General features: G+C 41.5%; 1 protein-coding gene across 3 annotated transcripts; it reads right to left on the bottom strand.

The window, feature by feature from the left end:
• Positions 1-58,395: 58,395 nt before the first annotated feature.
• Positions 58,396-271,724, bottom strand: LPP (LIM domain containing preferred translocation partner in lipoma). Of its 3 annotated transcripts, none has more exons than XM_075268542.1 (12): positions 271,497-271,724; positions 247,332-247,406; positions 216,754-216,816; positions 201,713-201,923; positions 181,877-181,995; positions 179,202-179,324; positions 131,797-132,450; positions 110,254-110,362; positions 103,182-103,351; positions 66,988-67,166; positions 62,319-62,439; positions 58,396-62,233 (listed from the first exon to the last, which is right to left on the bottom strand). In XM_075268542.1, the coding sequence occupies exons 4-12, from the start codon at positions 201,912-201,914 to the stop codon at positions 62,105-62,107; spliced, it is 1,806 nt and encodes a 601-aa protein (XP_075124643.1). In that variant the 5' UTR covers positions 201,915-201,923; positions 216,754-216,816; positions 247,332-247,406; positions 271,497-271,724; the 3' UTR covers positions 58,396-62,104. The 3 variants fall into 3 exon arrangements, with proteins under 3 accessions (XP_075124643.1, XP_075124644.1, XP_075124642.1); XM_075268543.1 differs by lacking the exon at positions 271,497-271,724 and adding an exon at positions 247,500-247,728; XM_075268541.1 differs by lacking the exon at positions 271,497-271,724 and having other exon boundaries at positions 247,332-247,479.
• Between the last annotated feature and the right edge of the window lie 16,634 nt (positions 271,725-288,358).

Here is a 288,358-nt window from a genome sequence, read left to right as displayed (position 1 = left end):
ACAGCGGAGATGCCGAAGCTTGCTCTTACATACCTGACATCCAGACCCTCCGAGTCAGAGGCAGAGTACTGGAAAGCGAACACCCCGCAAAGGCTAATGACCTATTCACCACGGTACAGCCTGTAAGACCGTCTTTGCGGGGTGTTCGCTTTCCAGTACTCTGCCAGGAGCGTGACGAGCATGACCTGCCCCGGTGTCTGCATGCTGCGTCAGAGAGTCCGGATGCCGGGTATGTAATAGCGAGCTTCGGCATCTCCGCTGTAAGAGTTAACAGCGGAGATGCCCTGGCCTCAGGAGATGTCCTCTCTCTTCCCCCCCCTTCCCACAAAAAACGGTCAAGCCCCCGGCCGGTCCCCATCGGCCACATACCTTTAAAGTTGCAGGCCGGCTCCTGCGTGACGAGCTTGCAGGAGCCGACCTGTTCAGATGACAGCCGGGAGCCTAATGAAGGCTCCCATGCCTGTCATCGCTATATTACTATTGCGGCTGGTCTCTATGGGGGGGGGGGGGGGAGTTTAAAAAAAATAAAATAAATAAAGGTACTTTTCAGTTATCGGGCCACTAAGGGACATAATACTGAGTGCAGGGGCCACTAAGGGACATAATACTGAGTGCAGGGGCCACTAAGGGACATAATACTGTGTGCAGGGGCCACTAAGGGACATAATACTGTGTGCAGGGGCCACTAATGGACATAATACTGTGTGCAGGGGCCACTAACGGACATAATACTGTGTGCAGGGGCCACTAAGGGACAGCGCGCAGGAATGCGGAGGAGGGAGTTGGTCGAGGTCTTCGGTGTCGGTTGGGGGGGCCCCATGTCTAAAGTTCGCCACGGGGCCCCGCCATTCCTAGTTACGCCACTGAGTGGAAGGTAGATGTATAAGAGCTTCCTATTTATTTCCCTTTCCTATTGTAGCCATTCTTGGCTTTGGCTTAAAAACGCAGCAAAATCTGTAATAAAAAAAAAAGCTGTGTTTCCACAGTGTGGGGCCTCAGCCTTAAGGATGCTGTGCACTTACACCCCAGGCTAAAATTATCAGCGAGCCCTGGTGAGGATATCCCTGTAATACTCAGAGCAGCATATGAGTCTCAGGGGCCCTTTGTACTGCCGTACAGCCAGTGAATATACAGGTGTGCATAAGGCCTAGCGAACTGACTGCACAATATTTATTAATATTGTGAATTTTTGTACTTTTGCCTCCCCTCTCATCATACAAATGCTTCCAATTTGGCCTAAAGCATACTGGCCTATTTAGAGCTCTTTTGCAGTACTCCTACACATAACCATATGGTTATACACATTAATGGACCCTTACTGTACTTCTGTATGCCTCACTGACGATCCACCTCACATCTCCAGAATGGCAGATACTTTTGAGGTCAAATATTCCTTACCTCTGGAAGAGGAAACTACATTTGTCAGCTCGTGCTTTTTTTGTGCTGATTTTCACCCACTTAAGAGAATCTGTAAAGCTACATTTGTAATTGTAATTCCATCCTGAATAGCATAGAATACCGCATGAATCTTACAGCAGAGAATTATATCACATATAAGTATTCTCCTCCCCGGGTACTTTCATATCTGATACTGAGAGTCTCAGTTGACGTGAACTTTCTGCACAGCTCATCTAATGTCACAGTTGTCATTCCTTATTTAACTTACAACTCATTTTGAGTGTTGATTTGTTTAAACATATCGTATACCTATTTATTACTGGGTACATTGTGTGTTTGTACGGTACTTGCTTTCCATGACCTATTCGGCTGGATTTTATCTAACTATAGCTTTTTACAGTACTTGTTATGTTTTGCTCACCATTTCCAGCTCCACCTAAATTGTTTGCTTTCTGCTCTTCTTCTTGGTATTAGTATTATTGCAGTATATCAGTAATGGCAATGACCTTGCCTCATGTCTTCTGTATTAACAGGAGGTACACTTTAAGATCCTGAACACAGCTTTCTGTCCCCTTTCCTATCCCACTAGGAAGAGACTTGTAAGCACTTCTCAAAAATAAGGTTTTTAGGGGTGACATTAAAATGTATTTACTTAGTGAATACCAAAAAAAGTACAGGCTGTACCCGACTGAAAGTTCTCTGTTGCGTTCTATGAGGACTTCAAGCTTGCACCATGCAAAATGCAAGATTTTGGCTCAATATTCAGCAGAATTTTCCACTAAGTTAGCAGAGCAGGAGACCAAATATATACCAACATTGTTAGAATGAACACAAGTGGAAATTCCACTGTTAAACAGAATCTCCTTAGCTTCTTACTAGACCACAAGTCCAAATGCATATGTGACTATACGGGGGGTATATGAGTCACTCTGCTGACTAGGAAATGGATATCAATGTAATCTTTTGAGAGAAAGTTCACTATTTGGTTTCACAAACCCTTATACTAAGGTTTTTCTGTTGATAATATTAAAGTTATGAGATGTGCGTTGGTTTATCATTTGTACTATGTCTTAAAGGGGTTTTCTGGGTGAAAAACCTTATTTTTTAAAAGGTCTGTTAGTGTTATTAAAGGGTTAACATGTACACCCATATATGTTTAGCAGTGAATTGAATTTCTGGGTGTCTCTGGGAGCTCCTGGTATCTCCTGCATTTGTTTACATAATGTAGCTTCCTGCTGTGTAGCTTCCTGTGTACCTTCCACAGTACCTCCCTCTCACTGACCCCCCCCCCCCCTCTTCTCTCACTCCGTTACAGCCCCCTCCCTGTCTCCCTAGCTAAGCTATCCTACCCACTACTAGCCCTTCCCAAGTAACTCAGCCAACCCCCACACCGCATCATACTTACCTATCTTCCTCTCTGGGAGACAGCTCCTCCTTTTCACTGTGTGCAGGCTGAAGACTTTTCTCTTCCACTCTCCTGGTACGTGTACCAACTGGAAGTACCTGTGACACGCGCAGTAGAGATGGAGTGCCATGTCTACTGCGTGTATGTCGCAGGCACCTCTAGACTGCACAAGTTCTTACACAGAGGAAGCGGGTAGGAGCCATTCTCGGGCAGGAAGACACATGAGTATTGATGGGGTTGGGGAAAAAGTACTGGTGACGTTCCGTTTCGGAAGCAGGGAAATGGAGCGTCACTGGATTATCAGAAAGTGTCCCTGGGGTGGGGGATGTAGGTAATTATAGATTTTTTTTTTATATAGAAAAGTAAATTAGAAGTTATGCAGGGGGAGGGGGATTAGTTTAGGGGTTGATTCTTATTTTATCCCGGACAACCGCTTTAATGTCAAAGGGATATTAAAAGTCATAGTAACTGGTATAAAAGTAAATGTGGCTTTGAAGCTGCAGAGTTTGGATGTGCTTTCCATTTTCCTGTGGCTTCTTCTGGGTTCTCTGGTTTGACTCCATGCTCAGAAAACATATCTAAGTTAATTGGATTACTGCGAAGCTGGCCATAGTCTATATGCATGTGCCTTACATACAGTGGCGTAACTAGGAATGGCGGGGCCCCGTGGCGAACTTTTGACATGGGGCCCCCCCTCCCCAAACCGATGCCGAAGACCTCGACTGACCCCCTCCTCCGCACTCTATTAACCCCTATAGTGTCCCCTGCACACACAGTATTATTAACCCCTATAGTGTCCCCTGCACACACAGTATTATTAACCCCTATAGTGTCCCCTGCACACACAGTATTATTAACCCCTATAGTGTCCCCTGCACACACAGTATTATTAACCCCTATAGTGTCCAATGCACACAGTATTATTAACCCCTATAGTGTCCAATGCACACACAGTATTAACCCCTATAGTGTCCCCTGCACACAGTATTATCCCCAATAGTGTCCCCATATGACCCACTGTGGACACCTATAAACATTTATTATACTCTGGGGTCTGAAAAGACCCCAGAGTATAATAATCGGAGACCCGGGGGATTAAAACCATTAAAATAACAGAGATAGTTGCTTACCCGTTCCTGTCGGCCGCCGCTCTTGTCCAGCTTTAATGACGTCAGATGTCACATGATCCGGGAAGCTGGCCTGGGTCATGTGACGTCAGACACGAATGACGGAGGCCTGGCAGGATCGTGGAGAGGTAAGTAACACTGTTTTTTATGTTACCTTACCTCTCCGGTCCGCCGATCATTATACTCTGGGGTCTGCAAAGACCCCCGAGTATAATGATAGCCTCTGTGGGCCCCGCGGTGTCACTTGCCGATCCCGGCCCAGCCAGGATCGGCAAATGAATAGGGCCCGTAACGGACTTAAAAAAAAAACAAAAAAAAAAACGCAGCGGTAGCGGCTGTCACCGGGCCCCCTAATGGCCCGGGCCCTGTGGCAGCTGCTACTGCTGCTACCACGGTAGTTACGCCCCTGCTTACATAGAGGGATTAGAATATTGGCAGTCTCAGGAAGAAATTGAAGACTAACCCTATCCTTTCCAGGTGATTTATATTAGGATCTAAAGTACCCAGCCTTATTCTTCAAAAAAACATAAAGGAGACAGTAAGGAGTGCATAATAAATTATTATTATTATTATTAATAATAATAATAATACTAACAAATATTAATTCAACTACTGTATTTTATCATTGTGTTGTTTCCATTGCTGATCTACAAGAAGTTACCCGCTGTGACATGTCACTTCTTGACATAGATATACATGTCCAGGATACGCATCTCGCGAAGGAGTATAACAAATTCATGTTGTTTTTTTTTTTTTTTTAATTTAGGATATGCTGAGCCAAGAGGAAAGATAAGGAAGGAAACATCTGTTATAATCACCATCCCATATATGTTCATTGGAGATCACTTGTAAATCGTAAGGTTGAGCTTCTATTAATCGGACTTGATTTTGATCATCACATTCTAAAAGGTGCTAGGGTGGCTTAAGATATTAGGAATTTGGAGGCCAAGTCAATACCTCTGCCATGAAGACGTGTACTTTACCCAGAGTATCACACTGCCTCTGTTGGCTTACTGTGTTCCTATAGTGTACAAACACATCATACCAGCTGGTAAGCACAGTGGTGGATGGGTGATGATTTGGGCTTGTTTTGCGGCCACTGGACCTTGACATCTTGCTGTCATTGAGACAACCATGAACTCCCCTGTATACCAAAGTATTGTAGAGTCAAATGTGAGGCCACACATTCAACAGCTAAATCTTAGCTGGAACTAGATAATGCAACAGGATAGTGATCTCAAGCACACTAACAAATCTACAACAGAATGGCTGGAAAAGACAATAATCATGGTGCCATATTAGCCAGTCAGAGATCAGACCTCAACACAATTGAAATGCTATGGAAAGACCTTAAGAGAGCTTTGCATGAATTTTTGTCCACAAACCTTAATGAGCTGAAACAATATTGTAAGGAAGAATTGACCAAGATTCCTCCAGAACAATGTGAGAAATTGCTTACGTTTTACAGAAACGATTAGTCCAAGTTACTGCTTTTCCATTTTGGCTTAATTTTTTGTTGAATAAGAAATAAAATTGTGCAAGCTTTTGTGAGTTGTTATAAAGACCTTTTAGGGCCCAGATGTTTTATGTCCTGTCCTATATTCATTGCTTTTATCATGACTGTATACAGTGTGATAAGCTGTAGAAACCTTTTAAAGAGGACCAATCACCACTCCACCAGTTCCAAACCTACGCACTTCTATAGGTAAAGTGCCACTGGCTGTGGCACAGTTTGAATATTTTATGTAGCGATGGGTGGCGAGACAGCCAGTAATAGAAATATTGAGATTTTATAATATATTTCAATGCTATAGCATTACAGTGTATTGCGTTAGTGACCAAACCTCTCCTTAGATCAGGAGTTAGCAACCCCGACCTCTTGGCACACAAGCTATATTTGCCTGGCAAAGTAGATTGTGCTTGGAGGAAGGACGTAAACTCCAGCTAGGTTTAATTCAACTGACAATGGCCAGACAGGGATCAAGCAAGTGGACGATGAGATATCTGACGAGAATGTCCTCATACTAGCACTTCATCAGGTCTGGGAAGGAGCAAACCAAATAATAAATCATCGGCCCCTGCCACTGACACAGCGATGGTTATCTCAATGGAGTTAACCCTTGCTGGAGTTTACTTGCTTCCTCCTGGCCCACTCTACATACAGCTACAGCAGGTAAGTGATTTTTATTTTTTATTGGTATGGTATTCTTTCCAGTCTTGGGAAAGAAGGTGACCTTAACCCCTGGCTACACTAGCTTTGTGTAAAACCTAGAATCCTCTTCTTTCCTTACATAGGACTGCACCTCTTCACTTTTCCACAGCACTGCTGCATCCCTGCGCTCCATACACGTGTTTTGAATAAAGAGGGTACAGTAGTCCAATGTAGGAGATGGAGGGGTGTGGAGCATCATAGGAATGCATAACATTTTACTGCACAAAAAAGCGCAGTTTGGTGCACTATTTTTTTTTTTTTTTTATTCCTAAACCAATTCCTATACCAAAGGGCTGTAATACTGATATACTGATACTCTGTATTACAGTTCCATTATGTAACTTCCATTTAGGGAACCTTACAATTATCGCACGGCACACCAAACACCTCATCTTTGATATTATTTTTTAATTTGGCGCACTGTACAAAAAAGGTTGCCCCTGCCTACCCCTGCCCTGGATCAAATATATAAACATACATTGTAAAACATGTTACGTGTCCCTGTATCCAAGATTGCTTGATCTACAAACAAATATTTCTCCCATATGGTGAACACCATAGCGGGGAGAAAAAAAACAAATGCGCCGAACTGCTGTTTTTTCACTGTTTTGCCTTCCGTAAAATTTTTTAATAAAAACCTGAGACATTCCCCAAAATAGTATACAATTGTATTAAGGTGTTAAAACATAACAAAATCTATTTCAATTTGGTACCTTCATAATCATACCGACTGTCTCTATGCAAATCTCCCATGTCAAGTCCTGCCCCTGGTGCACTTCTCAGCATAACTATAATGAGATTACCATATCTGCATTGCTTCAGCGGTTTGTGGCCATAAAGGTATATTTCTCCTCCTATTAAAGCTCCCTACAAAGTACTATTACTTTTTTGGGAGGAATTTTTGAACCAAATTTCTTTGCTTTTTCATACTATAGACATAAAAAATGGTAATGGAATGAAAGAAAATGCACTTACATAATATCTAAGGGGAAAATCAAACCCAGGCCATATATGTCCTCTCCACCTATTCATAAAGCATGGGAGCAAAAATCAGATTCAGCAATAGCAGGCGGAGAGTACTTCTCTTTAGGAGTAATGAACTACATACAATATGGCTTACAAGCCTCTCGTACCATCATTAGTCATGGGGCAACAAGATTCGTTACTAAACACTTTAATCTCATGAAGGAAAGTGGTTCCTGAAGATAACAAGGCTTCTTTCTTGAGTCTGGCTTCTTTACATTCTCCCCTGATTAAAGCTGATTCAGAAATGATCCAGTTATCCAAGCAACAGGACGATGTAAGCAGAAACACAAGATGGGATCAATTCACTACAAAGATCAATCCCTGACCTTTCTCGAGGCTAACGAATGATCGTCTTGGTGTTAACCCTTTAATTAACCAGAGCTATCAGATGTGCCAGCACCTGTCAGGCTCTCAAGCATATATTAAACTACAACCGTACTGAAAATGAAGACACAACTTTCATACAACTACTCTGATATTATAAGGAGTTTAGATGGCAAATCTAAGCTCCTTATGTTGCATGTTACAAAGTTAATAGGTGTCCTTCAAGCGCTGCCTAAGTACATTTTTTATATTAAATACATTAATTGGTGGGTGTAAGGGAACCTTGGGCGGTGCTGCGTGCAAATGTACCCACCCGCTCAGTCAGCTCATGAGTATCTATGGGGCTGGGCTGCTGGGTGACTACACCAACAGAATGCAAATTAACAGCTTTACTAGTCCCTATATGGACCCCAAGAACGGAAACCTGAACCCAGGTGTGAACCTAATCTCAGTTGCAGCAATGTTGCATGTATTAGGGAGCGTTCACACTACCGTCGGTGTCCGACATGTAGTGTCCGCTCAAAATCTGTCACGGACACTAGGAGCGGACACTAGATGTGTCCGTGACACCTGTCATTCACTTGAATGGGCATCGGGTGCGTTCTTTTGCACTCCGTGCCCGTCCTTCCCTGTCCGCAAGAGAAGATGTCCGACTTCTCAAGCGGACAGAGGAACCCTGCATGCATGCCCATTCAAGTGAATGACAGGTGTCACGGACACATCTAGTGTCCGCTCCTAGTGTCCGTGACAGATTTTGAGCGGAAACTAGGAGCGGACACTACATGTCGGACACCGACGGTAGTGTGAACGCCCCCTAAGAGGACATAACTCAGAGTAAAGGGGCTTAAGCCTAGTAGCAGGGATGTACATGGGTTGCTCTTCCTTATGTGCTGCACTGGTAGCTATTAGAGATGAGCGAGTACTGTTCGGATCAGCCGATCCGAACAGCACGCTCCATAGAAATGAATGGATGCACCTGGTACTTCCGCTTTGACGTCGGCCGGCCGCTAAACCCCCCGTGTGCCGGCTACGTCCATTCATTTCTATGCGAGCGTGCTGTTCGGATCAGCTGATCCGAACAGTACTCGCTCATCTCTAGTAGCTATGGCCTAATACTGAAGTAGGGACTAACTTAAAAGAGGTTTCTGTTATTCGTCAAGGCGGCCAATGAAGAACCTGGTGCTCATTTGAATTTTTTTTGTACTTAGAGTCAATAATTATCTTTTTTTTTTTTTGTAATCATGTCACTATGTTGGGAATACATTTTATTGTGGGAATATTCAGATTTTGTTTATGTAATATTTTGTTACTATTATATGAGCACTGTACAGTTCTTGCCAAAAGATTTGAGACTGTCACAAATTTTAGTTACCAGCAAATGTGCCTGAGTCGGCCACATGACTGCCTCACAGATACGGGTAGATATACATTTTTGATAAATTATGATATTTAGAAAGTAGGTGGGGGAGGGTGTTTTGATTAGTGTAGGGATTCGTTTTTATCCCGGACAACCCCTTTAAGAGGGTTTTCAAGCCCACAAGGCGGTTTTCATACTGGTGATCTATCCATAAAATAGATCATCAGTATCTGATTGGTGGGGGTCCAACACCTATACCCTACACAGATCAGCTAATGGAGCCACCCCTGGGCGCTGGAAGCTATAGCAATGTGTGTAGCTGGAACCTGCTCTGCTCTTTGTCAAGTAATAGGAGCAGAGCCTCAGTAACCTGGTACCACTGCTATACAGTGGACAGTACCAGAAGAAGGTTCCGTCTACTATATAGAGGTGGCACCAGGATACTGTAGATTTGCACTTATTACTTGAATAGATAGACAAGTAGAACTTGCGTAGTACATGTCTATCAGTTCAGTGTAGGGACAAATCTTTATGACATTTGAAATACTGTGGACTGGTAGAAGCAAACTGATGTGACATTTGCATTTTTGGTACCTTTGTTATGTTTTACAGAATTAGAACTGCAAATATCATGTCGATATTGTGCTCATTTCTTATGTGACATTGATGTATATGCAAGAGGACAGTAGGAAATGATTAAAAGTTCAATATGCTGCCTCAATTCAGATGAAGAACACTCAGCCTGTCATTTGGAAAGAAACTTCAGCGGAGCCGTCACAAAGAAATACACCGGATTTTTTTTTAGTTTAGAGCTCCCATATCAGCAACCATGAAGTTTGTGGAATAATAGTTGTTGCACAGTTTAATGGTATCTCTAAGTGACAGCCTTCCATATCTAATTAATGTTTTTCTTTACTATTTATATGCTGCATTACATATTGCATTTATTATATACTAGCCTCTACCTGTGACTTCACCTGCTTGTTATTGGCTTTAATGATCCTCCTATTTCAACAAATTGCTGCCGTTGATGATCTGCCTGCTCTGGCCTTTTCGGCAGCTCTCAAGCTGTCCTGCTGCTGAGCTTGTTCCTCGCACAGTGCCTGTGATTGTTCCGGCATCGCAGCAGCTCGCTGGGACGCCATATAATGAGTGTGTTGTTGGCATTGATGATCTACCTGCTCTGGCATTTCAGCTGCTCTAAGAGCCACATGATGCCTAGCTTACTCAATCCTCCTCAGCTCTGTTAACTTCTGGCTACCTATATAGCTCATTTTTTTAAGAATTTTGCAACAAATTAGATTTTGTTTTTCATGGCATGTTTACAATTTGCAAACTTCCAGTTTGAATTAAAGGGGTTTTCCCATGTCAGTGTCTCAGCACTGGAGCAGAACAAATAATATGCAGATGCTTGTACACAAAGGATTCAGTGTTATCTGTGTGTTTACATAGCCAGATAAAAGACCAGGATTTGTCAGCAAACTCCAATTAGCTGAGAGAGTCTTGCTGGCAAGAGCAGTTTAATATAGTATATGAACATAAATTCAGAACAGTCGTGAAGCCATGTCATTTACTGGGATAAAAAGTAGCCTATGTGTTAATAGAGGTTACAAACTATCTATAAACTGAATTTCATCCCAATCTGTTCAGCCGTTTTTGTGTGATTGTGTAACAAACATCCAAACATATGAACTTTCACATTAGTAGGACAATGTGATTATATACAGTTACTGAAGTATCTAATAGAACAAAATGCAGAACATGTTAGTACATGGTATGTGCGGTATGGTGGCCTACGGGGGCCTGATACAGATGACTTCTATGTGTTTGGAAAACTTTTACTTCCTTCAAAATGAAAATGCTGTGACTCCAAGCATTATGCTGGTTTATATAGTCCCTTGGGAATAGATAAATTATTTCAATAAACATATCCGGAATGGTCCTGAATGATGCCATAGTGTTATATCTTTATGTTTTGTTTACTATAAATACGGATATATTTCCTAAATGTTCTTCCTTCAGATGTATTTCAAAAAAATATGCCTGTAAATACCCTGAGGGCAAAGGTACTGAATTGAGAAATTGAGCGTTTGTTTTTTAGGCTAAAGCCTCATGTAGCGAGCCGCAGTAAAAAGCACTGCGGGAATATGTGCAGCTTTTCCACTGCGCATATTTTTCTGCAATGTGTGGATGGGACTTGTTATGGTCACTTTGCATTGACTTAAAACTGTGCGGAAATGATTTTTCTAATTGTGACCACAATTGACCTTTTGCAGAAATGTGAGAACAACAGTCTCTGTTACAATCATTTCCTTCCCGATCCTGATCATGTGCTGTTCATTGTGCATATGCCCTCCAAGAATGTGGTGGAATTACTGCTAAAAGCAGCATTGGTCGAATCCAAACTTTATTGACTGCCAGAGCAGCCATGAGGAGGTGGAGCTGGTCCTGATCACCTTAGAAGCCAGTACCTGCTCACACATTTATACAGTCACAGCAGTGATTAGAGGCAGCAGCTAACAGTAAGTAAGTGGCCATTTTCTTGTGGCCTGTGGGCATGCTCAGTCAGCTCTGCCCGAGGCCTACAAGTTTTACCGCCTGCATCGGAAGAAGACGCATGACGAGGACGTTCCTGAAGAAATGGAGGCATCGCTGGAGAGTTCTCTTGCAGCATTGGGGACCGCCCCCGGTGCTGCGACAGAACTCATTTGCATACCAACAAAAAACAAGATTTCTACGGAACGGCGGCGCGGACAAGACATCTAAAGGTAGGAGAAGAATAGCCTTTCTTAAGGCTATCCCTACATGTCAACCAGAAAAAAAGTGTTTTAATGGTAGAATCCCTTTAAAGATTACCATTTCTCTCCACATCTTTTACATAATATAATCCTAAACATTCTCACCAGACGGTAAGTAAAAATCTAGAAGAAGACAGAATGAGATGTTCTATGCAGAGGCATGACTTGCCTGGGCCCATCTACCATGTGCCATTTATATTAACAAGTTTGCAGCACCGCTGGCATGAGAATGTGGCAGCCAACCCATCAAGTACTTAGTTAATTTGACGGTCACACCAGAGAGGATTGGATTGCATGTAATGAAACACATCATGTCACTATAATTAGTAAACAAGGTCCCTGAAACCAAATCCAACAGAAATGGCTAATATTTCTCACATTGTTTCCTGCTGCTGTGAGTTTCCATAATCCTGAATCCTCGCAGCGTCTGACTAGCGGGATTGTGTATATTGGATTTGGCTCCGTATTGCTGTTCTTCAGTAATATAAATAGTTTCCTAGATCTTGACTACGTAGAAAACAAGTGGGAAGGTAAGAAGTTGTGAATGACGTGCGCTCCAAGATGAATCGTCAGCCTACCTGTGTGCCTGTCACCTGCTCGCTCAGATCCCACTTCTTGGCAACTGTGTTTTTAGCAGTTTGACTATCTGACTTGGATGATTAACAGTTTCACAGCCATAAAGGATAAAGGTTTTGTATATTTTGTATGCATGGATACATTTCAAGACTCTAAGTATAATTATATATACAGTCCTATGAAAAAGTTTGGGCACCCCTATTAATCTTAATCATTTTTAGTTCTAAATATTTTGGTGTTTGCAACAGCCATTTCAGTTTGATATATCTAATAACTGATGGACACAGTAATATTTCAGGATTGAAATGAGGTTTATTGTACTAACAGAAAATGCGCAATATGCATTAAACCAAAATTTGACCGGTGCAAAAATATGGGCACCTCAACAGAAAAGTGACATTAATATTTAGTACATCCTCCTTTTGCAAAGATAACAGCCTCTAGTCGCTTCCTGTAGCTTTTAATCAGTTCCTGGATCCTGGATGAAGGTATTTTGGACCATTTCTTTCTACAAAACAATTCAAGTTCAGTTAAGTTTGATGGTCGCCGAACATGGACAGCCCGCTCTCAAATGATCTGAAAACAAAGATTGTTCAACATAGTTGTTCAGGGGAAGGATACAAAACGTTGTCTCAGAGATTTAACCTGTCAGTTTCCACTGTGAGGAACATAGTAAGGAAATGGAAGACCACAGGGACAGTTCTTGTTAAGCCCAGAAGTGGCAGGCCAAGAAAAATATCAGAAAGGCAGAGAAGAAGAATGGTGAGAACAGTCAAGGACAATCCACAGACCACCTCCAAAGAGCTGCAGCATCATCTTGCTGCAGATGGTGTCACTGTGCATCGGTCAACTATACAGCGCACTTTGCACAAATAGAAGCTGTATGGGAGAGTGATGAGAAAGAAGCCGTTTCTGCACGTACGCCACAAATAGAGTTGCCTGAGGTATGAAAAAGCACATTTGGACAAGGCAGCTTCATTTTGGAAACAAAAATTGAGTTGTTTGGTTATAAAAAAAGGCGTTATGCATGGCGTCCAAAAAGAAACAGAATTCCAAGAAAAACACATGCTACCCACTGTAAAATTTGGTGGAGGTTCCATCATGCTTTGGGGCTGTGTGGCCAATGCCGGCATCGGGAATCTTGTTAAAGTTGAGAGTCGCATGGATTCCACTCAGTATCAGCAGATTCTTGAGAATAATGTTCAAGAATCAGTGACGAAGTTGAAGTTACGCCGGGGATGGATATTTCAGCAAGACAATGATCCAAAACACCGCTCCAAATCCTCAGGCATTCATGCAGAGGAACAATTACAATGTTCTGGAATGGCCATCCCAGTCCCCAGACCTGAATATCATTGAACATCTGTGGGATGATTTGAAGCGGGCTGTCCATGCTCAGCGACCATCTAACTTAACTGAACTTGAATTGTTTGTCCAAAATACCTTTATCCAGGATCCAGGAACTGATTAAAAGCTACAGGAAGCGACTAGAGGCTGTTATCTTTGCAAAAGGAGGATCTACTAAATATTAATGTCACTTTTCTGTTGAGGTGCCCATACTTTTGCACCGGTCAAATTTTGGTTTAATGCATATTGCACATTTTCTGTTAGTACAATAAACCTCATTTCAATCCTGAAATATTACTGTGTCCATCAGTTATTAGATATATCAAACTGAAATGGCTGTTGCAAATACCAAAATATTTAGAACTAAAAATGATTAAGATTAATAGGGGTGCCCAAACTTTTTCATAGGACTGTATAAACAGAATATTTGGAAGTGGTGGACACTAGGCAGAAGATGACCATTGCTCATCATAAAGCGCCCTATTATATGTCTGCTATTGTCTACCCGCATTTGTCAGCTACTGTATTATATTCATTAGCTCAGTCCCTTGCAGTCTATAGACAGTAAAAAGCTACTAGGTGATTTTAAAGGGGTTCCCCCCCCAAAGAAAAATTAAGACTTATCATAAGGAAGCTATCATTAGGTCTGATAATCCCAGTGACATACATCATCTGATAGGTGTTGTCGCCTTAAGAATTTTGCTCAGGACTCCAAAGATATGTTCCCTTCTAGCAGTGACATAACTAAAGTCTTGTGGGGCCTGGTGCAAACTTTGTCCAGGCCCACCTACCCACAACTTCTGTTATCAAGAACACTGTGAGTGAGCAGCTCCGGACATGTAAACAATACTGGGAGCTGCATCCTGTGGGAAAGGGTTGATCTGCAGGGTGCAACAGTCCAAGAGATCTATGAGATCAGTGGGGTTCCAACACCTGGGGCGCCTGCTGATCAACTCTTTGAAGATACTGAGGAGCTTTTGCAAGTGCTGTGACTACTTTGTAATTTACATTGCATGGGATCTGTTTTATAATCATTATGCAATGTTATTAAAGCCTGTAATAATAGTACACAGCTGCTATAAAACAGATGGCTTGTTAGGTGAATAGTGAAGGGGCCTTACACAGTATAATATGCTCCACGTTAGCCCCCAAACAGTATAATATGTTCCACAGTGGTCCCCACACTGTATAATATGCTTCACAGTGGTCCACACAATGTGGCCCCCACGTATCATACTAAGCTCCACAGTGGCCCCCACACCGTATAATATGCTCCACAGTGGGCCCATACAGTATAATATGCTACTCACAGTGGCCCCAGTATAAAATGATCCTAAGAAACCCACCTCGGTGAACCCCACAAAATTCGACAAATATTCATGACATTCAGACCTACACTTTGATGCTAGTATTATACTCTGGGGTCTCCTTAGACCTCAGAATATAATAAGTAGAGGCCCAGGGGAAGTGATTAAAAATAACAAACATTTATACTCATCTTACCTTTCGTTTGACTCTGTTCAGAATCTACTTCAGTCCTCTCCTGTCTGAGACAGCAGTGACGTCTGGGGCACATGACCTCAAAGGCCAGAAGAGTCTCAAAGAGGATGCCGGGAATCGTCAGAAGCCCAGGAGAGGTGAATATAACTATCGCTATTATATTTGAGGAATTTATTAAATATAAATGAAATACAAATTCTAAAACTGTATTCAAAGATTTTACAGACCAAGATGTCCTCAGGCAACTTTACAATGTTCTATATTGAAAAAGAAATATCAGTGATACAGTTTTTGTAAATTATTGAAGACAGGACATTGCCATGACCACACTAAGACCTCATTCACAAGTCTGCCCCCAGGATATTCATGGACCTCACCCCCTCTGCTCATTTGTGGGTTGTGTGCTGTCAATGGTTGATCAACTGTTTGTTTTTTTTTCTTTTATCCTCTATATCTTGTATTTATCTGGGTCCATGGAAAACATATTACACACGGATGTCATCCTTTTTTTTCCTGGCCCTATAGACTTTCAGTTATGTGATACATCATTAACCTTTGGTGCATAAAAAACCCTGGCATCTGAATAAGCACATTGAGATTAATGGATATGTATGACATCAGTGATAAATGCAGATGACACATGTACATGACATGCAAATCTGTGACTAAGTCCTGAGGCTGGGGTCCCACATGCTGAATTTCTGTCATGGAAAATTAGCACTGCAGGTTTCTGATGCAACATGTGGGTGAAATTCGGTAAAGTGTCATCCACTCTTCTGGTACTGTATATTGCAGTTGGATATCTGCCAACTAGTCTGTGGTAGCAAATCAACTGTGACTTCATCCTGTGTGGACCTGGCCTAAATGTACTGATTCCTACTGGCCAGTCTATCTGAGGGAGATTTCATTATCAGTTCTTAGACCTTAGTGTCTGAGGAGCCTCTAAAGGCCACATTGTCTTCTATGACTTCAGCTATAATGCCCATGTGTTGTTGCAGCATTCCAGTGAGACCTTTTATAGAATACGTTATATGGGCCCACACACTATATACACGCATGCACAACTGTATTCCCTTCCTTATTGGTCGACATGTTTATATAACCACATAATATGGTATCAATGATGATTCATATGTGTATATGGCCAGAAGTTTCAAGTGTGTGTTTATTACACTGCGACCTCCACTCTCTTATGATGTTCTTGTTTTAAGTGTTTTTAAATATACGTCTTGTTTTCTCTCAAAAAATGATGTCAAATAAAATTATTTATTGATGACATTATATGTATCTTGGAAACATATTTTCTTGATATTTTTTGACATTGATACTGGATAGGTTTCTTGTGTTTTCTTGGGGGGCATCAAATGTAGTTCATTCTAGTATTGAGATATTTGGTATATTTTATCATAAACACAATTGTTTGCTGCTCCCCTAAATGGTGTATAACTGATGCCTCTGGTACCAGTATCACATTAAAACGCTGGAGATTCAAGGGTGAAACCAATCGCCAAACTACAATGAGTGAGAAAATCAAAATCTGAAGCCCTACTTTGCGGGTAAGCTGGGGTTTTTTGTTGCAGATTTTGCTGCGTTTTTTGAGCCAAAGACAAGAATGGCTTCAACAGAAATGGAAAATATATATGTCTCCCTTCTGCTAAACTCACTGCAGGCTTTGCCCCCCCCCCCCAAAAAAAAAAAAAAAAAAAATGCAGCAACATCTGCAACAAAAAAAAAGCATAATTTCCATAACATGGAGCCTAAGGCTAAGGCCCCACCTTTTTTGTTGCTTTTTTGCTGTTGTTTTTATGCCAAAGGGAAAAGTGGCTACAAAAGGAATAGAGAAATCTATAGGAAGCTTTTATACTCTAAAACTGTGGCAAAATCTGCAACCAAAAAATGCTTCTTTTCCACAGTGTAGGGCCTCAGCCTTAAATCCACTGTAGACGACCAGGTGCAAATTCAGTGTGCTATCTGGGATAAACACGGATAGCACACTGACCCATTTATTTCTATGGGCCCATGCACACAACCATGATTGCCAGTGATGATGTGAGGACCAATAGTCCGTGCCGCAAAATATAGAGCAGGTCCTATTGTGTTCAGTGTTTGTGCAACGGACTCATAGAAGCCTATAGGAAACTAAAAACCACAGATGGCACACTGATGTACTCAGTGTGTCATTAGTGTGCCGTCCGTATTTTCAGACAAGCTAGGGACATCATTAGATGTCTTTTTTTTTTTTTGTGGATCTGCAAACTAAGATCACACACTGATGACACACTGTCTGTTTTTGGGGACATACAGCACTGATTGCTGAAGACACACTTAAGACACAAGGTCTACAAAAAAGGAACACTTATTACTAGTTTATGACGCAAAATACACACGGTCATCCTCAAGTAGGCTTACGCAGATTTTTGCTATTTCAGCCATCAATTGGCTATGGATGTTAATATTACTGCTGATGGGGGGATTGTTCATATCAACAAACTGTTCATCTTTCAGACAGTTGTCCAAAATCTGATTTGTATGGCCAGCCTTACAATGAAACATCTTACAGGTAAAGACGATCATGAAAATTTCTTTAACGCCATAGACAAAGAGTCACGGATGATGGCATTGCGGCTTCATCCATCATCAGACATTACTGCAGACTGGCATCTAGTTTTCATCAAAGCCATCCATTCGTGTTCTTACTTCTACTCCTTGGTGAGTATTTGGTTAGAACTTGCCACTACCTCAATTTGATTTTTAAACACAAAACAACAAAAAGATAGAATTGGCCGACATAGCTATACAATGGGGGCTGATAATGTATTAAAAAAGTTATGGTATTTTCATGGATAAATTCAGACCTATAACCTGTAATGGGGGCACATTCTAATAGAGCCAAAGTTATCCACAATGAAGAATAGAGGAGAGCGTCATGCTAGTGCCATGTCCAAGGCTTTACTCATGAGCTGTTGGGGCTCCTGCCTTTATCATACCTCACGAATAAAGCCTCGGACACAGAACTAGCATGGCGCTCTCTTCTATTCTTCGTTGACTCCAACTCCCCCCCCCCCACACACACACACTTTACTAGCTTTGGCAATGCCAAATATCTATTCGGACGTGCCAATAAAGCTTGTTTGATTTGATTTGATAATGGATAAGACCCTCACTACTATTAACAATGTAGGTATGTATGAACCAGAAGATTCATTGATCATTCAGTAAATGTTACCATGTACTGTATGGCCAATATTACTTCTTTCCAATGCTATAAATCCTGATGAACTATAAAGTGGTTATCGCATGGATAATGAAGATGATCAAGGTTTCTTATTTTTCCAATGTCCTATCCATTCTAATAACTGTACAGTAACAATATTAATAAGAAGTTACTGTGGATGATCCAGTAAGGGCTAGTTCACACGTGGGCAAAGGGGAGGTTTTTGACAGCGGAATTCGCTTCAAAAACCTCTCCTTTAACATGGTGGTCTATGTAGACCACTAGCTTTTTTTTTCCTCCTAGCGTTTTCCGCCTGAAGAAGCGACATGACCTTTCTTCAGGCGGAAAACGCCTGAAGAATTGCATAGAAGTGAATGGGAGGCGAAAACCGCGCGGTAAAAAACCGCGCGGTTTTTTGCAAAAAACCGCGCGGTTTTCGCCTGCAGTTTCTATAGCACATATAGGAAAAAAAAACCCTAGCGAAAACCGCTAGCGAAAACCGCGTCAAAAACCTCGTCAAAAACCGCGTGGAATGCAAAAAAACAGCGTAAAAAAAACTCCTCGAGGTTTTTTACCTCGCACAAATAAGCTAGGCGGTTTTCACGTGTGAACTGACCCTAATAGCAATTCGCTTCATATTTAGTCCTAGAACTGTCACTGGAAATTAGAGATTGTTGCCTACTAACATGATTCAACTGTCCTGAATAGCTTCTGTCATTAAAGCATATGAAATGAGTTAGTGTGTTGTATATATCTGCATCACATTAAACCTGGGATTGTTCTATGGCAGTCCTGCATTATATTACGGTGGAGGTAAATTTGACAGCAACTATGTAGCTTCTAGAACAGGAGTAGGCAACCTTTTTTGTTTGGCATGCCAATTTTAATTTAAAAAATCAAAGATGAGGTCCTCGGAGTGCCGCCAATAATTGTAAGTCTGATGACCCCTAAACTAAAGTCATATAGCACAAACCTTAACACTGAAGTACTGCCACCAGATGCTTTAGGACACATGTTTACTGCTATTTTCTGGGACGCATTTGTACTTTTCCATTAGAAGCAATGAAAGTCCATGTGCAGCCCCCAATTAATAGTAAATGTATGTGTCCAGGCGCACCGTATGACAGCAGCCTTATGGTGGTAACACACTATGTATCTGGATGCTGCTATATTCTTAGGCCACTGGAACTTTTACTTTGATATAAAGCTCCGTTAACGTGGTGCATTTTTGCATACCCCCCCCAAAATTCCTGTGTTTCCTGTGCAAAAACACACCATTATACAGAATAATGTCCCATACCGGCCTCTGCACATGGTATTATATCCCATAATGGATCCTGCATATGGTGTTATGTCTCATAGCGGCCTTTGTACATGGTGTTATGTCCCATAGTGTATCCTGCATATGGTATTATGTCCCATAGTGTATCCGTTGTTATTGCCAAGGTGGGAGACTGGTAGCCAGTCTCCTGTATAGTCAGGGAAAACTTTCCTTACGTTTAAGTTAGTTTCTCAGCCGAGAAGGTGTTTGTTTTGTTTATCCTGTGGCTTTGCAAAAGCAGTGTATGCGTTACATGTGAATAAAGCCTGAACTTGTGTGCCATCCAGTGTCTGTGTCCCTGTTTCCTGCACTGCTACAAGCATCTACCTGAGCGATTCCCCACACCTGTTTATGGTATTATTTCCCATAGTGGCCCCTGTACACTGTGTTATGTCCCACACTGGATCATTCGTATGGTAATATGTCACATTGCGGCCCCTGCACAAGGTATTATATCCTATGGTGGCTCCTGTACACAGTATTATATCCTATAGTGGCCCCTCCAAACAGTGTAACATTCCAACTTTTACAATATTACAATTTTCACCACTCACTAGCCATTATTATACTATGGGGTCTCTTCAGACTCCCGAGTATAATACATGGAGGGCCAAGAGAAGTGACAAAAAACACCTCTCCTTCCCTGCGCTCTGCGGTGACTCTGTGTTCTCTTCAGCCCTTCTCCTTGACATAGGCAAATGATGATTGGGTCATAGGGGTCACGTGACCCCTGCGGACCTATCAGCGGTCTCTTATTTCAGTCAGAAGCGCTTGCAGAGCACAGCGTCACCACGGAGCGCAGGGAAGGTGAGTAACAGTATTTTTTTATTTTTATCATCTTCCCTGGCGTTCTGCTTATTATGAACTGGAGTCTGAAGAGAAATGAGGACATTGCTCATTGACTTTAAACCAATATAGCCTAATAAGGTTCATTACTGCTATATTTCTTCACTCATTAATGATAACTTATTGTTGTTAATTAGAGATGAGCGAACACTAAAATGTTCGAGGTTCGAAATTCGATTCGAACAGCCGCTCAATGTTCGTGTGTTCGAACGGGTTTCGAACCCCATTATAGTCTATGGGGAACAGATACTCGTTAAGAGGGAAACCGAAATCCGTGTCTGGAGGGTCACCAAGTCCACTATGACACCCCAGGAAATGATGCCAACACCTCTGGAATGACACTGGGACAGCAGGGGAAGCATGTCTGGGGGCATCTAACACACCAAAGACCCTCTATTACCCCAACATCACAGCCTAACAACTACACACTTTACACACTCAATACCACCTCTCTGACAGTAGGAAAACACCTTGAAACATGTGTATTTGGCACTTGCAGTGAGGAGAGCTTGTCACCAGCAGTGAATTTGGCCCTTGTAGTAAGTTGAGGTTGGCACCAACATTTGTTTTGAAAATCAGGGTGGATTGAGCCTCTAACCAGCAGAGTTGGGGCAAATTCATGGAGGAGGGAGCCTCTAAACACCCCAGTTTGGACCAATTCATGGTGGAGGGAGCCTCTAAAACCCCAGTTTGGACCAATTCATGATGGAGGGAGCCTCTAAACAGCCCAGTGTGGACCAATTCATGGTGGAGGGAGCCTCTAAACAGCTCAGTTTGGACCAATTCATGGTGGAGGGAGCCTCTAAAAACCCCAGTTTGGACCAATTCATGGTGGAGGGAGCCTCTAAACAGCCCAGTTTGGACCAATTCATGGTGGAGGGAGCCTCTAACCAGCAGAGTTGTGGGAAAACAGGGTGGAGGGAGCCTCTAACCAGCAGAGTTGGTGGAAATCAGGGTGGAGGGAGCCTCTAACCAGCAGAGTTGTGGGAAAGCAGGGTGGAGGGAGCCTCTAGACAGCAGAGTTGTGGGAAAGCAGGGTGGAGGGAGCCTCTAACCAGCAGAGTTGTGGGAAAGCAGGGTGGAGGGAGCCTCTAACCAGCAGAGTTGGTGGAAATCAGGGTGGAGGGAGCCTCTAACCAGCAGAGTTGGGGGAAATCAGGGTGGAGGGAGCCTAGTATTAGCAGAATTGTGCAACGCTTATGGTGGATAAGTATGAGGATGCGGAGGAATTGGAGAGGTTGAGTACAGACATGGAGTTTCATGTTGGGGTGCTTTACACAGGTGGGCACAAAAATGAAGGCTCTATCCAGTGGTGGTTCATTTTTATCAAAGTGAGCCGGTCGGCACTCTCAGCTGACAGACGGGTGCGCTTGTCAGTGATGATGCCACCGGCTGCACTGAACACCCTCTCAGATAGGACGCTGGCGGCAGGACAGGACAGCACCTCCAAGGCATATAGGGCAAGTTCAAGCCACAGGTCCAACTTCGACACCCAATACGTGTAGGGCGCAGAGGGGTCAGAGAGGACAGGGCTGTGGTCGGAAAGGTATTCCCGCAACATGCGCCTATACTTCTCACGCCTGGTGACACTAGGACCCTCCGTGGCGGCACTTTGGCGAGGGGGTGCCATCAAGGTGTCCCAGACCTTAGACAGTGTGCCCCTCGTTTGTGTGGACCGGTGAGAACTTGGTTGCCTACTGGAGGAACTGCCCTCCCTGCCGCCAACGTCACATGCTGGAAACATCTCCATCATATTCTGCACCAATTGCCTGTGGCAAGCATTGATGCGATTGGCCCTCCCCTCTACCGGAATAAAAGAGGAGATGTTGTTTTTATACCGGGGGTCAAGGATAGCAAAGATCCAGTACTGGTTGTCCTCCATGATTTTGACAATACGCTTGTCGGTTGTAAAGCACCCCAACATGAACTCAGCCATGTCTGCCACAGTGTTAGTTGGCATGACTCCTCTGGCCCCACCGGAAAGTTCAATCTCCATTTCCTCCTCATCCTCCATGTCTACCCATCCACGCTGCAACAATGGGATGATTCGAAGTTGCCCGGAAGCCTCCTGTATCACCATCACATCATCGGACAACTCTTCTTCCTCCTCCTCCTCCTCCATTAAACGCGATGAAGCGAACAGATGTGTGGACCTACTCTCCAGCTGTGACGGATTGGATGCTATCCCTAACTCCTCTGTGTGATCTGAGTTATCCCTGATGTCAATCAGGGATTCTCTCAGAACACACAAGAGCGGGATTGTAAGGTTCACCATCGCATCCTCAGAGCTCACCCTCCTTGTGGACTCCTCAAAGACCCGTAGGATGTCACAAAGGTCTCTCATCCATGGCCACTCATGGATGTGAAACTGAGGCAGCTGACTTTGTGGCACCCTAGGGTTTTGTAGCTGGTATTCCATCAAAGGTCTCTGCTGCTCAACCACTCTATTCAACATCTGAAACGTTGAGTTCCAGCGTGTGGGGACGTCGCACAAAAGCCGGTGTTGTGGCACATGCAGACGTTGCTGGAGAGATTTTAAGCTAGCAGCGGCTACTGTCGACTTGCGAAAGTGGGCGCACATGCGCCGCACTTTCACCAGTAGCTCTGGAACATTGGGGTAGCTCTTTAGGAAACGTTGCACCACTAGGTTGAAGACGTGGGCCAGGCATGGAACATGTTGGAGTCCGGCAAGCTCCAGAGCTGCTACCAGGTTCCGGCCGTTATCACAAACGACCATGCCTGGGCCCAGGTGCAGCGGCTCAAACCATATTGCCGTCTCATCGAGGAGGGCATCCCTCACCTCGAGTGTGCTGTCTGTCCCCCAAGCTGATCAGCTTCAGCACAGCCTGCTGACGTCTACCAACGCCAGTGCTGCAACGTTTCCAACTCGTAGCTGGGGTCAATCTAACAGCGGAGGAGGAGGCGGTGGCGGAGGAGGAGGCGGTGGAGGAGGAGGAGGAGGGGGGTGTTCTTCTCGTGTCCCTGCCAGGAATGTTAGGCGGGGAGACGAGGTACACCGGGCCAGTTTGGGAAGCAGTCCCAGCCTCAACTACATTCACCCAGTGTGCCGTCAGTGAAATGTAGCGTCCCTGTCCGCATGCACTTGTCCACGCGTTGGTGGTCAAGTGGACCTTTGTGCAAAGCGCGGAACTAAGGGCCCGCCTGATGTTGAGTGACACGTGCTGGTGCAAGGCGGGGACGGCACACCGGGAGAAGTAGTGACGGCTAGGGATGGCATAGCGAGGTGCCGCAGTTGCCATCAGGTCCAGGAAGGCGGGAGTTTCAACAAGCCGGAACGCCAACATCTCCTGGGCCAGCAGTTTAGCGATGTTGGCGTTCAAGGCTTGCGCGTGTGGGTGGTTAGCAGTGTATTTCTGCCGCCGCTCCAATGTCTGAGAGATGGTGGGTTGTTGTAAAGAAGCGCCTGATGGTGCCTTTGATGGTGCAGGAGAAGGAGATAAGACAGGAACAGGGGAGGATGAGGGAGAAGTCAACAAAGTGGCGGAGGCAGATGAAGTGGTGTCCTGGCTCGTCCTCTGGAGTGCATCGCCAGCACAGTCAGCAGTGGCAGTGGCAGAGGCAGAGGCAGTGGCAGTGGCGTGAACGGCAGGCGGCCTTTGTCCTGCCGTTGCTGCCTGCCACTGATTCCAGTGCTTGGATTCCAAATGACGGCGCATTGAAGTGGTGGACAGGTTGCTCTTCTCAGAGCCCCTAATCAATTTCGAGAGGCAAATTGTGCAGACAACACTATATCTGTCCTCGGCGCATTCCTTGAAAAAACTCCACACCTTCGAGAAACGTGCCCTCGAGGTGGGAGTTTTTCGGGGCTGGGTACGAACTGGAACATCTTGGGAGATTCCGGGTGTGGCCTGGCTTCGCCTAAGCTGCTGACCTCTGCCTCTGCCTCCAGCTACCCTTTTTGGTGCTGCACCTGCCTCAACATCCACACTACTTTCCCCGCTTGACATCCCCCCTGTCCAGGTCGGGTCAGTGTCCTCATCATCCACCACTTTCTCTTCCAACTCCTGTCTCATCTCCTCCTCCCGCACAATGCGCCGGTCAACTGGATGCCCTGACGGCAACTGCGTCACATCATCGTCGATGAGGGTGGGTTGCTGGTCATCCACCACCAAATCGAACGGAGATGGAGGAGACTCTAGTGTTTGAGCATCTGGACACAGATGCTCCTCTGTTAGGTTCGTGGAATCGTGACGTGGAGAGGCAGGTTGAGGGACAATGAAAGGAGCGGAGAACAGCTCTGGGGAGCAGGGACAGTTGGGGTTATTGTTCTGTGAAGCTTGGGAATTTTGGGAGGAAGGAGGACAAGACTGTTGGGTAATAGGAGGAGAGGAGGCAGAGTCTGACTGGCTGCTGGACAATGTGCTGTAAGCGTTCTCTGACAGCCATTGCAAGACCTGTTCCTGGTTCTCGGGCCTACTAAGGTTTGTACCCTGCAGTTTAGTTAATGTGGCAAGCAACCCTGGCACTGTGGAGTGGCGCAATGCTTGCTGCCCCACAGGAGTAGGCACGGGACGCCCTGTGGCTTCACTGCTACCTTGCTCCCCAGAACCATTCCCCCGACCTCGCCCACGGCCTCGTCCACGTCCCTTTCCGGGAGCCTTGCGCATTTTGAATTCCCAGTTAGAAACTGGCACTATATACCAGTAGCAAAAATTGTGGGTGCACGTAACCCCAATATATTCTTTGAATTCCCAGTCAGACAATGGCACTATATACCAGTAGCAAGAAATGAGGGTATTTGTAACCCCAATATATTCTTTGAATTCCCAGTCAGACAATGGCACTATATACCAGTAGCAAAAATTGTGGGTGCACGTAACCCCAATATATTCTTTGAATTCCCAGTCAGACAATGGCACTATATACCAGTAGCAAGAAATGAGGGTATTTGTAACCCCAATATATTCTTTGAATTCCCAGTCAGACAATGGCACTATATACCAGTAGCAAGAAATGAGGGTATTTATAACCCCAATATATTCTTTGAATTCCCAGTCAGACAATGGCACTATATGGCAGTAGCAAGAAATGAGGGTATTTATAACCCCAATATATTCTTTGAATTCCCAGTCAGACAATGGCACTATATACCAGTAGCAAGAAATGAGGGTATTTATAACCCCAATATATTCTTTGAATTCCCAGTCAGACAATGGCACTATATACCAGTAGCAAGAAATGAGGGTATTTATAACCCCAATATATTCTTTGAATTCCCAGTCAGACAATGGCACTATATGGCAGTAGCAAGAAATGAGGGTATTTATAACCCCAATATATTCTTTGAATTCCCAGTCAGACAATGGCACTATATACCAGTAGCAAGAAATTTGGGTATTTATAACCCCAATATATTCTTTGAATTCCCAGTCAGACAATGGCACTATATGGCAGTAGCAAAAATAGTGGGTGTATATAGCCCCAATTCTATTGCTAGGGGACTTGCAGGGTATTTCTGGGGTGAAGGTGGGGGGGGGGCACACCGTTGGAACGGGGATTTGGGGTGTATATTTGGGGTATACGGGAATACACTGTCAGTGTATTCCATTCAGGATCCTGGGAAAGCTGGGTTGCGGCGATTGAGCCTGTCAGTGCCACGTTACACTGACAAGCTTCTCCCTGGAATTTAGCTCTTATAAGAGCTGTTGGTTGTCTTCTCCTTCCTATCCTAGCCTGTCCCTGCCTACCCAGAATCTAAGCCCTAGCTAACTGGACGGAAACCTCCGTCCCCGGTGAATTGCAAGCTCAGAATGACGCGAAGCTTGGCGTCGCTGTTCTTTTAAATTAGAGGTCACATGTTTTCGGCAGCCAATGGGTTTTGCCTACTTTTTTCAATGTCACCGGTGTCGTAGTTCCTGTCCCACCTACCCTGCGCTGTTATTGGAGCAAAAAAGGCACCAGGGAAGGTGGGAGGGGAATCGAGTAATGGCGCACTTTACCACGCGGTGTTCGATTCGATTCGAACATGCCGAACAGCCTAATATCCGATCGAACATGAGTTTGATAGAACACTGTTCGCTCATCTCTAGTTGTTAATCAATACAGTCATACAGAATATGGAATACATTATGGAGTTAAGAACCTGTTATAGTCTTCCACAGTCAAATTCGACACATATCAGAAAACTAAAGAAGTCTACTGCAAAGAAAAAGAATTCAGAAAGAGAAAAATCTAAATGATACAAAGGGAAATAGGGAATAAACAAATAGGTTTAATGTCATATAGTAAAATACATTTATATATCATCAGACTAAAGAGGTTCATATTTCCAGATAGAGCACAGCTCTTGCTCATAGGCTACGTGTACTATTGCAGTACAGCTCCATTCACACTGCCACCCGGAGACAGAATATAATATACAGCTTTTTTATAGAATAAGCCCAGCCAATGACAATGATGTTGTCTTACAGATGTATTTCCAATCCAGACATTACCTCTGATCTATCCAGAGTGCTTAGCAGCTATAGCCTTCTCCTTCTCTTCCTTTTTCTATGTGGAGAAAATGGAATTTATCATCTTCCTCCCACCTCACGCAGTGCCCATACCTTGTCTTGGGGTAACTTTTGATTTTTCCCTGTACTTCAAGCACACTGACATCCAGGTGCTCAAAACTTACTGCCGTCTCCCACTCAAAATCTTAAATCCACTCTCTCTTTACCTCTGAGTCCACAAAAATGTCCATGCTGTTATTATCCTTGGCTTAGATTATTGCAACCTTTCTATCTCTGTGGCCACCCTCAATTCTGTTGCTTGTTTAATTCATCTCTCGTCTCAATTTCATCAGCCATTCCCTATTGTCAATCCCTCCACTGGCTGCCCATTGCCCAGCAAAAAGAATTTACAATGCTATTGCTGGCATAACAGTTCATTCTTATTGTCGCCTCCATATATCTGTAATCATATATATGTAACCTCCAATGCTCTCAAGACCTCCATATTTTTTTCTGATTTTTTAGATCTTCACACAACTGCCTCCAAGACTTCTTTGTGCATCCCCTATACTGTGGAATTTGCTACCATGACAAATAAGCCCCACAATCAAAATCTTCAAGAGGACCAGTGGCGTAACTAGGAATGGCAGGGCCCCATGGTGAAGCTTAGACATAGCCCCTCCAAGAGGGGTATGTGGGTGTGCAGGCTGTATGTGAACAAGAGGGTGACGTGTGGTGCAGGGTGTGTATGAGCAAGAGGGGAAATGGGGGTGCAAGCAAGAGGGAGGAATGGGGGTGCAGAATGTATGTGAGCAAAGGTTGGGGAATGGGGGTGTAGGCTGTGTGTGAGCAAGATGGTGATGTGGAGCAGGGAACCCCCCATTCCACCACAGTCTTGCTTACCCACAGGCTGCACCACCCATTCCTACTTTTTTCTCACACACAGCCTGCGACTCCACATCACATTATTTGCTCACACACAGCCTGCACACCCATGTACCCTTGTTGCTCACACACAGCCTGCACCAATCATTCCCTCCTCTTGCTCACATGTGGGGGAAATGGTGGGTGCTGACTGTAAGCAAGAGGAGGGAATGGGGGGTGCAGACTGTGAGCAAGAAAGGTACATGGGTGTGCAGGCTGTGTGTGAGAAAGGGGGAAATGGGTGTGCAGACTCTCACACAAACCCATGTACCCCTCTTGCTCACAGTCTGCACCCCCAATTCTTCCTCTTGCTCACAGGCAGCCTGCAACCCATTCCCCCCATTGTACACTGACCTGTACAATCCGGATAGCATGGCCCACACAAGATTCTGACTCTATCATAGTAGGTTAAAGGACCTTTGCTGACATCATGACACAGGTGCTGTAACCTACTAGTATAGATGCCGGCACAAGGTATCAGGGTTTTTGCCGGCTGTCATCGTACAAGTGCCGGGAAGCAGGGGCCTGGAGAGCAGGTAGCCCCTGCTTGGGTACAGTAGTGAAGCCCGCAATTGCTGGCTTCACTACTGTTAAAAGATGGACTGTGGAGGAGGAAGCTCCTCTCCACTCTGCTTCCATCTTCCAGCAGCACCCGCACTGCAGTAAATAGGGCCCTTTACTTGCTGGAGTAACTCCAGCAGGTAACGACTTATTAAAAAAATCTGCAGTTGTAGCGACTGCCACCGGGCCCCCTAGTGTCCCGAGACCCTGTGGTAGCCAGTACCGCTGCTACCCCGGTAGTTACGCCCCTTAAGAGGACCTTGAAGATTCAACTCTTCAGGAAAGTCTACAACCTTCAATAATCCTGCTGCCACCTTCCCTCATACATTATAGGCCCTTGCCTCTATCCCACTGTACCAGTGCAGAGTCTCCAACAGAGACTCCAGTGCAGATGTGAATCTAGCCTTAGTCTTCTGTGCAGTACTTGTTTTAGTGTAAACTCCTTTTCAAATATAAATCACCATGGAATTAATGGTACTCTAAAAATAAATATGATTAATATAATATTAATAATAATGTTTCATACATTATACTGTTATGCACTTTAATCCATTGGTTAAGATAAATCTAGTGTCCAATACAGTTTTGCCATGTGCAAAGTTGCAAAGACTTAGTTTTGTCACATCTTGTTGCTTGCTGTGTAGATGAATCCCTCATTTCTGGCAATAGGTACCTGTAATTCATACTATAAATCATCTACCAATAAAGACACAGTCTAGACTCCCAATTTGTCAAGCTCCCTATGTGGAGATGATGCACCATACTGAGATAACCTCTTACATGATTTCATATTATCAGCAAACACTGCAATACCACTTCTAACTCCTATTACCGAACCACTAATACACAAATGTTCCAGGGACTGTTTCTTAGTTGCTAGGAAACATGGAGACCAAAGTGATAAGTAACGTAAATGGCATCTGATCTAATAAGGTTTACAGCAAAGCAACAATAGCATGACTTTTTCCTGTAGTATAATAGCATTACAGATTTTTCAGGTACAAATAGGGAATAATAGCCATACACATTTATCTGGAGAGTTTCTAACCTGGACAATGATTGTCAGTGCAAAACGTGGCCACCTCTGCCCCATCTCTATGCTGACGTCTACTGTAGCTCCAGCTTCAAGTGAAATAGGTTTGGGCTCCTAATGGTTTATAAGGTCGCCTGTTATATCACTTCCTTTAAGGCGGCTGGTCATGCTTCTTTGCAGCCTTCTATAGTGTAGCTATGGCTAGAAGTGAGATAGGTTAAGGGTTCCAAGTGAGAGAACTTACGTCTGACGGGTCTCAAGGAAGCTCACCACTAGAAACAGTTATCCATATTATTCAGGCTATAAATAAGGAAACTTATATGACACCATTAGTCTCTATATTGGTCTCATTTTTGAGAATACCAGAATAAGTTTTTTTGTAAATCTCTGCTGGCTAAATGCTATAGTCCATATGCTATTCCAACATTACTTTCTGCCAACTGGTCAGTGTTAGCTGAGATGTTCATGTGTCAATCATCATGTTCACAACTGGTTCTCGTTTCTTCTTACACGCCAAACATCCTTGTATGTCAACTAGCATCCATGAAAATTGACTCTATCTAGTGTGAATTCTTAACATAAGGATTCTAAGTTATAAACTCTGTTTAGATGGACAGATAGTTGGATGGATGAATGGAGACAGATAGATAGATAGATAGAGATAAGTAGCACTCCAAAACATTCCTTTAAAAACATATGCAATGTTTTGGTCCACTACTAATGGGACCTTTCTCATGACCATTTGTCAAGACCATTACACTGCCATATCTTTGAGAACTGCACCATTCCCCATTGACTGTTTTTTTCTTGATTCAAAAGTTTTATTAGTTTTCCAATATGTAAGAAGGGAGATAAGAGGGGTCAGGAGGGGAGGGGAGGTGAAAGAAATGGAGGGGAGGGGTTGGTAGGGCAGGAGGGGAAAGGGTGAGGGAAGGGGGTATAGGGGGTAGAAGGGGTACAAACAGCATGATACAAACATAGGTAGCACCAACGCAGATGGTACAATTAGAAACATGGCGTTCAACCATAAGGTGCTTATGTAATACAAAACTTGTCTATAATGAACAGGTACATTTACACATGTAACATTTAAACATGCAACATTTAAAACCGTGTCAACTAATACAGAATTATAGCAGTGTTTCATACAGAACAAGAGGATCAAGGGGCAGGTGGTAGACAAATAGCCAAGAAATAAGGTAGGTTAAGTTAGGGGAGAAGAGTCGAAAAGGAAGACGAAGATGAAACATTCATACCCGTCTTCAGTCAAACCCAGAAGGAGTGTGTCATTTCAGTAGGGATGTGTCCGTTTCCAAAAGACGTGCCACGGGCTCCAAACTTTCTCATATCGGTCGTGTGTCCTCACCACCCAGCTAAGCAATTCTTCAAGTCTCGCAATGTCATGGACCGTGTTCTCCCAAAGGCATAAGGGAGGTGCAGCAGGCTGCAACCAATATCTCGGAACCAGCAACTTCGCAGCAGCCAGCAAGTATGTGGTGAGTCTGTCCCTTGTCGGTTTGTACGTCTGATTCGATCGTGCAAGAAACAGAACCTCAGGGGTCAGATCAATAGCAGTGCCAGTAATTTCTTCTATCCTCTCAGCGATCGTGTCCCAGAAGGTTTTAATGACAGGACAGCTCCACCAAATGTGCAGGTAAGTTCCATCTTGGGTTTTGCATCTCCAACACTGCGATTCATCTCTTAAACCGTGTCGGGCCAACCACTCGGGAGTTCTGTACCACCTGGATAAGACTTTGTAACTGTTCTCTCTCAAACGGATGCACGTAGAAAAGCCATGCGAATGTTTCAATGTGTGATCTACATCCTCTTGTGTGAGCTGAATGCCTAAGTCCTTCTCCCAGGAGGTGATATAGGCTGGTCTGTAGCTAGTCGGGGGGGGGGGGGGGGGAAACAAATCGGTGCAACATAGAGGAGATTTTCCGCAGCATCCTCGTCTGTGACAACAACATCTTCTCAAAGGGTGTTAGTTGAATCCTCAGACCAGGAGTGTCATTGAGTTTGTTCAAAAAATGTCTAACATGGTCTACATGCAAGAAGGACAATTTCGGGAAATGAGGCAGTTGTGAGGGATCAGAAGTCACTTTATTCTGGTCAATGTCCCAGATGTCCTGTAGACGTAAGGATCGGAGCGAGGACCACACAGAGTCATATCTGCATTGGCATTCCCCCAGAAAGTCTGGAACTAGGGCGACCGGGAGTAATGGAGATGGACTCGGTGCTAAATCTGATCCGTGAGCTCGCCATGTCTCAAGAGCGCCTCGAAAAAGAGGGTTCATGGCGTCTGGATGTAGCTTTGTCTTGCGTGCCAACCATAAACTTCGAAGCAAAGCAGGAGACAGTCGAACAGTGCTGACTTTGATCGGAAACAGTAAATGAGACCACCAGCTAAGTTGTATGGCCTGGTAGTAAAGATGCGTGTCTGGGAGTCCGTTTCCACCTTGTGATCTGTGTTTAACCAGGAGCGACCACGGGAGTCTGGGCACCTTGTGTCTTCAAATAAACTTTGTGAACATGGAGCGCAGCGAAGTGAAGAAAACCTTTGGGATATAGATGGGCAGCATGGTCAGTTTATAGAGGATTTTAGGAATCAGATACGTTTGGATGAGACTCTTTCTGCCGAACCAAGACAAGGGGAGATGTTGGTAAGAGTCTAGATCCTTCTGCAAAGATCCGAGAAGAGTCTGAAAAATCCTTGCGTATAAATCTTCAATTTTCTGTGTGAGCTGTATGCCTAGGTATTTGATGGACGAGGTGGCCCACTGAAACGGGGAGTTCGCTTGTATAGTAGCCACTCTCTGTCTGTTCAGGGAGATGTTTAGGATCTCAGATTTCTCCAGATTCGCTTTATACCCAGATACCAGACCATATTCCGACAGAACATCAGAGATCCTGGGCAGCGCCACTTCAGGGTTGGTAATCACGAACAGAACATCGTCTGCAAAGGCTGTTGCAGAAGTATGGCTCTGTCCGGTCTGCATTCCCTGTATCTCTGGTTCTTGTCTAACTCTCTGCAGTAGCGTCTCGAGTACGAGGACAAAGAGCGTGGGCGATAGCGGGCACCCCTGTCTGGTCCCGTTCCGAATTTGGAACGCCGTCGATAATGTCCCATTAACCTTGATCCTGGCATAAGAGGTGGTATATAGTGAGAATATGGCTTCCACAAAGGGGGAGGGAAGTTAAACCTCAAAAGAGTCGTCTTCATGAAATCCCAAGAGACCCTGTCGAAAGCTTTTTCGGCGTCTACTCCCAGTAAGATGAGTGGAAGGTTATCTTTTCGTGCTTTGTAAATCAATGGAAGTAGACGAGCCGTGTTATCCCTGCCTTCTCGGCCCACTACAAAGCCTGACTGTTCAGGGTCCACAATTTCGGGGATTAGCAGCTTCATTCTAGAGGCGAGAAGTTTGGCCCAGATCTTCAGATCTAGATTCAATAGAGAGATGGGTCTATAATTGCTGCAGGAAGCAGGATCCCGTCCCTCCTTGGGTATGAGCGCTATGTGAGCCTCTAGGGTCTGGGTCGGAAGGTGCCCTCCTTGAAGTAGAGCATTGCACATTTTCACAAGATGGGGTGTCAACGTCGATTGAAATTTCTTGTAATAGAGAAGGGGCAGTCCATCCGGTCCCGGGCTCTTCCTGGCCGGAAAGATGTTGCGTATGTCCGTCAGCTCCTCATGAGACACTGGATCCAGCAGGAATTTAGTCTTGTCGGGGGTTAACGTAGGTAGAGCAAGGTCTTTCAAAAAGTTCTCAATCAGGTCCTGTCTGTCCGCTCCATCAGCAATCTCGTCCTGGGCACCCAGGTTGTACAGGTTGGAGTAGTAGGACACAAATTCCTGAGCTATGTCAGACGTGACACTGGTTAAAGCACCAGTCCCGGTTCTGATGCTGGATATAAATGCCTTCTGTTTGGCTTTGCGTATCAGCGAAGACATGAGTCGTCCACCCTTATTACCGTGGGCATAAAGTAGTTGGTGAAAGTTCAAGTGATGTTTAGCTGCTCTTTTATTGAGCCGGTCTAGGAGTTTCTCTCTCAGTGTTGTGAGGTCTCTCATCGTCGCCTCCGCTTTAGTCCTCTTATGTAGTCTCTCAAGCCTGGAAATGTCACAAAGAATAGAGTCCAATTCTGCTTGATCCACCTTCTTCACTTTCGTTGCCAGCGATATCAGTACTCCTCTGATGTAGGCCTTATGTGCCTCCCATATCACCGACGAGGCGACATCTGGGGTGGTATTACATTCAAAGTAGTCTTTCAAGTGTTTGTCTATGAAATCTTGGTTATCCTGAGAGTCCAGTAGAGTTTCATTTAACCGCCACGACCACTGACCTTTCGGGACCTTTTGTAGTTGAAGGTTGAGCAAGACCGGGGAGTGGTCAGAGACTGTAATGGAGCCAATGTTCACTCGCGAGGCGAGAGGCAGGAGTTCTCGAGAAATAAATAGGTAATCAAGACGATGGTATGTTCCGGCCGTAGAAGAGAAAAAGGTGAAATCTTTGCCCTTAGGGTTCAAGAGTCTCCAGGAGTCGACAAGATTCAGGTCTTGAAGCGCTCTGTTAATCACTCCAACCGACTTCTGTGAAAGTAGTGCTTTAGATGCAGAGGAATCTATTAGGTGATTAAGAGCCACATTGAGGTCTCCTCCCAGAATCAGGTGACCCTTAGTGAAAAGACTGAGTGAGTTCAGGGTGTTGACTATCCAGGTCGTCTGGTTTTTATTGGGTGCATAAAGAGACGCCAGAGTGTATGGTATGGATGCAATATGACCTTTAACGAATATAGCTCGGCCGTCCGGGTCCGAGTACTCGGCTTCACATACAAACGGCACATTGGCACCAATCAAAATCGACACACCTTTCGAGGCGGAGTTGGGGTGGGCACTGTGGTAGCAGGTTGGAAAGAACGTCCCTGGAAGTTTCGGAATCTTTGAGCCCTTAAAGTGTGTCTCCTGTATGAACGCAATATCCGCTTTCCACTTGTGGAGAAGATGTACTACATGATGCCTTTTATTTGGGGAATTGAGTCCATTTGATTAAGTGTCACAAGATGCAGAGTAGCCTCAGGTTTGGGAGGCGTACAGGCCATAATTTCGCGTTGATGTTCTATGGAGTCGTGGCACACCAAGAAGAACCTGAAAAAAAAGGGAAGTGGCAAAGGGTGGAGTGGGCAAGGAGGGGTGAGTGAAGAAGATGAGACTCAGAGACAAAGGAACAATAAGACAACAACCGGTCCTACGTCGAGGTAGAAGAATATGGAAGAGTAAAGATATATGCAAGCATATACACTCACCGGCCACTTTATTAGGTACACCATGCTAGTATCGGGTTGGACCCCCTTTTGCCTTCAGAACTGCCTCAATTCTTCGTGGTATAGATTCAACAAGGTGCTGGAAGCATTCCTCAGAGATTTTGGTCCATATTGACATGATGACATCACACAGTTGCCGCAGATTTGTCGGCTGCACATCCATGATGCGAATCTCCTGTTCCACCACATCCCAAAGATGCTCTATTGGATTGAGATCTGGTGACTGTGGAGGCCATTGGAGTACAGTGAACTCATTGTCATGTTCAAGAAACCAGTCTGAGATGATTCCAGCTTTATGACATGGCGCATTATCCTGCTGAAAGTAGCCATCAGATGTTGGGTACATTGTGGTCATAAAGGGATGGACATGGTCAGCAACAATACTCAGGTAGGCTTTGGCGTTGCAACGATGCTCAATTGGTACCAAGGGGCCCAAAGTGCCAAGAAAATATTCCCCACACCATGACACCACCACCACCAGCCTGAACCGTTGATACAAGGCAGGATGGATCCATGCTTTCATGTTGTTGACGCCAAATTCTGACCCTACCATCCGAATGTCGCAGCAGAAATCGAGACTCATCAGACCAGGCAACGTTTTTCCAATCTTCAATTGTCCAATTTCGATGAGCTTGTGCAAATTGTAGCCTCAGTTTCCTGTTCTTAGCTGAAAGGAGTGGCACCCGGTGTGGTCTTCTGCTGCTGTAGCCCATCTGCCTCAAAGTTCGACGTACTGTGCGTTCAGAGATGCTCTTCTGGCTACCTTGATTGTAACGGGTGGCTATTTGAGTCACTGTTGCCTTTCTATCAGCTCGAACCAGTCTGGCCATTCTCCTCTGACCTCTGGCATCAACAACGCATTTCCGTCCACAGAACTGCCGCTCACTGGATGTTTTTTCTTTTTCGGACCATTCTCTGTAAACCCTAGAGATGGTTGTGCGTGAAAATCCCAGTAGATCAGCAGTTTCTGAAATACTCAGACCAGCCCTTCTGGCACCAACAACCATGCCACGTTCAAAGGCACTCAAATCACCTTTCTTCCCCATACTGATGCTCGGTTTGAACTGCAGGAGATTGTCTTGACCATGTCTACATGCCTAAATGCACTGAGTTGCCGCAATGTGATTGGCTGATTAGAAATTAAGTGTTAACGAGCAGTTGGACAGGTGTACCTAATAAAGTGGCCGGTGAGTATATATATATATATATATTACTACTCTAGGCAGATACTTCTGACCAGTCAAATAACAGGTAATAACTATCGTTACTACAATATGAGATATAAAGACAGTCAAGCAACGACTAGACTATGAGAAAGTATCAATACAAGAAGATAAAGTAACAAGCAAAGCAGCAAAATATGTAAGGGTTCATATATAAGAACCAAAAAACAAAAACGTGAACTAAAATATGAGAAAAAGGACGCTGTCACGCCCAAACTGTTTCTATATGTTAGGCAAAAGAAACACAACTTAAGATCATAACATGGTAGGGCCACATTCGGGGGCTATTATAGAGGGACCAGGAGGGTATCCTAAATTGGTGCAAAATCGTCCTGGCAGGCGAAAAGTAACAGATAGACTTCTCATGTCATCAGGGCGAAGAAGGAGGAAGAAAGAAAAAAAAAAAAAAAAAAAAAAAAAGGATATATCCCTCCAAGTTCCTAGCATAGTCACTAAAGGTTGGTTATCTAAATAAATCGCTTTACCAGTACAGGGAAAATTTACCGGTCCCCCTGATGAGTGTCCAGTCCACGAAGCAGCTGCTTCTTAGCCCTAGGCGATCGGAACCACCCCGGAGTGTGCAACAGTCCCGTCATAGTGGAGGTGGAATCCGCAGTAGAAGTCTCCCCGTGGATTGGTAGCCAAGACGGTACAGAAACAGGGGGGATGCCCAGTGGCTCCCAGAGATGATCCAAATCTTTAGGAGTGAAGACATTGAAGCGCCTCCCATTCTTAATGATAGACAGGCCGAAAGGAAACAACCATGCGTACTGGATATTGTGAGATTTCAACATTTCCAACAACGGACGCATCGTCCGCCTCTTTTGTAGTGTGGCCGGAGCCAGATCTTGGAAAATTTGCAGCTGTGCGCCTTCATACATTCAGTCCTTCTTGTCTCTCGCCGCTCTCAGTATGGCGGAGGTGTGAGCCGAAGAAGTGAGTCCACATATCACATCTCTAGGCGGATCATTATCACCAGGTTTCGGTCTGACCGCCCTATGTACTCTTTCAATCTGTACCCTCTTAGCCTCCTCCTCACCAATTAGCAACTTGAAGACTGTACAAGAGATCTCTGGTAATTGCTCAGATGGGTACTTCTCGGGCAGCCCACGTATACGTACGTTTCGGCCTGTTCCTGTTTTCCAGATCTTCGAGCAGAAGATACGTCTTATTAAAGTGTTCCGAGTGGGAGTCGACTTTGCCAACTAGTGTGGAAGTGACTTTTTGGGCTTTCGCTTGTTTAGACTCCAATGTATCCACTCTTTTGCCCAGAGCCTTCATGTCTGGAGCTCAGATATTTCAGTTATGAGCGGCAGGAGAGCTTTGGATAGGGCCTCTTTCAGGAAGCCTTGAGTAATAACGGTAGAGTCAGAGTCCATGTTAGAGATTTCCTCATCAGAGTCAGGGGCACACGCTTCCAGGGAGCCACAATCCTCAGCCTGGTGCTTGTGGGCTGAGGTCGAGCGTTGCGAATTTTGCGAACTCTGCTTTTTCAAAAATTTCTGCATATCGGCCTGAGTGTGTTTGTGTTGCGACTTAAAATTCGGGGTTCTATCTCTCCCTGTCCTGACCATATCTGTGTGTGTTGGCTTGAAGGGCGTGGGACAGCGTCCAAGTAGGGGCTTCAAGCAATCATAATACGTAGGATTAGAGTCTCAAGAAGAAAAGTGTTAACGAGTAGAGTCCAGACACGGCTGTCGCGTCAGCGGATATATCCAAGGCAAAAACAGCATAGGGAAGGATAGGGTAGGAAGTGGGTAGGGAAGGAGACTGTTCAGTTGGAGGAGCCTCCCTGTTCTATGTGTAGAGGCTCAGCACTCCAATGTTTGCCTGGTGACCGCTGTTTAATCTGGGCGGTTACTATCTAATGCGGCAAATATGTGCAAGGCTATGGTGATGGCGATGGTTGTTGCTGGAGCATGAAAGGACTTGCACTTCTTAACAGCAGGCAGTCTAGGACAAAGTGCAGTCACTAGTGGAGATAGGGTGAGGAAGAGGCAAGGTGCTGGGAGGGAGGGGGGGGGACCCAGGCAGTAAGAGGAGCCTCCCTGGTCGTTGTGTAAAGGCTCTACACTCTACTGCCTAGGAACAGTGTGCCGCGGGTCACTTCTGTTGATGTAGGGTAGGAAGAAGAAGGGCGGAGCCAGTACTCAAAGGGGGAAAACAATGATGGAGAACAAGGTACTTAGCTGGCGTTAGCGGTGGTCGGCTCAGGACAGTTGTCGCCTCCCAGGGAGCTGCGATTGCGAGTGGGCTGCAGGCTGTCGGCTCTTTCCTTGTCTTCAAAAAGTCCCTTGATAGTCTCTGGAGCGTGCGGCGACGCACGGCTCCTGCCGGCGTCTGGTGCTTCCTGTGTCTAAGGCAGGGCGGCCCCTCTGGGAGCGTGTTACTGCGGCGGGGAGACAGGTCAGGATGGGCTGTGAGGTCCGACGTAGTGTGGAGTGGAGAAGCCGGCAGTGTCCACAGCGAGACGCAGAGTCTGAGTAATACATGTAGCCGGCTGGTGAAGGCCGCAAGATGGTGGGCGGGTTCAGTCGGCGGAGTAGGCCGCAAGTCCTAAGGTTAAACGAACACTCCTATTTCCACCTAAAAGCTCCCAAATAAGATCACTGAGACTGGGGGAAGTCCCTTGGAGCAAGGTCTAAAGAATAGTGGCTGTGATGAGGCCGATGGAGGAAGATTTCACACCAAGGATGGCGGAGCTAAGCAAGAGCACGTCTGGTCGCCTCAACAGGTAAGCCACGCCCCACCATTCCCCATTGACTGTTAATACACAGTAGCCGTCTAGTTCATAGTGAACTTTCTAGTTCACTGAGTAGTAGTTTGGTTAATGGAAGTTTTCAGGCTTTTTGTTATGATGGCCTATCCATCAGATAGGTCATCAATATCTGATCATGGGGGGCTAACACCTGGCTCTCCACCAATCATCTGTTACCATACCCGGTAATGTATAGTGTACGGAGATGGCTTTGTACATTGTATCCACTTGGATGGATGCTGAAAAGCACTAGTGTTGTACAACCACTATACAGCATATGGAGACTCTGTTTCCAGGTCTGTACAGTATATAGTACCGGGACAGATAACAATCCTGAATAGTTCAGGTGTCAGATGTGGACCTCACATCCATCAGATATTGATGGCCTAGCTAAAGGATAGGTCATCAAAGAAAAATCCCATAAACTCCTTTAATCGGTCATTCCTGACCAGTATAGCTCCAGATGAATGAGAATGAGAAATATCTCTTTGCAAGCTGCACATTATTTGGATAAGACTGTATCTCTGGTGCTATAAAACAATGATCTGGAGATACAGTTGGCCACTAAAGAGAGAAAGGAACATGCTATCCCACAGCGCAGACTACTTTTCCTGTTGCGTAGGTATGTGATGAGAGCGATGATGTATAATAGCTTCTGCTCTGTACTGTCTCTGAAAATACAATCATCCCTGTGTTATTAAACAACTGTTTCTGGAAGGAGCTACTACCGTAACTTAAAGAGATTGTGCCAGAGATTGGATCCCCTGTTTTGTGGCTAAGGAATACATAGACCGCAAGTAAAATAACAATGCTATTCTGCTCCTTACATTGTCGGACTGTGGTGCCTAAGGTCCAGCAGTGGAGTTAATCCTGGGGGCCACTATACAGATAAATGGAAATATTACCTGCCTCTCTTTTTTCAGCATCAGCCTGCTACTTGCCTTACACTATGGCCCCATTGGCACTTGATGGGGCTGGTTTATGGTGCAAAAACCACCTGACACATTCCCTTTAATAATTCTTGACAGTCACCAATATAGTTCCAGCAGAATAAAGAATTTATCTGTTGTATTGAAGGGGATGAGACGACCATGAAAATCCTACAAAATCTGTGTATTCAGGAGAGCAGCGGTGACAGCAGGAGGCGCAGGTTAGGGAGCAAAGTGATGTCAGACCCTAGCAGGAACAACACTTGGACACCATTCTTTTGTTCTTTTTCTTTGGTTCATTTCAATTACATTCTCACTTTGGCAGAATCTAGGTTACAACCTATAATAAACCCAAGACTGAAATACACTGCCTCAGACACAAGTCACAAAGACACATAACAATATACAGGATAAAAGCACTTATATTTTAAGGCTATCTATAGTCCAGATGTAACATTTATAGTTTAGCTGTGGCTTGTTCACTAAAATATAATACCATGTTACTTTACAAACTTTCCAAGATCAGGAGAACATCTTGCCTATTGCCAATATAAAACTTTAATAATATTTTTATTAACCTTAAAAGTAACCTGTCAGGTCAATTTGGGACACTAAACCACCCACAGGTCCTTATGGAATAGGGATTTGGTGTCTCAAATTGCCCCGTGGTAAAGCCATTGGTGTCTGCATTAAAAAAAACCAAAACCTAAAAATCTTAAATTTATCTAAATAAGAGTCTGATGAGTAGCATTGGTCTCATATCTGGTGCTCCCAGGACTTGTATAGTTCTTCCGTTAAGCTGGGAACATACACCCTATATTGACTGCGCATGCACCCGAAGCCCAGTGCATTGAAGTTGAATTATCTCTGGCTTTGCAAAAGAACTTCGCAGGCATGAGGAGAACAGACATGGGATGAGTATAAAGAGTTTTTTTTTTTTTTTTAATGCAAGCACAGATGGCTTTATAACAGGGCAATTTGTTACACTGAACTCCTGGTCCACATAGAAGTTTGGATGGTTTAAAGGGATCCTATCATTAAAACTCAATTTTTCTGTCTATCACGTCAGAATAACCTTAAGAAAGGCTATTCGCCTCCGCTCGGTATATAATCCGGTTTTCGTCGGTAGGCAAATGAGTTCTCTCACAGCACTGGGGGCGTCCCCAATGCTGCGAGAGAACTCTCCAGCACCGCCTCCATCTTTTTCAGGAACAGGTCTTCTTCCGGCAGTGGCTTCAAACTTCTAGGCCTCGGGCAGCCGACCGCGCATGCCTGCCGGCCACAAGAAGATGGCCACTTACAATACTGTGTAAGCGGCCATTTTCTTGTGGCCGGCAGGCACGCACAGTTGGCTTTGCCCTAGGTCTAGAAGTTTGAAGCCACACTCGGAAGACGACGCGGGAAGAGAATGTTCCTGAAGAAGATGGAGGTGGCGCTGGAGAGTTCGCTCTCAGGATTGGGGATGCCCCCCAGTGCTGTTTGAGTGCTGGGGTCTGCCCCCAGTGCTGTGAGAGAACTCATTAGCATAGCGATGAAAACCGGATTATATACCGAATGGCGGTGCGAAGAAGACATCTAAAGGTAGGAGAAGAATAACCTTTCTTAAGGCTATTCCTACGTGGTAGGCAGAAAAAATTGAGTTTTAATGATAGGATCTCTTTATTGTTCCAAATCACCATGACAGGTTCCCTTACAAAAGGCATGGCTTGATAGAAAGCATAGCTATTCAGTAGATATACAATATAATATAAACATGTAGCATAAATAACTGACACGTCTGTTATTTGGCTCAGATAACTCCACAGTATGGGAATTACATAAACTGTTTCCCTGGATTAAATATCTATAATTATTACGAAAGTAGGAAACAGTTTGTTGTCTGCTCTCTGGGGACACTTGGATAGTTCAGCTCGATGTCTGCATTCAACCCCTCAAAGGCTAAATAAATTATCAGTAATTGGAAAACACTACATTCTAACCATTAACATATTCCATACAAATCCCCTACATCAAGGTTTGCTGTAAGTAAGTGCAGCATCAATAATGTGCACAAAACTACATTGTCACTACACAAAAACCCCGCATCTGTGAGATCAGCTTAAAACAATATGTTTGGATTGGGCAGACTAGCAGTTCATATATCAGTCAATAATCATTATTAATCCACAGATCTCAATCTGGGTTTATAATATGCCTTCTATGTAAACAACATAGTCAGATGTTAGTGTCTTTATACTCTGCATAGAGATATCGTGTTTTTGCCACTATATTATTATGATTACTGTTATAGTCCAGTGTTGGATAAGCCAAGTGCTAGTATCCTAGTATTCTTTCTAAGACATGACTGAGGTCTTCTCAAGATTCTTCCTTTGCAGCAGACAGCATCTTTGAGATGAGACATCCAGTTGTAGGGTATATAGACATACAGTAGTGTCTACAGAGCTTAGACTATTATAGCCCTCGGGGCTACATCATACAAATTCAGTGTGTGATCCTGGAACAACTATGTGGATTTATGGTATGAGATCTGCCACTGGTTCACTCATCATTTGGATAGCAAAAACAGGTAGCTCTGAAATGGACCATGTACAAATATTATTTATTGTAACATAAAATCATTGCAACTCTTCATATAGAGGGTTCAAGATGAATAAAGTAAAACTAGAGCCAAAGTGCAGATCTATATTGCTTATATACAATAGAATTTGGGAGACATTTACTAAGCAAAGTGTGCTAGACTAGATGTTAGACACTTGAATAAGTCTGTCAGTTTAGTCTAATTCTGTATGAAAAAGCTGGCATATTTTAGTCAGTCTAGTCTAACTTTGTCTAACTAACTAGTCTAACAGCAGTAGTAAATCCGACCCATTGCTTTCTTTGTATGGAAATATTTCTACAACACAATGTCCAAAGACATTAAAATGGAACCCAAATCAAGAGAAATTGAGAAGCCTTAACCTCGGGATCCAAGTTATAATCCAATCCTATTGAAAGGAGAAACAAACGTACATGAAAAAAATTCTACAAAATGTTTCTACCAAGTTTCCAAAGAACTAGGTGGATCACGGCCAACCAGCTGAAAACTAATGCGGTGAAACTGTGTAAGTTAGTAAACTGCTAATCTGATGGGACTGAAAGAGGAGGGTGATGAAGTGAAAGAACAGAGCATCTCAAAGCCATTACTGATTCCTATTAAAGAGGACCTTTCACCACCTCCAGCTCTTTGCATCCTTTAATAGGCACCCCTCCTCTGATTCTGAACAGTTGAAATTTTTTCAAGCACCCACCATTCGTGAACAATTTGCAGCAGTTAGTTTCAGGTGGGCAGCCCCAGATTGGTCCAGTTTAGGACCACCCATCTGGCAGTAGTGTCTAATTAGCATATTTGAGTGGTGAAATTAAAGAACTGTCACCACCTCCACCAATTCAAGCTCTTAGCGTCTGCTAATAGGCACTGTTTCATCAAATTCAGTGCAGTTGGAATTTACTCTCTAGCCCCCACAGTTCCTGAGCAAAAAGTACAGTTAGTTTTGGTACCTGATGTGCTATTTAAAGTGCAACTCATTTTTTTTTCCTGCTATTGCGCTGGGGGTGTTTGGTGACCACTTTTTTTTTTTTTTTTTAACATGCTTTATTATCTTATCTAAATTCCTTTTTATTATAAAACAGGTTGGAGTATTCTCCTTAGTGACCCTCTAACTGAGAAGTTGCTAGGGAAGGTCCATACACAGTTATATTGTATATATGCAGAGCTGAAGCATTTACCAGATGGGCATTTCAAATAGCTATATCTCCGGTTTTATACCACCTAGAAAAATTTATCTGGTATCATAAGAAAGATGAGATTGTCAGCTTAACATTAGCTTAGTTAGATATCACTAACTAAAAAAACACATTTGAGAATGTTATGTTATATGTAGCAATAAATTTTGGCATCATAAGAAAACAGAGTCTCATCTTTATTATGAAACCAGAAACATTTCTGGTATGATAAGAGGTGTCAGAGCTGAGCAACCCCCCCCCCCCCCGACACCGCCCTCCTGACAGTACAGAGATTAAATAGCACATCAGGCACCAAAACTAACCGCACTGATTGCTCACGATTGGTGGGGGCTAGAGAAAAAATCCAACCGTGCCAGAATCAGTGGAGCAGCACCACTCAAGCTGTTAGATTTGGTAGAGGAGGTGAAAGCTAAAGTTAGCATTTGTGTCGCCTACACAATGCAGTAAGCCTGTTCTGGCTGGTGTCAATGGTTCTATGAAGGGTGGGCTTATTACTTCCCTGAAGTGGTTATAATGCCCCTATCATAGAACAGTGTATTACATGATAATGGCTACAGCCCAGGAAAGGTTGTTGCTGTTTTTCTACTTTCCCCTGTAGGTTTACATGGCAGGCAGACTTTAAAAAAAACAAACAAACAAACAAAAAACTTAAGGCATCTGCTGTCTTTGGAAGTCGCCTTGTTGATTTTCTTTGGCAAGAAATTCTCAGTAAATTTAAGTAAACCCATGAACAATGTGAAAACTTTCCTTTGGCAGCTGCTTGAATTGGGTCAGATGTAGAAATGATTCATTTGAAAGCATGGAAAACAGCGCAGAGTGGCCTTCATGGGAGCTGTCTAGCAGACTTGTTTTTTTCCATTTCTCATTTAAGCAGAATTACATTGTACAATGTGAGCTGCACATAACAACATTCATGTTGTCAGCTGTGTAGATGACACATATGTCTGCTCAGCCAGGGAACCTTCATTACAGGACTGCTCCCTGGAGTACACCAGACTGCAAGATTCAAAGGACTCACATATAATAATGGCATTTGCTATGATGTAGTATGCATTCTTAGTGTCACATCTAGGAGACAGAACAGACTCTGGTATTCCAGAGCGCCCACACTGTTGTGGCACATCATGTCACAGCTCTAGGTTAATGGGTAGTTAACATGGTATCCCAGAACGATGCAGTTCCAGGTCTCCTACCAATGGAGTAAACTGGTGATATTGTCTCAATAAGATGTGTCATGTGACATTAAAGCGCCTTTACTTTCATTACCATTTCAATGAAGATTCTGTCTGTAAAGCGAGTGTTCTCGTATTGCCTCAAGCAAAGGAATGTTGATAATGGAATGCATCCATAAGAAGAAAAATAGGGTCCTCGTGACAAATTCAATGTGATCTTATATGCAACCTGTTGAGACGCTGCAGCCTCGACTTGTGTAGTCCTGCCCTTAAGCATATTTGCTGTAACTACAACCCCCAACACAATTTCCCAGCAGATGGCAGAGCATACTAGGAATAAGAATTTAACGTCTAAAAAGGTAAAGGCCAGTGACACTAATACTATTGTATGATCCTTGGTTTTACACTGTATCTCCATGAAAGTAAATTCACATTTCCAAGACTTACATTGGCACAATCTACTGTATATAATACAGCAATGACATCTCTCCATTTTGTCGAAAGAAGGTTATGCTTAAACGTGCGCCCTCGTGTTGTATGCCATACCTGCACTACTATACACAGTAGAGAGCAGTGGCATATGGAATTACATATAATGGGGCACATGACATGACAGTACCTGTAACTCAACTGCTGTGCAATGGAACGTATTCTCTGTCAATCATATTCTAGGAGTCAAATGGCACAGTCATAATGTAAATAGATTGTAGAGCCCCCAAAATACCAGGACGGAATCGGAATGAAGTTATTCTACTACATCAGTCTATGCCACCGTGCCCCACCCATTCTGTCTGCTAATTTTCACTATTTTCAGTAGATGTACTAAACTATATTTTACACTACATTTACCATCTGTGCTACATGTATAACACGCTACAATATACAATACCTACCAATACGTTGTCATGAGCTTCCTCTGGACACAATTCAATTATCTAGTCACAATGTTAAACTACTCGTTTAAATGACCAGTCGTTATACATATCATTGGGCCATAAGAGTGGCCATAATAATAAGAATGAGCATGGACATAATGCAATACATACCATTGACCATAACATTAGGTGACTGCATCTTAATGTAGCATGGCCAACAATATCACTACTTAGCCCCAGCATAAGTTGATTTTATTACTAAATGAGCTAATGCTCCTAATTCCATTATGTCATAATTCTCATGTGGTACAATGGCTTTCAATAATCCCTTCAGAAAATGGCTGGTAATATTCGGAATGCTCTGTACTGGCATAGCTTTGAGGAAGGGACTGCTGCGTTTTGCACTAGTCGCAGGACTAGAAATGATTCCCGTGGCCGATTTGTTTAGTGGATGAAGATATAGAAGACTGTGGGTGGGCAGTATAGACAGGAGCAGGTTGGTCACTTTATTATAATGGTAGGTCTGAGCCATGGCATAGGAATGAAGACACACACACAGTTAAACACTCCCATTTCACAGCTTTGTCCCTGCCCTTATTGTAGGCCCCACAGTGCCTTAGCCCAGTGTAACATTGATATGAGTCCATTACAATGCTGCACAGCCATTCTGATACAAGAATCAACCAGTTGCCTTCACTTAGTCACAGAATAAAGAACTGGAATCTATGCTAATGTTGATGGACCAAACTGATATCATAAATGATAGATACCTTTTTTCTATGAAAGTGGTAATGTTTTCAGAAACCGTATCACATTCATAGATTATATGTCATGGTATTATGCAAGGCCACAATAAAGGCAATAGCAATAGAGACAGCCCTCTAAAAGTAGGAAACTTCTGTGAGCCAAACTAGGAAGCAAACTAAATAAGGTGACACTTGTCTCCGGAGGGCAGGGTCTTACATAGGCCGCTTCAACTGCTACTTTGACCAAGCAAGAAAGTCTCTGAAACTGCAGAGACTTCCCAGGTTGATATGGTAATGTCAGGTGCAGCAGGCGGATAGAGATTCCTAACATTATACTTGGTAGGTATGGCAACTTGGTTTTATTCAAATGAATGCACTGCCTATGTACAATAGTGCATATATCCACTGAAAAGGCATGGCTCTGCTTTTGGAAGAAAGCAGCCATGTTTTATTGACAAGGTTAGTTCTTGACAGGGTGATGCTCATTCCTATACTTATCTAGATTTTTTGCATACATTGCGATGGAGATGTATTTTAATAGACAGGGAATGTCAGCCCCTTTATTAAAGGGATATTCCAGGACTTTGATATTGGCAACCAATCTTTAAACTAGGGCATTTTTCAGATTAGTGCCCAGGACCCCCACCAATCAGCTATTTCAAGAGACTGCAGAGTTTAGATGCATGCTGTGGACTCTTCACTGAGGCACACTGTTGTACATTGAATAGGGGTTATGCTTGGTATCACAGCTTACTCCATTCACTGGAATAGGACTGAGCCACATATGGACCATATGACATCACTAGCCTATGAAGCACAAGCCGCACTCATGGAAATGGCACTATTGCTGTGAGCAGAAACCCCACTGATCAGAAATTGAGGACCTATCTTCTGGATACCACTCTTAAAAGCCTCAGAAGATATATCTTTTAGGTTCCTCTACTATGCATTATATTATTTTTCTTCAATAAAAAAAAAGTTTTTTTTTTAAATGCCTAGAAAGTGTGCGGATGAAATCGAGCATTGGCTGTGAGCACGAGAAGAAATGCAGGCCACACACATTAGAATACGTTCTTGTGGTCTCTGGGAGACATCCAGCTCTGCACTCCTGGTTAGCTGTGTGATCATTGCTTAATCACTTCCCCATGATTTGACTTTACTGGAATATTTATTTTCCCTATGGACGCTAATGTTTTCCTTTCTTTGTAAACCTAACACTTAGAGTACAGCTCTGCCACAGATCTGAGAGGGAAGGCTTAGGCTACAAATAATTGCTGCACTTCTCATGCTGGAAATATGGATTCTGCAGATCTTTCTTACGTCAGTAGTAGAAATAAAGTCATAGACTGGAAAATGTGTACTGTGAATCACAGCTCAGAGTTGCATAGAAGCATACTATAATATTTTATGCCCGTGACCGGTAATTTGATTGGGAAACCACCTTGGTCATGTAAGGTGTACGTCATTGGTCCTGATGCTCCATTTCACTGCTAAGTCTGCTAAATCTGAATTAGGTGGCTCATACATAGATCAAAAAAGACAATTCACATGAACATAATACGTTATGTACCTGATCATTATACAGATCAGATACATATTAAATCTCTTCCCATCTCTAATGACCCAAAGCAGTATTGCCATAGAAATCTATTATGGATGTGTGAATTCAGCTCAAGGCCAGTGCTGCTTTTTCTAGGTCCTTGATCAGACAGAACAATTGTGCAATGAAACTGCTTTACTGGGTCACAGTCAATTGTGCAGATCAGACCAGCAGACAGTTCCCGCTCTCTCCTAACTGGATTTGTCAAAACTACACAAAACTGATACATCATACAGTATGTCCGTACAGGCACCAAGAATGTCAAGAGAGGCAGATATTTATATAATTCACTGCAGGGTCAGTTATATGACAGTTCAGAAACGAATGGTAAGGGGCTACTAATGTAAACAATAAAAAGCTATGCCCATCTTTTGCGAGATGGTCGCCAAACTCCCGGGATGTTGAAATATGTGAGTAACGGAGACGGAGAAACTCATCACAACAATATAGATGAAGGACTGCATAGAAGGCTTGAGAAAAGCTAGTAATTAGGCACTTTATGACACTGTTGTAGTGTACAGTACTATATAGCAGTTTTATTTACAGTGGTAAAGCAATGGTATTTAGGCACTGTATGACTGCATTGCTAAGGTCCTAAGAAGTCCTGCACAGGGAGGTATTCATCCTACAACTGGTCTCATATAGGTTATGGAAAAGTGTCTCAATTGTGTTGCTGGGGGCATGTTCACTACAAGAAAACAAAAAACAGTGATTTGTTTAATCAAATCTCAAGCATTTATAGCATATCCACTGAAAAGAATGGCTCAAGAAGTTTAAGAACTATTGGGCCACATTTTGAGATTACAGCAAAACAACACTTTTTCAGAGTATAAAGCAGGGTACTGGATGGCTAGCTGAGAGGTATAGACCACCTTTGGTGTGGGTGGGGGTGCAGTCTTTTCCTTTTTCTATCAAGGAGAACTTATTTGCATATTCTTTTCTCAGAATTTATATCATAGCATACAGTATATGGTCTGTGAGGCTTGCAAAGGCAGTTTGGAGAAGACAGTAACTTTTTTTGAACTGATACAACCAAAGGATATGCCATTTATGGCCAATAAGATTGTCCTTGCATGCATCAGCTGTAATGAAGTGTTGCATACTGTGTGTATGGGAGTAGTGAAAAGAGCTGAGGGCCACTTATTTCACTTTTTCAGTAATACCCATAGGCCACCTCTACAATGAAACCGATGTAACAGACCCCAATTCTCAGGATGTTAAACCCCGACCCAGCAGATATTTATATCTTGTGGACATACCATAAATGCTTGAGATGTAAATAATTTCGGTTTCTGAGATATATCTTATAGGAATGTTGAGAATTATACCAAATACTTAAGAATTTCTTCTTAGGTACAAGCCATGCACCATGCCCGATAAATTGTAATTACAAAAAAACATATCTCCCATCACCCCCATTACTTGAAACATGAATGTGAATAAGTGTCTCAGGTATTGTTTGCAGTTCTGGGTTGTCACAAATATGCCACAAATCACCTACAGCATCTTATTCCAATTTTTTTACTTTAACTCATTGATAAATGGCTCTTGTGTGGTCATGTACTATCTGCACATTTTTTTTTTAACAAATGATGTGTTAGGATATTAAAATGCTGTAAGAACAACCTGTTCCCTCATTGCTAAGAGCTCCAAATATGCACTTCATATAATAATTTCTGATTAACTAGATTTCACTATGGGGAGTACAACAGGACTGTAGCCAATATTAAAGCACTGCTAGTTGCATAGACGCTGGTGCGGCAAACTAATTAGGAAGCAATTTCCCAAGCTTTCCGTGTAATAACATTCTTCTTTTGATAACTTGGCTTGGTAGCAATCTATATATACTCACAGACTACACTGTATACCAAGAGCTTAGAAAAAATAAAAATAGCCTAAGGGCTCATTCACATGGGGCAAGAGGGGGCAGATTTTGGCACTGAATCTTCCTCAAAATCCACCCCCTCACAACAGAGGTCTATGCAGGCCGCTAGTGTTCTTTTTTCCGTTAGCGGTTTGTTCCCACTAGCAGAAAAAAGTAGTAAGCTGCCCTTTCTTCAGGCGGATTCCGCGGCCGATTCAGCACCCTCCAGACTAGGCCCATTCATTTGGGCCTACTTCAGAGCGGGAAGCCGAGACAGTCGCATTTTGGTCCTATTCCGATGTGGCTTCATGCGTCTAAATCAGGACCAAAATATGCGGTCCCTAGCCCCGTGTGAATGGGGCCTTAAATTGTTAAAGGGTTTTTTGGCTTCACGATATTGATCACCTATCCATAAGAATGGCTATCAAAACCAGTCAACCTCTCCGCCCCCCCCCCCCCCCCTGCCTATCGCTTGTATGAAGGACTTATTCCGTCATCTTCCTTGTTAACAAAACACTTTTAGACCTGGGACACACTGAACAAAATCACCCTAAGCTACGTCCACAAATATGCCAGCAGCTAACCCGCAGTGATTTACAGCTGCAGCATAATGGATGGGATTTCTATAAGTTCTATCCACATTCTGTGTAAAAATGCAACAGCTCAAAGTGACTGCTGCTATAGGTTTTAACGGCTGTATGTCAATTACTGCACAGATATCAACCTTTCAAATGCAAAAGTTTAAGTTTATAACAAAAGTCATAAAATGTCACCACACAATGTTGTATTTTAAGTCTTGCACCTTTGTCTATAAGTCCCACTCACTTGTTAGACAAGGCTAAAAGAATTGGAAAGGAAGTATATATGACGTTTTGAAATGAGGAGGAAAGTATGTACCCCAGTGTTTAGTGTAAATAATGGCGGAGTGCTAGCACACTTTCATTAGAGGAGGCTCTGGAGGGAAGCATATAACTAGACCATAAAGCTGTCAGTAAGTTATTCAGTAACATTACACTACTCATAGTTTGACAAAAAAATGTTATGGCCACTTTCAGATGGATTTTATGTGGTTCAACTGGACAGAAATCAGACCATAGAAACCTATAGTGGTTTACGTTCAGTAAGGAGGCGTTCACACTACTGTCGGTGTCTGACAGGTAGTGTCCGCTCAAAATCTGGCACGGACATTAGGAGCGGACACTAGCTGTGTCCGTGACACCTGTCATTCACTTGAATGGGCATCGGGTGCGTTCTTTTGCACTCCGTGCCCGTCCTTCCATGTCCGCAAGTGAAGATGTCCGACTTCTCAAGCGGATAGAAAAACCCTGCATGCAGAGAAGTCGGACATCTTCACTTGCGGACAGGGAAGGACGGGCACGGAGTGCAAAAGAACGCACCCGATGCCCATTCAAGTGAATGACAGGTGTCACGGACACAGCTAGTGTCCGCTCCAGATTTTGAGCGGACACTAACCTGTCGGACACCGACGGTAGTGTGAACGCTCCCTAAGGTAACACAAAGCGTATCTCCAATTTGAAAACAACTTTTCATAAAGTATAATAGTGCATTTGGATATAACAAACTTTGTAATATATCGTATTAAAGAAATCTGTTTCCTTCTCCACTTATCAGGCTGAGTTACTTTTTTGTGGAAGTCTAAAGAGAGGGGAGGAGAAGACTAATGGACAACACATAGAAGAGCGCTCACACTCACACTGTAGCAGAGCTAAACAGCTGAAGTTATTCTAACACTTCTGTATCTTCAAGATAAGGCTCTAATATTGTACAGTATGACGTAATACATCAACTAACAGTCTCCTCCATAGACTTCTTATATTCACCTGGACTATTCATTTCTGATAAGTTGTTTTAGAAATGCAGGTATGTCTTAAAGAGTCTATTATACTGACATTGTGTAATATTTTGTGTAACCTTTAGTAAATAAGTTTCTATTTGCACAACAGTCCTTATTGTCTCTACATCAGGGCTGCACGTGCAGAAACCTCTCTTAGAATAATGCCGGTTTGTTGACATGCCATTGGTATTCGCTTATAAGCAGTTTGATGGGGCACACAAACATCAGGACAATAATACGCTAAGGTAAAAATTTCCTACTAAATCGTATTGTGAGGTTAGTGATATATTTAGACATGTCTATGCAAATCTACACAATATTAAAGAATTGTAGTAGAAACAGAATCTAGTGTCAAGATCCTTTTATGGTATTGTAAGAGATACTGAAATTAACACATCCTATATGATGACATATGCTGGTTGCTATGGAAATCAATGTAAGAGATGCAGAGACTTTATGCCATCCAGTCTCCTATTGTATGTCATTCAACCAACAAACACCAGGTTTAGTGTTTAGGAGGGGATAAGAGCTGGGGCGAAGTGTAATATATAGCATAGAGGAGGCAGGTAAGTAAACAACAATAACCCTTTTATTTGTATAGCCCCAACATATTCTGTACAAATGAAAGTTCTAGGATTTTGATCACTCAAGAAATGGGACAAACACATGGAGAACATGGCTGAGTATTACGGTCATACTGCCCATGTGCAGAGTAGAATATGGTGCTATTGTGCTACCACCTCTGCTCAAGCTGTCTTTGCCAGTGAAAGAAAAAAGTTTGATATTTCCCATAAACAGGATTTGTGCATCACCCTCTGCTGCCTCCAATATCTATAACCTTCACTTATAACCCTTTGACAGCTCTATTTAGTTAAGTACTCCAGGTATATACAGATGAGCCCTTGGAAAGGTCTAGATATACAAATTATGAGATGAACAGCCTTTTGTGATATGATATTACAAAGTGATATGCTATCAATCCTATATACGTCTATGTGGGGTCACCCAGTCATTGTGTCGTGAACAAGGGTCTTGCTAACTTTGCACAATATTGTATTGAATTGGTTTCTTAAGAAATCAGAGCTGATGAGGATGGACACATCTGTATAGTGATCACTCCATGCATGTAGACACATTGTATTCATGGGATTAAGGGGTTCACACCAATATTTTTGTTTTCAAAACCAATGTAACCCTGAAAGATCCAATTAAAGTCATGGAATCTCCTGGGATTCCCCAAAATCTCAGAACAGATCCTGTATAACCATCATGGTACCACTGTAAACTAAATCCAAGGCTTTAGTATGAATAGAACTTTTTTGGGTTACTTTCTAAACTGTTTAACCGGTTAAGGACTGCCGTACGTAAAATTACGGCCTGCGGTCCAGGTACCTAAAGACCGGACTATTGTAAAAATACGTCCTGTCTTTAGGTACCTATTTCGCGGGGGGATGGGTGCGGGGAGGACGGGGGTTAGGTGTTACTAACACCTAACCCCTTCCTCAATAACGTCCAGTCGGAACTGAGTCCGACTGGACGTTTTAACCCTTTCGATCGCGCCGTGAAACATCACGGCGCGATCGAAAGGCATCCGCCGACAATTGAATCAGATCGGCACCCCCCGCGGCGAGATCGGAGGGTGCCGATAGCAGTAAAAGGTAGTCTGGGGTCTGGCCAGTGACCCCAGACTGCCCGAAGCCCCCACATACCTGGTGATCCTGCCAGGACCTTCTGATGTCAGGCTGTGCGTCTACACAGCCTGACATCCTGCTACGGAATGCCATGTGGGACACCTGCAGGCTGTGTCTCACATGGCATTCTAGATCAGCAAAGTATTGCTGATTGAAGTGTCCTAAATGGACACATGAAAAAGTAAAAAAAAAATGTAAAAAAAATAAAATGAAGTGTATGAAAAAAATTAATAAAGTTATAAAGCCCAAAAATCCCTTTTTCTCAATAGAAAATGAATTATATAAAAAAAGAACTAAAAAGTAATAAAAACAATGCATATTTGGTATTGTCGCGTCCGTAACAATCTGTACAATAAAACTGAAATAATATTTAATGTACACGGCGAACGCCTGAAAAAAAAAACGGAAAAAACTCGCCGGAAGTAATGATTTTTCGCCATCTCACCATACAAAATATGCTATAAAAAGTGATCAAAAAGTCATATGCATCCGACAACAGTACCAATAAAAAGCGCAGGTTGTCCCGCAAAAAATAAGCCCTCAACCAACTCTGTCAACCGAAAAATAAAAATGTTACGCCTCTTAGAAGATGCGATGCAAAAAACATTGATTTATGTCCCCAAATGTGTTTTTCCTCTGCAGAACTAGTAACACATAAAAAAATACTATAAATGAGGTATCGCCGTAACCGTACCGACCCGCAGAATAAAGGGAACATGTTACTTATACTGTACGCTGCATGGCGCAAAATTAAAAAAGTAAAACTCAATGCCAGGATTGATTTTTTTTTTTTTAAATCCAGCAAAAAAGGGTTAATAAAATGTATTCAATAAGATGTAGACACCCAAAAATGGTGTCATTACGAAATGCATCTCATCCCGCAAAGAATAAGCCCTTATATGGCCGCGTCACCAGAAACATAAAGAAAATATAGCATCTCACAATGTGAAGACAAAAACCCTCAAAAATCGCCAAATTATTAGAACACAACTGGGTGCGTCATGTAGGGAATATATAAGCTGTGTGAGCGGATATCAGGGGACACCCCAGATTTACAGCTTATGAGGGAACAGACACCAGAAGTGACCCCTAAAGTGACCCCCAGAGTGACTCCCCCAATCATAGGAGCTACGGGGACATAGTAGGGAATTTGGTGTTTGCAATGTCCTCCGCACAGCTTATACATTCCCTCTTCGCCATCCGCTGTGCAGTCACGTCCGGGATACTAATACTCACTACACCCCCTGATAAATTCTTTGAGGGGTGCAGTTTTCAAAATGGGGTCACTCCTGGTACCCCATGGAATCCACTTTTCTGGTACCTTACAGGCTCTACAAACATGACATGGCGTCCAGATACCAAACATCTGAATCTGTGCTCCAAAAGCCGCATAGCGCTCCTTCCCTTCTGCACCCTGCTGTACGTCCAAACTGCAGTTTATGACACATGTATGACACATGTATGACACTGGTGTACCCCCGGATAACGGACATAATGTCATATGTGGGTATAAACTGATACTAGGGCACAGCCGGACACAGAAGGGAAGAAGGGTCATTTGGTTTTTGGAGCACAGACGGTTTGGTTTTTGGATGCCATGACACTTTTGTAGAGCTGAAACGCCAGTAATTTGGAATCCCCTGATAAATTACCTTATTTTGGAAACTACACCCCTGAAGGATTTATCCAGGGGTACAGACAGCATTTTTAACCCCCAAGTGTTGCTATAACTTTATATATATAACTATAACTGTAGTGGATTGTGAGAGGTGAAAATGACCATTTTTCCAGGAATACGTCCTTTCAGTGCCTAATATATTGTGCCCGACTTGTATCAGAGATGAACGCTCTAAAAGCTGTTGTGCCTGGGATACCCGTTTAACAGTTTTTGGAGTGTCTCTGCTGACATAAGTCGGGCACAACATGTTGCACACTGAAATGGCAAATCTGTAAAATTTTCATTTTTAACTTCTCTATCAGTTGCGATTTCATTTCTGGAAACTAAATAAATGCAACACTCAAGGGTTAAAAATTCTCGCTACACCACTTGATAAATCCCATCAGTGGGGTAGTGTCCAAAATAGGGTGACATGTCTGCGGATTCCACTTTATTGGCAATTCAGGGGCTTTGCAAAAGTGGCAAAAAAACCCAAACTGTGCTCCAAAAACCAAAATAGCGCTCCTTCCCTTCTGTCCCCGGTTGTGCCCAAACAGCCGATTCTACCCACATATGGCATTAAGTACGTTATCCGGGGTACACCAGTGTCATACATGTGGGCATACACTGCTATTTGGGTACCCAGCAGGGTGCAGATGTGAAGGAGCAATATGTGCTTTTGGAGTGCAGATTTAGATTCTTCGTTTTTGGACACCACGTCACATTTGCAGAGACCCTAAAATTGCCCCTACAAAATGGGGTCACTTCTTGGTGAATTCCAGTTTACTGGAACCTCCAGGGCTCTGCAAAAACATCATGGCGCCCAGAGGGTCCCTCTAAATCTGTATCCCAAAAGCTAAAACGCACAGTGGTCCTTCCCTTCTGAGCCCTGCTGTGTGCCCAAGCAGCAGTTTACACCCACATATATAATTTTTTGACCCCCGGGATGGCCCACTTAATAGTTTTAGGAGTGCAGGTCTCTGACAACACAAAGTGGGTGCAACGTATTGGGCACCGAAATGGCATATTTTTAAAAATTTCAATTTTCATTTTGTACATTAATTTTTGGGAAGCATTTTAGGCTCAAAATGATAATACCCCTTGATACATTCCTTGACAGGTGTAGTTTCTAAAATGGGGTCACTTTTGAGGGGTTTCCATTGTATTGATACTTTAGGGGCTCTGCAAATGCGACATGGCACCTGAAAACTATTCCAGCAACATCTGCCCTCCAAAATCCAAATAGCGCTCTTTCCATTCTGAGCCCCAGCATGTACCCATACAGCAGATTTTGGCCACATATGGGGTATTGCCGTGTTCAGAAGAAATTGTGTAACAAACTGTGGGGGGCTTTTAATTCTTAAACTATTTGCAAAATTAAAACTATGGCGCTAAATGGACAATTTATTGGGAAAAAAAGTAATTTTTCATTTTCACGTCCCAATGTTAATAAAATCTGTGAAACACCTGTGAGGCCAAAATACTCACTCTACCCCTAGACAAATTCTATGAGGGGTGTAGTTTCCAAAATGGGGTCACTTATAGGGGGTTTCCACTGTATTGGTACTTTAGGGGCTCTGCAAATGCGACATGGGACCTGAAAAATATTCCAGCAAAATCTGCCCTCCAAAAGCCAAATAGCCCTCTTTCCATTCTGAGCCCCGCCATGTTCCCATACAGCAGATTATGACCACATATGGGGCATTTCTGTGTTCAGCAGAATTTGTGTAACGAACTTTATGGAGCTTTTTCTCCTTTATCCTCTTGTGAAAATTAAAAATTTGGGGCTAAATTGACAGTTTGTTGAAAAAAAAGTAATTTTTCATTTTCATGGCCCAATGTTAATAAAATCTGTGAAACAGCTGTAGGGTCAAAATGCTCACTCTACCCTTTAATATGTTCTGTGGGGGGTATAGTTTCCCAAATGGGGTCACTTTTAGGGGGTTTCCACTGTATTGGTACTCTAGGGGCTCTGCTAATGCGACATGGCACCTAAAATTATTCCAGCAAAATCTGCCATCCAAAAGCCAAATAGCGCTCCTTCCATTCTGAGCCCCGCCATGTTCCCATACAGCAGATTATAGCCACATATGGGGTATTGCCGTGTTCAGGAGAAATTGTTTAACAAACTGTGGGGGGCTTTTACTCCTTTAACCCTTTGTGAAAATGAAAACTTTGGAGATAAAGTGACATTTTAGTAATTTTTCATTTACACATCCCAATGTTAGTAAAATCTGTGAAACAACTGTAGGGTCTAAATGCTGACTATACCCCTTGATGAATTCTGTGAGGGGTGTGGATTCTAAAATGGGGTCACTTTTGGGGGGTTTCCATTGTTTTGGTACTCTAGGGTCTCTGCAAATAAGGCATGGCGCTGAAAATTATTCCAGCAAAATCTGCTGTTCAAACACCCAGTGTCACTCCTTCCCTTCCATGCACTGCCGTGTGCCCAAAAATCAGTTTACACCCACATGTGGGGTATTTCTGTGCACGGGAGAAATTGCACAATAAACTGTCAGATGCATTTTCTCCTTCAACCCTTTGTGAATGTGTTAATTTTGGGTCTAAATGAATGTATTAGTGAAAAAAAATGAAATGTCTAAATTTCACTGCCATATTATTTTTATTCTTATGAAATGCTTAAAGGGTTAACAAACATCCCAAATGCTGTTTTGAATAATTTGAGGGGTGCAGTTTTGAAAATGGGGTAATTTATGGGGGTTTCTATTATACAGGCCTTTATAATTACTTTCAGAACTGAAGTGGTCCCTAAAAAATTGGTTTGGAGAATTTTCTTGTAAATCTGGAAAATTGCTGTTACACTTGTAAGCCTTGTGACGTCCAAAATAAATTAAAATACAATCAAAAGATGATGCCAATATAAAGCAGAGATATGGGAGATAATATTTATTCATGTATTTGGATGGTATGACTATCCGCCTGAAAAGCAGAGAATTTCACATTTTGAAAATTGCAATTTTTTTCAAATTTCCATCAAATTTCCTAGTTTTTTTATAAATAAATGCAAAAATATTGATTAGTGTTTACCACTAACATGAAGTATAATGTGTTACGAGAAAACCATCTCAAATTCATTTGTGTAAGTTAAAGCGTCTCAAAGTTATTGCCATTTAAAGTGACACATGTCAGTTTTGAAAAAAGAGGCCTGGTCTTTAACATACTTTTGGGCCTGGTCCTTAACCGGTTAATAGTCCCACAGTGGGGAAATTTAAGGATTATCTTGTTATCCAGCTTTATCTTTTAGCATTAGTAAGGGTTTAAAAGGTTATTAGCTACAAATGTGTTCTCAATATTTCAGCAAGTCTGCACATGGACCATCATTTATCATTGAAGTGACATCTTATATTTATAAGTACCGAAAATGGAGGTTTTCAGCAAAATCATGTTTGATCATAGAAATCATTGTAAAGCCTTTGACTTTACAACTCCCAAATGTAAAACTCAGTCAAACACAAAAGCATTCATGGACGCAAACCTATTTTAATGCAAATAGAAATTTTAATGTGAAGCGTGGATATTATCAGGAAAAACATTCTATGTAAAAAAATCTTATAAAATCAGAACAGGGTACAATAAGATTATAATCACAATTTTCAACGATTGCTTTACCATAGTTCAGATTTGCTATTCTGTCATCTTTAATATTGGTTGCTAGATAGTGTTCAATAACAAAAAACGGTCACATACCTGATTCTTCCTTTATTAATGCCAGACCTTGCCCCCCATCTTTCACAAAATGCACAATAGAAAAATATTTATGGCAAAAAGGCTAACACAAGAGCATAATGTTCCTTTATCTTTGGTGTTGGGCATTTTCTTTGGAATCCTCACGCTACAACAAGGTCTGTGATGTGCAAATATTCCTGACTTATCAGCTTTATGGTAAAGCAAAAAGGGGCAACCAACGACTGACCAGTTTTTGCAGGCCTGACTTGGTATGTCCTACCAACTAGAAAACCCAAGGTTGCTGAAACCTGTTAGAGAACGTGAATTCACATTATTGTGAAATTACAGACCTGGCAATGGAACGCAATGTAAACAATGTACAGTCACAACAGGTTCATTGGAAAAGACAATGAGGGTGTTGATAGTGATCCTCAGTACCAAAGCAAAGGAAGTGAAGTTATGATGTGGAATATTACAACATGGAAAAAAAAATGTGGTACACGTACTAATACATAGCTGGAATGCCTGGTGTCACTTTCCTGGACTGCTATAAGCGTACTGGAGGTGTTGACTGCTGGTTGTGTACTGGAAACATGGCGATAACTTATCATGGGTAGGTTCCAGATACCAGGTGTACATTATTTCTATGTCGGCCTTGCCTTGATTGATTGTGTAGAGAACTGTAAAGTCTTGGCAGATGTGACTGCATATTCAGAGGGCATACACGGATCACTCCTGGTCTAATGAACATGAGTAGAGCTGATGTAATACTGCCCTGGCGCCCTATTGCAAAGTGTAATCTCAGCAATATAAGACACAATTCATTACTGTTGACAATAAATACACAACCTGATGTATTGCTTTCATACATCACTATGGGGGCAGTTTAAAACAAATTCTGCTTTTGTAAAAATAGCAGCAGACGCTTCTTTCTACAGCTTTAGTCACACATCAGTGTTTTTGGTCAATGTCTGCAAGGCAAAACTAGCAATAGTGATTACACGGTAGTAAAGTATACAGAAAAGATTTGCAGCTGTTCTGTGTTTTCTACCCAATCCTGCTTCGGCACACAATCACCGATAAACAATACTGACCAAAACACTGAATGTATGAATAAGGCCTTACACATTGACTGTACAGCTAGTAGTAAACAACGCCTCAGGTAACACAGAATTCTCACACACGTTAGAAAGTATAGCACTGCTGTAGTCCCAGGGAAAAAGTAAATGACAGAAAAACTGGTTTTACAGCATTACACAAGAATCTGCATTTGCACACAGTACATATAAAATGGTGTCAAATATTTGTCTAGTCAACAATGGAAAGATACACTCACATACTTAGCAGGGATTAGAGAGCCAAGACCTGAAGCAATCACATGGTTCAATGTCAAGAAATGACAATACATATAGTTCTAAGGTACTAGATATTGGCACATGGCTCAAACATTGGTGTAAACGTTTCTTGTCAGGAGAAAGTCAGATAGAAGTTATAGTACCTGTTCAGCAGCGATACAGTGACTACAATGTATTGGTTGATCTGGGCATTCTACGAGATCTATATCAAAGGGGTATTCCAAATAGGCAGAGACCTGTCAGTATCATTAGTATGGATGGGGAGATGGCAGAGGGGAGCTTTCAAATGACACTTCTCCCCATATCTGGCTATAACTATTCCCTCTGTAGTCTGTTGGTCTTGCATATTGCCCATGGTTAGCGTAGCATAAATCCACTGACAGGTTTACCTTTAATACATATTAAGACATCCATTAAACACTATGACAGTATGGGCAAACCTTAGAGACTTTCCTTTTGCAGTAGTTACATTCAGGAACCGTTTTTCCCTTAGTATATATAAATGACACTCAATCCAGGTTACCACATAATAGTTGATGTCTTACTAAAAGGTTAAGTACTTCTTCAATAGAAACAGGTTATTTTTCTTTACCTTTTGATGAACCGTATAATGTATAACATAAGGTCCAGGCTGTATCATAAAATGTGCTAAAATTTCAGTGTGGACCTTTACAAACACATAATAGGACACAGATGAACTAGATGGAGAAGTAAAAAGGGAATATCACAGATTAACACTTGGCTAGTTACTTACAAGAAAAGCCCACAATACTTACAGTACAACGTGTAGTATGGCAACTCTTGGTACATTGGATTGGTTTACATATTGTACGGCTTTTAAGCCTTGATCTGTATATTAGGTCTCTCTTGGATGGAGGGGGGACAAATTATACGAATTACACAAACACATTGACAAGTGTGCAAAATGTAGCTATCCCCCCCCCCACACACACAAAAGAAAGAAAAAAAAAATCTATTAAGGGACATTCCTGCTGCACGTATAGGCCATACTTTAGGAAATCTAGATTGCAGTTTTCCTCTACAAAAGGCACATTGAGTATACTGGCAAACCATTCTTTTTCTTCTATATAAAACCTAAGATACTGTATACAAAAAATATATATATTATAATTTTATTTGGAAACATAATGTAAGAGTTTCTTTTAGATTCAGAGCTCATACTTGTCTGAGCTTACAGTATAAGGAATACAATATAAGGCAAAGTGACTTTAGGCACTTGTTCACCTTTTAAGGAGGCTTTCAAAATAACTGACAATGTACAACCCATTGGAAATGCCAAAGTGGTTCTGTATTATAGGCAATAAAGGGGAGCATTGAGAAAGGTCTACTACAATCATGTCATAATGTTCACCAGTAGACACTAATGGGTTCAGTAATGCACAGCATGCCAATACTTCTAAACTTTCCACAACACACCTGCCTGGGACAAAGCCTGAGTAATGTGACCTGGAAATAACTGTAAGGCACCCTGTTCGAGTTGCATATCCCTGGATCCCAGTCACACCACTAATAGTTTTGCAGCATATAATAAATTGAGTGGCACTCTATATTACCTGGGTAAGGCTTTTATGCTTGCAGATCCAAAACCACGTACCACTGATAAAACACATTTAATATATCCATTAACAGAAAACGTCATCACCAGCAGAAGCCAAAGTGTGTGCTATATAGAGAAGCCAAGCCATAGAAAAAAAGATGAACCAAGTGATAGGGATCTGCATACATTGTACAGACATGTCCTCCCTCTCTACAGCAACCTGATATTAGCATAGTTCAGAAAAAAACCACAAGGCTTCCAATACTAACAACTATTAAAGATGATGAAGTCCCTCTGCATCCAAACACCTCTTGGTTTACTCATATATAGGGCTAAGATACTAGTGCATCAGTAGCAATAATGAGGAATTAACATACATAAAATACAAGACTCAGCTTTATGGCTGACAATGCAAAGTGTAATGTAATGAATGAAAAGTGAGGGGAGTAGCTAGAAATGTGAGACCTCCTTTCCAATAGGTCTGTGAAAGGAGAGGTTGTACATCATGCCTAAATGAACCTGACCATGGAGGCAGCTGCTGATGTATTTGAGAGAGCAATGAAAAGCATTAAGGACGTTCCTAACATTCAAGTAGAAGTGCGATTCATTCACAGGTCGGTGCTGGACTTCGCAGTAAGAGCCTGGATTCGTGCAGAGTTGCATGACTTGCAAAGGATGTGTCCGTCTAATGGGTAGCAGCCTTGATTTTCCCCTTCTGAGAGAAGGCTTCCACAATCCTGTGCACAAGACAACCCATATTAACATCTCAAATCACATGAAAAAAAAAGAAAAGAATCAGCATGTTCTTCTAGAAGAGCGTACCTCACAGCGGTAACACTGAACATGGAAGTCGCGATCCAGTGCTACAATACGAACAGTTTCCTCCTGGCCAGGAGCAGGCATTATTGGTTCCTTACACACAGAACATCTAGGGGCAAACTTCCTAAAAATAGAGGAGGAACAAACTCATTAAAAATTTGAACAAATATTCTGATGCTGCTTTGAACACATCAGTTTACACCCATTAGGTGATTTTTACTGGCCTATCTGATAGTAGCACACCTCCGAGGTTACAAAAATTAGCATACTATAGAATAAAGCCAAGTAAAAAGTACAGAAAACCCCAACAGGACTCCTAAGAGAGAGAATGAGAGTCCTGCTTACTCCAAACACACATCGCAATTGATGGCTTTCTATGTATCTGGGTGTGTATTTTAAAGGGTGTCGATTTCTGAGTATGGATGGGGTAAGCAGGACTCTTACAGTCTCTCTTAGGAGTCCTGCCTGGTCTTATTCAGATCTACTTCTCCAAAGCATACTACCCTACATATCAGAGAGCTCAGTTTCTCTCCCCTTCTCATATCCCTGCTCTTATAGGACAGCATAGATCACCTAACATATTAGTTGTGATTCAAGACTTTCTGCAAAAGTGTTTCATCCTATAAGTTAGGGCAGTATGCTTATAATATACATGACCTTATAAACTACTCCGCACCATCCTAGCCTAGTCCATACTAAAGACTTTAGTTGTGGTTTATGCAGAGAGTAGCTGTGTGATCACATTGGAGTGCATTATATTATGACTGAACAGAAGAATTATTCACTTTACTGAATGATCCCATTTGAAAAGTCTGGCGACTAGTGCAGCCCCTAAAAAGACCTGATTTCAGTGCCCCAAAGGCCGTTCCACTTCATACAGTGAACGCAACTTATTGAACCATAACAAAATATATGTACATTCAATTGGCTACAGCATAGAAAATAACATACACAAGACGCATCCCTTGAGATTTTAAGGCTTTAGGACATTTAAATAAAAGAGAGATCAAAGAAAGAAATTCAGTCTTAGGAAATTCTTATCGTGCTACCCAGGATTTAAACACACCACCCAGGGATTAAATGGATTAGGGGAGAAAAAGTTTTACATTTCCCTGGCCACAAATAAAGATGTATTTCATACTTATCCAAGAAACCCAAAACAAGTCTACACAAATATAATAGAAAAAGCTGAGTACTAAGGGAGCAACAGAGGCAGCTGGTTCCGAAAGGTATCATGAAAAGGTGTATATGGTATATAATATCCTGACTGTAAGAGTCTAATAAGAGGACCTGAGTACTTAAGAACCCAGTATCTAAAATACAAGATATATATTAACAACTTAAAAGGAGTCTTATCATTAGAAAATCACCTCCTGAACTAATGGAATAGCCTTTAAAAAGGCTATTCTACCCCTAGTTTCAATTTTTTCTTCTTCTCCCTGCCATTTCTGTAAAAATCTGTTTATTGCGATATGCAAGTTCCGCTTACAGAGCACAGTGGGCATTACACCTGTGTTGCGAGAACCCCCGTGTCATCACCTCTCGTCACCCTTTAGATAACTGTGTTCTTGCCCCTCTTCATGTTCTCCTGATCTTCTGGGATCTGATGCTTTGCTATAAGCCGACAGCGCATGCTCCACCGCCATTTTGTGGTGGTCTGTTAAATGCTCTTGTAACAGATCACCGCAAAATGGTGGCAGAGCATGTGTAGTTGGTCTATAACGCAGCATCAGATGCCAGAAGATCAGGAGAACATGATCCTAAAAATAGAAATGTTTTACCTCCACTATGAATGCAGTTGAAATGGATTATCCTATGGATGGAGGATAAATCTGTTTTGTTGCATAACCCCTTACCCAAACTTTCAAATACCTTTCGATTTTCTAGCAGCATTTTGGTCTATAATAAATTAATAATAAGATTTTGACTTGAATTTCAATGAAATGCTGTGATAAAATCTATTATCTGTCCCTTATTTAATCTTTCTTCTGTCACTGCTTCCCACTGGAGTAGAGTGTTATGGACTATTGTCTAATAGAGTGAAGCAGAAGCTAGTCGGGAGGGGAAGGGGGGTGGGAATGAGGGTATAACACCAGACACCTATCTCAGCCACTATACAACATGGAATCATGTTTCTCATCTCAAATGAAAGTTGAGATTCTGACACTGCCGTTCTATCTTCATTATTTTTGAAGATATCACAAGTTTCAACTTTTATCTCTGGAAATTATAAAGGTAATATTTTTGTCATAAGAAAGAGGAGACCTTAATCTCTCACATGACACCAGAAACATGGTTCTATGCTTTAATGCAATTTACTATAAACCTGTATGTCCTGGGCATGAAAAGTGTCTAGGAAAAAAAGAAAAGTCTGGTGAGGGGAAATCATGCTTCTATCTGACCCCAATCTTCATTATTCAAAATAAGAAGACAAAGAAGTAGTATCAGAAAATTCAGTGCATCTTTGTGAATGTTGGCACTAGAGGTGTTACTCTCTTCTATAAATACAGGCTACCTGCCCTTATTCTCAGTGTAAATGGCAAAGTAACTATATATGAGGTTCAGCAAGGCAAACCATAAAATAAGTCCTAATTGGTCTAAAAGTTTATTCTATAGTTACAATGCAGAACCCCTTGCCTCTTGGGGGCACTCATACAGTCCATAATGCCATGCTTTTAACAGGTACATTTCAGTGTATGACCAGAGACCTAGGCAGAGATTGCAATGACGTCAGTACTGGCAATTCCACCCTTTGAAAACATTCTCATGAGACTAAAGGCTGTATTGCACCTATACTCGCATGTAGCCAGTGCCTAATAGCAAATGAGAACTCCTTCCTCCTAGACAAGTCTAGCCCCCCCCAAACCATAGATTTGTGAGGTCCAAATAAAATGAACATGAGGGGTAGTCCACAGCTATATAGTTATGAAATAAGTGATCTGCTATCTAGGATACTAACACTGAGTGATAAATTGGATGCGGAAAGAATTTTCACTTGGACTTTAACTTAGTTTTGGATTCATACAACTATTATATGTATATGTTGTATGGACTCTATTACAGCCACAAATGCGATCCTGATTGTTGGTTCAATGGCCAGTATGGATCTATTATAGCCTTTGGAATCCAAACTCGCAGATCACTGTGAAAAAAAAGCAATCCCACCACATCAAAACTGATTCGAGTTTTATTTCCAAATCTGTACCCTGGAAGTATACAAGTGTCTAGTTCTAGAGTATACTGTATTTAGGTCAAGAGACTTTTAGAAATTTACCATGAAAAGATGGTACAACAAAGATAAAGTAAGGCACATCAGTATTAAAAAAAAACGCAAAACATCTGAAATGTCAGAATGCTAGAGCGTTACAGAGAGTGAACTAGGATGCAGCTCCGACGACTTTGAACATCCTCTCATGAATTTCTGGCTGTGACCTTTTTCCCCATTTTAATGCCATATCTAATTTCTTGGTTAATACAGTATTGTATGTGTCAACATGGAGTAATATTATGAAATTTGTCAAGCTTCTTTTCTGACAAGCTGCAGCAGTTACGGTTCCAATGTGACGTGCAAGGAACATGTACTACTTTGGCACAAAAGCAACCTCACAGGCGTTGTACAGAGAAGCCATACTGTGCAGGTCTGCTCATTAGGATTCATCCTTGTCATTGCACCACAAGTATGAGGGAGATGTCTGGTTTGTGTAAAAGAGCTTTGTTCCTCTCTGTGATGTCAGGTGGGAAGATAGTTTTGAGCAGCAGTCTGAAGCCATTTCTGTCAGAGCCCTCTAATTACATCTTCCCTTGAATCTCAAGACAAAGCTACGAGATATAAACTTACAGATGTCAGAGCTGATTTCCTGCAGCAACTGAGGGGTGTAATGTGCACTAACAGCCCCAGGAATCCTAGGCCACACCACTAATTACCCTGCTCCACCATACATTCCATACATACCCACCTACTACAATATCAACTCTTAATACATCCAATACAACTGCATGTACAACAAAGATTACATCAAGACTTCAATGCTATTTATTTTCAATTTGGCAATCGTTGCGGAGACGGAAATGGCTGCTCAAGCGCTGACCAGTTCTTCTCTATGCGGTTTTTGTAGCGTCCTGGTGTTTGGGACTTAGGAGCTGCTGTTCCCATTTATGCAGCAAAGTCCCAAACACTAGGGAAGGCCTTGGTGAAACAGCTGGGCAGTGCCAACTTATACAGTCTCTGTAACTGTGATAGATGTGAATAAGAGCATGTGTCAAGTTAAGCTTTGCTACATGTGTACATGGAACCTTTAATGTTCTATTCACATAGTGTGATAAAGTCTCTGGATAACCTCTTGTGTTTCTGCTGCCGTGGACTGAAGAGTCAATGGCGAGTGAGAATCACCAATTTTGATTGGATTTTCTCTTAACCTTTTGTTATACTGTTATGCTTCTGTAGATGTTGGTACCGAGAGGTATATTTATTTAGCCAGGTTTTTCATAGCAAGATTGTTCTACACCAATTTACAGTGATAATTCTGATATTCTAGAATTACATGACACCATGTTTTCTTATAAAAAAAAAAAAAAAAAAAAAAAAAAAAAAAAAAAAGAAGTAGGATCTTATCCATGCATCTCTAATTAGAATATCAGGTCATTTTATATTCTGAAGGAATAAAATTCATACTTATGGAAATCCTCGATGCAGTGAATGTGGCCGGAAGCGTCTACGGTAAAAGGAATGCCATCCAAACTGCGGAAGCACACCACACATATGAAGCAGTGAGGGTGATAGGGTTTCCCGGTAGCTCTTAGGATCCTGTCCATGATGGGCTTGGCACAGACACTGCACTGCTCCAGAGTGCGCTGCAATAGACAAACACCATAAACATTAGTAACACTGGCATCAATATCAGGTAGCGGTACAGAAACGTCACCAGGTATCTAAAAGACACAGAGCAGACACTGACAACCTGCTGGCATGAGCGGTTTATATAATAACTGCAGTACAAGCATTAATAGCATTCATTAAAGGGAATGTATCACCACTTCTGATCACACCTCCCCCGCAAACATTGACAATGCTAGTTAAATAACATGAAAAGAAGTTAGAAAATATATATATATTGATAGTCAGAGCAAGCATAACAAATAAAATTTAATAAATTTTATTTTACTCATGTACACCTTGCTAACAATATGCCAAGTGTCTGTTGAGGGTTGTTCAAGGTGGAAAGCGTCTTAAGGTTTTGCCAGTAAACCCAGCCAAACAACTACATTCTGGTCTGGATCCACAGTTATGGTGTTCCCCTGTGTTGTGCTATCAGAATTATAAAACTGCAGGACAATTGTTGGGATTTTGACAGCATGTAGACCTCCGCAAAGGAATCAGAACTGTCAATCAAAACTAGAGCGGGTGGACTGGGAAGGTTCACTGGAAAAACCGCAGGGTTCATCCAACCAATCAACACCCAATGGACATTTATCATCCAACTCACATATGGTGCATCAGTAAATGAACTTAATTGCTCCATTTATTTTTTTCAACACACAAATATATACAGTATATGTATAATTTAGTTTTGTAACCAAACACCTGTACTTTTCACTGGAGCTGTTCACCAATATTTGTTCACTGATAGGTTGAAAGACCTCACAGGGGAAAAAAAAAAAATTACACTTACTGGCTTGCTGCAACTGTCCTGGACCATGCCAGCCTCTTATTTTAACATATAGTTAGCAGGGAGTTCTCTTTTACTCCACAGATGCCAATTATCTCTTTTTAACTTCACAAGCTGACATTTCATTTGCAAGTATAAAGCGGCGGGCATACATGGCAGATACCCACACCGAGCTTAGACTGTATTGACCAAGAGCATGAAAAACATTAGTTGCCGCATTTCGCACTTCTTCCATGAAACCAATCCGTCATCTATAATTTACCACAGTCGATCATTTCAAATGAAAACTTTCGTTGTTTTGGGATTCAAGGGATGTAATTAGACGGAACTTGGACAGAAACCAACCTAAACATTACAAAAAGTCCCACTAGCTACTAAAATAGCCACCGTATTGAAATAGAATTTTTCCTTTAATAAATACCTTCCACAGTGATGACTTTTCGGAATCCTTATTTCCTAACCAGACTTCTTATTTTTGAGTTGAAAACTAGGACACTGTGGGGCCACACACACATTACGTTTGTATATACAATATATGTATATACTTGCAAACACAGTAGAGATTCACATTTTGGTGACCACCATGAAGCACACGTTTTTCTCTACGTTTTTTTCTTCCTCTATTAAATATATAGAGAAAATGTTCAAGATTCTGCAGCTAAAATTAACATCCTACGCAGGTTTTTTTTTTCCTGAGATGTGTGAATGAGATTAACCAAAATCTCATTCACTTTGCTGGTATTGCAAAACTGTGTTTCTGCAACAGCCAAAATAATGCTTTTCCACATCAGTGTGTACGTTCATTAAAGGGGTTGTCCAATTTCAGCAAATATTAATGTTAATAAAAAGTTCTATAACTTTGAATCAAATCCTCATTGTTTTCTAGATCTGTCATTCATTGTTTGGATGAAAATCGGTCTATGGTCATGTGATGGGTAGCCGTGACACATTGTATCAACTAGGAGCCCTATCAGGATCTACTCTGCTTTATATTCCAAAATTCTGCTCTAAACTATAAAAACTAAAAATGCTGATGATATATACCATTAGCTTGGCTCATGAATGTGCTTGAACATGCTTTGAGCATGAATACAGTCCATGGAGGTTGAATGCATTACTTATTGTTCTCTTTGAAACAGTTGTAACATTTCATGCCAGGTCTTTCTGTAGCTCTCCACAGGTGGTCCTTGGCTCTTGGACATCTCTTCTGATAATTATTTTCACTCTTCTGTCTGATATCTTATGCAGAGCGCCTGGTTATTGCTGGTTTATGGTTAAATTATGTTCTTTCCACTTCCAGATTATGGCCCCAAGTGTGCTCACTGAAATCTTCAGTAGATTAGAAATTCTTCTGTAACCAATGCCATCTATAGGTCTTGAGACAGTTCACTGGTTTTACCTATCACATAACATTTTACTTTTGTATCTCCTTCGCAATGCGATACTTTTCTATAGGCCATGAGTTGAACCAGACAATATATTTTCCACTAGTGGCAGGGTTGCTTTCTATTTACTGATAGATTCCCGCTGGTGTTAGGACTCTCCATGGCTTTTTGTACCTCTTTTTCTTCATGTGTTTAATACTTTTTTTCCCTGTGTCATTTCTCATTATTACTACAGTGTATAGAATTCGGCAAATCAACAATGGTTCTGCAGCAGGCTCGTCCTTGCTAGTCAGGAGAGCTGGCAGCTTGCTGTTACGAGCAAGCTTACTTTTTCTCCTAGGAATGCATTGACCAGCGTTTATTGGCCAGTGTACAGCAACTGGCGAATCAACGCTGGTTCTGCCGGAGGCTCGTCTGTGAGGATACGGAGTCTAAGATCGGACCACAGCAGTCTCCATTGTGGTCCGATCTTAGACTCCGCCTCCTCACAGACGAGCCTCCGGCAGAACCAGCGTTGATTCGCCAATTGCTGTACACTGGCCAATAAACGCTGGTCAATGCATTCCTAGGAGAAAAAGTAAGCTTGCTCGTAACAGCAAGCTGCCAGCTCTCCTGACGCTAGGTTCACACCTGCGTTCTTCTTTCCGTTCTGTGCTTTCCGTCTTCTGCATGCCAGAAGACGGAAAGCACAGACCGGGTCCAGCCGTGAGCAGCGGTGAGCGTTTTATGCTCTCCGCTGCGAAACCGGATTTTTTTATCCAGACACAGAGTACTGCATGTCCGACTCTGTGTCCGGATTATAAAACCCGGTTTCGCGGTGGAGAGCATAAAACGCTCACTGCCGCTCACGGCCGGACATCTCTCTCACCCATTCAAATGAATGGGTGAGAGAGACTCCTGCAGGTTTCCGTCTCCTGCCTCTGTTTTAGGCAGGAAACAGAAACCTGCATAACTGAGTTCACAACGCTGATGTGAACGAGCCCTGACTAGCAAGGACGAGCCTGCTGCAGAACCAGGGTTGATTGGCCGTAGGCTTGTCTTTGCTAGTTGGGAGAGCTGGCAGCTTGCGGTTACGAGGAGCTTACTTTTTATCAGCGCAACTGCAAGCACTATGCAGTTAAAGCGCACGGACCCCGTAGACTATAATGGGGTCTGTGCGCTTTAACTGCACAACGCTCCTCCTAAACACTCTCCTCCTGCTACTTGTGGACTTGGTGACTCTCCTTTAGTCGAATAGTGGTTTGCCCTGAAATGAGCATTTTTCCCCATAGACTATAATGGGATTTGATATTCGATTGAGTAGTCAAATATTGAGACTCTACTCGAAACGAATATCGAATCTCGAATATTTCACTGTTCGCTCATCTCTAATTATTACACAACTTATTTTATGGACATCTATGGTTTGATTCCTTTGCCTGTGTGGAGTGGATGGGTTGTTACAAAAATCTAGTGAGAATTTCATATCAATAGCACCTTAAGAAATTGGTGAATTGTTCAATACTTATTTCACCCACTGTATGCTAGTACTAAGTTAATAACATGAACACATTAACATTTCACAGCTATTATAAAGTTGAGCAAAAGTCTGTAGTATAGTATAGATATTGACTATCCTTGAACTTCTGGTCTGTTGTGAAACCTTTACAAAATGATAGAATTACAGATTTACATTAGCATAACTGAACTTATTTTTTGCATTGAAATAATTGAGCTCCACTACATATTAGAAATATTACTTTGCATTTACATACAGGTACCGCATAATACAAAAACAAATTGTGCTCTCCTGGTAATAGTGTCATGAAATTGTAGTGATAGACCATCCCTCTATCATGGGAAGATGCCAAGCGGAATGTAAGCTGCCTCCCAGCTGTGAGGATCACATATGTAGTCAGACATCAGCCTGACAGATCACCCCAGTGGCACTCCTTTTGTGCAATGAGGACACCTCTATGTTGTGCTGAAGTACACAACACCCTTCAGTACCATTTCAGCACAGAATGTACATAAAACAAACTGCGCAATACAGAAAAACAGTGGCCTGACGACAACCTCCACATACTTCCTACTGCCAATGACCTCTTTCCCTGCGTCATGACAGATGCTGCAAGTTCACAAGTATTAGATGTACTAGCAACCATACACAGTGAAATAAGCATTGAGATGTAACCAAAATATGTCACATGGTATTTTGCATGGGTTATATTACAAGTATGCGTAATCTATACTGAACTAGAACTCTATAAACCACAACTTCATAGATTTGGGTTTCTACACTACATGATATAGGATGATTTACAAAATAGGTTATGGCCTTACAAGACCCCTTTTTTTCGCTCAAAGATGGATCCTATAGAACTGATCTAAATTTCCACATCCAGACCCAAGCATCATCATAATCTTGGGAATGTAAGTAAAATCTTACCCAAAACTGGCTACACTATCACATAGTACACATTTTATAATGAACAGCTATGAGAAAAAGTGAATCTATAGAAATGCCAGTGCACCAGCAATACCCCCTTTCTACCTTCCATGTAATCCAGAGCTGGTTTCTTCCCAGTTTTGCTTAAAATGCATTTGTCAAATTCCCAGACTTCGTACAGGAGTCATGTTGCATTAGTTTGTAGAACAGGATTTGGCATCTCAAATCAGGCTTTTGGGGGACATTTTGTGGGTGCAGTCACGGTGAAAGTAGATGTTACATAACAATGCAAAAACAATCCAGCAGCACCAAACATTCACCAGTGAAAGCATTATTGCCATTGATTGGACACAAGGTAATTCCCATGATTATCTTGCAAGCCAAGCTAACAATTGCTTGGGTTTGGAAAAAAAGGAAAGATCGAATTAAAAAAAAAAAAATTATATATATATATATATATATATATATATATATATATATATATATATATATATATATATATTATAAAATATAATCTATATTTTAAGAACAGTGAATTAATAAGAACTATGATGGTTATTGTGTGCTATGTGGTAAGACATGGCACCAGGGAATAACAATTAGTGTTATCATCTCAGTTGTAGTATTTGCAATGTGATAATCATTGTTTGGAGATAGACATAAAATGACAAAAAAACCCTCACTTGTTTCACTAAACGCACTTGTTTGACTGTGTGCTGTAAATGAATTACCTATATAACCACATGACCGCTGGCCTAAGCAATCTTGTTGGCCAGTGTTCTAGATATCTTGAAAACAGTCAGCAGTGAGCTGCTGCAGTCAGCTAATTCGCTGTGATGTACAGTGTAGTGAATGGGTCCCATCCAACCTTTGTTGAAACCCACAACAGGTCATTTTTTATTTTTTTTTGTAGGTTCAAACACAGTCTTAGACCCTTGGGGGGGGGGGGGGGATTGAATGGAAAAAACAGACGATTTTAATTGCTCTTTGCTATGGTCTGACCCATTTTACAGCGGGAAGAAGCTCACCGTGGAACCACTTTTTACAGAGTGTGCCCAGGATAATCCATCAATATCAGCTATTTGGGATTATTGCCAGGCTCAGTACTATATAATGCATGAAGCTGGAAGCAAAGAGTTCTATAAATTGTGTTGCAGATCAGCTACAATTGAAGTAACTAGGAGCTGAGCTATAACAGAGTGACTCGGTCAACGTACATAGCTCAGGGCCATCTGTTTCCAGCTCTGTATACTGTATAGTACAGCAGTCCTGAACAGCTGATCGTTGCAGGCGCCAAGTGTCGTGCCCCCCCCCCCCCCATCTTAAAATGATGGCATACACTGAGAAGTGGCAATAAAAAAAACACTTAAAGTCTTATCCCCATTTGAACGTAAAGTATAGTACTTAGATATCATGTCCTGGCTGATGATAGAAGGTTTTAACAGTGGATCATATAGTACATTATGTTCAATCTAAATATACACATATATGACAGCCTGCTGGGATTTCATAACATACACGATGACTTTATGGTACATGTAAAGCGGCTGGTGTCAGTTATCTCACCAATTAATAACAGCCTCTAAGAAACATCAGCATGTCTGCATTGGCATGCCATAAAATACAGAGATTAACACTCTCTTGTAAGATTACACTGTCAAGCGGAGGGAGGAATGGCACTCGGCTTAGAATAGAACCTTTGCAACAGAGAACTAGACAGGCCTCTGATCAGAAGCAGTCCGGCATGGCACACAAGTGAAATGACTAAGACATTTGGGAAACATTAACAGTCCTATCTGCCAGCTCACTTCTAAAATGGATGACACAAGTGAGCGCAAAGCAGTTTCCTCACCAGAGTGTCAGTACAAATACTGTGCTTAGGGTAACCTAGATAAAGGAACCGAATGGGAACAACCACCTAAACTAAGTGCTGCCAAATGTCCTCACCCTTCTCTGCCATTAGCTCAGTAATGTGACAGACCCATATACAATACTGTAGTTTATAGGCAGTGTATCCCTAGCAACCAGTTTCAAGCATGTCAGATCCAAAGCTAGCCTGGCACTAGAGAACACCCGCCCATTCTGAGTCATGTACATATCCACATTTAGTGACCCTCGAACACTTCATCGTACTAGAAGCCTTACATTTTACATTATATTTCACAAACATTTTTGGAAATTTCATTGTTACGAATTAAATAGGATATAGAAAAAAAAGACGTTAAGCATTAATATACCCGATTAGAGAATTATAAAGAAATCTGCCTATAGAGTGTGGCGTTGCCTTGGCAATACTCACATTAAGTATCCAAGCAATTCTCGGAAATAACCGATGCAGCGGCTGACACTTGTGTTAGCAAAATGGATTCATCTAAAAACACTCATCATACGATGTTCATTAATATGGTATACAGGCTTGAAAAAAAGCCCTAGCCACTTGATCATATTAGCTAGTCTCAAGTGAATGTCCTAGAAGAAGAGTGCCATGTAATACCACATTTCCTTTGTGGCACCACCTGCTTGATGGCCATTGGTTTCAACGGCTGAAAGCCCCAATGATCAGTGGATTACCAGAAACTGGGATTACTGGAAGTACAGCTGTATCAGGCAACTAAATACAAGAGCTGACAACTTGCCTAAATCCTGGGATTCTCATGAATAAAACTTTGGGTTTTTATGGGCGAACATTGTGGCTAGATAGGTAACTCTCCCCAGGTAATTTTGTTTTACAGTATTAGTTTCTGGTGTAAAACGCATCACAAAAGTTGCAATTTTGATATACGGCTGTATACAGCTTGCCTGGATTTCTCATCTCGGTCCTTTTAACTAGCCAGAAAGAAGAACGAACCTCTACGATCTAGAGACTATGGTTCACATTCATTGATGACATGCACTGGGCTATTGTGTGGGGCTCTTTTTGGGTAACCTCCCTATATTACATAGATAACAGCATTTATGTGACATATTTATGTGTGCTGTAGCAGATATTTGTTATATTTGTCAATCTCCGGCAGGGAGAATTTTCCACCAGTAACAGCCCCTCTAGTGAGTTGATGATCACTTTAGTGTATGTGTGCAACCTATTCTATTTAGTTCTCAACCCAGTGAGGTGAAATCTGCCATAGTAGTTTAGGATATAGGGATTTTCATACTGTTCTGTGATATTTTAACAGTAAAAAGTTGCAATTTGGCCATGGTATGGGCAGAGCTAAGCAAGACATCATATTTAACATTATTTGCACTAGGAATGTATGTCCTTAATCTTCACCAGCCCTTTACCAGTATAGATTTCAGCTTCTGGCACACGGACCACCTGAGATGTGATAAATGTATTGGGAAACATGCCCCTCTAAATAATGTTAGCACAACTGAAACCAAAGGGGAATACATTAAGACCAATGTAACAAATGCCCGACATTAATAAACTCCTCCAATGTTCTTGTAACGTTCAGACTACCAGTTTTCCAGTAAAAATATACATTTACAGCTGTTGTAACAGAAGAGACTAAAATAGAATGTGAACATGAATACTTTATTCTGCTTCTCATCCATAATCCGATTACACGACATGTGTGGAAAGTACTGAAGGTACCAGAGGAGCTTCAGCTATTTGGAGACGTGCAATCAATTTTCTGCGTCCAGGGTTAGCGCTCAGCGGTTAAAAGCTTTAAATAAAAGATAGTATAAGACATGGCAGACAGAAGCGGGATCCTGCTAATGATTCTCCGCTCTAGAATAACTACATATGCTGTGAGGAGGAAAACAGCTAGAGATCTCTCCACGTTACAAGTGAAAATACTAAAAAAACAAAAAACGTTGGTTACTGATAACGTTACTGGAAGTTATTAGTACGAAAACTATCTGTATGTAGCACTGGTGAATTTGTGGCATTTAGAAGTGAAAGGAATATATAATGGGAAAAACAGCGGTTTTAAGACGCACTGCTACAGTTATTACATAAGGTTTTATACATACATAGAATATTCCAAGACTAGTTTATTTTACAGAACAGTGACAGTCGGGCCGATTTCAGATTACCTCTCGCAGTCCCAGAAGCTCAGACAGACCGAGAGCTTCCTCCTCTCTGTATCGGTGACATGATGAAGTGATCTGGTGCAGTTCATTATCTAAGCCAGTCCCATCCTCTCCATCATGGCTGATTCAGAGACAGAGAAGGGAGCAGGTTTAGGTAATGAGTCAGATAGCCAGACAGCCTTCTTCATCACATCACCATGGGAGGAAGCTCCCTCTGCTTGTGTTGGATCAAGAGTGGAAAGTGCAGCTTCCCGAAACTCAAGAAGGGGGTCTGATATCAGGCCAGTAGAGTGCTAATGCGGTTATATTTATCAAACAGCAAAATAACATTTTTATGTTCCTGGACAACCCTTTAATGTACTTACATCCAGCATATGTATGGCAGCTTTCTGCACACAATGGGGCACATTTATCAATATTGTTGAACTTTGCAATCTTGTTCGTAGTTTTAGACATATTTCTGAATCTATCATATGGAACCTTCATAAATATTGAGTGTTTCTAGAAGCTCCAAAACGCTGACTCAAATACCATCTGACTAATGTGGATTGTACATGACTGTGTGCTAGCCCCAGGCTGTGAGTGAATGGCAAGGACTGTGCAATGACGACACCCGAATGTCATCTGTGTGCTGCCTGTGCACTGGTCGTACTTCCACAGCCCCATTCATTCAATGAATAGGAGCCACGGGAGCATGGCCGCAACATCAGACTGGAATAGGACTTGTGGCCAGGTCTGTCGGCCCACACACGGGACCATATAATTCATGGTCATGTGCACGGGTCCACAGTAATGAATGGGTCAGTGTGCTATCCGGGAAAAACCTGGACAGTACACTGACTTAGGTCATGGACACATGCAAGAGACTTTAAAGTGTTGAGCTTCATCATGAAACAAATATTTGGTGCAAAACACAGACAAAAAACAACTTTCAAGCTGTAAGGAACAAATATTTGGCACACAATCAAAAATCCTATAATTCTTGGCATGAAATCAAAAATGAATCATCTCTCGCATATTGAGGCGGCAAATATGTGGCACATGAAGGGAATTTATGGCACACAAAGTAAACTGACGTCAATTCATTTTAAACTTGGTCTATTTTGCACAAGAAAATCTGCCCCATATTCCTTATATTCTGTTTCATACACGAGTTGTAAAGTGAGACACTCTCACCCATTCTGGTGCCCAAGTGTCAATCCTGGCACATATTTCTCTTCTTTCTGGTGTACACTGTTCATAAATAGGTTTACATTTTGGCACTTACCGTAAGTAGACAGAAAAGTGTCTATTGATAAATATGCCTGTGTGTGGATTTAACAGGGCTGTGTGGTGGGTAATATTTCCAAACAGGCAATGGGTTAAAAACATAAAAAAAGCAGCAGTCACCTCCCCACCAATCCTTACATATGCTGCCTCTACTTCCAGGTCCTGTTTTAACACCCAGGAAGTGCTAAGACATGCCTGTCCGTGACCCCCTTCTACCAGTGACTGGCTGAGCAAGCATTATTACATTTTCTGCATGTAACAAAAAATGAATCAGGAAGCAGAAGCCAAAAGGAGCAGCATCGGGACAAAACTGGCACCTTTAAGTTACAGATTGGGGAGCTTTTCGTACAGAAAATTCGCCTACAATACTGTATATTGAAAAAGAGTGACTAAGCTTTTTTACACCAGACAACACACTTATGGTTATGTCAGCTATGTTACTGTTTCCCAGTACTATGATAGGTTACGTTTCCATAAATGAGTTCTACCCACAAAAATGCTGTTACACCATTTGCTGTTGACTATAGTGACTCTTTAAGTATGAGCCCACGATAACATTTGCCAGTTTGGTTTTTTTTTTTCATTACCATATGTTTACATAAAATAAGTATTTTTCTTAGCATCAACTTTAATGGCAACATTACTCTTTTGCTTTTTATTCCTGGCATGAATGTCTGTGCACTCACTTCTTCAAATAGCAGCATAAACTCCCACACAAAAATAAAATAACATCCAGAGCTGCTCTGTGCCTGTTGACAGTGGAGGAAGTTGCTTCCATCTGCCAAGTGTGAATTTTCCTTGGGTTTTGGCAGAACCCGAGTAGTAGCACTGTATCCAGTAAACAGCTGTGTGACTCTGCAGAAAGAAACTTGTGTTCTCTCCATCTCTCCAGTTTGAAAATAATGTATACTTTCTGAGAGCGACTCGCAGCAACATGTGTCCCTGATATTACATCAGGCAGCTGTGCGCCATCTGAAAAATGAAATGATTATACAAAATGAGGCTAGAGCGAGGAGTGATATGGATGGAGGTCGTCCAAATGAGCCATGCGTTACATCACAAGTTCTGAAAGGCAAACATTTCACTTGGTCCAATGCAAAAACCCACACTTAGTCATGTGATCAAAACAAACATAGTAAACATACACACCCCCCCCCCCCCCCAGAGTATGGCCATCTGACTTCCCACCGACTTGCTTTAACTCTTTGATAGTGTTCATTGGTTTGCATTGTGTGTTATTTTACATTTCATTTAGAAAGGATCATTTCCATTAAAGTTACAGCAAGGGTGCCAGCCATGCCTCATTTTTTAAGGCTCATGAGGGGTTGTTGGTTGTAAAATGGGTTGACCTGGGCTCGATTCCACTTCAATGCCTCACTTCTATCATTACGGGCAGAACCTACCCAGGAAAGTTAAATGTATTTGACACTGTGTACCCAGCTTCCATAGACAGATTAAATCAATCTTTAAATAACTTCACCTCTTTGCATCCTGTTACAAATGAATATGTGTCGATCTGTTCCATTTAATCTATTAAACATCCCACTGTCCTTAATTTACTTCTGTCTAGGAGAGATGGAGCTCTTAATGTAATCATCCTTCAAGGGAAAAGAAAGAGGAAATAACATTTTTAATCTTGAGAGGGCTGAAACACTGCCCTCAAGTTAAAGGCAGTCGCTTGCAATGCTTGGGGACTGCATAGTCACAGTCACTGTAAAAGCTCACACAACCGGAAAATACTCTGCAGTGAAAGGAACACTTCTAAATGGAGATGATGGGTTGTGTGTCAACGAAAGAGGATCTTTGGAAAAAATGGTACAAAATCCAACCCTCTAACCTCTATGACCAAAAGCATGCTTGGTGCCATAATCTGGAAGCCGCCCCAGATACCTACATATTCTTGAAGTGCAAAGTTTTACATAGTAACTTTGTGCCTAGTTTGCAGAGTTAGAAGTGTTCCTTTGTACTGTCAGTATGATTTATATTTAAGTAGTGCAGCATGAGAATTAGGCTCAGAGTACAGTGTTTTTATGGGTTTGTACATCTCCTGCTGATAACATTTAAATGTAGCAGAGAGTAGGTGTATGCAGCGTGTACTCTTACATCTCAGACACTATTAACCCATTTCATGGCAGCTCACTGTGAGGTCTCTCTACTTCCCCATAAGTCTATTACGTCTTACTAAGCTACAAGATGGAAGCATTTGTTTATTGCAATGATAATCGTCCCATCACATCAATGGGTGAAAGGCTTTCTGAAAACTACTTCTAATACAGAGCGACTATATTTAAAATGACCTACTAACATCAAGGACTAGTTGTAATGTGCTTGGGAATAGCTTGGCTATGGAGAGCATGAATGCTCATAGACGTCTAGGTTAGAAGGAAGGGGTTAAAACTCTGTCACATTCTCCGTTGGTTATTTAATTACTAAGGGTGTTACAGTACATCAGCCTAGGGCTTTTCTTGTACTTTTAAAAAATAAGACTATTTTCTGTGTACATCTAAAGAAATGCCTACAACTGCCATGCTCACCACTGCAATTTCTTTATAACAAGTGTATGTTTGACAGCGCAGGCTCTAGCACTGACAATATGGAAAGTCGGGCTCCTTTGTGCTTCTAAGTGATGGACACAGAGCAGACACTTGATGTGCTTGCATTATAATAAATTAGTACTAATACATAGATCTGCAATAAGCAAGTGCATTGTATGGAAATCAAAATGACGATGATATGTATGCCAGTGCAAATTTGCTAATTCAATATCGCATAACCTTTCCTAAAGGCAAATATTTCAAGATAGATAACCAGTGAATCTTCAGCATCAAGTCAGATTAACATAAACCAAATTACTTTGAATGAACAATCTTATTAAAAAATGATACATATCAAGACTAATTAAAAAAAAAAAAAAGGAAAAAACCCACAAAAACTCAGCACTCAACATTTTTTGAAGAAAAAAAAAAAAAACCTACAAAAAGTACACTAAAACCTAAACAGTATGCAAAGTTGCCAAGTAATTTATCAGGGCAAAGGTCTACAACATAATTGCCCAATATATACCTTGTATCAATTTTACTGCATTTATAAGAAAGATTGTCCCAACTACGTATTCAGATCCCCGTGGATCCCCTATCTGCCAGGCATTGTAATGACAGTTTGCTTCCACAGGAGGAATGCAGATTAGTGAAAAGAGCAACCTTATTAATATTGGAACTGATAGGAATTCCCCAATTCCAGTAAAACAGAGTCCCATCTCTGATAATATCATGCTAGGAACCTGCCATTTCTAAATTTTTAATTAAATGCAAAAATGTTGTATATTAGTTCTATCAAAAATGAAAAATTGTGTATTTAATTATTTAGAATGATATGGGTAGAAGCTACTATGAAATCTAGAAAGCTAAGCAGCAGATTATAGCGCAGGTCCTATACTGTTTTGTGACATCGGAACGGAACCTCCTACTGAAAACAATGGGGTACAGAAGGTACCTGGATGACACTTGGGATGTCATCTGAGTACATTCCACTATAAATCCAGAACCCCCTCGACCTGCACACTTGGTCGAGTGCTTGTATTCTAAGGCTGGTCTCTAGGGGGGAGCAGTGTCTGGCTGGGCAGGCAGTTCCAGACTGTGCACCAAGAGAAAAGGAAGTAGAGACCAGCGGAGATGGGTCAGCGATGAGACCTGAGGAGGGGGAATCAATGATTGGTTTGTATTACTTTTTCCCCATTTTAGCAGCTCACGTTGAGTGCTTTTTTTTTTTTTTTTTTTTTTTTTAAATACATCTGTTTCCCTGGAAACTCTGTCAATGTGGACATCAAATACAAAAGCATATGCATTAAACGTGTAAACCTATTTCTGGCCTGAGCAAATCAAGACTTCCTATGTTGTTTCAGTAATTCTGACACTAGAGATAAAAGTCATCCGAACGCGCCGTTTCCTGACTATGATAAATAAACTGAATAAAGAGGGAAGAACCAGAAATAGGAACATATGTTCTTTTACTTTAATTGAAGGCAAAGTTATTGTCAAAGTTGTGTTGCAGACTGTTGCATGCAATATGCTTTATCTTTCAGTGCCTGACACTCATCCAATACCGTATAAAGCCAAAGGACTAAAAAGACGTGTTAGAATGGTCTACAGGTGCTAGTTCATTCTTGATGTAGTTCACAACAATCCATAGCGGACCATGAAGGATTTTTACATTTGCTGCTTCTACAGTACATCGCCAACATATTCCACAGCACTGACAGACGCTCACCATTCACACAGTCCCTAAAACCAAAACACTCATTTCACACAAAGTCAATTAACACAGTGTATTTTCATAGTAAGGCCCAGTTCACATCTACATTCAGTTCCCTTCTCTGCATGAACAATACGGAGAGAAAAGTGGTGCAAGCACTTATAGTCTATGGGGTCTGTGGGTTTCCAAGGTAACGGCTTTTTATGCGGATTAGGTTTCTGTTCTGGGGGTCCCCAAGCAGACCCCCAAAATAAACCCGAATGCAGATGTGAATCAAGCCTAAAAGAGAAAATAGACATAAAACAAATGCAAAATAAGTCATCTTATGCCACTCACACTGGGATTTCTCAAGATGAGAAAAGGTAGGAAAGGATAAGTCTGTAACACTTCATAGGCTCCTCAATAAAATGGCGAAAAGCACAACTGTGTTTAACCTGAATATAATGGACAATTAACCCTTTCTACTGTGACAAATCTTCAATTGTATCTTTACTTTCTTTCCTCCCTATCCTACAAAAGCCATGAAACAGTTTATATTTTTCCATTCATATAGCCTATTGGCTATATTGGCCTATTGATTCCTATTGGCACCATCTCACCATTGAAGGAGAAGTGAAAAAGAATGGCTAATTTTTTTTTCCCACTGAATGGGATAAATCGTTTTACACTTTATACATTTCTGGATTCTGCAATACACTTTTTGCTTATTTATTTATTTTTTTATAGGTGATCTGCTGGAGTTGTCAGCCATATCTAACTGGTTAACAGGCACACTCTGGACTGTCACTGTTCATGCTATAATAGATAGAACAGGGTGTTTATGGAGAGGGCTCAGTTCTGGAACGCTCTCCAAGCATATGTTCTGATATTATTGTATACATGTACATCCAATGCTCAGAAGAGGTTGTACACACAGTGACACATCACCTGTAATAAAGCAATAATGTCCCCACCAATAAGAACACCACTTGAATGGAGTTGGGGTCTATTCAAACTATGGGACTTCTAAGATGGGGAGCGCTGTACTCCAGTTGCATCAGCACTCTCAAACTTTAAATAGGGCAATAGCATGCAAGCTCGCACTATTATGCACACTTCAATAGTGGTGGTCCCAGTGATGAGACACTTATTACATATCCTATAGCTGATAAGTGTCAATCATTATACAATCCTTATAAGATCAGTAAATTATTTGTATAAGCACAAGCATCTGTAAAAGTCGTTCTACATTAAAGGGAGTCTAACAAAGGGAGTCTATGATTAAAGGGAGTCTAATATTGGGATTTTTGAATTTTAACTAAGCCTATCTTCATGTAGGCTTTAGAAAGGCTATTGTAGGCACACCTTTTGTTTCAAGATTTCTTGTGTTTTCATGAAAAAACCCCCAAAAAACAGTTTATTATGTTAGTCAGTCTTCACTGCTCTGAGCACACCTGCGTCAGCAGCCTGGGCCTGCATTGCCACCTCCTTGATTGAAATTCACGGCTTCTCCTTCTCTTCTTTGCTTCCTTGTTACATGAGCAGGCATACTGTGCCTACTTGTGTAAGAAGAAATCCAAGATTGTGCACAAAGCATGCACTGTACACTCACACTGAGGCCGAACGAAGCGTGAACCTCAATCAAGAAGGGGCCGGTGATGTAGGTCCAGGCTGATGACGCGGGTGCACTCGGAGCACAGGAGAACACCTTGTTCACAAGAACTTGTGCTCCATGAAGAATAATTTGCATAAGAAAAAATCCTAATAATAGACTCTCTGGAAAAATGCAGCGGTGCTCAGGCCACATGGGGAATTTTTTTTTTTTTTTTGGGGGGGGGGCTGTGTTTTGTGAAAACAAATTAGCATAAGAAGAAAATCCCAATAACAGACTCCCTTTAATGCAAGTATAATGTCCACTGCTGTTGTATTGATTGTGGGATAAAATGTTTTATATATAGCATTTTCCAGGGCTGTGGCATTTGTAGGTCAGACCCCTCAACTTTTATATAGTCACAGCTCATCAACAACTCCTTCATAAATGACAGACAGCCAATCAGTAACGATCTTCTGATTCATGAAAAATCTTGTTACTGAATTCATATGAAGGAAATTTGCAACAAACTATGCCTGTAATTACCGGTATATAATATCAATAACTATAATTTTAACTTTATTACAACTTGTTTCTGACTCCACCCCACACATATTATGCCATTAAAATAAAGTGATTATTGCAGCATTGAAATCTGTATAACCATTTAACCCATTAAATACATATTCTGACAGCACCTGCTCTTATATGGCTGCTGTATTGGCCGATAAAAAGTGCCAAATAATTACATTATAAATCACAAAAAAAGAAAGAACTATGAAATGCAATGAGACGTATAAAATATGGAAGCCACATATTGTAGCCTAGCTGGGATAATGTAAAAACAGCAGACAAGCCCACATGAGACTGTGGTACTGTAAGGAAATATACAGTCTATAAAGCTGTCCACAGACCCCAGCGGACCAGGATGAAATTAGAGGAGAGAACAAAAGCAAAAAAGAGGGGAAAAACGGGTAAGTACATTTTCTATTCAATCCAACTGCATCTTGTTTAAAGCATTGCCAATTTGTGGAGTGCTGGGTTATTTATGAAGTGTTTGGGATGCTTCATTTAGGTAATAACAATCCGGAGAAAATTGGATGTTAGCAGCCAGAAGCAAAAGCTGATTATGACGTTTCCACATCAGAGTGCGTTTTCTCATTTGTAAAGAATAAAATAGAGGGGGAAAAATGACATCCACGGATGTTTGTGGTGCAGGATGTTCTACAAGCAATTATCAAGAGAATGACAGAAAATTGACCCATTTACTCTGAAAAGTTCTTCACCATTTCATTTCATGCCCATTTCAGAACACTGCGTTCTTGTGAGGGCGGGGGGATAGATCACCAGCTCACACCCCTCCTTTCCCTTCAAATGTGTTACAGGTTGAAAAGGAGGAAAACAGCTGCCCTCTGCCATGTACCTGATGGTTGTTCTGTCTGGTTACACAACAATAACCTCTTGGAGGGCGTAGCATGTGATTTATTTCTGATCAGACAGGATAATGCATCTGAGGAATAATCACCGTACTCATCTGTGACTGCCTCCTTTATTACTGGAGCCAGAGATGAATGCTCCGTGGAAATGCATTGAAACATAATTATGGAGAAACATTTGGATTAAATTGTCTACTGCACAAATAAAAAGAAGAAGGGCCTTGCATCACTATACCGCATTGTATTGTCAGAGGGAATCATTGTGTCACTAATGGTAGCCATGAGAGAGCTGAATGATACAAGTCAGTGTGTGAAAATGTCACACTAGAAAATGGCCATTTCTTTTCAGATATCGTCCATTATTTCAATGGAATGAGTGTTTGTGCGCTTCAAAAACGGTCTTATATGGTCTGTAAATGCTGTAAAAAGCAGAGTTCTGTGCAACAGGAAGTGCAAGACAATATGTCTACTGAACAGCCAGGTCAGATGTGGGAAGCTACTTTTAAGTAACATGGCGGCTCTTTTTAGGGAAAGTTATGGTTATGGTCACCTTGTGCAAATGCTACATCAGAAAGATTTTGGATACCAGAAGACCACACTTTGGGACTAACTATACCAATAACAAATTATGTTTGAATGGCAAAATAACAAAAGCAGCAATAAATAATAGCAAACCTACAGGCCTGTGCTAAAGTGAAGGCTAAGAACTGGTTCACATCTGCGTTTGGAATACCAAACACATTGACAAGCGGTGAGCTTATGAAAGCACACTGATCCCATAGACTATAATGGGGTCCGTGTGTTTTCCGCGCACTGTCTGCACGAGTCATATGGAGAGGAAAGTACTTCATGAACTACTTTCCTCTCCACATGACTCGTGCGCAGACCGTGTGGAAAACACACAGACCCCATTATAGTCTATGAGGTCCTTGCGCTTTCATTGCTCACTACTTGTCAATGTGTTCGGTATTCTGTTTGGGGAGTCCTCAAGCGGACTCCCCGAATGGAATACCGAATGCAGATGTGAACCAGTTCTAAGGCTGGACACATACGCTATTGGCTGAAAGACAGCAGTAGCCGTGGCCAGGTGCAGTAAAGCTCCTCTAATTCATGGAAAAAAAAGTGATTGACCTTGTACAAAAGTAAATATGCAACAAACTATGTAATAAATGACAATACCAATATATAGCATAATAAGAGGTAAAATGATCATCGTTTTTAGAAGCCAGAGGCAGAGTCAGGAACTTTTTTCCAACTCTGACTCCATCTCTGTAGTCCTGCTCCTGACAATAATGTAACATGCATGGCTAACTAAACGGTAGCCAAGCACATTGGATTTAGATATACACATTACACAGCTGTCAGCCAAATGCTAATTCGGCTGATCGCGATCCCATCCAACATGTGCTTTTGGCTTGGCAAGACCTACATTGTGTTCATAATGGATCAGGAAGAATCAGCACCTGCCAGACACCTCTGGCACTGCCTTACCTCCCGTGAGAATAACGGGATGCCTGACTTATGTTACCCCAGACATATACAGTCAGTACCCTCAAATACTTTACAAAGTTAGCTAGAATTGCTGTATTTGCTGCCTTCTGTTGATATATATGGGTAGCTTGAGATTTTCAGGTACATCAGCAATGACAAAACTTTTAGTCTCATTTAGAAACATTAAACAGAAGAAGACATCACAAATAAGCTAGCGTATTGGCATGTCCTTAACTTGGCGAATTAGCGTTTATGCCACTACATATAAGCGGAGATTGAAATGAAAATGTCAGCTATTTAGACTGTGACAACAATACGGCATCTCGGTGAAGTAATTAGCGAGGATAGCCATTATTTATTTAAATTAGTGGCAGACGTAGCAGCAGCCTCAACACGGCTTGCCAACTTGGCTGGGCAGCAACAAATGTGGGAAAAAACATTGTTCTCCTGACAGAGACAAGTACACAATTTAATGACAGAAGCAGCACAGCGTATATCTTATTACAAATCATGGCTCGGAATCATTTATCAACCTGGCCCTTCAGTATTTCTGTTGATTTTCATCTGTCTCTTCAGAGCTTACTTCTAACAGGATAACATTTCCAGCTTTGCGGAGAAAAACAGTTAAGATTTCAATAGATTCCGCAGTTTAGAATTTCAACCCTTTGGACGTTACTTGAAAGAACACCAGAGGGCAATAACTGCAAGAAAATCATCACTCCGTTTACTGTATGTACAAAGTGTTGTCACTTTTAGTGACTTGATGAAGTGAAATTCTGCGTGACTAGACTGCAGACTATAGTACTCTAGCTCTTCCGGAATTCGGAGGGCACATTCACAAAGGCATCTTAGAATGCGCTTTCTATATTACAAGACATAAACGTTTACTTTTCAAGCTATTAATAAAAACGAAGAATAAAAATCTAGAAAAGCTGGAAAAATTTGCAAGCAGAATTCATTTCGGCAATGAACATTTGGATGTTTATACTATGAGGCCTACTGTATGCCAGGGATGTTATTTGGCCGGATGCCAAATCATTCTACCTAGGTCTAGATATATAGATGCTGCTTTATGGAAATAACTTTAGTCTTTCTTCCAGGTGAAGGCAAGGACCTACTCAGAAGGCCTCATAGGCCTCACAAGGTGGTCAATAATAAAACACATGGATGAGCATGAAACAGCACTCCTTACATACTGCATAAAAGATGTGATCAGAAGTGTGCATTTGCTTCTTTGTCATCTGGCACCTTCATATAGGTCAGTTACTAGTAAGCTTTCTCATGAACACTGGTTTGCTGATCATAAGACTGAACAAAAAGGTCTTACTGGGAGTCTCCTACCACCAAAATCACATCTAAACCACATATACGCTTTTCTAGGGGCCATTAGGCATAGTGGACATACCTTTGGAGTCAAAGTGCAATATTCCTGCCAAAAATGCTCATATGCATACATATTAGAAGTTGATTTTCTTGTTCTCCTACATTCATTCTAAATGGGACTGACAGAAACAGACTGACAGTACAACATGTTGTAACCTTCATCAGCAGTGCATAAGCACAATGTCCTTCCATTCACACAGGTGGACATGGAGCCGTAGTGTTTGTGAATGGCTTGGTGAGCTTAACAGTAACTCCCAGCGGCCAGCTACTCCTTAGAATAAACCCTCAGGTCCAGTCTTGGCCTGTACAATGGTACTGTCTCAAGCAATTCCGATTCTCAAAACATTTACATGTAATTTCCTTCAAGGGATACATGCTACGGATGTCGAAAGAAGGTGGTCATAAAAATGTGATATGACCTGAGTAAATGATAAATATATAAATATAGATCTATCTATACATCTATCTATATCTATCTATCTATACATCTATCTATATCTATCTATACATCTATCTATATCTATCTATACATCTATCTATATCTATCTATACATCTATCTATATCTATCTATACATCTATCTATATCTATCTATACATCTATCTATATCTATCTACACATCTATCTATATCTATCTACACATCTATCTACATCTATCTACATCTATCTACACATCTATCTACACATCTATCTACACCTATCTACACATCTATCTACATCTATCTACATCTATCTACACCTATCTACACATCTATCTACACATCTATCTACACATCTATCTACACATCTATCTACACATCTATCTACACATCTATCTACACATCTATCTACACATCTATCTACACATCTATCTACACATCTATCTACACATCTATCTACACATCTATCTACACATCTATCTACACATCTATCTACACATCTATCTACACATCTATCTACACATCTATCTACACATCTATCTACACATCTATCTACACATCTATCTACACATCTATCTACACATCTATCTACACATCTATCTACACATCTATCTACACATCTATCTACACATCTATCTACACATCTATCTACACATCTATCTACACATCTATCTACACATCTATCTACACATCTATCTACATCTATCTACACCTATCTATACCTATACCTATCTATCTCTACCTCTCTCCCTCTCTCTACCTACCTCTCTCCCTACCTCTCCCTCTCTCTACCTACCTCTCTCCCTACCTCTCTCTCTCTCTATCTCTACCTCTCCCTCTCTCTACCTCTCCCTCTCTCTACCTCTCCCTCTCCCTACCTCTCCCTCTCTCTACCTCTCCCTCTCTCTACCTCTCCCTCTCTCTACCTCTCCCTCTCTCTACCTCTCCCTACCTCTCCCTACCTCTCCCTCTCCCTACCTCTCCCTCTCCCTCTCTCTACCTCTCCCTCTCTCTACCTCTCTCTCTCTCTACCTCTCTCTATCTCTATATATATATATATATAAATATATATCTTAATATAAGTCACAATAAGTCATATTTAGGATCTCACCATATAAGGTAACGTGTATCAAATACTTATTTAGGGCTGCTAAGTTATCTACCCTTGCAGTTTTGAACACTGGATTGAGAAACTATTACACAGATACAAGAGAGGAAACTATGTTGTTTCAGCAAAACTGCCTACCAAGTTCATATGGAACTGAATAACTTCCCTCACCATGGGCATGGAATCGAAAAAAAAACCTCAGTTTCAGCAAAAACGATACATGAATCATCTAGTAATGATGAGTAACTCAGTAAAGGCAACTACGACATTCATCACCTTATAGTGTGGACTAATCTTCATTTATCAGTTTCACAGCACTCACTATGAACACAACACTTGTGACAAATCTTGGAATGCCTACACTATCTGAGGCTCCGTTATTTTCCAGCCGCAAAGTATGAGAACAGTAGGTGCTAATATTTTGTAGAAGTAGCTTTTAACACACACAAAAAAGGAACATTCAAATGCACTAGAAAATGGATACATTGGCATTGAAGTGGAAAAAAAAAGTAGAACAACAAAGTGCCCGATGTAGAAGCTAGTTGAGTTGCAGAGCTTTTATATTAGTGTAAACTACAATAAGAATTCTAATTATTAAATGAATTAAAACCATGTGGTAGAGTAATATTGGCCAGAACTTCATAGTTCATTCATAAACCTTTATTAGAACATCAGCTCCACTGTCCTCTGAAATCTTATTTAAAGGAATCTGTCCCATTGTACATGAAATTCTACAGTATTTGTGGGTAGGACGGTATACAGCTGGAGGTGCTGAGCAGACTGATATATAGTTTTCAGGTTCCTCCTGCTGTATAATATGTGGTCTACAGATCAGACACCATGTTGAAACTAACAGGTTCTCTTTTACCACATCCACAGATTCTGGCACAGTTTTGGCCCTAGCCCTCACCATTCCAGAGCGACCAGTGCAGTTAGTGTTGGAGCTGTGCTATACTATACTCTTGACTGTGAGGTGTGTGGTTTTGGACCAGAGCAGATAAAGTAAGCGATTCTGAGCTCAGACACAGTCCACCTCTGATTGAACAGTTACAGGGTTCAGAATCATGCCCCTTTTCTGCACTAGCCAAGACCACCCACTTGACAGCAGCCAGACTAATTAGCATAACCGACACCAAACCTATCAGCATTGATTGCTCAGAAATCGTGGGAACTAGAGAAGACCGTGCCAGAATCAGTGGAGTAGTACCTATTAAAGGAAGCAAAGAACTGGTGCTGGTGCAAGTCAAACTTTAAAGCCAAGTCAGATGGCATGTAAATGGCTGTCTCACATTGGCAGTACTTGCTAACAGCTGAAGTAGTAGGGCAGTACAGAGCCGAACTTGGGACTGTAGATGCGCAGGACTTCGGGAACTCAAAGCATCACAACTCGCTATGATGCTATGAATTCATTTCCGATGATACACAGTCTGTATGGGAATTGCACCTGCCACGCAGACTGTTTCTCAGACTGAACATGACTGTATAAATAGGCCCAAAATTACATTAAATAATCTCACTATTGGAAGAAGGCTGAACAACAAGCCACAGGTCCACCATGCCATTGAGCTGTGTAATACTTTAAGTCTGACGTCCTTATGAAGAAAAGCATAAATTATCCATGTTGTTCCACTAAGGAGATTTTTATGTGGACAATAATTCTACTGTGTCATGAAGTCTCTGAATGTCATCAAGACAGTTGGTAAGTTGTGATTCCCACATTTCTCTCACGTTTCCCTCGGTGGCAGCACATACAATTCACTACTAGTCATGCCACAGCATCTTAAAGAGGTAATAACATCCCATAAAGAATATATTTAAATTTGTAGACCATTAAAAGTGAAATTTTTGCACACGTTAATAACTTGGTTATAAAAATAATCTTCTGCAAAGTTTTAAAGAACTTCTGTTGCTAAGTTGCCGGTGGATACGACTATGAACGCTCTTGTCAGAATCCCAGCCATGATTTCCTTACTGCGTCTAGGTTCTCTTTTCATGCATGAAGTGTGGCTGGGTTTCTGACCTGTGCCAGAACATAGAACGTTACTGCTGTATCCATTGGCGGTCGATCCAGACAAATGACTGTCCCCTCTAAGATGGGGTTCGGGGGATATTGTCACTCCTTAGGGAGAGACCACCATATAGGTGTGTGGAGACTTGTTAAGCCTTTAGCACTCCACTTTGCAAGGAACTATGGGAAGAATATGCAAATCCGCCTTCCATGATGTAATTAGGAAGACAGTTGCTGCCTCATTGTTGCAAACCAATAGAGGGCGCTCACTGGAATGTGCAAGCCTGTCTTAAGACAGGATTCCAGTGAAATAACCCAATAATGGCTGCTCCCTTTAGCCTCATGCCCGACCTTCCAAGAGGCCTTTGTTTAGCAATGACGCTGGGATTATTACCAGGTTATAGTCTCTCAATCGAGGACAGCTGTTTCGATCTGGTTGGATCTCATCAGCCCGATGTAGAGAGGACTATAACTTGGTCCAGGTTATAGTCCTCTCTACATCGGGCTGATGAGATCCAACCAGATCGAAACAGCTGTCCTCGATTGAGAGACTATAACCTGGTAATAATCCCAGCGTCATTGCTAAACAAAGGCCTCTTGGAAGGTCGGGCATGAGGCTAAAGGGAGCAGCCATTATTGGGTTATTTCACTGGAATCCTGTCTTAAGACAGGCTTGCACATTCCAGTGAGCGCCCTCTATTGGTTTGCAACAATGAGGCAGCAACTGTCTTCCTAATTACATCATGGAAGGCGGATTTGCATATTCTTCCCATAGTCCCTCTAAGATGGTTAGAGAAAATCTTTAAATCTGAATTTTTTTTTTCCATTATTCATATTTGCATAAAGTGTTTTATTTTGAATGGTCTACAGATTTAAATATAGTTATGTTCATGGCAATCCCATTTATGGTGCAGAGACCAAGAGTTCTTTACCCTAAAAGTAGTGCATTGTGCGCGTACAGACCCCATACATATAGCACTGAAGAAATAAAGCACAGCAGAACCATACTGAAGGTCACAGAGCTCATTACAAGGTATGCTTTATGTGTAATGGCACCTTTTAATGTCCTTCAGCCCTGAATAAAGAACATTAAGTGAATACACATGAACTGTTAACTACCAAGTTGTACAATGCAAATCTTACTTAATAAAATTGAAACCCTAGGTCTCTTTGCCAAGCCACTCTGTTTCTGTCCTTGATCTATTTCAAAATGTTAATGGCACAGGACTGACTAATGATAATTTCTTCCTATGCGGAAATGAAAGCCAATATTGCAGAATAATGGTAACACAAGATCTGCACAAACTATGTTATTGAGGGAGGGCTCACTAGAAAAGAAATCAGCACTGTACCTGGATGGAACAGAGAACAAAAAGACAGAAAAGCAAAATAAAACAGGCCTAGAAACACAAGGTGGTTGTCGCAGATGGGTGGCATGCACAGCGCCTAACCACTAGGACTGTGGCTTCTCACTGACAACAATGAAGTATCATAACATCAGTCCTTGGTGTAATAAGCCAGGGCTGCCACGATGCATACACATACCGTACAAGCATATAAGGCTGGTAGCATTGACTCTTCAGGTAAAGCACTGAAGTGGTCAAACTTATTCAGTGTTTTGTCTACTATAAGTAGGGAATAGGTGTTTAGTCCAAAACCTGTCAGAAGATTTTGTTCTTATTCCATGATGTGCATACATTGTTGTTTTTAAGTCTCTTCAATAAAGCCTTAGATTTCACACGTTAGGTCTGGATGCTGCAATTCTACTGCAACATTTGGATTGCTACTTTCTAAAGAGACAGAATCAGGTAATCTACCAAAGACACAGAGGACATGGCTGCAAACTACCTTCATGCAATTTTTCTCTCCATAATAGTGTAGATACCACAGTTAACCCAAGGCTCCACAAATAAAAAGTTACTTCTTGCACTTACTCCATAGCCATAGTGGCTATATTAGTATAACTATTAGGGAGATTGTAAGACCAACACCAGCCAATAGTACTGGTCAAGTCTCTATAGAATTCACCAATAAGTAATTCTTTAGAACAGGCTGACAACATGTACATTGATACACAAACCTGTTTTCTCACTTCAGGAAAACAACATGGTGGTACAAAATCAAGAGCTACAAAAAGGTTGTAAAGTATTATGGATCATAGTCATTGCAGTGGTGGCTTCAGACTACAATAAGATCCTGATCTTGCATCTCCCTTTATAGAGATGTGTCCCCCGTAAAGTAGCTCTAATGTGGTTAAGGGCTCAGATTTATCAAGACACCAACCCAAAACAATATCATGTCATGCTACCAGAAGCTTCGACAAGCTACAATTCACAACACAGCCACATATAGGGAATAAAGCATATCAGCTTCTGTTATCTTTCCGCTTATTTCATGACATGAACATGTCCAGCCAAGAGGAAAGGTAGCGGAAGGCACCTCTGTAGACCTGGGATGAAAGACACGCAACTGATGTCTTATTGGGCAAGATAGCAACTGAAAATAATAGAGGGCCACTTGTTTTTCACAATAAGCATGATGGAATCTCTATGGCCAAGAAAACCATATAAGCACCTGTGTTGTGTTGTACATTGTTGAAAAGTCCACAAATAATTCCTGAATAGAAGCACAATATATGTGTTGTATCAATATGTCTGCTGCTTTGCTCCTGTGGGAGATAAATCATGGACAGAGAGAATATGGAAGCATAATATGGAATGTTATTCCCTTACAGTAAATGGGAAATGCATTATTTTGTTATACAATGGGTGCATGGACACAGCAGGAAAATAAATGTCATAAAATATACCTGACAAATATGTGCGACATGTGAAAAAACAACATGTGAACAGAGTCTTACACCGATATGTCCTTGAGAATCTGATAGGCTTCAATATACTCACTCAAAGTAAGCGGACTAAGGTGGCAAGATTAAGAAATGGCATAAGCACTTTGAGAACAATATATCGTTCCATTTAGGAAAACAAAATACAAAGCTATAACCACACGACAGAAAGAGTAAGTGTTTGAGAAACCATAAAAAGTGATTTAGTGGCATTAATAAAAGACTGCAAGAACTAGCATGTTGCCATTAAAGTAATTAATAGGTCATAAAAACTGTGAAATGAAAAGTCAAGAGCGCCTCAGTTAAAGCAGCTTTCTGGGTTTGTTGTGACCTTAACGTTCCCTGAAGCAGATGCCGGGCGTATTCTACCTCATAGCCCTGACCGTGATGATGTCATTAGCACAAGTGACTGAAACACGCCGGAGCCCATCATATTCTCATCTGCAAAAACAATAACGGCTCGGCAAGGAAAAAAAACAAACTGTATTACCAGGAGCAGGGAACTCATTTAGTCCTCCGTAAATGTAATTGAAATATTTATTGGCTGTAAAGTGTGCTGGGTATTATTCAGACAAGATGGAAAAGTTTTAATGTACTCCCATTCTACAGATGAGGCTGCTGGGGGTAAGAAACGAAAAAGCAGCAGCCCTCAGAACGAGGCACTAAAAGACTGATGGGTGCCATTTGCTGGAAGAATTTTCTGGGGGTTAAGTTTTATAATAAATGCGCCAATATACTGCAATATCTGTATCATGCCATAGCTTAGGACTTGCTGACTTCTCTGTAAGGATTTCTGTTGTTCTGTCACAGGAGCAAAACACTGACATTGCATCAAAGGATTCCTTGTAATACGGTGCTTTGGTTTCCTTCACAGAATCCATCATTAAACTAGATACAATTTTGCAGCATGCTGCGCTATTTTTACAGCTCTTTTAAACGGAATCTGTGACTGAGGATTCTAATGGAAACTGTGGCACAGGTGTGTACACACCCTAAGCAATGTATCAAATTTGATGCTGCGTGTAACCTATGTGGCCACATTACACATGACTATCACGGAGGGATTCTCTTTGCATCTGTGCAACATGTGATGGAGCAGAAAATCAGAAACTCTAAAGGGGTCCTCCAGTAGAACATATGTGAACTGAAGAAAGACAATGGTATTGTACTTGGACTGCTGACCCAGTACAACTTTGGTTGGTTGCCAGAAATAGTGCTTGCCATATTCACAGTACAATTTGTCAATTTAATAGTTAATCTACCATTTGTATTACGAAGGTACATTAAAAACAAGACATTATTAATAATTATTATTATTGTAAGATGGCGGTCTTATGCCATATAGCCTTGTTTCTTACCAAAGAGGCTTTTATTTTATTTTCCATTGACCAAGTGCTGTGCATTTCTTTAAATGCAGTTATCTGAAGAAAATGATAGAGATTGTGGCCCATTATACACAGATTACAAAGTAAATCATTTTGTTACCAATTTCACAATGGTGACCACTTGAGAGACAGCTTACATTAGACGTCATTTAAAAAAAATAAAAGGAGACAGCTGGGTGTTCCCAGTTGGGGCGTGCACTTTTACACATTGTCCAATCAGTACTAACATAGTACAAAGAGGACCTTTCACCACCTGAAGCACATGCGGTGTAATACACCACTAGAAAGCAGACCGTGCACTGAATTCTGCACACTATCTGCTTTCCCGTTCTGTGCTCCTGGTGAAGAGCTATCGGTGCCAGTAGCATAGCTCTTCACTGTCAGAAGGGTGTTTGTCAGGAACGCCCTTCCTCACAGTAGCGTCTATTGCGCTGTACTGACGCTGAGTGGTGAGGAACGCCCCCTCCCCTACTCCTGATAGTGCTCGTCCATAGACAGTACCAGCACCGATAGCTCTTTACTGGGGGCACAGAACGGGAAAGCAGATAGTGTGCTGAATTCAGCACACTGCTTCTAGCGGTGTATTACACTACATGTGCCCCAGGAGGTAAAAGGTCCTCTTTTTTTTTTTTTTTTTTTTTTTTAAACAAAGTACAGTTATAAGAAAAGATGCTCCAGAATTTCTTACATATGTGCTAGGTGAGCACCACAAGTCCTCCTCATTAATGAGCTCGAGCACGTCAACATCTAGTTTTATACACGTTTCTACAAATAAATGACATAGGGCTGCCCAGTAATGGGGACAACATACAAATGGCTGTGATGTTCCTATGCAACCTATAGCTTAAGCAAAATTCGGCAGAATTCTGGCTTTTTTTTTTTTGCACCAAAAAACTGTCTAGTAGGCTTGTGCCACATTTATCAAGTGTTTTTAGACACTTTTCAGATTGGGCTGAAATGGGGTTCGGACAAACGAAAAGCAGTGGGGCTTAATTTACTCCTTGGTGCGACAAAAATACTCTAGAAATACGCCAAGAACTTTTCACACAACTAATTAATGGTGCAAACCTAGACTAGACAATCTAATACTACACCAGGCTTATCAAACCACACTTGACACAATAAATCTTCTGCAGTTTAAGATCGTCTAGTCTGAGTTTTCACGGTCTAGCTTTTAGACAGTAAATTTAGGCCAATGGATTTTACAGTGAAATTTAAGTGTTAAAATACTTTGAATGTAATTTGTGAAAAGTTAAAGAATGATATATTACTGTACGTGTATTTCTCAGCATGTACTGTGTACAATAGGACAGATTTGCTCAAATATTCATGACTTTTTTAAAGTTGCCGTTTAGACGTAAAGTACTGAGAAATCCGGCATAATGGTCTTAATGATACCATTGAGCAGTTTAAATTGAAATTACACAGTGCTCGAAATAACACAGTGACAGCACTTCTCATAAATTACTCTCTAAACATCGCACATAAAAGGGGACATTTTTATTATTTTGCCACCAAAATCTGTAAATTACAGTTTCCCTTATTATGGCCAAAACTGTGATTAAGCAGATTTTAAACTAATTGATTGACCTCGTATTAAAATGTATTTTATTGTAAAAATATGCATAGATCTGCTCTTAAAGCTATTCAATGCAAAGTGTAGTGTTAGAACAAATTTTATTTCAGTAAAGGACCACAATCATCGCGAAATACCTTTATATAACAGGGTTTGGGACAATCACAAAGGCACGGTCAAGGAGGTGACAGGATCTAAGGTTAATGGACACCTATAGAAGAAACGCAGCCATACCTATAGAAACTATAGAAGGTTGATAGACCAAGGAAAATCCAGTTAACAGGTTCCTTTTATAAATTTTGGTCTGTGTAGTCTGTAAGGGTTAGTACATTAGGGGTGACGGGCCATAGAAATAAAGCTCAGTTAAAGTGTACCTGCCGTTTAAGGTGACTTTTTAGGATAAACTGCCATGAAAAGTAAAACAATTTATGGTTATTATATTACTTGTATTCTGTAGGTTTTACAGGTTCTGTGTATAGTTTGCAGTTTTTCTTGATCTGTTGTGTGGAGACTAGCTAGCTGCCTTACGCTGCACACAGTAAGTAAAAGAGAATCTGCTCCATAACGGTCTGTATCTCACTCAGAAACAGCACCAGGACCTTACAAGACATGTATACAGAAGTGCTAACTTGTACTGATGTGAATAAAGTTCTTTGATTTTGATAGAAAGCTTTAACGTCACAGTAGACACGTTTCTGCTAATATCTCCTGTCTCTCCTCCCCTCTCTTTAAACTTCTATAGACAAATGTAATTTTCTATATCGGCTTCTCTGAAGTCAGATACAGCAGAGATTCCAGAGTGAAAATCAGATTAGAAGGTGGAGAGAAGAAACTAAACAGCTTCATAAAAAGAAAATAGAATTTTAGTCTAAAATATATTAGAAAATTGTTGAAACAACAGTGACCCCTCCTAAAATTAGACTCATTTCACTGGTACAAAAAAATCGTATGATTGATGTGTGTTCTCTCCTAGGACTATAAAGTTTGCATGTTTGAAAGATTTATAATAAAAGATGGAGCAAACATTAACTTGACACAGCAAATGTTAATTTGACATTTAACATACCATTCAATTTAACAGTATGTCCTATATTAAATGTCAAGTTACCTTTTGTCAAGTCAAAATAACATTTGCTTCATCTTAAAGAAATGACAACTACTGCCAGTTCTAATTGATGATCAGTTTTAAGAATGTTCCTTGTCTAGCTTATGAGATTTTGCTTTTGTCTGAAACCACTAGATCAAAAGTGTATGAACAGTATGAAAATATAGGTTATATAATAAAATTTTGGTAGCTTACAGCTACCACTAGGTCAACATGATGAGCTTATTGAATACAGAATTATTACTGAGCACAATGGGAGTTCCATAAAAGCATATACAGGAAACGTCCCAAAGTAGAAGGTTGAGGGCTGATCAGAAGGATATTGGCTCTCTCTTTGCCAACATTAGTTAAGATATGTAAAAATAAAATGATTTTGTCATATTGTACATGCAGCATTAGAGAGTAGGAGAGGCTGAGCAGATTCATGTATGGCTATGTATGTAGAGACTCTGTGTGAAAACCACATTCACTTAAATCCTTGCTCATTGTAATCTTAGGTGTCCAGTGGGTGGTCCTTATCAGTGACTGACAGCCTTCACAGAATGACTCTGCATACAGATATAGCTGTCAGAGTACGAACACTCACTGGACCTCTAAACCCAGAGAAAGTAAGGATTAAAATATGAAGTGACAAGTTAAACTGGAACTTTTGTATGAAAACCATACATTAATCTGTGTATAGAAACCTATATATTTTAAACCTAACGCTACGTGTAGACTAGCACCAGACTTTTGGTCGTTGAGATGCATTGAGGGACCTGAACAACAGAGCCTGACCGCTAAAACAGAAGTTATACATGGATACCAGTGGACCCCATTGACTATAATAGAGTCTGCTGGGTGTCTGCTGTTTCAAAACTGAAAGCGGTGGAGAAAAAAAGTCCTACATGCAGGAGATTTCTCTCCAATGATCCAATGGCGCAGATGTGAACCCAGACTAATATATCTTAGGCCTGCTTCACATCTCCTTTCGGTAATCCGTTCGGTGGGTCTGAATGCATTGACAAGCAGCGAGCAATGAAAGCACATAGACGCAATAGACTAATGGGGTCCGTGTGCACAAATCATGCAGAGAGGAAAGTAGTTCATAAAGTACTTTCCTCTCTGCATGTTCCACATGGTGTAGACACGGAAAACACACGGACCCCATTATAGTCTAATGCTAGTGTTGCATTTTAAAGGGGGTGTTCCTGTCTTAGCATTAATGGCATAGTCACAGCATAGGCCATAAACGTGGCTGATTTCAGAGCTCCATTCTCAGTTCTTTGTGTAACTCCAAGACACTTCCATGGAGAGCGAAGCAAGTGATCACCACATCCCATTCTTTCTATAGGGTGTGTGAGAAGGTAACTGTGCCAAGCAGGTATTTAGGGTTTGTTCTTTGGATATAAGTGTCTAAGATGGGAATATCCTTTTAAGATAATGACATTTGTTGGCTGTTTATTGTACATGGATAACACTGATGCCATGATGATCTATGCCAAATAATAAACCGCTACATATGAATGTATTTCAGTTTCTACATTTGTAATTCTGTTTATCAATTTCTTGATCAAAGTGAAAAGAAATTGTGACTAAAAACTTGAAGTTATCTGCCTGCAGTGTAGTTTTTACAGAGTGCCAACCACAGATGAATTAAAAATCAATTGTGAAGGCATTGCTCCATTTCCAATCAATGAAAACTTGTATTAGAGCTGCTGCACCTGCAATATAAGGAAAGTCCTAATTAAATATGGATGTTAACTGTTAAACAATACGAAAAAGCTCGAACATGATCGGCCATTCAATGAATATTACAAGATCTGCTGTTTGCTTAAAAGAAAAAAAAAAAAGGCTGGTCTTTCGATGCCAAACAGGGCATCATTTAACCTTGTACTCATCCTCTCATAATGCTGTCTTTGGAAACAAGACAACTGGCTGGAGTCTGCTCTTTTAATCTTTTAGAAAGAGTCTGAACTTATATCATTCATATTTTTATGTGCCAGGTACTTGAAAACCAAATGTGCAGAATGAAAAGCGAAGAAAAAAAAAAAAAAAAACTAGATAAAAAGTCAAAATGAAAGTCACGAAGTGGAAGCAGGTTTCTTTCATCTTCTATTGATAACGCTGGCATCTGCCCATTAGGATTGTTTTCAGAATGAAGTTAGTGAATTCACATATCCGTACAATGAGGAATGGTCAGGATTAGACAATGACAATTATGTATCTAGACATGTAACAAAAGACATTCTTTGGGGGATCATGAAAGGAGAATACGGTATGTGTATGCATTCAGGATGGGAAGAGAATATACCAGAGACACATTTAGACATGTAAATGAAAGGAATTTTATATATCACAAGTTCACAAAGGTCCCAGAAGACAAGCATTTATCAAAAAAGCATCTGACACTCTTAAGCCCTATTTATATGGGCTTCAAAAACAGCATCAACAAAACCTCAATGAGTGTGTACTTTAAAGGGGTTTTCCGGGTAAAAAATGTTTTTTAAAAAAAGGTCTGCTAGTACTATTAATGGGTTAATAAGTGCACCCATATAACTTTAGCAGTGTTTTGACTTATTTCTGGGTTTCTTTGGGAGTGCTCAGCATCTTCTGCATTTGTTTACTTGGCGTAGCTTCCTGCTGCCTTAGCTGATGCAAAGCATTCTGGTAGTTGTAGGCCTTCGGACTCCTCCCCTCACTGTCTAACACCCCCTCACTGTCTAACACCCCCTGTCTCCCTAGGTATTCCTCCCGCTGCTAGCCCTTCCCAACTCACTCAGCCCACTCTCCTATCCTATTATACTTTACCTGTCTTCCTTCTGCGGGGAACGGCGCCTCCTCCTTTTTTTGACTGCAAGCACGCAGCACTGTGTCATAGCCTTCAATAGAGTTGTAGTGTCTGCTTCAGGGTTAAGCCAGGACTCTGACTCTGTTGCGCATGCAGACATCAAGGAAGGAGAAGGAGCCATTCAGCGAACCCCCCCTGACTCAATATTAAATGAAAACACAGTCTTCAAGAATCCCTTTAATGGAAAAGTCCAATTTTAATAGTTATGTAAAGCACCTAACTGAAAATGCCTTCATTAAAGTGGTTATGCCATGAAAAATACTTATCCCCATCCATAGGTTAGGGGATTAATGACTAGTGAGTCTGACCGCCAAGACCCCGCTGATCCAGAGTAAGATGTTTTACTTTGTTCTGACTGTAGTGGTGGATGCACAATGCAGACCCCTGCTTCATTAATTTCAATGGAGTGCTGGAAATGGCAAAGTGCTGTACTTTGGATATTTTGGGCACTCCCATTGAAGTGAATGAAGCAGAGTCATGTATTCTGTGCTCACTGCTACGTTCAGAGTGAAGGTTAAAGAGGACCTTTCATCAGATCGGGCACATGCAGTTTTATATACTGCTGGAAAGCTGACAGTGCGCTGAATTCAGCGCCCTGTCGGCTTTCCCGATCTGTACCCGGTGTAAAGCGCTATCGGTCCTGGTACCGTAGCGCTTTAGTGTCAGAAGGGCGTTTCTGACAGGCGCTGCTGGACAGAAGGGCGTCCCTGGCTAACTATCGTACTGTACTGTGTGAGCGGGGAGGAACGCCCCCTCCCTCTGCTCACAGTACTCGTCCATAGACTAGTTTTATCAGGAGAGGGAGTTCCTCCCCAGTCTTAGAACACAGCGCGATAGGCGCTGCTGGGCAGAAGGGCGTCCCTGGCTAAGTGTCAGAAACGCCCTTCTAACTGTAAAGCGCTACTTTACCGGGACCGATAGCGCTTTACACCGGGCACAGATCGGGAAAGCCGACAGTGCGCTGAATTCAGCGCACTGTCAGCTTTCCAGCAGTATATAAAACTGCATGTGCCCAATCTGATGAAAGGTCCTCTTTAAATATTTCCAGTGATAGAGCCAACAACAATCAGTAATTTATCTCCTATTCTATGGATAGGGAATGAATAATGTTGTGGTATAACCTGTTTAAAAGTACTAGATTAAGGAGTTTGCTTGATTTCTCATATGGGGGTAATATTCTGTTTGCATGCTGTGTTCCGCACTTAAAGGAGTTGTCCAGTTTCAAACAAATATTGAGACGCAAATAGTATTGGTTATATAATAAAATACAATTATACAAATTTTCCAGTATACTTTCCGCATCAATTCCTCACAATTTTCTAGATCTCTGCTTTCTGCCATTCAATCTGTTTACTTACCTCATTCCATGGTATGGTCATGTGATTTACAGTCCATGGTCATGTGATGGATACGCTGTACACAGCTGATTACCAGGCAGCTGTCCGATTACTGGGCTGTAACCATATCGATCTGTGCACCTGTGTGTCCATCACATGACCATGGACTGTATATCACATGACCATGGACTGATGTCATCCACTGGAAGTAAACTGAATGAATGACCGCAAACAGATCTAGAAAACCGCGAGGAACGTATATTGGAAAATTGCAGCGCTTTTAAATATACAAAGAATAACATTTGTCTCTCAATATTGGTCTGAAACTGAACACCACATTTAATGTATCCACATGCCCCCAGCATACGGGATACCAAAAGAATTTCCTGGCATACAGTACATTTGGTCAGTATATGCCTGCATATAATTTGTGAATACTGGATGGTAATAACATAGCCTACTGTGGTTTCCTATACAAAAAATATTACACTGTATATATAACTTGGTTTCAATGGATGTCAATGGCAGACATTGACTTACTGTATACAACGACATACACTGGAGGCTTCAATCGGAGATATACATTGAATACTAACGGAAGTATAACTCAGTTGAAAAAAAAATGAACAGAGCCTTACACAGTTAGAGCGAAGCGATTTAGTCAAAGTATCTGACAAAGGTGCAATGTCTATAACCAAACTACTGAAAGTATCTTTTTACATAATCTGAAAAATATGAGAAAAAAAAAACATTCAAAAGTACTAAATTATTACAGACAAGTATTCTTCTCTGTTTATCGAGTGTCGCTGAAAGCGGAATTAAGCTTTAATTTTTATAACGTTTCCTAATTACTTTGATGGGTTTTATGGGGAAAGCTGACATGCATTTGATAATGGCAGTGATATGGATTGAAAAATAAGTCATTTAATCTTGCATTGTTTTCTTACAGTATAATCCTGTTGTGTAAAGTTGCCAAGAATTTACTTGTACTAATGAAATGACTAAGTAAGAACCCTAAAACAATGTGAAGTTGTCACAGCAGCAGAGGAGCGCTGAAGGTCATCCAGAGCTAGTAGAAAATGGAAGATAACAGGAGCATATGGCTCTGCAATAAATTCACCTCTGACAATCTGGGAAAGCAGCAAATTCCTGGCTGTTGCTAAGATGGTAATAGAACTTTAGCTGCAAATTCCTGTGAAGGCATGTCTAACATTCCTCAGGAAGTAGAACATATTTCATGTACATTAAATTCCACTTTGTTTGTGTGTTGGTGGAAAATAGATGCAGTGATTGACAGCCATCGGTAAAGCGGAAAATAACAGAAATACGTCACTACTTACTATGTAGCAGGGCTCGCAAAAAGCTTTTTTGTCCACAGCATAAAAAGGCTGCCCACGTAGTTTGCTACTGCAGGTCATGCAGGTGAAACAGTCAACGTGAAACACTTGGTCCATAGCCGTGCATCCAGTACCTTCTCCTACAACATTCTCCCCACAGCGAGAGCAGCGACCTAAAACAGAAGGTTACCCATGAGATCTAGCGGATACTAAGAAACAAAGCACAAAAATAAAATCTTCTGTTCAGTCTATTAAATAAAACATGCACGTGTTGAATACATATAGAACTGACAGGTTTCCAAAGGCAGTTCAATTCTCAAGGAAGCAGCAGTACAAAAAAAAAGGAGTATATTATAGGGATTTTTTTGACCACATAAAGTTAAGGAAAGGCAATTGTCTAAAATAAAGTAATCGATTGATATTCACTCCTTCTTCCGGTCTCTAATTCAGTGACAGGCCTTCTGTGATTTTCACAGCTCTCCCTTTCAGGTGCCTCAAAGAAAGGCATGAATGGCCCTTTAAGTGGCCACTACAGAGAATCATTCACCTTCGTGGCCATGTGCACCTTAGCAACCATTCATATGAGCACTGCAACCTACACAGCAAAACACTACACATTTGTGCAGGGACAGAGGTTGGTATCATAATTAAGCCCTTGAATGGGACCGAGATGTGATCAGGCCATGTGACTAAGGAGCGTGACATCACATAGCCTGCTGCTAAACCACAACATGTTGTACCCTCATGGGATCTTCAACTGATAACCTACCATAAGAATAGGTGTCAATTTTAAAGTCCCATAAAACTGAGTCGTGAGGTGCAGGCCTTGTCATGTATCAGACAAATCCTTACAAAGACAGACGTACAATGATTTTTAACGTTCTAGCAAAAAAGGCTATGAAAATCTGGCTTCATATTTGGTATTGTAGGACACATGGGTGTATTTATATGCACATCTGCACTCCAGAGACATAAATGTCTACTGTATGAAAATCCCTTGGTAAAGTGTTTCAAATATGAAGATGTAGTTACCGGTAACTGAAATTTTAGGTCCAAGCCAGCACCTCCAGATTCATGATAAGAGGTACTAAAGAAACCGCTTTCTTGTTCCTGGAGGAAAGTTAGTTTGCAGCATTGTAAGGGTCAGTTCACACGTGAAAACCGCCTAGCTTATTTGTGCGAGGTAAAAAACCTCGAGGAGTTTTTTTGACGCTGTTTTTTGCATTCCACGCGGTTTTTGACGAGGTTTTTGACGCGGTTTTCGCTAGCGGTTTTCGCTAGGTTTTTTTTTTCCTATATGTGCTATAGAAACTGCAGGCGAAAACCGCGCGGTTTTTTTGCAAAAAACAGCGCGGTTTTGTGTGCAAAAAACCGTGCGGTTTTTTACCGCGCGGTTTTCGCCTCCCATTCACTTCTATGCAATTCTTCAGGCGTTTTCCGCCTGAAGAAAGGTCATGTCGCTTCTTCAGGCGGAAAACGCTAGGAGGAAAAAAAAAGCTAGTGGTCTACATAGACCACCATGTTAAAGGAGAGGTTTTTGAAGCGAATTCCGCTGTCAAAAACCTCCCCTTTGCCCACGTGTGAACTAGCCCTAACACATACAAGACTCCCTATGCCAACTGGAGGTCTCCACAAGTAGAAATAGTAATTTCCTAGAAATTACATAGGAACATGGGTTGTATGGTATTAAACCAAGCAACACATCGGACAGCTTACAAGGCTTCTCACAGATGAACCCCATCAGCATACAACTGAAAAAGGAGCAAGAAAACACTTGTGATTTCTGCATTTGAAACACCCGAATATCTATCTAACTATCGGCCATTACTCGTTATTTAACCCACATGATAAGCTGTACCTCTACCAAACCAAATGCTAAAGGCCCTTGGCTGGGGAGATGCAAGTGCCAGGATAAAGGAGGTAGTGTCAGCATACACTGCAGCTCTGTACAGAGTTATCATCACCCGTCTTTGTCCATAGTGCTCACAATCTAATTTCCTCATCTCAAGAATAGGTACACATTAGGGTTAATTTCCTAAAAATGTTATTAACTGCTTTAAATGTTTTGGGGGTATGAGAGAAATCTGCAGAAAGTGGCCAATACTGCTCCAAATCCAAGTGACACAGCTCATGGACAATTACAAAAAGGCTGACACTTTATTCTAATGCAGGAAAAACTCATTTCATAGGAATAAAATGGATATGGCTAATATATCTCTTCTAAGACAACCTTGTCAAAAACCGGCTAATTGCCTCAGGTATTTCTTTTGGCACCCCTAACAGAATGAAGATTCTGCTGGGGAATCCTACACTGAGCCTAGCATTTCTCCTCAAGTAGCCACTGCTGCAAACTGTAGCATTACATGGTGACCCTTTATCTGCTCAGACAGTAATACAAAGACTATTCAAGCATGTTAGATGGAAGTACAGAATGTCTCTCAGCTTGACTCTCACAGCGGGGAGCAGAAGAAGAGACCCCCTCTATGATATCCATATCCCTCACAGGGGCTATCTTCATGAGTCAACTCCTTTAAGGTCATTGTTCATATTTCTACTCTGTTCACCCAGAATACTGTTATTTTACAATATTAAAGTCAGAAGTATCTCATTCATATTCTCAAACACCTTTGAGATATTGTATGAATTAAATACTATGCTGTAACAGGGATGTTCTTGCGAGTGCAAAGGGCGCTATTCGGAGACCCACCACAAAGCACATTACTATGATCACATGAAAAACTGAACCTGCTACTGTGCACACTGTAGAAATGCCATTGTGGGACTCACAGGGACTGGGCATGCTAATGTGGGCACTAGAGATGCCCCTGGGTTATTGTTATGCGCGCACTACAGATAACCGTGAGAGCAATTTATCAAGCAGCCCTTTTTTCCAAGTGGATGTATTTGTAAGGGTACATGTGTTTTTTAAAAAGTATTCCATGCTACTGTAGATCATAGTTGGGTAACAGAGGTTGGCAGAAAACACAACTGGCATTACGAAAAGTCTGACTGTATTAAGATAAATTTAATTTGAGAAATTTATTTTGCCTACGTCAATAATAATAGAACGGCATGCTTAAAATTACACTTCATATTTAAAGCTTTGCAACAAGTTCTTATTTAATCAAGTCAATATATTTCATTAGCACATAACTGCATTACACCATCAGCGTCTATCACTGGTGGCATAGAAACTTAAAGAGCTCATGAGGTTTGTAGCCTGTAGCATTCAGAACTGTTACCAGGCAGGTAGAGGACCAGATTATAAGCAACTACAATGACATGTTGCTCCCAATATGACGGGAACTGGGTAAAAACTTGGTTTGTTCTATTTACACACTGTCAAATAGCAACTAAAATCCATTTTACTTCCCACCCACTTATCTTTATTTCCAATTATTAAAATCCCTGTAATTATTGAGATTAATGAACTAAAGGGATATTCCTATCTCAAGGATCCTATCTATACTGCTATCTTAAGTAAATTCAACAGATATCCTAAATACATTGCTTTAGCAATGTGGCTTTGATCGGCTGCCATGTTAGATTATCCATTCCATAGTTTACACAGTGTTTCCATAGTGTTTACACAGTGTTTCCATGGAGCACGACCTGTACCTGACAGGACAGAGGACAGAGCTAGGAGTCACTGCTCTCTGTGCGAGTGAGTGCTCTCACTGTTATCTACAGCTCTGCTGTCAAAACAATCAGTTCAGCTAATTACAGTTTGCTGATAAAGACTTGAGCAGTGTAGTTCTCTCTCTATAGAGATACAGTATCTATTCTCAATAAAGACATGGTAAGCGTTCTATACAAACCTGTGTAATGTAATATACATTTACTGTGCATATTTGATCTTTATATATATTAGATTTTTAGCAATCATAATAAATATCTCATGGTAAACGCAAAGTCTATATCAATTGTGATACTTCATAGTGTCCTGTTCATCAAATAGTCAAAGGCATGGACATAATTTTAGTGGCAACCCATTGCAGACTGAGCTATATTTACTGGACACCTGTAAAGCTTGCTATTGGACCACTAGAGTGCTCTAGAAGGACATCACTAAAGTATCCCAGATACATTTCCATGTCGACCTAATCAAAACCACTTCCGCACTTTGCATCCATACATATTAGTTAGTTCTCAGTTGCAATGTTGCACAAATGCGCTTTTGGGTGGTTAGCTCAAAGAGTTTTCACTGTATTAAAAAATGTTTAAGTGGATACTGCTGAGAACAGTGTTTGTCAAAGTAGTACTTGCAATGTGTCCATTGGCACAAATAAATTTGATATCAACGAGATATTTGCCAGTGGACATTTGCTCCAATATAATTCTCCATAAAAGCAATAGTGCAAGAGTACATTCGCCTTACAATCGCTTATCTCCTTCCCTTAGTGCTCACTCAGGGCTTTTTGAGAACATCGCTATGTAACTACGGCCAACTTGTCTGCATTATTTTTACTGAAAGATATCAAATTGCAGCTCCAAAATGGAAAATCATGTCTGCCACATCTGTATGTGTGAAGTGCTGAAGGTCTTCTTTACATGAATCCCATTATAAATTTTACCTCAGGTAAAATTGTTAATCTAATACAAGAATGGTTCTAAGAGAACATAGAATATGGAAGAAGAGTGACTAAGAACGCAGCATTGCATAGAAAAGCCTATTTATCACAAATACCTCCAACATTTTTAGTTTTATTCTGAAATAGATGAAACCATTAAAAGGAGTTAACTCAAACCCGGTTTCTACACACACTGTAATCTAATGGTACTAAATGGATAAAAAACTATTTACAACTGATTTATTTTTTTCTTAAACTCCCACTTTCTCAGGTTTATTTGTTCCAGCAGCTCCATTATGACACCTATGCTGGATCGTCTCTACTTGCCAGAAGAGAATGCCACTGCTCGGAGAAGCAGAGAAGCAGCATCTGCATCCTCATAGGGCAGAATAACAAGGACATCATTTATATGGACATACAATATCCATGCATGTCCTCTCTGCTTGATGGTATAGGTGGACACAGAGTATATTAGGAAATCCAGGGGTGCCACCACAGCTACCAATATAAATGATCACAGCAAATCATATCTTTATGCATTAATATTGTAATTTGTGTTACAAGTTCTTTACCTCTAAATAGAACATTTGTCATGGGATAACCCTTTTACAAAAGGTAACACTGAAGGGCAATGACCTCATTTAACCCAAAGGACTTACATTTAATTATCTGTAAACATTTTCCCCTTGACTTCCCATAAAGCCCGGAAGCCTGCTAGCATCTTTAATTAAATCCCTCTATTCAAAGCCTATCTGCTCCAATACAATTTTTAATATGCTAAGATCCGGCTTTCCATATTCTGACTAATATAGTTATTAGCTGACAGCTATGTGGATGCAGCAATTACCATGCTACATGGACCCAGGGCTGGGAATATTTCATGCAAATCGCAGGCACTGCCGCTACCGATTTGCCCTTTTCCAATTACTTGATCAATGGGCCATAATAACAGTGGATAAGCTGTCGGCTCCATACTAAATGAAATGGATGAATGGGAGATAAGTATGTGAAGACAATAAATTGGCAAAGACACAGACAGCGTAAAAAAGAAAATAAAAAGGTTTGATACATAAAGCTGGAGGAGATGATTAGCATTACAAGTGATAAAACAATTTGCTTTAATGACAGAAATTACTTCAGTTCAGCATGACGCTTGAGGCAGTCCCACTGTTTCCTCTATATCTATTGCATTTATAACAACTAAACAAAATTATACTTAACCTTTGACAATGTAACCCTTACTTTAAAGATGAAAACACTGTATAGCAAGTCATCAAAGATGTTTAAGGAATCCAGGTCAGTCTGGATGTACCGTGTAACAAACCCTACAATGCCGCTATGGGACTGCTTACTCCTCTCTATAACCCATTTAGTATTGCCATATGGGAAGTGATCTGAAAGGAGAAGTCTAAAGTTTCAAGTTATAATTTGCCTATCTTCGCTAAATAAATAAAAAAAAAAAAAAAAAGATACAGCTGCTCGAAAAAAAACAGTATTCAAATTCAGATGCGTGACAAAGTAAGACAACCAGCCACCAATCAGCTGTACAGTGGTGCCTCTGGTCTGTGTACTATACAGTGCACAGAGCCTGGAGCAGTTGTCTCCTTATTCTGTATAGGGGTTGTGTGCAGATAATGCAGCTCGGCTCTCATTGACTTCAATATTTGCTGAGCTTCAGTATGGAGCCAACTGCTTCCAGCTACATGCACTGTATAGTACACAGACTGGAGCCACCTCCAAATAGCTGAGCGTTGCAGGGGCTGGGCTGGCTGTCAGTCCCCCACCAATCAGATAGTTATGGACTGTCCCAAGGATAGGCCATAAATGAAAGCAAATCACAGACAACCCCTTTATGGATGGCAAAGGATAATGACTACAGAATGGCACTGGATAAATACATACATAAAAGTAGTGTGAATTAAGTGTAAATTATTGCTAAAATCAATACATATGTTGCTTACATATCTAAATAAAAAACAGTCACTCAGAAGAGCCATTTTAACAGACCTAAGAGGAAAATGACTACTGGGAACTCTAGAATGTTTTTACAAAAACTTCCTTTGCAAATACTACTTTTGCACTTAAATGAGCTTACCTTATGTCAGCACTATATAAGTGAATAAAAAGTAGTAATAATAAGCATCTATGATGGCGATCACTCTGTAGTGGATAAAATAATCAATTGCAATTTGGATGCCTTGCATTTAGAAGATGAGATTAAACAAGGGCGTACATACTATTAAACACCATGAAGCTGTGATGAACCTAGTTTGTTCCTTCACCTTTGCTACCGCTTGGTTAGAACCTATGCAGTAGATGCTTTCTCCAAAGGAAATGCATTGTTAGCAAACATGAGGGTGAGAAATTCGCTCAAGGGTCATGAAGATATACTGTGTGCATAGACCCTTGTCTATGCACACAGCACCAGAAAGGCAGGCAACTAGGTTTACAGTATTGTAGTTTTATCTACTTGTGCTCTTAAGAACAGTATGATCATTCCTCACCAAAATACTCTTCGGAAGGAGGGTTCTCCATGTCATACAGCATCTTCTTAGTGAGTCTGTCCAGTTCATCCTCAGGCCGAAGAACAGGACCTCCAGAAGGATAGGATGCCTGCAAAAGGAAGTATTTTGAAAGCTTTACACTTTGTCCCAAACAATAAGGTACAGCGCCATTCAATGCTAAGCAAGTAACTTGAACATAAAATATTAATAAATAAGGTACCTCTATATGGAAGAGAGTAAAGGGTTTTGTGGGATTACAATATTAAAGGACTATTATTAGGACAGGTCATCAACATCAGATTGGTGGGGTTAAGACTCCTGGACATTTGAAAAGGCTGTGACAGCCAATGTGGTGTTCACGCTTACTGTTACGGTTACTGTTTTTTTTGGGGGGTTTTTTGAACGGACATTTTTGTCATGCAGGACACTGTGCCCATGCAACCCCCCCCCCCCCCAACAAAAAAAAAACAAAACAAAAAACACAGTTTAATCGCAGAGAGGCTGCATACAGACACCAGCGGCTTACTTTAAAAACCCATTCAAATGAATGGGTTTTTTTAAAACTGACCACCAGCAAGCTCTCCCCTATGCAACTTTTCCAGGAATTAGGACGGAAACCTAAAGGGTGAACAGACACACAAGTGTGAATGCCCCCAGAGGGTTAAGGTCTCTTCATTCTTTACACTGGCCCATCTACCTGAATGCTTGGCAGCAGTAGTGCCTGTGCACAGTACGGCATTTTTGTCCCATTAAAGTATTAACCGAAACCTAAACAGGCCTTGAAGACATAAGAAATGAAACTGTGTTCAGAACAGGTTCTGTTTCATTCACTTGATGGCATGGGTTTTTATTAAATTGATATTTGCAACTTTAATACATAAACTGTGAAACATATTTCAAGATGCCTGATGTTGTTTGATAAATCTGCCATAGACTGTGTAGTCTCACTGTAAACCTATTAGTTCACTCCAGATAAGAGCGTTACAAAATAAGGCCATATTTGTTGGCAGCCCTACTGTAAACTAGTGTTTTGTTCTTGTAGGCAACCATTTGCTTTATAGCTGTAATCGATTGCTGAAGAGTCAGAGGGTTTTAGCCTAGTGTTTTAGGCCGAGATATATCTCCGGTTTATTGGGACTTTCAACTTTAGCTCTACGGGGACTAGTACAGCCACACAACCATTAAAAAACTTGCTTCTATTACACATATGGGCATGATCAATCTAAAGAGTAGAAATTGCCTGGTTCTAATATGTCGCCCGGGGCACTCATTTACTTGATTAGTACAAAATTTGGCGATTTTATTGGTGGTAAGGTAGGAGCGATTGTCGGTTGTGTACGGTGTCCCGGATAATTCGCTATATATGCATTTGGGACACTTACCTTGTTTGTCACTTGCTATAAGACTATTTCCTACCACTCATGTTCACATTTTTAATTTGCATAAAATCTTAAATTGTCTTAGATAAAATAGATCCTAAAACCGTCTACCATATTTTAGATTTGGAATAAATATGTGAGACTCTAGGAAAGTAAAACCAATACTAAAAGACTTTGTATTTATCCCGTTCTGCTCCCTATGTACAGAATTAACCCCTGATATGAGGACAATGTAAATGGATCCACCTATGCTCTGTAAAGTATGCAGTCCAGGCTTTCATCCCTTTGCTTGTATTCATAGCAGACTGTAAGGAATACTCGCTTCCTTTGTAATTAGATTCACAGAAAACATAGTAAGCGAGGCAAAAAGAACACAATGTTCAGAGCTGCCAGTCATGGTTAAATAATTAGTCACCATTACGTGAAGCAGCTCATGATGCTCCATGAAAGGAATCGCTCGCTATTATACAAGCTGCACAGTTTTGTAATTTGTACAATGCCAATATCCTGCTCCTAAATGACTGCTTACAGTCTGTAATGATAATGTGCGGTACACAGTATCTAGGTTCATCGGCGAATGCTTCATCACATACAGAAGTTGGCCAGAAGACAATGGTCAGAGTTACGTCATTTACCTGAACAAAGCATAATGCATTTCTAATGTGAGCTCATGGACACCAGCATAGTTACAATATGGGGTTGGCAATGTAACACCAAGTGCTAACACATACGAAGAATACAGTAAAGGTGCTGAAGTTGGGGCCTAAGCACACAATGGCCATCTCAATGTTATCACCTAATGGGAGGATATAGCGATAATTGACAGATTTCCAGTTCTCTGTACACTCTGGAGCAGAGGTGATAAGCCTTACCATACTACATATTGCGGACGCTATACTAAAATGCTGATGGTACGGAATCCCATAATAAAAACTCTGTGCGGTAGTTTCTATATACCGTAAATATCACATGGGGGCAATTTACATTGTAATTTTATGGAATGCCACAAAACTAAAGCATCAAGTCATGGAGTTATACACAATCATAATAGAAATGTTATTGCCAAATATGACGATCGCAGGGAAAACCTATTTGCATAATGGAAAATGGAAAAAAATACAAGGTGTTAAAACACATGAGAAAAAGCACAATATAGAAAATGAAGGTTGCATTCATTCAGAAACAGAGCTTAACCTGAATTTTGGCTAGTTTTGCAGCTCAGTTCTATTTAAAGAGGAACTTTCATGTCCCCTAATATAGAGCATGATATAAACCGGCAGAAGGGCGGGCCTTAAAGCTCAGTGTCACCCCCTGATGGCACACTTCAATGGTCTTCTACTGTGAAGGTTGGTGTCCCTATTCCCCAGCAATGACGCTGAGCTGTGAGGCCAGGACCTCTGATGGTGCAGTGATATTGATAGTCAAAACTAATGGCAGTGATATCTATGGAGCCGATAATCTGCACATTGTTAGGGCATGTAATATTCCACTGCAAAGTAAACTTAGAAGGCGTGAGAGAGCCTGAGCTGTAATACCACATAACCTGTGAACAGGTGTGGTGCTGATTTTAGAAGAAAGCAGAGGTTTTTTTTTTTTTTTTAACCCTGTACAATACATTTAATGCCATATTCTTTTGAAGAAGGTTTTGAAGTGGCGAATACATTATTTTTCTGCTCAGGTTATTGCTATAGTTTGGTAGGTTCTGCTTACCTTCATCTGCTTTATTCAGAAGACAAACCTCACAAACTATGAAGGTAATGCAACAAAAAGAATTATTGCTGTTGCTTCCTTTGTGAATTACTTTGTTGCAGTCTATGAAAGTTACCAAAAAAGTAGCTTTTTTATGCTGAACTTCTAGGAGACTGGTTAATACGACCACCAACTGAAAGTAAATGAATGCCGTCTTCATCTATTGCATCTGATATAGAGCAGGCTCCTTGGAATGTCATAATTTTGCGGTCCCCTAGATTTACGATGCCTCGACAGGGACAGAAAATAAGTGACTCTGTGGGTTTTGGCAGGGTGATTATGTAAATTGTCCAGCTGCTTGGTACAGAGAGAGGTGCAGAAGCACAGATAATAGCTGCTGAAGTGAGTCATTTAATCTGTGTTTTACTACATCTACAGCCGCGCTAATTTATCGATTCATATCCATTAAGATTATAAGCTTTTTATGTTGGTAACAGGCAAGATGATGACTAGTTCTTGAAGATGAAACTCTCCTAATCTTTATATGAAAGATTTCAGAGGGAACCACTTTCAGACAATTATGCCTTTCAATCTAAGAAAAGCCCACTCACATAACAGAATGGTTCAGTGACACAAAATCCAGCTTTTGGCCCTGTGATCATAACAGAATAACTTTCCAATTAGCAATTTACTACAGGGGTCCCCGGAAAAAAGGGAATAACTAAAACTATTAGCAAGATATCCAATTGGTTTATTTCCTGTGGCATAGAAGCCTGGCACGATAGGAGGGAATCAGTAGTAATAATGCTACTTGGATCCTTTAGTAAAGGCCGGGTGGTCCATCTTATTCTTATGGTAGAGTTGGAAGGGACCTCAAGGGCCATCGGGTCCAACCCCCTGCGAGTGCAGGTTTTCCTAAATCATCCCAGCTATATGTTTATCCAGATTCCGCTTGAAGATTTCCATTGATGGAGCGCCCACCACCTCCCGTGGCAGCCTATTCCACTCTCTCACTCCCCTCACTGTCAGAAAGTTTTTCCTAATGTCTAATCTGTATCTCTTTCCCTTTAGTTTCATCCCATTGCTTCTTGTACTTCCTTGTGCTAATGAGAATAGGGTAGATCCCTCTGCACTGTGACTACCTTTCAGATATTTGTAGACTGCTATTAAATCTCCCCTCAGCCTTCTCTTCTGCAAACTAAACAATCTCAGTTCTTTTAGCCGCTCCTCATAGGACATGGTTTGCAGACCTTCCACCATTTTGGTTGCTCTTCTCTGGACTTGCTCCAATATATCGATGTCTTTCTTGAACTGAGGCACCCAGAACTGTACACAGTATTCCAGGTGTGGTCTGACCAGGGAAGAGTACAGCGGAATAATGACCTCTCTTGATCTAGATTCAATGCTTGTCTTAATACATCCCAGAATTTTATTAGCCTTTTTTGCAGCAGCACCGCACTGTTTGCTCATGTTGAATTTGTGATCTACTATTATGCCCAAGTCCTTTTCCCCTATGCTATCACTTAGTTCTATTCCTCCCATACTATATATGTTTTTTACATTTCTGTTACCCAGATGTAGAACTTGGTATTTAACAGGGACAAATGCAATTTTGTTCGCCTCAGCCCATTGTTCCAGTGTGTCTAAGTCCTTTTGAATACACTCTCTCTCCTCTCTAGTGTTGGCTATTCCTCCTATCATCTGCAAATTTTATGAGTTCCCCAATAATTCCATCGTCCAGATCATTTATAAAGATATTAAAAAGTACTGGGCCCAGAACAGAGCCCTGCGGCACCCCGCTTTTGACTTTCTTCCAGTTCGATGTGTAGCCATTTAGTATTACTCATTGTGCCCAATCATTAAGCCAGTTGTAAATCCACCTAACTGATTTTTTGTCAAAGCCATACTTAATCATTTTTTCAATAAGAAGGTTATGTGATACTTTATCAAATGCCTTACTGAAGTCAAGATATACTATGTCCACGGCATTCCCTTGGTCCAACCATTCAGTGATTTTGTTGTAGAAGGAAATCAGGTTAGTCTGACAAGATTTATTGGTCATAAAGCCGTGCTGGCTCTGGTTAATTAATGCCTTCCCATCCAGGTACCGAAGTAAATGTTCCTTGACAATTTGCTCAAAGATTTTTCCTGCTATCGAGGTCAGACTTACCGGCCTGTAATTTCCTGAATCATCCCTTTTCCCCTTTTTGTAGATGGGGACAACATTTGCCCTTTTCCAATCTAAAGGGACCACGCCTGTTTCCCATGACTTTAAAGTGACTGTCATAATGAAATGCTGACAATGCATCTAAAAACATGCAGAGGTTTTAAAGAAGTTTTCCTATGCTATACATTTTTATCTACAGGATTTGACATGAAAGTCTCATAGATACGGGTCACAATCCACAACCGCTGTGAATGGACAGGTAGCCATGCAAATTGGTGTCTCTTTATTCAGATCTATGAAAGTTCTGAAAAATGCCAAGCAAGTTTACGAGGCCGTTTTCTGAACTCACAAAGAAATGGGATGTTACCTTTCAATCCACAAGGACTCAGGCCTGAGGGTCCCTTATCTTCTATTTTCCAGATCCTAGAAGTGGGACCTCCTTTATAAGACGTTTCTGTGCAATTGTCATAAATGCCTGACATGAGAAACTTACTTACGGTAAGTCTATTGTTTGGCTCTTAGAGAGCAAGTACATTATTGGTAAGGTTTACATTTATGTGTATCATGAGCATAAAAGGAAATTATCTTTTAGGTCATATGAGACTATTACTCCTGTAACAATTCACCAAGGACATCCCCCCTTGATGACTCAGCATATTGCGAGGATGGGAGAATGTTCCTTGCTCTATCAGTATATTATTGGAGGACTTTCTAAGCAAAATGGAGCTGTTAAAGCAGGGATATCCCTTTAATATCAGTGACACATTTCATGATCGTGCTTCCAAAAAAGCATAACACTGCAGAATATTTCTGATATGGTGTAGGACAGGGGTAGGGAACCTTTGGCTCTCCAGCTGCTGTGAAACTACAACTCCCAGCATGCTCCATTCACTTCCATGGGAGTTCCCAGAACAGCAGAGCCAGTATGCATGCTGGGAGTTGTAGTTTTGCAACAGCTGGAGAGTCGTACGTTCCCTACCCCTGGTGTAGGAGATCAATTTAACCCCTTTCCAACATCTGTATTATACAGCAAAGACTCGGCACTACAGCCCACGATCAGTGCCCACAACAGACCATTTGTATGGCATTTATTTGTATGCCAGGCTGCTTTAGGCAAATGCCAGTATGTTGCAATGCATTGTAATGCATTGCATTAGTGAACAGACCCCCTGGGGTTCAAGATCCCTTTGGATTTTTGTTAAAAGGTAATAATGTAAATAAAACAATAGAAATGGGGTATCTCCGGAATCATACCCAACCATAGAACACAGATGACATGCAATTTTGGCTACATAATGAATGCTGCAAAAACGAAGCCAATAAGAAAGTTGAAATTTTTTCCAGGCTTCCCAGTACATTGTACAGAATAATAAATGCTAACAATATGAAAAACTATTTGTCCTGCAAACATTAAGCCCTGCAAACATTAAGCCCTCATATGGCTCTGTGAATAGAAAAATAAAACGGCTATTGGGTTTGAAAAGCGGGGAGTCAAAAAGGGAGATCAGTGGGAAGGGGTTAAAAAAAGAATGATGTTCAGTGGTCAAAATTCAGTCCCAAACCAAGATGTTGGCATCTCCTTAGGCTGTATAATTAAAAAAAAACAAAAAAGGAAAAAAAGAACGAATACAGCCATAAAGGCTAAAATCATTTAGTTGGAGCCTTTGTGGTCAGATGATATATCGCTCATCTTTCCAAGGATGTCATAACCTCCACATATGAAAATTAGCTGCATATGTGTAAATATATTGAGACATTTCACCTTTCCATAGTCCTGTGAACACTCTTCACCCTGGCGCTTAGCACCTTGAAATAACAGTCAAAGACTACACACTTTCTTAAGAGTTTGAGTTCTCCTTCCGAAAAGGAGCGTAGCAGATTGTCAATAAGCTGTTACTAGACGGAGGGAGTCTGGCACGACAGATGTCCTTAAGTGCCCTTTCATCCTTCCTCTTATCCGAGAATTAAACTTTACAGAAGAAGAGACAGACAGATCGAGAATTATCTAAATGACTGCTTTATATGTTTGAATCATATGAACCTCTGCAGAGCCATTATTCCCCAAACATCAAAATCGCTGCTAAGCACTGCTTTAATACACAAGCTGCTCCACATAAGCTGTCCTTGTTTGAAATAATGAGCACAATATTTTTTTTATCCATTTCTGGTATGCACTACTGTAATTATAAAATACAGCGCAAAATCTGTACAAACAAAGCACCAAATGTCATGATCACCTACACCGCTAATACATGTGGGAGATTCTATTAAAACATACAATGTAACAATGCATAGATTTAACCTGCCTGCTTACATAAGGCACAGGCCATCATGGTGCAGAAAGGACAGATACCCTTTCATTACCTACTGTCGGGGAATACCTTCAAACCAAGTTTTTTGGAAAAAAAAAAGCCTCTAATGCGGGAAAAGCTTCTGCCTTTAGATTTATTGTCATTTCTGAACAAACTGCACGGCACATTGTGGGGAAATTGGCACAATACTGTATCAGTTTTTGACTATATACCTGTATGTTCCATTGTGCTATACAGATATTGTTGGTTTTACATCAGTGACAATCCCTAATGGGGCTTACAATCTAAATTTCCTTACCTCAAGCACAAAATGGACAGATCAGTTCCTGAATATCCACAGAAAATCCCCATAAACATAGGGAGTACATGCAAACTCCTTTCAGAGGTTGTCAATACTTGGATAACTCAGGATTCCACTGCCAGACATCTCTGTAGATGGCTTAACATGCTCAAATTCTTCAATATACATCAGCTCATAAAATATATACTATATGGTTTGAAGGTATTACCAACATAACCAAGAGAGATTTCCAATCAATTTTCCTTTTCATTGCAATGAAACGGTATAAGGCTTACAGTCAATATCTCTAGGGTGACAAGACCAATATCCACCCCCATAATGTAGTTGCTGAACAATGCATATAGTATATATGGTGGCATATTTAGAATTGTAATCTCCAAACATTCAAGAATTCAAGTCACAAGAGATAGTCACTTCTGATAACAGAGAATCCCACTACTCTACCGCTCATCGTCTCCTCTAATTGTATATAATGAGTTAATGAGCATCCCTTACCTTACGAAAGTGCTTTTATATAACTGCACATCACAAATGTATACCCAGAAACACTTCATTTCATGTAATGGGCATGAATGTACAAAAATAAAAAATGAACAAAACGCCAATAATTATAGTCTGCATATCAAAGGAATGGAAGTGATACATGTAATAATGCAATGTTACACAGCAGGGACTATGGTGTTAAGGCAACAGTATTACACAACATGAACAAACACCTCATGCCTTAACACAGCATGAAAGAAATATCATAATAAAACCACTGTAATGTGTTTGTACTGAGTATTGATTCCAGCAGAGGAAAGAGCCATCTAAGCAGCAGCTGTGCCCCCTCCCACAGGAGAAATCAATAGTCATTGAATACTTGCATTGTTGTCACTTGGAAGGTTTCTGGGGTGCAGTTTCTTGCTTTCTAAGAATCAGGCCTATTTCGGCAGCATAAAGATCTACTGCAGAATACTTGTCTGTGCTCTTTGGTTAACAAAGAAATAAACAGCTGAGAAAATGTATCAGAATCTCACGTTAGCATAAAAAAGGAGGACGGCGCTAAATAAGGTGCTTGCCTGGTGCAAAGTTGGCACCTGAAATAGATTTTACATGTGAATGGAGGGAACTTCTCACAGAACAAACCAAATGTTAGTGTATCTGAGATACAGAACATGCGTAGCAGTAAAATAGAGATAAGAATGTGTGGATACGGCCCCTGAATAATACGGTTTCCATTTTTGAGATACATATTGCAGGGATATAACAGTTACCCGGCTACCAGGAGCTAGATCTACGGTGATCGGTGGCACATCATCTCTGATCATCCTGAGAAAGGCCCTGGACCACTTATGATAAAATGGTGAGGTTAGTATACTGCGTTTGCGTGGGTATCCTCCCATACTCTAAAGACATACTGATAGGGAATCTAGATTGTACGCCTTATAGGAGACAGTGTTGACAAGATCTGTAAAGTGCTGTGGAATATCATGGCGCTATACAAACAAGTAAAATACTTTACTTCTGAAATACAGGGTTGAACTTGTGTGCTATTTCACATAGATTTGTCTCCAAGTTCACTTTTGCATTTAGATCACAAGCCCTGATGCAAAAGATATTACACCAGGTTCTGCAACCTTCGGCACTGCAGTGGTTGTGAAACTACAACTCCTAGCATGCCCCTTTCACTTTTATGGGGTTCCAAGAACAGTAGAGTAAATATACATGCCGGGAGTTTCAGTTAGATAACAATTGGAGTGCGGAAAGTTGCTGACCCCTGCAAACTATAGTGTAACTATTCTTATATAAGCAGAGACTACTGATCTCTCCCACATGATGTTCATTCAGGACAGCTCCACCATATCATGTCATGTGTCTGATATTACACTGACACAGACACTGATGTAATTAGGATACTCTCCTGTTCACATAGAGATGTTCATGGGATGTGGCACTGATGTGACAGTCAAGCTGATGTGATGTGTCAGAAACACATTGCAAATAACTATAATTTATGAAGACAGCTTTGTCACCAGAGCGATACCCTCTCGGAGGTTCACGTCCTGTATCGTTGATTTCTAAATCACTGGAGTCCAGGAAGTTAATGAATTCTGGGGCACTGGCTTCTTTAGTGTCAAGCTGAAACCTCGCCATTACTTTATTTTATTGAGCGTTCATAATAGGAAAGATATTTGCTCGTTTTTCAAACAACTTAACCAGGTTGTAACCACATTGCACCTATACTGAGTGCTTATTGTGTACTGTATAGACCTTAGTCGTGTATTTATAATCCCTGCACACTTTCAATGTATGAATATGTATGAAGAGATCAGTGCATGTATTTTAATGACCACTTATTTTACAGGTTGTCTTACAGCTGCTCCATGCTCTCTGTAATAGCTGTAAATGTGAACAGCCGCTGGTCGCATCTTAAACTATGAAAAACCACATGGAGATGGTTGGGAAAGTTTTACATAATTAAGTGACTGCATCTCCCTTGTGGTTTGCTAAGAGAGACCAATCTTTTTCTATCGTCTAGACACTAAGAAAGCCATGGCCTAGATACCAGCTGTAAACACATCTTACCTGAAACACAAAATACAAGGCGAACAATAACTACTAGGCAGGGAGGAAAATAATCCTATTAACACCTCTTTTCTCACACTAGAGCACTGGAATCCAGGAAAAAAAAAGCACACATACAGTACTCACCTGTGCACCCCCACCAATCCAGAACAAATGCTTTCTTGGCTGCATCTTAGAAATGTATCTCTATCCGCATTATAGGGGAAAACCTGCAAAGCTGTGGGGGCCCACTGATCAGAATAGGGGTACTTTTCTCCCTATTCTAAACAAACATGTCAGACAAGTGCATCCCCCACTCTATTCATTTCAAAGGGACCACCAGAAAACATACAGCACAGGACCATCTCTGTTCCCATTGAAATGAATGGATTGGTGCGTGATCCTGTCCAACCACTGCTCCATTCAGAGGGAACAAACAATGTTTGAGATCGGGGAGCCCTATCAAATCTGAAACCCACCAATATGCAACTTAAAAGCATTGTCCAGTTTCAGATCAATAGTGAGAGGCAAATATTGTTTGCATAATGAAAAGCTATACAATTTTCCTCGATCTCTGTTTGCTGCCATTCAGTTTACTTCCAGTGGATAAAAATCAGGCCATGGTCAGGTAATGTACAGTCCATCATGCGAGATACAGTCCATGGTCAGGTAATGTACAGTCTATCGTCATGTGAGATACAGTCCATGGTCAGGTGATGTACACAGGTGCACAGCTCATTACAGACACAGCAATTCTGAATGGTAATGTTCGCCGACCCGGCTGCTGACTGAGCGTGGTTACGCTCAGCTCCGCCCTCTCCCCCTCCCGTCGCGGCGGCTGACGTGGCGGTGGGTGGGTCGGGGGGGTGGAGCCCCCCTCACGCGGGGTATTTAACCTTCGGCGCTGGGCGGGGACTTCCTTTCGGATCCCCGTCAGCGCCGACTGTGTTTCTCCCTCCCTCTTTGATCAGTTTAGGCTGTTTTTCTTTGTTTTTGATGATGTTAGTTAACTCGTGTTATTTATTATTTATTTGGGGATGTCTGTTTTTTGTGGTTGTCGAGTTCGGTTATTTATTTCTTTTTCTTGTATTACTCAGGTGTCACAGCTTGCAGGTTGGCAGGACCTTGTACCCTCCCCTGTGTGAAGTTCGTGAGAAGAGGAGAGGCGCGTCACCCGCGGAACATCTCACACATGCCCACCCAGGAAGTGGTGGGGCATTCCGGTAACGCGCCTTACGAATTCGTCATGGGGTAGCAGGGTTCTGCTGATTTGTTGTTTAATAAAGCTGTGGCCGACCCCCACAATTTTAACCCAGACTAGATGTGTTGTGCCTTATTCCTACTAGTTTACCCAGGGACGGGAGGGCAGTTTGTTGGATATACATGGGTATTACGCTCAGTCTGAGTTGTGCAGCTGTGTGTTCAGCAGTAACTAATGGTTTGGGGCACAGGCAGTTCTATATACTGCTGGAAAGCCGACATTGTGCTGAATTCAGCGCACTGTGTCGGCTTTCCCGATCTGTGCCCCAGGTAAAGAGCTTTCGGTCACGGTACTGTAGTACTTTACAGTCAGAAGGGCGTTCCTGACAGTCAGATACATCCTTCTCCACAGCAGCACCTATCGCGCTGTACAGTGTGCACTTGTGTGTACATCACATGACCATGAACCGTAAATCACATGACCAGAGTCAGACTTTTATCCTCTAGAAGTAACAGAATGAATGACAGCAAGCAGAGATCTAAAAAACTGAGAGGAATAAAGAAAGTATATTGGAAAATTGTACAACTTTTTACTACACAATATTTTATAATCTCAATATTGGTTGGAAAGTAGCCAACCCCTTTAAGGAGTGGGCACTGAGTATTTAGCAGACCCACAACAAAATGGCCACTCAGGCGCTTGCAGTTGGCACTGCCCAAACCCGGAGTGAGAGTCGATTGTGCATGCCCAAGGCGCGGTGTCCGAGGCCTGTGCAAGGCACAAGTTCTGGAAAAGAGGAGGAGGGGACGTAGCACAAGCATGAAAGGGGAGGTGGACAGGTATAACACAGAGGGTGCTTGAATTGCTGGGGGAACGCCCCTGATGCTCCAAGTTTTGAAGAAATGGCGGGGAGAATAAAAAGTAAAGGTAGGCGTAGAATAGCCTTTATAAAGGTTAGTCCAATGTGCCTGTAGTTGCAATTGAGTTTTTCAAAAGATAGACTCCCTTTAAACAGTATTGGATCTGCCCTACTGTATGCAGTTTTTGGGGGTTTTTTTGAGCCAAACCTGATAAACCTGGAAATATAGGAAACAAAGCAAAAATAGAATGATTTACCAGCAAAGCCTCTCTGTCGCATCTCTCGTGTTAGGCATGAAAATTGTCAATGTACTTCATTAAAAGTTTATGGAATAAAAAAAACTTAAATGCGGCATTGAAAATAATAGGTGGGGGAAGAAAAAAAAAAAAAAGAATTTACCAAAAATAAACAAGCTACAAGGCATAAAACAGTTTCAAGGGGTCCAGAAAAGAACCATTACGATTGTCCCTCTAACTAAAAATAATTTTGTACTCTATTGTTTCTGACAACCAAACTACTGCTTTATAGTCTCTTTTTTTCTGCCAATGCACTTGAAATCAGTGTTTTACATCTGCAATTTACCATTTAGCAAACAGCATCAAGACACTGCCCAATCTTTTCTCATTTCCGGACACATACACAAAAGAGACCTCTTGTCTGAAATTATACTGAATACAATAAACTAATGTTCACTCCTGCGTTGATGTCCCTTTCACCATCCTCTTCTGACAGGCTTTTTCTGGCCGCAGAACACATTGTACTTTGGAGATAATTGACTTTGGAATATGTTGTTGTTTATACAAAAACAGGTCAGACAGATTTCAGTGGCAGTCTATCTAGCAAGCTCTTTTCTTACATACGCCTATTTTACGCCATGCATTGGATTATATGTTTCACATCCCAAAGGATGGAATACATGCTTATTATTGGCATAATGTGCTGCTCAGAGGATAGATGGAAGACTGGCAATATAATGGAAACTTTTACATAAATTAATACAAACCATAAAATAGCAGTTCTGTGCGGATGAAAAGAAGCCAGCAGCAAAAGCACTGTAGAGCAATTCCATTAAAAACTGGTATATACAATCAAATTGGGCAGTATCTTTCCTAGATGTCAGAACGATAAAAAAAAAGCAATATTTATGTTAAGAGTGATGTATATATGGCATGTATACCTCCCATATGAAAAGCAGAAGTACTCTTCAGCAGAGTACCTTCAGTTAAAAAAAAAAAAAAGGAGCGATTCTATAGAGTTGTTCACACCCTGCTTTTTAATGTCCGTAACGGATTTGGTAAAAATGGACATTATCTGACAATAGATTAAACCCCAATGAAATCAATGGGATTTTTAAATGACACTACTCATGGTAGTATGAATGCCCCATTACAGATTTGTCCTTCCTTACCTTTACTCTTGGCTCAATAAATCCAGAGATTAGTGGCTTGGGATGATCAGCTTTTAAAGCAACATCCTTTTGCAATACTCTGCCACAACATCCCTCTCCTATTTAAGGCCACGCAGTGATTATACAGGGAATTTTGACCTATCAAAGGTTTTGCTAGAATGTCTAATATGGTTTTAGACTGGTATCATGGGAAATTGAAGTCTCTGACAAAATTTGAGTGAAGGTAAAGGTAAACGTCTGTATTCTGAAATCATTTTTTTTCCAAAGAATGGACCAAGAAAAAATGGTTTATATTAGCATTTCAAATAAAGTATACCAGTCAACTTCTACAAAATGTCTGTAAAATTGCTGAAAAAAAAACAAGAAAAAACTGCACTCTCCACAGTCATAGTGAGACACAAGGATGAAGAAGGCTCGAACATCCTACTGGCCATTATCCTCTACTCGTTCAACCTGATGTCTGAATCTTGCAGTCTGGCTATTCAGCAGCTCACTGGTCTGACCTTCGGCTACTGACTACATTATGCGGGAAGTAATGCATATACTTAAGGAGACTTTGCCTGTTAGAGAACACTGTCAATCACAACTCCGCACATACAGCTCATCCGATGAGCAGACCTTGTATGCTTTGGGTCATATTTACATACTTTAACAGTCTACTGTACCGTTAGGGAGTCAGATTATTCGATGGTTTTACAAAATTATACTTTTTATGTATCAATATGGAGCTGACATAAAATATTTGCACTGTATTTTGTTTCATACATAGTAATTTATCCTCTTGTTTTATCACGAGCTGACATTTAGAAGATACCTATTCTGAAGGATTGCCAGGAGAAAGAAAACAATTTTCACTGTGTATAAGAAGTAAAATGATTGGACTTGCTGATATACTTATTCTGGGGTCCACTGATCTCCCGCTGACAGACTTGATCCCAGGAGAACCAGGTCCGTTTTAGTGCTGTGTGTGAAGGGGATAGCCAAGGAAGCCATTTTCTCCATCACAACCAATGCATACGGAGGGAAGGGGATGGTTTAGACTTAACTTAGCTAGCCATCTTCACATACAGAAGAGGTTACTACACTGCTGTGAAAGGCTGTCCTGTGAAAGACCAAGCCAGTCATGGAGCTGCCAGGATCAAGACTAATAGTAATACATTTTATTGTGCAAAGGTTTACGAATTTTCCAAGTCCAATCATTGTACACTTCAGACACAATGGTAATATTTCATTTTGCAAGACCACCTGTTTAAAAGGGAGCATATCAAGTGTTTAATTCTAGTCATAATTACAGTTATATAGAAGAAAATGTATTTGTTATTTTCTCTAAACATTGCTAGCTATATGTTATTCTTAAGAACATCCCCTGTTGGTATTCATATTGGAAGTAGAAACCTGCTTCTAAAGGCAGAGCAGCAAGGTGTCTGTTATATGCCAAGTTCATACCAGTGTTCGGGTCTCTGCCTTTCAGCTCCCCTTGTGGACCTGAAAGGCAGAGACCCTGTCCGCTTAAAAAGCAGCTACCCCTGCTTACCCTGGGTTCGAAACCTGCCAAGGACAACATCTATAAGGAGTATACATGTACTTCGCATGTTTGCGTGCGTTTCCTCCGGATGCTCCCATACTCCAAAGACCTACTGAATGCAGATTATGAGCCCTATATGGGAAAGTGACTGATAATGTCTGTAATGTGTTGCAAAATTATAGTAGCGCTATACAAATAAGCTGAATAAATATCCACAGATCCCCTAGACTATAATGGGGTTCGCTGGGTTTCTGTCTGGTTTTAAACTGAAACCAATGGAGAGGCAAGTCCTACTTGCAGGACTTTTCTCTCCTATGGAGACTCCAATGCAGATGTAGACCCAGCCGTAGATCGTCAGAAAAACGTCAATAGATTAGTATAGAACATTTGTGAATGGTCCTGTCACTCACCCCCTTGTGTGTTTTTTTTTTCTCTAAATTATGTCTTTTGTACGTTTGAAAAGTCAAATGGTTACATTTACTGTATATGTCATTCATTTCCTCTTCAGGAAGATTACCTGAATCACGTATTTACAATGTTTTAGACTATAGTGAAACTTCTGACACAGCTAAATCGAATCACTTTCGCAATAATCTAAAATCTGACATCCGCTCCTATATGAGAAACACTCCATTTACAAGAATGCTATGACAATAACAGTTGAATCACAATACAGTATTTGATTCTGCATGATTCACAATAGGCAAATAACACACTCTAAAAACAAAGAGGACGGGTATCCATTTAATCCTTCTTACTCACAGTAACTTATGGTTATCTGCTTAGGAAGAGTAAAGTCCCTGTCCCGTCTATGTATGCAGGCATGGCGGGTACGCAGCGCTAACAAGGTTCAGTAGAAGCAGACTGGTGCCCAGGTGGTTTACTGATGCATTGTTTTGTATCACATTCTGTACAGTAGTTGAGGAAGATTGTCTATTGTGTCTTGTGCTCATGTCACTTTAAATTATGCTGGGTATTGTGTGATCAATGTTAGTGGGGTTTTTTTTTTAAATTTTTAACAGGTGTAATGCTTGGAGCGAAATTTGGGTTCTCAAACTGGCACACCATAGCTGAACTTGGGAGTAGGAGTGTGAGTTCTAGGGTCGAAGTGCATCCCCTGAGAAAGCCGAAGTATGTAATCTTGCAAACTCGGCCTCTGGTTGCGGTTTCATCTGTCAATTTGGCAGCCATACTCCACTGAAGTATTCCTCCCACTATATTTTTTGTAACCTCAATGTCTACCTTAGTGACAGGGAACTTCAGTGAGGAGTGAGTGTCTGTGTGCACTTCCTTTACAATCAGCAGGTGGCTGTCAATGACTCACAAGGATCAGTGTCTGGGCTACACCTTGGAAGACCACAGTTTGAGTAGGGGTGGAGTTGAGCCCCAGCATAGGTGTACTAAAGGATCCTTTCTAACTACCAATACTCTATTTAAAAATACTAGAGGCAAGCAGAGAGCAGGCTGACACTTGGGAGCTTGCTGAGACTAAAAAGTCACACATGTAGATATAATGCTGAATAGTGTATGAAATGATTCTTCCACTGTATTAGTATCTGCATGTAGATACACAAATAAGATCTGGAACAGGATCTGTCGAGACCACAACATAAATCAATTCCAGTCTCAACGAGAAACCTGATGTGTGTATTTTGTAACCTACAGTCTTTTGGAAAATGTACAAATATCTATACTATTGTGTTCTTAGACAAATCTCCTCCTGTGTGTCTCGTCTTGCATCGATTATTAAGTTGTTATGCCAAAAAATTCTAATGCACTTTTGAAGGAGCTCACTTTTGAAAATAATATTCACCCTGTAAATAAAGCCTAAAGGGGTGGCCTTTATATAAAACTTATAAGCTTTACCAGAAAAGTTTGGAAAAAAATTAAGTGTGTTGTCATTGGCTGGATTTGACCAATGCTCACTCACAAACTTTGTGTTTTGGAAAGATTACTCTTAGAGATGAGCGAGTACTGTTCGGATCAGCCGATCCGAACAGCACGCACGCATTGAAATGAATGGACGTAGCCGGCACGCGGGGGGGTTAAGCGGCCGGCGTCAAAGCGGAAGTACCAGGTGCATCCATTCATTTCAATGCGTGCTTGCTGTTTGGATCGGCTGATCCGAACAGTACTCGCTCATCTCTACTCTTCAGTTTCTGTTGTGTACACTGGAAGGCAAGAGACAGCAGCAATATTTGATACTTTGTGTTATAAAAGTTTTGTAGGTATGATACCTTTATTGGGTAATCAGAAAAGTATCAAATATTACATGATTTTTTTCTGGCCAACACGGTACGACACTATTATTCCTGTATGTATTTCAAAAGATTACCAGATTTTCAACTCAACATGACTTTGTAATAGTCAGTCATAAGTTATATATAGATAGAGATCTTGTGACTGACTACCCCGACAATTTATGGTTACCCAGTGGTTGTGTTGTGACTTACCAGTCAAGGGTTTTTGCTACCAAGTCACAATGTAGTACTAAATTGGTTTCATGATAAAATTAAGAGTCATGAACCAAATTTTAGCTAAGGTAAAGGGGTAGGCAATTTTTAATTGGAAATTTTAATAAGCTGTATAGGCTGGTAGATATTATACACTGCTAAGCCAATTATGGTTTGTAAGAGGTTCCAAGCAGATATGACAGCTTAGGCTAGGTGCACACATGCACTGGGCCTGTCTGCTAAAACAACGATTACCCGCAGATACTTGTGGACCTCAGACTAAAATGCAGGACTTTTTTCTCGCCAATTTTCAATGGGATCTGCGATGGAGTCTTCAACAGACACAGATATATAACATCATACATTACACTTTCAGGTCTGTACTCCTACTAGCCAAAAACAGCACAATAAATGGCTAACAAGAGGGCAGAAATAATTTAGGAAGGAAGTGCTGTCCCTACTTTCCTTACAGTGGTCATTGGCAGGCTGCTGCGACAGGCAGAGGGAGAGATCTCCTCATTAGGTCTAGCATCACATTTTGTGCCCTTTGGCTACTAAGAGTACAGACCATAGCTCTAATATGTTGCCCCTACATACAGCACATACTAAGACAGGTCTGCTTGAATGAATACTTGACTTCCTGATGTTTGTTTGTAACAAAAGCCTAGAGTCTCATACACTCTAACTCTGATGTTATGCTTTAGGGAGTCTGTCAGCAGGAAAATTTCTATCAAACTAGTGACAGTACCTTGTAAAGCGGCTTCAAATGCCTTTAGGGGCGTTTCTTCTCCTGCTCTAGGTAAATGCCCCTAACTGCAGACAAAGTGTGAGATGTGAGGGGAGGTTATCTAGAGCAGAGTGAACTTCCCTAAAGACCTTTTCAGCTAATTTGCATAAGAATAAAATTGCTCATTTCTATGAAAAGGGAGCTGCAATCTAAAAGAATAAATCTTTGGAAAGTGCAGAAGCAGCTGTACAAGGTGCCGTCATCAGCACGATACAAATTGTCCTGCTGACAGACTCCCTTTAAACTTTAATGACCATTATAAGATAAATAAAATATCTGAAAACGTTTTACAGGAGGTCTCCACTATAAAAATTGGCAAATCCATTATTACCTTTCTTCCTCTTGCCACATCTCTTTGGCCACTTTTCTATTTTCAAGAGATGTTTGCTCTTCAGCTATTCCTTCAGTCATTTCTTCCCACATAATATGTGAATTAGCCTTTTAGCATACTAACCTCTTAGTAAACTGACAACTGCGTGGTTCTACCTACCCAGTGTGAATAGGGTATGAACTGCATGGACACTTCCAATAAGAAATGACCATGTCAGCGCAGCTTAGGTAGTAATATACCACCACAGAATCACAATGGCGGCTAAATGAAGTTTAGAACAAAGGGGAAGAAGGGCAACATTGCATCTGGCACTTTTCTGGGTGGTGACCATCCTTTTCTGTAATATTTCTATATTTCTAAAGGTGTAAATACAATATGTAGTGCCAGCATAACATCAACACTTCAGGGTCAGCCCAGAATAGGGATATTATCTAATTTACCATCACTGAGTATTTACAATACAGACTTAGGCACAGTGTCAAGGGAATCCCCCAGCAGAGGCTGGAAACGTACTTGTGCAATCCAATAACGAGTTGTATATGAAAATCCAGTGTACTCCCTTTTCCAATTAATGTTACAAAATTAATGTCCATTAAGCATAATACAGTAAATTATTCATCATCTTAATATGCCAGCACGTCTTCAATGTTATTGTATATTGTCTATAGCACAGGCTGCGCGGTTCATATGCAAGTTCAAATCCAGGCTCCTGACTTATAAGAAATTGCTGGCAAAAAGACATCTGCTTATATGTGTTAATAAGTAAATCTGCTGCACAATCTGTTGCATTTCCCGGTAATGGTCTTTTCTGTAGATTATCCAACATTTAACCTAATCAAGATGTTCTTTCCTAGCATTACTGTACATTCACAGGCAGCTTTGCACAATTACTTGGCTTCCAATTCTTTCTAGCATTCTCTGCTGATTTCATCAAGGTCTGTCCCAAGGATCGGGAAGAGCAATAAGATCATGTGCATCAATGTGGAAGCTTAGTTCTGTTTAACAGATAACTCTCCAAGACTGCACAGTTATTTCTCTCAGCCGTGATTCTTCAACAGAGATCCCTTAAATGCTTGACTATTTTTAACCCAAGATACTATCATTTTGTGTTAGCCCTTACTGTAGCATTACACCTAAACAGTAGCACATACTCCATGTTCCTGTTGTGAAGAATACTACCGTATTAGAATAGGATAGGTGTATATATATATATATATATATATATATATATATATATATATATATATATATTTAGCTATTTATTTACGATTTATACTTTTTTTTTTTTTTTTAAATTCCATAATGTTCTCTAGGATGAAGATACGGATAACCTATTCTTGAATCACAGTAGCCTGGTAAAACGCTACACAGGGTCTGGAGCAGTCTGTTTCCGGCTCCATACAGTGTGCAGTTCCAGTGGTTGTTGATATTAGATGATTGGTAGAGTTGTGGGGTGTCAGACTCCCACAAATTTGATATTGATGACTTAAACCTAAGTATAGGTCATCAATATCTTAATTTTGGAAAACCCCTCTAGGTTGGTGCCCAACATTGCGAAAACTGAATGTTTTACATTACCTGCAAAATGCATAGGATTCTGGTTAATCCCAGCGGAATAGTTTTTGAAAAATCGCAGCATATCAATTCAACCTATGGAAATGCTGGCATTTTCCGTATAGCTACAATAGGAGCAGAAAGTCCACAGAAGAAGATTCTTCCCCATAAAAACTTTGTGACGCCAGACGCTGATCAGTGTTGGTACATAATGTGTGGCGCTACCTGGAAGCTATATATTTAAAAAAAGGAACCGGAGGAGGCACAGGCCCCATAACCGTTGCAGAAACAAACCACCACTTTTAGCTGTAAAAGTCTTACTCTACATGTAATGTTCTGCCTCTTACAGACTGAACGGAACAAGCTCAAACAACTACTAGGGAATAGTAAACTACCCAAGTAATACGATATTCAAATGGATTAAAAAACTAGATTTGTAGCTGGGACCTACAAGAGAATGACACATATAGATTTGGATTTACATTTGCATATAGTATGAAAAGAATTTAATAAAGAAAAATATGAAGTGAAAAAGGACCCCGATATCCCATTGCTTGTTTCATGATCAGTTCATTCACTTTGGGTTATTAGGATCCTCATGATATCTTTGCTCACGTTGAGGTTTTTTTACCCTATTGGTAATACAGTCTTGGAACATATTGTAGGAAAATGAATTGTTTACACGCCTATATAAATTGATTTCTTGTACTGTGTTTGCACTTGCACTTTACTATTAACCCTTAGATTCGTGAAATATGTATGTTTAACAGTTTGGACGTCTGATTTGGTCGTTGCTTGAATGTGGACTGAAATGGACAGCAACTTCTCCGTTTTGCATTCCAGACTAGACTATTTTGATTTATTGTGGTTTTATACTGTATTAGTAAAGTTATGACGTGATCATATATAATACTTATTTGGGTTACACAGCTAATTTATGTAGGTTTTGCTGTAGAGGGTTTTGTATCTTGTTGAAAGTTCAGTACGTGATAATGCCCAAATTTTAGGCTTTCATAAACAAGTTACCTACCTTGGGCTGAGGTGGTGGTGGTGGAACATAAGGAGGATCAGTTATGTAGGTCTTCTTACTATTTGGAGGTGGATAGGAACTAGGAGCTTGCTGGCCCATTGCGTGCCCAGGAGTATAAGCAGGTTCAGGTTTCCATCCTCCTTGTTGTGCATATGGAGCCTCAGAATTACTTCTTCCCCCATAGCCCTGCGATGTTTGATAGTAAGGATCTTGATACTTCACTTGATTACCCTGTGGATACCCATAGCCAGGATCTGCATAGCGTCTATGTTGGGGTGGTATATATTCTGGCTCTCGCGATGGTACTTGTTTTGGAGGAGCATAATATTGGTTTGGTGTAACACTGTAAGGCTGACTTGGTTGGGGGGCTGGTGGAACAAAATGAGGGCTAGGTTGGGAAGATTTAACTTGTACATTAAACGTAGGTTGGCTTGGAGTAGAGGCTGTGGCATAAGATGCTGGAACTGGCTGAGGCCTTTGTGATGCTGGTGACCCAGCTGGTGCAGGCAATGTTGTAGACTGTGGTTGAGGTTTGGCAGCGGACTTCTTTGTTGCTGTCAGAGGTGGTTGGTTTGGAATTATCATTCTCTTATGACCAGTTACTGGCGTTCCAGCAGAGGGGTGAGTCAGTGTTCCAGTTGTGGACCCAGAGCCCTATAATGAAAAGAAAATGGAAAAAAAATTAAATTTAATTGAACTGGAAAACCTAAATAGAAATATATGGATTATTGAAAATATTTTCTTAAAACAGTCTGAATTTAAAAAAACAAAACAAAAACCAAAACATGAAAACACTCTATACCATAAAGTATATGCAGTAAAAACTACTTCAATATGAGTCTCAGAAATAAAGGCGATAGTATGGCATTACAAATACAATACAAAATAAAAGCAGCATAAGGGATCACTGCGTTTACAGCAATCATCATGTAGGTTACCACTGAAATAGTCTGTGTATTCCTGTGATAAAGCTAGTCTCAGTATACAAGAGATGGCTCTGATTTATAGTAAATATATTTATAAGGATAAAACACTATTTAAATAACAGACAACCTGAAATGTTGACTAAGTTTTGCATGTGAGGTTTCAAGGCCGAGATTCAGTATTCGAAATAGTGCACATCATCAAATAAGATATATTCATATTATCAAATTGGTAATATAGGGAATTTGGTAGTTTGGATTCCAAATTACTCAAAGCCTTCTAGAATTTTTAATTTTTTTTTTTTAAAGGGATTCTATCATTAAAATCAAAGTTTTTCCCCCTGACACGCAGGAATATCCTTAAGGTTATTCTTCTCCTACCTTTAGATGTCTTCTCCGCGCCACCGTTTCGTCTGTATGCAAATCCGTTCTCTCGCAGCACTGGGGGCAATCCTCAGCGCTCAAACAGCACTTGGGGTGTCCCCAGGGCTGCAAGAGAAATCTCCAGCGCCACCTCCATCTTCTTCAGGAACGGCCTCTTTATGTGTTGTCTTCCAGAGCTGGGCTCAAACTTCTATGCATGCGCAGTTGGCTCTGCCATCGAGACTCTGGCAGGGCCGACTGCACATGCGCGCGGCCATTTTTTTTGTGGACACTTACCCCAGCTTACTGTGTAAGTGGCCACAAGAAAATAGTAGCTCACATCAGGCGGGCATGCGCAGTCGGCTCTGCCTGAGGCCTGACAGCAGAGCCGACTGCGCATGCGTAGAAGTTTGAACCCAGCTCCAGAAAAAGACGTGCAGAGAGGCTGTTCCTGAAGATGATGAAGGCGGCACTGGAGATTTCTCTCGCAACAGTGCTGTTTGAGTGCTGAGGACCACCCCAGTGCTGCAAGAGAACTCATTTGCATACGGACGAAAACCGGGATTTCTACCGAATGGTGGTGCAGAGAATAAACCTAAAGGTAGGAGAATAGCCTTTCTTAAGGCTATTCCTACGTGTGATTGAGAAAAAAAAATAAATGTGATTTTAATGATAGAATCCCTTTAATAAATTTGTTCATGGTATTTAATTAACATGAGTAATTATTACATGATAAGGCAAGGAGAGTGATCTCCATTCATGTGCAACATGTATCCTTGCCAAGTCAAGGGATTGTTCCTGCAAATTTGGAAAATTTGGTAACCAAGTTGTAATTTTCTTGAAAGGCAGTTAGTGACAGTCATCCACAGCGGTGGCACATGTAAAATCCTCACTATTTCCTGATGTGTGATTCTTGCCTACTCTGATTCCCTGATGTATTATACATGTGATAGTTTACTGAAACCAGGACTACAGTATGTTGATGTGTGACACAAGTGGTAAAAACTTGAAGTCAAGTTTCTATTACTACACAAGTTCTGAAAGCCTGGACTACTATGTCCTGATGTGAGGCACAGGTGTTGGTGGCCTGGACTACTATGTCCTGGTGTGTGGCACAGGTGGGATAATCTGCACTACTATGTCCTGATGTGAGGCATAAGTCATGGTAGCCTGCACTGCTGTGTTCTGATGTGAGGCACAGGTGGGAGTAGCCTGCACTACTATGCCCTGATGTGTGGCACAAGTGGTGGTACCCTGCACTACTATGCCCTGATGTGTGGCACAAGTGATGGTACCCTGCACTACTATGTCTTGATGTGAGGCACAAGTGATGGTACCCTGCACTACTATGTCCTGATGTGAGGCACAAGTTACAAAGCTGAATTCTGCTCGAGTCCACTTCCTCACAAATCATCTTCATCTAGTTTGTGTGTGTTTTGTTCCCATTTATTAAGACAAGCTGCTCAATCCAACCCCTATCAGTTAAGACTCAGATGGAAAAATGAGAAGAAAGGAAAAATATTGCGTGAACACAACAGATCAAATTACTTTAGTTTTACCAGACAACAAACTGATGTCTAACACCAAATTTAAGCAATGCCATCTCCATGACAGCACAGAAAATAACATTTTTGTGACCCAGAATTTCAGGAACATAATGTACCAAGTCACAGTTTTCCAGCAATGGAATTTATTCTTCTCATGCTAGGAAGCACAAGGAAAATGTCAGAATTTTCAGTGAAACAGCCCTGCTATTTGCATGTTGATAAACAAGGACAGTAAAAAAGGAGAAGACAGTTAAGTATGCAGTTTTCTAACTGATCACTAGAGAGCTTCTGCAAGAAACACAGTATATTCACACTACCATTGTAAATGTCCGTTGCAGTCTTCCGCTATAGGATAACAGTAACTGACATTAAACGGTCACAGAGAAGGGTCACAGACTGATTCTGTGTCCGTTCTCATTGATACTACTGTAAACAACATAATAGAAGTCATCTTTTGTCATGTTTGCTCAGTTTTGTAACAGAAGATAGTCGTGAATACAGAAATTTAGCTTCGCTACAAAGGTAAAAAAAAACAAAAAAAAAACATGACTAATAAAAGATAAACATTATATGTAGCCTAGAATGGTGCTAAAAAGTACAACTCGGCATGCAAAGAACAAGTCTTCACTTAACTATTTTGACAGAAAAATAGAAGTTATTGAAGGTTGGGAATGAAAATGTGAAATTTTTTTGCCAAGCATTAACGTACAAACTACCCTGCATCCTTAAAGGGTTAATACATAAGGGAATTTGAAGTCTGTCGCACAAAATCCGATAAGGAGGTGGTCATAAAAGGATGGTATTTTAAAGGGGTTTCTCTTTATATAGAGCACAAAGTTCTAAACTCTCACACTACAGTAAGGGTAAGTTCACATAGCGGAAATCTTTTCTCCGTGTGACTTTTCCACACAGCTAACTGCAATGGGATACCGCTCTTGATTGGGCCCGGATGAATGGGCCTAATCAGGAGTGAGTCTTGAGCCATGGAATCCATGGGAAGATGGGGCATGTTGCTGCTTTTCCCTGCTGGCTGAAAAAAATTTGCTAGTGGGGAAAAAAAGCAAAGGAACTCCCACTGAAATGAATGGAAGACATTTTTGCAGGAGGATTTTGAGGCGGATACCGCGTCAAAATCCGCCTGCAAAAAACTGTGATCACATCCTAAGATTCCTTTGATCTCGTGGTAACTAATAGATGCTATATTAGATTACAAAATTTACCAGAATATCCCCAAGGACATGGCATAGACTTCCCCCGTGGATTCAACTCTGCACAATGTGTATGGTCAAACCAGCAGCAGAAAAAGTGTGCTGTGCTTGGACTCCCCATCATGGAGGCAACATAATGTATTGTATTTCACACTATAATATAATGCTAACAACTTAATACACAAGCAAACATCAAGGAAGAAAAAAAAAAAAAAAAAAAAAAAAAAAAAATAGTACTAATGGTCACATTATAATCTTGGAGGAAAAAAACCCAGTTGAATAATACATATCTTTTGCCACAATTGTTTGAAAGTTGGAAATCTGATAGATACATAGATAGGATGGCTCGGTGATAGATACATAGATAGGATGGCTCGGTGATAGATACATAGATAGGATGGCTCGGTGATAGATACATAGATAGGATGGCTCGGTGATAGATACATAGATAGGATGGCTCGGTGATAGATACATAGATAGGATGGCTCGGTGATAGATACATAGATAGGATGGCTCGGTGATAGATACATAGATAGGATGGCTCGGTGATAGATACATAGATAGGATGGCTCGGTGATAGATACATAGATAGGATGGCTCGGTGATAGATACATAGATAGGATGGCTCGGTGATAGATACATAGATAGGATGGCTCGGTGATAGATACATAGATAGGATGGCTCGGTGATAGATACATAGATAGGATGGCTCGGTGATAGATACATAGATAGGATGGCTCGGTGATAGATACATAGATAGGATGGCTCGGTGATAGATACATAGATAGGATGGCTCGGTGATAGATACATAGATAGGATGGCTCGGTGATAGATACATAGATAGGATGGCTCGGTGATAGATACATAGATAGGATGGCTCGGTGATAGATACATAGATAGGATGGCTCGGTGATAGATACATAGATAGGATGGCTCGGTGATAGATACATAGATAGGATGGCTCGGTGATAGATACATAGATAGGATGGCTCGGTGATAGATACATAGATAGGATGGCTCGGTGATAGATACATAGATAGGATGGCTCGGTGATAGATACATAGATAGGATGGCTCGGTGATAGATACATAGATAGGATGGCTCGGTGATAGATACATAGATAGGATGGCTCGGTGATAGATACATAGATAGGATGGCTCGGTGATAGATACATAGATAGGATGGCTCGGTGATAGATACATAGATAGGATGGCTCGGTGATAGATACATAGATAGGATGGCTCGGTGATAGATACATAGATAGGATGGCTCGGTGATAGATACATAGATAGGATGGCTCGGTGATAGATACATAGATAGGATGGCTCGGAGATAGATACATAGATAGGATGGCTCGGTGATAGATACATAGATAGGATGGCTCGGTGATAGATACATAGATAGGATGGCTCGGTGATAGATACATAGATAGGATGGCTCGGTGATAGATACATAGATAGGATGGCTCGGTGATAGATACATAGATAGGATGGCTCGGTGATAGATACATAGATAGGATGGCTCGGTGATAGATACATAGATAGGATGGCTCGGTGATAGATACATAGATAGGATGGCTCGGTGATAGATACATAGATAGGATGGCTCGGTGATAGATACATAGATAGGATGGCTCGGTGATAGATACATAGATAGGATGGCTCGGTGATAGATACATAGATAGGATGGCTCGGTGATAGATACATAGATAGGATGGCTCGGTGATAGATACATAGATAGGATGGCTCGGTGATAGATACATAGATAGGATGGCTCGGTGATAGATACATAGATAGGATGGCTCGGTGATAGATACATAGATAGGATGGCTCGGTGATAGATACATAGATAGGATGGCTCGGTGATAGATACATAGATAGGATGGCTCGGTGATAGATACATAGATAGGATGGCTCGGTGATAGATACATAGATAGGATGGCTCGGTGATAGATACATAGATAGGATGGCTCGGTGATAGATACATAGATAGGATGGCTCGGTGATAGATACATAGATAGGATGGCTCGGTGATAGATACATAGATAGGATGGCTCGGTGATAGATACATAGATAGGATGGCTCGGTGATAGATACATAGATAGGATGGCTCGGTGATAGATACATAGATAGGATGGCTCGGTGATAGATACATAGATAGGATGGCTCGGTGATAGATACATAGATAGGATGGCTCGGAGATAGATACATAGATAGGATGGCTCGGAGATAGATACATAGATAGGATGGCTCGGAGATAGATAGATAGATAGATACATAGATAGGATGGCTCGGTGATAGATACATAGATAGGATGGCTCGGTGATAGATACATAGATAGGATGGCTCGGTGATAGATACATAGATAGGATGGCTCGGTGATAGATACATAGATAGGATGGCTCGGAGATAGATACATAGATAGGATGGCTCGGTGATAGATACATAGATAGGATGGCTCGGTGATAGATACATAGATAGGATGGCTCGGTGATAGATACATAGATAGGATGGCTCGGTGATAGATACATAGATAGGATGGCTCGGTGATAGATACATAGATAGGATGGCTCGGTGATAGATACATAGATAGGATGGCTCGGTGATAGATACATAGATAGGATGGCTCGGTGATAGATACATAGATAGGATGGCTCGGTGATAGATACATAGATAGGATGGCTCGGTGATAGATACATAGATAGGATGGCTCGGTGATAGATACATAGATAGGATGGCTCGGTGATAGATACATAGATAGGATGGCTCGGAGATAGATAGATAGATAGATACATAGATAGGATGGCTCGGAGATAGATAGATAGATACATAGATAGGATGGCTCGGTGATAGATACATAGATAGGATGGCTCGGTGATAGATACATAGATAGGATGGCTCGGTGATAGATACATAGATAGGATGGCTCGGTGATAGATACATAGATAGGATGGCTCGGAGATAGATACATAGATAGGATGGCTCGGTGATAGATACATAGATAGGATGGCTCGGTGATAGATACATAGATAGGATGGCTCGGTGATAGATACATAGATAGGATGGCTCGGTGATAGATACATAGATAGGATGGCTCGGTGATAGATACATAGATAGGATGGCTCGGTGATAGATACATAGATAGGATGGCTCGGAGATAGATACATAGATAGGATGGCTCGGAGATAGATAGATAGATAGATACATAGATAGGATGGCTCGGTGATAGATACATAGATAGGATGGCTCGGTGATAGATACATAGATAGGATGGCTCGGTGATAGATACATAGATAGGATGGCTCGGAGATAGATACATAGATAGGATGGCTCGGAGATAGATACATAGATAGGATGGCTCGGAGATAGATAGATAGATAGATACATAGATAGGATGGCTCGGAGATAGATAGATAGATAGATACATAGATAGGATGGCTCGGAGATAGATAGATAGATAGATAGATAGATAGATAGATAGATAGATAGATAGATAGATGGCTTTGTTTTATAACTTGATATTTTTTCGTTACAAAGTGTAAACAGGATAGGGCTGACTGCATTGGGAAAGCTACAACATCTGGTCAGTGCAGGCATTATTACTGAGGCATGACAGACCCATGTCTTGATCCTGCTAAACGCATTGAGCTGGAGTGATGTTGCTACAGCAACGAGATGTGCTACATTAAAACTGGATCTTCGCACAGATGTTCGAACATCCCAAAACCTTACTTTTACCATATCCACGTAATGAGAATACAATTACACAATAGAAAGCTACACAAATCATACTTAACAAGTAATACTAATACCACAAAATCCCATGCTTGCTGTGACATACTCTGCTAATGTAAAGATTGAGTGTCTTTAGTAGTTGATACCGTTTTTAATGGCTAACAAAAATGATGACAGATTGCAAGCTTTCGAGACTACTCAGGTCCCTTCATCAGACACGGGATGACAATATCTGAAGGCAAGCACATTTATACAGGAATACAGTGTTTAATGCACAATTGATGGAAAGCAGTACAAGCAAATAAACACAAGTTAAAAAAAATATATGTCAGTTCACAGGAAGGCTCTGAGTTTTAAGATTCATTTGATTAGTGACAGTGTATTTGTTGTAAAAGGACAAAACCATGTGACAGATTTAACCCCCCCTTGGAGTGTGTCGAAGGTCATCATGAGTTTACATTCCCATATCCTATCTTTTTTGCTTCTGAAACGTCCTCTTAGAACCAGGACCTTCATGTCATAGATGATATTATGATTTTGCATAAGTGCTTTGGTACAGGAAGGTCCATTCTCTGCTCTAATTGTGTGACGGTGTGAGCTCATCCTCATCCTTAGTGTCTGGCCTGTTTCACCTACATACAGACTCCCAGTGGGACACTTGGTACATACTATTAAATACACCACGTTAGGAATGCTGCAGTTGAAGGTTCCTGGGATCTTGTCGTTCTGATTGGAGTTGGGGATCATTATTTTATCCATGGTTAGTTTGTGTGGGCAGGTCTTGCACTTTTTCTATCTGCAGAAATGTTCCTGTGTTAGTTGGAGGTCACAGTGAGCTGCTGCTAATCATATTCCGGAGATTTGGAGGCCGTCTATAGCACTGCAGAAGGAGGTCTGCAAATATGGATTTCAGACGGTCATGCAATTTGCAATAGTGGATGTAGTTTGTGTGTGATTCCTCTCAGGATCTCCAGATGTTGGTTGTACGTGACGACCAGGGGCTCCCGATTGTTTTCCTGTTTGGAATTGTATTTTACTAAATCCCATCTTGGTATTCTGGTGGCCCTGGCTATTTGGTGTTTAACTGTTCTTGGATGGTAACCCTGCCTCAAGAATGTATTTTTGAGGCCACCAAGGTGTTTGTCCATATCTACAGGGTCTGAACATATGCGATGGTATCTGATGCCTTCAGATATTTTGTCACCATGCCTGATGAAGGGACCCGAGTAGTCTCGAAAGCTTGCAATGTCATCATTTTTGCTAGCCATTTACAAAAGGTATCAACTACTAAAGACTCATTCTTTACATTTCATATCCACTGGCTAATAATGTACAAAGATATTTTTTCTTACAATCTGCAAGGTGCAACTGAGCGATTTCCACAGCCAGGTTTTGTTTTAGGTGTACTCTTATAGGTGGCATACTGTGTATATCATGCTTCAAACCATACAACTAGATATATGATAATCCACGCTGATGGGTGGTGAGCTGCACTTTTCTAAAGGGGTTTTCTGATGACTAAAAGGGAAACTAGTGAAAATAGTTTCCCATGTGAATATGTGCCAGTAGACAAGTTGTCTGACATTTCCATACTGTAGATTTCTAAATAATAAAATGTTGGGCAGAATAAACCTGGTTCAGTGAATAACAATATTCCATGGATACACTGGTTTCTGTTCTAAACCCCGGGGCGCACAGCAGTGGTAGTGTGAACGTCTCCTTAGACCAGGGGTCCTCAAACTACGGCCCGCGGGCCACATACGGCCCGCCGAGGACATTTATCCGGCCCGCCGCATGTGGCCCGCGGCGCCGCCGGGATCGTTCACTAACAGGGAATACGATTCCCTGTTAGTGAGCGGACCGCTGCTTTCAGTTCTATGTGCAAATGCACACAGAACTGAAAGCTGTCAGTGTAGGCCGACGCAGGCACGATGACGTCATCGCTCCTGCAGTCTGAAGGAGGAGGACGCGCGGCAGTGGCTCTTTGTACTGAGGAGTATATAATGCAGTGAAAGGGGTACTGAGGAGTATATAATACAGTGGGGGGTACTGAGGAGTATATAATGCAGTGAAGGGGGTACTGAGAAGTATATAATACAGTGGGGGGTACTGAGAAGTATATAATACAGTGGGGGGTACTGAGGAGTATATAATAAAGTAGGTAGTACTGAGGAGCATATAATAGTGGGCTGGGGGCGTACTGAGGAGCGTATAATACAGTGTGTGTGTGGGGTAATGAGGAGTATATAATACAGTGGGGTGGGGGACATACTGAGGAGCGTATAATACAGTGGTGGAGTATTGAGGAGCGTATAATACAGAGGGGGCGTACTGAGGAGCGTATAATACAGTGGGGGGCGTACTTAGTAGCGTATAATACAGTGGGGGGGACGTACGGAGGAGCGTATAATACAGTGGGGGGACATACGGAGGAGCGTATAATACAGTGGGGGGGACATACGGAGGAGCGTATAATACAGTGGGGGGGCGTATTGAGGAGCGTATAATACAATGGGGGGGCGTACTGAGGAGTGTATAATACAGTGGGGGGCATACTGAGTAGCGTATAATACAATGGAGGGGGTGTGCTGAGGAGCGTACAATACAGTGGGGTGTGGAGGTGTACTGAGGAGCAGATAATACTATGTGTGTGTGTGTGTGTGGGGGGCGTACTGTGGAGCATATAATACTGTGGGGGGGGGGCAGTGCTTCTGTGGAGCATATAATCTTACGGGTTTTTTTAACTACCCTGTTTCCCCGAAAATAAGACACCCCCCCCCCCCCCCTTCACCTTCTGGATCTCATACAACCGGCAGTCATGCCGGCACTCTGCTAATTGTTCCCCGCTTTATTTGCTGATTGTTCCCCGCTCCAGCCGCTGCATAAAACATCCCCCGAAAATAAGAAAGGTCATATATTTCGTTAGATAATTAATTATAAGAACATGCCTTATTTTCGGGGAAACAGGGTATATTTTTCAGCCCTCCAGTGGTTTAAGGGACAGTGAACTGGCCCCCTGTTTGAAAAGTTTGAGGACCCCTGCCTTAGACTGTGTTATGTCCAACAAGGGGAAATTAATTAAAAAATACATAAGTATAATGATTATGTAATGTGGTGGTAGCAGATTAATATATTTGGGGGAGGTGGTAGACTACATTTAGGAAGATTTGCTCTGAGGTTCCAGGTTCTGACTGTATATTTTCCCCAATGTCATTTCTCAAAAGGTTTGCAAAACCTAAACACAAACATATCCCAAGTCATGTGAGTGTGGAGTTAGCAACATGATCAGACCCAACTAGGAGACTATACTCAAACATTGGCAGCAGCCTGTAGATCGTGCCACTTCATGCTCACATAGGTCACATCTGTAACTAAGTATGAAGTGGCCACTTTCAGAAACCCCAAATGTGCCTTTTAAACAACCTCTAAATTTGCTGAAACGAAAATAAATGACAAACATGCTCGTCATAGTTAATTGAAAGAACCAGTTCAGACACATGATACTACATATTTCCAGTAATATAAAGCTTCACTATAAACTACAAGAGGAGACAACGCATTTCATTAAAAGTGCTGTATCTCAAAGTATTCCCAGACATCGACCCTGAAAAGCAGTCAATACAAAACAATACCCAATGTCCCAAGGCCACAGTACACGTTTTTAATACTTGTCTACAATATCATAAAGCAATTTGTATTCTGCAACGAACAATGTAAATGATGAAACACAGGAATGTGCTAAAACTTGCAGAGAAATCCACTACTTGTAATGATCAGCGCTGGATGTACCAAGGCCTGACCTATGCTGCCAGCACGCAGTAACCTATACACTGGTATTTATAGCAAGTTCCACATTCACTAGATTTTCACTTTGTCCAAATTATAAGGAAGTAAAAAAATTAGCATTTGTCAAAGTTCAGATATCTTTTTTTTTCTCTATTTATCAAGCAAACATATACTGCAAAAAATAGTGCAAGAAGCTGTAATTTCAGCAGAAGTTTACTTTTTGGATGACATTTAGCGGATCGCTAGGAAAACAGTAGTGTAGGTAGAGGTCACAATACTTTGGATTTGTATGCCATGTGTCCACACTCCTGTATTACTAAAAATTGTAAATAAAAAGGTGACGTATACATCTCATGAACTATACATGAAACTAGGCTATTTAATACCGGCACAAAAACACCATTTACACTTATAGGGAGTCTGTCACCAGAACTCAGAATATCAACCCAGTCCTGTAGATAGATGGGTTACAGTCATCTGAATCAAATATTTTCCACTTGTGTCTTTGCCAAGATATCACAGTTTTGTCAATATGTAAATGAGCTCATTGGTACAATTAAGGTTTTGTGGCTTTCTTTGGAGCAACTGCAATGCTCTTGTTGCTCCAAAGAGCTCATCTACATATTTATACAAAGAGTATGAATAGTTACATTATATAATCAATCAGTATTATGAGAGAATGGCAGTAAAGACACACCATTACCCAGCTAGGGGGGCTGTAGACAGTAGAGATGAGCGAACGCAGTTCGATCGAATAGGTATTCGATTGAATATCATGGCGATGTATTCGTTCACAAGCGAATACAATGCCGCATACGCAGTAAAAATTCGTATCCCCTCCCACCTTCCCTGGTGCGTTCTTTTGCACCAATAACTGTGCAGGGCAGGTGGGACAGGAACTATGACAACGGAGGCAGTGGAAAAAAAAAAAAAAAAAAAAAAAATCGAAAAAACCATTGGCTGCCGAAAACTTGTGACCTCTCAGTCATAAGAACGGACACCAGCATATTCGTGTCATTTCAGTTTTGGAGTGATAGAGAGAGCTTGTTCTGAGGGTGATAAAGTGCATTTAGATACAGTGCTTTCTAGCTTTGGTTAGGCAGGAAATAACAGCTCTTTTCAGAGCTTAATACATCATACAGCGTAGCAGCAGGGGACGTGGGAGAGGATGTGGGTATAAAACTGGGTATCCAGTCCACAGTCCAGGTACTGGAGAGGGGCTGCCAGCATTGCCTCTCGTCAGTAGCAGCAGGGGACGTGGGCGAGGATGTGGATATCCAGCTGGGTGTCTAGTCCACCGCCCAGGTACTGGAGAGGGGCTGCCAGCAGTGTCCGTCATTATGAGCAGGGGACATGGGCTAGGATGTGGATACCCAGCTGTATATCCACTCCACAGTCCAGGTACTGGAGAGGGGCTGCCAGCAGCAGCAGGGGACATGGGTGAGGATGTGGATAACCAGCTGGGTATCTACTCCATAGTCCAGGTACTGGAGAGAAGCTGCCAGCACCCAATTTACTCTTCCTCCTCATACTCTTTCCCCCTCCCCCCCCAGGGGGTTGCAACTCAATTTTTTAGGGCTCACCCTCAAGGGCCTGAAATCTAAACTTTTTAGGGGTCACTCCAAGGGCCAAAAAATGAAACACTGCTGCTGCATGGCTCTAGTCACCCCAAGGGCCCAAAACACTGCTGCTGAATGGCTCTAGTCACCCAAAGGGCATAAAACACTGCTGCTGCAAGGCTGTACTCACACCAAGGGCCCAAAACACTGCTTTTTAAAGGCTGTACTCACTTCAAGGGCCAAAAACTAAATCTCTGCTAGTTAAAGGCTCAACTCACCCAAAGAACCAACAAATCTCTGCTGGTGCAAGGCTGAACTAAGATAAAGGGGCTAAAACTCTGCAGGTAAAAGGCTGAAGTCACCTAAAGTGACTCGATCTCTGCTGGTAGCTCAGCTTAAGGGCCTGTAACTTAATTTGGAAGGGCTCATGTTAAGGGCCAGAAAAGTGAATTTTGGAAGGTCTTACCACATCTCCCTCTCTCTCTCTCTCTCACACACACACACACACACACAATGACAGTTAAGGGTGAGGGCTTTTGGATTTCCCATTGTCTATTCCATCTGTGGTTGTCATGGGCAACATGATTTAAAGGGGTGCATGATGTTTTTTGAGCTTAAATTTGGGTTTGTGTCCATCCATTTGGGGAGTAAAGAAGGTTTCCAGGTATTTTCCCACTTTGATAGAGGTTTTTTTGAATGTGGAAAGTGTGTAGTTGTTGGGCTGTGATGTTGGGGTAAAACTGTGACTTGGGCTTGTTAGATGCCCCCAGGCATGCTTCCCCTGCTGTCCCAGTTGCATTTTAGAGGTGTTTGCATCATTTGCTGAGGTGTCATAGTGGACTTGGTGACCCTCCTGAGTCGAATGGTGGGATTCCCTGAAACGAAGCATTTTCTCCCATAGACTATAATGGGGTTCGATATTCATTCGAATAGTCGAATATCGAGATGCTATTCATAACGAATAATGAACATCGAATAATTTACTGTTCACTCTTCTCTAGCAGACAGGAATCATGGGTGAGTAAAATATTCATAATAAATTATTTATTCACACATTCAGAAATATTTTAGTGGCTGAAAAATACTGAAATCATTGTTTATTTTTTATTTATTCCTTTTACAGCAGCATCTGCAAAATATATTCCATATAGCAAACAAGCAAATTGTGGAATGTGTTTTCTGTCACTTTGCTGCTGCCGCCGCATATCGCATTAGCCACCAGCAGCTAAACCACTGCAAGTATGTACCATGTGGACCCAAGTCTATACGTGCTACAAAAGTAACAAGCTAAAGTAACTGCAAAAAGGCAGCTAACATCTTTATTTAGACGAAGAACAACTTTAAAACATAGGTCCTGATTATAGCTATGTGGGGTAGGCTGGAGGAGGGTTGCTGTGGGAGACTTAATACCTTATTGTCACCAATGTCAAGTTGACTCATGTCTGAAGCGCACAGAGAGAGATAAAAAAAAAAAAAGTTGGAGTGCTGTCCCTTTTCTTTTGCTTGAAAGTATTTGGTGGAGCGTCTGGCGTGTTCAACAAAACGTTAACGGGCACGCGTCACCTAAAATAGTTATTTTTTTAACCATGTTTAACATATTGAAGAATTTTTGATGATTTTATTTTTTTTAATTTTCCATGTCCCCAACTAGATTTAAAAATTTTCACCCTGGTCAACAAGCCTAATAGACTGACATTCGCTAATTATTTTGGGATTTTCATTGCAGTAGTCACCTACTTTACATTATAGATAGACAGAATCACAATAGAAGTTCACACCTCTACAGATAACATCTATAATGATACATCTTTGAATCCCCTACTCACAATAGATGTTGTTACAACATGCCCTCCTGCACAGGGCATACCTAGAAAACTCGCCCATAGACCTCACTGAGCCAACTCCACTCTATTGATGCCCTTGGCGATGACTATTCTGTATAGCACAACACTCAATGCTGTTAATACCGCAAAGTAGAAACTCCAATAAGATGGTACCATAGTCCTATAATGTATAATCACGTGCAATATATCTCTGTGGAGTACTTGCCTTTAAAGCTCAGCTGTTTTTTGATGCAGCTTTCCTTATGATTCCTAACTTACGATCAAGACTTTGTTATTTTCTTTGATGTTACAGATATAGTGGAGTTGCAGGTCGGTCAGGGTCACTGTCTACAAGACTGTTAGCCGACAATTCATCTGTCACCCTACACTCAATATATTGCCTGTATAAGATATTCAAGTTATTTTTTTCTCTCCCCCCCACTTTTTGACAAGGAGGAGGAGGAGGAAGAGGAGGAGGAGAGGGGCTGCAGCAATTTAAGTCCCTTCCACCCAACCATATAGTGAGATGAATGGAATATGTAGTCTGCAACGGAACGAAGTTTATAAACATTAAAGAGCCTTTTTTAAATTATAGATTCAAAACTTGAATTTACACACTGAGATGCATATCCTGAGAGGTTTTTAAGTGGATTACTAGAGGTAGGCTTTAACATCTTATATTTTTTTGCCATTCAGAAAATACATTAAGGCACTACTATTAAATATCGAAATGCAATGTCAAACATAATTCTCTAATGGTCCACATTTGAAAGCTAGTCAAATAAAAAAAGGAAAAGGAAATGGGAAGCTCAGTGGGATACAAAAACATGATCAGAAGGAGAATTTCAGACACTTGCATGAAGTTTCATTGAAGTAAACCTGTTTAATGAGTATTTTTACTACAATCGGAACTCATGCTTAAATGGTCAGATTTTCAACAATGTTTGCATACATCAACTGTAAATGTGAAAATAAATCTTTGCAATGTATCTTATTTGAGAAAAAAAGCGCTTCTTTCTCCACTTATCAGGATAGGACCTCACAGAGGTATCAAACTACAGCAGGGTCGCCGATAGGCCAGAGGATGCAGATCTGAGTTGAAGACATACGCGGCTACAGCAAGGAGCTGACACAGTTCAGCTCCTCTCTTCGTGCCTCTCTCGCTGACACATATGCGCCTGAAGCGGGGAGCTGACATGTGTCAGCTCCTCGCTTCGCCGCCACCGCTACTGGCTTGTAGACGCGATGTGATTACATCGCGTCTAGAAGCCAGTAGCCGGCGGCAGCGGTGAAGCGAGGAGCTGACACAGGTCAGCTCCTCGCTTCGCCGCTGTGCGCCTCTCTCGCTGACACATATGCGGCTGAAGTGAGGAGCTGACCTGTGTCAGCTCCTCGCTTCGCTGCCGCCGCTACTGGCTTGTAGACGCGATGTGATGACGTCACATCGCGTCTACAACTGTGCGCCAGTGTGAGAGAGGTGCGCAGAGAGCTGTAAGGGAACGAAGGAGAAGGTAAGTGTAATGTCGTGTACGCTGAGGTGGAACGTGAAACTGGGGGCAGATGAAGGAGAGGACGGCATGACACTGGGGCAGAGATGGAGAGGACGGCATGACACTGGGGGCAGAGATGGAGAGGACGGCATGAATCTGGGGGCAGAGATGGAGAGGACGGCATGAATCTGGGGGCAGAGATGGAGAGGACGGCATGAATCTGGGGGCAGAGATGGAGAGGACGGCATGAATCTGGGGGCAGAGATGGAGAGGACGGCATGAATCTGGGGGCAGAGATGGAGAGGACGGCATGAATCTGGGGGCAGAGATGGAGGGGACATGAATCTGGGGGCAGAGATGGAGGGGACATGAATCTGGGGGCAGATGAAGGGTGTATATGAAGCTGGGGGAGAGATAGAGGGGGGACATATAATGTATGGATGACTGTAGGAGGATTATACTGTGTGCGGGCACATGAAAAATTAATGAGAATGGGCGGAGTCAACATAACAGTGGGTGGGGCTAAATTTGCCACTGCGTGCAAAGCGCGCCGCACATTTTGTCCCTCTTTTGGTTCTTCAAAAGTTGGGAGGTATGGGTACAGGAGGCAATGGAAAGATGTTAGAAGGTGGATGGGGGGGATTGTTGGGGCATCGGGTGTGCGGCACTGCGGAGAGGGAACTGGGGCAATAATATATACGTTTTTAGCTGGAGAACTACAAAGCACACAATACCTCCAAAGGTATGTGTGCTTTGTATTAATAATGATGTAGGCCGCTATGCTACTAGCATAGCAGCCTGTTTGGGGGTGGGACTTTCACTTTAAAGGAGTGTTCACATTGTATTTTTGGCCTCCCTTGCTGGGATACGTTAGTAACCAGTCACAATCAGCTCCCCACTTAAACCTGCACAGAGAACTGCAGGCCCCCCCTTTTTTTTTTAATGGCCAGTTCTTTGTGCAGGGATAAGTTGACAGCTGATTCTGACTGGTTACCAACGGATCCCGGCAAGGGAGGCCAAAAACGCAATGTGAATAAGCCCTGAGGATTTATTAGGAGGGCTCTTATAGATGGTGTTGGCTCTCTATAAGCGCTTTCACACGTAGCAGATTTTACCTGCAAATAGAATCTAATTAAGCCTTGTAATGCTGCTAAATAAAGGGAAATGTAATACAGAATTGGTATGTCGCAAAATAAAGTAGTTTTAAAATGGCAGGGGGGGGGGGGGGGCAGACACTTAGGCTGTATGGGGCCCCAAAATTCCTGATGGCGGCCCTGAACTACAGTGCACCTCAGAATTTGTTGGAAACAAGAGGGGTGAGCAGGATCAAAGAGAGATGGAGATACAAATAAAGCACTTGCTGCCTATCAATAAAAGCCAAAATTTCTCAAACATGTCCTCTATGACCCTGTGAGTGAGTAAGAGAGAATTACGGTAGATTAGCAGGTTATCTTCTAATTTGTCTAAACAGTACATGGGAGACATCATGGCAGCTAGTCATCGCTCACCAGCTCAAGGAGAGCTGAAAACTAGAGATGGAGAATGTGTTGAAAACTGCTGAGCAATGCAAATAACACAATTTACTTATCTGTGCTTTTCCTTATACACTCACCGGCCACTTTATTAGGTACACCTGTCCAACTGCTAGTTAACACTTAATTTCTAATCAGCCAATCACATGGCGGCAACTCAGTGCATTTAGGCATGTAGACATGGTCAAGACAATCTCCTGCAGTTCAAACCGAGCATCAGTATGGGGAAGAAAGGTGATTTGAGTGCCTTTGAACGTGGCATGGTTGTTGGTGCCAGAAGGGCTGGTCTGAGTATTTCAGAAACTGCTGATCTACTGGGATTTTCACGCACAACCATCTCTAGGGTTTACAGAGAATGGTCCGAAAAAGAAAAAACATCCAGTGAGCAGCAGTTGTGGGTGGAAATGCGTTGTTGATGCCAGAGGAGAATGGCCAGACTGGTTCGAGCTGATAGAAAGGCAACAGTGACTCAAATAGCCACCCGTTACAACCAAGGTAGCCAGAAGAGCATCTCTGAACGCACAGTACATCGAACTTTGAGGCAGATGGGCTACAGCAGCAGAAGACCACACCGGGTGCCACTCCTTTCAGCTAAGAACAGGAAACTGAGGCTACAATTTGCACAAGCTCATCGAAATTGGACAATTGAAGATTGGAAAAACGTTGCCTGGTCTGATGGGTCTCGATTTCTGCTGCGACATTCGGATGGTAGGGTCAGAATTTGGCGTCAACAACATGAAAGCATGGATCCATCCTGCCTTGTATCAACGGTTCAGGCTGGTGGTGGTGGTGTCATGGTGTGGGGAATATTTTCTTGGCACTCTTTGGGCCCCTTGGTACCAATTGAGCATCGTTGCAACGCCAAAGCCTACCTGAGTATTGTTGCTGACCATGTCCATCCCTTTATGACCACAATGTACCCAACATCTGATGGCTACTTTCAGCAGGATAATGCGCCATGTCATAAAGCTGGAATCATCTCAGACTGGTTTCTTGAACATGACAATGAGTTCACTGTACTCCAATGGCCTCCACAGTCACCAGATCTCAATCCAATAGAGCATCTTTGGGATGTGGTGGAACGGGAGATTCGCATCATGGATGTGCAGCCGACAAATCTGCGGCAACTGTGTGATGCCATCATGTCAATATGGACCAAAATCTCTGAGGAATGCTTCCAGCACCTTGTTGAATCTATGCCACGAAGAATTGAGGCAGTTCTGAAGGCAAAAGGGGGTCCAACCCGTTACTAGCATGGTGTACCTAATAAAGTGGCCGGTGAGTGTATACATGCACTGTATTATATATTTGTTGAATGGCTAGGTACATTTTAAGTTTGAAGACGTTCTCTCATCACAGACATTTATAATATATCTACAGGATTTGTCATCTCTGGAACCTGTGGTTAATCTTTAGAAGGGTTACTGTTCTGACTTATCATTAGATCCGCTGCCATGCCCATGGTGGAGAGGTAGCCACAGTTCCAGTCTGAACATGAGGTTAAATGGATGCAGATTCCAGAGGTGGGTAATTATTAGACATTTATAGCCTATACTATAGAAAATGCCTTCTTAAAGGGGTATTCCCATAACTGTTGTTCTGCAGCCTGAAGGCTCTGAGCTCTCTTCACTTCCTGGATTTCTCGCACATTGGTGAGCAGGGTTTCACTTGCTCTGCTATGCATTACCACAGAATGAAGCTGATGTGGAAACAGATGTAACAGCTAGATTTGAGTCAGTTTGCAATACATACAGAGGTAAAGGACTCCTCATCTCAGCCCTTATCAGCCAAATTCAATTAAACCAGCCGATAAGTGGAAAAGCTGAAGATAGACAGCACAGTAATCCTGGAGCTCTCACCTCCCCTTCCCCTATATGAGGAGCTCTGTTGCTTGTCAGCCCCCCCCTCGAGAGCAGATAATTAGGGTTGAGCCGCTCTTGGCTTTTCAGGATCGATTTTAAAATCCGATTTCCGATCATTTTTCATTCGAACCTGATCTCGATCCCAATGCAAGTCAATGGGATTTTTTTTATTAATCGGAGATTGGATTTTAAAAGCAATCCTACCCCCTGGTGTCCACTTACCTCCAGAGATGGCTGGTCCTCTGCCTTCATTCTTCCTCTTGCTGCCGCTCCACGCTGCTTTTCTTCCTTCGCTGCCCCCTCCCTGCCAGGTTAGGAGAGTGTGGGCAGGTTAGGAGAGTGTGGGCGGGTACTGGGAGGGGAGATGTCACGTCTCCCCGCCCTGTACCCAGCCACACTCTAAGCCACAAGCCCTGCCTACCTAGCGCTTTAAACACTAACCTGGGAGGCGGGGCAGCGAGGCAAGAAGGAGGGCACCAGAGCAGCCATCTCTAGAGGTAAGTAGCTGCTAGATATTTAGTTTAGCCTTCCATTCGAATGAATGGAGGCAGCCGGCGCGCAGGGGGTTAAGGCTGTGTGTCAGCTGCTTCCATTCATTTCTATGGAACTGCACACTAAGTATACGCTGTATATTCAGTGTGAAGGCTAAGCAAAGCATTGTGGGAAAAATCACCGATCTCGATCCCACATAAGATAATGTTCGGAATTCCGATGGCGATCGTGAAATTTTCTCGATCGCCGATCGGAATCCGATCTTTTCCGAACACAATCGCTCAACCCTACAGATAATTGACAAATGAGCAGATAATCCCAAGGGCCAGTGTCAACAGTGAAGTGAATAAATTAAGATAGCGGCCAAACAAAGCAGTTTTGATAGAGCTATGTATTTAGAAAAAAAGTCTTCTATCCACATAAACTAGCAGTATAGATAGAATCCTTGTTATGGGACAACCCCTTTAACTAGAATTGCTACCTGTCCATAAATAGGATGCAGTAATGTGAAAGAGAAGTAAAACCGTTCTATACTTTCTTATATTCGTATTTAATATATAATAAAAGGGTTATATTGTATTTACTATAGTCTATAAAGAAAACCAGTTCTGGTAAAGGAACACTCTAGGCAAAGCTGACAGTGTTACAGTGTACCTGGTGCAGGGCCTAAGGGGTTGGAACTCTGAACTCTCAGACCGTCCACCAGGAATAACTAAGTGAGTCAATGTTGTGTGGAGTGTTCATTTAATACCAATGAAGGCACGGGTACAACTTGTTCCCAATTTGTTACAGCTTCGGGAGTTAAGTACAGCTCATTTGCACACAGATTACTAGTTAAACTCCATGCATATTACGGTAAAGTAAATACTAAACCGTACTAAGCTAAGTGGCTGTTGTCTGGACTTTACTTGTTTTATGACAAGCTGTTCTACCAGTCCATATTTATCCTTGTCAAAGAGCAAGTGAAAGATGGCTCGAGGAAAGTTACAGTACAGTATGTTCCACAGCAAGCTGCAGCCCGCTGAGGATTTAATGTATAACTAGACGCAGAGACAGAAATCAATAGTGTGGAGTGTGCTGATGTCAAACGCAGAAATGTCACTTGAGGGAAAGCAAAGACTACCAAGAGTTATGGGAACTTAATACAGTACTTGGAGCGGTGTGACAAGCTGCCCTGAAATAGGATGTAACAGTGTGACCTGTCAAAGGCTTTTTATGTACACAAGGAGGAAGCCTCGGTGATCTGAGCACCTGTTACATTTACATCAACCGGTCGCAAGGCCTAAAATCATTGATTACAGCAAAAACAACAACTTCAGCACATACTGTATATAACAGGCCAAAGCAGCTGCCAACTAATATGATCTATACCACCCAATATTGTCAGGGTCAATTTTACTCTGTCAAAGGTTCTGTCTCCTTTCAGTTGTGGTGAAACAACAATTTAAAGCATGGAGGGTGTTCTAGCTTCACAACAGTTGGAGACCTCTGCACTTTAACCCTCCGTCAAGCGCCCCTAAATTGCAAAACGCTCTCTCTCCGCTAAAAATGATCAGAAAATCTCCCCCTTCCCAGTAGTTTCAAAACTTTTTGGGCTCTTTGAAATCAGAAATGTTCTTTTATATCAGAACTTTAGGAGAGAAGATATGGCCTGGGAATAGGGTGGAATAAGGCTAATATGTGCTCTCTCCCTGTATTGCTTCACATTAACTGCTGAAATGGCCAGACAAAATCTTTGATTCATCAAGCCTTGAATTTCTTCTGATGAACATTAAACCTCTGAATCTGAGTGATTAATGTCAATATAGTTAAGATGCTACTTGATAACAAGATTTTTTCCTAATTTTTATATTCAGTAATAGTTATATCATGTAAACTGGAGGCTATTTGCCGGTATTTTAAAAATTTGGTACTTTTTGGTAACAAAAAATGTTTTTTGTTAAAGGTTTTTTTTGCCAACTTATTTTGTGCATTCTCTTTTAGAACAACCCTAGGAAGGTCATTCATTACTTTTAGAGGCAGAAATTTGGATAAGTACATATTTATAATTTCATTTATTTATTTATTTATTGGTGCCTGAGACAAGCTCTGCTCCTTATCTGAAGAAGAAGTTTTACTTAAGGAACCCACATTCCCCTCGTTAGGTTTGCACACATTTATTACAGATATTGTAAGATATCAAGCACATGACAATTTTTAGTCCCATTATGCAAGGCAAATACTACTCTTTTCAGACCTTAATTTATTCCAGACTAGCATTTTTTTTTTTTTTTTTTTTGCATAAGCATCATGTGTATCTCAGTATGGATATCACTGAAAAACCTGCCATCAGTTGTTACCTGGAGTAAAGCTCTGCTACATCTCTACATATGCACAGCATACCCAACCCTGCTACATCTCTGCATACGCACAGCATACTCAGCTCTGCTACATCTCTGCATATCCACACGAGCCTGCTACATCTCTACATAGCCACACAGCCCTGCTTTTGGTGTCGTGCATAAAAATGGCAGGGTTGTTATGGAAACTTAGAGTATAGCTGTGTGTGACAGTTGGCGCGCTGTGCCGATGATTGTTCCGGCATCTCAGCAGCTCGCTTAGACACCATAAAATGAGAATGTTGTTGGCATAGATAATCTGCCTGCTGTGTCATTTTGGCAGCTCACAAACTGGCCTGCTGCTGAATTTACTCTTTGTACAGAGCCTGTGATTGTTCTGGCATCTCAGCAGCTCGCTGGGACAACATATAATGAGCACGTTATTGGTGTCAATTATCCAACTGCTATGGCATTTCGTCAGCCTTAACAGTCACTTGATACCTAGCTTGCCGAATCCTCCTCAGCTCTGCTTGATTGTCTGCTCCTCAATTCCTGTATTTGTCTCCCCCCACCCCTTCCTCCCTCTGGCTGAACAGGACACAGAAGACTTCTGCAGATCAGAGAATGATCAATGTTATCTTTGTGTTTACATAGAGAGATAACAGAGCAGGTGTTATTAGCAAACTGCAAATAGCTGAATTGCCCTGCAGTTTAATATAGTATATGAACATAAATTCATAACAGTCGTGAAGCCATGTCATTTACCGGGATAAAAAGTAGCCTGTGTGTTAATCCAGGTTACATGCTATCTGTTCCAAATGTCATCCAAATCCATTCAGTCGTTTTTGCGTGATTGAGGAACAAACAGCTAAACTTTCACATTTATAATATTAGTAGGATTCTTCATGCATCAGACAAATAACGGATGCTGTAACACTGGATTCTATGAAACTATCACACATCACATTTGTGATTGCCAAGATGGAAACTTACCACCTCAAAACAAAAGGCGAAAACAGAAGTAAAGAAGGAAAACAACCAAATCCTGTATTTGTCTAACCCAATGCTATATAATATTAACACAGTAGCACTATTAAACATAAGTCCAGTACGTTCTGAACTAAATAAAAGAAACAGGAAACATCCTTGCCCTCTCTGGTTCTCAAGCAAATTTTTGAAACTCTGCAAAAATTACCATTTAGGCTTGGCATACTAAACACTCTGGCAGAAATTTCAGCGCAGCACCACAAGCCAACCATCCAAGCAGAAAGAATCAAGTCCTCTTTACAAATTGGCATTTGCCGTGCAGTGGTAACGCTGGGATGGGATATAAGTCCCTTCATATACAGTATACCATTTGATGGGTTAAAAAAAAACAAAAAAAAAAACACGCTGGGTTACATTTGCCAAAGAAACATCCAAGATTGGCACGATGTGAGCCAAAGAAACAAGCGTACATACCTTACACAACATTGACTAATTGTTTTAGATGCTTTGAAAAGGTTTAGAACTAAAAAGGTCAAGGCTTAAAGATGCAACACCATGCACTGTAAACTAGGACAGCCTAAATATATATGCCAAGACTTATTTATCCAGCAGACACTGTGATAAACCTGACAGTTAAAGATTGCTTAGTCTAAGGCTAAGCTCACATCTGTGCCAGTCTGATGCTAGGTTCACACTAGTGCTCGGCTTTCCGTTCTTTGGGTCCACTTTTGAGGTTTTTTTTGAGTCAAAAACAAGAATGGCTACAAAACGAATGTGAAATATATAGAAAGTCCTTATACTTCTCCCTTCAGCTCAATCCACTCCTGGCTTTAGCTCAAAAAACCGCAACAAAACCTGTGAACCCTATAGACTAAAAGGGGTCCACTGGGTTTCCACCCAAAAAAAAAAAAATAATAATTCTGCGTGTAGGTCTTTTCTTTCTGCATTTTCCAAGTGGGTTCAGGGATGTAAACACCTAATGTATAGCGAGTGCCAGTGTGAACCTAACCTTAGTTGAAGACTCTGCCACAGAAACTGGTGAAGAGAAAAGTTCTGCACGGGGGACTGTTCTCTCCGCCAGTTTTAGCATAAAAATGTCAAGCCATCTGGCATTATAATCTATGGGGTCCATGGAAACTGCTGTTTTAGTGGTCGGGACAATGGAGAGCTGGGCAAATATGTGAACCTAGCCTAAGCTTGCACAGTCTATTATGACAGTATTCATAAATCTGCATCAGGTGTTTAAAAACATCTTTCATGGCAATTTTTTTAAAATTTTATTTTGTTGTATTTCTTTCACACAAATTAAGAGATAGGGAGTCCCTTGTATCCCCAAGTCAATAGAGTGGCTGGTTGAACATATGTGGCCAATCCCTTCACTTCTATAACACGACCAGAGAAGGGTTAGGGTAAGAACTCTGGTAGTCCCATACAGCACGAAGGGACCTGGTCTCAGAGGTCCTGTATTACGGCCATTTGATAGTGTCCTAATAGTGAAAAACTGTCTGTATTAGACTCCAACAGTATATATAATAAGTTCTAAACCAACTGGAAGCAACAGTTCTAAGTAAAATGCTTTGTCGAATCCAGACACGTTACCAGACACCATCTGCCAAAATATCAATCTAAAATTTAATGACAAGTGATTGCATTTATGATTAAATTACCATCCTACAAAACATATCAATTCATTTGCATCCATCATTCAGGAAACGGTATTTGAGAGGCAAAGTACTGACATTTCATAGGAAGCATTTAAAGCAGCGTGGAGGGGCAGGGCCATAGCTTTGGGCATTAGAAAATCTCCTTCAATTGAATAAAAGCCTCTTCCCCTTGTGAAATAACGGTGACCTTGCAGTAATGGAACATGCTCTGGATCCGGTCTGTTGTGATTCACACTCATTGGGCTGGCAGATGTACGCTCGCTCCCTTCACTTCTGTTCACGTACAACGTTAAAGCTGTCTCATGTCTCACCATTTGCTGTGATCGTAATATCAAGTCTCCACACTGCAGACGCCGAGGTGTAGACAAGATGCAGGCTTCTCAGGAATTCGAACATCACAGCTTTGTTGTGTAAAGCCCTTTACCAGGCAGCCTAAAAACCTTTGGTTGCAAAATTTAGATGTCCACAACATTAAATGAACAGTGTCAAGATCTCTAACTGCTTACCAAAAGCATGCACATATAGTACACTAGCCAATGTGGCAGCAATGGTCAGAAACAGACATTACTCACACATTTGCTCCTGAGCGTTGCCCCCTTGTTTGTGGCAACTCCACCAGATTATTGGTACTGTATAAGAATAAATGAATGGTTCATTCCCATATAGTTTGCATTTGTTGCCAGCATGTTGTGCTCATTACACTTAAAGGGATTTTACCATTAAAACCTTTTTTTGTGGATAAGACGTCGGAATAGCCTTTAGAAAGGCCATTCGTCTCTTACCTTTAGATGTGATCTCCGCCGCACCGTTCCTTAGAAATACCGATTTACTGGTATGCAAATTAGTTCTCTGGTAGCGATGGGGGCGGGCCCTAGAGCTGAAAATGCGATGGAGGCATTCCCACTGCAGCTCGAGAACACGATCCTGCGACGCCTCTATCTTCGGCTGGATCTTCCCCTTCTCTGTCTTCCTCCTGCGTCACCTCTGACGCCTGCGCAGTTGTCTCTGCCAGTGAGACACCAGCAGATCCGAGTGCGAACGCTGGCCGGCGTTGGGAGGCCCTCCTGCATTGAACTACAAGAGCAAGAGCGGCTTCCCAAAAATGGACGCCAGCCGGCATGCGCAGTCGGTTCTACTAGTGTCTCACTGGCAGAGCCAACTGCGCAGGCGTCGGAGGTGACACAGGAGGAAGACAACAGAGAAGGGGAGGATCCAGCTGAAGATGGAGTTGTCGCAGTATCGTGTTCTCGAGCTGCAGTGGAGATGCTCTCATCGCATTTTCAGCATGGGGGCCCGCCCCCATCGCTGCCAGAGAACCAATTTGCATACCAGTGTTTTTAAGGAACGGCGCGGCGGAGATCACATCTAAAGGTAAGAGACGAATAGCCTTTGTAAAGGCTATTCCGACGTCTTATCCACAAAAAAAAAAAAAAAAGCGTTGGCCACTTTCAGACCAATTTCGAGAAACAAATGTTATGGTTTGTATAATAAAAAGTTGCACAATTTTCTAATATACTTTCTGTATCAGTTCCACAGTTTTCAGTTACTTCTAGTGGATAAAACTCTAACCATGGTCATGTGATTTATGGTCCATGGTCATGTGATGAGCACCCAGGTGCACAGCTGATTACCAGGCAGATGTCTGATTACTGGGCTGTGACTAACGAGCGGCACCTGTGTATTCATCACATGACCATGGACCATAAATCACATGACCATGGTCAGAGTTTTATCCTCTAGAAGTAACAATGAATGACAAGCAGAGATCTAGAAAACAGAGGAATTGATACAGAAAGTATATTGGAAAATTATACAACTTTTTATAATACAAACCATAACATTTGTCTATCAATATTGGTCTGAAAGTGGCCAACACCTTTAACTAGTTTGTTGGGTGTGTGTTAGCTCCTGGTTCAATAGTCAGGGACAACTGTCCCTAGGAATATCAGTTCCTGACAACTGCTCCATTTAAGGGTTTTTTTAAAATACAGTCCTATGAAAAAGTTTGGGCACCCCTATTAATCTTAATCATTTTTTGTTCTAAATATTTTGGTGTTTGCAACAGCCATTTCAGTTTGATATATCTAATAACTGATGGACACAGTAATATTTCAGGATTGAAATGGGGTTTATTGTACTAACAGAAAATGTGCAATATGCATTAAACCAAAATTTGACCGGTGCAAAAGTATGGGCACCCTTATCATTTTATTGATTTGAATTCCCCTAACTACTTTTTACTGACTTACTGAAGCACAAAATTGGTTTTGTAACCTCAGTGAGCTTTGAACTTCATAGCCAGATGTATCCAATCATAAGAAAAGGTATTTAAGGTGGCCAATTGCAAGTTGTTCTCCTATTTGAATCTCCTCTGAAGAGTGGCATCATGGGCTACTCAAAACAACTCTCAAATGATCTGAAAACAAAGATTGTTCAACATAGTTGTTCAGGGGAAGGATACAAAAAGTTGTCTCAGAGATTTAACCTGTCAGTTTCCACTGTGAGGAACATAGTAAGGAAATGGAAGACCACAGGGACAGTTCTTGTTAAGCCCAGAAGTGGCAGGCCAAGAAAAATATCAGAAAGGCAGAGAAGAAGAATGGTGAGAACAGTCAAGGACAATCCACAGACCACCTCCAAAGAGCTGCAGCATCATCTTGCTGCAGATGGTGTCACTGTGCATCGGTCAACTATACAGCGCACTTTGCACAAATAGAAGCTGTATGGGAGAGTGATGAGAAAGAAGCCGTTTCTGCACGTACGCCACAAATAGAGTTGCCTGAGGTATGAAAAAGCACATTTGGACAAGGCAGCTTCATTTTGGAAACAAAAATTGAGTTGTTTGGTTATAAAAAAAGGCGTTATGCATGGCGTCCAAAAAGAAACAGCATTCCAAGAAAAACACATGCTACCCACTGTAAAATTTGGTGGAGGTTCCATCATGCTTTGGGGCTGTGTGGCCAATGCCGGCATCGGGAATCTTGTTAAAGTTGAGTCGCATGGATTCCACTCAGTATCAGCAGATTCTTGAGAATAATGTTCAAGAATTTGAAGTTACGCCGGGGATGGATATTTCAGCAAGACAATGATCCAAAACACCGCTCCAAATCCTCAGGCATTCCTGCAGAGGAACAATTACAATGTTCTGGAATGGCCATCCCAGTCCCCAGACCTGAATATCATTGAACATCTGTGGGATGATTTGAAGCGGGCTGTCCATGCTCGGCGACCATCTAACTTAACTGAACTTGAATTGTTTGTCCAAAATACCTTTATCCAGGATCCAGGAACTGATTAAAAGCTACAGGAAGCGACTAGAGGCTGTTATCTTTGCAAAAGGAGGATCTACTAATTATTAATGTCACTTTTCTGTTGAGGTGCCCATACTTTTGCACCGGTCAAATTTTGGTTTAATGCATATTGCACATTTTCTGTTAGTACAATAAACCTCATTTCAATCCTGAAATATTACTGTGTCCATCAGTTATTAGATATATCAAACTGAAATGGCTGTTATAAACATCAAAATATTTAGAACTAAAAATGATTAAGATTAATAGGGGTGCCCAAACTTTTTCATAGGACTGTATGTATTCAATACAGAAGTAACCAAGAACTCAGTGTGTACAAACACAGTATCTAGACACAACTGAGTGCTGAAGCAACTGTATAATAGCTGAGAATACCATCCATGGGGTCCCATTATTAGAATCGGGATGGTGTACGATACATTCTGAGCATCATACAGATGACTCCGTAACTTTACCATTCAGCATGAAATCTTGTCTATACACTTTTGAGCTAAAGATCATTGGAAAATATTGGTGGGAAAGTTTAAGACAGCCGATCTGCTGGAAGTCATCGCCCCAATTTCACCCATTAACAAGCACACTCAGGCTCTGTTCACATCTACGTTCGGGTCATTCCATTCTCCTCTCTGCATGAAGAATTCAGAGGGAAAAGTGATGCAAAACAGCACTTCTTATGCGTAGACTGATAGGAAACCCATGGACCCCATATACACTAATAAGGTCCGTGTGGTTTCCAAAGATAACTGCTTTTTATGCGGATTATGTTTCCGTTCAGGGGTGCTGATGTGAACCAGACCTTAGTTCAACCAAAATGCAAAAATTCCAAAAGAAATAAAAAAAAAGAAAAAGTGTTTATTACTGGGGGGGGGGGGGGGGAGAGAAAAATCAGAGCTCTCATTATAAGACAAAATCAGCATCCTAAAGGGTCTGCTGCACTTTCACTTGAAACATTGCAAAAAAAACATTATGCCACTTGGCTACAGACTAACAAAAGATATATCAGACTGGTCATCTTTTCCCCTTTACAATGACTGACCACAACTTTGTATCACATGTGGGGATTGGTCTGGTGGCAGGGGTGTTGCCGGACCACTGGGTCGCTCGCCCTGCAGGCGCTGTGCAGCCCCCAGTAGAGTAGGGACCCACTATATAGAGGTCGCAGTGAAGTGGCTAGTGGGCTTATGCACATTGATTAGTATGTATACCAAGAACCTCATGTTCGTTATTGTAAAATTTGCTGAGAAGCACTAGATCAATGTATAAAGGTTGGGATGTGCGGGCCCGGTTTTTCTCTTTTTGTACATATATGGTAAGTTTCTTCCTTCATTTTTTTTTTTTTTTTTTTTTTTTGCCTTGGTACCAGAACTCCCCCCCATTTTGCCCAGGTGTGCATGATGCTGCACAGACAGTATTCATATCAGTAGACGTAGTGGCTCATCATTATGGATAACTACTATGAGTGTAGGTCTACAGACTGAATACGAAATATATGTATAATACACATATACATATATACATATACATACACACACACATATATATATATATATATATATATATACACACACACACACACACACACCGTACATACACAGTCTGTATTTTCCAGACTGAAACAACCTATAGGCAGGCTGTCTTATCTCGCCCCCTTCACCAATGACTGACCATTGCTGTGTATCTGCCTCTCTATGTGGGATGGAGCATACTTTTTACAGTAGACTCCATTCATTTGTCTAGCAATTAGAAATATGTAAACTTCAAAACGTTATTCTGTTATAGAGTATGATAAAGTTAAAATCCCTCAACTGGTTAGAAATACTGGGAACAAATCCAGTTTTGCATGATGTCTTACTACAATCATCTACACAAGCTATATTTGTACCCGTATCTATTGCACAATGTAACAGTATTGGGCCTTATACGCACTTTTTTTTTTACTATCAAATGTGTGCTTGTTTTTAACCCAGTATGTGAAAGGGAACATAAATTCCAGGGAAATAGTACACAGCGCCAACATAGCATGCCAAAGAAAGACATTTTCACACAACACAGCTGCTCATGCTAAAACAACATTATTTAAACAGTCGCTGAACACGGCACGTTGTGTGTGCCAAATCGGTAGTCTGTGACAATACACAAGCAAAGGCTTGCTGATCATTCACAGTACGAGCCAGCGGATCTTAGGGCTTGTTCCACTTGCATCCAAAGCAAACAGCAATGATGTTTAAGAATAACATATAAAGGGAACCTGTCACAGACCTCTGGGGCACTGAACTACCAGCAGGTTCTCATCAATCGATGGTTTAGTGTCCCAAATGGACGGTTTTAAAACTGTGATAGCAATTACAAATAAAAAAACCTTTGTACTTGCCTAGAGAGGTGTCCAAAGAGTCTGATCAAACCTCTGGCACAGCGGCGGCTCTTCACTGTAGCTGGGAAAGTACACATCTGCTTCTCTGCCCATGCACCAGAGGATCAGTGCATATACAGTGAAGACTGGTTGTACTACTCCTGCTTCAGTGAAGATTTGCCAGGCACTGGGAGAAGCAGGAATCAGGAAAGTAAAGATTTTTTTCAGAATTGCAGTGGCCGACAGAATTTGGATAGAGCTATATTGGACACTTAGCCACTGGTCCATAAGGATTTCAATGGTAAAGCTGGAGTCGAAGTACAGTACTCCACTATCTTCAGAACTCCAGACTCCTGATCAGTGGGCACATCCATATGTTGAAATAAAATATAAAGAAATCTATTATTTCTTGTTCAGGTCTTATTTTCAGAACGAGTGGTCAATAGCTAGGGCTGGAATATGCTGTGCCAGTCACTCATATCGGCTGTGGAGTATGCCTCAACATACCAGGCTCATCACAAACTGGCACCGTTTACAATCTGACTGCTAAAGGGTTATCTGAGATTAGAAAACATGGTTGTTCTAAAAAAAAAAAAAAAAAAAAAAAAAAAAAAGAGCTCTACTTTCTCTTTTTAGGCTGTGACTTCATCACAATTGGTGAAATGGTCATAGTGAAGCTCAGTCCCATTTAAATGGGACTAAACTGTAGAATGTGATTAACAGCCATGATGTCATACCCTAAGAAGAAGTGCAGCTCTTTCTAAAGACAGCCATGTTTTCTAATCTCGAATGGCCCCTTTGAGAACCATAGGATTTCGCAGGAAAACAGCAATTTTAACCACAAGCTGTAGGAACAATTGCTGTAGAATTGTAAACTTTAGCCGTCAATGACAATGGAGCAGATTTATTAAGTCTGGTGTTTATTTGATAAATTTCTCAGATATGCCTGGAACTATTGTAGATGTGTGGTAAAAATGCAGATTGTGAAGATTTCAGCTGTATCCTAATACTCCACAGTGATTATGAGGTCTTCTGGGAGAGAATATATGAAGGACAGATGGTACTTAGCTTTTTAACCCACTCCTGGTATTGACTTTTGGCACACAGAATTATGGAGATCTAATGTTATCACATGATACAGGTATAGTATGGAAAATCATGACGTAACAGCACAGGACAAACAAAAACCAACACGTCTTGTATGCAAAAGGAAGAGTACAGGATTTATAAGTAAGCTTATGTTTCCTTGGAGTTTCCTCAAACTGTATAGAATAGGTTCTTATGAAGGACCATTTGATAACCAGCATTCAGTGCATATAGTATTCATGCAAATACACCTACACTCAATCTGCTGTGAAGGAAGAATACCAGGAACAAACAATAGTAAATACTTAACAGAGATTCACAGACTAATCTGGCACATGAAGACTTTGAGCCCTCCAAGAATAACACTCCAGTTTAAGTATTATGTAAGCAATGATAACAGTGACCAGTTCATTTTGTGGCTTTGCCCTCCTCTTTGCCCTTGCTTTTGGGGTTTTCTGGTAACTGGCAGATAGTACTTGGTCATTTAGATGGAGGAATGAGTGTTTACCAAACATGAAGTTATTGTACTTGTCAGTGCAGTAATTATTGGAACAGACGCATAGTTGTGGTGTACAATGGAAGAGTGTGCGGTATCATTAGATATAGTGCTGTACTGCACTACGAGAACTAACTAGAAGACTGCCAAGTTGTATCAGTGTCTGGGGATATCATCACTTCGAGGAGAGAGCACCTTTGCAGGCATGTGGAGACTTACAAAGCCATTTTCACTCCCAAGTTGTATCAGTATCAGCCAGACACTCTTCATTTTGTCTATTTAATAAAGATCTGAAGTTTGCAATACCTGATTTTCAACAATTCTTTTCGGAGCCAATGCAACTTGAAACCACGTTAAACATACAATATCAAAGAGCATGCAAGTCTGCTGCATGACTGCTACACTGGAGGATCCAGGCACACGTGCATTTCACAGGTAAAGCACTTCTATTGCTGAAGTGTGAGTACTTGTTGGCCGTCTAGTGGTGTAATTTTATATATATTACACACACATACAGTCCCACTCCAAATTTACAATCAGTATGACTTTGGAGTGTGGAAAGAAACCTACACAAACACATACAACCTCCTTGTAGATGTTGTCCTTGGCTGGATTCGAACCCAGGACTACAGTGCCAACCACTAAGCCACCATGCTACTGTGTGTATGTGATAGCAACCTGCAATCTGGCTGGAATTCACAGAACCATAAATCACTATGATTCTGTTCTGTAGTCTGGTCTGGAAGTGAGTCGGCCACATGAACGTTTATTTTTTTACATAGTAAATTGTTTTTTAAACATAGTAATCCAAAAAACAGACTGGCTTCCAACACATATTATGAATGATAATCTCATGCACAGCTACAGTATATCTGAAAACCGTGCTAGAGGTTGACAATTGACCATATACATAACTCTTTATATAGATATAGCAACACAGGAGAAATTACAGAAACATGCCAGCATGGTTTTCTGGATCTGACTACCATGTTAAAAAATAAAAAAATAAAATTTGATCTTGAGCTTTAATTTCAGGGTTTTTGATTTGAGGCTCTGCTTGTAAACTTGTGATACAATGATATTACATATGGCATTATAGACACGAGGCGAAAATCATCAACGTTAGGCAAACGCCCCACAGACTGTATACGCAGCGCTAAAGCGCTCCAGGAAGAACTGCGGCGTAAACGCATTGCAGCTCTTTCCGCAGCGCTTTTAAGAGAAAGTTCACAGTTTTCCTCTGCGGACTCTCTCAACATTATATCTACAGGAAAGCCACCTGCGTTTCCGTACATCTAATTGAAATGCTGCAATTTGCAAAGCCGCAAGGGCTTTGCAAATCGCAGTGTGTCCGCGCTGCGATCATTTCCGCAAAGTGGGGATGGGATTCGCATGAATTCCATCCACTTTGCCTGCACTGTACAACGCCACGATTTTTCCTGCAGCGTCTCCGCGGACAAAAAGCGGCATTTACGTCCCGTAAGGCCTCGGCCTAAAGGTCCCATAGGTGCCACTAGTCCTCCATAGAGAGACACTTTAACAAAACTGAGACTAGATATTCAGATAATGCTTATTCGTGATAGCCAACATGTGTTGCAGCCAAAAATGGTGAAGTTTATCATTGAACTATTATACTGTTTAAGCATGAACCTCTCCAGAGAGAAGCTTTAGTGAAAACTCGGTTTGTTGCTGTTGCCCTGCACCTTTCTTACGGTCCAGAACTTTATGCTAGGAAAGACAGAACACAATAGGAAAGCACAGGCATCCCAACGGAGTTAGCACCAGTCTCTCCAAACCCCAGATGACTAATCTGCCAATTTGCCTTGGCCTTTATTAATGTATGGCATTCAGGCATAAAGTATTCAACAGTATATGTGCACGAATTAGACCCAAGGCTTTGAAGCTGGAAGATGTCCTTTCCACTAAATGTGATTGTACTAAAGAACCTTTCCTGCAAAGACTTGGTCAAGTTCTGTAACCTGCCTCTAACAGGATTTTCACATTGTATGGAAATTTATTTTGATCAAATTGTGCCCCAAGAAAAATCTGTAAACTTTCACCTAGACAAGGATTATTTTAGTTTATAGATATATAAAATGTGTAAAAGATATAAATATATATTCTGTGAGCTGATCAAGTGTGAAGGCATTGAAGCATCATGCCTAGTGAACTAGAAACAGAAACTGTTACTTCTGCCAAAACTACCAAACTACATGAAATAATGGAATCAACAATTCAGACAAGTTCTAAATCAGGGGTCAGTATATATGGAACTTGACTTTACAGTACTAATAGAGATGAGCGAACAGTGTTCTATCGAACACATGTTCGATCGGATATCAGGGTGTTCGCTATGTTCGAATCGAATCGAACACCGCGTGGTAAAGTGCGCCAAAATTCGATTCCCCTCCCACCTTCCCTGGCGCCTTTTTTGCACCAATAACAGCGCAGGGGAGGTGGGACAGGAACTACGACACCGGGGGCATTGAAAAAAATTGGAAAAAGTCATTGGCTGCCGAAATCAGGTGACCTCCATTTTAGACGAATAGTGGATTTCAAATCCGGGTCATATGAGAATGTGAACTTTGTGACTATGAGACAGGGATAGCTGTACAGGCAGGGATAGCTAGGGATAACCTTTATTTAGGGGGGAATGTTATTAAAAATAACTTTTTGGGGCTCTATCGGGTGTGTAATTGTGATTTTTGTGAGATAAACTTTTTCCCATAGGGATGCATTGGCCAGCGCTGATTGGCCGAATTCCGTACTCTGGCCAATCAGTGCTGGCCAATGCATTCTATTAGCTTGATGAAGCAGAGTGTGCACAAGGGTTCAAGCGCACCCTCGGCTCTGATGTAGCAGAGCCGAGGCTGCACAAGGGTTCAAGCGCACCCTCGGCTCTGATGTAGGAGAGCCGAGGGTGCACTTGAACCCTTGTGCACCCTCAGCTCTGCTACATCAGAGCCGAGGGTGCGCTTGAACCCTTGTGCACACTCTGCTTCATCAAGCTAATAGAATGCATTGGCCAGCGCTGATTGGCCAATGTATTCTATTAGCCTGATGAAGTAGAGCTGAATGTGTGTGCTAAGCACACACATTCAGCTCTACTTCATCGGGCTAATAGAATGCATTGGCCAGCGCTGATTGGCCGAATTCCGTACTCTGGCCAATCAGCACTGGCTAATGCATTGTATTGGCGTGATGAAGCAGTGCTGAATGAGTGTGCTTAGCACACACATTCAGCTCTACTTCATCGGGCTAATAGAATGCATTGGCCAATCAGCGCTGGCCAATGCATTCTATTAGCGTGAACTGAGTTTGCACAGGGGTTCTAGTGCACCCTCTGCTACATCTGATGTAGCAGTGCCGAGTGTGCATCAGATGTGTAGTTGAGCAAAACTGACTCAGCACTGCTAAGTCTCTGCATTCGCATAGGAATGCATTGGCCAGCCTTCGGCCAATCAGCGCTGGCTCTGCCGGAGGAGGCGGAGTCTAAGGTCGGACCTGAATGGATACTGGTGTGGAGCGATCTTAGACTCCGCCTCCTCCAGCAGAGCCAGCGCTGATTGGTCGAGTTCCGTACTCTGGCCAATCAGCACTGGCCAATGCATTTCTATGGGGAAAAGTTAGCTTGCGAAAATCGCAAACTGACAGGGATTTCCATGAAATAAAGTGACTTTTATGCCCCCAGACATGCTTCCCCTGCAGTCCCAGTGTCATTCCAGGGTGTTGGTATCATTTCCTGGGGTGTCATAGTGGACTTGGTGACCCTCCAGACACGAATTTGGGTTTCCCCCTTAACGAGTTTATGTTCCCCATAGACTATAATGGGGTTCGAAACCCATTCGAACACTCGAACAGTGAGCGGCTGTTCGAATCGAATTTCGAACCTCGAACATTTTAGTGTTCGCTCATCTCTAAGTACTAACACTGACTACAGTTTACAATGGCTTGCAAAAGTATTCATAACCCTTGACCATTTTTCACATTTTGTCATCTTACAACCACAAACTTAACCCCTTCCCGCCGATGGCATTTTTTGATTTTCGTTTTTGACTCCCCTCCTTCTAAACCCCATAACTTTTTATTTCTCCGCTCCCAGAGCCATATGAGGTCTTAATTTTTGCGGGACAAATTTTTCTTCATGATGCCACCATTATTTATTCTATATAATGTACTGGGAAGCAGGAAAAAAAATTCAGAATGGTGTGAATTTGAAGAAAAAAATGCATTTCTGCGACTTTCTTACGGGCTTTGGTTTTACGGCGTTCACTGTGCAGCCAAAATGACATGTCCCCTATATTCTGTGTTTTGGTACGGTTCCAGGGATACCAAATTTATATGGTTTTATTTACATTTTGACCCCTAAAAAAAATTCCAAAACTGTTAAATTTTTTTCTAAAAGTCGCCATATTCCGACGGCCGTAACTTTTTTTATACGTAAGTGTACGGGGATGCATAGGGCGTCTTTTTTTGCGGGGTCGGGTGTACTTTTTAGTTCTACCATTTTCGGGAAATGTTACTGCTTTGATCACTTTTTATTCAAATTTTTATCAGAATCAAAACAGTGATAAAACGGCGGTTTGGCACTTTCGACTATTTTTACCGCTACGGCGTTTACCGAACAGGAAAAATATTTTCATAGCTTTGTAGAGCGGGCGATTTTGGACGCGGGGATACCTAACATGTATATGTTTCACAGTTTTTAACTACTTTTATATGTGTTCTAGGGAAAGGGGGGTGATTTGAACTTTTAATTCTTTTTATATTTTTTTTAAAAAAAATTTTTTTTTGCATTTAATAGACCCCCTAGGGGTGTTGAACCCCAGGGGGTCTGATCACTAATGCAATGCATTACAATGCTAATGCATTGCAAAAAAGCATCCTTTCTTTTGCAGGCTGCATAGACCAGCCTGCAAAAGAGAGGCTTTGCAGACAAGCCTGGGAGCCTGTACAAGGCTCCCGGCTGTCATGGCAACGGGACGTCAGCCCTGGAGCATGCTCCAGGAGCCGGCGATCCCTGCCAAAATGGCGGCGCCCATGCGCCGCCAGGAAAATGGCGCCTCCGGCGCCTTTGACCGCGGCACCGGAGGGGTTAATGCCTCCGATCGGTACCATTAGAGCCGCTTGTCTACTGCTTAAAGCAGTAGACACCCGGCGGCTATGGCGGCCGCCCGGCTCCCGGGCGGTCGCCATAGTTACAGACCCGACATGCGCCGTACTATTACGGCGCATGTCGGGAAGGGGTTAAAGGGATTCTACCACTAAACTAAAAATTTTTCTAATGACCACGTTGGAATAGCCTTAAGGCAGGCTATTCATCTCCTACTCCTACCTTTAGATGTGGTCTCCGCCGCGCCGTTCCGCAGAAATAACAGTTTTAACTGGTATGCAAATGAGCTCTCCACAGCAATGAGGGCGGGCCCCAGCGCTGAAACACAGGTGAGCGCGTCCCCATTGCTGCCCGAGAGCTGTTTCCAGCGCCGCCTCCTTCTTGAGCAGCAACTCCGCCTCTTCTGTCTTCTGATGCGGTCCAACTTCCGATGCCTGCACAGTAGGCTCCTGTATTGAACTACAAGAGTGGCCTCCCAAAAATGGCCGCCGGCTATTTTTGGGTGGTCTCTCTTGCAGTTCAATAAGGGAGCGGCCGGCGGCCATTTTTGGGTGGCCGCTGTGTGCTCCTGCATTGAACTACAAGAGCAAGAGCTCTTGTAGTTCAATACAGGAGCCTACTGCGCAGGCATCGTTTCAGCGCTGGGGCCCGCCCTCATTGCTGCGGAGAGCTCTTTGCATACCGGTTAAAACCGATATTACTACGGAACGGCGCAGCGGAGACCACATCTAAAGGTAGGAGACGAATAGCCTTTCTTAAGGCTATTCAGACGTGGTCATTAGAAAAAAAAAAAAAATGTTAGTTTAGTGGTAGAATCCCTTTAAATGTATTTTATTGAGATGTTAAATGATATACCAACACGAAAAAGCAAATAACTGAACTGGAAGGAAAATGATACATGGTTTTCAAAAAATTGTAGTCAGATACTATGAAAAACTGACATGCAAAAGTATTCAGCACCCCTGTACTCCGATACCCCTAAATAAAATCCAGTGCAATCAATTAGCTTCAGAAGTCACTATATTAGTTAATAGAGTTCATCTGTGTGCAGTTTAGTCTCAGTATAAATACATCTGTTCTGTGAAGGCCTCTAGGGTTTGTTAGAGAACATTAGTGAACAAACAGCATCATGAAGACCAAGGAACTCACCAGACAGGTCAGAGATAAAGTTGTACAGAAGTATAAAGCGGGGTTAGGTTATAAAAACATATACCAAACTTTGAGTATCCCAAGGAGCAATGTTAAATCCATCATCCAAAAATAGAAAAGCATCCTACAACTGCAAACCTACCAAGGAATGGTTGTCTACCTGAACTGACAGATCAAGCAAGGAGAGCACTGGTCAGAGAAGCAGCCAAGAGGTCCATGGTCACTATGGTGGAGCTGCAGATATCCACAGCTTAGGTGGGAGACTGTCCACAGGACAACTATAAGTCGTGCACTCCACAAATCTGACGTTTCATTCTTGAAAGAAAGAAACTGAAGATGTACACTTCTTCTGTTACAAGCCACATAGGGGACACAGCAAACATATGGAAGAAGCTGCTCTGGTCAGATGAGACCAAAGTTGAACTTTTATGGCCTAAAGGCAAAGCGCTATGTGTGGCGACAGAGTAACGCTGTTCATCACCCTTAAGACATCATCCCCACTGCGAAACAAAGTGGGGGTAAAATCAAGCTCGAGGCTGCAAAAGATTTGAGACTGGGCAGGAGATTCACCTTCCAGCAAGACAAAGACCCTAAACATACAGTCAGAGATACAGTGGAATGGTTTAGATCAAAGAATATTCATGTGTTAGAATGGCCCAGTCAAAGTACAGACCTAAATCCCATTGAGAATTTGTGGCAAGACATAAAACTTTCTGTTCACAGACGTTCTCCATCCAGTCCAGCTGAGCTTGAGCTATTTTGCAAAGATGAATGAGCAAAAATCTTAGTCTCTAGATGTGCAAAGCTGGTAGAGACAAAAAGACTTGCAGCTGTAATTGCAGTGAAAGGTCTCTCTACAACAGGGGTAGAAATATGCTCCCATAGAAATGAATGGACTTAGCCGGCAAAGTGCGCGTGCCGGCCGCTCCCATTCATTTCTATGAGAGCGTGCTATTCGGAACGGCTGTTCCGAATAGTGTTCACTCATCTCTAGTAGGGAACCTTTGGCTCTCCAGCTGCTGTGAAACTACAACTCCCAACATGCTCCACTCACTTCCATGGGAGTTCCAAGAACAGCAGAGCAATTACGTATGCTGGGAGGTGTAGTTTTACAACAGCTGGAGAGTCGTACGTTCCCTACCCCTGCTCTACAAAGTATTGAAATAGGGGGGCTAAATACTTTTGCACTTCACACTTTTCAGATTTTTATAGTGCTTTTGCAGGACAAAATCCATAGTTGACATTCAGGAATGAAGTGGCCCATGGCATAAATCAGGGGGTACAGGTTTGATGTAATTGCAGCAAGTTAATCACTAGTAATTCCATTGCGGCTGGCCTGCTGAAAACTTGCAGTGAGTGGTTTAGCATATAGGGGTTTTCTGTGGAGACATTAATTACTTTTAATATTATATAAATAATAGTAATAGGCCAGAATGTGCTAGAAAAAAAAGCAAGCAATACTGACTCCCTGAAGCGGACCATGTACTTGCTGTTCTTCGCTTTGATGCATGCCAGCATTTACAGCTATTCCCCCACTGATTGAGTCATTGACAAACTGAGCGAAGATTTTCCATTACACCTGGTCTGACTCAGACTCTCTTATAAGTGGCTCCTCTAATTCTCAAATAAATTTAAAAAAAAAAACAAAAAAAAAACTAGTGATTCAATTCCTATGACAGTAAACATGCAATAAACTATCTAATTGTACAATATTGATAATTGTATACTTAAAAATGTATTTTATTTTGACGCCGAAGTTAGCAACCTTTTTAACAACTGACTCCAACTAAAGCCGACTACTACTCCACCAACATGAGACTTGATCAAGCTAAGGGCTCGTTCACACGGCGGAAGACTTTTCCGCTGTGTGTCTTTTTGGCGTGGCTAGTCACAATGGGCATTTCGTTGCGGCATCCCGCTCCTAATCAGGCTTAAATGAATGGGCCTAAACAGGAGCGCATCTCAAACCGCGGACGCCATGGCCGACTCAGCCGCAGAATCCACGGTAAGATATGTCACGTTGCTTCTATTTTCCGCTGGCTAGCTAGCAGGAAAAAAAGCAAGCGGTTCCCATTGAAGTGAATGGGAGCTTTTTTTGCAGGGGGATTTTGAGGTGGATTCCGCTTCAAAATCCGCCTGCAAAAAAACTCTGTATGAACATACCCTAAGAGCCCATAGTGTGTGACCCTTCTAACACAGCAGCTGCTTTACATATTACAACATATTAGGAATAAATATAACATGAGAAGAATAAAATCATATGAATAGCTTTGCAGCAAGGTAACTTGCCTCCACACTACTAAACTTGTCAATATGAGCTGCACGCTATGTCACATTCCATACTGTGTCCTATTAAAAGCAGCAGACGTTTATGGGCTAGGAAACCACAATTTACTATTACAAGCTTGGAGAGGTCACTTGTCACATTAATCACATAATGCATAAATATGACCAAAACAGATACTATTAGAATAAACCCTAGTATCAGAAAGGGAAACTACTGTAATGTCAAATGACAATGAAACATTTGTAAAGCACTTTTTTTTGCATTAGGGGCTCAAAGCCCAGAGAACGTGGGGGGGAGTGTGGGGGGGGGGGTAGTTAGTGGCCGCCATACAGGCGGCCATCCTCAACAACCACTAGGGTAAGTTGTTTTAACAGGAAGCCAATTTGCTGATCAGTATACTTTTGGCAATAATCATTTTACTCTTTTTTTGTTACTACAGGCTGCAAGCTTTTGTACATGATCAAATCTATGCTTCTAGATAATTAAAAGAAACATTTTCCAAACATAAGTAATTAAAACGCTGCAGAATTTTTAAAGATTTTCTCTAACTGTCTTAGTGGTGACGGTCTGTTGTCTTGATCGGTTGCCAATGGATACGACCACCAATGTAGAAACTTTCTATGGTCTGAGACTTGTCAGGAACCCAGCCATGATTTCCTTATTGTAGCCGGGTTATCAGACAGGGACACTACATGTATCAGAAGATATCCCGGACATAATAAGGAATTCAGGATTTTCTGAAGTTAGAAATTTTCTGCATTCATGGTCATATCCACTGGCAACCGATCAAGATAACAGACTGTGACCACAAGATATTTAGAGAAAATCTTTAAAATTATGCAAAATGTTTAATTACTTCTATTTGCAAAAATGTTTAACTATTAATTAGAGATGAGCGAACAGTGTTCTATCGAACTCATGTTCGATCGGATATTAGGCTGTTTGGCATGTTCGAATCGAATCGAACACCGCGTGGTAAAGTGCGCCATTACTCGATTCCCCTCCCACCTTCTCTGGCGCCTTTTTTGCTCCAATAACAGCGCAGGGTAGGTGGCACAGGAACTACGACACCGGTGACGTTGAGAAAAGTAGGCAAAACCCATTGGCTGCTGAAAACATGTGACCTCTAATTTAAAAGAACAGCGCCGCCCAGGTTCGCGTCATTCTGAGCTTGCAATTCACCGAGGACGGAGGTTTCCGTCCAGCTAGCTAGGGCTTAGATTCTGGGTAGGCAGGGACAGGCTAGGATAGGAAGGAGAAGACAACCACAACAGCTCTTGTAAGAGCTAAATTCCAGGGAGAAGCTTGTCAGTGTAACGTGGCACTGACGGGCTCAATCGCCGCAACCCAGCTTTCCCAGGATCCTGAATGGAATACACTGTCAGTGGTGCACCCCAGCTGCCTCAGTTTCACATCCATGAGTGGCCATGGATGAGAGACCTTTGTGACATCCTACGGGTCTTTGAGGAGTCCACAAGGAGGGTGAGCTCTGAGGATGCGATGGTGAGCCTTACAATCCCGCTCTTGTGTGTTCTGAGAGAATCCCTGATTGACATCAGGGATAACTCAGATCACACAGAGGAGTTAGGGATAGCATCCGATCCGTCACAGCTGGAGAGTAGGTCCACACATCTGTCCGCTTCACTGCGTTTAATGGAGGAGGAGGAGGAGGAGGAGGAGGAGGAGGAGGAGGAGGAAGAAGAGTTGTCCGATGATGTGATGGTGATACAGGAGGCTTCCGGGCAACTTCGAATCGTCCCATTGTTGCAGCGCGGATGGGTAGACATGGAGGATGAGGAGGAAATGGAGATTGAACTTTCCGGTGGGGCCAGAGGAGTCATGCCAACTAACACTGTGGCAGACATGGCTGAGTTCATGTTGGGGTGCTTTACAACCGACAAGCGTATTGTCAAAATCATGGAGGACAACCAGTACTGGATCTTTGCTATCCTTGACCCCCGGTATAAAAACAACATCTCGTCTTTTATTCCGGTAGAGGGGAGGGCCAATCGCATCAATGCTTGCCACAGGCAATTGGTGCAGAATATGATGGAGATGTTTCCAGCATGTGACGTTGGCGGCAGGGAGGGCAGTTCCTCCAGTAGGCAACCAAGTTCTCACCGGTCCACACAAACGAGGGGCACACTGTCTAAGGTCTGGGACACCTTGATGGCACCCCCTCGCCAAAGTGCCGCCACGGAGGGTCCTAGTGTCACCAGGCGTGAGAAGTATAGGCGCATGTTGCGGGAATACCTTTCCGACCACAGCCCTGTCCTCTCCGACCCCTCTGCGCCCTACACGTATTGGGTGTCGAAGTTGGACCTGTGGCTTGAACTTGCCCTATATGCCTTGGAGGTGCTGTCCTGTCCTGCCGCCAGCGTCCTGAGAGGGTGTTCAGTGCAGCCGGTGGCATCATCACTGACAAGCGCACCCGTCTGTCAGCTGAGAGTGCCGACCGGCTCACTTTGATAAAAATGAACCACCACTGGATAGAGCCTTCATTTTTGTGCCCACCTGTGTAAAGCACCCCAACATGAAACTCCATGTCTGTACTCAACCTCTCCAATTCCTCCGCATCCTCATACTCATCCACCATAAGCGTTGCACAATTCTGCTAATACTAGGCTCCCTCCAACATGATTTCCCCCAACTCTGCTGGTTAGAGGCTCCCTCCACCCTGATTTCCACCAACTCTGCTGGTTAGAGGCTCCCTCCACCCTGCTTTCCCACAACTCTGCTGGTTAGAGGCTCCCTCCACCATGAATTTGCCCAAACTGGGCTGGTTAGAGGCTCCCTCCACCATGAATTGGTCCAAACTGGGGTTTTTAGAGGCTCCCTCCACCATGAATTGGTCCAAATTGGGGTTTTTAGAGGCTCCCTCCACCATGAATTTGCCCAAACTGGGCTGGTTAGAGGCTCCCTCCACCATGAATTGGTCCAAACTGGGCTGGTTAGAGGCTCCCTCCACCATGAATTGGTCCAAACTGGGCTGTTTAGAGGCTCCCTCCACCATGAATTGGTCCAAACTGGGGTTTTTAGAGGCTCCCTCCACCATGAATTGGTCCAAACTGGGCTGGTTAGAGGCTCCCTCCACCATGAATTGGTCCAAACTGGGTTTTTTAGAGGCTCCCTCCACCATGAATTGGTCCAAACTGGGTTTTTTAGAGGCTCCCTCCACCATGAATTGGTCCAAACTGGGGTTTTTAGAGGCTCCCTCCACCATGAATTGGTCCAAACTGGGGTTTTTAGAGGCTCCCTCCACCATGACTTGGTCCAAACTGGGGTTTTTAGAGGCTCCCTCCACCATGAATTGGTCCAAACTGGGGTTTTTAGAGGCTCCCTCCACCATGAATTGGTCCAAACTGGGGTTTTTAGAGGCTCCCTCCACCATGAATTTGCCCAAACTGGGCTGGTTAGAGGCTCCCTCCACCATGAATTGGTCCAAACTGGGGTTTTTAGAGGCTCCCTCCACCATGAATTGGTCCAAACTTGGCTGTTTAGAGGCTCCCTCCACCATTAATTGATCCAAACTGGGCTGGTTAGAGGCTCCCTCCACCATGAATTGGTCCAAACTGGGGTTTTTAGAGGCTCCCTCCACCATGAATTGGTCCAAACTGGGCTGTTTAGCGGCTCCCTCCACCATTAATTGGTCCAAACTGGGCTGGTTAGAGGCTCCCTCCACCATGAATTGGTCCAAACTGGGTTTTTTAGAGGCTCCCTCCACCATGAATTGGTCCAAACTGGGCTGTTCAGAGGCTCCCTCCACCATTAATTGGTCCAAACTGGGCTGGTTAGAGGCTCCCTCCACCATGAATTGGTCCAAACTGGGGTTTTTAGAGGCTCCCTCCACCATGAATTGGTCCAAACTGGGCTGTTTAGCGGCTCCCTCCACCATTAATTGGTCCAAACTGGGCTGGTTAGAGGCTCCCTCCACCATGAATTTGCCCAAACTGGGCTGGTTAGAGGCTCCCTCCACCATGAATTGGTCCAAACTGGGGTTTTTAGAGGCTCCCTCCACCATGAATTGGTCCAAACTGGGTTTTTTAGAGGCTCCCTCCACCATGAATTGGTCCAAACTGGGTTTTTTAGAGGCTCCCTCCACCATGAATTTGCCGAAACTGGGCTGGTTAGAGGCTCCCTCCACCATGAATTGGTCCAAACTGGGTTTTTTAGAGGCTCCCTCCACCATGAATTTGCCCAAACTGGGCTGGTTAGAGGCTCCCTCCACCATGAATTGGTCCAAACTGGGGTTTTTAGAGGCTCCCTCCACCATGAATTTGCCCAAACTGGGGTGTTTAGAGGCTCCCTCCACCATGAATTTGCCCAAACTCTGCTGGTTAGAGGCTCAATCCACCCTGATTTTCAAAACAAATGTTGGTGCCAACCTCAACTTACTACAAGGGCCAAATTCACTGCTGGTGACAAGCCCTCCTCACTGCAAGTGCCAAATACACATGTTTCAAGGTGTTTTCCTACTGTCAGAGATGTGGTATTGAGTGTGTAAAGTGTGTAGTTGTTAGGCTGTGATGTTGGGGTAATAGAGGGTCTTTGGTGTGTTAGATGCCCCCAGACATGCTTCCCCTGCTGTCCCAGTGTCATTCCAGAGGTGTTGGCATCATTTCCTGGGGTGTCATAGTGGACTTGGTGACCCTCCAGACACGGATTTGGGTTTCCCCCTTAACGAGTATCTGTTCCCCATAGACTATAATGGGGTTCGAAACCCATTCGAACACACGAACATTGAGCGGCTGTTCGAATCGAATTTCGAACCTCGAACATTTTAGTGTTCGCTCATCTCTATTAATTATCTACAAATTTAAAAATTAGTATGTACATGGGAATATCCCTTTAATATTTTATTTAACAACTATTTACCTTCCATTGAGTTTTGTAGAAATGGAGTTTTCCCAAGCCTAAACCACACCATCACAAAAGTCTGGACAGGTCTACTGTGTAAGTAAAGTAAACTACTGTATGAGCAATGACTTCCCAGATTTAGCGAGTCTTGTTAAAACCAAGCAGCAATTACATTTCTGTACAGGTTTTTTCATTGTGTAATTCAATAGCATCATTGCTGGAAGAAAGGACCTCTGCAGCTGATAGGAGTCGCTGTGAGGTGTATCAAGTCCAAATATCATATCCTACAAGCATGTGGTGACCATATAATATATACATAAAAGGTCTATCCTGACATTGTTAGAAATGGCAAACCAATGACACAATGATATGTGTTACAGGTTATTCCTCTCTGATAACTAAGGCTAAAGATCAATTTTGCTAAACCAGGGGTAAATTAATTAGGTTTGCCAAGAGTGTTGAAAGTAAGAGCGCTGAATGGTACATTGTTCTATGAAAAGATAAAACCTGTTGTAAAATGGGAGCAAATAGAAAAAAGACAAAGCTATGCAATAGCTTTGTATGTAGCTATTGTATGTAATAGCTGTATGTATTCACCACCATGACTATATAGTTGTTCAGAAATTAAATTTATACAATAACAAATTGCTAAAATTCATTTATGTAGTACTACAGAAACTTCTGCTGGTTTAGAGCTTTCTTGGCTTTATCCTGCTACAATGGTGATGAAATTTGCACAGTCTGTAAATATATAACTTAAAGGGATTCTACCATTTAAATGAATTTTTGGGGCGATCACATGTCGGAATAGCCTTTAGAAAGGCTATTTGTCTCTTACTTTTTAGATGTGATCTCCACTGCGCTGTTCCTTAGAAATACCGGTTTTTACCGGTATGCAAATTAGTTCTCTCGCAGCGATGGGGGCGTCCCCACTGCTGCTCGAGAACACGCTCCAGCGACGCCTCTATCTTCGGTTGGATCCTCCCCTTCTTTCGTGTTCTTCCTTCTGCATCACCTCTGACGCTTGCGCAGTTGGCTCTGCCAGTGAGACACCAGCAGAGCCAAGTGCACATGCCGGCTGGCGGCCACCGGCCGACATGCGCAGTCGGCACTGCCAGTGAGACACTAGCAGAGCCAACTGCGTAGGCGTCGGAAGTGACGCAGAAGAAAGATGACGAAAGAAGGGGAGGATCCAGCTGAAGATAGAGGTGTAACTGGAGAGTGTTCTTAAGCAGCAGTGGGGACGCCCCCATCGCTGCGAGAGAACAAATTTGCATACCGGTAAAAACTGGTATTTCTAAGGAACGGCGCAGCAGAGACCACATCTAAAGGTAAGAGGTGAATAGCCTTTCTAAAGGCTATTCCGACTTGTGATTCGCCAAAAAAATTCATTTCAATGGTAGAGTCCCTTTAATTAAAAAAAAAAAAAAAAATCTTTATAATCCCTATTCCCATAACATGATTGTACCTGACTTGTCCGTGGTTTATACGGGGAACTGCTTTCCAAATCAGCCAAAATGCTGGTCAAGGAGTCAATCTCGGCATCTAGACTTGAGCGTCTTTCCTCGAGAGTTTTACCACTGGTGTTTATCTGTGAAAAAGGCAGTACATAGATTTATTACAAACCCCAACTTCTAGAGATACAACTGGAATAACTTGGTACTGTACATACATTATATATTGTAATATAAGTAAAACCGTAACGACCAACAATAATTCGCCCCATGTTTAATATTCTGTGGCTCCATATTGTCAGATTTAATTTTACAGTACAATAAAGGTTTCAGTTTTCTTTGGCTTCGTATGAAGGTCCTTTGTTTATTTGCAGCATTATATATATTTAATCACACATACCAAACTACCTGGCACTAAGATGACAAAAGACAAAGAACATACCAATAGTATAGCGTGTTGCCATAGTAAGATGTGTAATGAAACCAATGTTACTGGATGAACACCAAGTAAATTATTCATCCAAAATGAAGGTGTTCATATCACCCATTTGCACCTATTCATATGTCAAACACATTTTCAAAGATTTTTCTGAACAGATATTTGTTTGTAGTTTGTCATCTACGTTGTCTACAATACCAGTACACGCATGGAATAGGAAATGTACATGGAGGGAATACAGTAAGTCTAGCTTGAAAAATGGGAACTAAAGCAAATGAAAAAAAGAACAGAAAGGGGCAAGCAGTGTAAAAGATCCAGTAAAAAGTCTTGGGAACAATAATTCATTTTTGATTAAGATTGGGAAAGTAAGGCCACCATAAAAATAGAAAACCTGGTCACTTGCTATGACTGAATACACTGCTTTTGAGCCTACTGTTGAGTAGCATACGCACTCAGGACAAGTAAATCCAATGGAGGCTTGTGATCTGATCGGTATCTTGCACTTGGGGGAGAGGGGAACCATATACTGCATGGTATACAATTGCTGTATAGGAATGTGCATTATGCCAAAACACCATCACTAAGTGGTGTATATACACATACATACAAACAGCATAATTGGGCAGCAGTGTTAAGTCTGGATATATGATATTTCTATAATACTTTTCTAGTAAAAAAAAAAAACCCAGAATTTAACAACTATTTCCATTAGGTTATTACATCACTACTGCTTATTTACTACTACTTACTTACTATTTGTAACTGTTCTTTGCAATTTTCACTTGTTTTTGATATATGATTGTAACTACTGCTTTCTCACCTTTGTACTACGGATGTTTATAATTGTTCAAAAATTTCAATAAAATGAGAATTTAAAACAAAAACTACTGCTATAGAACAGCACATGCAACTCCAATAAAAACCAAAAACACAATTGAAACTATCAGAAAAAAAAAATCTAACTGTTTAATACAGAACAGCAGCAACAGATAGGACATGCTCAAAAAAAAAAAAAAATATGCGATTTTCAAATGTAGAACATGAATGCAACAAAGCTCATTGTTATTTATGAAAATGAAAAATGTAAGATCCAAAGCAACAGTATAAAGGATTATATCAGCACAACAGCTATTGCACATATGCCCTATTATGGCATGTACAAACCACAGAGGAGGGTCTGTACTTCCTTATTCATGGAGGTATGTGCCAAGGAAAAGAAGAGCTGCTCTCCATGGATGGTTTTAGCAATTCCAAAGTCTTCATGCATTGAAGACAATCCATCTCAATGACGAACATGCAATGATGCTACATGGAAAACGTATAGTAAGAGGCTTTTCTTTGGCCAGAAAAGTAGCTGAGGGTTAATGAAGTCTGATCTAGATTACCAGCAGCTTCTTTTTAAAGGTGTATTTATAAAATAATAATCAGGCCCACCCCTCAAAGATAAATATCAAGCCAAAAAAAAGCTTTCCGTATGTAGACCTAACTCTACTTGCACAATAAGGGTAAGTTCATAGTTTTTTGGAGCTGATTTTGACATGGAAATGGCCTCCAAAAAACTCCTCCCAATTGACTTCTATAGGATTCGCCATCTTTTTTTTTCCCGCCAGCATTTTTCTTTTTCCGCTAGCGGAAAAAAAGTGAGCTGACCTTTCTTCAGGCGAATTCCGCATGAAAAAAAAACAAAAAAACAATGGGAGTCAATGGGAGGCGGAAAATCCATGTAGCACTTTTTAGTTTACTTTATTACAATCATTGTTCATATGCCCAAATAGATAGACCTTTCTCTACGAGCACCACATACAAGCAGATGGACCCAACCCGGTTCTGCATTAAACAGTTGGCCATTTATGTAAATATCTAGGGCTACAATATGCCTGGTGTGGTTCATAGGTGATGGCAGCCCCTCAGTAAAGGTTAGAGAGGCCTGACCCACAATTGCTCGCCATCTGCTTAGGAAGTACTATATGTTCTTTGTTCAAGAAAATCATTTATTAAAGGCAGAGCAACAACAAGGAGCTTCTCTCACTCTGATCAACCCAGCATTACACAAAGGTCATATTTATAAATGAAATGTTCATGGAAATAGAGATTTCCAATTTCACACGTCACCTTGCATGTACGGGACGGTGGAATGGATAAATCACAGTTTGCGTAATTTGAGATGTGAAACATAGGGCTGTGGTATGAATGCTAAATGCCGTCATTCCCGCTCCAGATACAACCTTCTACTCCTTTAGAAAACATTACCTGAACATTGAACATTGCATCGTCTGGAGCAGGAGGAGGAGGAAAGTTCCCAAGGCCAGATGAATGCTGAAGGCCACTTTGGTCCTCAGGAGGAGGAGGGGGTGGTGGTGGAAAATCCCCTGCAGATCAAGAAAGGCAACAAATTGTTATACTTCACGTATTTTACGATAAAAACAAAAAAAACACAGCAAATATAATCAGCATGTAGTGCACATATCGAAGATATATTATGATTGCAATTGACGTGTCACTGATCAGTAACTAAATGCATTCACAAAAGATGGGTCCAGTGCATTCCTCTATGTCCTTTTGCTACATGGATGCACCCAGTGGGTCTAAATTTCAGACTTCTGATGCTTAGTCGTGAAGTGCCATATTCCAGTTCAATCTGCTATTAAGGTATAGCAGTAATATTAGTAGTAATACTCTAACATCTGAGGGAATTAAAAGTTAAAAAAAAAAAAAAAAGTCTAAAATTGAAGTACATCTACTGTTCTACAGATGAGAAATTGTACTTTGGCTTTCCAGTTCTGTTTTAGTGGCTATATGATAGGGGCTTAAGGAGATGGTGCAGCTTGGAGTTTTTATATAGTATAGTTTGACCTCACAAATGCAGAATAATTTCTTCTGCTTGACAATTGAAGCTCTAAAGAGACTCAGCATATCTGGGGAAGTTCTCAAGAAACACTTGCTAGAAACCGTGTGAAGTTACCCATTTCTAAACAGAAGTCATTTGGACAACTAAGTTTACTGTATATGTAAATTGCTATGAGAACAGTAAAAGCTATGACCCTAGCCACCAAACCTAAACCACTGTTACTGGCAAAATTAGTCCTTTAACTTAAGATATGCCAGACTCCCTCCTTTCCACTGACAAAGAAAAAAAATAAAAGTGGTTATTTTGGAATGATTTAGCCTATTCAAATATTCTGCCTTCCAACACTGACTAATGGAATAACCAGAATGCTATTTTATTATATTTGGATGCCAATGTTCAGCAACTTTACCCCCAAAAATAGTGTTTAAAAAAAACCTATCCAAGTTCTCAAATAGGTTGACTCAATACAGTCAAGAGTCCACTTGCCCAATGGCAAGTAAAAATCATTAGGTCACGCCACATCAAAAGCAACCATCTAAAAAGTAGAGCACCGCAACACCCTGGCCATCTCCGATTTATACAGAGGTGATAATCTCATGTTAATATCTATTGCATGTAGCTGAAGTAAACCAAACGTAAAGCCAAACCAGACATGAAATGGAAAAACACCACAACACATCGGCACAAGTAATCTGAGATATCCATAAAAGCCAGTATCTAAAAATCCAAACTTGTAAAAGGTCGTCTAAAGTGTAATGTCCTAGCAAATGTCCAGCTAGCTATAACAAAGAAAAGAAAATGTCAAAATGTTAACTAGTAAGAGGTCAAATTACCAAATGTGAATATAACTTATATCCAAAAACTACTTATCAAAAGGAAAGCAATACACATACGGTAAATAGAAGAACCACCATATTCATATACAAAACCACTTCCATTAATGTTGTTACCCCATCAAGACCTCCTAAGGTTACACACCCAGTCAGTATCTCTTCACAAAGCCCTGGCTAAGTCCATTCAACACTGTCGCATTCTCATTTTCACAGAAGCGGATTTAATTTATTTTATTGGGAACGCCAAAGTCATAAATGGTTTTATATCAAGCAAAAATAATGCAGATCACCCCATGCCAGTTGAAATATTGCGTTTATAGATTTATTCTGCAAGGAAAGGTCACCAACTGTTTAAGCCTTAAACAGTTTTAATCATCCCCAAATTCTGCGAGCAGGATGGAAAAAGGAAGCTCAGAACAAACAGCAGCAGGAACTCTAATTAAAAAGGACCAATTCGACTAATTTTATTTGGGATTAATTATTCAGGATTCGCTGTTTGACACACGAGGAATAGCAATTAGTAATTTCACTGATGTGAGAATAGTTGGAGGCGTAATCAGTTAAAATGAATGAGCGCTCACAAGGTGAGGTGATGAATTATCTCCTCGCAACGTGCAAGCAGAAAGGCTGAACACCCGCAGACCTGCACCATGGAACAGGATGTCATCCCCTAAACAGTTAACGTTCCTCTGAAGTCAGCTCTACAGAGTAGGTCTCCCCAAAACATAAGACTCTTCAATTGACAGTAGCTACACACCACCCTCCTCTCCTCAAAGTCTTTCAATAACAGGATCTCATTTGCCAAATTATTCCAAGATGAAGCTTCTTTCCAGTGGTCGATGCAAAACTTAACATTCAGTTCTAAAAATATAAGCTGAGTATTTTAAGATCCAGGAACTCTCTCTCCCTTGCAAAACAGACTTTGGCAAACATACATAAGAAGTTGGCGCTCACTAGTAAAACCATAGGGCAAATATGTGTGTGTGAAGTAAATTCATTGGCGTGGAATGATATACTGGTCATTGTCAGTGTTCCTCCAAGCAAAAGTAAAAATGTGACTGTGCCTAGCCCTCATATTCAGTAACGGTGTGTCCTTTTGTATGTTTAGTCACTTACGTTCCCAGGACGCAGCTTCTCGTCACCATATTAGCAATCACACGGCTGCCATCTTGGTCATCATAGTCAGCCCCATCCCAAATGTGATACAACACTGACCCTCATGGTACTGTAGTGCTCAAGCCTCTGGTTTGATGCTTCCAGGGGATACCTTGGCAGTGCACAGTATGAAGGCTACACATATAGGATTCATTGAGGATGTTATGGAGGAAGTATTTCAAACAGGACGTCTCCTCTTACATAATCAATAGTGGGCAGAACGTGAAAAAAACAACTATTGTAACTGCACCAGAGTATGCTCTGTCCAGATCATTGGAAATGTGCTTTAACAAAGTTCATAAATGGCCAAATTAACTAAATATTTAAGTCCTCATCTAAACAGGTCAATAACTTTGGATAAAAGGAGAGAAGAAAAAAAAAAAAAAAAAAACACACCTATCATATGCAAGTCACTGCAGTCTCTCTTGTACAGACACAAGGTTTTCAGTCAACAGCTCTCAGGTTTAAGATTTATTAATCTTAATTTAGTGAATATAAAAGGAATAACAAAAAGGTACTAATAAGATGTGGTAAGGATTACCAAGGAAGACCTTCCAATGAAGTGGTCCTTTGTAAGCAACACTGCATAAATTATTATTACATATTGTAATATGAGTAGTATCAGAAATGCAGTGGGATTCACTACTAAAATCCATATCCAGAGAGAAGACCTAATGGGAATTCACTAAGAGGCCACATTTCAGCTATCCCAGAAGTCTGGTGAGGGGAGGAAGAGCAGCGTGTGAGAATAGCAGAGATGTGTAACCATACTGCTGCTGGCTCTTGTAAGATTTCAACTCACCCTATTGCTGGATTTGAAGCAGATTGCTCAGTACGGCTATATAATATCTTACATACTATATAAGGTATGCAATAGAGAGTTCGTTTACTTACAAGAGCCAGCAGCATCTGTGTGAGCCTCTGTGTTTCCCTCATTCTGCTTCCATATACCCATCCCACTTCATCATTGACTTCTAAAGAAAACCGTAAACGTATCTTTCAGGGAGTCGACATATCCCAAGAGGACACACTCAGTGCGTCTGAACAATCAAGAAAGCGGGGAGCAGGAGAACCAAGTGGAGAAAGAGGCATTTTTCTCAAATAAGATTATAAAGCATCTTATTTTCTCTAGAACTATTGACTAATTGAAAGTTTATTATCAGAGTCACATTAGTTAGTTAATAACCAATGATAGGTTAGGGTTACCAGAATCCAACGTAGTTTTCCCCTTACGAATCGGTGTCTCCATTGCAGGAATATGGCTGTTTTAAGTCAATGTGCAATGAGCTTTTTGAGCAACAAGGGAATTGCAGCTTACATCTTTGGAGCCATGATAACACCTTTGTTGCTCCAAAGAGCTCAGTTGCATTTGGTGACAACAGTGATATCTGCAACTGAGACATTGATTCACAAGGGAAAACACAGTTTGACTCAAGTCACCATAACCTATGTTACCCTATCTATGAGGGTGGGTTGATATGCTGGATTTTGGTAACAAACTTCCTTTAAAGTGTAACTAAACTTACGAACAACTTGATTTTCTGGCAGTATTAAGTCATCAATAAATTTTGAAATTTACTTCCTTTTTGGATCATTTCTGTGAAATTCTGCATTATTTCACTTGTTCCCTTGCTTCAGTATTGAGAGCTGTTCTCTGCTTCTCACTGACTTGTTACTGTGTATGGGAGTATGAGTAGAGAACATGAGGGGAGGGGTGGGTCACATCAAACGGCGATATCTCAGACATCATAAAACACAAACTTGCATTTGTGCATTTTTGGTCATATGAGAGAGGAGATTGCCTTCTTTCATAGGACACTAAGTCTGTGGTGGTATCTAAATTATTTCCAGAGAGGTCACTAATTGAAAACATAGTTCTATCATTTATATTATACAGCTGCATATAAATATCCTAATGTTTGTACGTTTGAGGTGACCCTCCCCCTCATTCTCTACTACACAGCACAAAATGTATTCCTGACACAAATACTGCCAAGAATCAAAAGTTGTCCGAATGACGCTTTAAACATAGGAAAATACATACTTACACACAAAGAACGCACTGTATAGACACTAAACCAGCAGAAGGATTCTTAAAATAAAGATAGGGAGCCACATGAAAACCAGTACATGTACCGGTTATGGATGACAAAAAAACTGCAAGTCACCGGAGATGAAAGAAACGCAACAAAGTGCTTGCGACGTTATATGCAAAAATATCCCTAAAGTTTTTCTTTACAGTTGTAACAATCTAACCTCCTTCAGAAACCTAAAGACACAGCAGGTATATAAACCTACATTAGGTGACTGCCTAAGTGGACTCACTTCTGGCAGAAAATCTTCACAGACATGTGAAAAACAGGATGTCAGCGATTTAATGTGCTGTAGCCTAATAATATTACACAATGTTATTCCTTGGCATTTATGAGGGAAACTTGGAAAGCACAAAACTAAAAGTATTCGCAGAAAAAGAAAAGTAGCAGCAAGTCTTCCCATTAAACAGTATCAATCAGAAAGAAATGTTCTTCAGCTTCTATAAACAAGATCTCCGATAAGGACACAACTATTAGTCAAAAGAGTATGTTTTACAGTATATGATCACTCACAGGGCCCCCACTGCGCAGACGTCCCTAACAACAAAATAACTTCAAGTTACCAAGGCCCCATGCATACAACTGGTTTAGTTTTGGATCCGAGAACGTCCATTTTTTTGCATCACCCTCCAAAACGTGGCTATTTCCAACACACAACTATAATGGGGAGCATCAGGTTCTGTATGTAACCGCTATTATAGCAGTCTGTCTCTTGTTGTTCGAGTCCCCAGATAGACCTGAACAGGCAATACAGTCTCCCCAGTTCTGAAGATATTTTCATCAATGAATTTTTTTTTTTCAGATGGTGAATACTGCAGAGGTGATGTGTACTTAATGTCAGTATTTAATCTTCATGTATAGTAGCTGGAGATTATCATACTCACTCGGCCCAATATCCTTTAATACGGTTTTTAATGGGTGGATTTAACTGATCTTTTGAAGCTTAATGAATTAATAAAGTCTTGATAATTTGTTATTACTGCACAGTGGACATTTGGATTTACTTAGGCCTGGTTTACATCTGCATTCGGTATTCCGATCGGGAAATCCGCATGGGAGCCCCCCCAAATGAAATACCAAATGCATTGATAAGCGGTGAGCAATGAAAGCACACGGACCCCATAGACTATAATGGGGTCTGTGTGTTTTCCATGCGGTGTGTCCGCATGGAACACGTGTAGAGAAAAGTATTTCATGAACTACTTTCCTCTCCGCATGACTCATGCGGACACCACGTGGACAACACACGGTCCCCATTATAGTCTAAGGGGTCCATTTGCTTTCATTGCTCACCGCTTATCGATGCATTTGGTATTCTGTTTGGGGGGGGGGGGTCCCCATGCAGACTCCCTGAATGGAATGCAGATGTGAACCAGGCCTTACAAAAGGGGAAAAATTATAAAAACAACCAAACAAAATGTGTGCATACATATAACGGAGACACTCAACCCACATACAATGATATATTAAAAAAAAAAACAAAAAAAAAAAAAAAACCCCACACACATTAGCAGTTAGCAACCACTGAGCATCTCCATTATACCTTTGCCCACTTTTTGTTTGGTTGTGCTTTTCTGGTTTGACATACCTGAGATGACCCCCAACAATATATTTTTAGGTGGTGTCCACTCATCTTGTCAGTGTTATCAAAACTTAAATTTAAACAGAGTATTCGTTTTTCGGTCGATTAAGAATTTCCATTGACCCCATCGTTAAACGGAGAGGCAGGACTTGTACCTGACCACTGCTCCATTCAAGTACTAAGGAGGACTATGGGCTCTATTCTAGAGATGAGTGGGGATCCCAACACACAGGTAATGGAAAAGTGATAGATGTCCATCCATGTAAGCAGTGTTGAGTTGGAGTCAGGGTTGGAGACACTTTTAGGTGACGTTACAAAGAAGAAAAAAAAAAAAAAAAAAAATCAGACTGTGGTAAATTATATTATTATTCTTACTTATATAGCGCCATCATATTCTGCAGCGCTTTACAGATATTGTCAGTCACTGTCCCATATAGGGCTCACAATCTACATTCCCTATCAGTATGTCTTTGGTGTGTGGGAGGAAACCAGAGTACCCGGAGGAACCCCACGCAAACATGGGGAGAACATACAAACTCCTTGCAGATGTTGCCCTTGGCAGGATTTGAACCTAGGACTCAAGCGCTGCAAGGCTACAGTGCTAACCACTGAGCCACCGAGCTGCACCGTATGATTATCAATATAGTAAAAACATCATTTAGATCATTGCATAAACTATCCATATGAAACATAAGCATATGTGCACATCTAGATAAATGAACCATAAGGATGCTCTCTTTACTGGAGACATAGGCCCATGTTTTGCTCAAGGGACCATCTGTTTAGCGCTGTTTAGACACGTCTGGTTAAGACGAAGAAAAACTCAAGAGTACTTCTATTATTTGCAGTATATCCACAGTAAATGAATCTATGCAGATTTGTTGTAACTAATGAAGGGTTTCTATATGTTGGGTCTCACACCTCACAGAGTGAGCTTTACTGTATTTCATTAGCTCTGCTTGCATGAAGCTAAACGCTGATCAAGTCCTGCTCTCCCACAGGCATACGCAGGAAAGATATTAATACAAACACACATCAAGTAAACAATTACTATCATGGTGGTGCAAAATGCTTCATAGCAACCACACAGCTCAGAGCTGCAGAGAAGATAATTGAAGGAGATGTTTCCTAAAGGGTAACCTCAACATGTTCCTAACTACTTCAGTAGGGATTTTGGAAATTTCCATACTAGAGGAAACACTGACTGCTTAGGATGTGATTGAATCTTGATGAACAAGGGAACGTCGGATTCTATTTAAAATTGGTTATGGAAGTGAAAAGGCCACAATGACGCCTTCATTAACATGAGCGGCCATATTCTCCTAAAAGACATTTCAGTATTTATGGACTGCAGCTTGCATGAGATGGCCATTATTATGGCCATCTTCTGAGAATGAGTGGGTTGTGGTCCACATTCTCTGTGCAGGGGAAGTCATCTACTCTCAGCTGGTATGGGGAAGGCAGAAGGAAAAGTTCAGCTTCTGTTTAATTTTACTAGAAATAAGGAGTAAAATGGTTTTGCAATGATCCTGACCACATCTCCTGGTGTTGTAATACCTACGGTACTAGGCTTGAAACGGATTTTGAAATTCTCTACAAATACAATCATGTAAAGAATGTAAGGCATGCTTCATAACATTAAACAGGAATTCACAGAAAACATCAGAAGCACAGTATACATTTACCACGTCACATGCAGTTCTCCTGACTGTATTCAGCCATCATGAAACGTTAGAGGTGTGATAGTATAGTGGATGCCTAAGGAGACAACTGGAATGGTACCTTGCTCATCCTTAGACATCCTAGCAAACATTTGTAATTCCAGAAATGCAGACTAAAGACAAACATTGTCATAACAGTAAGATCTACCAACAAGGTAAGACTGCTGCAGCAGAAAAACAAGGAGATGCTGCTGTAGCTGAATATCTGATACACAAGACAGACTTGGTCTTGTGGACACACCCTTACTTACAAAACTATATTATTTATATATAATATATCTATATATCTATTTTTTTTTTTTTTCTTATTTCAGGGGTCTTTCCTATAAATCTTATTTCGTTGATTCTTTGACCTGATTTGTTATAACAGAAGTTCATTTGGGTACCATTTCAAGATACTTTGTAATGGATTTGCTTTGCAAATTACAAATACAAAGCCTTAGAACATTACAATGTTTCTGGGTTAACTTCATTGTCATGGTCAAGACATTTAGATTCAGCTTGGCTACTGTATTCAACCAACTAAGCAATTCAATAGATAGATCGAACTAGACTGTGCAGAGATTTTCCGTAGCTGTTTCAATTTTATAGTGGAGAAATTTTTAAAAAAATTCAGTGTAACCTAGAACTAAGAACTACATAAGTTATATTATAAACCAGAACCTTGTTTTCTTTTACTTTATTTCTAGCTTTATGACCAGAAGACATTACCAGGAGATATTTTGAGAAGTGCAAATATCTTATCACATCGCAATATGCGACTGCATAGCAAGTCAGTCTGTGGGAGTTAACTGGAAAACTGCTATGGGTATGAAAAGTGGAATTTTCGAGAAACATGGTTTCTTTTTAATATCTCTTAAGGGATTTGAAACAGTTTTGCAGAAGTTTAGCTATGAACAAATTGGTCTCCTTGACGAGATAGAGGAAGTTAGTATGGTCTGATTTCCTGAACATATTTATTGTTGTAACCTCTTGGGACTTGTTAATAGACAAGGGAATATTTTCAGGAAACCTTCTTTACAGTAATCACAGAAATCATTTGCTTACAGATAAAAAGACCTACAAACAAACAAAATTCACACACTTGTAGTCATTTTTATTGTAGATCTTCATGGGAAAGATGTTCATTTTTTTATCATTCTTAATTTCATTCCTAGCTATCAAACAGTTTGCAAAATACTCCATAAATAATGGAGTAATAGCAGTAATGGAGAGGGTATTTTTATGTATTATGGACACAAAGATTAGCAATAAACATTTTGATTGGAAATTTTTTTCCGTGGGAAGTTATGCGTTAAAGGGGTTTACCAGGATCATCATTTAAAGGTCGGGAGGGGTCAAACACCCCTGACCCCATGCAGATCAGCTATTTGAAGAGGCTGCAGCGTTTATTACTGATCAAGTACAGTGTCAAACAAGTGTGCAGCAGCTGTGCTTGACATCCCAGTTCAGCCCATTCGCTTGAAAGGGACTGAGCCGCTTCACAGGCCAGGTGCCAGGTTACCAATGAAATTTGGTGTCATATGACCTGTGAAGCAGAGGTGGCGTTTAGGGAGCAAACTGCTAATTTGTTGGATCCCCATGGATATTCAATTGAAAAGTACAAAAAACAAAAAAACAAAACATGTTTTAAGAATTGATTTAAATTATAAAAACAAATTCCATAAATATCACGTAATGTTACAGTACAATCTACACTATGTAAGACACTATTCACACAGTCAATTTTTAGTCAAGATTACTATATATATATGTGTACTATTTGTGAATTGTATATTTTTTTTTCTACCCCCACAACCTGAAAGTGTAGTCTGAGTTGGAATGTTAATTTTTCTCAGCTTCACTAGGTCCAGTTCTCACCGGTTTAAAGCAAGAAAAAACAGGAATGTACCGTACACAAGAGAGACTTCATGTCAATCTCTAACACCAGAGAATATGTAATGTATAATGGGACAGGTATTTCAAGAACACAGAATGTTAAACAATTTGCTGCATGAGAAGTTAGATCATGTTACTTCAGAAACAAAATTAAAAAAAAAGCAAACACTTAAGAATATGAAAAATATAAATGGAAAAAAAATATATATAAAATAAATAGGGTTAGAGGAAAATGCCTCTACATTCACACTCCCATCAAAGGATCAGTTCACAGTGTCAGCAGATGTGACAGAATGAATAGTACTACTGGCAGGATTACTCTAACCATCAGAATGATGCAATGTGATGGAAGCAGACAAGTCCTACTAGAAGTCAGTAAGGTCTGTTGTGTACTGGGTAAGGGGTGGAAATGAAAGGGTCGAGCAGACAGGTGTGGCTTGTTATACATGGAAGTCAAAACATCAGTGTGAATAGAGCCTGACCTAAACAGAAACATAAAGGAGAGAAAGACACACCGAGTGGATCCTTGTGTAGTGGTCACAGGCACTTCGTAAGTAAGAAGAAACAATAGTCCTCTCACCTGGGAGGGTTGCATGGATGACAACAACCTTTAGTGCATTATAGGAACTGTGTGATAGAAAATGAAGGCAGCTGCTGTCGACGCCACAAGGACGTATGGATACTGGAATGTAGTGGACCGGACTCCTCAGGAGGTTAGGCCAAGGAAATACGCAGTGGATATAAATGAAAATGTGTGTGCCAATAAAAGAGTTTCATTTATATCCACTGGCGAGCGTTGTATTTCCTTGGCCTAACCTCCTGAGGAGTCCTGTCCACTACATTCCACTAAACAGAACCATGACGTTTATATGGCTTGTGGAATTAACTTAATGCCATTAGATCAGAAGGCAGCTGACATAAGCTGAACCATGCAACTTTCCCCAAGTATATATATATTCATAATTCAAAAGACCAATAGTGATCCAGCAACCAGATTTGCATTAAATTAAAACTTTTGTTTATTAGTCCATTTGTTTAAAATTTCTTTGGAAAACCAGTGAAAAAATATAAAACGGACACAGCACTTACATGAAAAAAACTGTTTCGGATTACATGGAACAATGGACACACGATGCTTTAGCCGCCTACGCGTTTCAGGGTCAGAGCCCCTTCCTCATGGCGAAGGCCTCACTTCGCCATGAAGAAGGGGCTCTGACCCTGAAACGCGTAGGCAGCTAAAGCATCGTGTGTCCATTGTTCCATGTAATCCGAAACAGTTTTTTTCATGTAAGTGCTGTGTCCGTTTTATATTTTTTCACTGGTTTTCCAAAGAAATTTTAAACAAATGGACTAATAAACAAAAGTTTTAATTTAATGCAAATCTGGTTGCTGGATCACTATTGGTCTTTTGAATTTAGTATTGGTACCTGCACCGGCAGGATTATATAGTTTTCCGTGCACCATATTAGCAGGACAAAAGCATGTTGTCTGCACTAGGACCATAACAAAACCGTAGGGCTGAGACATATATTTTTTCTTTTATATATATTCATACTTGACTGAAAGCTTTTGACTTTTTCAAGGGCGTACCAAGTAATCCTGGGACCCATAACAAAACTTGTAAAGGGGCCCTGCTCTGCCATGATCACCTTCAGCAGCAAGTCCTAAACCTCAAATGTGTGATTATTTTGGCCTCTGGGGTCACATGACCGATGAGACCAATCAGTGGAACTCAGGAAGAGACTTGTGAGAAGCCGCCAGAGTGGAAGTGCCAGAACGTGATGGAAGGATACCAGAGGATCGTGGACAGGAGTGTATGATTTTTAAAAAAATATTTTTTCACCTCCCCCCTTTTTGTAATGGTATTCTAGCATACTCTATCATCCATAGTTATCACTAATTCCACCTTAGGTATCAGTATAAATGGGCTCCCTTGGTTGTTGGGCTCCATAGCAGCCATTGTATCTGATACCCTGGTGGCTACGCCGATACCTTTTGCGTATACACACATGGTACCCACACCTAAGGAACTGGCATTTTTGACAAACTTTACAGTATAGGGTATATGGACAGATATAAAGTAACTAGTTGATTCTTTAAAGTTAATGTTTGTTGAATGTCTGAATGAATGAAATAAATATATAATTATTTATATTCTATACCAACTACAAATAAAAATCCCAGGAGCTTTTCAATACACAGTAACAGGCAACTATTTAGTGGAGGATTAAATCGAGAAGTCCTAAGACTGAGAATAAAACCAGAGCAGTGTGGACAGACACAGCCAAAAGATCCTGACATTTAAATCCTACAGAAAACACATATAGTGTAGAGAGTGTGTAATGTAATCCTGTACTCTCCAGGATGGTTGCTAAGAGACCTGCTATTTCTTTTATGGGACAACTACTGTGATCAGCGAAGAACACGTGGCATCTCTGTGACACTGCTCATATCATGCTGACGGCTTTTGCGCTAAAAGGGTAACTTTTAGTTAATCTGGGTACTGTCAAAAGTAGGGAAAAAAAACCTACACAATATCTTAAAATTCTTATTTTAAGCTTGTTAGTATGCAAGATTAAAAAAAATAATTCCTGTGCTTAAAGTAGTTAATTGTTAATATGCAAATGAGCTCATTGGAGCAACTAAGGCATTGTCATTGCTCCAAAGAGATAAGCAGCCATGTCCTTGTTGCTCCAAAGGGTTGATTTGTAAATTGCAACAGAAATCATTTTGGGGCTGGGCTGATATGCTGGTAACTGATAACTGACTCCCTTTAAGAAAAGTGCTTACATTTTTATAGTGTGAACTGCTTTGTCCCCTACAATTGTATTTTTTGATGTAATGTAATGACTAGGCTGCAGGGATATTTCAACCATTTTGCAGTAATTCCCAGAAAGAGCCAGTAAGCATCTCAATTAGAGGAAGAACTCCAATGGTAAGCCTTGTATGTTGGATTTGCTTTTCATTTTTGTATCTCAAACTAACTTCAAATCTATGATCATACTTCACCTTTCGGCCCCGTTCACACAGGGTGCGGAATGGCGTATTTTGGTCCAGAATAGGGCCAAAATGCGCCTGCCACAACTATCGCGGCTTCCAGCAGTCACGGCTTCCCACTTCGGATTATCCCCAAATGAATGGGCCTAGTCCGGAGGGTGCTGTCGCAAGGTGGACGCCAGGGCTGAATGAGCCGCGGAATCTGCCTGAAGAGAGGGCAGCTTGCTTGTTTTTTCTGTGAGCGGCATGTTAAAAAAAAAAAAAAAAAAAAAAAAAAAAAAGAAGCTAGCGGTCTGCATAGACCTCTATTGTGAGGGGGTGGAATATGACGTGGATTCAGTGCCAAAATGGCCACTTACACCAGGCAGGCATGCAGTCAGCTCTGCTCGAGGCCTGCCAGCAGAGCCAACTTGCGCATGCGTAGAAATTTCAAGCCAAGGCTGGAAGAACACGCATAAAGAGGCCGTTCCAGAAGAAGATGGAGGCGTCGCTGGAGAGTTCTCTTGCAGCATTGGAGACGCCCCAGTGCTGTTTGAATACTGGGGACCGCCCCCAGTGCTGCAAGAGAACTCATTTGCATATAGGGATTTTTACCAAACGGCGGCACAAAGAAGACCTCTAAAAAGGTAGAAGAATAGCCTTTAAGGCTATTCCTACGTGTTATTCACAAAAAATTGCATTTTAATGATAGAATCCCTTTAAGAACAACTGAAGGTTTCGGATTAGTATCGGTTTTTAGTATTCCTTATAGCTTCATTCGTAACAGGAGGACCAGTAGTTGGAAAATGATGGATAATACAAAGAATAGTTGAACACTACGTAGAAGACCTAATGAGTATAAAAAGCAGATCTGATTCACACAAATGTGCCGCTGCCAGTCCTATTTCCAACCAATTTAATAAGTGACTTCTTCCTGTTCAAGGTACAACATTCTCAGGTTGCCAGGCAACTCTAGCCGGACAAAGCTAGTTAGTCATATACACATAATATGTTCTTTACTCAAGAAAACAGCAAAATCTTTTCATTCTGCAACACTTGTTTTTCTTCAGAGTTGAACAGCTTCACATAGCGGATATTTACATCAATAGGAAGACGTTCTCACAAATCTCTTACCATCCATGCCGGGCTTTTACACTGCACAGATTTTCATCTCAATTATTCCCAAAGAAGAGATGGCTATTCTGCAAACCCATACAATGCTCAGCAATCGTAATACAATCAATCAATCATCATTTTAGCTGACACCCTGCCATCGTCTGGAACTCAGTCTGCCATGTTTGAGAATTTCAACTGATAGATCCAAAGAATGATTTTTCAAGAGAATGCGCCCAGTATACAGGATAGGGATTTGACTTGCATGCAGTGGAGAGAAGAAAAAAAAAAAAAAAAAAAAAGTATTTAACTAGCCACCAACTGTGCAAGTTCTCCCACTTAAAGAGGTCAGCCTGTAATTGACATCATAGGTAGACCTCAACTAAGAGACAAAATGAGAAAAATCCAGAAAATCACATTGTCTGATTTGGAAAGAATTTGCAAATTATGGTGAAAAATAAGTATTTGGTCAACAACAAATGTTCATCTCAATACTTTGTTATATATCCTTTGTTGGCAATGACAGAGGTCAAACGTTTTCTGTAAGTCTTCACAAGGTTGGCACACACTGTTGTTGGTATGTTGGCCCATTCCTCCATGCAGATCTCCTCTAGAGCAGTGATATTTTGGGGCTGTCGCTTGGCAACACGGACTTTCAACGCTCGCCAAAGAATTTCTATAGGGTTGAGATCTAGAGACTCTCTAGGCCACTCCTGGACCTTGAACTGTTTCTTTCAAAGCCACTCCTTTGTTGCCCTGGCAGTGTGCTTGGGATAATTGTCATGCTGAAAGACCCAGCCACGTTTCATCCTCAACGCCCTTGCTGATGGAAGGAGGTTTGCACTCAAGATCTCATGATACATGGCCCCATTCATTCTTTCATGTACACTGATCAGTCATCCTGATCCCTTTGCAGAAAAACTGCCTTAACGCTTGATGTTGCCACCCATATGCTTCACAGTAGGTATGGTGTTCTTTGGAGTAGAAAGAATGCTAAACCGTTCTACTTTGGCTTTGAATCTAACCATATGACATTCTCCCAATGCTCTTCAGGATTGTCCAAATGCTCTCTAGCAAACTTCAGATGGGCCCAGATATGTATTGGCTTAAGCAGGGGGACACGCCTGGCACTGCAGGATCTGAGTCCCTGGCGGCGTAGTGTTACTGATGGTAGCCTTTGTTACGTTGGTCCCAACTCTCTGGGATTTTTGCTCACTGTTCTTGTGATCATTTTGACCCTATGGGGTGAGATCTTGTACGGAGCCCAGGATTGAGGGACATTATCAGTGGTCTTGTATGTCTTCCATTTTCTAATTATCACTCCCACGGTTGACTTCTTCATCTCAAGCTGCTTGCCTATTGCAGATTGAGTCTTCCCAGCCTGGTGCAGGGCTACAATTTTGTTTCTGGTGTCCTTCAACAGCTCTTTGGTCTTCACCATAGTGGAGTTTAGAGTGTGACTGAGGTTGTGGACAGGTGTCTTTTATACTGATAAGATCAAACAGGAGCCATTACTACAGGTAAGGAGTGGAGGACAGAGGAGCCTCTTGAAGTTGCAGGTCTGCGAGAGCCAGAAGTCTTGCTTGTTTTAGGTGAGCAAATACTTATTTTCCATCATAATTTGTAAATAAATTCTTTCTAAATCAGACAATGATTTTCTGGATTTGTTTTCTCATTTTTTGTCTCATAGTTGAGGTCTACCTATATGTCAATTACAGGCCGACCTCATCTTTTTAAGTGGGAGAACTTGCACAATTGTTGGCTGACTAAATACTTCTTTTCCCCACTGTAATTGATAAGAAGCTCGCCAACGGGAACTGTAGATTGAGCATGTGCAACCCACGGATGTATTGACCTGTCTATAGTTGATGTCAATTTCACACTATACTGCAAAAATAATATAATCTGATCTCAGAATTACCCCAGATGAATAACCCCATTTTACAGTGATGGTATATCGCTATGGTATGCCAACACTATGATCAGCAGTGGTCCCAGAGGTACTGCAGATGGACCACAGAGCCGATTTAGCTCTGTATTTAAGTTTTTCCCACCCATTGTTGCCTGGCCATCCAGATGTGTGGGGAACTGAAGCAAGGCCTAATGCATTAGAATCGCTCCATAGTACGGATTCCTGTTTGTAAAAAAAAAAAAAAAAGTGGAAGTCACCCAGCTAGGCAAAGAAAAACTGTAAAGTAGACAAAGAGCTAAACAAGAGCTACAGTCTCTTCATTCTCACGATCATGGGAATACCATCACTTTTTCATGACGTTAAGATTACAATGATGTTAATCATGTGGTAGGATATACACACACTGACAAAAGAAAACTATGCAGCAAGAAATGTCAGATTGTTGCAAGATTACTACTACTACTTATTTTGGACTATAGTTAGGCTCTAATAGGCTACTTTTGGGTAGTGTACCTCTTGGTGAGAACTCTGATATACATATTGCATCAGGGAAGCATGATGGCTTGCTGGAATCTAATTAGCATATGAATAATAATTGACTCATTCAAAAACTACTGAGGCCATTTACATACAAAAGGTATGCGTGGAATAGCCCTTCTAAAGGCTATGAAAGTATTTGCTTACATCTCCCAATGATAGAGCCCCTTTACCCTCAGCTTTGGTGTGGGTGGTCCTACTCTGCCTATTCAGAGATAGCTGTCAGTCACAGTCATCAGGGAAGGTTGTCAATGACTAAATAATACTGCCCACTTGACTCCTTAGCCTAATAAAAGCAGAAGTTAAATGCGAAAAGCTGGGTTCACATCTGTGTTAGCATTTCCATCTAAAATCGACAGAGAAAAGTTCTGCACAGAGTCTATGGGGTCCACAGGTAACCAATTTAGCGGATTGGCTCTTTGCCTTTCTTGTGAACATAGAAAACACACACACACACACACACACACACACACCCCAATCAGATCGTTTCAGACAATGGACTAAGAACCTGCTTCCAGTCTTTGACACCTTATCTCCTGTGATAATTTATGTAATTCTGTAAAACAATCCTTATGACCAGCTTGTCAAATACTCTTATCTATACTAGTGTCCTGCTAGTGAGAATATATAATCCAAGCTGGTTGTGATAAAGGCGGTTCTCTAATGTTTTGATGAAAAGTGTTTTCTCATTTATTGTAATTTACTACAAGCCAAACTTATCAGCAGTTGTTTTTCTATACTAGTCCAGATGTACACAGACACCAATTTACATCTACACTACATTAATGTAGCAGTCTATATAGTCTCAAATATACTGTATGAAGCCTTTCACTGTCGTTTACGGAGGAGAAAATAACTCAGTGCTCATATAGTCAGTGAATTACACTACTGTAGCACTTCTCAGAACAAACAGTTCTTTGTAAACTGTCCTCCTGTGCCAGTGGATCCCCTGGGACTGAAGAATTACGCACATTTGAGCAGCGAATGCCATCAGCACAAATCCAAACAGCGCAAAGAATGTGAATGAATTTTAGATAAAAGCCATGCAAACTGGGACTAATGAATGGAGCAAAGTAGGATTGATAGAAGGGAGCGCCATTCCTTGGCATGTTTTGCTTTCTAGATGTTGCTCAGTGCATATGTGAAAGAGCTACATGTGCCTGTGATGTTTGTCTTCATATCAATGTATTTACATGACATTCAGGAGATCTTATAATTGTGTGAGTCAGACTGTCGCATACTACAATCACAGGCATGTGGCAGGTAATAGCGGCAGTAAAACAGGCAGTCGTGGCTTTCTAACAGCTAATACAAACTACAAAGCACAATATCTGTGTAACTACCGGTAGCTTGTCTGGACTGGCTGAGTATGGTAGATATTGACAGATACGGAGAATTTATTTTAACTTTTGTATTAGGTCCTACTTTTCTGAATCATTGAAAAAAAAACTTCCATAGCAAGGTTTGAGTTCACAGCGTACAGTTCTGGATGTTCAAGAAATTAAAAAGGGGCTTCCATTTCTAGAAATATTCCCAAAACATAAATAAAATATAGCCAACTAAAACTGAATTGCTAACTTACAGCTAAGGATGAAGAGAAACTTGAAGGCACATCAAAAAGTAATTTTGGGTGTGTTTTTTTTTTTTTTTATTAATAAAGAAGTCCGGATTAGAAAATTAGCATTAAAGTAAACCTATCACGATGAAAATGCAGCCCATCTACTGCCAGCAAGTTATAAAGTAGGAAGAGCTGACCAGATTGATGTATAGTTTTGTAGGAAGTGATGAGTAACTTGTGTGTATACTGGGAACTGTCCTACTCAATGAGAGTGTACATGCAGAAATTAGGACTCCGCTTTCATACGGTACCAGAATCAAGTTTCTACATTTGATAATTCCCAAGATCTAACTTGACATAGAACCTCCCCTACACCCATTTAACTTCATTACACACATGTACACTGCGCACAGTGAGGCCGCTCTCAACAGGGAAGCAAGGGAAAAAACAAAATGCAGGATTCCACATATAGGAGCCAAAATTTGTTACTAAAGTACATTAAAAAAAATTTAACAAATTCTCTCAAAATTAAAACTGGTTTAAAAGTTTATTAAGGCTTGAAACAGTGAAAGAGGGGTTGTCCCATTTAGGCATCCTTTAATCTGAAGACCTACTGGCATTCAGCAAACCAATACAGGTCTGGCAGTTGAAATCTCAGATGGGTAAATCTACAGGTGATGGCAAATGTGGTTTCGCGTGGTGCCTATTCATATGAATGCACTAACATGTAATGCATAGTCACACTCAAGAGTCATCCGGACACCAAAATGCTGCTCGGACAGACTACATTCTGGCCAACAAAGGAGGACTCCTTTGATATCAATATGAGCTTAAAGGTCTGTTAGTGCCATTAATGGGTTAAAAGTGCACCCATATACTTTTAGCAAGGTTTTGAGTAATTTCTGGGTTTGAGAGGGAGCTCCTGGCATCTTCTGCATTTGTTTACTTGGTGTTAGCTTTAGAGATGAGCGAGTACTGTTCGGATTAGCCGATCCAAACAGCACGCTCCATAGAAATGAATGGAAGCACCTGGTACTTCCGCTTTGACGGCGGCCGGCCGCTTAACCCCCCCATTTGCCGGCTACGTCCATTCATTTCTATGCGAGCGTGCTGTTCGGATCGGCTGATCCGAACAGTACTCGCTCATCTCTAGTTAGCTTCCTGCTGTGTAGTTTCCTGTTGTACCTTCCACACTACGTCCCTGTCACTGCTCCCCCCTCCTCTCTCCCTGTCTCCTTAGCTAACTTAACTATCCCACTCACTACTAATCCCCCCCCCGCCTCCCTGTCTACCTAGCTATGCTATCCCGCCCAGTACTATCCCTTCACAAGTAACAAAGCCAACCTTCCATCCACCACATCATACTTACCTAGTTTCAGATTTGGGAGACGCTCATCCTTTCTTCTTCACGGTGTGCAGGCTGGATTTGCTGCGTACAGACAGGAAGTAACTGTGAAGCCTGAGCAGTAGAGATTGAGTGCCCTCTCTACTGCGCATATCTCGCAGACACAGCGTCTCCAGCCTCCAGCAAGCGCTTGAAGGGAAGAGGAGCGGTTCCCAGACAGGAAGGCTGGTAAGTATTGATGGGGTTGGGGAGGGGGAAGTGAGGGTGGAGTACTGGTGACGTTCAGTTTCGTAATAGCAGTATTAAAAGTACATTGATTTCAGTGGGGCTGAGTGATAGCTTGTTATAGAAAAACGACCATCACATGGCTGTTTTTCATGTTTGTGTGAATAACACCTAAATATCAATGAATTCTAGAATACCGATATACTTCAAGGCATCGTTGGAATTACTTCAATATATGCACATGTGCTCGAGATTCTATCGACACTGTAAAGGAAAAACCACATTATTTACAAAAATTTTAATTACATACCATCACCTCCTTCAGACTGTCCTGATCTGTAGGGGTTATATTTTGGCTTTGGGGCTACTACAGGGGCAAACTTCTTGGGTGTTTGCTGTGTGGACACAGAAATGCTTGGTGCCCCAAACCCCTGTGTGGTTTCCATTCTGGCTGTCACATGTCCAAGGCCCTCTCCTGAGCTCTTTGGTGGTAGCCAAGATGGATGCGACATTGTTTAAACCTAGGAAAAAAGAAAAAAGATTTTAGTTAAAACACCATTGGCTGATATAAAAGTTGTACTTCCTATTGACATAGTTTAACATTCCATATGAAGCACTGAGTAGCTAGAAAAAAAAATGCAATTTTTATTTTACACTGTTCCCTGTATGGGATAAACACTTATTTTTTTGATAATTTGGCATTTTTGAATGTAGGGATATAAACTTTTTTTTTAACCAAGTTTCATTTTCAATCAGGAACTTTGGTCATGCATACAATGTACTAAAATATTTCTGTATTGCAGTATATTGCATACATACAGAATGTCCATTACACCTTGCTCAACAGACTGCAGTCCCCCCTCATGAAATTCTATGGGGCAGTGATCCATCCTAAAATGGTGGGGCCCGTGCACCACAATGGCTTAGGTGCCACTGTCGCAAATGATCATAAGTGGTTAACAGCCGATATCTGGTGCTGTCACCATTCAGAACTGTTAGCAGAGGTGCCTTCTGTATAGTGGAGAATGTTCGTCTTCTGAGCCCTCTTCATTGCCCCTCCCAACATTATGATGTACATGTACAAGTACTCTCATGACTTCTAACATGTTTTATTGTTATACAATACTTGCGTTCATCAAGAAATAATTCTATAGAATCTTCTCTCAAAAATTGGCTTTTTGTTGTTGTTCCTGAACAATGATGAATTAATTGACAACTGGGTGTTCACAGTTGAGTCCCTTCACACACTCACAATTAGTGTTGCCAATAAACTCTGTAAAGACATGTCCCTCGAAACAGATTGTTGCCAATGTACAATTCTAAGAACGGATACTCCAGAACGGTTATTTCATGTGGAGTGCAAGTACATATATTTAAAAAAAAAAAAAAAAAAAACACACGGGGAGGTGACATGTCCTTTTTCACATGAGGTGTCCTTACTTTTTCACAATGTAAATGTATCTTTTGTTTAGACCCTACACTAAAAGTCTTCAGTTTCTCAGTTTTTAAAGTCAGAAAAGCTTTTACTTTACTGGATCCAAGCAGGAAATACAATTTGCATAAATACACATCTATGAAACTAAAACTAGTTTAATTGCCAATTAGAGAAAGTTAAACATTTGTTTCCTCCTGAATGGTTTACGGTCAAGAGAGTTTTTATATCAATTGTCGATAAACAAGGGCGGTACTGACTTCTTCAATGCTAGATCACAGGATTTTGTTACAGGCAAAGTTAACATAGTAGTCATGAAAAAAACAAAAACTAATATTAAAAATATCAATCCAAGATGAAATGTAAAAAGTTATACAGAAAATGCAACCGGCAGCTTTACATTCGCACCTTGTAAAGATTAAAATTAGTGGCAGGTTTACATGACTAAACTAAGAGGAAGAAATAAATAGCAAAATATAGAACTTTCAGCACAAATACAACATTGACTGAGTCGCTGTGTGTGTACACAAGGAATAACACTTACCAGCCATTGTATGGCTTGCATTTTGCCAGTTTTAGCTGGGTTTTTTTTTCCCTCTGCAGGCTATCACCAGTGGCATAAATACCGGGAGAGCAGCAGCCACAGAGCCTGGGACCTTAGGGGGCCCGGATTATTTATTTTCAGAAATGGGCTGTTACCTGTTGCAGTTTCCTCAGCAGGTAACGGGACCTACTTACTTACCAATCCTTGCTCCTGCGATCAGGATCGATAAGCAAGACCACAGGCCCACAAACTCCAAACACACACACACACATTATACTCTGGGGTCTTTTCAGACGCCGGAGTATAATGATCGGAGGGCCAGGGTAGGTCAAGGGACATCAAAAAACACTGCTACTTATCTCTCCTGCATTCTGGCATCCTCCAGGCATCTTCTGGCCTATTTGGTGACGTCACGTGGGCCAGGTTAGTGTCATTATGCGCTGCGACACCGGCCTGGCTCACGGGAGGTCTGTACCAAAAAACACCCCAGAGTATAATTGTTCATGGGTGGTGTACTCTGGGGAATAACACTGTGTGCAGGGGCCACTGTGGGTCAGAATACTGTGTGGACAGGCCACTATGGGACATTATACTGTCTGGAGGCTACTTTGGGACATTATAGTGTGTGTAAATGGGACGCTATACTGTGGGGGCCAGGGAAGGGGACTCTGCTAGTTACACCACTGTATCACCTATTCTGTACTAGTGGGGGGAAACTAGCTGATGTGAAGTCTCCCATACACTGCACATGGAGAAACGAGATTATACACCACAACTCTCCTTCACTCAATAACTGATGTAGTACTTAACAGTATTAAATGGAACAAAGTCTGTGGGGTGAGAGAGAGAACTTATTAGTAGCAGCAGCTTCTGTTTGTCTGATCCTCACTTGACACCTCCTCCCACTCTTTTCTATAGATAACTGAAACATAACACTGAAATATGAGAATGCAAAGCGCCAAAAGGGGCATTAATATCCCTAGAGCTTATCTCAAAGGAAATAAATAACGTGTTGGCATCATACAAATTCATCGCGATCACTTAAAGAACAATATGAGCCAAAACACTCAAAGTAGCAAAAATCAAAAATCAACCTTTATTAATCATAAAATAAAGCAATCAAATAAAAAAAATATTTATTTATCTATCTATCAACATGCCACTTCGGTCCAGGGGTTGAATGAGAGCATAGAGAAGAAGAAGAAGAAGAAGAAGAAAAAAAAAAACAAAAAAAAAAAAAAAAACACACACCTCTTACTAATCTTGAAAAAAAACTTATTGGCTGAAAGAGAACCAGTTCGGCAAACGTATGCCCCGACCGTGCCCGATTTTACTAGGCAATCTTATTTTGCATCAGTGCACAACCCGATCCCCTGCGACTACTCTTCCGCTGCTTCATTCAGTAGAATGGAGTCAGTCATGTGACTGTCAAATTGGTTGCAGGGGAGACGGGGGGGGGGAGAATTCCGGTCTCCCGTTTCACTCTGCTAAAGTAATAAAACAGAGCGGTGGGGGAGCAAAGTGTAAATTAGTAATAAAAGTTAACCAGTGCAGGGAATGCAATGGTAAGCTTTATTACTCCCCGGATAAGCTCTTTAATGAGAGGATTTGTTGGCACTGTATAAACAAGTAATAAGTATAACAAATATAGCCAACAGCCTGGGGCATAAATGCACAAAAAGAAAAGTCAATATATGGAGTTTTCAATAAACAAATCTAGGAGTTTTGTAATATACCTTGTATCACATGTGAACATGATTGTTACCACAAAATATCCTGCCCAAACATACTGTACATGAAGGGCCACGATGGGATGCCACTACATACCGGGAGAGAGTAGCCTCAGGAACTGTCCAACACCAAGACAGCATGGTGTAAGGGACTTATTTCATTACTTGAACTTGGGCACAATACTGACTGGCCTACATATGGTAACTTGGCAACTGTCCCCACCGATTGATACATTGAGCTGCAGAGTATTGCCCACGCAAGCCCTTTAACCCTTTCAGGACCAAGTGTCTGATGCCCCAATGATCAGACCAAATTTAGCATTTTTGTATGCACAGCAATATCTTTTAATGGCTTTGCATATCCCAACTATTTTTACCATGTTTTTTTCAAGACACATAAGGCTTGAAATAACTAGTCTTTGTTAAATAAGTTGAATATTTTTCTGCTTCTTTTACCTAAAACAACATAGTTTTTATATATGTTATTGCAATTAAACATATTAAAATTTGCTTTCCTAGTTCTTCTGATCACAGGGGATACACATTTATATAGTTTTTCAACAAAAAAAAAAAAATTAGGTTTTATAGTCAACATATCCAAGTGTAAATTAACCAGTAGTTTAGTATAGTAGAGGGTTGTAAACTGCTTGTGTTATCTCCAGCTAGCCTCCCTGCTGAGAAGGGCAAACATCCAGGAAGTAGGTGATAGGAGGGCGTGGCAGAGCACCAAGTTCTGCTATCAGAGTGCGAATGCAAAGACCATTTCACTTTACTATGATCGCTATAAAGGGTTCAATTTTGTTGATAAAAGTGATAAAAGTCCTAAAAGATTCCCTTATTACAGTGTAACGCTGGAACAGTAACTTCAGCATGTAGATTCCAGCACTTATCACTCCTACAGGATCAGTTGTAAGTCACAGGTGTTTGATGCCCAGTGCTGCAGTCACATTAAAGTCAGACAGTGATGTAAATAGCCAGATTAGCGACCTCTAGGGGTTAATCAGCATGTCCGGAAATGCATTTTAAAAAGGTAGTCACATTAAGAGATGAAATCTTGGAATGCTGCTCTTTCCATAACTTAAAAAGTTAAAAACTAAGCACCCTGTCTAGGTAGCTGGTGTCAGACTGGTATAACTTTATTTTAATGTCTTAAGAATCAAGCAATAATTGGGCCTCTTTGCATATCAATGCTGATTAAGCCATTTCCACTGCTTAGCATCTGATTACAAATGATACCATTCAATTACACTGTGCACCGAAAGCCTTAATGAGCAACAGTCTCAAAATTTATTATATATATTTTTAAGATTTAAACTAAACTAAAATGGCTGCCTATGATATACCTTAACCCTGTAACACTAAACGGCTTTTAAAGTTTAATGAACAACTACATTTTAATAAGGGTTAAAAGCAACTTTGCCTAGTAAAGTTTAACAGTTTTTGAAGTTTTTATAAAATATTATAGTATTTATAGAACTTTCCAAGCAGGGCTGTGGAGTCGGTAGGCCAAACAAACTGACTCATTTCATACACAGCTGACAGTGATGATCAGTTAGCAGTGGTAAAACTCCAGAGCTCCGCTAATTCAGGAAAAAAGCTAGACTTTGAATTCATATACAACAAGATATGCATTTACTTATACAACATTAAGAATTGTATATGATAAAAAAAAATATATATCATTTTACTTTGAATCTGGAAATGGAAACGTCCCCCGAAATTAGCCCCAACTCCACAGTCCTGTTTCTAAGAGGAGCTGATCTTTTGAGGAATCAGAAAGCTAAAATATCATCATGGGCAGTGTTGTTGAGACCAGCTGGCCATCTAGTGTATAAGATGGCATACGTCAGGGTAATAACAGACTGGGTGTGTCGAAATGTATCATGCGTCAGGGTCTGGGATTGTTAGGTGGGGTGGCATAGACACACAAGTCCAGTTTCTTTAGTCCAAAACAAAAGGTAGAGTTTTATTTTCAGCAACAAAAGGAAACAATACACAAATACCTGCCCGGCCAGGCTCTGACTAAACATGTTCTAGGTGAGGTAGCTTATTCTAACAGAAATCCAAAAGCCAGTAGAATCATTCAGGACACAGCTCCAAAAATATGACCTCTGTTTGCTCTCCAGCCAAGCTCTGCCAAAAAGTGTTGCTGCAGGAGCAACTTCTTAAGCTCCATTGATGAGCAGACTCTCTGCCGGAACATCCCCAAGTGTGGACTGGAGGGGGGTGGGGGGGTGGAATGACAGGTCCCACTACCAACCTACCTATCATTCCTAAAAATCCAGCCCAGTAACTGGAAATTTGAAATAACCCTCAGCAGACAATAGTTATCTGCTGAGAAATGTTCCTTCTGGAGTTTTCTCATCTCACCCACCTTAGTAGTCTGGGTGAGATGTACACCCCCTCCATTACCTGACCAGCCATCAACTTACACATGCCTGATCTGTTATTTCCTTGGGAGATAAGTTATTACCAGAGGTATTTGTAGCGGCTTGTTCTCCACTCCCAATTGAAAACATATTTTCAGCTGAACCGAGTGTGCATGTGTAAGGGACTAATAGCAGGAACAGCAGCCAGCTGAGTAAGCATTCAGACACAGGTACTGAAAGAACAAACAGTTTCTGTAGCTTGGTTATCTGTACACCAATTACTTTCCATTACATTAAAGGGAATTACTTCTTTAAAAAAAGTCAAATATACTCTTTAGTCATTCTGTCTATCCATTATTAGTTTCCAATCTAGGATTCCAGTTTTCAAGGCATATAAACAAGAATGAAAAAAATATATATATAATTTTTTTTTTGATTGTGTGTGTGTGTGTGTGTATATATATATATATATATATATATATATATATATATATATATATATATATATATATATATATCGGTTTGTGTTCCCCGTAAGTCAGTTTGGTTTGTGTTCCCCATGCAGCATACATACATTCAGTTTGGGTTTCCTGTATTAGATTGTATATGTTATGCTCATTTCAGGTCAAGTGTCTGGACATGAGTACATATCGTATATTACATAAAGATTTGCAGCTATTACTGCAGCCATTTCATATTCACACGTGGCCAGGATTACGCCCCGTTTATGTACATAACATGATACCACTAAGTACTTTCTGAGCATGTAACAAGCATTTATAAGTGATGCATTTTAACAATGGTACATAATTCACAAGGACATAAAAACCACCACCAGCAGCTTTCTCCCATTTGTACCACGGAGAACACATACAGTCCTATGAAAAAGTTTGGGCACCCCTATTAATCTTAATCATTTTTAGTTCTAAATATTTTGGTGTTTGCAGCAGCCATTTCAGTTTGATATATCTAATAACTGATGGACACAGTAATATTTCAGGATTAAAATGAGGTTTATTGTACTAACAGAAAATGCGCAATATGCATTAAACCAAAATTTGACCGGTGCAAAAATATGGGCACCTCAACAGAAAAGTGACATTAATATTTAGTACATCCTCCTTTTGCAGAGATAACAGCCTCTAGTCGCTTCCTGTAGCTTTTAATCAGTTCCTGGATCCTGGATGAAGGTATTTTGGACCATTTCTTTCTACAAAACAATTCAAGTTCAGTTAAGTTTGATGGTCGCCGAACATGGACAGCCCGCTCACAAATGATCTGAAAACAAAGATTGTTCAACATAGTTGTTCAGGGGAAGGATACAAAACGTTGTCTCAGATTTAACCTGTCAGTTTCCACTGTGAGGAACATAGTAAGGAAATGGAAGACCACAGGGACAGTTCTTGTTAAGCCCAGAAGTGGCAGGCCAAGAAAAATATCAGAAAGGCAGAGAAGAAGAATGGTGAGAACAGTCAAGGACAATCCACAGACCACCTCCAAAGAGCTGCAGCATCATCTTGCTGCAGATGGTGTCACTGTGCATCGGTCAACAATACAGCGCACTTTGCACAAGGAGAAGCTGTATGGGAGAGTGATGAGAAAGAAGCCGTTTCTGCACGTACGCCACAAATAGAGTTGCCTGAGGTATGCAAAAGCACATTTGGAGAAGCCAACTTCATTTTGGAAACAAAGATTGAGTTGTTTGGTTATAAAAAAAAAAAGGCGTTATGCATGGCGTCCAAAAAGAAACAGCATTCCAAGAAAAACACATGCTACCCACTGTAAAATTTGGTGGAGGTTCCATCATGCTTTGGGGCTGTGTGGCCAATGCCGGCACCGGGAATCTTGTTGAAGTTGAGGGTCACATGGATTCCACTCAGTATCAGCAGATTCTTGAGAATAATGTTCAAGAATCAGTGACGAAGTTGAAGTTACGCCGGGGATGGATATTTCAGCAAGACAATGATCCAAAACACCGCTCCAAATCGACTCAGGCATTCATGCAGAGGAACAATTACAATGTTCTGGAATGGCCATCCCAGTCCCCAGACCTGAATATCATTGAACATCTGTGGGATGATTTGAAGCGGGCTGTCCATGCTCGGCGACCATCTAACTTAACTGAACTTGAATTGTTTGTCCAAAATACCTTCATCCAGGATCCAGGAACTGATTAAAAGCTACAGGAAGCGACTAGAGGCTGTTATCTTTGCAAAAGGAGGATCTACTAAATATTAATGTCACTTTTCTGTTGAGGTGCCCATACTTTTGCACCGGTCAAATTTTGGTTTAATGCATATTGCACATTTTCTGTTAGTACAATAAACCTCATTTCAATCCTGAAATATTACTGTGTCCATCAGTTATTAGATATATCAAACTGAAATGGCTGTTGCAAATACAAAAATATTTAGAACTAAAAATGATTAAGATTAATAGGGGTGCCCAAACTTTCATAGGACTGTATATGCTCAGCTATACTGAATGTATAAGTGTATGGGCGGGTTTGGGAAAGATAGCCATCAAAACCTCATATTTTGTACTATGCATTATATATAGTGTATTACTATGACCAGGAAGATTACAGATGGAAGAAAACACATGGAGCAACACCTACTTATTTAGCAGACGGTAAAAGATATATGTTCATGAGAATTCAAAACGCACGAAGGACTTAAAACGGCGTACAATATCTGTGTGCTAAAACGCCGGTGTGCCTCACATTCTCATTTAATATTACTTTTCTGCTTATTGCTGTTTTTGAAAGTTATCACGTTTTATTTTTGAATTTCTAATGCTCATTATAGAAAAGGTAACAGCTTCAGCATATGCTCAGAATGCCTCCCCAATGAGCTGTGATTCACTTACTCTGCGTGCTCAGATCTGGAGCGTGTTTACTTCTAAAATATGTTTCTTTTAAGACATTACATATCATGAACCTTGTTGAATGTGTGGAAAACTGTCAAAAGTAAGAAGTAGATAGAAGATTTTTCAGGATGTTAATAAAGAAGAAAAATTAAGCCTAAACATTCTGTAACAAGTACAGCTCTGTATACATCAAATAGCGCGAAACCACGCCATTCTGTTCATCAGAATCCTGCATGATAATAATTAGATATAGGAGATAGAGAGACAGCAAGAGACTGTCAGGACTGCCAAGTTTTGTATTCCTCAGTAATAAATCCCTAAAGATTGGATCACTCCAGATACAGAGAAACAGATAAGGATCATGTATGTATTTTGTGAGAGATGCTACCGCACCAAGGATGTCATCATATTATAGAACATCAAAGCTAGAGAATGAAGAACCAAAGGGCAGTAACTACTCCCAAGGTAACTGTGCAGAACAACCTTGTATATAATCTATAGTAGAGAACAATGTCTATCAATAACATTCAGTGTCATTGTGAATAGTGCAGATGAAGGAGAAGTTATATACCATAGCCTTGGGAGCTGATCAAAATAATATCACACTTAAAACATAGGAACATAGAAGATTAACAACAGGAAAACACCCCCGGCCCTTATATTATTGCCATTTTATCTTCTGATCGACATGTTGATTCCAGACATGCTTACATTCACTTACTGTATTACCCAACGGCATTTGCAGGAAGTTTGTTCCAAGCAGATATGTCAGTGAAGTTTCCAAATTTCAGATTTGCCAGTTTTTTTTTGTTTTAATTAAAAACACTTCACCCTGAACCTTATAAGTACCTTTAACATATTTAAGAGTTTTTCATGTCCCCCTTCTTTCCTCAGAGTTATACAGATTAAGCTCCTTAAAGAGGTTGTCCATATGCAGACCAATATAGAGAGACAAATGTTATCGTATGTATAAATGAAAGTTTCTATTATACTTTCTGTATCAATTTCTCAGTTTTCTAGATCTCTGCTTGTTGTCATCCATTATTAGTGGATAAAAATCAGTCCCTGTTATGGATACACAGGTACAAAGCTCGTTATAGTCACCCCACAGTAATCAGACATCTGCCTGGTAACGAGCTGTGCACCTGTTGACGATGGACTGTAGATCACCTGACCATGGACTGTAGATCACCTGACCATGGACTGTAGATCACCTGACCATGGACTGTAGATCACCTGACCATGGACTGTAGATCACATGACCATGGACTGTAGATCACATGACCATGGACTGTAGATCACATGACCATGGACTGTAGATCACATGACCATGGACTGTAGATCACATGACCATGGACTGTAGATCACATGACCATGGACTGTAGATCACATGACCATGGACTGTAGATCACATGACCATGGACTGTAGATCACATGACCATGGACTGTAGATCACATGACCATGGACTGTAGATCACATGACCATGGACTGTAGATCACATGACCATGGACTGTAGATCACATGACCATGGACTGTAGATCACATGACCATGGACTGTAGATCACATGACCATGGACTGTAGATCACATGACCATGGACTGTAGATCACATGACCATGGACTGTAGATCACATGACCATGGACTGTAGATCACATGACCATGGACTGTTTTGTATCCACCAAGAAAGAATGACAGCAAGCAGAGATCTAGAAAACTGAGGAAATGATACAGAAAGTATATTGGAAAATACAATATCCTTTTATTATACAAACAAAATTTGTCTCTAATGGTCTGAAAGTGGACAACCACTTTAGGCCTCTCCTAATGTGTTTTTGTTTTGGGTTTTCTTTTAAAATGTAGATTGTGAGCCCCACATAGAGCTCACAATGTACATTTTTTCCCTATCAGTATGTCTTTGGAATATGGGATGGAAATCCATTCAAAACACGGGAAGAACATACAAACTCCTGCAGATGGTTTTTGCCCTTGGCGGGATTTGAACACCAGGACTCCAGCGTGCAAGCGCTAACCACTGAGCCACCGTGTAGCCCTCCTCCTAATATGTTTTATGCTTCAGATCCTCCACCATTTCTATAGCCCTCCTTTGCACTCACTCCATTTTCTATATCTTTTTGCAGTTGGGATCCTCCAGAACTGGACACTGTATTCCAGATGTGGTGTAACCAGTGCTCTATACAGTGGGATCATGTTCTCACTCTTCCTACAGGTTACTCCTCCAGCTATACAACTTTCTACCTGCCTTCTCTGCTGTCTGACAGCCTGGGCACTTGTTTTAGGCTGTCATATCAGGACTCCTAGTTCCTTCTTTTCTGAAGCCCTGGCTAACACAGAACTGCCAATACAATACTGAGATAGAGGATTCCTCCCCCTCAAGTGCATCATTTTAAATTTGGAAACATTGAACTTCAGTTTCCATTGTTCGTATCATACATCCAGTAAAACTAGAACTTTTTTCCACGTTACAAAACCCTCCAGGAGAGTTAACCCTTTAACACACTTGTGTACCATTGGAATATAGGCAAACCTTCCCTACTTGCCCCTATGTCACCTACAAAAAATATTTGGCCATTGAAAAACAGCATGGAATACTATATGGACTCAAGGGGTTAGAGTTATTAAAATCTAAAAGCAAACCCGTCTTGTGCTAGGTTCACACCTGCGTTTGGGTTTCCTTTTGTGGCGTTCGCTTTGGGACCTCCCAAAGGAAACCTAATCCGCTTGAAAAAGCGATTCCCTGCAGAAACCCGTGGACCCCATAGACTATAATGGGGTCCATAGTTTCCACCCAAAAAGTGTGGAGAGAAAAGTCCTCCAGGAACAGGTGTGAATCCAGCCTTTAGTTGGCCTTAGCTTCCAATCACGGTGCAGCTTTAATTTGTCTGGAGAAGAATACCAAATGAAAAACAGTGCTGTGATTGGTTACTATGGGCAACTAAGACAGTTTTGCTTTCAGATTGGTTTACTAAATCTGTCCCATGCCTTTAAGAAGTAGATGTTATTACTAATAGATTATATGGTTGCTCCACAGTAAAAACTTGTGGTATCGTGAAAGCCATACAAGTCTACATACTGCTAAAACTGTAAAATCCAAGTAACAGGCAGATGTAGTATTATTCCCCATGTACACACTGGACTACTGGTTTATGCAAAGTTTGTTTACAGAATAGGTAAACTAAGAACCAAGGCTGTAGGGTATAGGTGTAAGAGAAGCTAGCTGGATATGGTATAAGACTAGCCAGTAGTGCACAATTATATTCACAATTATTTGTAACGAGGTACTTTATATAAAAAAAAAAAAAAAAAAAAAGCGATAGACGATGGTACAAAGTGGCGTCCACAGCATTAAATAACTCTTTATAAGTTTGTCTTCCTAAAATGCCTGCTAAGCATCTTGTCATTGTCTGACCACGTTTTCTGTTCCACTGTGGCTTGTGTACAAAGGCAAAACCGGAATGAACTGTGAAGGAACACAAAGTAGCCTTTAAAGCAGGAGACAGAAAACTGGTGGGCAAAATAACTCTGAAAACATCAATTTGTAGAGCTAAATAAGGCAAAATCCACAGTCAGCCGAGGATCTGTGCCAAAGGGACACCGAAATCATCCGTTTGTTTTTTCACATTTTGCATTTGACAAACACATACTTGTGCAAACTGCCAGATCTGAGGTTCTTTTTCTGCCAAGTGAGGGCTAGGCCAGAAAAGATTGCCAAACTATTTTATAACCAGGATTACCATTTAGCCTTATTTTTCACAGTGCTCCTGTGCTAAACTGGAAAATGTAGGGGAAGGGGGAGACAGTGACATGAGGTACTGTACACACCCTTCCCAAATAGAGAGAAGAAAAAAAAAAAAAAAAAAAAAAAAGCTTTGAGTAATAAAATGTGGTCAAACTGCAAGTTTCAGTCCTGAACACATCTCAGCGTCAAGTAACGTTATGTAACATTATGACTATTCATGACTGCTGGATTAAGCAATCGCTTTAACCAGACTGAAGCAGTTCACACAGAGGCTTTTCACTGCTAAAGTAATAGGACACACATATGTAGGAATAGATCGCCTTAAGACTCAGGTCACACAAGCTGTGGCAGGACCAATCAGGTCACCACATCTTATTGCTCTGTTCAAGGAAACACACCACAGTGAGGAGAGAGCTAGTCTTAGTCACATGTAGAATAGAAGTACTGGCTTGGCTATTGGTCCCAGAATCCCTTAGGATTCTTAGGTAATCTATAGGGAGCCTTCTTTCAATAGGTAGTGCTAGGAGCAAATTCGTCTTTTTCATCAATGAGGTCTTATTTGTACTACTTACCCAGAATGCTCAGCAGGGCATGCATGGTTTAATAAGTCCTTGTACCACAAAGATGTTACCCATTCTGACTCACATGTATATTCATTATTTCATTACTGGACATACAAGCCTTACAAACAGAAGGTCCTCATCTACGACTTCTCGGCCTCTTGGCTAAGATCAAGTGTAGCGCGTTACCATCAGACCTGGTTAGTAAATCTCCTTTGGCAGTGGGAGTGACAATAGAAGACCAGGGATGAGGAGCAGAGAAACACACGGTGGTTGTGGTTCAGACCACAAGATCGAAGCTATTAGGCCAAGACTGCATGGAAGACCCATAATGCACAGTGCACTGGGGGACAGTGACTCCTGGGGTGCAATAACTCAGAGATGGGAACTTACTGAGTGTGGCACATTGAAAGTGAAAGGAAGTGCTTGCGCAATTGCACATCACTGCCTATTTTCCATATCCAGCAAGGGTAATTTTTTTTTTTTTTTTTTTTTTTTTTTTTTTTTTTACAGATCCAGTGGTTAGACTGGACTCAGCACTGGGCCCGCTATGTATGTATGTATGTATGTATGTATGTATGTATGTATATATATATATATATATATATATAAAAAATTCATCATTTGTCACTGTATAAAAGGGGGCACAGATGCCCTTTTAGGACCCTCCCGATGTCTGGGGGAATGGAGTTGTGTGGCCCTAAGGCTCCCTTCTTCCCTGCTACCTGGTCCACCTCTGCTTTTGTGGAGGTGGACAAGTTGTAGGCTCTTGGTAGTACTCAATGGGGTTAGAGCCTATGAGGAAACCAAAGCTAGTTGTCTCCCTGTTCCGGCAGGGAGATAGTTGTTCCCTAGCCTTCTTAGTTCCTTGGGTCCAGAGGGCTGAGACATCAGTGTGCCCATTATGTCTTCTACCAAAATGCTCATTGGCAAAACATACAGAGCCCTATGAGTGTTGGCCAGTCACTGGTTAGGCTCCTACACATTCATAACCCCTTCCTGCTCATCGCTGTTTAAATACATTGCAGGGGACATATGGTTAACACTCAGCACCGTAATAGTATTGCTCTGCGCCATAGCAGGTACAGATGTAGTGTGTTCGACAGCACATTGCTGCCAGGTTCAGATTCCAGCAGGTTAATCCCTTTCGATGAACAATAGTCATCATAGTGTCTGAATGGTTACTGGAGGGAGCCCCTTTTCCTCACCCCTATCCACACTGTTGGAGCGTTCATAAATAAAGAACTGACAATTTTTTTTTTTGTTTGTTTGTTGTTTTTTTTTTTTTAAATCATACCCCACAAAAAAAAAAAAAAAAAAAAAGTAAAAGTAATCACATAGACATACATGCAAGAAAATTCTGTTGTGTGTCAGAAACCAATTTAGTGATTTCACAAAAAGGCTTTTAGTCTAGTGAAAGTGGTAAACCATTACAAAATATACAAATATGACAAGGACATTGTAACGACCTGCCAAAAAAGGTTACCATGCTGTTTTTGATACAAAGCGAACATGAACATAAAAAAAAAAAAAAAAAAAACCCACACACACACACCACAACACCACAGACAGGACAGATAGGCAGGTGGTTTTTTATGCGGTCTCTCCAAAATTGTAAATAAAAATTCACCAAAATATTACATGTAACCCAAAAAAATGGTTCCACCTAAAAATACTAATCGCAATGCAAATACTAAGCCCACATAAGTCTATGTAAAGATTGAAAAGTTATTCATTTTGTAAAGGCAGAAAAAAAAAAAAAAAGCTTTATCATTCAAACTAGGCTGAATCCAAGGGGTTTTGAATCCTACAATAGCACAGTAAATTAGTGGATTTTTTCATATATTTATATAAAATAAGCATATCTGTGAGGCAAGTTTGAGTATAAAAGATATTATTGTAGCAGCTACAATCATTATAGGTATATGGGGTCATCAGAAAAGGGTATATAAAATATTCTAGCTGCATCCTTAGCATGTGTCATATTTCTGCATCTGGTCTTATAAAGACCAGGCTCCACAACAAGTTGATGTCGTCCAAAAAAAAAAAGATAGCTAAAAAACAGCAGCATGAGAAATAATGTTCCATACCTCTGAGGAGGAAGGTTATTCCTGATTTCTTCCTGTGTTCTGCTTGGTGAAATAATACAAAGGCTATAAGGTGAAAAAAAAAAGAAAAGAAAAAGTGCGTTATACACTGGATTGACACAGCCTAGCCAACGTTACCACGGTCATGAATATAGAGTACACCAGGACACTACGTACACAATGAATACCGTAGTAATGAGGTCAGCAATACTACTTTTCTATGGTCTCTTAATTGTGCACAAATATATACCGTAAGTCCGCTATTCTAGATACACAGGTTTTGTTTTGTTTTTTTAACCTTCATCTAACCAGAAAAAGTAGATTACTGTGGGCAACCAGAGCTGCAATACCAGACAGGACCCCTGAACAAGTAAGGCACCGTTTGTTTTTGTTTTTTTTAGAAACTCCTTTTTTTCCCTCTATCCTAGACAAAGCCTTTAAGAGACTCCTAATTAAAACAAAACATGAAAGTTGTACAAGTAAAGATGACAGAATAGCATTTTATTCCAAGTGGTCTTCACGAAGGATCTTTTCTTGAAAATGACAACACCTGACATCCGCCAATATCTGATAATTGAAAACATTTGATAATATGTCAGATCCTATGAAACTTGACTGTCCAAATAGACTTTGCTGGTCTCTATAAGTAGTGTACACTGATGACATGTTGGCATTAACACTAGTGGAGTGTGGCTGCTGGGCCTCAACTCTTTCTGGCAATTACAGCTGGCTCACAGGTTCTGGAGTTCAGTTTCTCCACCCTCTCCTGCCAATGTCTCTCTGATCTGCTGTGACAACCTGTAAGGCTCTTAGATTCCTCTTAAAGGTTAAGTGTGTGCAACTGTTAATTGTTCCTCTCCAACCTCTTGAGGCCTCCGGTTATTAAAAGGAAGCTCCACCCACAAAAAGCTGCCTGAGGAATAAAGGTTCCTAGCTTGTCATTTCCTGCAAATGTTTGCCCTTTTTGCTGACCCCAGATAGTTTCCTGACTTCAGTTCTGCCTCCTGATTCCAGTCCTGTTGTTTAATCAGTGTTTGACCCTCAAATTGTCTCATCTCCAAAAATGTGTTTTCCACGTTGGCCCATTACTTGAACTGTACCAGTATCTAACAACTCTGTCTGACCTTTGGTTCTTTGCACTGATGTCTTTTAGCCATCATCATCCAGGTAGCAACCTGGTGGTCTACCTGCAACAAAGTCCAGAATTCTTTATAGGGGTTTAATGGTGAAGAACAGAGAGGCCACTAGGACTATGCTCTTAGGAGTAGGAATCTTACATTAATTCAGGAAATTAGTATGCAAGTTTTCATGAAGGCCATGATCATCCATTTCAGTAACTACAGCACATAAAGGAGCATCATAAAACAGAAGCCAGACATTGTCAGAATATATTTCCTGTACCCGACCTCCCTGGTTAAAAAGCAGCAGCCTCACCATAAGTGACTCTCCAGGCCCATCTGTAAGTAAATACCTGTATTCCTCATGAAACAGCAATTCTGGAGCATCTTTTCTTAGAGCTTTGAGCTGTTGTTCTGATGTACGGATGCTATCACTCCCCCAGTAACAGAGGTGTGTATCTACTCAGCCTAGTATTGTCCGCACGGATTGGACCCTATAAGACTACGTAAGGACAACCCACCAACTGAGAACACCGAGCTCACCATCTATTCATACATAAGCAGAGGAAATAAAGGAACTGCATAAAATTCCATCTTAGAAGAGTTGCCCCAGAATTGTTATATTAAGGGGAACACAAACATTTAGTAAAACACAGACATGTCAGGAGAACTGACGGGAAGAGGAGTAGAGGAGGGGGGGGGGGGAGAGAACTATTGCATCTTTATACACCATGAAACATTTGACGGTGGTCGTCGTCCCATGTAGCATGGGGAGTGCGTAACATTATCAATCCTACAAAATACCAATTATATACAAAGCAAGGACAGAGAAGATTACAAAAGCACAAACAAATGGCACGGCAATTAAAATACTATCCACTAAAACGGATGAGCCATCATAATGATGAAAAGAAGTGAACTGCGCATAAAATACAGTCTGCTTAAATAAAAAAGCCTTTCTTATAAAAGAAGACAATATTCTGAAAACAAGTGCTGCTCAGATAGGATTTTGATCTTCAATAAAAAAAAAAATTCAATTATAGCTGCAGATCTATGTTTGAGTACAAGAGCAATTGAACTCCATGTACTTGTTACATTTCTAAATATAAGCTGGTTGGCATGACAACAAAGATTGATGGATCTCTTTAAAGTACTGTATATTTAATTGTCAGCATTTCGCAAGGAGTCACAGAAATGCTGTGTGAAAGGTCCAGTCGTCATGGATACTGTAGGCCATTTTAAAAAAAAAAATTGCAAAAAGTACAAAACAAAAGGGAACACAAATACGCAAATAATGGTGCAGTTTGTGAAGGAAAATTGCTAGCTTAAAAATAACCATTTGCATCACAGACTGGAGTCTCGGCAAGCGGGAAAAAAAAAAAAAAAAAGTGTAATATCTTTTAAGCCCATATAAACAACAACATGTATGTGCTATTCACAGTCATGTGCTAAAAACATTAGGCTTGAGAAAGGTTCATCACTCAGGAGCTATATACATATAATTGACAATTAAAGGGGCACTTTCATCCCAGCAAGTCCGAGCCGAGATGAGAATACGTTGTGGGAGGTCCTAACCGCCAGGCCCCGAGTCACAGAAACAGACATGCATGCTGTGCTACATTATTTCTAGAACACCCATAGAAATGAATGAGAGCTCAGGAAACAGTGTAGCTCACTGTAATATGCAGTTCCTATTCCCCCCCCCCCCCCCTTTCCCATTCACTTCCACTAGAGTTACAGAAACAGTGCAGTCTTTAATAGCATATATGCAGTCAGGAATGGTAACATTCCATTAACGTGCATCAAAGACATTATAAAAAGAAAGGGTTGAGCACAGGTTCTGTATGACATTCTGCAACCCATTTGTCCACATACATTGCAGCTGGGCCTGTAGATCCTGCACACTCGCAGGTTGCTGAAGCTAGCTTCCCAGCTGGTTACATACAAGTCCGATTTGTCAATAAATCTGCCAACTGGGCAGACCAATAAAGTGTTAAAATGAGTCAGACATTATTGAGAAACCCTTGCTGTATGTGGGCTAGCATTATCCTACTGAAATATGACAGTTGGACACCATGCTATGAGAGGCACCATCAATTTTCTCCTGCTGTTCTATACACAACAGGGACCAAGTCAAGAGTCTGGTAGCTTTCTACACAGTTAGCCTCAGAGAGCAGCAGGAAGTGAAGGACTTTAATTTCAGAAACAAAAATCAAAAAACCTTTTAAAAATCTTTTAAAGAACTTGCAAAAAGCTCTGCAGACAGACAAATTGATAGTAACATGGAAGCTACTATGTCCTTCTCTCCTGTGAATGAAAATGACAGATGAGATCGCTTGAACTATTAGGACTATATTAGAAGGGAGATGCTTCCCCATTCTTTGGTCTGTAGGCTTATTCCTTGGTGTATTGCAGGTGTATAATTCTGCAGTATAACCTTGTAGAATTATTGCACATGTGGTAACAGTACAAGGTGCCTTAGCAAAGTAAGCAGTCGCTCAGCTACTGAAAGAGAATGAATCTATAAATCTTCTTGAACCCAGGTATTGTACCACTGATGCTAGGTTCACACTAGGTTCGGCAGTCCGTTCTGTGGTTTCCATCTTCTGCATACAGAAGACTGAAAACTGTCAGACCGGGTCCGGCCATGAGCGTTTTATGCTCTCCGCCGTGAAACCAGTTTTTATTTTATTTTTTTTAAATCAGACAGAGTACTGCATGTCCGACTGATTTTAAAAAAAATGGGTTCACGGTGGAGAGCATAAAACACTCACGGCCGGACACTTTTCAAACCCATTCAAATGAATGGGTATGAAAGTGTCCTGCAGGTTTCCGACTCCTGCCTCTGTTTTGTGCAGGAAACGGAAAACTGCAGAACGGAGACTGGGCACAGATGTGAACAAACCCTTATATGACTATAGTCACAGTCCTGCTTGCTGACATCAAGTAACACTTCTTAAAACAACTATAAGGATATTCTTTTTTGGGTTTGCCATACAGTATAGAAACATGGCTGGAGTGGACAATTAAAAGAAATACTTCTCCGCATGGCCTGCCTTTCGGCTTCCGACTTCAGAATGGAGCAGGTAAGTAGATGCTGTCACTGACATCAATGCTTGTTTCCACTATAGGAGTTAGCATTGTATAGGTTGTGTCTCAGATTACATTTCCTTAAAATTATCCTTGAAGGAAAGCAGAAACCTTAAGTCATGGCCATACAAGTCATGATGTCTGCCACTTGGATGACATACGTACTAACCTACTAAGGGATGGAAGTAATATACAGAAGGTAAGCTGCCGAAATTATCATAAACTGATGCACAGGTACTGTAAACAGCTGGAGCATGAAAGCAGCTCCTGTACTTCTATACTAGAGACTGTTCACACTAACCTGATAATGTACAGTGTTAGATTCCCAACCATCTGGCAGCAGCATTTGTACTACTGTATAGAGCAGCAGTAAGAGGATGACAGCTCATAGCGTCTACATATCTTAAAAGGCAACCAACTGCTATTTTTTTTCTAGGTCTAAAATATCTTGTAATTGTAAATTGTAGAGATAAGAAATCTTTTTAGTAAATACTTGGATTCTCTATTAAATAATTCCAGACCATCCCTTCTTGGCTCTTTATATCGTGCCATTCTTCTGTATGCCAGTATGACACTGGCAAAGAATGGATCAATCTGGATTGGCAGAACCGGGGAGAGACTGATTCCTGACCTGGTTCTAAAGTTTCCCCCAAAGCTGTGGCCTATAAGCTTGGAAAGCTTGAGTGTAACTTCTAACCTCTCCCCTCACTGGCACCTCCTGTTCTTTATGAGAGTCCAGTGCAGAGGAATAGAGTGGGTCTGGGAGCAGTGAGGTAAGTACTGGCGTGGGGCCACTGCTGATGTTATTGAACAGTACAATTGCTATAGTATGGAATATGAAAGCAATGCGGCCCATCAACTTCAAATATTGACCCGGCTGAGTTTGACACCCCTGGTTTAGTGGATCCATGTAAATGATATATAAAATGGGATAGAAGGCAGAAAAAAAAAAAAAAAAAATTGATGCAAATTGGCTGGCCATCCGTTTTGATCAGGGTTGTTTGTTTTTTTCCCTCTTTGTTAAACACAAAAGCAAAGTATTTTGCAAAATAACAAACAAAAAAAAAAAAAAAACACCTATAGAAACCGGGGCTCATTCATTTGCACTCTTTTAACGTAGATTGTGAGACCCTTATAGGAATCACAATGTACTTTTTTTTTGTCCTATCAGTAAGTATCTGTAGAATGGGAGGAAATCCATGCAAACGCCTTGCAGATGTTGTTCCTGGAGGGATTTGAACCCAGGACTCCAGCGCTGCTAACCACTGAACCACCATGTTGCCACCCCCCCCCCCCTTTTTTTAATACATAGACTATGCGAACAAATGGCTATACATATGCATCAGTTTAGAGTCCATTACATAGATCTCCTAAAAACATGCTGTGAATGGATCATTAACACTGGAATCACATCTGTGGTTCCATTAAAAAATTGGTACATACACCAAATATGGATCTAGTCAATCAACAGAGTCCAACTGATTCCACCAACTTTATTGGTGTCTGTCAAATATCTTCTATTTTGCCAGAGGCTCCTGACAGAGCCTCCATTGCACATATGGACCTAGCCTAAGAAAAGATGCTCCAGAATTATTTCATGGAGAATACAAGTATTTACACAAAAATGCAGGATACTCACCAGTGGTGCAACTAGGAATGGCAGGGCCCCTTGGCAAACTTTTGACATGCTTCCCCCCCCCCCCACGACCAACATCAAAGACCTCAACCAAACCCCTCCTCCACATTTCTGCATGCTCTATTATGCCCCTAGTGGCCCCTGCACACAGTTTGTCCCTTAGTGGCCCCTGCACACAGTATTAGGTCCTTCAGTGGCCCCTGCACACGGTATTATGTCCCTCAGTGGCCCCTGCACATAGTATTATGTCCCTCAGTGACTACTGCACACACCATTACGTCCCATAGTCGCCCCTGCACTCACTATTATGCTCCACTTTGGACAACCATAAACAATTATACTCTGGGATCTTTTCAGACCCCAGAGTATAATAATCGGAGACCCAGGGGGAATTATTAAAAAAAAAAAAAAAAAAAAAAAAAAAAAAAAAACCACACACACCACTGTTACTTACCTGCCCCCTGTCTCCGCGGCAGTCCTTCAACGACGGACGTCACATGACCCGGGACGGAGGCCGGGTTCATGTGAAGTCAGAACTAGGCCTGAAGCCTGCCCAGATCATGGAGAGGTAAGTAACAGTGTTTTTATAACGATAGTCTTTGTGGGGCCCGCGGTGTCACTTACCGATCCCAGCCCAGCCAGTAACGGTAACGGCCTATTAAGAAGAAAAACGCATCAGTAGCAGCTGTCGCCGGGCCCTCTAATGTCCCAGGCCCTGTGGCAGCCGCTACCACAGTAGTTACGCCACTGATACTCAACTCTGTAAATGCAATATTCCACAATGAAAAACAGTAAAGAATGTATAACGTAAGGATGAGTGTAATATTTTATGTATCTAAACATTTACTACATACAATAAAACAGTCAATCCATGGAAGTTGATACAGTAGGTTCAGATTATGAAATAATCGGATTATCAGAGAAAAATAATTGAACCTCACTTAGGAGGACCTTGTGGAAAAATAAAAATGGTCAACAGAAAAGAAATAGTTAATTGTACGTTATATAGTATGTGTGCTGGAAACGTGCGCTGTATTAGAAGACACTGGATTCTAGACATTGCACTCTAGTGGCTTTATAAAGTAGTATGAAAGGCATAGTAAACGGATGACAACACTACTGGTAATGGACTCTCAAGAAACACTTTGATATGTTGTGTTACATAATTATTATATAATATGTAAATGTTTTTCCCATGTAGTCAGTGAACGAGAGCCAATGCTTGGCTCTGCTGTTTCTCAAAACAACAACCGCATGACCGCGTCCTCGCCCTGTTTCACTTGCCTGTAAAGAATTGCTCAGAAGTTAAGAGCAAAACTTTCTTCATTGTCGACGTTTCCCACATGCACAAATACGGTAAATGACATCTCTGATCACACACACACTGTATATTATGTACCAAAAATCCAGTCATGTAAATTTCACTGAAGAACTAAAGATTCCAGGTTTTTGCTTTGATCAGTTAAATACCACGCAAGCCATCTTACAGGACCAGTAGAATATAAACCTATGAAGGAACACTGGTGGTTACTAGCATTATACTTCTGGATACTGTAAAAGCAATGTATCCAAGTTACTAAGCAATTTGAACTATAGGAAAAGTGTCATTTTTTTTTAAAGATCCTATGCAATAGCATATGTACATAGTGTAGAGTTGCCCATCTCCAGACAGTATTGAAATGTCCCTACAGATTAAATACAATAACAAGCCTTTGTCTCTATGGAACAGTAGAAAGTCAGTGGAGCAGCAGATGAAATAGTCGGCTCCAGCTCCTGTGAATGCACACAGGCTAGCTCATACTTTATTGACGGAACGAATGGGACATTCAATTGTCATCTGCTGTGCACAGCAATAATCAGTCGGAAGTTACTGGCAAGGATCCATGGGCAAGAGATATGGCTTAGTCAAAAGTACCTTTTTAGGGAATGAATTTCAGGACAGGCAATGGTAAATGTAAGAAGCAAGTGCCCAGAAGTTAGATGCTTACACCACTGCTAAAGAATGTTTTCTTTTGCTTTTTTTTTTCCCCTTCTACTTTCTTGAAGCAAACAATTTCCCTCTTAATTTTTGGGGAAATTGGGAGGAGTGTGAGAAAAGCAACCTACCATTATAAAAGGGATAATATTAAAAGGGTTTTTTCAAGCAAATAAAGTTTGACACAAAGATCACAGTGGGAATATAATATATATATTATATATAGTACTCATCCCGCCGATTGCAATCACTTCCAGGGTCCTACCTGGCCTCTGTTTCTTGGCTTACACCCAGGAGATGACAGCACTGCTAGGCACTGGCCACCCACCTAGCCAATTTTTCTAAACCCATCCTGAACCTCTTTCCCATTTTTTTTTTTTTTTTTTTTTTTACCTCTACAGAGCAACACGTTCAACCAATAGGAAACATTTGGCCAACAAACTGAATTCAACCAATTTGTGTTGCTATGATAACCATTTGTATTTCATTAGAATTGGGCCAAAAAAAAAAAAAAAAAGCTACTAAAATATATTTTAGCTCTTCATCATGTTAGAACAAATTGCAGAATTGAATCAATAACCCCAATATTGCACATGAAATCCAACCAGCATGTAGCAAAAAAAGGCTGAACTGCAGAAAATTTATAGACTGCTCTCCAAGGAACATTTATAAGGACAATGGATTTATTCATCCAATAACCCAGAAAATGAAACAATACCAGAGTAATTTCAACACACCTTTTATTTTACTGTAGGGCCTATAGTTGGAGTGTATCTTTTGAGGATAGCCGTTTTCTTAACCATAGTGAATAAGAGAAAAGTTGGAGTCTTGGTAAAAAAAAAAATCTTTTTAGGGATGGAGCAGTTTTTGGCTATATTGAAATAGACAACCTTTTTATTTTTATGTCAACATAGCCAAATGAGGGACTTTTTTTGTGGGATGAGCTGCACCCCCATTTTGGGTACAGAATACTATATCGCTGCATACAATGGCAGATGCTAAATTAACCACTTACTACTTGGTTGGCAATGACCTTGGCAAATTAGAAGTGGCATGAGATTGTCTGGCTAGAGTGGGGACCAAGCTGTTCGTAACAAGGAGAAGGCAGGGACAGTTTATTACAATTACTGTCTTCCCAATCCCTGTTTACACAGTGGTCAGTGAGCTATTGGAGTTGCTATGATGTGGCAATGTGGATGTTCCCAGCCTGGCCATAAGAACCACGATGTCTTATTATTTATCTTTTTTGTATTGTTTATGTTTTTTTTTCTTATGTTAACATACCTCGAAAGGTTATTTTAAAGAGGGCGCACAGTGTACAAGAAAAAAAAAATAAAAAAAATATATATATATATATATATATATATATATATATATATATATATATATATATATATATATGTAATCTAGTATCTCTGCATTGTCAGTTATGCAGCACAACTGAACAAGAGGGATTATTATAGGCTTATTATATGATACATATACATACAGATGACAGTGGCTTTTTAATGTACACCATGGACTACAGTCACACAAGTACAAGTCATTTAATAATTAGGTCACCAAGCTATCCTTGGGGTTTAGGGACAAGAAGAATAAAACCTTTTGTACTATTGAAATAAAATCTAGTAACATGGGAAGAGTCAGCTGTACTTTCTAGAAACTCTGCGCTCAGCGCAGGCTCATTAGGATAGACCTTCAACTCATGCATTACTTATAGGTTACCAGTACACCAACTTATTAAACTTTAATGGGGAACAAGAGAATTGGTTCCAACCGGACACGTCTACACAGTGGGAAAAGAAGATCAAAGCACTGGAGGTCAGCAAGCACAAGTGAGCAGGTGTATACCACACGAATAGACATAGAGGTGCTGTCTACAAACAATCATCGACAAGAGCATTAAGAACACAGGCACCGGCAAAACAAGATGTAACCATCCACTCCATCCGACTGAAATTATAAGGCTTACTTACTAAGGAGAAATGCACACAGTACAGAGATATTACTCACTAAACCCAAACCTTCAATACTCCTTGCAGAAATCATACTGGTCACCCATGTGGGAAGCAACGGGACAGTAGGAATACCCAACATCTTGCTACTACTCAAAAAGGGGGAAGATGGAGATTGGCGACAGTGAAGCAACAGCCATACTGCACATTAGCTACGAAGGCCTAGGAGATCAGATTCCTGTCTCCATAGTTACAGACTACTGCTTCCACCGATCACTCGAGCAATGAGTTTAAGGAAATGTCTTGTAAAAGATTTATGACTTATTGGGTTTGGGATACTTAAGAGTACACATTCCCAGGTAAATGCAGGACATGTGTTATAAGATAGAATGGGATATAAAAAGTATACTACCACAGAACATCATGAGAGAGTTAGCAGCGGGTGACTTTAACAAGGTTGGTTATGACACATGAAAACACCAGCGTCAAATCTAATAAGAAAAAACAAAAGGTAAAAGTTTCTAAATTGTGTACATCCGGTTTCACTATGAGCAAACACTCTCACTGAATGAGATTTCTCTAACATGTGAAAAACACAGAGGTAAATGAGAACAGCTTGGTGTAATAACTCTCCACCACTAGCATATAGAATACACTTACTAATAGGTCCACTATTAAAATCCAACGAAAGAAACATCCAGCGAAGCAGTGGAGTTTGTTGAATAAAAACTACTCCTTTATTTTAAACAGACTTAAAAAGTCAGCACTACACACGAAAAATTAGGAAAAGGGGAGGGGGAGCGTCAGACTGACGCGTTTCGGATGTTAATCCTTCCTCAAAGACTTCGAGGAAGGATTAACATCCGAAACGCGTCAGTCTGACGCTCCCCCTCCCCTTTTCCTAATTTTTCATGTGTAGTGCTGACTTTTTAAGGCTGTTTAAAATAAAGGAGTAGTTTTTATTCAACAAACTCCACTGCTTCGCTGGATGTTTCTTTCGTTGGATTCTTCTATGTGACTCTGAACCGAGAGAGTCTTCTTCATCCGAGCGGAATCCTCCAAGGAGGTATATGAGGAACTACAAGCATCAGGAGAACGTATAGGCTGAGTATATACATCTCCCTTTTCCCAGTATTTCACTATTAAAATCATTTATTGTGATTATTTGCATCCTTTATCCTAAGTTGCACTTAAAGGGATTCTACCATTAAAACTTTTTTTGTGGATAAGGCGTCAGAATAGCCTTTAGAAAGGCTATTAGTCTCTTACCTTTAGACGTGGTCTCCGCTGCGCCGTTCCTTAGAAATACCGGTTTTTACCAGTATGCAAATGAGTTCTCTCACAGCGATGGGGGCGTCCCCACTGCTGCCAGAGAAGTGTCTCTCAGCAACACCTCCTTCTTCGTCCACAGTGTCATCTTCAATGTCTTCTTCCAGAGCAGGCTCGTAACATCTAGGCCTCAGGCCTTGAGCAGAGCAGACTGCGCAGGTGCACAGGCCATGGGAAAATGGCTACTTGCACAGTATTGTTAGCAGCCATTTTCCCGTGGCCTGCGCAGTCTGCTCAAGGCCCGAGGTCTAGATGTTACGAGCATGCGCCGGAAGAAGACATTGAAGATAACGCTGCGGACGAAGAAGGAGGCGTCACTGAGAGACACTTCTCTGGCAGCGGTGGGGATGCCCCCATCACTGTTTGAGTGCTGGGGCCCACCCCCAGCGCTGAGAGAGAACTAATTTGCATACCGGTAAGAAACGGTATTTCTAAGTAACGGCGCGGTGGAGACCACATCTAACGGTAAGAGACGAGACTATTCCGATGTCTTTTCCACAAAAAAAAAAAAAAGTTTTAGTGGTAGAATCCCTTTAAGTGGAAATTTCACCATTACGCTAGGTGAAAGCTCAGACCGGGTCCGGCCATGAGCGGCAGTGAGCGTTTTATGCTCTCCGCCACGAAACCGGATTTTTTTTATCCGGACACAGTACTGCATGTCCGACTGTGTCCGGATTATAAAACCCAGTTTCGCGGCGGAGAGCCTAAAACGCTCACCGCCGCTCACAGCCAGACATCTCTCTCACCCAAATGAATGGGTGAGAGAGACTCCTGCAGGTTTCCGTCTCCTGCCTCTGTTTTAGGCAGGTAACGGAAACCTGAACTACGGAGTTCACAACGCTGAAGTAAACGAGCCCTTACTTATTGAGTTACAGTGCTTGACATTAGAGGCCTGAAGAAGGACTCCTACTGTAGGTCCTCAAGACATCACTTCTGGGCTGGGTTTGGGCCCTGTTTAACCTCGTCAGAGAGATACATGAAAGTGTACATACGGATACACATTACCGCTACTATTCTATTCAAGGCAGCGAGGACGTGAAGACTGATGCCTCGCCTAGTTTCTACTTTGCTTGAGAAAGCCACAGGTTGTCTAATTATTCTAATGTGATTAAAAGTGGGCCAGCACCTCTATGATAAAGGGCTCTCCAGCTCTTTATGGCTTACACTGAATTTTTATGACAGTCTTCATATTTCAAAGCTAAAGCTTAACCATCCTAGCATGATCAAAGTCCCTCTCTCCAGATAAGCTCCTCTCTGCCGTTGTAGAAATAAAGCATGCAAAATACAATTGAAAACTCTATGAGAAAACTAATCAGCCGAGCATTCACTTGTTCCATTAGTCAAGAGTTGGCCAGGTGCCAGACGCAGGATGATGGGGAGTGAGAAGAAAAAAAAAAAAAATACACAATATAAAAGCTTGAATTTACAATTATTTACTGCTCTCCTGATCTTGATATTCTCAAATGGTGTGCTTTCTAAGAAAACTTGTGTTGCGTAGTCTGCTGGCTGGAAGTCCTGAGCAGACCACGTGTGCTGTCATACAAATGTCTGCTTAGCCGGCCTCAGACTTCCTCATTAATGCAACACATTACTTACCATGTAAACATGGACACACTATTCATTTAAAGTGAGATTACCATGTCAAGTCTTCACATCAAAGCCCGGAGAACACAAAAAACAAAACAAAACACCATTTCACTATACCGGGGGAGCCATCGTGTCATTGACCGCTCAGAAGCCCATTGTAGGATCAAGGAAGGATTTGCTTTAGTGTTTTGGCTTCTGGCCATTCAGTCTTGCATTTGTAAATGGTTACGAAGTCTGTATTGGACTACTTACTCTTCACTATAAAAAGTCTTACCACTTCCATCGGTAGTCGATATAAGAAAAACACCATATTATGATTTTTCTAGACAAGTGAGTGAACTAAACTTTTTTAAACAATGTTAAAAATAAAAGAAGAGATAGGGCCGGGAAGGCGGGGGGGGAATATAAGGGGAAACGTAATTTCAGACAGGCATTGCACATCACTAGGTTATGCCATTGCTTTTTGATCAATTATTGCCTGCCCACCAGGACATCCACCAGTCTGAAGAATGACTGCAATCCATGCATAAGAATTGTGTTTCCCTGCAATGCAGCACTTCCAGCCACCAGCTGTGCAGAGAGGCACTGTGCAGGCGCCACGACCGCTTTATTCGCAGGGTTGATATAGGGCCAGGCAATTAATGGGAATATCCCTTTAAAGTTAAAAGTAAGCCACACAAACAGTATGCCTTCAGACACAATGACCTTTCAATATCAAAGCAGACCAAGAATTTATTATTTCTAGAGACTCTAGGAGACAGTTGACACAGTCCAGGATACAAATGACTTTTGGAGACAGGCAAAAGGGAATAGCCATAGAAATCATCTAAAAACAAAGCACAAAACATCTAACATTTAAAAAATATCCTGGCAACAGACCCCAGCTTCAAATACTAAAAGTAGAATGATGGCGAGCCAAGTCTGTTCTCCATTGTACTGACTGTTTTGCTCTTAAGCACATGGTGCACAAATGGATGGCCCTTCTTCAAGGTCACCCCAGAGTATTACTGAGGGTGGAGGGATTATATCTTGTGTGCAGTTTTTATTACACCGGTGGAAATCTTTCTAACAGCTGAAAAATTAAATGTACTTCAGAAAATAAAAAGATATGTGCCAGAGGTTTCAAGAAATGAGGCAGTGGTCAAAAAAAAACATCAAGACTAAAGCTTGCAGGATAGGATTATCAGTACTATATCTGGGTGGCAATGGCTGACCCAAACATATTATAGTAGGTACTGCAAAAGGAGAACATACATGAACGGCGAGAGTGTAAAATAGTGAGCGCAAACAATGTTAACCGAAGGAGAAGACATTACAGCCAGAAGAGACGTATATAGAGAGACTAGAAGGGCCATCAATGGTATATAGCCGTAACAAATGAAAGCCATTTCTCATTTCTAAGGTTTTAAGAAAATGTTCTGAGGGAGGGCCAGCCGCACAGGAAGCACAGCGATGACTCTCAAAGGATTGTAAAAAACATGCAGATAAAGACAGAGCCCTGTGCAGAGGAAAGGAATTCTCTGTATGTCTGGTATTCCAGCCAGCACCCTCCCCTGTTCCTCTTTTCTCCCTATATGGTGTGTAGCAGAGCTGAGCTGCTTCCTGTTGCTTCATACTGCACCTCGCTGGGTCTCTTTACTGGAAATTCACTGAAACTCTCTAGGAAACGATTACTGAAACGCAGACACCTAAACACAGCAGTGTCATCTTTCCCAGGAACAACAGCTCATACTGTACAGGGAGAAAACAGGTGCAAAATGAGAGACATTTGTTAAATACAAAACGCAGCAACTCAGACACATAAAAGGAGGCATCAGCTCGGCAAATATCACACAGGGCATGCTCAAGTGGAATGTTCTTTATGAAATTCAGATGCAAAGAGGTTACAGATGTTACAGCTCTGTTCACATGTACATCTGAGGCTCTGGAATCCTCTTAGATTTCTTCACATTGGATGGAAGAATAACCCTAAATGCACAGCTATTTCTTCCACTCACACCAATTACATTCTGGTAGAACCAATCTGTCCCCACTATAATGAATAGTGTGACCCATTGCAACCACAGCATGCCCTAATATCAGTTTTATTACATCCCACTGCTTTGGCGACCACTGGTATATGGAAAGTTTGTCTGGAGCCGTCGCAGCACTTACGTTAGACAGGTGGCATGCAGTTTGAAAACCGCCCAACTCGCTCTGTTCACCAACTGATCCTATAATGTGGAATCTATTCTATGCAGACTTATAGCACTTGGGTTCAAGGTTCAAATGTAACATCTGCATAGAGTTTGTGTATTCTCCCATGTACTGTATATTTCCTTCCTCCCATACTCCATAAATACATTATATAAAGCCAGTACATCTCACTTTGTGAATAATTCCCACTGTGTACTGATGTAAATGACGACAAACTTTACACAGTACCAAGGAATTTGTGGGCACTACATATACAGGACAACATTGAGTTAAATGGGAGTCTGCCAACAGAACCAACACACAACCGCACATATAGATAGGTTAGGTCACCTGGAGCAAACAGTATTTCCCTCTCTTTGGAGCAAAGTGGGCATTGTATCTTAACTCACACCCAAATTTTAACAAGAGGAAAGCACTGATTTAGTTTACCCTATCCTGCGGGATGGTGTGCTGGGTTCTAGTAACAAACTTTCTTTAAAAGTCACTCTATTGGAAAAAGCAACCAATCTGATCGAAGACAATATCATTCTAATAGGCAACTATAATCATTTACTAATAGGTTCCTATAATCATTATACAGGAGGCCCAATGCATTTATTACGCACAGCATGATCAAGAACCATTTACATATCCTACAACCCATCCCCGAAGAAAAGCAGTTTTGTAGTGCAATTTTATTACAGACATGCTTACATAGCAAATAAAGGTAGGATGAGCACTGGTGAATGATCAGCAACAGTGCATGGTGTGAGAAGAGCCATGGCCACAAATACCCTACATACTGCTATGACTGTAGGTTAGGCACTACTAGTGGTGGAACAATGCAGGCATTAAACAGTAACCCACCTTGAAATAACAGTAACTTTCATGTAGATACACAAATAAGGCTGGGTGCGTATGTGCCAGGCAGTTCCATTCAGAGACTGTCGCAGGGTCCAATGGAAATAGCTGTAAGCCCAATTTTTTCCACATCCAGCTAACGCTAGGTTCACACTAGCGTTCACCTGTCCGTTCTGAGATTTCCGTCTTCTGCATGCCAGAAGTCGGAAAGCTGTCCGGCCGTTAGCGGCAGTGAGCGTTTTATGCTCTCCGCCGCGAAACCGGATTTTTTTATCCGGACACAAAGTACTGCATGTCCGACTGTGTCCAGATTATAAAACCCGGTTTCGCGGTGGAGAGCATAAAACGCTCACCGCCGCTCACGGCCCGGACATCTCTCTCACCCATTCAAATGAATGGGTGAGAGAGACTCCTGCAGGTTTCCGTCTCCTGCCTCTGTTTTAGGCAGGAAACGGAAACCTGGAGACCGGAGTTCACAACGCTGATGTGAACGAGCCCTAAAATAAAACTTCATAGTAGATTTCAATTTTTGGTGTCAAAAATAAAGTGCCTCGTCCATCCGGCCAATTAAAATATATTACATGGTGCCTATTCAGATTTAATACATGGAGAGCTCTGGTTCATAGAAGGCAGTTTCCAAGTTGGGACCCGACTCGAAAACATGCGCCATAACAAGGTATACAGACAAAGGCTGTCTTAATGAGTCAATTCTCTTTATTTATTTTATATAAAAAATTTTGTATTATAACAGTGTGCAAGTTATTCATTGATTATATTAATACTTTTAATTCACAAACTGATAAAAATACACCACCTATTATGCAGTATCATGAGTCAATGATGCACTAAGACATGGCTGTGATATATGGGATAACAAACCTATTACTGTAATTTATAGGTCGAGTTTCTTCACTAAATAAATACAATCACGCATGTATAACATGGCCTGTATGTCCCAGAATAGGTGTTCTGACGTAGGATCTGTTGTTCAGGAGTTATAAATTTGAAGCATATTTCTGCCATAAGACTGTGGATCATGTAGCAAAAGTAAATTGCTGTGACTTTTTTTGGCCACAGTTACACTGAAAATGTGTCTTTCACCAGTATATGCCACAGTACTAAACCTAGCAACCTGTAGTAATACTACATGCGATCTAGCCATACTAAATAACCGGTGTATTATGGTCATAATAAGTGTATGGACATCTTAAGAATACTCCCAAAATAAATAGACAAATACAATCATGCCCACATGATCTGAGTAAAATGCCAATTCCAGCTTCGCATCTACCACAAATCAGATTTTTTTTTTTTAATTTACTCAACAGGTGACAATGTTATGCAGCACATTAATCTAGCCCAGACAAAATAACTAGTAGCCCAAATACAGTCAAATCACACATTTATGATCACCACCTAATATCTAGAATAGGGACTGGCAATCCCTGGCAAACAAGCCATTTATCAAAAAGCCACCCTACCACCAGGAGTTTCCTGTCCTTGTCCAAAAGTGGTCTTCTCCTTTCTGCCAGTGCTGAGCTTGCATTTTGTTTAAGAGTATACCAGTTTTTGCTGTTATTCAGATATTGTGGTTCCAGAATGTGCAGATTTTGCAGTATTCTAGTATTACATACAGTACCAGTGTTATTTCCACATTTCCCCTGATAAGCACTATCAATCTAGTGACTGCTATATGAGGAATTAATATGTCACCTTACTGCTACATTGACGATTTACTTATTTACTTTAGCTAGCAAGAACCTGTGATGACAGCCAGCCAATTCCTATGCTTTTCAGGAGGTAGGTTCCTTCCAGTAGAGAAGAGCTGGAAATACATTTTACTGTCGAGCCAAACAGCTTCCATACCTTGCATTGATTATCAGAGCCAGAACTGACAGGGCTGTCTTACAGATCAATGCCCCAACAAGATTTCATTAGTCCTGCTCCAAAACGGGATCGATAGTAACACAGCTTCTTGTTTAGTAAACAGATGCTTAAAAAGGTGAGATCAGGACAAAAATCCTATTTAGGTCACTGGGTAATTTTATTCTGCGCTCTCTTTCAGAACGCGCCTCTCTACAGAATAAGCATTAAACATTTAGAGATGCTCAGTAGTGGGGATCTGACAGCATCTAGTGACAAGCCAATGCCAGGAGCATTCCAAGGATTAGGTAATGGTAGAACAAAGGGTCAATTGTATAACATGCACTATGAGGTAAGGGAATTTGCAGTGAATATTAGCTCTCCCGACCCATCTGTTTGGTAAAAACCTATGCAAATTCCCCATAAAATAGCAATTCTAGGGCAGATTTTCTTAGAACACTGCAATGTGCTATTATTCTCTGTTACCACGAGATATATACGAACAAACCGAAAATTAAAGGGTGTGCCCCTATACAAGTAGTGCTGTGTGTGTCAGACAGTGCAGGGACACCTCATTAAATAGGAGGAACGGGATCACCTAGTGGGCAATTTCTTCATATCTTATCAGAGGACACAACAAAGGCCATAGGGGAGAGGGGGAGAAAAAAAAAAAAAAAAAAAAAAAAAAAAAAAAAAAGCCCCACAGACCGTAATCGCAGCTCTAAAGCGCTGCGGAAAGAACTGTTGCATGAACGCATTGCGGTTCTTTCCACTGGCATTTCCATAGATATAATGGACACACTGCGATTTCTTCCGCAAAGTGGGCATGGGATTTGCATGAATCCCCTCCCCTTTGCTTGCACTGTAAAACACAGCGATTTTTACCGCAGCGTCTCCGCTGCGGCCAAATCGCGGAGTTTACGACCCGTGGGGCCCCGGCCTTAAAATTTTGTGCTGCAGTACAGTTAATGCTTTAGGCCCTATTCATATCTGCATTTGGGAAGTTTGCTTGGGGATCCCTGAACAGAAACCTATGCGCTTTAAAAAGCGGATACCTGGAAAACCCACGGTCCCCATAGACTAATGGGGTCTGTGTGGTTTCCGCTCGAAACATGCGGAGAAGTCCTGCAAGCAGCACTTTTCTCTCCGCACGTTCCGTGCGGAAACCACATGAACCCCATTATAGTCTATGGAGTCTATGGGTTGCCTTACGTAACCAATTTTTAATGTATACAGGTTTCTGTTCGGTGGATCCCCAAACGGATTCTCCGAACAGAATACTGAACGCAGATGTGAACTGGGCCTTAAGTGTCAAGTACACTTTGAAACATTGTGTATTTCCAGGAGGAATGACAGAGGAACAATGTAGAGTTCTTAGAAAAGATGCTCATAATTAGTTATTCCATGGGAAGCATTTCTTAGAAAACACATTTTTAGCCAATTTAAGCCATCAGATGGAGCAGTATGCTTGTACAATCCCTCTAATAAAATTTGCTAGATCTGGTTCTCTCTTAGTAGAGATGAGCAAGTAGGTATTCGATCGAATAGTCGAATATTGAGGCTCTACTCGAATATTTCACTACTCGCTCATCTCTACTGTATACATTTTTTTTAATGCCTACGTTGTCCTAGTACCCGTCTCACCTCCCCTGCATAGCTATTGGTGTAAACAAAAAAAAAAAAAAAAAAAAAAAAACTGGGAGGGGAATCAAATTTTTACTGCCTTTACCGCATGGTATTCCACCGAGTACAAATATTTCGAATACCATAGTATTCAATTGAATATCCACTCGATCAAATACTACTCGCTCATCTCTATCTCTTAACAAGTGTATTTCTCCTTTTACGTCACGTGATAGTCATACCCATCTTCTCAATTCTCTACATCTTGTGGGCAGTATTTTCTATTGTATTTACATGGGTAGCTCCATTTGCAACTCATGCTAGGCTCACACTAGCATTCGGGTTTCAATTCTTTGGGTCCACCAGGGGACCTGAAAAACAGAAAACCTATCTGCTTAAAAAGTGATTACCCACGAACCGCATAGACTAAACTGGGGTCCACCGGGTTTCAGCTTGAAATTGGTGGAGAGAAAAGTCCTGCTTGTAGGACTCTTCTCTCAGCCTATTTTAAGCAGAATGGGAGACAGAGTCCAAAAACACTAGTGTGAACTAGTGTAAGAGGGGTAATCCAGCCAAAAACCTTTCTGCACTATCTACTGAACAGGCAGTGATTGAATTGCTGGAATGGCAATTCATTCAGATTCTATGGGAATACCAGAAACAGATGAGCACCAGGGCAGTCCCTGGTGTGGGCCTCTCAGTGGTTGGACCCACTGACTTTTCAAACATGGATAGTCGATAAGTGGTTTTGGTCAGAATCCCCTTTAACAAGTGAACATTTTCCGCAAGGCTGACATATTATAACACAACGCTATATCAAAAGAAAAAAAATTAAAAAATATATATTATATATTATATACACTCACCGGCCACTTTATTAGGTACACCTGTCCAACTGCTCGTTAACACTTAATTTCTAATCAGCCAATCACATGGCGGCAACTCAGTGCATTTAGGCATGTAGACATGGTCAAGACAATCTCCTGCAGTTCAAACCGAGCATCAGTATGGGGAAGAAAGGTGATTTGAGTGCCTTTGAACGTGGCATGGTTGTTGGTGCCAGAAGATCTGGTCTGAGTATTTCAGAAACTGCTGATCTACTGGGATTTTCATGCACAACCATCTCTAGGGTTTACAGAGAATGGTCCGAAAAAGAAAAAACATCCAGTGAGCGGCAGTTCTGTGGGCGGAAATGCGTTGTTGATGCCAGAGGTCAGAGGAGAATGGCCAGACTGGTTCGAGCTGATAGAAAGGCAACAGTGACTCAAATAGCCACCCGTTACAACCAAGGTAGCCAGAAGAGCATCTCTGAACGCACAGTACGTCGAACTTTGAGGTAGATGGGCTACAGCAGCAGAAGACCACACCGGGTGCCACTCCTTTCAGCTAAGAACAGGAAACTGAGGCTACAATTTGCACAAGCTCATCGAAATTGGACAATTGATGATTGGAAAAACGTTGCCTGGTGTGATGAGTCTCAATTTCTGCTGCGACATTCGGATGGTAGGGTCAGAATTTGGCGTCAACAACATGAAAGCATGGATCCATCCTGCCTTGTATCAACGGTTCAGGCTGGCGGTGGTGGTGTCATGGTGTGGGGAATATTTTCTTGGCACTCTTTGGGCCCCTTGGTACCAATTGAGCATCGTTGCAACGCCAAAGCCTACCTGAGTATTGTTGTTGACCATGTCCATCCCTTTATGACCACAATGTACCCAACATCTGATGGCTACTTTCAGCAGGATAATGCGCCATGTCATAAAGCTGGAATCATCTCAGACTGGTTTCTTGAACATGACAATGAGTTCACTGTACTCCAATGGCCTCCACAGTCACCAGATCTCAATCCAATAGAGCATCTTTGGGATGTGGTGGAACGGGAGATTCGCATCATGGATGTGCAGCCGACAAATCTGCGGCAACTGTGTGATGCCATCGTGTCAATATGGACCAAAATCTCTGAGGAATGCTTCCAGCACCTTGTTGAATCTATGCCACGAAGAATTGAGGCAGTTCTGAAGGCAAAAGGGGGTCCAACCCGTTACTAGCATGGTGTACCTAATAAAGTGGCCGGTGAGTGTATATTGCAGCACTTTGCAGGCATGTCCATCACTCATTGTACCCAGTAGGGCACACAAATCTACATTCCCCTACAGTTAAAAAGACAAAAAAAAACAAAAAAAAAAAAACACAACATTCAGCAACCAAGCTAGAACAGAGTATGGACTACCTGCCCTCCTCAGTACACCAGGTCTACGCAGACAAGACTGCTCTGTAACTAGAGCGAAGCTGACAATATTTGTAGGTCAAAGTGTTCTCCTGAAATTCCAGCTCTCATTTGCTGCATCTGCATTATTTACAGTCACAAAGAGAAGGTGAAAAACAAAAGCTGCCCCCTCCCCATTGTTAATCAGAGGGGAGCGGTATGAACAATGTACACCATTGCAGAGGCATTCAGTATATTCAAGCCATGCTGAATTATTTAGTCCTAAACCGCCTGTGCTTCTACTGTAATACTGAGCACGCCGCTCAAGAGCCTAGCTTCACGGTAACACAACACTACCATGCGTGAAGGTTACGTACAATAACACATGAGCCATACATAACTTTACACAACTTCCTAGTACAAAGAAGAGTATTGCTCACACCTTGTACTGAACTTCTAGAAACACCATCTTTATCAGAACAGATTAGGACACCCCGCCCAGAAGCTTTAACACCGCACATTGCAGATATGGCTTAAGGAACAAAAGGGTTCAAAGAGGACATTTACCTGCACAGATATCTTGCATGTTTACTAATGATAAATATATCTTGGATTTTTTGGCATCAGTAGTGTGATAAAATGCAAAAATTACTAGTTGGAGCACAAAAATCTCATGTATGCATTTTATCCATACTTACACCTCAAAACAGTTTATCACACACTGGAGCAAATGGGCCTCTTCACAGACTCTAGACACCTTTCAGAAGTATTGGGGGAAGTTATCAAATCTCTGACAGATTTCTCAATAATGATGATATTGGAGAAGGCCCTTTCTTGCACCAAACATACACCAATTCTGCGCATCACTCTCCACAATATGTAAGTGTGGGAACTTTGGGGCATCTGGGCATGGGATGCCTCGGCCAGACATATTCATTATAATTAATGCCAGATTTCTGGCACAAATTATGATGGGAATCTACACCAATTCCAAATTGGTGTAGATCTGTATTCTGGTGCCTGAAGTTGGATCCTCTTCAAAAGTCAGATGTGCGCTACAGCTGTCTGGGACTTAGAATGGCGTACAAAACTCCAGTCTTAATAAATCTACCCCAGGGTCTCAAGTAAAAGGGTTTTTCTCAAACAAGTATTATTAGCCGCTTCTGGGACCTGAAGGTATCTTTAGAATGGAGGAAGAGGACCCTCGACCTGTGGCCTCTGTAATGGAAGAAGAGGATCTCATCATTCATTTATAAGACGTCCATGCTATAAACGTCAGAGATGGGAAAACTTCTCAGGTTGCAGTAAAAGTTTGGCAAAGTTTGTTTAGTAAATGTTCTATATCTATATAATTTTTTTTGTTAGTGCTAGATACCAGTTATTGCCATCTGATGAGAATCTAAGATTGCACATCCTATACAATATCAAAAAAAAAAAAAAAAAAAAAGCTAAAAATAAAGAAATTCTCATTGCCCCTGCTGGATCTATCAATGAAACCCTGCTAAGTGTAGATTGTACATAGACATGTAAAGAGATAGACAATGATGGTGGCAACATGCAAACATTTCAAGAATTATAAACTATTGTATGATAAAAAGTTCCCTTTTTGAGTACAAAGGCTAGTTTAAAGGGGCTCTATCAGCAAAATCATGCTGCTAGAGCCCCACATATGCGTGAATAGCCTTTAAAAAGGCTATTCAGGCACCGGTAAATGTTATATTAAATTACCCCCCAGTTTTAAAATAAAACCCTAAAAAAGAATATTAGCTACTTACGGATCGTGCACTGTGGGCGGCCATTTTTTTTTATATCAGTGTCTGCTCGCGAGCGCCGGAGGAAGAAGAGGCGTGGATGAAGAAGACGGTGCACCCTGAATGCCCGCCCAGCGTGCACGATCCGTAAGTAGATATTCTTTTTTAGGGTTTTATTTTAAAACGGGGGCTGATCGAGCCACTTTAAGTATTTTCTCCCCAAAAATTGCATTAACCACAGCTAGTCCATCCATCAGAAATAATGCATGCATGTTTGTTTATTTTCTCACTAATATTTTTTACATTTATACACCCATCCTCATCAATTGCAAATAAGAGGCCTGCTGAGGATAAGCTGGGAGTGGAGCCATCGGTCCCACATAAATGATGCCGAAATCTACACCAGCTATAAGCTGGTGTCCATTTCAGTGCCAGCACACATTCTCAGCTAGGGTTGTGCCCGATTTATGAGACAGCATTTACCTTCTCAAAAACCCGATGCATCCCCCTGCACTGCAGGAGATATGAAGATTGGCATCAATTAATCAGAATTGAATGTCAGCGCAATAACACAGTGAACTTATTCACATAGATTTCAAATCATTTCTAACACTGCTATTGGCTAAAGGAGAGGTCACTAACTGTACACTACCCAAACAGAATTGCTGATATATGCCTCGCCACAGAATTTTGGTTATTCATATAAGTAGGGGGCATGCCAAGCAACAAGGGGAGAGCCCTAAATTAATCATCTATTAATTGTAATCAAGGCAAAGAATGTTCAATTAATCGTTATTTTGAATTGGGTCACAATTGACCAGCCCTACATTAAACCTTTTTTTTTTTTTTTTTTTTTTTTTTTATTAAGAAATCCCTCAACAACAAAAAAAATGCCTGTTCACTGGCTTTTGTCGATTCTAGATTCACACCAGCGTTCAGCTTTTCCTGCTTGGGAACCTGAAAAATGGAACCCTACTCCAATTAAAAAGCAGTTACCCGCAGACCCCAATGACTATAATGGGGTCTGCCAGGTTTCCACCCAATTCCCGACCAAAAAACGCAGGGGGAAGGAGAAAAAAAAAAAAAAAAAAAAAAAAAGTGTTTGCAGGACTTCTCTCTGCATTTTGCAAGCAAATTCAGGGACGGACGTTGGTGTGAATCCAGCCCGAGCTTGCTACGTCTGTATATACCAGTATAAGAATTGTCCTTTTTAGGCTAAATTTTCTTGTCATGTAAACACCAAGTATTTTCACTGCATACTGAACAGTACAGAAAACAATACAGTTCTGTATAAAACAAGTACTGTATGTGCCCGACTGACCTTTACAATAGGAAATTACTAGCTGTTACATCATACCATACATGGTGTACAAGTGTGACCAACTGAAGGAGGGAGAAAAAAAAAAAAAAAAAAAATGATGACATAGTTGCAAGGATCGGCTAAAACAGTAAATGATTCAATGACGTTATTTGCTATATTATAAATTGACAAATAAAGGAGGAAGTGAAATTGTGCTAAAAATAGGCAAATACTCTAAATAAAACAAGAAACAAAGTGACCTGTCCCAGACAGGAGGTCACCCCATATAATGCAGAGGGAAAGTCAAAACTTCACAAACAATAGTGTAATAGAGTTGTGTGAGAGACAGGGGATTTCATATCCTAGTGTCCTGAATATCCTGACAGGGAGAACAAACAGCCTGCAGGAGCAAGAAATGAAAGGTCTGCGGCTTGTGATCTTACAATCAATTACTGCCTTAGACAAATAATGAGCAGCGCAGTTAGTGCATGTGGCGGGACGCCAAGTATCACGCTGCTTTCTGATGACTGCCCTTACAAATACAAGTGATGATAGGAAAATGGCTCGCCCCAAGTAAAGCTTATACCGATGTCCTTATGTCATCATACACACCACCTCTTAGGCTGGATTCACACTAGCACTGAAGTTTCTGTAGGAGACTCCACTGCAGAACCCATCTAGTAATAGGACCTATCCTATCTGATGTGGCCCGGACTGTCAGCACACACATGGGACCATGAAAAAAATCAGTCGTGTATACGGGCCCATAGGAAAGAATGGGTCAGTGTTTTTTTTTTGTTTTTGTTTTTTTTTTAAGCTTATGACCTTTGGTGGAGGGTACATAATGGGACTTAAATGAAGTGCCAGATCAAGCGGCATCATGTAGGGAATGCTGCATGCATCACTTTGTGTACTGTAGTATTCACCCATTTTCACAGGAAACATTTCACCTCCACCAAACTAGAAAATGGCTCAATGGATATGGTGAAAGTTTGCCAGTGAACATAACTGCCCTCCACCACATCTTCAGAAACACTGCTTATTATTAGTGATATATTACAGAATGGATACAAAATGAAAAAACAAACAGCAGAAGCGGCATGGATTTCTTGTACAGAATCAGAAGCCTTGGCATTAATATTAGACATCTGTGATCACATTCACATCAAAACAGGAAAATCTTATTTTGTCTTCTTACTGTTTGCTGACATTTAGCATTATCACAGTACAAGCTCCTACAGAAGGTTGACATAATTCTGGGACCTCAGTTTCCCCACAGAGCAAATAAAGAATAGATCTCTAAAACAAATGTTCAAACCAATTTCCAAAAAAAAAACAAACCAAAACCCCACACTTCTTGGATGACTTAATAAGCCAGAAAACGTAGCACAGCCAAAGTATTCTGAAAAGACTAATCTGTTATTGGATGTCTTTTGATAACTATGGTACCCTAGCAGCTCAATAAAAAAAAAAAAAAAAAAAAAAAAAAAAAAAAAAAAAATTGTATCCACTTCTGCTAAAAATTATTGGGTGTTATGGTAATAGATAAGAGAAGCACATGCATGCATGGCCAACACGCCACCCCCTACAGCCATGATGGATGTAGGGTTGAAAGCATTGTAAGTACCCAGTCCATGAGCTTCGATGTGCCCTCCCTATGGCATGACCCTGGTAATAAGGTCTCCTCTAGTGATATTTGATGTGGACAGGAAGGACTGGGAAAGTAATTGTAGAATGAGCAAAAACAAACTAAACTCCATTAATCTATGTGAACTGAGTTGCATGGATTATGTCAATATATTATTCGCATGCCATCTTGCCTCACATTGGCTAAAGGATAGGTCACTAATCACGCAATAAAATAAATGCTCATTAAACATAAGCGACAAAGTGTTCAATTAGTCGGGGTTTTTATTTAGGTTACAGTCACCAAGCCCTAACAGAAAGATGAGAAAAGTTATCAGCGCCCTTCTGGCATCTGCAGGATAGGTGTGCATCACTATAAGATTTGCAGATTTTACTATCCCAGAGGGCACGGTTTTGTAAGTTGATAACCATAGAGAGTTTGCTGCAGCTCTCAATAGATGGAAATTAGTTTTGGCTGTGGTCCCTTAGCAAAGATGTATGTCGCTACAGGTTTCTGCAACAAGGGGACCCCGAACAACTCCCACCTCCAGAAACACAGGAGGGACATTCTTCTAAGGCTGGCTTCATAAAATGAAATGTCAGCCCATTTCACTAGCTAGTTGACAGCTGCTTACTTCCAGCTGTGTAATGAACTTTGGGTCACAGCAAGTACAGGGAACAAATGATGTCATCTATCAAGGTGTTGGTGTTAAGAGAACAGTGCAATGACACAGTCTCATTAAACAATCTCCCAATTTACTTTCTGCATCAATTCCACACTCTTCAAGATCTGTGCCTGCGGTACTATGGCCACATGTAGAGGCCACTACAAAAGCATACACCTTTACCACCACGATTCTGATTATATCTGGGCACACAATATTTTTCAGCAGGCTAACCGTTAAAAAAAAATAAAATAAAAAAATGCATGTGCGTGTCTTTTCAGGTGTAGATGTTGCCTACGGGATCATGGCTTTCCTGACGTTCTTGGAACTTACTTGAATGCTATACTGTAAGGAAGTAGTAGAAAAGGAATTAGAGCATCCTCAAAGTAATGCTCAAGACTATGACATTGATGACAGAAAATGCAACATGTCTGTCCACATATGGCCTCGCATACATTTGGATCGTCAGTTGTAAGTCATTGTTGTAAGCAAGTAGTTTTGTGCACCTCTCTATGTGATATGACCACAGTCACTTAGGTAACCAGTCTGTTAGGCCATAAACTAGTCAGGCCTCAGTGATCACACTGTAGGGTGACAGAGGGAGCGTTTCCCTAAGTCAAACACTTTAGATTTTACAGTCACCACTGACCGCAGGAATCTAATGGGTTAAAGAGGACCTTTCACCATATCTGGGCACATGCAGTTCTATATACTGCCGGAAAGCTGACAGTGCGCTGAGTTCAGCACACTGTCGGCTTTCCCGATCTGTGCCCAGTGTGAAGAGCTTACGGTCCGGTACCGTAGCTCTTCTATGGTCAGAAGGGCGTTTCTGACCATTAGCCAGAGACGTCCTTCTGCCTCGCAGCGCCAATCGCGCTGTGCTGTGCTGTGGAGCCGGGAGGAACGCCCCCTCCCTCTGCTCACACAGCTCGTCCATAGACGAGTATCATCAGGGAGGGAGGGGGCGTTCCTCCCCGCTCCACAGCACAGCGCGATAGGCGCCGCGAGGCAGAAGGACGTCTCTGGCTAATGGTCAGAAACGCCCTTCTGACTGTAAAGCGCTACGGTACCGGGACCGATAGCGCTTTACACCGGGCACAGATCGGGAAAGCCGACAGTGCGCTGAATTCAGCGCACTGTCAGCTTTCTGACAGTATATAACACTGCCTGTGCCCAAAAGTGGTGAAAGGTCCTCTTTAAAGAGGACCTTTCACACCTTCAATATGCGGTATTCTATACCACTAGAAAGCCAACAACACCAGTATGATCCCAGTAGTGGAGATATCTGTACCGTTAGAGACTGACATTTCCCCCATTGTCAGAAAGGTAGGCTTACAGCCTAGTATCATCGCTTGGCTATGAGGAATACACCCCCCAATCGACAGTACCACGCTATGGAAGACTACTAGGCTGTAAGGAAAAGCCTTTTGACAACAGGGAGACACTGGTGCTGAAATTAACACCACCAATATCTCCACCACTGAGGCGCATACTGGCAAAGCCAAGAATGCACAAAATTCAGTACATTGTCCGCTTTCTACTGGTATATAATACCGAACATGGACAAGGATGTGAAAGATCCTTTTTAAACTACCAGGATTGGAATTATGTTCCAATGTGCCAGCATTACAGCAAGGAATAAGACTGTAAAAGTTTACATCGTGTGCTTTTCCTAGAAAAAAAAAAAAAAACAACCTGTAAAAATGCAGTTTTTTTTTTTTTTTTTTAAACAGACATGTTTTAATAAAAAAAAATGTACATGTGTTTTTGAGGAAAACCGCTCAGTGTAAGGCCACATGCACAAGACCACAAGTGTACTACTTCAGGGTGCCATCTTGGCTTTTTCTGGTTAGTACACAGCCCCTTTTGTTTGAATGGGCCCATGCACACTACCGTGTTTTCCCATGAGTCCTAACTCATACAAGCCTATGGGACACAAAACAATGGATGTCACACGGATATAACCTGTGTGACAATTGTATTTGCAGAACAGTTACCTAGCTATCCACAAGGATTATTTTGCTGGTCTACAAATATGGATGACACACTGATGCAATTTTTGTGGACACTGATGACACAGACTGCAAAAACTGAACAATATTTTGTGGATCGCAAATTACACTGTCCTGTCGTGTCCATGATGCCTAAAGCCAACCTGACTGCACTCGTGACATCAGCACAACGAAAATGCACAACATTAACAGGCAGCCATCCATGATGTACGTTCTTTTTCCACTGGTCATGAGCCAATTACCGATCGGTAATTAATATACATGATGAAATGATAATCGAGAAAAGCCAATCTGGGGTCAACAATGATTTCCAGAGTGACTGCATTTTACTATGAAAAAAATAAAAATATAGTGGTAGACATTTTACAGCAGTGGACATTTATGGCAGTATATAAACTTGTCTCTTTCAGGTTGACTTTCTTTAGTTATGATTTTATTGATAGGATGACAACACTTGTAAGAAATTCCAAGTACCAATTATTGTCAGATGTTTCCTTGTTCGCACCAGGCAGAACTAAAAATATCACAAGAGTCAGGTGCATCTTATGTTACACAGGAACGTCACAGGCTGAGGTCAGTCTGAGGCTTCCTGCGCACAGACTGATATGTGTACATAGTCTGAACCTATATAGTAGTCCCTGTGGGCCATGGGATTCTCATCTTGAAGAAATGTATCTAGAGAATATTGGAGGAATTTCTCGAAAACTTTTGTTTAGGGGCGTGCATTTAATAGGGTTACATTGAATAATTCGATGTTGTGAAAAAATTGATTTTCACCAGAATCGTGAAAATGCTGTTTGTCTGATATTCTATGCAAGCCTTCTCCTGTCTGCAAAATGTGGTCAATTGTTTCTTCACTGTAATCAAGTGTGGGATGGCAGGATGCAAATATATCTGATCAATTCTCACAAGAAAATCAAAATTAAACTTGAATTGAGAATTTCATTTTAGGCAAAAATTGCTCAGCCCTGGCTTTTTATTACAAAACTGGGTTGCAATTGCAGCAAATTTAGCAGGTTTTCTGCGTCTCTAACCAGTTTTCTAAAACTGGGTGTGGCTTCGCAAAGGAGGCGTGGTCTTCCATGGCTCAACAGATTTGCTATAATTTAGACCAGAAACATGCATAAATGAATCATAAAAATCTAAACTAGCTCCAAGGTGGCGTAGTTTAATTTTCAGGCACATGAACAGGGCAAGATATAGCAAACATACAAAGAGGTGCTTAATAAATTGGCCACATCTTACTCCAGCACAGATTGGCATTTAGTTCATGCCTTAAAAAATTCGGAATCTTTTTGTGATTTGTCTTTCAATTACAATGTAACAGACACAAGAAACTTTACCTTTAAGGTTGTAGCAGATGCACTTTTACACGTCATTGGTGTTCTGCAGCTGTAACACCGTTACTAAGGTATAGTATTACACTGCCAAACCTGGCCTGTAGGCCCACATGTCATTTGACAACTGTGTGTAGCCCTAAATGATCATGGGAAATAAACATGGCTGCCAAGATAGCATAAAACTAAACCTCTTATTCAGCATCTATCACAAAGTGGCTTGTAGTAACTACAGTGAGAAAATGAAATCAATATTTGACATGCATGAAAAAAAAAAAAAAAAAAAAAAGCAAAAATGAAAACTTTTTCTGTGACGTACGCACAAGTAAATGCAGAGCTCAGCAACATATAGAGAGTAAAGCAGCAGCCAACCTCCTGTCTACTTTCTATAAAGCTGTGATAGTTGATAAGATAAGGTTTTCCTTTATAATAAGTATATTGTGAAAGAACAGCACAACATTTTAGCACTCACCTCGCTCTTGTAGTCTCCCCAGACGCCGCACCTACTGGAGGCTAAACCAGATCCAGAGTTCCAGGGGTTCTAAACCTGAAAGAGACCACAAGGCAAGCTTCAAAACATAGGGAGGGGGATGTCACATCTACTGAGGCACTCATATCCTGCTTCCAAACCCTGACTCACCTCCCCTCCTCTTTCAATAGATCAGTGCTTTGGGTAAACATTTCCAAATAAGGAAAACATGACCAAGAAGCTTGTCAAATATCATCCTTCGCTGCTTTTCCCCGTTTTGGTACTTTGGGAAAAAAGTAAAAAAAAAAAAGAGCAATATCTGGAGTGAATTCCACTGAGTGTGTATCATTAACCCTGCGAGACTACAATGTGCCTGCTGCCCCTATCCTGACATTCCTCACATAACACTGGAAATCTCAGCTTTGTAACTGCGGGTTTGTACATGGATAGGGCAAGCACATGTGAAACACTGGGATCATAGCTCTATGCAGGTCCTGGTCATATTCAAGTTATAGGTCATCAGAATGCAGCTTTGTTAATAGCTCATTCTTCCTACAAGTTTGGCACACGCCATACATAGGCATTGGACCAGTAATGGCTTTTTTTTACTTACTTTATAGTAAATTATACTGTAGTATGTTATTCATGCCTATAGAAAGGGACACAGTGGAACTCTAAACTGCAGTGGAAGGTAAAGATTAACAGGTCACTGGCATACCTGGGAACTTACATCAGAGGTGTGTCAAGGAACGTTCCTTGAGTCTACCTCTGGGTGGGAAAAAAAAAAAAAAAAAAAAGCAAAATCAGCGACCAAAAATGCTGCACAATGTGGGGCCTCAGCCTTAGGAAACATGTAGCAGAGGTTGCATTTTTTGCTGCAGATTTCATCGTTTTGTTTTTTTTAATGACCAATGGCAGCAGTGAATCTAGCAGATAGTATGAGTTTCCTTGGAGAGAACTGGCTTAAAGGTGTGTCAGCATTTCTGAAAAGCCAAGTGACACCCATTAACTGATACATGCCGTTAGCAGGAGCTGTTTGTTTATCCAACTCTTCAGCCATTTCAAAGATATAAGCCCTTATAGTATTGAGGCAAATCAGTGCATAATAGCTAAGTTAGCAGTCACACTGTGGTTTCTCTGGGAGCGGGGTCTCTGTGTGCTGCATGTCATGAAGTGTTACCACCCAATTGGCTAGGATACCATAATTTATATCAACACTGTAAGGACTTACCGAATATCTTTGAAATGGCTGAACGTACTTATCGACCTGGTGACATCTCCTCTTAAAGAGGTGGCAGCAAGACATAATTCTGGTGCAAAGTTAGATTATACAGTGTAAAAAAGGGAAAGGTTTATCAGTCACAATGATAGGTATGCAAGAGTCACACAGGGAAGGCTGTCAATCATTAAGCAAAACCACCGACTGCACTCCTCAGCATAGGAAACCCCAAGGAGTTATATAAATAAAAACCACACCACACCAAGTTATACAGAATTTTTCTTCCACAAAAGTTTCATCTTAATCTACTCATTCCTCCCTGCTCTATAACATTATATTGCTAGATTGGACTACTTGTTCAATGTGAGATTCTGTCAAGGATAATTTTGACCCTCAGGATATTGCAGTTTTTCTTCGGAGACCTATAACTTTTTTTTGTAAATTTATCATGCAATTCTTAGCAGGATGGAATGTACTTTGGGGTACATATAATGATAGGAGATCTATGAAAACTGGGATTACCAGATGTGGCATACCCTAGGCTGTAGACAACGAGGTTGCATAGGAACAAGTGTAAAGTTTAAAAAAAAAAAAAAAAAAAAAAAAGGATATATATATTTTTTTTTTCTATCAGTGCCCTTAATTTCGGCACCAATATCTCCCATTTGGTACTGTATATGAACATGCAATTTTGATTTAAAGTATGTTTCATTAAAAAAAGCTAATAGTTTATATTAGTTGCTAAAAGTTAAAAAACAAACAAAAAGTTATATGCACCTCCTAAAAATAAGAGTTCAACATGTGAAAAGTTTATTCATATCATTAAGTCCTACACCTGCATGCATATGTCTTCATAAAAGTTACCAGAACTGGAACAGGTTATGTACAGTTTGCAGCTCTGCTCCTTCACACAGCTCCTTCCCTGAGGAAGGAGGGAGGGGTACACTTCAGAGTCCCATATTCAAGATGTTACAGCTGACATTGACCGTAGCATCTAAATGGTTAAAGTTGAAGCAGGAACCTGACTATGTGTATCCTCCAGGACCACTGCCAATTGTGTATGTACGGCGACCAATTTACATGATGTATATACAGGGGTTAAAGGGGTATACCCACTTCACACGTTTATGGCACATTCACAGGACAACATATATCCTCGGCTATCTTTAGAACTACCATAGACCTGAATTGAGAGAGAGAGAGAGAGAGAGAGAGAGAGAGAGAGAGAGAGAGAGAGAGACGTACACGCACTGTTGCCTTTTGATTCTACATCACTGCAAAGTGGGGCTCAGTGGACCATGTTCCTGAGATAAATGTGGGTCCCACATTTCAAGTCACCCCCTTAACTTAGGTCACACAGGCCCCATATTGTGGAAATGCTGCTTTTCTGTTGCATATTTAACTATGTTTTTGGATTTTTTTTTTTCCAGCTGAATCCACAAGTAGATATAAAAGGAATGGGACTGCAGATAAGTCCCATTCACTTTAATGCAACTAGGCTGCAGAAGAACAATGCAACTGGTGGACACAACTGGTGCCGTGAGATTAGTATGCTGCAGTGCTTGCCTCAGTCCCACCAACCTGCTATTGTATAATATAAACAGGAAATATTTGCCAGTCCATGGCAAGCCATACCCAACAAACCCCACTGCCTGATAAACTATGTCCTGTCAAAGCTGAAGTATCCCAAGTTGGTATTACCAAACATAGCTCGACATGGGCAATCATTTAATTCGATGGCAGTGCAGTATATATGTATTTATTTGTCACTATTGTAAGCAACAGCGTTGTAAGTATACAGCCAGAGGCCTGAGTAGAGTGAAGGCACATGAAAGCAAAAACAAGTGAAATGCCTCACCACACAAACATGCCTGGACAGTAATCTGGGCTCTAACATAGCTGCAGTGTATGTGATATCTGTATGCTAGAAACTATTTTTTGTACTTTGTAAATCTTTCATCACCTTAAGAATTATTTAAAATTCTATATTAAAAGTAACTGAACATAGAAGGGTAATGTAATCTTACCACCATACAATGGAATGCCATGAGTCTGTGTCTACTGTTCCTCACAGTCTTAAATAAGGCGTTGCCTAACGCTATACTAGAGAGTTATGGGCATGTTCACACAGGGCTGTTTCATGCTGATTGCAGTGTTTTTCTTCATCATCCGAAAATGTAGAATATGGGTTGTCCCGTAAGAGTAACCATAACCACATTTTTGTGTTGTGGGGGGGAAAAAAAAAAAAAGGAGCAGCAAAACCTATATTGCTTTGGTTAGTGTGTCGCTACGTACATATTAGACCTATTCTATTGGGCTAACCAGCGTGCAATGCTGGTCATAATGTAAAAACACAGAACAAAAGTTTTTACTGTAGGACGAACCACCAATACCATAGGACATCACCTCATTTTCACATCTCACAGAGCACGCCATTTACGTTTCATGGTCAACAAATGTTACTTTTGATAAGTCCAAATCCGCAAGACAAAATTTATAATAAAAAAAAAAACCAAAAAAAAAAAAACCCACATTAAAATGTCAAAGAGAAGCTGTCAAGTGTGATCAGCGTCTGGGTTTAGGTCCTTTCACATTACTCTGCCATGCACTTGTGTTACAGCTCTCTCTAGTCTTTTCTATCTGTATTCAGATACTCCCAGATTAGCTCTTCATAGAAGAGTCATGGGATTATTAAAATCGCGCTAGAAAGCCAAATCTGAACTATGACAAGAATGTGAACTATGCAGTCTAACATGTAATATAAAAAAAAAGCTTAACAGGAATAAATGCAAGATCTGTCCCATATACAATATAACACAATTCTTTCCCATGCCTGAGAGAGACATTTTTCCCACAGCAAGCTTTCAGGACATATCCACTATATAGGCCATAAAAGGCTGAGCCAAACCACGGGGTGCCATTGAAGTCTATGAGACATCAGAAACAGTGGGATGATTTGTAATGCCGAGAGCCTATGCGACACCTACATAAATATTCATGTTGACACAATCGAAGACAAACCACAACTAACTCACATGGTCAGTAACCTCAAGAATCTCAAAAGTGAAAGCATCAGTCACTGACTCAAATGGCTCCTCTCTTCAAGACCATCTCTTTAAAAAGAAACAAAGTGCAAGAAGTCACCTATTCCACATGAGCCCACCTTCTGAAGTTGCAGCAGGCCACACACTGGATCATCACAGTCATTCTAATAGTTGGCCAACCATATAAAACATGACCAGGCTGGGTCAGTCAGAGCCACATTTTGTTATTGGCTCCTAGCTAATACAGATGGAGTCTCGCACACGGGAACTACCTCTAGAACACCCATATGACTCGGTTACACATATGGAATGGAAGTCACTATTTGAGACAATGATTTTAATACCATCCTTATACCCTATTTACAACTGTCCTTAGTCTATTATCTTCATAATCCATGTCCAAAGTGATGTATATAGGCACAGTGTTGTATATACTAGTCATTGAAGGGTCAAAGATGTGGACTTTTTCAAGTGACCCAAGCTGACTGCCACCACTAACTAGGTAAGGCCCCTTCTACATTCAGAAGATACACTGTTATGTACAGCGTTTTTTTCTGTGTCCACACTAAGTTCCCCAGTAGAAGAAAAAGGAGTTTAAAAAAATAGGACATAGTTTAGACTTGTTTACACTCTAAGGGTGCATTCACTCTGACTGATTCTAAATGTTAAAATACACTCAGAATCCGCACGCACAAAGAAGATCCCATTCATTTCTATGGGAGCCGGCATACATGCGCTCCCCATAGAAATGAATGGGCTGCTTTTTTCCCTATTGGTTTCAATGTATTACGCACGTATCAGATTGACACCAATAGGGTGGGGAAGCAGTCCATTCATTTCAATGGGGAGCACACGTATGCCGGCTCCCATAGAAATGAATAGGATCTTCTTTGTACGCGTGGATTCTGCACGTGTTTTAACATTCAGAATCAGTCAGCGTATACTCAGTGTGAATGCACCCTAAGAAATGGTATCAGCTGCAGGTTTTATCTAGTACTCCTCTTCCCTCAGTGCTGGGAGAACCCTATACGTCAGTCTCCAGTATAGCATTGTTATGTGGGGAAGTTAGCTTGGTAGAAGCAGTGGTGCAGATACAAACAGTCAAGACAGGGACACAAAATATGCAGCAAACCGATTAAGAAAAAAAATAAATAAATCTTGACTTCAGGCACAAAATTAGCAAAACAAAATACAACCTTAACTTCAGGCAAAAACAAAATAAATACCTGCTCATCTGAGCGACTAACTAAACAGTAAGGTTAACCTAGCTATACATATTACTTACTACCATCCACATGAACAAAACAAGCACAACTTTGTATCGCTGGACTCAGGGTTACAAGACAAACATAGACACACACCTCCTCTCACTCTCAGGATCTGCATTGGAGTGCAGAATCTGCAGCCTTTTTCTGGCCCAGTAATGAGCCTATGACCCACACCTGGAGCTGAGACCTACTCAAGACCCGCACTGGACCACACATAAGTTAAAAACCTGGGGGAAATATAGTGAGATTCCAGCACCATGCCTGTCACCTTCTCACAGTTAGCAAATTCACAAACTGATCTTCAATATTTCTTATGCTCTTGTATCCCCTTTGCTCACTTGCTATGAATAATGTCCCTCCCTCTCTGCACTGAACACTTTCCGGCACCCCTCGTCTTCTCTGAATGATATCTCCAATGTCCAACCAGTAAACTTCTAGAACAGTCACTCAATGCAGACAGCTTGGTGGCCCTGAAGGGGCCACCTCCTGGGGAAGATCAATGCTGGAGCCAATGAAACTGCTGTCAGACCCCCTTGAAACAAAACAGCAGTCTTTTTCATTATTGTCAAAGAGACTTATCTGTACATAGTGATACAATCTCAATATCTATGTTACTGTAGAAGTAATACAGAAAACTGAATTTATAGTTCAGCAATGTTAAACTGGGAGGCAAAATAGTACCCAGTAAATCTACAACTATAAAAATGCAAATACCAGATGCAGCATCAAGTAGGGAAACCTGAAAGAAATGGCTGCAAAATTGAAAGCAACAGTGTGTAAGTTTCATGAAATTATACCCGAGAGGAGAAAGGCACAGAGTCTCCGCAGGATACTACAAGAAATCCCACGCACCAGCCAGCAATCACTGTCCAAACAAGCAATTTACAACCCAATTTCCATAAAGTAATGATCACAACAGTGCAACTTTGTCAGCAAATTGCGGGTTTGGTTAGCAAGTTTTAATAAACCATAGAAGCAAACATATTAATAAATACTGAAAAGGTGATTTCTGCATGACCTGCTTGATATTCTGTACAGTCTGGAGAGCAGAAGGGAGAAGGAAATGTAAAGTTATTACAGAAAATGGCTCTCCATTATTGTGGCTAGTCTAACATGATAGCGCGTTTCATGGAGAGCTTCATTATGGCTTATATGTATCCATCTTGACCCTTTGCACACAAAGACACACTTTAATATTGTTTCAAGTGTGATTCCTCGCAACTATTCAACCACTACAGGAAATAGTGGCCAAGTGACAAATTTCTAGCTTTACTGCCAGTTATAGTCTTTTACACAAAAGTGAGAACCAATCAGTAAAGGTATATTCACACAGTGGTTTTGTGGCATCGCAGAAAAAAAAGCAGATCTTCTGAATAATACTTATGTGTGAACACACTTGCTATAAGCAGAAATTAATTCCCCATAGCTCTGGTCCGGTCACTTTACCAAATACCCTTTTCCACTTGCACTTCTATGCTGCATACTCACAGGGCAACTGAAAAGAATCTGTTTCTCGCTGTCATGCTGCGCCATTTTCTGAATGCTTCACTCTTCCCTTACAGCCATTATTTCACACAACAGAAACACCAAGTAAACTATGCTAACTATACAAGCTATGGAGCAGGCAGATCCAAAAAAGTTACCAAGTAGCTGGCCTTTTTTTTTTTTTTTTTTTTTTTTTTTTTGTCTCCGCACCTTCCAAACTTTTTTTATTTTTGTGTTCAAAGAGCCATATGAGGACTTTTTAATGTTTGCAGGAAAAACTGTTCTTCATAAACGGTACCATTTATTTGTACTGGGAAGCTGGGAAAAAAAACCTCAGAATGTGGTGGAATTGGAGAAAAAGTGCTTTTGTGCGCTCTCTCACAGGCTTCATTTTCACAGCGTTCACTTGTGCAGCCAAAATGATATGTCACCTGTATTCTAGGTTTCAGCAAGATTCCAGGGATCCGACTTTCTTTATAGTTTATAATAAAAACCCTAAACTTTGCAAAAAAACCCAAAAACATTAAATAGTGTTGAGCGAATAGTATTCGATCAAATACCTCGCTCCCATAGGAATGCGTGTAAGCAGCCGAACACCAAGGAGTTAAGTGCATCAAATATTCACCAATATTCTGACATTCAGAAAAAAAAAATTATATTTCCATGTACAGGGATGCATAGGGTGTGTTTTTTACGTGGACCAAATGTACTTTTTAGATATACCATATCATGTTACATATACCATGTCTGTTTCTTTGATCACTTTTTATAGGATCCAAAATAATAAAAAAAACTGCAGTTTGGCACTTTTGATTTTATTTTTTTTTTGTACCGTTATGACATTGTTTCTGTTTTAATCATATTCTGAGCCTACGTTTTTCCACCAGACGGTCTGAAACATGGCTGGGCAATACAGTGGCTCAGTGGTTAGCACTGATGCTTTGCAATGCTGGAGTCCTGGGTTTGGGCTTTTCAACCAAGGACGATACATGTTTGGAGTTTGTAGGTTTTACCAATGTTTGTGTGGGTTTCCTACAGGTACTCCGATTTCCTCCCACACTCCAAAAACAGCCCTATATGGGACAGTGTTGACAACATTTGTGAAGCACTGAAAAAATGATGGCACTATATAAATAAAATAATGGAATAGTGAATTAAAATAAAATAAATCAATAGTGAATTAGAATTGTGCCAAAAACTAATAGGTGGCATAAACTTAGAACTTAACAGTTTACACATGTACTAAATGTATTATACCGCATTAGCCACTATAATAATCTGGGAAATTTTAAGATGGTTACCGTATTTTTCGGACTATAAGACCCACCCAGGTTTTAGAGGAGAAAAATAGGGGAAAAAAATTTTCAGGCAAAAAATGGTAAAATATTTAATATATGGGAGTTGTAGTTTTGGAACAGCTGCAAGGCCACATTGACAGGTGACCCTGCAGCTGTACGGGGATGTATAGGGCGTTTTTTTTGTGGGGCCAGCTGTAGACCGGGCATTTTCAGACACAGGGATACCTAATGTATATGTTTCACAGTAATGTTATACTTTTATATGTATTCTAGGGAAAGGAGGTGAACTTTTATTTATTTTATTTTTTATTATATTTTTTTTAAGTGTTTTTTTTTTTTTTTTTTTACTATTTTAATATCCCCCGCCTAGGGGGCTTGAACCTGCAATCATTTGATTGCAAGTCCCATAGACGGCAATACAAGTGTATTGCCGTCTATGGGAGATTCTATACATTACTATCGCGGAGGGTCATAGACCAGCCGCGATAGTAATATATATCTATGACAGGCCTGGGAGCCTTCATTAGGCTCCCAGCTGTCATCGGAACAGGTCGGCTCCTGCGGCCTCGCCGTGCAGGAGCCGGCCTGCATCACTAAAGGTATGAGGCCGGGGGGGGGGGACCTACGGTGACCTGCAGTGGAGGAGTGGGTTTGCAGCATGGCCGCGCTACTGCCACTGCTGGTTTTCTTCAGCGGCAGTAGCGCGGCAATCCGCAGGCCCCGGCAGCTAAGACAGTCCCCGGCATCTGCTGTAATAGACCGGCGGATGCCGGGGAGTGTCTTAGCTGCCGGGGCCTGCAGTATTGTCACGCTCCTGCCGCTGAAGAAAACGGTCTATTACAGCAGATGCCGGGGAGTGTCTTAGCTGCCTAGGCCTGCGGATTGCCGCGCTACTGCCGCTGAAGAAAACCAGCGGTGGCAGTAGCGCGGCCATGCTGCAAACCCACATTCAGACTATAAGACGCACCCTCATTTTCCTCCGAAATTTGGGGGAAAAAAAGTGCGTCTTATAGTCCGAAAAATACGGTAATTCTACATTTGCACTCAGGGCTCGTTCACATCTGCGCCCAGTCTCCGTTCTGCAGGTTTCCGTTTCCTGCACAAAACAGAGGCAGGAGATGGAAACCTGCAGGACTCTTTCAAACCCATTCATTTGAATGGGTTTGAAAGATGTCCGGCCGTGAGCGGTGGTGAGCGTTTTATGCTCTCCGCCGCGAAACAGTTTTTTTTTTAAATCGGATACAGAGTCGGACATACAGTACTCTGTGTCTGATTTTAAAAAAACGGTTTTGCGGCGGAGAGCATAAAACGCTCACCGCCGGACCCGGTCTGACAGCTTTTCGTCTTCTGCATGCAGAAGACGGAAAGCTGAGAATGAAGATCGAACGCTAGTGTGAACCTAGCGTAAGACGCAGGACACATTCACATGACAGTGCCATGCACTTGGTTGTGAGTACAACTGAGGGTAATCAGGTTTTATGGATCCCTTAGGGTGCATTCACACTGAGTAAACGCTAGCTTATTCTGAACGTAAAACACGTTCAGAATAAGCGGCGTCTAAAGCAGCTCCATTCATTTCTATGGGAGCGGGGATACGAGCGCTCCCCATAGAAATGAATGGGCTGCTTCTTTCACTCCGTGCAGTCCCATTGAAGTGAATGGGGAGTGCCGGCGTATACGGCAAGCTCTGCTCATGCCGGAGCGTACACGCCGGCACTCCCCATTCACTTCAATGGGACTGCACGGAGTGAAAGAAGCAGCCCATTCATTTCTATGGGGAGCGCTCGTATCCCCGCTCCCATAGAAATGAATGGAGCTGCTTTAGACGCCGCTTATTCTGAACGTGTTTTACGTTCAGAATAAGCTAGCGTTTACTCAGTGTGAATGCACCCTTATATATATATATGAGTATTAAGGATCCGTGAAATCAGACCATGAAATAGCATGTTATATATTTTCACGGATCGTTCACACAGGCCATTAAGAATAAAATTAATAAATCCATTAAAGTCTATGGGGCCAAGTGCAGGTTGTTAATACAACACCTAGGACACTTCTATTGTACCCTGATGAATGAGCCCTTAGGGCTAGCTCACACAGAGTTTTTTAGCAGCGGATTTTGACGCGGAATGCCTCCCATTGACCAAAAATGGCTCCCATTTACTTCATTGGGAGCCACTCGTTTCTTTTTTCTGCTAGCTAGAATGCGGAAGAAAGAAGCAACATCCCCCTCTTTCCCATGGATTCCGCAGCCGCGGCGTGAGACTCCCTCTTGATTAGGCCCATTTATTTGTGCCTAATCCGGAGCGGAATGCCGCGACGGGATGCCAGTGCACTGCATCGGCATTCCGTTGCAGCTAACCCGTATGGTATGTTCCCACACGGAATCCATTTTCCGCTGTGTGAACATACCCTTAGTGTACATTCACACAGAGGAAGTTGGTGTTTACTGTGCAGTCAAAATAATTCCAGGGATATTAAATTTATAGATTTTTTTTTTATATGTTTTAACCTGTAATCCAAAATTTTGCATTAAAAAATAAAAATTCCTCAGGGTTGCCATATTTTGACAGCCATAAGTTTTTTATATTTTGTTGTATGTCGACGCACAGGGTATTTTTTTTAAACACATTTTTAAGCCCTCCTAAGGTGCCTGAGGCTGCGATCTTCAGATCGCTTATCTCATGGTCTCCATCACTGTTTTATTGCACTCTATAAGCAAATTACTATATGCCTTTTGAGGCCTGTCATAGGCATATACTGTAGTTAGGACAGGCCAAGAAGCCTTTCTTAAGATCGCCGTCAGTCATGACAGCCAGATGGCTCTCGAGATCATATAAGAGTTGTACCAGACCAGAAAAGGAAGGAGAAAGCAGGGGTATCGGAGGTAGGTCAATTTTTTAAAGTTTTGGGGCCAAAATTAAAGGGTTAATAGTATACCCACGATTGCTACTTGCAGATTTTATCTACCATCTTCCTCAAACATACTTCTGTAGGTTTGGAGAAAACCAACTTTGAAATCTTATGCAAATGAGGCAGGAGGAGGCGGGGCTACCGACAGAGCAGGTGGTAGCCTATAATGAAAGGTTTCTCTTCAGAAACACGTGGGCCTGTCTAGGTTTACCCATGCAAATTACGAAACAATTTTTCGCAGTTAATTTTTTTAAAAAAAAACCCTCGTCAGTTAATCGGCCAACCTGTACCAATCTATCATAACATGTATATTACATATACGTGTACACACACAATGATACTTTGGTACCTGTGGACAGATTCTATGATGGCTATACATATGATTTGCAGGTGTTTTGGGTTTTTTTACTGATACATTTTTCTGCATTGATAAAACAACTGAGAACTAAGCAAGAGTCTTCAATAATCCAAGAATTCATTGAGTGTTAGCCTTGAAACCGCCAGGCAATACTAAGATTCTGCACATTACATTTTCTTTATCACGAAATAGCAGGTACATAAAGCACTATCTGCGTGCAATTTCCATGGCCAACTTATCTTTAGCTTGTTCCTCCCTGAACAGGCAGTAATAAGTAACAGGTCAAACATACCTGAAGGTAGGAGTGTATAAAACACATGCTTACTAAGGGCTAGTTCACACGTGAACTGCCCGCGCGGGTTTTGACACAGAGAGAGACGTGGCGAGCCGCGTCTCTCTCTTGTCAAAACCCGCCCGCTGCGACCATCGCTGTCGCGGCTTAATCCTCTGCTGTCGGCTCAAATGAATGAGCCGACATAGGAGGGAGCTGCCGGGGGCGGAAGCCGCGCGGCTGAGCCTGCGCGGCTTCCGCCTGAAGAAAGGACATGTCCTTTCTTTTCTCCGCTAGCAGCAGCTCGCCGCTAGCGGAGAACAGAAGCCCGGCGGTCTCCATAGACCACCATTATAAGGGGAGGTTTTGGACGCGAAATCCGCTGTCAAAAACCTCCCCTTATACTCACGTGTGAACTAGCCCTAAGGCTCTTGAGTATGACCCACCATTTACTGTGAGGTGCAGCTTACTTGCTGGTCCATGCCAGTGTTGACTTCAGCACAAAGCAGGGACCCTAAAGCAGAACCTACACTGATAATGCCAGCCTTGCATTATCAGTACAGTCTTCTGTAAATGCTGATCCTGCAGCTTTTAAAATAATTTTACCCAAAAAAAGATTGTGCTCTAATGAGCAAATGTAGTCACTGTCACCTGAAAAAACACCCTCATGATTAAGTATGGCACTTGTGCATGTCATGAAGAAAAATACATGGTCCAACATCAGCTAAAGCAAAAAAAAAAATGCTCATGAAGCATCTAAACACTAAAATTAGTCCAAAACTACCACAAATAATATAAAAGTCAAACATATTGGGAAGGAAAGACATGTGGGTAGAATACAGCCAGATGTTCAGAGAGATACACCAGCTAAAGCGCCTTTTATTTTTAACCATCTGCACAGAACTGGAGAAGTTAAACGGAAGTTGTTCATTGGCTCATAAGGGTCAGGTTAGTAAATTGCAAAGACAGTAACAATCCTAAAACCAAATGAGGAAAAGAAAGGGTTGCAAGTAAAAAAAAATAAAAAATTACATTAGTCAAGCAAAATACTTCAAACATCAGAAAAAGAAAGGAGCGTGTTTCTCAATGTGCTTGGATGAGGAGCTGTATGTGCACGGCCGTTCTATCATTATATAGGCCACGTTTACAAGCTGCGCCTTTGTCACGATCATCTAGAGCAGAGTTTCTCAACCTTTTCAAGCCAAATATGCCCTTGTGAAAAAAGTTACCCCCAACAAATATTGTGGTGTCAGTGATGTGACAGACCCTGCTCACTGTCTCAAGTGGGGGGAAAAAAAACAAAAAAAACACATGTCAAGCAAATCCTCTGAAGGTCTTTTAGCTTCCGACCAGCTTTTCACTCATCAGATCATAGATAAGTTATTTGTCTATTCGGCACAGACTGCCAACTGCTGTAGAGAAGAAAAGCCCCCTTAACCCCAACCAACGTCTTCTCTGCTTGTAAGCCACTTGTAACTCAGTATTTGAGGATGATGGGTGGTTTGGGTTGCATTAGCCCCATAAGGGCTCAGTCTACTGAAGTTTCCACCGCACACCTTCTTTGACTGAAGTTTTTAGTGCAACTTTGGGACTCCCCAATCTTCTGATGTGCCCACACGATTGGTTGGTGATGGCCAGGGAATAAAGACAGGCTGGCCATGCCCACAACTAACTTTATTTTGTAGATAGTAGTTAAGTAAAGTCTAAGTAGCTGCTGTATCTGCTTACATATATTCAACATATGACTTAGCATTGGTTTAGACTATTCACATATTCACGCTTAAATATTTTCTGCTGAAGTATAAAACTAAATTTTAATATATACAACGAATAAAATATATATTTTCTATGTTTGAAACTGTACCTCCTATGAAATTTTTTGAGTACCCCAGGGTTCAGAACCACTGAACTTGAGTATGTAACCACAGTCACATGCTAAACATTGGAAAGTAAAAGATTCACACACCCCCCCCCCCCCCCATTTCTAATATAGGTGGGTTTTATTAGCACTATGGTGGCATGGGAGATTAAAAGTTAAATTTCTGTAGGATATTGTAATAGGAAGAGACACATGAACAAATAAAACACAGAACAGAATATAGTATTATTATATATTCTGAAAACTTAGTGTACCAAGGAATAATAACAAACAAAAAGTTTAACAAAGGTCAATAAACTACAATGCCCTTACAAAGTGAAGACATCAGACCCAATTCTCTTTGGATAACCAAGAAGAATTATTTATAGTCCATTTATGAGGTGCTGTGGAAAAGTTTTCTACTCCTGTGTTTGAGGCACATTTCTCAAGATGCTTATTAGTACATTAGTATCCAGGGATTTCAATGGAAGCAATTGGCCTCCCATGACCATGCTGTTTTCAAAGCAGGTATTCCCTCACGCCTGGTTCACCTGTTGTAGCTCAAGCCATTCTCGGTGCAACTAAACCATGTAGATTACATTACGGAGCAGTAATATTTCAGACAGCTTATAATATTTATATCCTTATACCCATTTGTTGGCTGTACCTGCCTCAGTGTAAGAAAGAACATGTAAAATTGCAAATCAGTAAAATAAGAGATCTGTTGCAGTCTTTTCAGCTAAAGAAAAAGTGACTTCGGCTAAGGCCCAACATGGCAAGTCACAGAAAAAAAAGCAATGCGAGAAAAACCATAACAGCAGTGCATCACGGTTTTCCCCATATCGCTTTTCACAGAAAGTCTGCAGAGTTTTCCTCTGCAGGTTTTCTGTTTCCATTATACCTATAGAGAAACATGCTACAAACTCCAAAACTGCAATGGTTTTGGAAACCATGGAGTGTACACTGTGTGTATTTTTTCACAATGTGTGGATGAGATTCACTAGAAGCCCATCCACTTTGCAGTGACTGTAAAACGCTGCAGTTTTTTTCCACGTCAGACCAAGGCCTTCAAAGGGAATCTAAAAAGAAAAAGCACTTATAATTCTCCCTTCTGCTAATTCCACTACTGGTTCTGGCAAAAAAAAAAAAAAAACCTGCAGAAATCTAAAACAGTAAAACTCAGCTGTTCCATAACGGTTGGCCTCAGCCTAAGGGTTCATGCAAATGGCTGAAACATATACACTGGATGGAATTTGTATATTTTGCACAAAGCTCTTTTCTTGCAGCAAACGTGCACCACATCCTTCATTCTACACCTCGTTTACTATAGTCCATGAATGTAGGCAGAACAAGGGGGTGAGAGCAGGACAGTCCAGAGACACCTCGGCCCAACCTATTTATTATAATTTATGCCATTTTTCTGGGGTGACATATCATGCCTGTTACTAACTGCTGCAGAGCTTCACCTGTGAAACACCAGTCTTAATAAATCTGCCCCATAGAGTCAAGTGCAGAGAGGCTCATGCACACCTTTAGGGTGCTCCTTAGAAAAACAGTATTCACAGGGAGTCTAATAAGGCTGCATCCACACTGAGTTTTTTGGTCAGGAAACTGACTCAAATTTCTTCTCCAAAAAACACCTTACCATACAGTCCTATGGTAAAAGGCATTTTAGGAGGAGGAATTTGAGTCAGTTTCCTGACCAAATTCCTGACCAAAAAACTCCTTTTGGTCAGGATTTTGAGGTCGTATCCGCATCAACATCCTGACCAAAAAAGACGGCTCCCATTGAAATCAATTGGAGCTGGTCAGTTCTTTTTTCCAGGAGCCATTTGTTCCGGCTCCCAGAAAAAAAGAAGCAACATGCTCATTCTTTTAGGCCGATTCGGCTCGCAACATCCGCCTAAAGACACTCCGTCCCGACTAGACCGATTCATTTGGGCCTAATCCGGAGCGGAGTGCGCGACTACCTACCAGTCGCAACTACCTGTATTTTGGTCCGGGACCTGAGGCGGCCTACTCTGTGAACCTGGCCTAAAGTTGTCCACCTACTACCTTGAAGGCTCATGCTTATACTATAGCCCAACTCTCTTTCTTTACACCGCAGTTAAAAAAAATTATACAACAGTATAAGTAATTAGACTATAAGGAAACAAATATGGAGGTGAATTGGACCAAGCACAATAGCAACCCAATGTTGCGAAATACCTTAAATTCAGCACCCTAAATTAACAATAATCCAGAAAATCTGACAATCCACCACTTGTCACTAGCACAGAAATGTATTATCATATAGTCATTCTCAAAAGAGATAAATGAGAAGAAAATAAATTGACAGTATCAAATCTGTGTACAAATCTGTCTAGCAGCAAGAAAGTAGTAAAATCGTGGGCACTACAACTGTATGCCATTCTCGATCTGCTGCTGTACAAGCTCCACTGGGTGGTGAAATCTACTAAGGAATAGTTCAGTATATGCAGCTAGCCACAATTGTTCCTATTTCTCAGAGGTAGACCTCATTCACTTGAAAAGGTGTCCTAAATAACAGAGCCATAACATGGCTGTGTGCAAGAGCCCTTACGTTAATAGATACAATACATTTTCTTATCTGCTTTTTATTTCTCATTGCTCGTTCACATCTGCACCCGGTCTCCGTTACACAGGTTTCCATTTTCTGCACAAAACTGGACAGGAGACGGAAACCTGCAGCCATTTTTCAAACCCATTCATTTCAATGGGTTTGAAAAGTGTCTGGCCGTGAGCGCCGGTAAGCGTTTTATGCTCTCCGCGTCGAAACCGTTTTTTTTTTTAACTGGACACAAAGTCGGACATGCAGGACTCTGTGTCCAGTTTAAAAAAAAAACGCTGAACGCTTGTGTGAACTCAGCGAACTGAGTTTTTTTTTTTTATTACATTTTACATAATCATGGGGGCGGCTATCTTGTCTTTGCTGCTGTTAAATAGCATTTAGAGACATGCTTTAGAGCAGCTAAATGGACCAGAGGAAACAATAGGTTGGAGAAATTCACCAATATCCATGGGGAACTTCTCTAGGCATACTCTGTGACCCAAGCAGAATGCATAGGGAGTTATTTATCATCTGCCCCTTCTTTGGCTATTTTTTTTTTCACAGGTGGGCCTTTTATTAAACTACTTTTACTATGATGTCAATTTAGGATGCAGATACACCTCCTTCTTCAATGTTCTGCACGTTAGTTTAGATGCACCTTAATAAGCTATGTGTATTTTTTTTCTGTTAGCTTTTTTAATACAGTGAGATCTGATGGGCTTTTTTATGCTGCTCATATACTGTAGTGTATGAGTTAAAAATGCTTTGTAAATAAAGCACAGGGCAGAAAGACCACAAAATGGCACAATTTACAGCAAAAAAAGGTGTAAGTGGATTAATAAATATGAACCATTGTGCTGGAATGGAGAGTGAATTATGACAATCAATGGTGGATACTGGACAGAGCTGCAGCCTTTCACTGTAATCCTGATTGTGATGATGATAATCTGATACTTCCTGTTTTCTGGAGATCTCTTTTCAGCATTCATATTATTATTAGACTTGGGTATTATGCACACAACTTTCACAGACACTGGGTGTGAGAAAAATGGACTTGTCAGGCCTGGTTCACATGTGCTTTCAGTATTCTGTTCAGGGAATCCACTTGGGGACCCCCCTGAATGGAACACTGTACGCATTAAAAAACGGTTAGCAAAGAAGCCACACGGACCCCATAGACTGTAATGGGGTCCGTGTGTTTTCTGTATGGTGTCCACAACAGCTATGCAGAGAGAAACGTACTTCAAGCACACTTTTCTCTCCGCATGATTTGTGCAGACACCGCGACCCATAGTCTATGGGGTCCATTTGCTTTTATTGCTTACCGCGTTTTAATGCGTTGGGTATTCCATTCAGGGGGGTCTCCAAGCAGACTCCCCAAATGCAGATGTGAACAGGCCTGAATCAGTTTTTGGCCTTATTCATGTGACACTTGATAGCTGTATTTTGAACACATGAAAGTCTATGGGTGAATTCACACGGCAAATTTTGTGTGTCAAAAATTACAAAGTTAAAGCACTTTCAGGTTTTGGTTTTTTTTGACAGCCATGTTATGTCCTTTTCTTTGACAGATCTATGAATATAGGGGCCACACAGTGGCTCAGTGGTTAGCACTTCAGCCTTACAGCGCTGGGTCCTGGTGTTCAAATCCCGCCAAAGACAAAAAAACATCTGCAAGTTTGTATGTTCTCCCCGTGTTTGCATGGATTTCCATCCCATATACCAAAAAAAAAGACATACTGATAGGGGAAAAAAATGTACATTGTGAGCTCTATGTGGGGCTCACAATCTACGTAAAAAAAAAAGATCTATGAATATACTCATTCTCTCTGGTTTATAAAATGTTTCTCATTGTCATGTGAATGAGGCTCAGTTCACATCTGCGCTTGCCACCCCATACAGGTATTCTATTCCACTCTCTGCATGAAAAATGCAGAGAGAAAAGCGCTGCAAGCAGGCTGGATCTGTCTGGGGGGCTCCTCTTTGCTTTGTTTGTATCTTTTATATTTTTGGTCTGTTTCAGACCTTGTGGTATTATTATAAAACTGCAATAAAAATTTGAATTGAAAAAAAAAAAAAAAGAAAGAAAAGCGCTGCAAGCAGCACTTTTCTCTCTGCATTTTTCGCCCTTTTCGGGTGGAAACCACACTGACCCCATTATAGTCTTAAGGTAACCGCTTTTTTATGCAAATTAGGTTTTTGTTCAGGGGGTTCCCCATGAACGGAAACCCGTGTACGGATGTGAACCAAGTCTAAAACCTTAGTGGCCAAAGTACAAAATTGCCAGGTTTCAGGAATTTGTTTTTTTCTTTTTTTAATATAATGAATTGTAAAAAAATAAATAAAAATAAGTCTTAAAAAGTATAGTCAAAGTGCAAACATTAAACAGTCAATTTTTTAATTACATATTTATCTTTAAACATTTTTACTTGCTTCTTTCTACAGAGAGTGCGATACACCCCGTCATGTATAACCATGAACAATATGATTTTATAACGGCATTGCTGAAAGGATATAACAAAAGAGAATGATTAGCTTCATTTCTGACAAATGGCTGTACAGCTCAGACAAAAGGTTTACGGAAGAAAAGAATCAGGATTCTCTTTCTATCGGCAGAGAACATAGCTGTCAGATTACATTTTATACCTATTTATCCAGACAAAATAAGATGCCCTAATGTTCCAGACCAAGTAGTGACAGATGCGGCGATAGTTCTGATACATTGGGTCTTGTTTTATCAGTCTCCCCTTACTCCACTCGAGTTTTCGCAGTCCTGTCTAAAAACGGATAAGCATGCTTATTTAGATAAGGCCTACCTTTACGGTAAATGATAATTTGGAGATAGGAGAAAGCGCAAGACAGGAATTAAATAAGAGGAAGATTCACCGATAACTAGGACACAAAAGACAAGGAAGTTGGTGCAGACAAGTTTACAGTTCCAGGATGTTGTACTTCATGCTCTCTGACTTGGTGATAAACGTACAGAGAATGTGCTATAGAACATGGACATTTTTAGGATGGGGCTATACAGAGTATTGCAACATCACAATACTCCTTTCATGTGTAAAAAAAAAAAAAAATGGCAGGAATGCTGCGGTCCAAATAAAGAAAAACACAAGCACATTCCTAAAAGACAGGGCTCTCCTACTGGCAGCCGTTTGCCAGATGCACAAGGAGCCTCCTTCACAGGCTCTTCTGCAATACATTTAATGGGAACCAGCAGCAACAGCAGATTTGGAAATTCTTTTTATCTGTCCCAAGCAGAAACTGGAAGCTGCTGGACAATAAACTTAAATAGCGACGTGAAACAACGTACAGCCAGAGACAAAAAGTATTATTAAGTAAAAAAGTAATTGAATTAAGAATTAGAAGGATTTTTCAGCACATAATAATTCAATAGGGTTAAATATAGAGGAATTAACATAACAAAGGGTTACTCAACTTTCTGGGATCCCCCACTGCTTCAATTGAGAAGCTGCACTACATTTCCTGATGTCTGATACACACCGGAAATTCTCTCAGTCAACCACTGGCTGAGCCAAGTCATCACTCTGGCTTCCGATTGGCTGAAGCGAACATTTCTCCTGCGTGTTTGGACACACCAGGAAACCCTGGGGTAACTGGACTGGAATAGCGGAGATTCAGAATCGGCTTTATGTTAATGTTAAGTCTTTCACTTAGGGCGTGGTGAAATGAAGAGTTTGGTTTTTTTGCCAAGCTAATCACAATTTCTGATTTCACATTAAGGCTGAAGCAACATGCTGCAGAGTTGTAGCTTTTTTTGTTGCAGATTTTGCTGCGGTTTTTGGAGCTAAAACCAGGAGTGGATTGAGCAGAAGGGAGAGGTAGAAGAACTTCCTATATATCTCCCATTCCTTTTGCAGACTTGATTGGCTTTGGCTTAAAATAAATGCAGCAAAATCTGAAAGAAAAAAACAAACAAAAATAACCTAACAACATGGGACCTTAACCTAAGGCCCCACAGCAAAAAAGCGCTGCAGGAAAAAATGTGGTGGCAATGTATCACAGTTCTTCCCACAGAGCTTTAGACAGAAATTTAGCAGAACTTTCCTATAGGGCAGGGGTGCTCACATTTTGTCAGCATGTGAGCTACTTTATAACATGACCAAGTCAAAAGATCTACTACCCACTTCTTGTGGGTGGGGCCGGGAGGGGGGGGCGTGGCCGGCCTGGGCCTGTGGGCGGGGCCGGGCGGAGCGTAAGAGCAGAAGACAGCGGCGTTCTGTGGCCGCCCAGGGATCCCCGCTGTCTGCTTGTTCACAGCGCAGCCTGAGAGTTATCTCTGGACAAGGCGGGCTGGGGCTGCGGCAGCCCCGCTTGCAAGTGTCCGTAGATGACTCTCAGCCTGCGCTGTGAACAAGCAGCACCCCGGCCCCCTCCATCCCTAAGAGCGGCCTGCAAGTGTCCGGAGTGCTTGTTCACAGCGCAGGCTGAGAGTCGACTCTCTGCCTGCACTGTGAACAAGCAGACACCGGGGATCCCTGGCTGCATCCCGCAATCGACCCATACGTCCATTGCGATCGACCGGTAGATCGTGATCGACGTATTGGGCACCCCTGCTATAGGGAATAGGAATAGGGAGAATTGCTTCAAGGATATGAACTGGTTTAGCACTGCAGACCCTTTTAATCCAAATTCACATCTGTGCTACATTGCAGACTCCACCACAGAAACCGCCAAATGAGGCTGGAAAGAAAAGTCCTGCATGGAGGACTTCTTTTTCTCTGCTGCTTTATGGCACACACCCTGTCTCCATGTGTAGCCGTTTAGAATGGAGCTTAGGTCAATAAGGATTTCTGAGGTTAGAAGCCGCACCAATAATGAAGTAACATAATCTCCTAGAGATATGTCATAATTTTAGAAAATGGAAATGTATTGCAAAGTTTTACTTTAGGGTGTGCCCAGATTAGTATTTCCAGGAAAAATCTAGGCCAGACTACAAGTGACCTGGTAGACCTCGCACAGCCCCATTGATTTGCACAAAAAAAAAAAAAAAGTTATAGAAACTAGAAAGTGGAGCTTTGTAAATTTATTTTTAACAATAAAAACTATATAAATGTGCTGCCCCTGTAATCTATGCATTAACAGAAGAAAGCTAGTATGTCATTTATAGTACCACACAGTGAATGCCGGAAAAGCAAAGTTGGAATTCCTGTTTTTTCCAATCCCCACCTAAGGCTGAGGTCCCACGGTGCAGAAATGTAGCTTCTTTTGTTGCGGTTTTTTTGAGCCAAACCCAGGGGTGGATTGAGCAGAAGGGAGAAGTATAAGAACTTGCTATATATTCTCGATTCCCTCTGTAGCCATTTTTGGCTTTGGCTCAAAAAAAAAGCAGCAAAATCTGCAACAAAAGAAGCTGCATTTCCGCAACGTGGGGCCTCAGGCTAAAACATGAATAAAAGTTACACAATACAATGGTTTACCCTAAAAGGCTGTGAGAAGAAAGGAAAGAAGATGGGGACATAACTGAAGGAAGCATTTCTGCTGCACCCCTTTTCACGGATCCTTCATAGACTTGAGAGAATTCAGGATCAAAACATATAATGAAAAATAGAAGAATATAGGGCATGTACTATTTTTTTGATCGCACAGTATTATGAAGATGGGCGCATCAATACACCCATTGAGCAGATTTATTATCGCATCAAAAACAAAAACTTTGCCTTTCTTGCCTATAATAACCAATCAAAGCACAGCTTTCATTTTTTTTTTTTTTTAAAGGCACATGGGTCAACTTCAGTCCAGGTAATACAGACCACAGGTGGACCATTTTAGCCAAAATCTGGATATGTGCATGACCACTTGTTCAAACAGCCTTATTCTATGGCCATGCATCACCCAAACTGCAGCCTATGAGGGATCTGTGAAAAACAGGTGCCCCACAAATGCAAAATGCTGATTCAACAGTCCAGTTTCAGCTGTTTTTTCACAGTTGTTTAATAAAAGTAAAAAGTTATGTGAATATGGCCTATGTCCACAGTCCAAGCTTCTCGCAAATTCCATGAAAATATTCAGTCAAAAAATAAGTCTTGTCCTAATTTTGCCATTTTCATATACCTCTGTGAGGAATCTATGAAAACAGTGCCCCACAGATGCAAATCAAGTGTAAAAAACAGCCAGTCTGAATACATCCTAAGTCTTCACCTGTCTCTGAGCCTTTGTTGCAGATTTTGTTAAAAATCATGGATGAAATTACTATTTTGCCTGGCAAAATGAAGACCACCATAATAGAAATATGACAGACGCTATTACATTCTGGCAATGGTTCTTTGTATCTTTTTATACACCTATAACAGCACAGAATAACCAGCACTGATGTGAACAGCGCCTTATGAATACTACAAAGTTATTACTACCTGTATACGTTCTCCAGTAAACTCTAGGTCCAATAGACTAGCCTCAGCAGGAATTGGTAATAATTAGAGATGATCGGGTACTGTTCGGATCAGCCGATCCGAACAGCACGCTCCATAGAAATGAATGGATGCACCTGGTACTTGCGCTTTGACGGCGGCTGACCGCTTAACCCCCCACGTGCCGGCTACGTCCATTCATTTCTATGCGAGCGTGCTGTTCGGATCGGCTGATCTGAACAGTATTTGCTCATCTCTAGTAATAATACCGAAAATGGAAAAAATGGCAGCACTCCAATATTGAGAAAAAGTGTGGATTTATTCCAAGCAGCGACGTTTCGGTTCTTATCTGAACCTTTCTCAAGCTTGAGAAAGGTTCAGATAAGAACCGAAACGTCGCTGCTTGGAATAAATCCACACTTTTTCTAAATATTGGAGTGCTGCCATTTTTTCCATTTTCTATATAAAGTTGAAGATTAGCCACCTTCCAGTTTGGCTTTGCACCCGGTTTGTATGCTGTGCTGCTTCTGCATTTTTTTCTACTAGTAATAATACCGGCTGCCTTCACATATGAGTTCTCTTGCAAGAATTGCCAATGCTTGCTGCCGTTTAGTGTAAGGGATTAGGTTTTGGCGACCGTGGGATGAAGATTTCTCCTGACCGCTGTTAATATTAAGTATGTGTATGGACACTAATGGGGAATTATACTGTCTGTGTGTGTGAGGTACTAAGTAGCATATCATAAGGAGGAACAATAATTTGGCATTGGGCCTTAGGGCCCCACGCACAGTCTAATGCCCCTTAAGGCCCCCGCGCATAGTCTAATGCCCCTTAGGGCCCCCGCGCGCAGTCTAATGCCCCTTACGGCACCTGCATGCAGTCTAATGCCCCAACAGGATTTTTTTTTATTTTTTATTTTTCTCACGTCTTATAGTTGAACACATATTTCTATCCGAAAAATCCCGTACCCACTACACATGTTCAGCTCGGACCTATCTTGATGGCAGACCCCGGTCAATGGCCCTTTACTAAAAGCAGTGGAGCACCTCTGTTATACTAGCTGATTCTAGGTCAGTTTGAGAACTATACACTTTGTACACATGACAACCAATGAGATTCCAGCTTTCATAGTAAGCACTGATGTGATTGGCTACTGTGCTCGGGCTCCTTCAGTCACATTGTGCCCTGCCCTTGTTCTGTGCAGCAGTGACATAAAGCCTGCACACTGCATCCTGGCACAGAAGTGCTGCAACTAATGACGGTCATAAACAGCTCTAGTGATGGGCAGCCCGAGGCTGTGTATTCTTCCTCTGAACTCGGCTCTGCCCTGGGTGACAACGTCACCACCTATCAGCTCCTGTCTTTCAGGCGCTGCACCACATTCCTGGTAGGCCTCAGGAGCATTTAGAGATGGAGGCCCATGGCATTTTGAGACCAGCACTTATTTATATTGGTTGTTATTATGGCTGGTCTAGTTCTTTCCCCTATCTATTTTATTAGGCGATTCTTACTTGAATTGAGGTCAATCATGGGTCAGCTGTGCCACAGGACCAGATCGTCCAGAAGTTTCCTGAAGTCTGCCTGGCAGCAGGAAGTACAGCAGCTGATTGGTCCGTGGATGGTGCGAGCAGGTTACCAGGTGTTTGAGTTATTCTGTCCAGCAGCGGTTGGATAAGCTGATTGGTTCTTGTGGAGTTGCCAGATGTTCTTCTTATTCTGCCTAGCAGCTGTTCTCATCAGCTGATTGGATAATTGTGCTGGTGGCGGGAAAAATATTAAATAAAAGGAGGTGTCAGTGGTACTGGAGTGTCAGTCATCACCAGCTTACCTGAAGAATGGGTCAGTAGCACTCGCCCACCCGCCCTAAGTTTTATTAAATTTCATTGGACTGTCGCGGCGCCTTATTAGAGGGGCTTTTGTCCCCCAGCTAATGCTGGGGGGACAGTTTCAAGATGTTTATCCGGTTATGTTAATGTTTATTATTTAAAGGGATACTACCACTACATTTTTTCTATTTACTACGTCGGAATAGCCTTAAGAAAGGCTTTTCGTCTCCTACCTTGTTCAGTCACCTCCGGCCCGCCATTCCATAGAAAAACCTGTTTTTACCGGTATGCAAATGAGTTCTCTCACAGCAATGGGGGCGGGCCTCAGCACTCAAACGGCAATGTGGGCATCCCCATTGCTGCCAGAGAACTCTCTCCAGTGACGCCTCCATCTTCAGCTGCATCCTCCCCTTCTCTCGTCGTCTTCCATCTGCGTCAACTCCGACGCCTGCGCAGTCGGCTCTACCAGTGAAACACCAGTAGAGACGACTGCCCATGCCGGCCATTTTTGGGAGGCCGCTCTTGTAGTTCAATACAGGAGCAGCCTAACAAAAATGGCCGCCGGCCAGCATGCGCACTTGGCTCTGCTGGTGTCTCATTGGCAGAGCCGACTGTGCAGGTGTCGCAGTTTGACCCAGACAGAAGAGGCGGTTGCAGCTGAAGATGGAGGTATTGCTGGAGACAGTTCTCTGGCATTGCCGTTTGAGAGCTGGGGCCCGCCCCCATTGCTGCGAAAGAACTCATTTGTATACCGGTAAAAACTGGTATTTCTACGGAACGGCGGACCGGAGGCGCCTGAGCAAGGTAGGAGACGAATAGCCTTTCTTAAGGCTATTCCGACGTGGTAAATAGGAAAAATGTTGGTTTAGTGGTAGATTCCCTTTAATTAATTAATTTATGAATATTGATTGATTGATTGATTATTCATGGATTATTTAACTACCTTATTGGATTTAATCCCCTTAACAAAGGCATCGTGGCCAAAATGTAATCCACAAGTTTAAGTGTATTGGTTTTTATTTATTATTTGTTAAGTTTTATTATGCGTTTATGATATATTTGTTTTTAGGAGCAATTGGGCTCTATAATGCCATGTGCACATAGGCCAGTCAGTCAGCAGCAGGCGCACAGGACGCGGCTCTGCACGGAGCCAGGAGTGTTCATGGTTACTTGAGGTACGGGGATTGCCTACGCCAGGTGTCACTTTTAGTTAGCAGGAAAACTTCATGCTGGTCATGCTGGTCACCATCTTGGATTTCCAGAAACAGCGAAGGGACCCCGGCTTCTCCCTGCTCACGTGACCAGGCCACGCCCTCTTCCCACCCTTCGCTTCCTGAGTAACGCTCCGCGTTGCCCTTATTGCTTCCAGCTATATCCGTATAGGACGTCAGTGAATGCTATGTAGAAACATGTATTACAGGGACAGCGCCGCTACTGCTTATAGTACTAGAGAGCAGAACAGTCCTGGCGGCCGGGATAGCGGCTTCTCAGGAGTGTCCCATAGCATTCTGTACAGCAGCTTCCTCTATAGTTGTTGGCTATGGGCCATTGCTTAGCTATACATTGTACATATAAGTGTTCTTCTTGTCCAATCGGGTTACACTTCTTATGTTTCTAGCCCAAATATTGAAATGATAGCGGTTGGATAAGCTGATTGGTTCTTGTGGAGTTGCCAGATGTTCTTCTTATTCTGCCTAGCAGCTGTTCTCATCAGCTGATTGGATAATTGTGCTGGTGGCGGGAAAAATATTAATTAAAAGGAGGTGTCAGTGGTACTGGAGTGTCAGTCATCACCAGCTTACCTGAGGAATGGGTCAGCAGCAGAGCAGACGGCAGCAGCTACTTCAACAACTTATCCAAAGGGCTGAAACTGCTGGGGGAGAAGACTGGCTACTTCGGTGCCTTCAGCAGGAGAATGCAGTATCCGTCTGTGAACAGGGAGCAGCGGCAGGAAGCAGACCAAGAGTTCAATAGGTCGACGGAAGAGGATTTCCATCCAGAGAAGGAAGCAGCTTCACTCCCTGCTAAGAGAGCCTGAAAGAGCCGCACAGCCTATCCGCCCCCTCCTCCTCCTGTGAGTCAGAAGAGGAGGGGCGGCTCAGGAAGAGAGCACAGGCATCCCGGGTCAGAGATTCAGTTTCGGACAGTATTACCAGGAGGCAGACATCTCCTCAGCGTTGGAGCAGCACAAGCAGTGCCGGGGGGGGGGGGGGGGTGTTGCGACTAGAATGGAGTTGTTCCTGGTAAGTCCTCCCTCCAGCAACTCCAATCTAGTCACCTCACTAGTGAACGGTCTAGAATGGAGTTGCTTAGAATTCCATTCTAGACGATTCATTACTGAGGTGACTAGATTGGAGTTGCTGGAGGGAGGCCCTGCTAGAATCATCTCCAATGTAGACTGTTCAGTACTGAGGTGACTGGAATGGAGATGCTTAGAAGAGCTGCCGCCAGAAACTCCAATCTAGTCACCTCACTACAGGAGCAGCTAGTGTGGAGATTCTATAGGGAGGAGCCATTACTGGCCAAGAGAGACATTGTGTGTGTGCATGTATATATATATATATAGTAAAAGCGGGTGCTTGGGGCTGGTTGTCAGGCAAGTAAAACACACGTGAAGCTTGGTCTTCAGGTTCACACTGGTGCCTGGTTTATTAGGTGCAAATTCACAAAGTTCAACATAAACAGCTTTTCTTCAGCAAAAAGGAAAACAAAAGGCTTACTTCAGCCACAAGGCAATGCAGTCGACAAACTTAGCAGGCTGGCCCTTCTGGTTCTCCACAGCTACACAGGGTTTCGGTCCTCAACTTTCAATAGCAGCAGCAGTAATGAAAGTCAGACACACCCTCCTGACTTCACAGGGTTAAGGGTCCAAATGTGTTCTAAGAAAACTCAGGGCCAGAGCTTGGAACCTGGGTCTATGACTACCCCCAAGACCCGGAACTGGATTCATTATTTACCTAGTGGTGAGGAGCCATCTCAATGGAATATACCTTCCCTCCACCACCTTTCCCTCCACTTGCCTACTATATATATATATATATATATCCTACTAATATTATAAATGTGAAAGTTTGTGTGTTTGTGAGTTTGGATGTTTGTTCCTCAATCACGCTAAAACGCCTGGACGGATTTGCGTGCAATTTTCCACAAACATAGTTTTCCCTCAGGATTGAGTCACAGGCTACTTTTGGTGCCACTAAACAACATGGCTTCCTAGCAGGAGACTCACAAAAGCAGGACTCCTAGCCCCAGCTATAGACTCACACACACTGCCTGGCATTTCCTGCCTCAACCTGCCTGCACACTCCTTACTGTCGCCTCAGGAGTAGCCCTCACTCTACTCACTCACATTTACATATAGCTTTCCACTATACATACACAATACAACACATCACATTGTAATTACATGTATCTCCTATCACTGCTATATACAGTACCTGATACATATATACTCCTGTACACAGGCTGTATATACTATATAATTACATGTATCTCCTATCACTGCTATATACAGTACCTGATACATATATACTCCTGTACACAGGCTGTATATACTATATATTACATGTATCTCCTATCACTGCTATATACAGTGCCTGATACATATATACTCCTGTACACAGGCTGTATATACTATATAATTACATGTATTTCCTATCACTGCTATATACAGTGCCTGATACATATATACTCCTGTACACAGGCTGTATATACTATATAATTACATGTATTTCCTATCACTGCTATATACAGTGCCTGATACATATATACTCCTGTACACAGGCTGTATATACTATATAATTACATGTATTACCTATCACTGCTATATACAGTGCCTGATACATATATACTCCTGTACACAAACTGTATATACTATATATTACATGTATCTCCTATCACTGCTATATACAGTACCTGATACATATATACTCCTGTACACAGGCTGTATAACACATCACATTGTCTGTATCACAACATACACAATATAACACATCAAATCACATTTGCTAGCCCACCAAAGTTTTTAAAGCACTTTTACAGTTTCACACGTCTGTGTCCGCCCAATACTCAACTCACCGCAGACGAAGTCGCGGGTAAAAGCTAGTATATATATATATATATATATATTATACATGAGTATCAATAGGAATATAGGAAAAAAATATTCCTGGCCGTATATACATATGACACTGATATGTATAGATAGATACATATACCTATATAGGGTCATTCCGTGTCAAGTGAACCAATGATTTTTCCCTCTATATTTTTAATTCTTTTGAGATTTTGTCATTTGGTAATAGTGTGTCAGAGAATGCAAAATGTGAAGAAAAAAAAATTCTAGAATTTTTTTGGGATTTTTAATTGATTTTCAAAGTTCAGAAAAAGTGCGAATTTCGGTGTTTCCTGCCTTTACATTTCTCCTCATAACTTAGGCTAGAAAAAAGATAGAGAAACAAAATAAACGCCATTCTACTCAGAACTATACAGGCTTTCACCAAATATGTCACAAGAGTATCTTTGTTAATATTTTACCCATTTGAACGCAAACGCAAAATTTTAAAACGCATTTCCGAAAAAAAACGTTTTATTTAAAAATTTCAAAAAAATGCACATGGGCCTGCTATGCCCTTAGCCACATCTGTACCAAAATTCAAGTTGGGATCGCGATGGGATAATATTTTAAAATATAACTATTACAGTGTCATTCCGAAAATCTTGAATTCAGATCTGTTCAGCCTGTGGTCTAAAATGACAGTGAAGTCCATGAAGTGGTAGAAGGCGGCACAAGATTGGCAATGGATGACATAACTGGTTATGTGACCTGTGAATATGATCGGCGCTGGTGGCTGGCTACTGTACTCTCCAAAGATTGTGAAAATGAAGACAATAAAATTGACTTTTTTGCATCCTTCTGGTCCAGCACCATCCTTTTTGTATCCAAGAAAACCAGACATTTTACAAGTCAACAAAAATCAGATATTAACTCAGGTGGAGCCTAACACCATGACAGGCCGGACATACTCTTTGACACAAAAGGAAATGGCCATTGCTAGTAAGCGCTTATGGACAAGATTACATTTCACTCACTAGAAAGGACAAATTGATGATAAAAGGCCAGTAGTTTAAAAATGTCCTATTACCATAATTGTTTGATTAGTTCATATTTTATAGAATGAGGATTTATCTACTGGACTATTTTTCTTAATTAATTACAAGTTTAGTGATATAATAAAAAACAATTGTTACATGTAGAAATAGGTGTTATAAATATTGGTTCTTGTACTCTTGTTAACATATAATTAGGATGAGACTATTTAGAAAATCGCACTTGAGGATATGAGCAGCTTTTTTCTTTCGGTTTGTTCAATGCATTCAGGTTGAAAATACTGGACAAGTTGTGTTATGATAAGATGTATTTATTCTGGCACTTATGGGATTTTTTTTGTTTGTTGCATATAAATGTTGAATTCAGCAAGTTGTAATTTGAAAAGAAAAAAGGAAGAAGCTCACACAAACATAAAATCAGATGATTCAAGGCTTAAAAAAAAAATTGATCCCAATTTGGTCCCAAGTTGAAAACCTGTACAAATATAACCAAGAACACAAGTAACACAAATGCATTTTTTCACAATTTTAGAACATACATTTTTTTCACAATTGCGCATCAAAATTTTGAATTTGATTTCTCCAAAACAAAATATAAAGAAACATCATCTTGTGACATATCAAATGAAAGCCGGTACCGCTCTGAGAAAAATGATGCCTCTCCCACCTATTTATCTTAATTCTAGCCCAAGATATGTTAAAAAATGTAAAGCCATACCAGGCCAAAATTCACACTTTTTCAAAACTTTAGAAGTCTATAAAAAATTAACTGATGAAGAAAAAAATTCAACACTTTTTATTTGTAATTAACTTAAGTTGTACTTCATAAAAATAAAAAAAATCTAAAGACGTCAGGTAAAAAAAATATTCCTATTTGGATCACTTGATATGGAATGACCCTATATATTATGTATATAGTTTATAAATATGTAAGATATATATATTTATTTGCCATATAGTCTGAACAGGGAGGTGATGTCGCAGCCTTACGTGTTTATTATAACTTGCGCCACTTTCTTGTTGTGATAATGGAAATATATGGCAATTAATAATTGATATAGATCTAAATTCTGGCATACAGCTGTGCGCCTGAGTTATCAGTATATAGTTACTACAGGTATGGTCTCTGTATTCTGTAGTTGCTGCAGGTAGGTTCATGGTCTCGGTATACTCTGTAGGTAGGTCCTCCTCGCAGAAACTCCATTCCTGCTGTCTCACTACAGAATTGACTAGAATGGAATTTCTGCAGGTAGGTTCATGGTCTGGGTATATTCTGTACTTGACAAATACCGAACAACACATAAAAAAGAGGTATAATTGTGATAATTTATACCCCCTAATAGGGAGACAATAAACAGGCCCTACCTGTTTAAGTGTCCTTACCATAATAGCAAACAATTCAAAGCAAAACAAGGTAAGTATGACACCTTCATATATAAATAACAATGAAGCAACTGTTACAGTAACATATCAAAAAGCTTTATTAAATATCAAAATTGGACATACATGTAAAACACAAGTGCAAATACAGGGAGATAGGATTGGAGAAAATAGGGTACCAAGGTGGAATTAGATCCCCATGTATTGCTACAAGACACCTACAAGAGGTATATATAAAATAATATGCAGTGATAGTAAGAAATAACAGTCACAGACCGTTTCCCACAACAAGTGGGGCGGTTCCTACACATATAAGTATTGTATGTCAATGCATAAATTAATGAATAAACCCTGAAAAAACGGGGAAGTGTGTCCTGAGTCACAAGTAGCCGTACGGAACAATTTTAAATACCACAAGCAGCCCAGAGTCACAAAATGTATAACACTTACCCATGTGGGTGGTGTGGTGTGAGCAACCAGGGGACCGGTCCCTACTCTCCAATGGCCCGACGCGCGTTTCGGCACGCAGCCTTCGTCAGGGGCTATGGTTTTATTTACATTTTGACCCCTAAAAAAAATTCCAAAATGGTGTTAAAAAATTTTTTTTCTAAAAGTCGCCATATTCCGACGGCCGTAACTTTTTTATACATAGGTGTACGGGGATGCATAGGGCGTTTTTTTTTGCGGGGCCGGGTGTACTTTTTAGTTCTACCATTATCGGGAAATGTTATTGCTTTGATCACTTTTTATTCAAATTTTTATCAGAATTAAAACAGTGAAAAAACGGCGGTTTGGCACTTTTGACTATTTTTCCTGCTACGGCGTTTACCGAACAGGAAAAATATTTTTATAGATTTGTAGAGCGGGCGATTTCGGACGCGGGGATACCTAACATGTATATGTTTCACAGTTTTTAACTACTTTTATATTTGTTCTAGGGAAAGGGGGGTGATTTGAACTTTTAATACTTTTTATATTTTTTTGTATTTTTTTTTACTTTTTTTTTTATTTTTTTTTTTGCATTTATTAGACCCCCTAGGGGTGTTGAACCCCAGGGGGTCTGATCACTAATGCAATGCATTACAATGCTAATGCATTGCAAAAAATCATCATCTCTTTTGCAGAGAGATATATATGTAGCTGTATACACCAGCCTGCAAAAGAGAGAATTTGCAGACTGGCTGGGAGCCCTTAACAAGGCTCCCGGCTGTCATGGCAACGGGGGGTCGGCCCTGGAGCATGCTCCAGGAGTCGGCGATCCCTGCCAAAATGGCGGCGCCCATGCGCCGCCGGGAAGATGGCGCCTCCGGTGCCTTTGACAGCAGCGCCGGAGGGGTTAATGCCTCCGATCGGTCTGGGGACCGATCGGAGACATTAGAGCCGGTTGTCTACTGCTTAAAGCAGTAGACACCTGGCGGCTATGACGGCCACCCGGCGGCTATGACGGCCGCCCGGCTCCCGGGCGGTCGCCATAGCTACAGACCCGACACGCGCCGTACTATTACGGCGCATGTCGGGAAGGGGTTAAAGAGGACCCTTTACCTCCTGGGGAACATGCGCTTTTATATACCGCTAGAAAGCCGACAGTGCGCTGAATTCAGCACACTATCGGCTTTCCCGTTGTGTTCCCCCCGGTGAAGAGCTATCGGTGCCAGTACCATAGCTCTTCACTGTCAAAAGGGCATTCCTGACTGACTGTCAAAAACTTCTTCACAGTAGCGTCTATTGCGCTGTACTGTGACAGAGAGTGTTGCTTATAGCCCGGTGATAACGTCTATGGACGAGTACTATCAGAATGGGAGAGGACGTTCCCCACCGCTCTCACAGTACAGTGCTATAGATGCTACTGTGAGGAAGGACGTCCCTGACTGACTGTCAGAAACGCCCTTCTGACTGTGAAGAGCTACGGTACTGGCACCGATAGCTCTTCACCAGGGGCACAGAATGTGAAAGCCGATAGTGATTTTATCCTCCCCCTTCCCGATAGGGAACGGCACGCGCCAGGGGTGTCCTCTTTTCCCCTTGATCTTTGTGTTGACCTTGGAGCCCCTCCTTTGCAGGATTAGGGCTAGTACTGCTGTGACGAGATTAAGATGGGAGGTAGACACCTTAAAACCGCTGCCTATGCAAACGATTTACTATTTTTCTTAACGGATCTGGCCACATCTATTCCCCCCTTACTGTCCGAACTTCGTGAGTTCCACCACCTTACCAATTTCAAAATCACCTTTCAAATGTCAGAGGCTTTAGATGTCTCACTTCCGCTGGGACTTCGATTAACTTTGGAGGCCTCTTTCACTTTTAAGTGGTCTTGCTCTGTCATTCGTTACCTGGAGGTATGGATTCCCGGGGATCTAGCGGACCTCTTTTCTAAAAACTTCCTCCCCCTCCTTCGGGTTATCAGGATGGATTTGAAACGCTGGTAAAAAGGCACGTATATGTGGTATGACCGCTGTGCCATATACAAAATGAATGTGATGCCTTGCTTGCTTTACCTGTTTCAAACTTTGCCGAAACACGTCCCCTCTAGTTCCTTCAAATTACTCTACAGTGATCTGTTGAAGTTTGTGTGGCAGGGTAAGTGTGCCAGGTTGGCTTGTTTTGTTCTCACGTTGCCAAAACAATGTGGTGGCCTCAGTCTCCCCGACCTCCCGTAGGTATTACGAGGCCTCCATGCTCCAGAGAGTGTTGGACTGGTGCCGCCACTCTCCCTTCAAGCAGTGGATCACCCTGAAAGGCTCCTAATCCAGTTCTCCATCTGCTCCCCTGGCTGGACCCACCACCCCCTGCCCCCCTGAGGTCTCATCCCACTATAGAGCCCAGGGAGGGAGGGGGGGGGAAAGAGGTGATGGGTAGGGGGCAGGTGGGGGGGGGGGAGATTTGGTGGTTTGGAGGAGGTGCTGGGGGTTAGGGAGGGTGCGGGGGGGAGGTGTTGGGACCAGAGGACAGAGGGTAAGTGGGGGGGGATTGCACACGCGGAATTGGGGGGAGGGTCACGGGTGGGGGGAAGGGGTAGATGTAGGAGGTGGCTGTGATCTCTGAAGGGGGCCAGGGGCGTGGGTGGGGGAAAAGGGGCGAGCCAGAAGCTCAGCAGCGGGGCCGTGGGGTCCCAGCCCACAATGCTGTGGGAGGGGGCCGCGCCACCCACAAGTGGGTTGGCGTGGGGGCCCCCGGGCCGGGCTGCAGGAGGTTCGCGCAAGCGTGAGGGGGCCGTGGACAAAGTCACGGGTTATAGCTAGTAATAAATATAATAAACAGAAAGCTGTATTAACCAGTCTCCTGGTTTCTGTGTTCAAAATTGTAGGCATAAAGGGTTAAAGCGTAACTAAACTTTAGAACAACATTTGATTTTCTGGCCGTACTTGTGCTTCTAGAAAATCAAAAAAAAATTGAAACTGAGAAGGCTAAATTAAGGGACAGTAAATGAAAGAAAGTAAGATTAGGAAATGCAATGAGTCTGCCACATGTACAAATGCCAATTTGGGCCAGAAAATCTGGTCTGTACATTGCCTGGATTTTCGGGTCCAAATCGAAGTCAACAGATAGGACCTCTTGCATAATAGTGATCTCAGTGATGTAGCTAGCGAGGGCAGAGGGGGCAGCTGGCCCGGGTCTATTGACTCTGTGGGGCCCACTCCGGGGACCACCATTAATACATCCTTTCCTTTAAACTAGATCGGAGTCTGCAGACACCGATCTAGTTAAAGAGGACCTTTCACCTCCTGGTGCACATGCGGTGTAATGCACCGCTAAAAAGCTGACAGTGCGCTGAATTCAGCACACTATCAACTTTCCTGTTCTGTGCCCCCAGTGAAGAGCTATTGGTGCCGATACCGTAGCTCTTCACTGTCAGAAGGGCATTTCTGACAGTCAGTCAGGAACGCCCTTCCTCACAGCAGCGGCTATTGTGCTGTACTGTGAGAGCGGTGAGGAACGCCTCCCTCCCCTCCTGATAGTGCTTGTCCATAGGCGAGCACTGGGGGGGGCGTTCCTCTCCGTTCAACGTCATCACTGGGCAATAAGCAACGCCCCCTCTAGCATTTCAGCGCAATAGACGCTACTGTGAGGAAGGGCATTCCTAACTGTCAGAAACGCCTTTCTGACAGTGAAGAGCTATGGTACCGGCACCGATAGCTCTTCTTTGGGGGCACAGAACAGGAAAGCGGTTTTATAGCAGTGTATTACACTGCATGAGCCCCAGGAGGTGATAGGTCCTCTTTAAAACGTATTGTGCACGTTAACAATCTTGTAAACTGCAAGCTACTTCAGGCCTGCAGTTTACAAGACACTGAGCCCACAGGTGGATGTCTGATTCTCGGCACAGGCAGGCACAATGCTGTGATGTCATCGCGCCTCCCAGACGTCTTGTGCGTGAACAAGGAAAATTCCGTGTGGGGGGGGGGTCATTCATATAAGGGGGCATTAGGGGTGCAGTATTTATGTCAAGGGGAATCAGAGGCATAATACAACTGGGGAAATAAATGTAATTAAAGTGGCACTTCGACTTTATTAAGACTATGGCCCCACGTAGCGGGCAGCAGCAAAAAAGCGCTACAGAAAAAACGGAGGCAGTAACACATTGTTCCCACGACATTTTTCACAGAAGGTCTATAGAGATATCTTTGGACTTTCTGCTTCCATTATATATAGTGGAACCGCCAGCGTTTCCATAGTTATGCACGTATTTTTGTGCAATGTGTGGATGGGATTTGCTAGAATGTCACGTTTTTTTTTCCTGTGGCGTTTTCGCCACGTGGGATCCCATCCTACTGGTAAGGACAATGTGGGACAGGTACCTGGAAAAGTAAGGAGCCAAAGATGTCTGTGCTGCAAACTTTACAGAGACTGGAAGAAGTGGTCATGGTGGTGCAGATGGAAGAGACGGGGAATTTGAACAATTAGTTATAGACATCACCCGTAAGTCACCAGATGTTACTGCACTGTATTCACCTAAAATATCTGCAGAGCCCTGTGTAGAGCCAATATGTACCACTATATGGTCACCATATAGTGATAATATTGGTATACCTAAGTTGTGGGCCCACTGGGACATGTTGGTTCCCCAGTGCTGATGCCCTAGCTATCCCACTAAGTGATCTATAATGCTAGCTGGATCACTGTGGGTTCTAAGGATAGTGAGAATCAAGAATAACACATACCAAAGTACAATCAGGCAGGTAAAATACAATAATCAAGAATATACTGTAAGCAAACATAAGCATAAGCCTGGGATGAACTCAATGTCAGTTATCTGATACCCCAAGGTATACAGGCCTATTTTCTAGTCTGGATTGCCTCGTTTGCATGGGACCTAAAGAGAATTAATTTAGGGTACATTTCAAAGTGAAGATTGGGTAGTAATTAAATGTCCAGGGTAACTAGTGCAAGTCGAAGACAAATCTTTGAGGCCGGTTTGGGAGATTCACATTATGGAGAATGTTAGTCTGCTCCACTCAGAATAGAATGGAGAGAGGAAATTTTAATTAGTGGGAGACTGATTAGTAGTGCATTTCACTAATCAAGATTAGAATGAATATGAGAAACAATAAAGGTTTTGATATTTCCTTGGTAGGAAAAGGATGGATATTTGAGATGTTTTTGCATCTCTTCACAAATATGGTTATTGGGGTACATTTACTATTACTTTCTAAAATTTAGAAGTGTGCAACCATAGACTAGACAGTCTTAAATTTTAAACTGTATAATGCTGTTTGATAAATATGCTCATTATTAGACTGTGTAGCTTAAAGAGGTTGTCCCATCTCAAGGATCCTATCTATACTGGTAGCTTATGTAAATTGAATAGTTTTCCTAAATATAGTGCTTTAGAAATGCTGCTTTGTTTGCCTGCTATGCGAATTTATTCCTCCCATTGTTTACACAGCATTACCATAACGCCGGACCTGTATGATAGGACAAATGACGTCACTTACTGATCTAGCGGTAGGACAATCAGTTCAGCTAATTGCAGTTTGCTGATAAAGCCAAGTCTGTTATCTCTCTATGTAAACACACAGAAAACAACGAGTCCATTCTCAATAAGCATCTGCATATTATCTGATCTGCATAAGTATTGTTATACTTCATAGTGTCGCATTCAGCAAAAGGGAGGGGGGGGGAATGAAATACAGGAAGTGAGAAGAAGGGAGAGCAGGAAAACTTCTGAAACAGAAGTTTCTATTACTATTAGTTGATTTAGTTTACGCCAGTGAAAAAAGCGCCAAAATTTGGTGCATTTTATGTGCGCAATTTCGCAACATAGGCCACACCCACTTTTATCGAAGCATCACTCCCAGTAGAACACCCCCCTGTTCCATACAAGCGTAAAAGTACTGAAACACATAAGACATAAATGTGATGTAATCAATGTTAGGGTGCATTCACACATGGCCTGGATCGTATACGCCGCATTATTTTGTGGCTGTGATTTTGCGGCCGCAAAATCATGGCTGCAAAATAACGCGGCGTATACGAGACTAACTCCCATTGAAATCAATGGGAGTGTATACGGCGCTCAAAATCTCACATGGCGTATACATGCCAGGTCACGCGGCATGTTACTCTGTGTGAATGCACCCTTAGACATCTTTTTTTGCGCAAATACTCTACACTCATACCCAACTGTTGTTGAAAACCAAATAGAACCTAGATTTGTTCCTAAAGACAATACTGTTCCAGTTCACAGCAATCCAGGTTTCTCATTCACAGCGCAATTGCAAACAAAGGCAGGACATGTAATGGGCACTGTGCCACCAAATTTTCTTCTGATACACAGTCACAACTAGGAAACACGGAGCTTCACAGAAAGCTTTTGACTGGGCCCCTTCGACTCCCACACAGTATAGTGCCCCCTTTACTGATCCTCCCACACAATATATTACCTCCTTTATTGGCCTCCATACAGTATACTATAGCCCCCATACAGTATACTACTCCCGTTACAGTAAGGGCCCCTGTTGGAGAAACCTCATATAGTAAGTGCCCCTGTTATAGGCCCCTGTACAATATACTGCCCCCCATACAGACTCCCGCAGAGGTACTTTAGTCTGTTACTTGCTGGAGTAATCAGTCAGGTAACAGACTATCTTGACACTGATGAGGAAGAGTGCTTCTGGGACATAATATTTTGTGCCTAATTGGCGGTGGTCATAGACAGTAGTGGGGATAGGTTAGTGAAAATCAGCTGCTACCTGCTGGAGTAATCCAGTGGGTAACAACCAGGGGTGAACCTGCCCCTTTCGCCACCCGAGGCGAAGTGCAGAAAGCCGCCCCCCCCCCCCCCGCCGGGGGAGTGGCTTAGCGGAGGGGACGGGGCTTATCGCCGTTCACGGCAGAGAGCAGGCCCAGAGACTGCCTGCGCTCTGCCTGAGCGTGCGGGGAGGCTGCTGGAGCAGCGCTGCTCCAGTGGCCTCCCCAAACCACCGCTCCGTGCTAAGCCAGTCCAGGACAGCTTGTCCTGGACTGGCTTAGGTTAGCAAAAATGCCGCCCTCCCTGAGGCCCTGGCATAGCGCCGCCTGAAGCGTTCGCTTCAGGTCGCCTCATGGGAGGTGCAGCGCTGGTAACAACCTATTTAAAACAAAAATAGCGGGGTTCAAAAACCTTTTGAACTTTTCACATTGATGTTAACACTTGGTGATAGCTCAGTTTTAATTTTGTGTGAATAAAAATTGAAAATAATTCCTTTCCAAAGAATTTCCAGCTAATGAAATATCTTCAACTTCATACATGACAGGTATCCAGTAGTCTTAATGGGTAGAGATGAGCGACCAGTGAAATATTCAATATTTGATTTGAATAGCCCCTCAATATTCGACTATTCGAACGAATATCGAATCCCATTATAGTCTATTGGGAAAAAAAATGTTCGTTTCTGGGGAAACCACTATTCGACTAAAGAAGGTCACTAAGTCCACTATGACACCTTAGCAAATAATGACAACACCTCTGGAATGTAACTGGGACAGCAGGGGAAGCATGCCGGGGGTCATCTAACATGCCCAAGTTACAATTTTGCCCCACTATCACAGCCTATCAACTAGACACTTTCCACACTCAAAAAAACCTCTATGAAAGTGGAAAAATACCTGGAAACCTTTCTTCCTCAATTGTATGGACAGAAACCCAAATTTAAAGCTAAAGAAACATTAGCAAGCGCTCATCACAATCCCTGACTTGATAGCTGCGTTAAGCAGGGTACCACACTGAACAGAACTGAGCACCAGGAACAGGTGTTACAATGGCTAGCGGATAATACTTACAGCTTCTTATCCACCAGCCAGTCAGCCACTACCTCAAGTCCTCTTTCTTGCCAAGAGTCTGGTCCTCCTTTCTCCCAACATGCCCAATCTTCCCAGCACAGTCATCTCACATTTCCCCCCTCCCAAGAGATGTTCTTAGGTCCTTTAACTGTCGCCCACTCTGTCCAATCACTTCACAAATCCCAGGAGCTACCAGATGACTTTGTGAGTCCTGGTGTCCAAACACTGGAGCATGCGCCATCTCTGGGTGATTTAGTTGTTGTGGACAAGCAACCCATCCTCAGTGACGCCAGTGCTGGTGCTGCAGTCCACACAACCAGCCAGGTCACCTCCACATCTGCCTCTGACACTTTGGGGAGTTCACCCTCATCCTAACCTTTTCCTGCCACTGCTCCTTTTGCCTGCACCATCATGCGCCTCTTCCCAGCAACTCCCCATCTCTCAGGCCTTTCATCGCCGGCAGAAGTACAGTGCAACCCACCCACATGCCCAAGCCTCATCTTAAAACTGCTGGCCCAGGAGATGTTGCCATTTCAGCTTGTGGAGACTCAGGTCTTCTGTGACCTGCTGGCAACTGCGGCACCTCGCTTTGCTGTAAGGTCCACTTGACCATTGACGCATGGACAAGTGCCTGCGGTCAGGGACACTGCTTCTCTGCAATGACAGGCCGGGTGAATGTAGTTGAGGATGGGCCCGGGGTGCAAACTCTCCCAGCCCAAAAGTCCTGGCAGGGCCTCATCCAATCTCTATATCTTGCTTTGTGTCAATGGTGTTCATTGTATTGTAAAAATCACTCATTCCTTTCACCGAATATTGGTGTGTGCAACAAGATTTATTTGCAAATGGTTTACATGGGTCGAAGGATCCTATTTTGTTAACACCACATACTACCCCAAGTGTGCGGTACCATTGAATTTTCTTACTGTCTCACACGAGGCTTGAGGGGAAGTTCAGTGCATCCTATTGCTTCAGCACGGATGGTTTGAAGGGGAGTGGAAAATGGAGGAAATGGATAGTGACCCTTCTAGTTGGGGGCAGCGAAGTTATGCCAAGTAACACACTGGCACACATGGCTGACTTCATGTTGGGTTGCTTTTCAAGAGACAAAGGCATAGTTCACATCATGGAGAACAAACAATATTGGATTTTTGCAATCCTCGACCCCCCGGTATAAGAAAAAAATCTCATCCTTTGTTCTGGTAGGGGAGAGGAAAAAATTGCATAAATGATTGCCACCAGCAACTGGTGCAGAATATGATGGAAATGTAAACCCTCGCTGGCAGCAGAGAGGAGATTTCCTCCAAGAGGCTAACAACTGCCATCCGGTCCACAACTACCAGGGGAACACTCTCCAAGGTCTGGGACACGTTAATGCCCCCCCTCCCCAGCCAAACTACCGCCACTGAGGGGCCTAGTGTCATCAGGAGGGAAAAGTATAGTCACATGTTGCGTGAGTACCTGGTCAACCACAGCCCTGTCCTCTCCGATCCCTCTGCACCTTACACGTATTGGGTGTAGAAGTTGGACCTGTGGCCCTTGGGGTGAGTGGAGGCTTCCCCCAGCTGAGGTTTGGGTGAGTTTGGCAAGGGGGTGCAAGTACACCCTGCAGTTAGCCTTTTTGGTTGCATAGGGTGTACACAATGAACCCCAACTTTCACTTGGAGAGCCACTCTTCTACTTATAACTGCATGATAGAACCTGCGTATGTATGCTCTCTTGAGTTAGAGATAGATTGGGGCCCCTGCATTTTAAGTTTTTGCCCCATTCTTTTGCTTCAGCACATAAACAGAGATGTTATT

The sequence above is a fragment of the Leptodactylus fuscus genome, chromosome 3, assembly GCF_031893055.1.
Source record: "Leptodactylus fuscus isolate aLepFus1 chromosome 3, aLepFus1.hap2, whole genome shotgun sequence".
NCBI lineage: Eukaryota > Metazoa > Chordata > Amphibia > Anura > Leptodactylidae > Leptodactylus > Leptodactylus fuscus.
This window is presented reverse-complemented; position numbering and strand designations above follow the sequence as displayed.

What these genes read in the sequence shown, in the direction of transcription:
- LPP (XM_075268542.1), bottom strand. Translation starts at nt 201,914, where the DNA reads ATGTCGCATCCATCTTGGCTACCACCAAAGAGCTCAGGAGAGGGCCTT. An exon ending in ACAGTCTGAAGGAGGTGATG is followed by an intron (nt 181,996 to 201,712) that starts GTATGTAATTAA and finishes CTTGATCTGCAG; the next exon opens with GGGATTTTCCACCACCACCC. An exon ending in TTTGCGAGCCCTGCTACATA is followed by an intron (nt 67,167 to 103,181) that starts GTAAGTAGTGAC and finishes TGTCTATTGCAG; the next exon opens with CGCACTCTGGAGCAGTGCAG.